The sequence below is a fragment of the Tubulanus polymorphus genome, chromosome 6 (genome assembly GCF_964204645.1).
Source record: "Tubulanus polymorphus chromosome 6, tnTubPoly1.2, whole genome shotgun sequence".
NCBI classification, from domain to species: domain Eukaryota; kingdom Metazoa; phylum Nemertea; class Palaeonemertea; order Tubulaniformes; family Tubulanidae; genus Tubulanus; species Tubulanus polymorphus.
The window spans coordinates 20,466,450-20,754,807 of NC_134030.1; the positions used below are offsets into that span (position 1 = coordinate 20,466,450).

Sequence of the window (288,358 nt, forward strand, 5' to 3'; positions counted from 1 at the left end):
TCTTTATTCATCGAAATTGTTTTAGATAAAAAATCCAATATTATTATTGGAGTAATATATAGACCTCCAGGAGGAAAATTACCAACTTTTCAAGATGAATTTGAAGTTTTAACGGCAGAAATTACTCGCGAGAACAAACTTTGCTACCTGGTGGGGGACTTTAATATAGATCTTATGAAATATGATACGCACAAAGATACTGAAATATTTCTCGAATCTTTATTTTCTCATTCTTTTTCACCTTTGATTGACAAGCCAACTCGAGTAACTTGTGACTCGACATCCTTAATTGACAATATTTTTTGTAACGATTTGCGACATGTTCACAAATCTGGGATTTTTATGACCGACCTTTCGGATCATTACCCAATATTTACTATCTGCAGTGGTGATCAGCCTCTGTCTGACAGACAACCTTTTAAAACTAGAATTTTCTCGCAGCGCAATATTTCTAATTTCAACAGATTACTTATGAATATTAACTGGAATGAAGTGTATTCATCTGATAATCACTCAGTTGCTTACACTACTTTCATTGAAAAAGTTTCTTTAGTTTTCAATCAAGTTTTCCCTCTGGTACCAGTTAATCATATTAATCCCACATTCCATAAACCATGGATAACTCCTGGTATTATCGCAGCAATTAAAACAAAAAACAACCTTTATAGGAAATTTATTAGAACACGTTCAGAAAAAATAAAATCAAAATACAACTCGTACAAAAATCTCATTTCAAAGCTTATTAACAAAGCCGAATCTAATTATTATTCTGAAAAATTGCTCGCTGCTGGAAATGATATGAAAGAAAAGTGGAAACTGTTGAACACAGTTTTAGGTAGAAACATTTATTCTAAAATGCCTAATTCTTTTACTTCTGATCAACGTGTTATTTCTGGTAATATAAACATCGCCAACGAGTTTAACAATTTTTTTGCAAATATTGGTGAAAGGCTTGCTACTCAAATCCCTGATACAGGGCAATCCTTTCATCAATATATGAATAAACGTGTCAATGAAAGTCTATTTCTCTTTCCGACTTCACCTCATGAAATAAGTGATGTGGTCTCGGGTTTCCCCTTAAAGAAGAGTGCCGGTGTCGATGGTTTGAGTATTTTTGTTATAAAACAGGTGATTGACATCATTAAGTTCCCTTTATCCCATATCTTTAACCGTAGTCTTCAGACTGGAATAGTTCCCAATGAACTCAAAATTGCGAAAGTTTGTCCTTTGTTTAAATCCGGAGCCCCTAATTCTTTAAATAATTATCGACCCATATCTTTGCTTCCTAGCTTCTCAAAAATTCTGGAAAAACTAGTTTACAACAGATTGGTTTCCTTTTGTAACAAACAGGATATTGTAACCCCCGACCAGTTTGGCTTTCGTTCAAAACATTCAACAGATTTGGCACTAACCAAGGTTGTTGATAATCTTTCTGAAGCCTTGGAAAATAAGAATATTACTATTGGATTATTCTTGGACCTGTCTAAGGCATTCGACACCGTTAACCATGACATTTTGTTAATGAAGCTTGATTATTACGGAATCCGAGGTGTTCCTCATGATTGGTTTAAAAGCTACCTGACTGACAGGAGTCAAGTTTTAAGTTTCAACAATACCTTATCGTCTCCATTAAATGTATCAATTGGTGTACCTCAGGGTTCTATTCTAGGCCCTTTGTTATTTTTATTATACGTTAACGATTGCATAAATGCGTCCAAATTACTCCATTTTATCCTCTTTGCCGATGACACGAATTGTTTTTATAGTAACTCTAATATCAAAGAATTGGTTTCCATAGTAAATTCTGAACTGGCGAAACTTGGCATCTGGTATCAAGTAAACAAACTTTCAATAAATATTGCGAAATGCCACTTTATGATTTTTGGTCGTGTAGATCACTTTAATTCTTCCATTTGGTTAAATGGAGAATTAATCAAACGTGTACATAGTACGAATTTTCTTGGTCTTTTTATAGATGACAAATTAAATTGGGATGTCCATATCAAATATGTCTGCAGTAAAGTGTCACGCTCCATTGGAATTTTAACCAGATTAAAAAAGCATTTCCCATCAAATATCCTTATTACCCTTTATTATAGTTTTGTTTATCCTCATTTACAATATTGTAATTTAATCTGGGGAAGTAATTATGCAAACAAGCTAAATCCACTAATTCTACTACAAAAAAGAGCAGTAAGAATAGTTAATAAGTCTCATTTCCTAGAACACACTGACCCTATCTTCAAAAAATTGAATATCCTAAAATTTAGACATATTACAAAATTTCAATTAAGTCTATTTATGTTCAAATTCAATAATTCAAAATTGCCAAATTCCTTTAACCGGTATTTCAAAAAGAATGTTGATATACACTCGTATTCAACCAGAAATATGAATTCTTTTCGTGTTGCCAGATTTCGGACTAACAAAACACAATTCACAGTAAAAATTTCTGGTCCTGTTGTCTGGAATAATTTGCCAAAAAGTTTAAAACAACTGTCGTGTATAGATACTTTCAAAAGAAAACTTAAATTGTATCTAATGAATTTGTAATTAATCTGTCTGTATCTGTCATCTATTACCAGATTGTAAGAGTGAATGAAAGATAGTGTGATTGACCGCCTGAGTGACTACGTGTGTGGGTGCATGTTGGGTGAAGGTGTATGACTGCATGTGTGTATGAGTTGAGTGAATCGGTGTATGCTAGGGGATTAGAGATTTTATAAGCCTTCATTGGCTTCATCTAATCTCCTCCACATTATATTAAAACATTTCATATTTGTATATCTCTTTATGACATGTTGTAATTTTATTGTGGAAATAAATTTATTAAATTTATTAATTTAACTCAAACGTGGGAAAGCTTTTCAGTTCAATTTTGAATAATCGTCTGACGCCTTATGTAAATTTGAACGGTAAATTGAGCGACGAACAAAATGCGTTTCGGAAAGGGCGATCATGCCTTGATCATATCTATAGCCTAACATCCATTGTATAAAACAGGCGTTTATAAAATCGTCCTACGTTTTTTTGTTATGTCGCTTTTGCTAAAGCATTTGATTGTGTGGATCGCTCGTACCTTCTGTATAAACTTCGGTAAAATCGGTATAAATGGAAATTTTCTTAGAATTATTAAAACTTTGTATATGAATAACGATGTACGGGTCAGAATAAATGGCTACCTATCAGATAGTTTTCCGAGTACATCAGGTGTAAGACAAGGGGACTGCCTATCACCAACCCTTTTTTCGTTGTACCTAGATGAGTTAGCCTCAACAAGAAAATTAACTTTAATAAATTATTTGACGCCTGCGAAAAAATGTAGAATTTCTGGGAGAAGCTAATGTGGAATTGCAAATTTGAAATCGAAGTTTTAAGAAATTTGGGGAATTATGAGATTAGGCGATTGGGTAGATGATACAGTCTTCAACTGGTCTAATTTTAAAAAAATTGTCAACTTGTGACCGACTTCGATTCACTTTTGCCTCTAAGCTGGTCTGCAACTTCATTGCCTCCATGGTTGACGAAAGAGTTCTTTGGATGTTTGCTTCATCATGACGTCGAGCATATCGTGTAGCCAGCCGGCCCGGTCCTGGGGCCCGGTTTGGCTGTCACTCGATATCCTAGACTTGAGTCTGGGTTGAAGTAGACATTGTCATTTAAAGAACTAATTCATGTTATTCTGTATGAATTAACCGTGTGTCTTGTATTTTGTATTTTCTTATTTTAAGATTTGTAAGTTTTTTAAATTTTATCCCGGAATTTCAATGTAATAAGGATCAATAAAGTATTGAATTGAATTGTCACCTTATACACATGCCATCAATGGACGCGGAGCCGTATATGACAGTTATGCTATCATAAAGTGCTAATCTCATGAAACTTGCATACCCCTTATATCGAATATATTTTCTAAAACATTTGAATATTGAAATTATATGTTAACACGTTTTTATATAGCCCGCTTGTAGCCACCGATGAAATTCACGCCGGCCCTACTCAGATCGTAGATAGCTTCGTCATTCCACTAGCATCCCCATGTCAGGGTCTGACTTTTATAACAGACTTCCAAATCGTGTATACATCCGCCATTTAACCGAATAGTCCGATTTACTTATCATTTCTATTTATGCCTGCCGCTCCTGATATAATCATACATCCTTTACTATTACAATACGTCTTCTCATGATATTCAATGCAATATAACATTTCGACGTTCAAATAGACGTCATTATATAATCACAGGGAGCCATTCTACATCTTTATCAATAATATTTTGCCAAATAGCTTGTATGTGTACACATAAACCTGTGACGTTTTGCACATCGATTTACGGCTGTCGTTTGTAAAATGACGCTGAATGGTTAACATTGTTTAGGTTTCATAATGGTAACGTTTTATAAGGCGTCAAAAAATTAAATCTCTCGGACTTGGCGTGGAGGTCAACGATATTAGGTTGTCAATCCTTCTCTATGCCGATGATATTGTCCTAATAGCAGAAGATGAACACCAAGTACTTATAAATGAACTAATGGAATGGTGCAAAAAATGGAAACTGACTGTAAATCTTGAAAAGTCCAAAATAATGCACTTTAGAAAGAAATCTGCTCCACTTACCAACTTTCAATTCAAACTGGAGGACAAAACTATTGAAATTATAAATGAATATATATACTTAGGTGTAGAATTCAATGAATATTTAGATTTTAGTTATACGGCTGATGCCCTTGCTAAAGCAGTTTACATACTGGGAATTGAAGATCTGGAACCCGACGAATATCGCGAGAAACACTAGTCTTCACGGTATCATTATACATACATACTGGTCAATACGCGATCACTGCTTGAGTTTGTGTCAGAAGAGCAACAGTATAAACTGGTTTGCGCGGCGAGATATAATCAACGACATTGGTGAATGCTACAAGAAACTCGATAATGAATGGATTAAGACAAGTCAGGTGATTAAATATGATGATAACACGCAGTTGATCAGTGGTGATACGAACACATACAATACAGAGGAGGGTCTGATTATTGATACTGGTGTTAGTGCGTAACGTTTGGGTAATATCTTAGTCAATATTCACAAATCGTATTCATCCTTAAAACATCTATCTCTCAAATCTCCGCTACGTGAGCTCGATAGAAATACAACCAGAGAGCTGATAAACATCATACCGAAGTCTGAAAACCTTATATCTTGAAGAAGTAATATTCGATAATGATTTATCGGTTCGGAGGAATTGAAAGATTTTAACACCGCGTTAAAATCTTCAGACATCGAAACAATTCAGTTCGGACTGCCCGTACTGCGCGAACTGACTGAACTGCGCGAACTAACGACTGATCAACGTGCAGCAATCAGTGATAGCGTCGGTTCAATGCGGAAACTAAGGCGTCTTATCATTAACGGACGTCATTTACAACCGAACCGCGTTCTAGCTCATCTACCGCGACTGACTGTATTATCAATAGTGTTGTGTTCAGAAGCTGATGTTGACGCACTTGTTCGGTATCTATCATCAGATGCGGTAAATCAGCTGCGGGAAGTCAGTATTTATAGCTAGTTTGATAGACCGGAACAGAACAATGGGCTTGGGCAGTCCGTCCCCTTAAGCCTGTATTCTGCTGAAAATGAAGACGCATCTTGTTAACCAATAGCGTGAATAGAAATCTTTCTGATTTCTATTCGCGCTATTGGTTAACAAGAATTGACTAGAATTCAAATAGATTTAACAAGAAATTCAATTACTTTAACTGTTAGTATCACTCTTGTATCATTTCATTGTTTCTCTTATTGAATAAGCCAACTAACTAATATCACTCTTGTATTATCCTAGTCAAATGTAAAGAATTTAAAATATCATACTTGAATGAATTAAAACATAAATTACTTCTGTTACTTCATTTTCAGAAATAAAGCATAATATGTATTTAATACCATTAATACGTATTTAATACCATTAATACGTATTTGATACGTATTTAATACGTATTTAATACATTGATACCTCAACCCCCTTTTTCAATTAACTAAAACTTCAGCCAATATTTTATATTTTCAGCTAATTTAACAGTCGATTTCTTATTTTGAATCATATAATTTTTCATCAAGTTCATGAATATATTTATGAGTTTTTAAACTCTTTAAATTTTTATATCTTTTATTACATACTTCACAGCATTTAATATTATTCAATCTATCTGAAATATAATTTATATTTTCTATTAATTCAGTGTATCTAATTTTACAGCAATCATAGAATTCTAACAACTGTTTTATACTATAAATTGAAAAAGAAAATAAACCTGTAAGCATAATAATTGATTTAATATTCTGTTGATTTTTATATATTAGATGTAATAAGTTTAATATATTTTCACTCATTTATTTATTTAATTAATTCACTAATCTGATTCAATAACTTTTCCATTTAATTTTTTCAATTTCTTGCTCAATTTTATATTTTCATTCATCAAATCCTTACTAATATTCTCATAGTATAAATAAAGCGAAGCCAATATTAATCCTCCTGCTACAAGATAATGTTTCAAATCACTTTTCCCAGTTGGGATGAAACCATCCATTTATTTAAGAGAAAAATTAAACAGTTTATAAAATATTTGCTCGTTTTTAATTAAATATTTTATAATCATTTTAAAAATATTAAACTTTTAAATGATTAAATCAAATAACAATTAAATTTACAACCAAACAATTTAACATTTCAACTGTCAAACAATTTATCATTTTAACTGTCAAACAATTTATCATTTCTACGGTCAAACAATTTATCATTTCAATTGTTAAAAAATTTATCATTTCAACTGTCAAACAATTTATCATTTCAACTGTCAAACAATTTATCATTTCAACTGTTAAACAATTAATCATTTCAACAGTTTATATGATACCAGAAAAAAACAACATAAAACACGAAACAAAACATTCTTTATTTTTCTTCTCGATTAAGCCTTCTCAGTAGAGTTCGATTCAGACCGACGTGTCTTTTGCAATCCTTCACAGTAAAGAATGGATTAAAAAACGATGTTTTAGGTCAACTGCCAGTCCTTTTCTAGTCCTGATCAGACTTTTTATCAGGTATTTACTATCAAGCCCGACTGAGCTAAAGTCGCGCAACCAGTGAATTAGTAAATCTAACCCCCTTCTAAACTCACTTAAAGGTCCTCCTTTCTTTTGTTTAAGTTGAAATAGACATTTCCAAATGCTCTAACAGATAAGAGCGCGTACCAGGACGCACGTGGTTATGTTATTATTTATATATGACGTCATCGACAAACTCGTCTTGGAACTAATGACGACCAGTTGATCGAACCACCTTCCAATACCACCACCTAGTGGGCTCAAATTCAAGTTCAAATATTCTTTATTGATATTCATCAAATATACTTAATTATTACTTTATTCAATTCTTTATTGTTCCTAGTACTGCAAATACATCGGATTTCCGCAATTAAGTAGACAGAACACAAATAAAATTAAGAATCTTTTAGTATTCAGAAAACAACGTACATGTTATTTTTCAACTTTAATTAGCAATGAGATAATTTTTTTGCGACACTCACGGATGATGCGCATTCCCTTTCTGGAAGGCTGATCGGATCTTCCCTGAAAAATTAATTGCTGAATCGACGTCCCGCTAATGATGAATACTATTTTCAGATCCCCTGATTTCAAAATTCAAAAATATAGATTTACATGAACCTTAGGTCTACCCTTGTAATTAACAAATTATTCGAAAGCAAAGATCTTGCATTCGAGTTTATTCATTTTAAGGAGTTTCTTTATCTCAAGCCCCGGATTGATTGTCTAAATCTCTTGCTCTTCTCGTGACTTGTATTAAATTGTCTATTCTCATTCTACAATTTGTACGTGAATTCTATCAACGGTAGCATTTGTTTCTTTTCATTTCGTTTTTCATAATGATTTTGTAATATTTAAATCTTCATTTTATCGCGACGGGTGCTTCCGCTTTTAAACTGTTCGTTTATTACTTCCGAATTTTTAATCTTCATTAATTTATTCATTCTTTATGACTTCTCTCTCCAAAGTCGGAATAATTGTATCCTTAGACGTTTTTCATTTTGCTTTTAAATGACTTTGCAAAACCACCTGTCGCAGTATATTTCCTTTTAGAAATATACCTTGTATGGACTGGGCCCGGTCTAATCTTACACAAGTTTCCATTTCTATATGGACAGGTCCCGGTCTAATCTTACACAAGTTTCCATGTCTATATGGACTGGACCCGATATATATTCCTAAATGGTCTGGAGCCGATCTAATCTTACTCAAGTTTCTATTTCTATACGGACTGGGCCCAGTCTAATCTTACAACAAAAGTTACCATTTCTATGGACTGGGCCCAAACAAATCTTACACAAGTTTCCATTTCTATGGACTGGGCCCGGTCTAATCTTAAACGTAGCAAACAAGTTTCCATTTATATGGACTTGGCCCGGTCTAATCTTACAAAAGTTTCCATTTCTATGGACTGGGCCCGGTCTAATCTTACACATGTTTCCATTTATATGGACTGGGCCCGGTCTAATCTTACATAAGTATCCATCTATATGGACTGGGCCCGGTCTAATCTTACAAAAGTTACCATTTCTATACGGACAGGGCCCGGTCTAATCTTACACAAGTTTCCATTTCTATACGGACTGGGCCCGGTCTAATCTTACACAAGTTTCCATTTCTATACGGACTGGGCCCGGTCTAATCTTACACAAGTTTCCATTTCTATACGGACTGGGCCCGGTCTAATCTTACACAAGTTTCCATTTCTATACGGACTGGGCCCGGTCTAATCTTACACAAGTTTCCATTTCTATACGGACTGGGCCCGGTCTAATCTTACACAAGTTTCCATTTCTATGGACTGGGCCCGGTCTAATCTTACACAAGTTTCCATGTCTATATGGACTGGACCCGATCTAATCTTACACACAAGTTTCCATTTCTATGGACTGGGCCTGGTCTAATCTTACACATGTTATTATTTCTATAGGCTGGGCCTGGTCATTTCAAAAAATTAAATGAAATTCCTTTTCACCTTTCATTGACAGTGGTAAAAATGTTAGACAACCGTATAGTGCTGCCTCTTTAATGTACGGACTCAAAACTGGGTTCGAACCTGGGACACACTCATGTTCATCATATCAGTGTCCAGAAAAATAATCAAACAAAATTAGAAAAATTTTTGAAAAATAACAAAACGATGAAATAAGTTAAGTAAAATTAACATTATATCAGTAATGACTTTGATCTAGGTCTTGACTTACACCAGTCCGACCTTGACCTCGCAGTTGTGAGTTACGTAGAGTTAACTCTGAAATCAATTTATTCGAGATACGTCGGTTAGTGAAAACAGCGACATGTCCTGACTAAGAGACGACACAACTGTGATCCGGGTCGACTAAGAGACGACACAACTGTGATCCGGGTCGACTAACTTACGACACAACTGTGATCCAGGTCGCGACTAAATAATCACTGTGAGTATTGATAGCCTTAACCATGTCGCTGTTTTCACTAACCGACGTATCTCGAATAAATTGATTTTTGAGTTTAAACCATTAAAAAGATGGGGGAAGTGCATACTTTATCTATACCAAAAAATAGGATTCTACCTCTTTTGGTTTCTGACCTATATAGAACCCTGCATGGCGTATCTCATATTTATGGCAAAATCATTTTTTCACTAACCAACGTAAGTTTAGATACGCCACTTAGTGAAACAGAAATATATAAAATCACGATCATAATCATTTTTCACTAAGAGATGTATCATCTGTGGCATCTGTGGGTGCAGGCATCTCACATATTGCCGCAATCTTCGACTGGTCTGCCTTGACGCCAAAACGTGTGATCATTGTGGTTAGCAGACTCGATTCTTGTTCGAGACGAAAATGCCAAAAAACTTCTTTCACATCTAGCTTACTGATTACCTTCGCATTCTGTAACATGGGTAGGACAACATCTACCGTCGTTAGCTTGTAATGTTCGCGTTGTAACGCATCGTTTAGCGGCTTCGGATCATTACATATGCGGAGGTTACCGTTCGGTTTACGGACCACTGCCATCTGGCTGACCCATTGGGTTGGTTCGGTAACGGGAACCAGCACACCGCGGTCAACGAATCGCTCTAGTTCATTCTTTACATCGGCATGTAGGGCTAACGGTATCTTCCTACACAAGAGCTGTCGCGGGCAAACATCAGGATCTACAAACAGGTGGGCTATGCCAAGATCACCCAGTGGTTCGGGCTCTGCTTTCACTGCAGAAATGAAGTGATCATTATTCACAGTTATTAAATTCATGTCTTTTATCGTTTTGAGACCAAGTAGACATAAAAACTTGTTCGGCACGACGGTAGATCGGACTCGATGTTTCTCGTTTCCTTCTTTTCGCAGCATGTACAGCTCACGGTTTGGAAACCATCTGGTTCATTCTGATTCAGTTAACTTTAACCCCATTTCCGGATTGATCATGCGCATCGCAGATTTCTCTCTCATGAGATAACGATTGTGCATATGCTCGGCATATGTCGACCGCTTTCTTTAGGTCCAGCTTGTCCTCTCGCAGGAGACGTTCTTGCAGTTTTATTGGGGCGGTGAAAACGATCTTATCTCTAATCATTCGATCTTTCTCCTTAAAATTACACGAATCGGCTCGAGTGAGAAAAACATCGAATGGTTCCGGCCATGTAATTGAACAGAAACGATGAGTCATCAGCACCTCATTCTGTTGCAATATTTCTCTAATGTGCTCAGGACAACACTTGATTTTAACTCATCCCCTTCGTTTTCCCATTCATATATCTCGATGACCTGCGGTCCAGCACTGCAGAATTATGGCAGTCTGTCTCGCAGGTGGCTTCTCTTCGGCACCACTCGCTTGCAAATAAATTTCTAACCTTCGTTTCCTCTTTCGAAAATCGAAAAGGCGGTGTATATAAAATTGTGTATACATAGGATAACAATGAAAAAAGTATACCATAATAAAACGCAATTCAGTTTCAACTTCTTTTCACCGTGCAAAGTGTCTTGTTATGTTATCTTATGTTTTTGCGACAAGTACGTAAGTGGGGAGCCATCTCAATCCCGCGCAAATTACCATGTGCTCAACAGGCTGACAGCACCAACTACTGACGCATTTTCGCCATCTGTTGTTTAGAAAGCTAACTATCTTGTCTTACATGCGTTTCCATACTGTTTGCTGTGTACGCGTTCGAGTTATAAATCAATAGGTGCATGACGTTTCTACAACGTCATACGCACAGCAAGTGTCACTCATATGACGTTTCCAAAACGTCACACGTAGCGAAAGGGTTAACTGTTATTGAAGTTTTCCCGGGTATATGTTGATGTAGAAGTCCACTTTATTGATTTTCCAGCGTGATGACTAGAATAAAAGGAAGCACATTTCGAAACGCAAATTATCCAGATGAGAGTTTGGTCCTGGTATCCGAAATTTAGTTAAACGACATCGGCGGTGCAGCTCCGATGAGGATGGGTTTCTCCGTCAGGGGCGCAGTAAGTCAGTGGATGGGTCGCGATCAAACGGACAGTGCTAGGAAATAACCAATACCTAGGTCAATAAATAACCTGGAGGTGATATTTTCATATCATAAATTGTTTACTTTTATAATCGGTTTTACTAATGATCATCCAAATCTTCCTTATCAATTCCGCCAGAACGATGCGGGACCATTATATCTCACAAAGGATCATTTTACTCAGAACCAGGTACGGCAAGGGACTGATCGGTACTAACCTGCACAGTTCTACTGAATCAAAATTTAAAATCAGAGAATGATGAGGAACTGGTCTGTACTGATCTGCATCGTGTTACTGCAACTGGGAAACGTACACAATGCAGAATTGTCTGGAGTGAAGGGAAAGAGAAGTAAGTTACTCAAACTCGAAAAGATCTAAAAGACGTATTTTTCGTATTTTTTCGATTCTAGTTTCTTTTCTGAGTCCTCACACTCACAATTAACGCTAGGTTTCATCGACAGATTTGCAACGGGATTGTTACCTTTACTTGCGGTCTTACAGAATTTATACAGTTAAATGCATTATAAGATGTTGAAAGTTTTACAGAGCTGATGAATAAACAGAATATAGTCATTATGTCATAAGGAAAGTTTTGAGGCGATAGTTAGCTTCTACAAGAATGCCTTAGAAGAGAAAGAAAATATGAAAGATAAAATCTGAAAAAGAAAGGAAAGAACGACGTGACACCTATCATATGACGTTTTTCTGACAATGAAGTATTTGCGTTCCTTATCTATCTAATTATTCTTCCGCGATGAATTTATTTCAACTGTCCCTGGAGATTTTGAATGGTTTAACCTAGAAGACTGTCAAGCTGATTTTTAGAATGATTTTCATTCTTCACGATAGGTAAAACACAATATCCGTGTTGACGCGATGAGGAGAGAATCCCACAATGATAATAAAAAGTCCGAAAATGAAACTTCGAGATAGTAGTTTATTCAACGTTTCGACTATATCCTAATAGTCATCTTCAGGAATCATTCTTCGTTTCAAAATAAAGAATCGACCAAATAATTTCTAAGACTCTTCAAGTGATATATAAAGAATTACAAATGTGGTGTTAGAAATAGGCAAAAGTTCCTTAAGCCTAGCGCACATCGACACTGCGATTGGAGACAACTAGTTGCAAGGCAGTTTTCGGCGCATGACAGAAACTGGCTGGATACGATCAGTTGCTTGAATGTGTCGATGTGAGCGACCTTACGATTGATAAGCGTCGATCTATCTCCAGTTCCAGCCGCAGTTGCCCATGTTTTACTTTTGAGCAACTGGTTGTACTCAATCGCAGTCATATCCGTCGATGTGCGCGCTCTGGATCACGACGATCGACACGCGCCATGCAGTTGCTGCAACTGACCGGTTGTAACTAGATTTTGATGTGCGCGGGGTAATCGTTCGGTAGCAACTAGTTGTCTCCAATCGCAGTGTCGATGTGCGCTAGGCTTTAAATCTCGTTGATGCGCAATGTAAACATTACTTGGAAATGTATAGAGAATCCCACACTAATAAAACGAAAAGACGAATGTTTGAAAAGTTTCCTTCGAGCTGATTTATTGATGCGACGTTTCGTCTATAACCTAATAACCATCTTCATATAGCCATATCGTTACAACACGGAATAGTGCGTCACCTGCGGTTCTCATTTCATCTTCATTATTCATACGTGTATTTAATACGTTTCAGCATTACCCAGGTACATTGATGTTGTATCTGAAATCAGTGGACAGCCCGACAAGAAAAAACAAGGGCAGACGATGTTTATTCTTGTAGAACACAGGGGTCTGGATCGACCGTACCTACGTTGACGTTTGAACAGAAGAGACGCGGTTCGGATTCGTGGGGACCAGTTCTTGGTGGCATACGACCTACAGTTGTCAAACGGAACGGACTTGTTTACGCTAAGTTAGAATTCAAGGCCGATTCCAAACTTCACAATGGAACGGTTTTTAGATGTCTTGTCAAGGAAAATCCTATAGATCCTGAACCTGTTGAGTTTGATCCGATTGAAGTTCTTGGTATCGGTAAGTACCGATCAAAATGCGCAAATGTAGGTAAAAATTCCATATGATAAAAATTCCAATGGTGAACAAAAACACGCAAAAAATTTACAACAAAATTTGGCAATGCTACGTTGATTATATGGACAACTTTGATTATTTGATTTCACAATGTCTGTAACTGTATTACCCTATAAACTCCCCATGAGTGTTTTTGAGAGAGTTAATTTATCCATCATATCCTCTGTAAGATGAAATATAACATTTTCTACATGTCAACAAACTTATCAAACCAAAACACGCTGAAAGTTAATTCTGCTGGTTACACTTTGTTTCAGATTATTCAACTTTGAACCCCTCATCGGTGAGTATCTAGATATAAGCCTGAGTCAAATTATAACCACATAACTGTGGAACTGTGTCCACTGTCAAAATTAAACCCACACACTGTGGAACTAGATCCTAAGTCAGACATAACTGTAAGACTGGAGTCACAGATTCATATTAAACCGACACAACTGTGGGACTGGATCCAGAGTAATTAAACCAACACAACTGTGGAACTGGATCCACAGTCAAACAAATCCCACACAACTGTGGAACTGAATTCAGAGTCAAATTAAAGTCCACACTGTGGAACTGGGTTCAGAGACATATTAAACCCACACAACTGTGGATCTGAGTTCGGTATCGAATAATGCACAATAGTTGTTCTTACTCAAACTGAATTAATGATTAGTAAAGTCAATTTAAAATCGTAATAATTCTCAGATTTTTGTTCATGTTTAGATGAAATACATCAATCCGACTACATTGAGTCCCAGTTATTGGGTTGCACCTGAACAGACCACTACTGATCGGACCACAACTGATCAGACTCGAACTGATCGGCCTACAACTGATCGATCTACAACTGATCGACCTACAACTGATAAGACTGCAACTGACCAGACCACAGCTGATCGGACCACAACTGACCGGGCCCCATCTGATCGGAACACAACTGACCGGACCAATGTAATACTGTACATCACCAGCGGAGTTACTGGGTGCATTTTAATCATTATAATCGCTGAATTCATCATGCGCAGGTATGCAATCATTCTGTTATACAAGATTCCCCAGTGTGATGATCTATCACTTTTCACTCTCCAAATCTTGTCGTTATCCATTGAGTCCCATTTACCATCGTCTTAAGATGTCCAGAGATTTGATACATAATGTACTTGTGCTAACGCGCATCCCCTTAATATGACATACAATTAGCAGTAATTTCATACAGCAATGTAAATTTCCAAAAACGTCTTAACTCATTTTGGTTCTAACAATGTAAGAGCAGTCTTAACCTATGAATTGGTGAAAGCATCAAACCTACCTGTTTCGATTACTTACTGCCTCCATCTTAATTGAGGGTTTCTTCCAAATCATGGCTTAGAAATCTAGTGCCTGGGATGTGTGATAAGTTATATCTTCGATGATGGATTATGAAACTACTATTTTTGACGTTGTTTTTTTTCAATGACAAATTATGAATATCTATGTTAAAACTATGTCGTGATACTAAAATCCTTATATGATCCTTTATTGAGTATAATATGATCTAAGCTACAATGATCCTGTATCCTGATCCTGCGAATCATCGTCCAATATAATATTTACGTCTACGTATGATTTTTATTTGAATTTCTTGGATGAAGAAATTACTTTCAAACGATTTTGCTATAGGGCCTATAATTTATGAAATGAATCTACCCAAGATCGGCACGATCGAAATCTAGATGGCCGACTGGAGGCCAGTATTTTTCAGCAAAATCAACTTTTGCATACTTTTTGAGTTTTCAAAGACGCTTTGATCAGGAAACAAGATGGTTTGTCATGAAATCAAAATTTGAAATGGGTTTGGGTTGAAGTATCTAGCATCAAATATTTATCTATCAACAGGTTTTAACTAAATTGTTGAAATTTGATAATTGTTAGCATTCATTGCACACATTCCCTCATGGGGAATTAGGTTCTTACCACCAACGGAGTTAAATAACTCTACACATTTTGTTATCACAAGCAATAGCAACGTTTTCTATTATTGCTGCTTCACGCGTAGGCCTACGCTCACCAAGAGGCGTTTAAATTGTCGAGTAACATATAATTTTCCATGATTGCGATTGGTATTTGAATTTCGTAACTGCATTTAATTGGACTGCTGTAGTTTTTTGCATAATGATTGTGGTGACTTTCAAACAATTGGTTTTTGTATGTGTTGTTGACCAGGGGGCTTTATATGATCAAGCAGGAGACGAGTGTCGTTACTATAATCTGTAAACTGGAAAGATGCCAGACTAAGGATGAGAGATGAGCGACCTACGAACTATTGTTGAATTGTTTGGTTTAGCTATTGCGCAATATTGCTCTAACTTGGAATCGTAAACAAGATGCGGGCCTAAATTATTTCAAAAACTACATTAGCGACGATATCAAGATCTAGGTTTCACTTATTAAGAGTTAATTTGGCCATGTTGAATTATAACATGATATATCTGCATCGAAATATGATCTCAGTTCACTTTTCGGTGGAATATTCTATCCCGAATGAATTACCCATTTCAGATGCAATCGACCGTCCGGTGAAGGTCATGTGGATACTCCAACACCACAGCAACAGGTTGATGATACAACATGCGAGATGTTAAGTATCTACGAAGAGCTTGATGATGACAGTGATTCCGATAATGTTTCAAATCCAGTCAGAAATATTAAAACTGGATTATTACATAACATACCAATTCACAAGGACATCGAAGCCGGGGCAGATACAACTGCATATATGGATATGGAAGCCGCGAAGGGCATAAATACAACTCCTTATATGGATATGGAAGCCGCGAAGGGCATAGATACAACTCCTTACATGGATATGGAAGCCGTGAAGGGCATAGATACAACTCCTTACATGAATATGGAAGCCGCGAAGGGTATAGATACAACTCCTTACATTGATATGGAAGCCGAGAAGAAAGAATAACTGTAAGAGTAAAACAAGAATCAAAAAACAGAATCATAACCAAATTATACTGCCCACTCTCCTCCTCTATTCAAAAAGTTAAACATTCTCAAAATAAACATTCTCAAAATAGACATTCTCATATAAAAACCACCCTATTCATCCATCAAATTCTACTATCATTACCACATTATGTTTAAAAACATGTTCGCCATTGAAAACCACTATCGAAACATACAAAAACATTCTCAACATGATCACACACATTGTCTACCTGTAAACCATTATTACGTTATGCTTTTCTTTGAAATAAATTGAAATTGAAATTGAAAGATGCTACTATATACATGAATACGGAATCAAGGAATTGCAATGAATGATGCATTCATGGCGGAAGCGGAGAAGGCGGTGAGTTCATAGAAAGATGATATTGAACTTTAAATCTTGCGATCTTGTGGAAATTTGATTTGCTATAAGAATATATAATCAAAGTATTTCATTATTCATAACATGTGATTGATTTATCTAAAATGCATTTTTGTCATAAGGAAATGTGTTTTAAACCAAGAAAATAATTACCACCATAGTGCCTCAACACCGCTGTGGTGTTGAGGCACTATGGTGGTATTCCCGTTATTCAACACACTAGGGTGGAATTTTTTAAATTTTCCAATAGAAATTCAAGTAAAATTGAAAGTAGTTACATTTTAGGCCCACCTGATTCTACACGAAGAGACCCATTCTCGGAAAATGTACCGTATTGCATACAAAAAACCTCAACGATAAGCCTAGTAAATGGACTAGTTATGTCCAATCGATTTTTGAAAACTGCGGTTTAGGTTACATCCGGTATGAACAAAAATGTTCCCAACGTTAATTATTTAATGGAATCAATGAAACTTAGATTGCAAGATCAATTTAGACAAGATTGGCGTCAAAACTTAGAGAAATCGTCAAAGCTAGATATTTATAACTGTAAAACCAGAATGGGGTATGGAAACATGCTTACTCTCACTTACTCCTAATCTGAGAATGACAGGGATAAAATTCCGATGCTCGAACCATGCAACGGTGAATCGGTAACTTTTCGGGTTTTGAGTTTTCATTTTGTGTTCTCAGAGGTTTGAGAAAGCTGTCAACGTTTCATGTACTAGTTTTATAATTTTGAAATCACGTGAAGATATTGCAACATGGTTGATGGGGAAATATTAAATTACTGGCATACTCAGTGAGTATTTCATACTATTTGCAGTGTTGATTTTAGTAGATTATGGTATAATAACATAAGAGAATATTCCGTAGTATAAGAGTATAACATAAATCAGTGAGGTAATTCCATTAAATTAAGGCGAAATATTATGATGCAAGATAAAGGTCAACTTTTTGTATTGCGCAATCTAGCAATAGCTCAGATATTATAAGTTTGTATTATCTGTTTACAGATTTGAATCGTCTAAAATCCGTTGAATAAAGAAACATCAATATGATATCCGGAGTTTGTTATTTGTCGGACGTATTCAAAAGCCACCACTTGAAACCCCATCGAGCCAGTCGGTGCATCGGCCGTATACCGCAAACTGCTTACAATGTACAACAGCAGTTCTTTGACTTATTTACAGTCCATAAAAAAACATCCCACATAGTATCATTACAAAGATTCGCCGAAATGCACCACCAGCAACATTTCCTCTATTACCAATCGTCTTAGCCGTCTTTTCTTAAAAGATAGAAAAGCTTAAATAAATAACATGACTGTGAAAATAATGATAAAAATATTTTAACAGTCTATAGAACTGAAACCACTAACGATTTCCAAAACATCTCATCATTTTGTTAATATTGAAGTGTTTGTATTTTGTAATTTTGTTTATCAACACGGATCTGTTCAATTCCATACGTCTGTCTGGCCTAAAAGATGTGCCGTAAATCTCGCCTTACGCAGACATAGCGGGACCGATGAAATTGGTTAAAGTATGATTTGAGGATATGAAAATACATAAGGAAGTCAGAAAACGATATCGTTTTTGTCCGAGTTACGATGTCAAAAGTCCGAGTTGGCGAACTCAGATCAACTCTTACTGTTATTTACTGTCTGTTTACATTTTGGATACACGGGATCATATCACACCTGTCGATCAGTTCTTGAACACACCTATCGACAGATTTATCGTAAATCGAATGATTATTGATTTTGTTGGATATAGCGCGTATATTCGGTGCGAATGGGAAAAACCATTTCCAGTATGAATAAAACTAACCAGTTGGTATCTAAATATTCAAAAACGTTTTTGAAAATGGCTCATAGAATTGAGTTGAAACGTTAAGCTACCAGATAGTTTTTCTTTTATTGTGGGTTTTTATCTACTAAAACTAACCTGGTTCATCATTTCGACCGAGATCACGACGACGAATGTCAATGAAGCGTTTACCATTTAGCAGACACCTCCCTCTATAATCATTTGTGATACTGTTCACAATCGGTACCGAAACAATCCATTTGTCGTTTGATTGTTTCTGAACATCGGCTGGCGGGTCACATGTTAGTTTTTCCGTCTCTGCATTTCTAGTTATGGATACATTATAGTACCGAGCTGTTGCAAGGTCTCGAATGAAAAAAAAAATAAAAAACCAAGAATTAATCTTATTGTCTTTCGTCGCAGGTACGATATTCAAGAATCGGTATTTTCGTAAGACACTGCAATTAGATAAGAACCATACAGGTGCAGGTTTAGAACTTTTCATTTGCAGATTGGAGTTTACAGCACCAAGGGGAAAATAGAAAATTCAGTTAACCCCGCGATTAAACTGAAGCAAATAAAAAGGCATAAAAATCAAAACCGTTATTGGCGTGAAATAACCGTCTCGCTGGGAGTTTGCCAAAAATTAGATTGATTTATCTCAAGTGAATTTGCTATAATTCACTTACCTTTTTATTATGAAATGCCGTGATTTGGGATCGCGGCTCAAAGAACCACCCCTTGTATTGAATCGTCTCCAGAACAGCCTCAAACCTGGTCCACTATAGGATTTCGAAACACAAACATCAGGTGCGGAAGCAGGCGAGAACACAGGTTTGCACAAACCGTTTCTGTTCGTAGGGAAATCGTCTTGTTAAGGTGTTTGGGTCGGCTGGACCGTTAGAGGCTGGGCAACACAGCCAGTTTCACGAGGGTGTAGCAATATGTACACATTAGTATGTAGTTTAAATATCCACAGTCGAAATAAAACTGAATAAGTTGTATTTAGGTCCGTCAGACCGTTAGAGGCTGGGTGACGCAGCCAGTTCACGAGGGTGTAGCAATGTAACAATTATATCATTCACAGTAAAAATAACAAGAAAATTAATTTTAGAAAATTATTTGACGCCTGCGAAAAAAAATGTATAATTTCTGGGCTAAGCTAATGTGGAATTGCAAATTTGAAATCGAAGTTTTAAGAAATTTGGGGAATGATGAGATTTGGCGATTGGGTAGATGATACAGCGGGTCTTCGACTCTAGTAGTGGTTTAAATTTTTTTATTGAAAATTCTCAATAATTGATCGCGAACTTGCGACCGACTTCATTTACTTATGCCTCTAAGCTGGTCTGCAACTTCATTGCCTCCATGGTTGAAGAACGAGCTCTTCTGATGTCTGCTTCATCATGACTTCGAGCATATCGTGTGGCCTAGCCAGCCGGCCCGGTCCCCGGGCCCGGGCCACGGGTTTGGCTGTCACTCGATATCCTAGAGTCTTGAGTCTGGGTGGGTTGAAGTAGACATTGTCATTTAAAATAACATGCTTATGTTTTTCTGTATGAATTACCCGTGTGTCATGTATGTTGTATTAATTTATTTTAAAATTTGTATTTATTGAATTTGGGAATTTTATCCCGAAATTTCAATGTAATAAGGATCAATAAAGAATTGAATTGAATTGTCACCTAATACACATGCCATCAGAGGACGCGGAGCCGTATATGATAGCTATGCTATTATAGATTGCTAATCTCACGAAACCTGCATACTCCTAATATCAAACATATTTTCTAAAACGTTTGAATATTGAAATTATATGTTTACACATTTTCATATTTACCGCTTGTAGCCGTTGATGAAATTCACGCCGGCCCTACACACATCGTAGATAGCTTCGTCATTCCACCGGCATGCCCACGTCAGGGTCTGACTTTTATATCAGACTTCCAAATCGTGTATACATCCGCCATTTAACCGAATAATCCGATTTACTTATCATTTCTATTTATGCCTGCCGCTTCTGATATAATCATACATCCTTTACTATTACAATACGTCTTCTAATGATATTCAATGCAATATAACATTTCGACGTTCAAATATAGGTCATTATATAATCACAGGAAGCCATTCTACATCTATGTCAATAATATTTTGCCAGATAGCTTGTATGTGTACACATAAACCTGTGACGAGACGAGAAGATACACAATATCCGTGTAAGAAGATAACAAGAGAAATCCCACAATAAGTTCAGCCAAAACGAGAAACTTGAATAGAAGAGTTATATATATTTGCGCAACGTTTCGGCTAAAGACTATTAGCCATCATCAGGCGTACTGAGTACAGGAGAATATTACAAGATATTTATACAAGACCAAAACAATAGAAGCAGAGTGAGTGATTAAAATATTGAAAGGGGAATAGATTAAAGTAATGACATAACAACTAGAAAACAATGCTAAAGTAAGCAAGGCAAACTAGGGGCAATGTAGATAAAAGTAATTAATAAACAAAGACACAAGCTAAAGTGATTAAAACGGGAGGACAAGCTAAGGGGTAATCAAATAAAACAAAGAGAAGGAACATGAAAGGCGATAATCAGTGAGTGAGTGGAAACAAGCAAACTATGATAAAGGCAAAACAATGGAGGGAATTAGTATAACGGGGGTACAAGAGAAGCGAGAAATTTGGAGATCAAAATGTTGTGGGGGGAGAAACCGTTATTCAAATTAACACAATTTTCCAAGTTTTCAATAATCAGGGCCGATTCCATAATGTGTCGTTTAATCTTTTCTGAACAGGGGAAAATTATGGAGGCATTTTCAAAATCAAAATTGTGGCTGGTTTCGTATACGTGATTGGCAACACCGCTTTCAGGCTTAAAATTCTTTACATCATTCTTATGTTCACGAATGCGCTTGTGTAAATCGCGTCCGGTTTCGCCGATATATATTTTGTTACAAACTTTACAGGGAATTTTATATACACCAATGTTCAGGGGTTCAATTTTGGGGGAGTTATGAGTAAGATTACGACTAAGTTTGTTGTTATAAGTAAAAATGAGTTGTTTGTTTAAGAGATGGAGGGGAGTTTTAGATTTTTCCAGAAAAGGAACAAAAGGTACAATAATAGGCTGTTTACGCGCGCGGGTCCCTTGAGAGTGACTGAAATGTGAACGACGGGCTCTCAAGAGAGCTTTATTCAAAATGTCGTCGGGGTAAGCTAATTTATTAAGAGAGGTCTTGATCTGGGTTAGTTCATCATCCAAGAAAAGGGGGTCACAAATCCTTAATGCGCGAAGGAATAAGCTTTGGGCAACACTAAGTTTAATGTTATGAGCGGTGAAGGAGAAATAATGTAGGTATACTCTCCCTAAACTTTGGTTACGATACGTTGATGATATTCTTGCCCTTATACCTTTTGACTTTGATATTGATCAATTTCTCACATTTATTAACTCTTTTTATCCCTCCTTGAACTTCACATTTGAATTGGAAGTTAATGGGAAAATCCCTTTCCTTGATGTTTGTATACACAATTGTTTGTCTTGTCTAAAATTCTCGGTTTATAGGAAACCTACCCACTCTGGAACATACCTACATTATTTCTCCTTCACCGCTCATAACATTAAACTTAGTGTTGCCCAAAGCTTGGAGAGTACTTTCCGTCCTGTCAAAACAGGGTCCGTTGGTGTTGCGAGGGTAATCGCACCGATCATCTGTCGGCGTATGTATCAACTACATCTATATTTCAATCTGTTTGGATTGAGGAGGTTCTTAAAATCATCGATCTGATGTGATCTGAAGTGATTTTTTGTGACCGCCGGGCGGTATTGATTCGACCAGGTATTCCTTGGTTGTCGAATATTGATATAGCGTTACGTTGATAAAACGACACGTCGGGAGTAAATTGACTGCCCTTAGCATCAGTCCGAGCGGCTGTATATCGAGTCCTGAGAGTGTCTATACATGGGCGGAACGGAAACTGATTTTTTAAACGGTTTTCACCTTATTTTGCATAAATCGTGATTGAAGGATTCGTATGAAGCACATAAAACCGACTATCATTACGGTATTGAGGTTGAGATGGTGGTGTGCCTTACACACATCTCGCGCGGACTAGAATGTCTCTAAGATTTTTGCCGCGTGTAAATAATATTCTGGGAGGTTCCTTGAATATTATTCTCAGAGTCGCGTTCGATTGGATTATTTTCCAGTGTTTTGTAAGCGACTGACGGATATTATCCGTGTTCGGATGGTATTTGGTGATCAGTGAGATTGAATCAAATGAGCGCTTTTTGTGCGCGTGTGTAGGAGATCCGTACGATATCGTTGGTCCGCTTTGTAGATTTGAGCGCGGATTTCGCGAGCACTATAGCCTCGGGCCCGGAGGTAACCCTGTAGTTTTGGCATTGTGAGCGGTATTCGCTTTTGTCCGAGCAGATTTTCTTAAATCTGAGAGCCTGTGCGTATGCAATGTTGTTGCTGCAGTGAGGCGGGTGACACGATTTTTTGTGTAGGAGCGAGTGTGCGTCCGTGGGTTTTGTGTACACCCTTGTTGAGAGTTTACCGGAGTTCTCAAAATCTTTCCTTTTGTAGACTTCAACGTCTAGGAAGGGTACCTTCTCCCTTGATTGTGTCAGTTCGTCTTGGATGGTACGGTGTGATTGGTTCATATGTTCGAAAAATTCGAGTAGTTTATCTTCACCGTGGGTCCAGATTGAGAATATATCATCTATATATCTCCAATATAACATGGGTATAGTATTGTTCGGTGCCGAGCGGAGACATTTAGTCTCGAGATAATGCATGAATATGATCGCTAGACTCGGGCTGACTGTTGAACCCATGGCGCAACCCTCTATTTGAAGGCGGTGTTCGTTTTTCCCGAAAGAGAATTCATTTCTCTTCAGTATTAGATTCAGGAATTGAACGAAGAGTCTTTTGTCTGGACGGCGAACTGCGTATTGTAGCCAGAAGTCATCTAGACTTCTTAGGATGCTACTGATGGCTTCTCCGTGAGGGATGTTGGTGTATAGACTTTTGACATCCATTGTCACCAATATCGCATCTTCGTGGAGGGGAGGGAGGGAGTCGATTTTGTTGAGAAAGTCATATATATATATATATATATATATATATATATATATATATATATATATATATATATATATATATATATATATATATATATATATATATATATATATATATATATATATATATATATATATATATATATATATATATATATATATATATATATATATATATATATATATATATATATATGAGCCTTGTTTTTAGACACGCGGACGGTTAACGTCGGACTGCGGTTCAAGGGAACGACTGTTCAGATAGAAATCTATTTCTGAACACTTAAATAGATTGTGGATATTTAAACTACATACTAATGTGTACATATTGCTACACCCTCGTGAAACTGGCTGTGTTGCCCAGCCTCTAACGGTCCAGCCGACCCAAACACCTTAAAGGGTAACTGACACTTTTTAAAAGATTTTCTACTTTTTACACTAAACGATATATTATAGTATACAATAAGGCTAGGTGATTTCATAATTGGACAAATCTTTTCAATCTAGTCAGAATTGATGATTTTGATGTTCGCGCACCTGTTCAGTGTATACATTGCTTCTGCTGAACGCGTGGTACTGTGTCTATTAATAGAACTACGTCACTAAAGTAACGGCTCGGAAATGATGTCTATAGAAATGAATAGGAAATAAGCTACAAGAGCAATTCAACTTAATTTTATACCTTTTTGGCATTCGAATTGAGACAAAATGCCTCTTGATTTTGAAAGTCTACATATTAATGATTATACTTAACTGTTGAATGGACCATATCCGTTCCAACTAAGCGCAAAAATAGGATTTGAATAGCAATCCATGGCATTTTCTAGTAGACAGCAGGGAACACGGATGTTTAAATCATCGTTTTGTAATATCATTTAGTGATAGTAAGTAAGTTCATGGTTAGATCTAAGAATATTTTGACTAATGAACTGATGATGAAACTTAGACAGAATTAGCCGCAAGAATAATTTCAATTCTTTTCTTGAAATATACCTCGTATTGGTAGCGGCTTTGGTCACAAAATAAGAATATTTCCTCATCCATCCTATTTTAAAACTTAGAAATAACATTTGTGAAAGATTTGTGATGTAATCTATCAAAACTCTTCTGCAGCGTGAAACTTTAATCGAAAACATTATTCCTTTGAATATTTGTTGTAAAGCTGTAGAAATTTATGAAAGTTTTTGTAGAGTTTTGAAGTGTTAGTTTTAAAACTAGGCCTACTTAGTCTTAAATGACTTTGAAAAATAGTAAACGAATATGAATCTATTTATTCTTTAGCGAGATCGAAATGTGTGATTACATAAGACACTGTAGTATGCTTGTGGTGCTGAACTATAGGTGAACTATGGAGCAGCAGTAACAGTGCTGAGAGCTTAGCATAGTGTACTTTAAAATAGCTTCATAGCAGCGGATTGAAATCTGCATCTTCAATTTGATCGATTTAGCCTATTCAAATTACTCATTGATTCTTTGAAATAGGTTTATGCAATAGACAATAGATCCTTTTAACTCCCTGGCCAGTTTCAAAGCTGTAAAACAATCTGGCATTGAGATATAACAGAAAATACACGCAGTTTCCTCAAAATTCAACACATTTCTATAGACGCTATTTCTCAGCTCTGCCTGTAATGACGTTGCAGCGCGCACCTGCTGATTTAGCCGACGCTGAACAGTAAGCGATGTAAACAACGAAATGAGGTCAAAAATCTTGTTACAAAATCACAAATTGCGCGTTAACTAAACATTTTGGAACAGAACGGTTGAAGATGAGTGTATAGATCAATAGAATACATCATATTTTGAAATAAAAAAAAAAGTGTCAGTTACCCTTTAACATGTTCATACCGGTTTACAAGCCGGTTTGCATAAACCGGCGTCTTTGTTCAGGCGTAAATCTAAACGGTTCGTAAACCGACTAAAGGCGCTTTGTGAGCGGTTTGCAACATCGAACCGACTTTTCAACGATGGCCAAATGGGAAATTTCCGCGGTCAGCTGACTCAAACCTACTTTTCGTTCCGTCGCATTTGTTCACTCTACGGCCAACCGGTTTATGACGCAATAAACCGATATAAACCGGTTTGTACAAACCGATTTCAAACTAATGCGCTTCTGCTTTATGGTTAGATAACTTAGGTAAGCGCGGTAATGAATGTATCCGTTTCCCCAGTGACATCAACTCCCCCTATGCATACTCGTCCACTAAAGAGTATTGGGAGGAAATGACTTTTTTGCGGACGAATGTACATGGAGGCAAGAAAGATAGAGATAGGGAGGGTGGGAGGGAGCAAAAAACGGATCGTAAGTCAACACCAGAGGGGAAAGTGAGGGTCCATCCAGCCACAATACGGACTCATCGTCCACCGAGCCTTCAGGCAAACTGTGCAGTGTCAGATTATTACACTAGTGTCGCTGATGTCACTGAGGAACTATCCGTTTCCCCAGTGACATCAACTCCCCCTATGTATACTCGTCCACTATAGAGTATTGGGAGGAAATGACTTTAGATTGAATATGTAGGGGGACCCAGATGATCAGATCAGGCAACTATCTATATTTTTTTCCCTTTCTCATTCCTCTCTCCTTCTCCCAAAACTCATCAACAAAAAGAGAGAGGGATGGGAAGACGTCTAGATATTTCCAAACAAGCTTATAGGCTTAACAGCAAACCTCTCTTCCCTAAACTTACAAAGTCATGAGAGAACGGGACTTGTGTATGTAAGCGATAGATATACAAGCACAGGTCTAAACAATCAGGCAGTTGCTTGCTTCTATTGTAGACTACCACAGTGCATGTTCAACCTGGGGCAAAAACCCACCCGGTAGCCAAGAATAATTAAATATGCAATAAAGATAAATGCAGAAAATTGCGTCAATTGCTACAAAATATAACCAGGGTTGGGAAGCCCCAGGCCGAACTCGCGTGAACAAAGTCCACTAGGATATAAGTCACCCGGAGAACGACGAGTAAATTCCCAAACGCCCTATGTCAGATAAGTTCTAAGCGCGATAGAGTAAGTTATTTGTAAAGGGTCAAGGCAAAGAATTTCCAGTTTACTTACTATGAACTTCAATCATATCAAACTCAACAGGTTTCGGATTTGTAGGATTTTCCTTTACAAGACATCTAAATGATGATCCATTGTGAAGTTTGGAATCTGCCTTGAATTTTAGCTGTGCGTAAACAAGTGCGTTCTGTTTGATATATCTGTGAAGTCGTATATCTCCAAAAACTGGTCCCCACGATTCAGAACCGCGTCTCTTCTGTTGAAAAATCAGCGTAGTCGTCGATTTTCCAACCCCTGTTCTGCATAGGTATTGTGTATCGACCCCCTCGAATCTTATGTCCGGCCGTCCAATGGGACCCCGATAATTATCGATATAATAAGGTAATTCTGAAACATATTGTAATAGTTTGTGTGTGTGTGTGTGTGTGTGTGTGTGTGTGTGTGTGTGTGTCTGTCTGTCTGTCTGTGTCTGTGTGTGTGTCTGTGTGTGTCTGTGGCTGTGTGTGTGTGTCTGTGTGTGTGTGTGCGCGTGTGCGCGTGTGCGCGTGTGCGCGTGTGCCTTTGCCAGCGTGATATCCAGACAGAGTATCACAGGGATTATCGATAACAACCTCATTATTACCATGTCCCCCATTAGACATAACAGATTTAGGAAATCGCAGGTAATAATAACAGAAGACACCAGTCGTATGAATTCGAATCTCGTTATATAAGCATAGGCCTCACCATATGATAGTCATCGGGTAAATGTTTATCTTCAAACGTTTTAATGCAATCAATTAGTTCAAATTTCTCGATTGAACCGGACAGACAGGCAAGTTAAAAATTTATCTAATAACAAACAACTAAACATTAAGATAGATAGATATACAACTCGTCATCGCGCATGTCAGAAGCTAGTCAGTCGCGCTGGCTGTCACGGCCTGGTCGTGTAGTGTACTAAAACGATAGAATGCAAGGATAGAATGGCCTTCAACCATTTCGTATATACCTGGACAGTCTTACTGCTGGTGATTCACGACACACGAGCGTCTCAAAAAAGTATTATTTCAGGTAGGTCACTACTGTCATATCTATTGAAAGAATACATCGTTCTCCCAATTTCGCAGTGATTCGAACGCTGCATGTTTCTCCATCGCAGTGATTCAAACCTGATGACATCATGAGGCTCTGCCACGTTCCTCCCTCGGCCGGGTTTCGAACTTGATGACATCGTGAGACTCTGCCACGTTCCTCCCTCGGCCGGGATTCGAACTTGATGACATCGCGAGACTCTGCCACGTTCTTCCCTCGCACGGATTCGAACCTGATGCCAATGTGAGATTCAGCCACGTTCCTCCTACCTGATGACGTCGTAAGACTCTGCCACGTGCCCCTCAAAAGGTTTTGAACCGGTTGCTCTGTGCATATCTTCGATGGATTTACTTGACAATGAAGGGAATAAATATCGAGTCATTCAATAGGCTCCACAAGTAATACAGACTGTACACAGGTCTTACAAGTAGGGCCTATAAATATGTCTAATACTGATCGCTTATAGATGAATTCTTAACTTACTTTTATATTTCAGCACCTTATGGAGTTGTACTGGAAAGCATGAATGTATTACTGGGTACACATTTATTATTGTCGCAGGAAGGTAAAACTGTTAATATTACTTGTAAACAAAGCAACGCTGCAGCGACTGGTGTACACTTCCAGCTTCACGAGAAAAATGCAGCAGGAGGACCCTGGACTCGAATACCTCTTACCTCATCTAAACCAGTGTGGACAATTTTACCCGATGCTGGAAAACAATATAGATGTGTGGCCAATAATTCAGCCGGAGCGAAAAGAAGTAAATTCTACAAATCGGATGTTATCAGTGAGTACCTTTGGTGGAAATACATTTCCCATGTAGGATGAAGCTAGTCGTCCTTGCGATGTTGGCCATATCATACATGGTGCTTTAATATCACTTAAAATCTCCAGCTAATGTAATGGTACTTAAAAGTTGTCTACCCATGTTGTATCACTAACAATCTTCGCCAATGTTGTGGGATTAAAGCTTCTACCTGTGTCGTGACTACTGAATCTCTTATATCGTGATCCGACTGGTCACCAATGTTGTACTACCTTATGCTACTAGTTCTTCGGTCTGCTTCTTCCTCGAGTTAGTTATTAAACACTTCTATCTGCTATGATCACGTTTTGCTTTCCATATTTTACCTCCTACTCGTTTCTTTCTCTGTTCCACTTTTCCTTCCCTTGAGCCAAAACCTTAGACGTATATACCTACCTAGTTCCCGCATTCCTCGAATACCTAAGCAATGACCACGTCATCTTCTAACCTGACCCTGGTTTGCTTAGTCCCAGTACTTCTATTCTACTCCCTCGACTAGTGCTAACCATCTCATATAATTCCTTATATTTCAAAATTAGGAAATAATGCTCTTCTCCCTTTCATACAAGCAGTTACCTTTCAGCGTGCGCACAAGCACACATTACACACACGCTGTGTACTCATACATTGGCTCTACAGTGCAATCAAACGCATTAAGGAGCACTATGTCAGACAGAGAATATCATCAGGAATCCAGTGTAGCGGTTTATTTTGTTTACCTCCACCAGAAAAAATATTTTTGGGCCATTTCTATTTCTTACTTATTTAAGGTAAAAAGAAGATTTTTGGGCCAATTATTTCTTATTTATTTATTTTAAGGTATTAAGATAAATGAGTGTAAGCAGCTTGTTCAATCATTGGATTGTACTTGCAAAGCCGTTAGTAAGATCGGTGAAGCAAACTTGAACGTTGCATTTTATCCTAACGGATTCGAAGATAAACGTCTTGATTTCTATTTGAGTCGGGCCCCAACGGAGCAAAAAGTGATAAAGAATGGAGTTATCAACAGAATTTCGTGGGATCTATCGACAATGAGGTTTGCCACTGCGATTCAATGTCGTTTGTCGACGTACAATGGTAAAAAACCAGCAAATAGAATAGAACATCAACGTAAAGTGGACGTAACGTGTAAGTTTTGAACATTTCTATCAATGAACTAAACAGCAGTAAACCCGAAAAACACAACTGAACAGCTTTTAACAAATCAGCTTTTGTGGAATATTGTGCCGGTCTTTCGAGGTCCCCATTGTTGCGAGAATTTTCGCTCATTTTTGAAATATGAGTTTTGATTGAATATCAATTAGCTCTGCAGTCCCTTGGTGAATTTAATCATATAATCAGCAAAAAGGAAATGAAATGCAGATATGTGCCGAGTTCCTTGAACGCACCAATTTAGAGCAGTGACGATGAGAAACCAAGGACCGTATATTCTGGCCATTTCTAAATGTTTCAAGACTGCTAATCGGTAGTCAGTGCGGAATGTTTGGTTTTCTAAGAATAATTAGGGGTCGTAGGTTGTCATGATTTACATGAATTTCATGGATTCGAACCCAACACCCGAACGGCCAGTTGACAGCAAACAACAGCCTAAGCAGTATTGTACTGGGGAACGTTCTTCGCGAAATCTAAACGGCCAATTTTCTCATCCAAGCAACTAAGCATAACTCCTTGCTTCTGATGCCAACAGCTATTAATAAGCACACGGATCACACTACTACCGATCTTACTCCTGTACGTACCGACGATAATTTGTTATTTATGATAGTAATTTAATGGTGTAGAGATTCGCGATGTCATCAATTCGAATCTGTCCTCATGAGGGAGGAACATGGTTGTATCTACGAGTTGAGATGATTGCTCTTGGTAGAGTCGCGCGATGCCCACCAGATTCAAATCCCTAGCGTAGCACATTGTCTCTCTGCTTGAAAGGCGTAGCAGCGGTTAGCGATGGCCCAGGCCCCATTTGAACCTGATGGCAATGTGAGACTTTGCCACATTTCTCCGTCGGCAGGGATTCGGACCTGGCGACGATGTTAGACTCCCCCACATTCCTCCCTCAAAAGGTTTTGAACCTATTGCTCTGAGCATATCTTCGTTGGATTCATTTGACAATGAAGCGAATAAATATCGAGTCATCCAATAGGCTCCACAAGTAATACAGACTGTACACAGGTCTTACAAGTAGGGCCTAATGAATATGTCTAATACTGATCGCTTATAGATGAATTCTTAACTTACTTTTATTATTCAGCACCTTATGGAGTTGTACTGGAAAGCATGAATGTATTACCGGGTACACATTTATTATTGTCGCAGGAAGGTAAAACTGTTAATATTACTTGTAAACAGCGCAACGCTGCAGCGACTGGTGTACAATTCCAGCTTCACGAGAAAAATGCAGCAGGAGGACCCTGGACTCGAATACCTCTTACCTCATCTAACCCAGTGTGGACAATTTTACCCGATGCTGGCAAACAATATAGATGTGTGGCCAATAATTCAGCCGGAGCGAAAAGAAGTAAATTCTACAAATCGGATGTTATCAGTGAGTGCCTTTGGTGGAAATACATTTCCCATGTAGGATGAAGCTAGTCGTCCTTGCCATGTTGGTATTCTGGCCATAACCCTAACTGGACAAAAGCACAGATCCGCACCTCTTATAAATGGTGCTGTAATATCACTTAAAATCTCCACCTAATGTAATGGTACTTAAAAGTTCTCCGCCAATGCTGCTTCCACCTGTCGGCGGCGTGTGTGTATTTATAATTGAAATAAAAGTATACTATTATATAATGATATTATATTATACAGGTTTAAAGATAAATGAGTGTAAGCAGCTTGTTCAATCATTGGATTGTACTTGTAAAGCCGTTAGTAAGATCGGTGATGCAAACTTGAACGTGGCATTTTATCCTAACGGATTCGAAGATAAACGTCTTGATTTCTATTTGAGTCGGGCCCCAACGGAGCAAAAAGTGATAAAGAATGGAGTTATCAACAGAATTTCGTGGGATCTATCGACAATGAGGTTTGCCACTGCGATTCAATGTCGTTTGTCGACGTACAATGGTAAAAAACCAGCAAATAGAATAGAACATCAACGTAAAGTGGACGTAACGTGTAAGTTTTGAACATTTCTATCAATGAACTAAACAGCAGTAAACCCGAAAACAACAACTGGAGCAACTTTTAACAAATTTTTCAAGGTTCTGTTTTCTTGGAATTTCTTTTAGTTCCATATTACTACGCTTTTATGTTTCAGCTTGCGCATTAATTCTCCGATTTACTCTTAAATTAACTCGAAACATTGCACTATAATGCCGAATATCAGACTTGGGCCGATGTATATATTTAGCGTTTGATTATGCTGGTGTAATGAACAGTGATGAAGACTCAGAGGTCGTTAGTTGTAGAATCTATCATGACACAAGTTCATGCTTGTTATTTCATCCACGTTTGTTTCGTTTGTTCAGATTTTAGGCCCGATTTCAAGAAAAGCGGTGAAAATGAAACGAATGCAGCGTATATCGTAACCATATATAGTTATCCGATGACGAAAGAAGTTACATGTGACCCTCCAGCTGTCGTTCAAAATCTATCGAACTCACAGTGGAATATAACGATACCAATTGTAGACAGTACCACAACTGACTATAGCGGGCAGTGTTTGGCAGATGGTAAAAATGAAAACGTCATCGATGTCGCTGGTTATCATCGAAATGCTCCCACTGGTGAAGCGGGTAAGATCCAAACAAATCATGAACCGGATTTTACTTTATTTCTCTGAACAATCGGATGATTTTTTGTATGATTTAATGAATTAGATTCGCTCGCGATGCATGTTTGTTACAAATACGAGAAGTTGCAAAACATCTATTTATGCTAGCCTAATAATCGATACAAATACTGATTTATTTAGACTTGAGAATTTTATTTGCTGATGTTTGGATAGGAGGAAATGGAGAAACTGTGGGAATTGCGTCATCTATTTTGGGATTCACGTTATTTCTCGTTTTGACGATCTCGTTTGTACTTTGGTACTGTGGCAATTGTAAGTTATACTTGAAACTATCATCGAATTAGAAAAGAACTATTACAGAAATAAAAGACTTTTTTATTGCTTATTTTCAGTGCGTTTCGTCAAAAACCCTAAGAAAAAAGAACAGCCTAATGGTGGAAATGGTAAGTTCTACAAAACGAATTGGGCATGTAACTGGAATAATTGAAAAACTGGATTAAACCAATCATGATTAATCCCTAGTTCGGGATTTCACTGGCAAGTAAGATCGGATGATCGAATATACTTACTGCTTTGTTTAGTGTATGTGACTATAGCCATGGTTGACCGTGACCGACCCAATGGTACTACGAGAAAGTTATTGCCTGATGTTGATGATCTAAGTCGCCGCGAACCCTCAGCAACCTGACAGCGAAGAAACCGATGCAAACTAATTTTCGTTTGACTCTACCTGATTATGAAAATTAAAATAGTGACGGATTATGTCTAACTCTAAAAGCGATGACAAAGATCTTTTTTTTCGAATTGTCTCTTACAAAAAAATGATGTAATTATTACGAGTCATTATTGTTTGAGTTACGATAAGTGAATGTTAGGCATTATTGTTGAATTCCGTAGAAAATAAAAAGCCATCACCTGCATAACTTTTGAATTTATCTGAAGCGTTTGAACCCCTTAATTTCTAATGGCATCTGGTAATTCAATATTGAACGAAATCATCCATCACATTTCCGTTGATGCTATCAATACTGAACTGTTGGTCCATGGCTCCAGCCTCAAACCATTAGCTTTAAATGTCATCATTTAAACCACGGTCCAAAATTTGTATATTACTCAAAACGGTTAGAATAAGACATATAGATCATATCACACCTTAACAACCATGACATCGAGGGAATAATTTATTTGTTTGTTTATTCATTCATGTATTTATCTATTCTTTTACTCTTTAAAAATAGGCTTAATTGTAAACTGATTACTCACCTCATCATCTCACCATACATCTCCCTTATCGAAAATTACCACCAAAATAAAAATTAATTTTCAATCAGTACATCCTATGAGTTTCATGCTCCTTATATGTAACTTACCGATGTATCTTTAGGTAATGTTTCAGGAATAGATAAATTTCATCGTTGTTGCAAATCATTTGTAGAACGAATCGATTTCTGTGCTCCAAAGTAAAATGTACTTGGTTGATCCTACTGGACGCGTGGTCCTTCGGTATTTCTTCTGCTTCACTTGTCGAACATATACGTTACCCCCAAAATTATCATCCCCTCAATCCATACCGTGCCTGTTGTGTGTCAGCGAGCGTGAATAATGTGAGAGAGTGTCTGGATGACCAAGTAACAGGCAATTTGCTGCATTCATATTGTTCGTGTACATACACGTGTAACTGTGTCGAAGATGAGCTGCACTTCATCTTAACGTGTAGTAAATTCAACAAGGAAGAAATTTAATTTGGTAAATGTTGGTGTAAATAATGTAAATATAATTTTTAATGATATGGGTTGTCAAGCGGAATTGGTAAATTCCGGGAACATATCCAATTGTGATTGAATTTTATATCTTATTTTTGTGCTTGAGGTTTTTTGTGTTCCGTACCTGTCTCGTGAATTTTTCTTGTAAATATCTTTGTAATTCTGGTATTGTATATATGTATATATTGTTTTCCTTTTCTTCTGTTTCGCTGTCCATTGACGATCATGTCATTTGATTATGATGAATAAACCAAATAACCAACTAAATTCTGAATGTACATCCACTGTATAGTTTTTGAATCGTAAATCTTTGTAAATAAAGATCTGAGTTATAAGTGCTTATAAGTGAGTTATTGAGCTTTTACATTTCGAGCCTCGGGACGTTCGGTCCTCTAGTTTTCATAATTGGAATGATAGTGAATTTGATACAGAGGAGAGAATTGATGAATTATCTATAATTGTAACAGGTTAAAGTTCTCCGAGTTAAAATCCCCCCAAATTTGATTTCACGGCTAGATATGATAAAATACATGTACTTCAATATTCTTATCTTGAAAAACAGAAAATACTTCAAATTTCAGAAATTTCAAATTTTCTGTGCTGTATTTCACAATATACACCTTGGATAATCTGTGACTTTTAACAAGCGACATGCATACAAAATATCATCGTAGTTTTGAAAATTTCTATGAAGAAATCTAGATTTGAAGTGATAGTAGAATATCCATGTACCCTGAATATTATTGTAAAAAGTTTTATTTAGGTTTTATACCTGAGTTTGATAGAAAACCGAACGTGGGGAAATTTTACTAGGGGGATTTTTAGCTGGGGAACTTTTACCGAGTGGGATTTTTACCGGGGGATATTTACCTACATTCATTCTACATAGGCTACAAGACAGAAACTGCTACCAACTCGAAGATTTGTGTTCAACATACGTCTAATGTCTATTTCAACTTGACTTGAGAGCATAACAAGTGGCCTAGCTCAGTTAGTTTTGGTGTTACATACCTGATAAAAGTCTTAAAAGTCGAAACCAGTTCACATTGCGTCTAGGGGATACATTGTCCTTTTTGAATGCAATAATCAATGAATACTTCGGTTTGAATAGCATCAGTTCTGAGGATTAAACCATTCACAGGGGCCTATATCGTGTTCACACTAACTAGATTTCATCATGGAGGAAGGGACGTTAAACGTGGCGTGAGGATCCAGAGGATCCAGCCGTCTAAGAGTCCATGATTTCATTAGGGATTTGCGATGTTGAGAAGTGACGCTACGGCGCAGGTTTGCCGGACTTATATACAATAACTCTACAACTTGCTACAGGATTTTCACGCGATTCGAATTTTCGCTCAGGTACCTAGAAAAAACCTTTATTCCACCATAAGATCGTCCTGTCGACATAATTTCAGTTGTAATATACAACTTCTCCTTTGTTTTTAATGTATTGAATTTGTCATTTTTTAGGCCATTCCTCAATTACTCACCAGGCCCTGATTGCTGCATAGAGTACTGCAGACCATCCTCACTTGAACCTGAACTTGAACCCAGAACCTGATTTCCGTCAATGCGCGTGCTGCTGATTAAACTAATCTGGCCCGATAGAACTAAATGCTGCAGCCTGGATTGCACATCTTCATAAGGAGAAGACAACTTATCGAAATTGTCAAGGAAACTGAACTCATAAATTGGCGAGTAGATATTTTGGCAACCATCTCCGCCTGCATCACACTAAACCTTTTGAGCCAGTCAGTCCAAAGATTTCCGTTTGAGTTAGTAATTCGAATTTATTGATTTTCTATTGATATTGTTTTAAGATATATCTGCGATAATTGATAATTATCATATTTTCTCATGATCATTTATGATTATCATCATTATTACTGATCACATTAAATGTCATCAATCACGGAACACAACTTATTGGTAGTAATCATTCTATGTTGAAATATATCTCGCTTCTTAATTTACATCAGCATTTTTGAATAGTGATGAACACGCTCGTATTGCTGTGAAAATCTGTTTCTTCATTTTTTGTATAGTCTAAAAATGAAAGATATGAGTTCCAGTCGAATAATCAGACAGTCAATATACTTGGACTTGCATAAGGGCAGTTTGAATCTTTAAATCATGTATTATCTAAATTACCAATATCTTGTCATAAAAGATAACGATCATGAGTACATTTGGAATTTTACAAAATCGTATAATAGATAATATTCTTCAACCTATATCTATGTTTTTGACATTTGAACGAACGGAAATACCTTTGTTCAGTGCATGAAAAAAAGACGTATGTCTGGTTGAGCAAACCACAATATCAATCGAAGATAACATCCTGACATCCGGAATAAAATAATAGCTATTTGTTTTTATTGATATGGAGGGTTTTTGCTTAATCATATTATTTACTATATTGAAGACTGAAAATAATCTCAAACCATTTATAACATATGTATGGGTTCCTAGTGTCCATGCAATTGGCCACATACAACCATACCACCACGTTTCTAGAATTATTTGCGACGTTTATCATCTTTATCCTGTCAAACCTTTGGATTTTTATGGTTCAAGGGCTTTAAGTTTTCGGATGAATTGGGACCTGTGTTAGTATTTATCACCATTGTTTGAATTTGAGCAACGCAGTCAAATCGAAGCAATTGTCAAAGCAATTTACTTTTGAATTAGTCGTTTTCTGTGATATTCAATTGTCACTATTAAGTGCACGTGTCCTTGTGGAGAGAATACCTTCGGGTATCGTTATGAGCTAGAAATTGCGCGATTTGTTTCGACAAAACGTCAAATTCCATGACATCATTAAAAAAAATAAGCATGTGAGAAAGTACTTCAATATTATCTAATATCATCATTCATTTTATGCTAAAATGAAATTATACCGGCCAATTATGAGAAACGGGTTACTTTTGTAAACTGCAATAATTTTTGTAATCAAGTTAATTTCCATAACTGCCGGGTCAACTTTTGAGCTCAGCAAAAATGAGAAACAAGGTATCAATGTTTTGTCTACTGGTAGCATGTCCAAGGAAACGTGATACTTGCACATCATGATATTCATCCAAAGCATCGATAGTTATAAATACAAAAGTTGCAAATATATTTTCTGAAAAAATGTTTGGAATATTCGAATGTCCTTTTTGTTAGAATACCATGTTGTACCGTTATCAGCTTATGAAAGTCCGCGCATTTTGATTCTGGATCTTCTCAAATTGCATGATTCAATTTATATACATGTAGTACCAATACCAATTCATGTTACGTGTCCATTAGTTTAAGGACCTAATGATTCACCACTCCAATGACGTATACGAAATATACTAAAGCTGATATCAATCAGACGGTGGTTGTTCGGTGTTAGGAGCGGTTCGCGTCGCTGTTAATTCAATCTATAAACATAACGTATTTGTTGTGCTACAGAAGTCGATACTTGAAAAAAAAACATCTCTATGATCATGACTTGCTAGTGGGTGCGCTTTTACGGCGACGATTCCTCACCCGAGTCCAGCATGACATATAGCGCCAGTGTCCGCCGAACTGCCGCGATGATAAAACATAGGCTATCAACACGAAAAGAGTTAAAGAATTTTTCTAAGGCATTAGAGAGGTGGCTAGCCACCCTATTCAACCCAATGTTCTAGGAATGAATTTCAATTTATTACAATTTTTTAGTGAGTAATAACGACTTGGTTTGAAGACGCGTTCGAAAAGTAGATTATTATTGCATTGATAAATCTATTCGTTTAGAAGGAATAAATGTTGAATGATGTATGAGGTTTGATTTGTTGCACAAATATGTTTTGCTCGCATGCCATCGAAATGATTATCCGGGTTGCTCCCCTGTCCCAGGGGTGTCACTCAGGCATCAAACCTTAACTATGAATATTGTTTGTTAAAGTCAGAATTACTGTTTTCTTTTTCAGATCAGCTATTCCTCACTTCCCATTATCAGCACCTGATTGCTGCCAATACCACGGGGCTGACTGAACCAACGCTGCTTGAGAACATAAGAACTAATCCGTTGCTCCACACGGATATGAATCGGTGGTGAGTAGATTTGTTTTTAACAGAAAATGTCATGTATCAAAATTAAATCATAAGTTTTAATGGTGAGCGTCGCAATTCTATTTTTCTAGATGAGCCTTTCTACCTCCTCGTGACTACAGCAACGACAGCTCATTGGGCTTTAACCCTTCCCAACATCTCCACTCAAGACCTAATTGCTGCCTAAACCAGCCTGGCCCAAACATACAATCCTCATGACGTAATTGCTGTTGGGATGTGAGAACTGTAGCCTGGATGTTACATCTCCCGAAGAAAAGTTAACTGATCGAAAAAATCCGTGCAGCTTCGCTCATGAATTGGTGAGTAGACATTTTAACTGTTTGTTGTATCGGAAGTTAGGTCGGGTCGTTACAGCAAACTCAGATACAGTTAGATCCTTACACTCCTCTCGAATTAACTTGTGACCAATTTGTGTTTGAGTTTAGGTGATGATTCAAGTTTTTCGAATGAAGCTGATATTCTATTGTTGAAATTATTATGAAGTTAGGTCGGGTTAAAGCTTATCAAACAGACTTTCGTCACAAAGATGCAGCGGAATTTCTCTAAACTCGAATCGTTTTGTAACCAGTGATGTATAGTGGGAGTTACGGTGATCATTCTAATCACTCCCGTATTCAAGAAGTATTTTTTGTTTCAATGGTTTTAAAGATCTAATATTTGTAAACAAGTAGATAACGATGATGAGACTCGAAAGCATTTGCCATAAGTGGAGTGTCAAAATGTTGGGCAATTTGTCAGATAAAGAAACCTTTGATCTATTCGATAAACTTAATGACGAAATATTATCAGTAAAACCGACTTTTTATCAACCGGTTCATTTGTCCAGGACATTCATACAGTATTTTTAGAATAGTCGAACTAGGGCTTGTGACTGTGGTCACATATCTTAAGTTTAAAAATTTGTTTAGAAAAATCAGTCTCCCTTGTCTCGCGAAAGTGCGCTGATAAGATATATCGGTTTTTGTAATTACACAATATTATTTCTGATCGATTCGAATTGTATTGCAAAATTTAGACAGTCCCGCGTGCACACTGTCCCGGTTGAATACATATCGTCCCGCTCAACACAGTCCTGGTTGAATACATACCGCCCCGGTTGAATACACGCCGTCCCGGTTGAATACACGCCGTCCCGGTTGAATACACGCCGTCCCGGTTGAATACACGCCGTCCCGGTTGAATACACACCGTCCCGGTTGAATACACGCCGTCCCGGTTGAATACACGCCGTCCCGGTTGAATTCACGCCGTCCCGGTTGAATGCACTCCGTCCCGGTTGATACGCTGAAATTCACACAGAGCAAAGCGTCATTCTTCAAGCATGAGTCATAAATTTTGCACCATACATATTGACATGTCCCAGTAATAAGACAGCAATTCTAAGTAAATTCTAAGTAATTTCTAGTAGACACTGTATAATTTTATTCTTTATTTCAGATAAACGAAGGGAAGAGGTGGAGATGCTTGATCAGAACGAGGTGGTCAGCTCACCGAACGCAAAGAACAACTGAAATGGAGCACTCCGTAATTTACCCCATCAAACAAACATTAAAAGAAGTGTAATTTGATTAGTTAACACCTTCAATATACAATGAATCTTCATTCTTATCTAATCTTATGTTTGTGGATTGTTTCTTTTGGGCCAATGTTGGTCAGCAAAAGAATGATCAACAAATCCAATTCTGAGACAAGTATTTGGCGTTTTCTTAGGGGAACGTTCTACTAATACCGTTGTTCCCCAAGTAGTGATTCCAACCATCATGATTGCATAATCTGGAGATGTGCACGGTTTTGTAAATACGAGCCCGTGAGAAATTCAAGTATTACTTAAATCCAAGACAAATCCTAAAAAATTCTCTTCCCAAGATGGAAATTATTTCAGGAAATTTGATTTGATATTTGGCCGAGATATTACGCCCAATGATAGCATTCTCAATGGCATTTCACGAATTTGATAATGAAATTGTAATGATGTAATGACATCACTAATTGTTCTAAGAAAATGTTGGCGTCAAGTAAGAAGCATTGTGACATTAATAAAGATTGTGCAATGTAGTACTTTGTCGATCATATATTGTAGACCGCAGTTTGTACTTGATGTACAATAAACTAAATTACTATCAATGTTGTCTATATCAATTTCTTGTGGATATCATGAATTGATAATACGAGCTGGGCCAATCAGATTCGAACGTTGTCATCTTCAAAGTATGGATTATAAAGCAGGCTTGAATGGGGTTCGAACCTAATTTTGCGTATCGATGATGATGAGCAAATTAGAGGAACATTTCCCGAACCTGATAAGGATTTAGACAGACCGCTATCATAGCTACAGCGGCCGGTATAATAGTAGCCACTATATTCAAAACGTTTAACCGTTTATGAATTAATGCATGTGTCAGTCTGCAGCGTGGGCTGTGCGAACCCAATCGTCGTAATTCGAATCTGGATCTCGGCCAAACTTAAACTCAAGTAGATGACTAAGATCACCAGACCTCAGGTAGACTTGATATGAATTGTCAAGTAGATATCACACTTGAAGAGAGATTCGGACTGATACCTACTACAATTCATTTTTGAACCTTAATTACCACCAAAAAAACTAATGGGTGACTATTTCGCATGCCTGAAAAGAGCTTCACCTATTCGAATTTATCTACGTACAAGAAACGACATTTTTCAAACTCGGCATCAGCAGAGAAGTCATTTAATAGCACCAAAACAGCAGATGAGGAGCGTCCTTACAATTTCCAAGCTTTACAACTCAATACATGTAATATTTTAGTTATCAATGAAGATGGCACCATCATTTCATTGTACCCCACTGATTTTCTGTTTTTGACAATTCTTTAAGAATGGTTCTCGCAGAATTGACAAAATGATATCCTAATAAACAAACGTGACACAAAATAAATTGAACTTAATTCAAAATCTCAATAACTCTATTCGGAATTTATGAACGATTTCAGCCGTGTCATCATATACTGAAAAGAAGATGTCCTTTCTTACAGAAGCCCACAACAGAATCACGCAGGAACCAACACAAACGAGGTTTATTTCATTTCATAATCGGTTTATTTTATATAAATTGCACATAAATACGACTTGAGTGTCATAACCCATCTGATAATAACTTGAACGATATGATTGTAATACGCAGCTTGATTGAAAGGTCAAAAGTGAACGAGGTGGCATATAAAAAACCCAGTCAAAATCTTTCCTTAACATGGAATGGCTCCAGTAAAAGATAATTGCACATAAATACGTCATGACTCATCTGATAATGACTGAGGTTTGCCGTAGTTGGCTGAAAGGTCAAGTACAAAAAAAAACATTCAATAGATAGTCAGTCGTTTACATTATGGAATCGCTGGTAGACCGGAGCGCCATCTTGTGCCCGCGCACAGAGTTACTCAGTTACTTAGTAGGTTTCCTGAGAAAACTCTACGACAAGTGTATTCAGCGAAGGCGACATCTATGGCGTCGTTTAGAACCACAATCACAATCCCCCAATCCGGGGCCGTACATTTTATAACATCATTACAACAAGAAGCCATTACGTGAAAAATTCATATCCGACCTTTTCAACAATTGTGACAATTCTAGTCGCCATAACGACCGTAGAACATAACTGTTTTATAAGCTCTATTGCGCTTTTATTTATCTAAAATTCGCAAGGAGACAATTACGAATAATTTTCAAAATATGAACGAATAATTTTAAAGTTGCGTAGTAGGCAGTTTCTTAGGAGGTGATGACTTACATTCACTTAAATTCAAATTTCAACTGGAGAATAGGAAAACTAATCATCAAAATATTTCGTAAAGCACAGAATATCAGTCAAATTTGTATCATTTCAAGTATCACCTAAACTCAAACACAATCACAGGTTACAGATTAATTCGAGGTAAGAGGAGTGTAAGAAAACAACTGTATCTGAGATTGTTGTAACGAGGGGGCCATATGTTTAATAGATAGCGGGTCTGAATTGGTTTAGTCGGCACGAATTGGCAGTAATCAGATCCTGGGTACAAAGAGCTTACTTGAAAAATATAATTCTATTCGAGTTTCGACCAGTTTAAATGTATGTGGAATGAGCCTTTTAAACATAATTTCAGGATTTCAGGAATTGAGCTCCCGGACAGCCGAGTGTAACCCGATGGTTGTTTGGTCGCCCTTTTGTCGAACTTTGCGTTAAATGTATCGAGGTAATGGTAAATGGAACGATGTTATATGCCATAATTTGAAACCAGGAAGAAAGACACTCTAAATATTTGGATGGATATATGAAAGCTGTGGGTACTGGAGTGTGTAATGGGTAGTGTAGTGTGATCTGTGTGCATTTTGGTGACCAGCACACAGATCTCATTGTTCATTGGGGTTTAGTTCAGGACTCGCGAGATTTTCAACAACACGGAAGTAACGTGTAATAAAGATGACTTGAATTGCATGACTACCTACCACCCCTCATTATTGTTGGAAAACTAAACGTTCCGCACTGACTAAAAATTAGTAATAACATTTTAGAAGTGGTCAGAATTTTAACTTTTCTCATTTTTATTTTACAATTGCGATTGGTATAATTTTTTTTTTAAACGGCCGTTAAGGCTTCATGTTTCGTCTGCAATTCACTGCAAATAGTTACGCAACTACGCACATTTCAGTGTTTTTGGCAGCTGTACACTCAATCGGCACCGTTCGTGACTAGCTTCACTGCGGAATTATCATTAATTAACATCGCCATATCACATCATCAACTTATATTGTGCCTTAAAACCCTAACAGCCGAAATAATTGAAATACACACACGATTTCTATCATTGAAAATTGAGAGAATGGCAGTGTTTGTGTTCTGCTGCTTCGCGTAAATCCCGCGGGGCGGCACCACCGCGCGGTGGCGCCACCGCGCGGAGTGGGCCGATACGTCCAGCTATTTTTCGAAGGATTGTCAATAGAAATAACGGGTACGATATGAACATCTTGCAAGTTCACAAAAAATATTCTGTAGCGGCAATACAGTCGTCCTCTGACCTACGATAGACTTTTGAAGTTAAATCAATGTTTTTACACTCTGACGATCTATTAATCGTTGTTGCTCGGTCGGATGATTGAACACAGTTAATATTATCCAGCGCACAACAGTCGCTACATTACCGATATTCATCCAGTATTCCTGTTCCGTCGATATGGACTGCGCGGCTACGTATAATCCTGGACTCGAGTCGATGGTATGATGAGGGACCTGCGATACAGCCTTTTTTTCTTGCACATCCGCGTTCACGCCTCACCGAGAGCTCCGGTCAAATTGAACAATGCCTATTTTCACATTCATATGAATTATTTACCAATATTAAGATAAAATCCCCTTAATTACAAATTAAAATAATTCTAAAATCGAGAATTTATTTATTGAAACAATCTAAAATATATGAACACGACGTTTCGATCTCACCCTAGAGATCATCGTCAGGTGAAAGAAATAAATTCTCGATTTTAGAATTCTTTTAATTTGTAAATAGTGGGTTTTTATCTTATAATCTGTTCACCACGTTTGAGTGTACAGGTTATCGTACTATTTGCCAATATATTTTTATATAGTTAATCGTATTTACCAATCATTATCCAAATCTTCCCTATCAATTTCACCTGAGAGATGCGGAACATAATGTTTTGTATCTGTCATACGAGCATTACTACTCTGCAGGTATGGCAGGGGACACTGATCCGTGCTAATCTGTAAAGTTTTCTCTGGGAGTTTGAAATCAAAATCTGAGGATGTTGAGTAACTGGTCTGTACTGGTCTGCATCGTGTTACTGCAGCTGGGAAACGTACACAATGCAGAATTGTCTGGAGTGAAGGGAAAGAGAAGTAAGTTATCCATATATATATAAAATCCTTCAAAAAAGTTTCAAATAACATGTAATCATTCGACAAACCATTCGTTTCAGGTGATCTACCATTCATTGGCCCGTACCCTGCTCCCGATGGTAAGCCGGACAGGAGAAACCAAGGACAGAGGGTAGATTATTTCTGTAGAATTAGGGCTGGAAAGTCAGATACTACTTTGATATTTGAACAGAAGAGACGAGATTCTGAATCATGGGGACCAGTTCTTGGGCATATGCGATTTCACAGAGGTGTCACAGATGACGCATTCGTTTACGCTAAGTTAGAATTCAATGCAGATTCCAAACTTCACAATGGAACGAATTTTAGATGTCTTGTAAAGGAAAATCCTACAAATCCTGAACCTGCTCAGTTTGATCGACTTGAAGTTCTTAATATCGGTAAGTAACAGTTGAAATGCGTCATTAGCAGTAGCCAACAACAAATGGTTCTTTGGGGTTCTTCAAAGAAGCTGTGAGTTTTGCGTGGTGGTGGTGGTGGCTTGTGAAGATTGCTACAGTAATCAGGGGCGGATCCAGAGGCCTAATTTGGATGTCTTGTCCCAAAATGGCACGTTAATGTTCAAAGAGGCTATGTTAAGCGTATTCCCGCACTGAAATGCACAAAATGAACCAAAAAAATTTCATGGAATTTTACAAGTCTCATAAGTCCCCTTGGATTCACTACTGGGAATAGCTTTGTCGACACAAGTCAGGATGGACTTATTGAATAAAGATAACATTAAAAAGAGACAATTGATAAGATCATTTTTTTATTGAATAAACTCATATGTGTTACGGATATAAGTGTTATGTAAGTTACGGATAAGAAAGCAGTGAAAGAAATAAGAAATGCGGTCAAATCAATAAGCGAAAAACAAGAAATTAAAACCTGGGCGGCCGGGTCTGATCCATGACAGTTTTACTATTTTTCTTGACAATCTTACATCGACTTAACAGTTGGAATTTTACACTTAATACATCGTTTACATATAGGAAGAAGCAATTTTCGTCTCTTAAATATCTGGAGAAGGAATTTTCAATGCACTTTCGAAGATTTTATTCATCAATCAAATTTATATATTCATAAAAGCTCGGATTATTCACCAATAATATCGGGAGATAGAATTGCTTCTTGGGATGTTATAGTATATACAGCATAGAAAAACATGGTATTCTTTTTCGATTTGGTTCGAGTTACAGCTACACAATAACGGTTTCCGCGTTGGATCTGTGGCCTGGTCCAATTTCTATCATTAGTTTGTGCCCCCCACGGCTGAATTTACTCGGACCCTTTACTTAACTAGTGACATTAATATTAATATCAAGAACCAACCAAATCGACAAAATTTTCAGTTTTAATTTTTGTGCTACGTTGTAAACCATTGATAATAGTTTTTTGGCCTTGTAGTTATATCAAATTTATATCACCCTTGCATATAATGCAACTAATAGGCGCTTTGCTTGGTTAATTATGTATTTGTGCTATCGCTTTTGTTTCTTTTTTTGATAAAAAGATGAATGGTAAAAAAGATATCGAGGTATCTCTCGTAAATTCTGATAGATAAATGGAATAAACGGCAAAAATAGCTACTTAGTCATTTTTAGATTGTGTATTCAAATGAGTCATTTAACAAAAAGCCCATTATACATCTATCATTATCCATACCTAGCACATTTAGCATATTTGCATTGTCTAACAATAGAAATGGAGAAGTTAGAGTAATGTATATATTCTTCCTCAAACTTCCTCATTCTCCCAATCGATAACAGTTTATCGCCGCTTGATTCTCCGTAAATAGTTGCGACTGTTATGACTTGGTTAAAACAGTTTTTGACACTGACGAAATTCAACAAAACAGGGTGAGGTCTTATGTCTGCCGGCTTGAATACCGAGCCCCAAAATAGTCCGTGAATACGTTATAAAAAAAAACCTCGAGAATCTACCTATGATAAAGATGATTATTAAATAATAATAAACGTCTTGTAAAGCGCTAAATCCAGCTTCACATAAAATCATCATCAAAGAGGAAATATTTAAGTTGACGGCTCAACTCGAGAACAGGTAAAAGTAGATTTGCGGGCTCATCATTTCATCGAGAAAAGAATTACTACGCGCTGATCGATAGAAGGTGAAGTAAATTTCAGAAGACGACAATCGGAAGTCGGCAATCAGAAACCTGAAAACAGATGCTGCAATTGTGAGGGTGATATAGATGCTGCGATTGTGTGGGTGATATAGATGATGTGATTGTGAGGGTGATATAGATGCTGCGATTGTGAGGGTGATATAGATGCTGCGATTGTGTGGGTGATATAGATGATGTGATTGTGAGGGTGATATAGATGCTGCGATTGTGAGGGTGACATAGATGATGTGATTGTGAGGGTGAAATAGATGCTGTGATTTTGATTACAATTTAGTTTCTGATTGCCGATTGCCGATTTTCGATGTGAGAACTGGTCGACTATCAGGTTTCTGTCCGGACCACTCACTTCACTTAAGAGAATCCTCCACGATGGAACTATTTTCACCTATTCTGAAGTTGAACCGAAAAATGGAATAAACACCATCAGGAAAAATAAATTGTCACCTTTCTAACGATTCATAAGGTTAAATTGTGTGCCAAAAGAGGGATGGATGACAATTAATCGCGCTAGAGGTTTTAGTTAAGGAAATGTTAAAATCTAATCAACAATGCGGGACCTGTGGGACCGCCTCAAAATTGCGCCAGGTAACTGGAAACTTCCCTATACAATAAAGTACAGGGAGTGATTAATGTATATTTTCTTATTTCACTAACTAGACGGGCTGCCGTGTTTTGTACTCGCTGGTGAAATTTTATTCAGTACTTTGGCAGTCCAGCGAGAAGAAATGTAGACTATTAAGAGCACGCACATGTTGATTGGCTAACATGTTCTATTTCTATCAACTAGTCGAGACTAGAATTGTGTCGAGGAAAATCGAGCAACTCTTTCGTTCAGCAGACGCATAACTCACTTCAAAATAAGTGTGCTCGACTGCGATTTGCTCGATTCCGCGACGAAAAATCGTTTGTGTGAACCTAGCATGCAAAACTAAAGGCGGGTAGTGCCGAGTGCCTGCACAAATTCTTGTGATATGAACATATATATATTGACAGAATTTACCAATGTTGCGAATGTGAAAATTTGCAGACCTCACACAGCGTCTTTATATGTAGTTGGAATTCAAAATGATTCCTAAATATTTTCACCGATGAGGAAAAGGAAATATTAGTATCGATAATTCTAATATTAGGGAGCTGGGACTGGAGCATCAGTTTAAAGCACCATTACATTTGGGAATTGTATTACGAATTATCTACGAGCCAAGTATTTACAATATCAGATGCCTTTGAACAAGCAGAAACCATTTGAAAGGCAATGTACACAAATAGTTAGATAAGATGATGATAGGTTTGACACAATTTTGAAGAAAAAAAAAAATTGTTGGAGTCCAAAGTTTGCTTGGTGAGTAAGGGTCTCAGAATATAAAGTTTAAACTGTGATTGAACAATACCACATTCGAGAGAAAAATTTACGACTTTAGAGGCCAGAGTTTAGAGGCTAGAGTAAAAGCGAGACATTTGCTGGGAGACATTTCTGTAAAAGCCTAGATGGAAATGGGTCGAGCAGTTCGTTTTTCAAAAAGCGACAGGTTCTATTTTTGGTTAATACCTATTTTGCTTATTGGTTTTGCTACTTTTTATACTTTGAAAAAAATACGGTTACTTCAAACTATAAAATGTTCAATCTTACACACGTCTGCAAACTAATCAAACACGCTGAAAGTTAATTCTGCAAGTTGTATTTTGTTTCAGATCATTCAACTTTGAATCCCTCATTGGTGAGTATCTGGGAATAAGCCTGAGTCAAATTGAACCCGCACAACTGTTGAACTGGATTCAAAGTCAAATTAAATCCACTTTGTGGAACTGGATCCAAGTCAAATTAAACCCACACAACTGTGGAACTGGGTCCGGATTCAAATTAAACCTACACAATTGTGGAATATGGTCCAGAACTAAGTTAAACCCGCTCAACTGGGTTCGGTATCGAATAAGGATGGGCTTAATCAAATTGAATTCATGATAATCAATTGATCATTTAAAATCGTATTCTCAGATTTTTGTTTATGTTCAATAGAGTGACTACATCAATCAGACTACATTGGGTCCCAGTAACCGGGTCGCACCTGACCAGATCACTGCTCGGACTACAAGTGACCAGATCACAACTGATCGGACTACGACTGACCAGACTACTGCTGATCAGACTGCAACTGACCAGATTCCAACTGATCGGTCTACATCCGACTGGACCAATGTGATACTGTACATCACCAGCGGAGTAACTGGATGTATTTTAATCATCATCATGGCTGAAATCATCATGCGCAGGTATGAATGCAGGTTATTCAGAAAATTCTGCACGATTCCCCAGTGTAAGGATCTATTACTTTTCACCGTCGAAAACGTGTCCATTGAGTCCCTGTTACCATCGTCATGTAAATTTCCAATATCGTCTAAAGCGTCTTCGAAAACTTAAAAAGTATGCAAAAGGTCGATTTTGCTGAAAAACACTGGCCTCCAGTCGGCCATCTAGATTTCGATCGGGCCAGTCTTGGGTAGATTCATATCATAAATCATACAGCAAAATCGACCTTTTGCACACTTTATAAGTTTTCGAAGACGCTTTGATCAGGAAACAAGATGGTTTGTCATAAAATCAAAATTTGAAATGGGTTTGGGAAGAAATATCTAGCATCAAATGTTTATTTGTCAACAGGTTTTAATTTGTATTGTTGAAATTTGATAACTGTTAGCATTCATTGGACACATCTCCTCATAGCGAATTTTGTTCTTACCACCATCAATTAAATATTGAAATGTATTGAATACGTTCACTAGGCTAACGTTCACTGGGGGTGTTGAATTGTCGAGTAACATATTAGTTTCCATTCATATTGATATGAATTTCGTAACTGCATTTAATTGGACGGTTTGTAGCTTTAGCGTTAATCTTTCTACTTACGAGTCGTTTCGGGAACTAACTCGATATAGATGACGACGACTATGACATTTCAGTTGAAGACGACTTTATTCTGCACTTTGCATGTGTCTGAATTTCATGCAGACTCCAAGGCTGACTTTGCGAGAATGCCCGTATCTAACGATTCTTCTGAATCTTAGTTTGAAGTTAAACATAATATTGGTTACAAACAGAACAAACAGAGGGACATGTGACAGACTGGCAGGTGACAGGTGTCAAACTGGTCATTGTTTCATACAATGAGGACGGATTAATGAATTACTAAACAAACAAATGAGCAGATACTAATAGTTAAGATGAAATACTAATACTTAAGATACAATAATATCAAAGTAGAAATGGCTTTGTTATATTCTCCCTTACTACATTTGGAAAGTAAAAGAAATATAATAAGTGGAATATGGAGACTGCTTGCTAAATATATGAAAGAGACTAGATATGACATTTAATTGATAAGAAAATTGAAGGAATTAAAATTAAGCAAATAATGTAATTGTTTTGTTATATAGCTATTCGCATATTTTATGATTGCGGTGACTTTTAAAGCGATTGATCTTTGTATATGTTGACCAGGGGGATGTTATTGTGCTGTTTTCCTTAGGCTAGGTCTGGTGGCCAGTATGGCCAACTGGACACGATACTACAAGCACGAACTCTGGTATAGAATTGGTATATAATAATAATATTTTGCAGTTTGGCTACGTATAGTATAGTACAGTCATTGTTATTGAACTACGTTACAGAAAAATTAGTCAACTATATAAAGCAGTTACAACTGTGTATAATACATTATACATGAACATCTCAGAGTACATAAAATCTTGGAGTAATCATTTGACAAATCAAATGATTACTTCCAAGATAAAAATCCTCAACAGTTATACATGATAGAGCAGGAGACAGTGTCGTTACTATAGTCGACTGGAAAGATTCCAGACTAAGGATGAGAGCTAGCTATTTATCCAGAGCACCCATCCAGAACTATTATTGTTCTAATTTGCAATCGTATAAAAATCATGGCCTAAATTATTTCAAGAACTACCCTGCATTACGGACGATATCAAGATCTAGGTTTCATACTTATAAAATAGTTAATTTACGCATTTGGACATGTTGAATTATATATAGCATGACATATTTGTATCATCCGAAATATGATCTCATTTCACTTTTTCGATCGAAGCTCCTTGAAATTGCTTGTTATTCTATCCGAGAATGAATTTCCCATTTCAGATGCAATCGACCGTCCGGTGAAGGTCATGTGGATACTTCAACACCACAGCAACAAGTTGATGACACAGCAAACGATATGTTAAGTATCTACGAAGAGCTTGATGACGACAGTGATTCCGATAATGTTTCAAATCCAGTTAGAAATATAGAAACTGGATTACTACATAACATGCCAATTCACAAGGACATCGAAGCCGGGGCAGATACAACTGCATATATGGATATGGAAGCCGGGAAGGGCAAAGATACAACTCCTTACATGGATATGGAAGCCGGGAAGGGCAAAGATACAACTCCGTACATGGATATGGGAGCCGGGATAGAAGAGGACACATACATGAGCACTGAAGGCGCGATACGCGATGATACAACCCCTGTCCCTAGCGCTGAGGGAGACAAAGATGCAGATCAATACATGAATCCTGAAGCTTTGGAGACGACGTATCTTCAGTTGACGGAAGATACCGATGAACCTGTGGAAGATGATGTTGAACTTTATTCTTATGCTACTGTTGAATACAAAGCTCCTTACATGAATATGGAAGCCGCGAAGGGCATAGATACAACTCCTTACATTGATATGGAAGCCGAGAAGAAAGAATAACTGTAAGAGTAAAACAAACAGACTTCCTAGGTCTAACGATACATGAAAATCTCAATTGGAAACCACACATTGAAAAAATACACAAAAAATATCTCTCCGATCACTGGAATAATCAACAAAACGAAGAACATACTTGACTATCAACAACTTCTTACACTCTACTATACTCGTCATATATCCGCACTTAACCTACGTTTGACTAGCATGGAATCACTCACAACACAACAACAAATGCCAACTCGTTCAGACGAAAATTGTCAGAATCATAATCAAATTATACTGCCCACTCTGATCCTCTATTCAAAAAGTTAAACATACTCAAAATAAACGACATCCTCATATAAAAACCACCCTATTCATCCATCAAATTCTACTATCATTACCACATTATATTAAAAAACATGTTCGCCATTGAAAAAAACCACTATCGAAACATACAAAAACATTCTCAACATGATCACACACATTGTCTACCTGTAAATCATTATTACGTTATGCTTTTCTTTGAAATAAATTGAAATTGAAAGATGCAACTATATACATGATACGGAATCCGGGAATTGCAAAGATAATACATGACGGAAGCCGACAAGGCGGTGAGTTCAAAGAAAGATGATATTGAACTTGATCTTGCGATCTTCTGGAAATTTGATTTGCTATAACAATATATAATCAACGTGTTTTAAACAAGAAACATAATTACAATAACAAGAAAATTAATTTTACTAAATTATTTAGCCAGTATGGTAGATATGTTTAGATATACACTGTACGGTCGAATTCAAGATGACCCCCAGATGACTCCCTGACACGTTTTATATCAAGGAAATGAGATATCTAGAGGATTCAGAGGATCAGCATTGAGGAAACCCAAAGAAACCAAACAACTGAGAAGTGATTACGAAATCAGCGAAAATTGAGCGATTTTCACTTTTTTGAGACCCTGAGAATTTTTTTAAATTTCTGACCCCCCAAAGAATAAAATGACTGCCCTGGATGGTTTTCTTGTTGTCCTATGATATTATGAAAGAAAATAGCTATTTACTATTTTATTTGTATAAGATTCTGGCTTCTAAAGTGCAATACAAAGACTTTTTTGGTTGCGTGACCTCAACTTGACTTCAGGTTTTGGGAGGTCCTACCTTGCACCCGTAGGTCCAAACTTTTTATAACTAACATTTTCTGGTAGAGATACCTATTAAAGGCCAAAATTAATTCCCCACATTGAATGGATAATGAAGAAATATATTCCCAGCGGAAGAGATTTATACATCTAACAATAAATATCAACAATAATGGTAGAAATAGGAACAAGAAATAAGTTTATGATACTAGCGGGTTGTAACATAGTAATTACCAATGTACATGAATACATAACAATTTTCTTCACGTTTTTTCTTTCATATAAAGATTTTTTGTTGTCCTTCTAAAACCTGTAATGGGTTTGAGTGTAATTAAAATGAATGAATAAATAAATGAATAAGCTAACTTATCTTATCTTATCTTAGCTATAATTCATAGTGCGCGTAATATACTATTGAATATACTTCTATATAATTGATACCTTGTTTCTCCGCTCTGCTGAGCTTAAATGTTGACCCGGCCGGCCGCCTATCTACCCTATACATTACTTTTTTTTGCGCGTTTTCCTTGATGATGAAAAATAAAACATTGCCATGTCCCGAATCAGCCATCGTACATTCACCTCGTCACGTGGGTTTGCGGGCTTCACTGCATCACAATTAATTATACAAAAGAAATACAAAGAGTCCACCGAATGCACCACCAGCAACATTAACTCCATTACCAGATCCTCCGTTAGTATTAACTCCAATAGCATTAACTGCATTTGTATTGGTATCATAGGTATTGACATTGTTTTTCCCTTCGAAAAAAATGCAAAATAAACAAAATGACATAAAAAATAAGGATAGAAATATTAAGCTGAAACAACCAACAAACTTTCAACATCAGTATCTCATTATTAAGTCTACATTACGAGTTGGCAAACACGGACTGGCTTTTACTCAGGTTTGCTATTAGTAACTTTAAATTTCGGATGCATGTCACCACATCCAGTACTTTTGACAGACATTTATCGAAGTCATTTTGTTATGAATGGTTGTTAATTCTGTTAGATATAGCGAGTATACTCGAAGCGAATGCAAATTTTATTCCCAGTAATAAATGAAACTAACCTGGTTCATCATATCGACCGAGATCACGATGGCGAATGTCAATGAAGCGTTTACCATTCAGCAGACACCTCCCTCTATAGTCAGTTGTGATACTGTTCACTATCGGTACCGAAACCATCCATTTGTCGTTTGATTGTTTCCAAACATTGGCTGGAGGGTCACATGTTAGTTGATTAGCCTCTGCATTCCTAGTTATGGATACATTATGGTACCGAGCTGTTGCAAGGTCTGTAAGGAAAAATAAAATAAAAAACTAAGAATTAATCCTATTGTCTATGCTGGCTGATTCGGGCCATGTAAATTTTTTTTTTCGTTCTCCACGAAAACGCACAAAAACAAATATGACCGCGCAAAAACAAATATTACCGCGCAAAAACAAACTTTTAACGCGCAAAAACGAAATAATCCGTTTTTGCGCGCTGAAAGTTTGTTTTTGCGCGGGCGACCAGCTTTGAATGACCAGCTGACTGGACGACCGGCCGACTGGATGACTCTGATCGGAGGACTGGTCGACTGGCCGACTGGATGACTCGATGACTCGATGACTGAATGACCGTGGTGACCGGCCGACAAGATGACTGGGTGACTGGGTGATCGGAGGACCGGTCGACTGGTCGAATGAGCAAGTAGGCATTTGTGTTATAGCCAGTTATTCAGTAATAAAGTGTCATTGATCACTTAAGTGGATTCTGGCACTTAAAATAATAATAATAATAATAATAAAAATAATAATAATAAAAATAATAATAATAATAATAATAATAATAATAATAATAATAATAATAATAATAATAATAATAATAATAATAATAATAATAATAATAATAATAATAATAATAATAATAATAATAATAATAATAATAATAATAATAATAATAATAATAATAATAATAATAATAATAATGATAATAATAGCCATGGAAAGTTCCAGACCTGTTGCACCTGGAGTTGTTGAATTCGTCCAAACAATAACTGTTAGTTTGGATAAAACGATCAAGTTTCTTCAGGAGAACAATATAATTCGAAGCAGCTGTCACTGCATTTACTGAATATGTTCCTACACCCTTGCACTATTACTCCGTATTCTACACTTGGGCCGTTCTAAGCGCGATAGAGTAAGTTATTTGTAAAGGGTCAATGCTACGAATTTCAGTTTAGTTACTTACTATGAACTTCAATCGGATCAAACTGAAGAGGTTTCGGATTTGTAGGATTTTCCTTTACAAGACATCTAAAAGTCGTTCCATTGTGAAATTTGGAATCCGCCTTGAATTTCAGATTAGCGAAAACAAGTCCGCTCTCTGTGACATATGTGTGAAGTCGAATATGCCCAAGAACTGGTCCCCATGATTCTAAACCTCGTCTCTTCTGTTCAAAAATCAGCGTAGTCGTCGATTTCCCAACCATCGTTCTGCAAAGGTATCGTGTCTCGAACCCCTCGAATCTTATGTCCGGCCGTCCAATGGGACCCCGATAAGTATCGATATAATAAGGAAATTCTGAAAAATATTGTTATTGATATGGACTTTCATTCTTTATTTTGCTACACGTGTAGTCTTCGCCCACTCCTTCGGCGTTTCTTCATCATTCTAATATTTCAACTTCTAGGATTTCACACACAGGCGATTTTTTTCAGCGCTCTATCAAAAAGTGATCATGTAAACTGCTTACATCATGTAATAATCGCCAGAGGGTCAAACCCCCTGTCCGTTAATTCATAATACTTACAGATTGATTGCAGTCAAAAAGAGTTTCATCAGTTCAACATACCTGTCTTTGCCAGCATGATATCCAGGCAGAGTATCACGCAGATTATCGATAACAACCTCGTTATTACCATGTCACCTATTACACATAACAGATCTAGGAAATCGCGGGTAATAATAACAGCAGACACCAGTCGTATGAATTCGAATCTCGTTATATCAGCATAGGCCTCACCATATGATAGTTATCACGTAATTGTTTATCTTTAAATGTTTTACTGTAACGACAATGCAATCAATATGTTCAAATTTCTGGATTGAACCGGAAAAACAGGAAAGTTCAAAGTTTATCTATTAACAGACAGCTAAACATTGACTTCTCATTGCGCAGGTCGGGAGCTTGTTAACTGGCAGATTACCCAGTCGTGCAGGCCGTTTCAAGTTATTTATACAAGACCAAAACAATAGAAACAGAGTGAGTAATTGAAATGTTGAAAGGGGAATAGATTAAAGTAAAGACGTAACAGCTGGAAAATAATGGTAAAGTTAGCAAGGGCAAGGGACAAAAACTGATTAAAGTAATTAGAAAATAAGTCCTCTTTTTGGCTGTAAATATTGTGGGATTTCTTGCTTAGGGTCAGTCATGCTCTCTGGGCGGTCTTCAGTCGTAGAAGATCGACGTGACTCTCTATGCCTGGTCGGAAGTCACGCGCAAACAGCGAATGATCCGTCCCTATATTCACCGGTTCCTGAACTTCGCTGAAAAAGCTGAATCACTGAAACGCTGAAACGCTGAAATAAAAACGCTGAAATTTCAGGGAATTTCCGAAAAACGCCGAAATTTCAGGGAATTCCCGAAAAACGCTGAAATCGTGCTAGGTACCAACAATACACGTTTGAAATATTTTCCGGGCCGGTGTCCGCTGCCGAGTCCTGAACCGTGTTTTAGTCTCTACCTTCGGTTACAGAGACACGCATGGACAGTATGTGTGGAGTATACTTCTAGAGGGCCACTTGTTGGGACAAATTAATTCGCTTGAAATCCGGATTTTTAATGCATACAGGCAGCATAATGAGGAAAACCCATTCACAAACCGTGCAAGCCAACTTAAACACTATGCTCAATATTCCCTGCAAGACGCAAAATATCTTATTTGAACGTTCATGTATAAAACATGGAGCAACTTTTCTTTTGTCAAAACGTTGATGGGCGACGGACTATGTCACTATGGTATTCTCTGAAGGAGGTAAATTAAATTTGACAGCTAGTTATATAAATGATGCAGCTTTTGGACAAAAGGGATCTAACTAAATTTCTTTTTAATTCACTGTGGAATGGAATGGATTGACGCCTATGGCATGCAGTAGGCCCCTATGTATGGGTCATACTGATTAGCGTCAACCAATTAATCTAAATCGGGCTAACCATTCAACAACTGTGAATAATTTATTTGCTGTGGCGTGATAATAATTAGTTTTTTTGAAGAAATGACATACCAACTGTTAGAAAAATGTACCGATTCTTATTTTTAGACTACTACTGAATCTATAAAAGGAGGAGTCATAGACAAAGTTGATTTGCTTAGCTGGTGACACTTCTTGTCAAGTACATCATCTCAAGTACTGGGTGTTTTGTAAGTTTAATTTCAGTATTTATTTACTAAGTGCTGTTCACTCGGACCTCAGTGCTTTCAAACTAGGCCCACCCCATAGGCTATACAGTCCAGGGTGTATTAGCCACTATTCTTTTATATCCGACTAAAATGCACCTTTTTCTATTTATAGATTCAGGCTTAGAATGTGCAAATTTTTTGAGATACTGAGAAATCAGATGGCACCAGTAAACTTCAACTGCGAAATTTGCAGCAGGATAGCTGAACGACACAATTTTTAAAAATAAAATGGCTATTCGAATGCTATTTCAATAATAACTTGATTCAACCAGAGAGAAATAAGTCAATTGCGGATGTACAGTACACCCACTTTTCTTCCCTGTTTCCTGGTACCAAATTTTTAGTCTTAAGCTAAGCGATATTCTAAGGTATACTAGTGGATTTCATTAGAATATGAAGCAATGGAACCAGAATTCTAGTTAAGCGAACTATTGATTCTGATATAATGTAAGAACTGATTTCCTTTGTATACTCTTGCAGAATGTGTTATGTATTATTTCAAGCTGTTAAATAATATAGTTAGACAAATATCCAATTATTGGATCTTTCTTGTTGACTCGTTTAATTTTGTGAGTTAAGAGTTCCAGTCAATCCACAATGTGCAGTGCCTAGCCTTCATCTACACTAAAGCCATGCCTGTGTATGGGAAAAAAATATCGTTCGACTCCTATAGGCCAGATACATCAAAGCATGCAATACATTGCAGATAGTAGTCTCCGGCAAGTCGAAAGAGAAAGTAAACCAGGTTTTACCCCGTACCCTACCCGGGAACAAAGACACTTAAAGATTCCTTCCTCCTTGTAGAAATTGTAGAAATATGGCACCCAATTGTAGCAATGCTAAGTACAGTATACTATGACGGTTGAACCTTTATTAACGAATTTCAATGACACCGAAAATAGAATCAAAATAATCATTAGTTCCATGCTAGCACTTAATTTGGGTTATCAGGTTCAGCCTAACTGTACTAGGGATTTCAGGTCACGTGATCAAAATGTGTCATAATTAGCGTTTTCCTCGCTTCAAATTTTTATTCACTCACAAAAAACGCATTTTATATCCGATTGAAACCAAACTTGCTCAGTATGCTCAATTTACCGATTATTTGTTGTGGTGTAAATTTCATGAGTGTATCTTGCGTAGTTACAGAGAAATAAATCGTAGTTCAGCGCGCATCGCCGGATTTCTAGGAAACAAAATGGCGGCCATGTTTGAACGTGCATTTTTCAATCACGTGAAAACCACATGCAATTTTTTAGGTCAAATCCGCAAGCCCGCTGTTGATTGGCTGATTATTTGACCTCGGAACATTTTAAAAACATTACTCGGCTATAACGTAGTGGTGCGTACTTTTTTGCCCGGCCGTGTATTTGCTATTTTTAAGCGATGAACGTATTTCAAAGCTTCAATATGCGAAAATTATAATAATTGACAAAAAGTACACCCATACGTTTCAAAATTGAATACTTAATTAATCATTTTCTTTAATTACTTTTATGATTGATTTAGTAGTCTTTCGCGGATTTTGACCTAAAGTTGGCGAGGTGCTTAAAATTGTTTACATCCGGGTCACTTCCGGCTCCACACCGGCTGCCAGCTGATCAATTAAAACACTTCCTGGTTCGTTTTTGCTACTCTAAATGGCAATTTAGCAACTAAAACGACAATGTTACTCAATAAATTTATTCTTTATTAAGAAATCGGCCAAGTATAAGTAAAATAATGGCTATCGAATGGCAAATTCTTTAGTATTTTCCACCAGAATCCAGGCCTTGTCTTGTGCAAATTTTTTCCCAAGCAAAAATTTACTTTTCCCAATCTCCTTTGCCTAATAAGTTGAAATATTCATCTTCACAATTAAAGGAAATGCTAGGATAGCTCCTGAAATGAAATTTACTTATTTGAGCTTTTTTGACTCGAGGCCTCCTAGGCCTACCACTGCAATGTAACTGCCGCCAGTAGTGCAGTAGGCCTAAAACACCCAATCAATGGTTTTTCGAGCCAAATGATGTTGGTCACCTAAATCTAACCTCTCATAGGCCTACGTAGGTCTATCCTCTTGATGTTGTGGAATATATTACTCAAAATCAGAAAAAAAACTATATAACTAAGGCCTTGAGATTTTGCGTTTTAGTAAAAAAGACTTTCGGCTCCCGAAACCTCCATCAATAGGCAAACCAATACAGCTTTGACTTTGATGACTATGAGGTACTAATGTTTCATGGGTGGCCATACTGATGAGTGAAACATTTTATGTTAGGATTATTTTCACTGATCGGCTAGGCCCTACGTTGTGAAATGATAGATGTGAACACGGATGTCCTAATGTTCATGATTGTGCATCTTATCTTCTGGGATCAATATTTACAGACTAATACTTGTCTAATACATTCAATTGAGCTAGTTTGTCATCATTCTTATTCAATAGAAGAAACTTCCAGAAAAAAGACCTTTCATTAGATACCAAACATGACATACTTTGTTGAGATTGGTCACTTCCGATGAAATATCGACATAAAACAAGATGGCCGCCTTCTTGTGAGCCACAATCTGAGATATCATGATAAAGATATTTTTTCGAGATGTCTTTTAAGGATCTCTGAAAGAATAACAAGGGTTTACACATTCATTTTAATACATTCATTTTTTCTGAACTTGATAAATCTCTTCAAATGATTGTCTGATTCTTCTGCGGCAAGTGAGGATCTGAAAATATAATGATTATTATTAGTATCTGAGCATCTCAAAATGCAGGAATATGATCTTAGGAACATTGAGATATTCTAGAAGAGGAATTATTGTTAACAATATAGGCCTAAAGGCCATATCGAATGAGCTATTTACAATTCAGTGGAAGTTAATTAGATTCAAGATGGCCGCCTCAATACTCACCTTATGGTTACCACGGTAACCGGTATAACCTAGTTGTTCGATTTCTCCATTGTATTTACCTCAAAATTGATATTGGATGTATTCCAGTATCATTTATCTTGAAAAAGAAATTCTCATATAGTGTATTAATGGTATTGTAGTATGTATTAATTAGTTAATGAGTATGCAAATTAGCCTAATTTACATATTTGCATAAATACTTCTAGAATCTCAATACTCTTTTTACCAACAACGTGCTGAGCAAGTTTGGTTTCAATCGGATAGGAATTTTGGGAGATATATTAGTTTTAATGTTGAATTTACTACTTTAATCAGGCTAAAAAGCAGTAAAACCTAGACACTTCCTGTCTGACTCTTTAATTGAAAATGAACTAGAGTGTATTGCGCAATCGAATGACAAATATACCCCAAATTTCCACCCTTTAATTGCTTATAACTTTTGAACCGCTTGACCGATTTTGATTCTGTAAAGTGCTATATCCTTATGCTATCCCCTTCTTCATTTTAACCTATTAAAAAGACACATAGGACACATAGAAATTTTCAACCTGAAATCCCTAACTGTACTTTCATTCAGTACGAGACTTGGCAATGATAAGTTGCAAGAAATCACCAAACATAAGAAAAAATATTGTGAATTAATATTACTGTGATTAAGAATTTATTCAAATGAAGTGATAACTTCATTGTTAGATCGTACCGGTATATGCACGTAAAACTATGGCAAAAAACACATCTAACAATCCACGCAATCCGCAATCGATCAAGTCGATCATGACGACGACCTTAGGGCATGTCTCTGTAACCGAAGGTAGAGCATAAAACACGGTTCAGGACTCGTCAGCGGACACCGGCCCGGAAAACATTTCAAAACGTGTATTGTCGGTACCTAGCACGATTTCAGCGTTTTTCGGGAATTCCCTGAAATTTCGGCGTTTTTCGGAAATTCCCTGAAATTTCAGCGTTTTTATTTCAGCGTTTCAGCTTTTCAGTGTTTCAGCTTTTTCAGCGAAGTTCAGGAACCGTATATTCACGCGACGAAATCTTAGACCGGTCTAAATTTGGTCTTCGTATTCAAATATTCATATTCGTATGCTTTGAACCGTGTTTTAAACGACACTTGGAGTTTCAGCGTGATGGAATAAAATTCGCAATAAATGTCTAAACCTGACAGAGGATCGAATTGGTCAAATGAAGAATTTCTTGCTCTACTTGGAATCTGGAAGCAAAACGTCATCCAGGCCCATACTTAGCAGATGACGACATGTTGCGGGCCCGGTGACAAGTGAGTTTATCAACGCGTGTCAAAATGCCATATGAACGCTCAAGAAAATTTGGTCCGGTCTAAATTTGGACCGGACTAGGTACGGACCCATTTAGACCGGTCTAACTAGTTGTCGTGTGAGCGAACTAGTGTACTAGTTGTATGTTTCTCGTTATAGTGCATTGAAATACAGTGTCAATATTCAATATGCCAAGGCGTCACGTATAACTGCTTAAAATCCAGTGTCCAGTTTTATAGACTGGTATTATCATAAACCCGGGGTTAACTCAATTGAAAATTAATTAAGTTAGCCCCCGGGGTAAAGTTAATACCAATCTATAAAACCGGGCCCAGGAATCAAATCGTGCTTTTGAAGATTTTTGGGCGTTTTTTTTCTAGCTTAAAATAAGAGGGATTGACCCTATCATTTATTTGGTTGGTAAATTTCGTTTGATTTCTTTGTTTTGATCGAGTGTCCCTTACAAACCCACCACACCTGCTGGGAGCGAAACAGTTAAAAGATTAAAGATACTGAAAACTTTAAAGTCGCGCAAAGTTTAAAGTTCGTATGGCATAATTGAAAAATATTTATTTAGGCGACGTTTACGTACCATGATGTCATTCTTTTTGCGATACCAACAATAAAGAATAGAATGACGTTCAGTCATTTTGTTTATACCTGGATAGTCTTACTGCTAGTGATTAACGACACAGAAGGGCTTCAAACAAAGATTAATTCAGGTAGGTCACTACAGTCATATTTATTGAAAGAATATATCGTTCTCTCAACCTCGCAGTGATTCGAACGCTGCCACATTCTCCCTCACAGGGAATTGAAACTGATGACATCGTGAGACTCTGCCACATTCTCCTTCGCAGGGAGTTGAACCTGATGACATCATGAGACTCTGCCACATTCTTCTCCCTCACAGGGCGTTGAACCTGATAACATCGTGAGACTCTGCCACATTCTCCCTCACAGAGATTTGAATCTGATGGCATCGTGAGACTCTGCCACATTCTCCCTCACAGGGAGTTGAACCCGATGACATCGTGAGACTCTGCCACGTTCCTCCCTCGCAGGGATTCGAACCTGATGACATCGTGAGACTCTGCCACATTCTCCTTCGCAGGGAGTTGAACCTGATGACATCGTGAGACTCTGCCGCGTTCCTCCCTCACAGGGAGTTGAAACTGATGACATCGTGAGACTCTGCCGCGTTCCTCCCTCACAGGGAGTTGAAACTGATGACATCGTGAGACTCTGCCACATTCTCCTTCGCAGGGAGTTGAACCTGATAACATCATGAGACTCTGCCACATTCTCCCTCACAGGGAGTTGAAACTGATGACATCGTGAGACTCTGCCGCGTTCCTCCCTCACAGGGAGTTGAACCTGATAACATCATGAGACTCTGCCACATTCCCCCTCACAGGGAGTTGAAACTGATGACATCGTGAGACTCTGCCACATTCCATCCTCACAGGGAATTGAACCTGATAACATCATGAGACTCTGTCACATTCTCCCTCACAGGGAGTTGAACCTGATAACATCATGAGACCCTCCACATTCTCCTTCGCAGGGAGTTGAACCTGATAACATCATGAGAGTCTGTCACATTCTCCCTCACAGGGAGTTGAACCTGATGACATCATGAGAGTCTGCCACATTCTCCCTCACAGGGAGTTCAACATTATTCAAAAACGAATGTTAATAAACTAGTATGTTTATAAACAAAATGAATTATTTACTTACGTAGAAGTAGTAATGTTTATTTTCTTGCAAGGCTTGCAAGGCTTGATAAAATCAAATAACTCTAGACTAGTGATGTGTTTTTTCAGATACATATTTAACGCCGCCGAACTCATAGAATAGTTCAGAGTTCTTCAATTCGTCTTAAATTTAGTATGATATGCTTAGGAAAATATCAAATTCAAAACCAACTGATAACTTATCATTAGAGATAACGAAAAACATTTAACACGAAACAAAACATTCTTTATTTTGCTTCTTGATTAAGCTTCTCAGTAGAGTTCGATTCAGACCGCCATGTCTTTTGCAATCCTTCAACACAGTGAAGAATGAATCAAAAAACGATGTTTTAGGTCAATTGCCAGTTCTTTCTAGTCCTGAAATGGTATTTTATCAGATATTTACTATCAAGCCCGACTGAGCTAGGCCACCGTCTGATGCGCTCTCTCAAGTCAAGTTGAAATGGACATTTCCAACCGCTCTAAAAGGGCGCGTACCAAGACGCACGTGCCATGTTACTATTTATATATAAGGTCATCGACTAACTCGTCTTGGAACTAATGATGACCATGTTGCTCCGTGCATATCTTCGATGAAGAGTCACCCAAAAGGCTACACAAGTAATACGGACTGTATATAGGTATATAGTAGGACCTAATGAATATGTCAAATACTGATCGCTTATAGATAAATCCTTAACTTTAATATTTCAGCACCTGATGGAGTTGTACTGTACAGTGCGAATGTATTACCGGGTACAAGAATATTACGTATATTGTGTATTTGATATTTCAGCACCTGATGGAGTTGTACTGGACAGTGTGAATGTATTACCGGGTACTAGAATATTATTGTCGGAGGAAGGTAAAACTGTTCGTATTACTTGTAAACAGAGCAGCTCTACAGCGACTAGACGTGTGCAACTACAGGTGAATAATGGAGCAGGAGGGACCTGGACTCCAATAAAACTCAGTATATCGACAGTGTGGAAATTTGTACCCGAGGCTGGAAAACAGTATAAATGTGTGGCCACTAATTCAGCCGGAACGAAAGAAAGTAAACTCTTCAAATCGGATGTTATCAGTTAGTATCTTTGGTGGAAAAACATTTCTCATGTAGGATGAAGCTAGTTGCCCTTGTCATGTTGGTAATTCTGGTCATAACTCCAGCTGGGCAAAAGTGCAGATCCGCACCTCTTATAAATAGTGCTGTAATATAACCTAACATCTACACCTAATGTAATGGTACTTAAAAGTTCTCTATACCAATGTTGTATCACTAACAATCTTCACCAATGTTGTGGGATTAAGGCTTTGTCGTGACTACTGGATTTCTTATATCGTGCTCTAACTAGTCATCAATGTTGGACTATCGGATTTTATGCTACAGTTGCTCGGCCTATTTCTTCCTCAAGTTAGATGTTAAACAATTCTATCTGATATGATCACGTTTTGCTTTCCTTATTTTCCTTCTTACTCGTTTCATTCTCTCTTCTTTCTCTCTTTCGCTCTCTCCGTCTTCTCTCTCCCTCAATTCTTCTTCATGAGCAAAACCCTTAGACTTATATACCTATTTCCCACATTCATCACAAATTCCTAAGCAATGATCTCATCATCTTCTAACCTGACCCTATATGGTTTTCTTAGTCCCACTACTTCTACTCATACACATGAATATTTCTTAATTATTTTGTTTAAGGTATAAAGATAGATGAGTGTAGGCAGCTTGTTAAATCATTGGATTGTACTTGCAAAGCCGTTAGTAAAATTGGTGATTCAAATCTAGCAGTGGCATGGTACCCTAACGGATTCGAAGATAAACGTCATGATTTCTTTTTTAGTCGGGCCCCAACGGTGCAAAAAATAATAGAAAATGGAATAATCAACAGAATTTCGTTCGTATTATCGACGCTGGATTTTGCCACTGCGATTCAATGTCGTTTGTCGACGTACAATGGTATAAAACCGGCAAAAAGAATAGTACATCAACGTAACGTGGACGTAACGTGTAAGTTCCCAACATTTCTATCGATATGTTAAGCCCAACGCACACTGCAAAACATTTGTTTCGCCGAAACAGAAAACACGTTTTTCAGAAAACGTTTTCTGCTTGTGAAAAACGTTTTTCAGTTCGGCCTTTTTTTGTTTTGCCTCCCCCGCACACGGCATAACAAAAAACATCAAAAACGTTTTTTTCACGAGGAAAAAACGTTTTTTCGGTGCGGTGTGCGGTGTGCGTTTAAGCAGCATGAAACCCAATAACAACAACTGAACAGCCTTTTTACAAATCAGCTTTTGGGGAATATTGTGGCGGCCTTTCGAGGTCCCCATTGTTGCTAACATCTTCCGCTCGTTTATTTGAAGCATAAGTTTTGATTGAATATCAATAAGCTCGACAGTCCCTTGTTTGATGAATTATTAATATAAACATCATTATAAAGGAAATGAAACGCATATAAGGAGAGAATCCCACAATGATAATAAAAAGTCCGAAAATGAAACTTCGAGATAGTAGTTTATTTCAACGTTTCGACTATATCCTAATAGTCATCTTCAGGAATAATGAGATACTACAGAAATTATGAGATATATATACAATCCAGAGACAAAGAGACTAATTCAAGTAATCAGAGATGATACAAAATAAAGGAAAATTAACGTAGAAACAGTTACACGCTAAAATAGGTTAAAGGGAAGCAAACTAAGGGGTGATTATAAACAACAATAGTGAGTATAAATATAAATGAAACTTAAAGTCAGTAGTAAAAAGAAAGACAAACTAGGGGGCACTTAAATTAAAACAAAGGTGAATACAAGTTAAGTCAGAGACGAAATTGATGAGAGAACAAATAACAAATAATCAAAGGGGAAATCAAGTGTTGAGTTTAACCAGTTTACAGAGGAATTTTGATATAAGTTTATTATGGGGTGAAAAACCATTGTTAAGGTTTACAACGTTGTTCGAATTTTCAATAATTAATGCAGATTTCAAAAATTATTGAAAATTCGAACAACGTTGTAAACCTTAACAATGGTTTTTCACCCCATAATAAACTTATATCAAAATTCCTCTGTAAACTGGTTTATTTTACGTCTTAATCAGTTGGATAGCAGGCACAGAGTGTTATGATAATTAGTTACAGTATACACAGAATAGAATCGAATATTATACTACTTGATTACTCATACTTCATCAGATCGTAACTGAGATTGTCCTAAAATGACTTTTCTTTAACTACATACTTAATACAAAGGCCTATTTCTACAAACAAATAAACCCCTGTGAAGCTGGCTCCCGGTTCCCGGTTCCTTATTCGGCTCCCGATTCAAAATGCTGTTGAACCGGGAGCCGAATCGGGAACCGGGAACCGGGAGCCGGCTACTGGTTCAGCTCCCGATTCAAAATGCTGTTGAACCGGGAGCCGAATCGGGAACCGGGAGCCGGCTACTGGTTCAGCTCCCGATTCAAAATGCTTTTGAACCGGGAGCCGAATCGGGAACCGGGAACCGGGAGCCGGCTACTGGTTCAGCTCCCGATTCAAAATGTGAAGCTGGCTACTTATTCGCCAGGTGGCGCTGGTGTACACTGTGCTGTAGTCCAGACATTTCACGTAACTATGTCTACTCTGCTGATAAACAAACTCGACCTCGACCTTGACAAGAAATCGCCAGGTGTGGCGCGAGCCAATCCAGACGTCTAAACACGATTGCGTATGCGACCGCGAGACTCGCGGTCGCTATACGTCAGTAAGCTGCGTCTATTAATAACATAACTTGGTTTAAGAACGTGTGTATTGCTCGGTCGTTTTTCTCGTCACCGAATCGACTTCTTCATATGTTATTCGCCTCTTTAATCATTTAATCAATAAACCATCGATTGTTCCCGAGCTATAGGGTATTGATTAGTCAGCACTGAAAGGGTTAACAAGAGAGAAAGTTTCTAACGAAAGTTATCGAATCCCCAAGACAACAATATCTGCAAGCCCATGAAATTGTAAGATATAAAATAAACATACGCTTTCTGCCTACCGTATAAATCACCCTTCATGCAGGGTAAATCCATTGTCGAAGATGAAAAAACAATCACTTCAATATTCTATTAAACTTAATATTTTCCTATCTATCAAATTCCATAGAAAAAAGACCGGGAACCGGGAGCCGGAACCGATTCGCTATACGTCAGTAAGCTGCGTCTATTAATAACATAACTTGGTTTAAGAACGTGTGTATTGCTCGGTCGTTTTTCTCGTCACCGAATCGACTTCTTCATATGTTATTCGCCTCTTTAATCATTTAATCAATAAACCATCGATTGTTCCCGAGCTATAGGGTATTGATTAGTCAGCACTGAAAGGGTTAACAAGAGAGAAAGTTTCTAACGAAAGTTATCGAATCCCCAAGACAACAATATCTGCAAGCCCATGAAATTGTAAGATATAAAATAAACAGACGCTTTCTGCCTACCGTATAAATCACCCTTCATGCAGGGTAAATCCATTGTCGAAGATGAAAAAACAATCACTTCAATATTCTATTAAACTTAATATTTTCCTATCTATCAAATTCCATAGAAAAAAGACCGGGAACCGGGAGCCGGAACCGATTCGGCTCCCGATTCAAAATCATTTTGAATCGGGAGCCGAATCGGGAACCGGTAGCCGGCTCCCGGTTCCCGGTTCAAAACCATTTTGAATCGGGAGCCGAACCGGGAACCGGGAACCGGTGGCCGGCTCCCGATTCAAAATGTGAAGCTGGTTACTTATTCGATTCGAACAGGATTCTCTATTGCGGACAGGTAAATGTTATGATTGCGTAACTATGGTGTCTGCTCTCAAGTGCTAGCCGTAACCTTGACCACCAGTCGAGACGAGGCCAATCGAGACGTCTAAACACATCGCGCAACCAGGTGTGCTGACCGCGGGCGTTGCCCGGAGCGTTGACCTGCATTTTGACTCGGCAACTCATAATATCTTCTTTCATTCATTGAAGGTTTTGTGAAATAAGCGAAATCCTCGGAAATTTCTTTCCTTTTAAAAACTGCCAGCTGCTGCTACTACGTCATCATTCCGATATGAGTGTATGAAGCTACGAGATAGATTGTACGCGTGACTTGTGATATGTAGTTTTTCCCACAGCCAAATGGGTTAATGCCCTGGGCCCGGTTTAGGTGATAATTCGAATTGAAAGTGCTTTATTCTAGTTAGTGAATTCGATGATTAAATCTATTTCACAAACGCTAATTAGGGAAGAATTTACTAATTAGAAGTATCTACAAATAGAAGTCTAATACCTGGACACAACAAATCACCAGGTGATGGCACGAGCCAATTCAGACGTCTAAACACGATTGCGTAAACATGTCTGCTGATAAGAGCTATAGTTAACCTCTACCTCAACCACCGTAACAAAGTGGAAGCCAATGGAGACGTCTTAACAAACACCACGTGCGTGCCGATGTCTGCAACTCTAGTAAATATTTGATCAGAACAGAATTAGAAAAGAATGGATTTATTTTCACCATTTCACCCAACATTTGAATGCTTGAAGAAGGATAAAATTATTTAAAATTACATGTTCAACTGAATGAATTTTTTTTAATACCTGTTTATTTGTTTAATTTGTTTGCAACGGAAAATTTTCAGTCTTTGGCAATAATGAAAATGTCTGCTGATTGTGAAACACGAAACATTTGGACACATCAATTTATGACTAACCAATTAATGACAAACATTTAAAGGATTAAAACATAATTTCCGTGACCAGTTTAAGAAAATATGTCTGTCATTGATTCTTATGCCCCGCTCGAAATATTTTATTTGGTGAATCCCATTGTGTGTTCCTTGAGGTACCCCATAAAAAGTACGTATTGCAATATCGCTTTGAAATCCTTAATGCTTTGATATTTTGGAAAAACCTTTCAAACCTTCACGGCCGTTAGGCTAAATCTAAATTTCAGTTTATAGCGTAATATTTTCGTCAGTGTGCAATGGCAATCGTTTGAATGGCGAATAAATTCGTATTCAATTCAGATGTCTCTAACGCGTTTGCATAACTATGTCAGATGCTGGCGAGCGGTTACCTCGACCTTGGCCACCAGATAAGGCGAGCTGTCAATCAACACCACGTCTTGCCGAGGTCAGTGGTTTCAAAGTTGCTATGCGCAAGTATACGGTATTCCCCAGTCCATACGTCTTTTCGTATGTCTGGTGATCGAGCGGCAGATAACACTGCTCAATCAGATGGTCTAGACTGTGGCTTCTCTAATATCTGGACACATCCAATCTTAAAAAACCACAATCTGCAAACATTTTCATTATTGCCAAAGTTGCCAAAGACTGAAAATTTTCCGTTGCAAACAAATTAAACAAATTAACAGATATTCATTGAAAAAATTCATTCAGTTGAACATGTAATTGTAAATAATGTTATCCTCCCTCAAGAATTGAAATGTTGGGTGAAATGGTGAAATGGTGATTGTTTTCTAACACATCAATGTATTCAGTTATCGCGACTCACAGGATGATTTGACCGATCGGATGGATTTTATTTGTCAGTTTGCTAATCGACCTAAGTGACACCGCTTGCCCGGTCGTAAGAAACCAGGTGTCCTTTTATTTAAGCATATCAATCGGATTGCCCCGTGCTCTATTAAATATTGTGAATCTAGTTTTCAAAATGATATTAGTTTTCTCTGCATGTCTGCCGAATATTTGTAAACGAAATTTGGCCAGCACATACCATGGAAATATTTATCAATAGAATAATAGAAATGATGTTTTATTCTCTGAAGAACCATGTTGGTGCCGGGACATTTCCTCACAGAGGGAGACATCTTCAGCGAAATGACCAGAACTCAGCGGTCTAGTGGTTAGCGTGCTCGGCTGGCATGCTGGAGTTCGCAGGTTCGAGTCCTGCTAGGGTTAGGGTTACGGTCGGGCTGATGATGTGTTTATATTTAGGGTTTTCTGTTATTTCACAGAAAACCCTATTGATATCCGCGTGATTATTATTAGGGTTTTCTGTTATTTCACAGAAAACCCTATTGATATCCGCGTGATTATTATTATTATTATTTTCTTCCACACTATTTTTACCAAAAGAACATAGGCTTTGTTACCTTACCGCTGTTTCATATACAATCCATATAATATCGTTCAGCTCACTGAGATCTACAAATAGCCCGCGTGTTTTTTCACGAATCATCGTTACAAAAGCGCTGTCGGGCCGTAAACATCGAAAATTTAGCCCCATTCAATGGGGCGACATGTTTTTCGAGTCGTCAATTCATTATTTTGGTTTTATCGCCCGCGACAATTCAATATTTTGGTTTTATCGCCCGCGATAATTCATTAATTTGGTTTTATCGCCCGGGACAATTCAATATTTTGTTTTTATCGCCCGCGACAATTCATTATTTTGGTTTTATCGCCCATGACAATTCAATATTTTGGTTTTATCGCCCGCGATAATTCATTAATTTGGTTTTATCGCCCGGGACAATTCAATATTTTGTTTTTATCGCCCGCGACAATTCATTATTTTGGTTTTATCGCCCGCGACAATTCATTATTTTTGTTTTGTCACCCGTGACAATTCAATATTTTGGTTTTGTCACCCGCGACAATTCATAATTTTGGTTTTGTTGCCCGTGGTTTTGTCGGAACATTAAGTTTTTTGGTCGAACAGTGTGTTAAGGTCGTTTTGGAGTTTACTCGGTCTGGTATATTTTGGATTACTGTGTATGTCATTTGTCAGGAGATTAAACAGAAGACGACTTAGGATACTACCTTGCGTGACTCCACTAGTTAGACCGTCTCATTCCAAGATGAGGCGTTCCGTTGATTTCGGTTACAAGTTTCCGTTCAGAGATAACTGCTGAGCCATTTGGGCGACCTATCATTGATACTGTTTCCTAATAGCCTGTTTAGTAATGGCTGATGTTGAGCCTTATCAAATGCTTTGTTGAAATCCACCGTTGAACAGGATTCTAAGACTGTGCAGAAAACCCATTATCGCTGCTTTGCAGCTATATTTCAGTTTGTTATGATTTTATATGTTATACTTAATCCAATGCCTAATTCTAATAATTATTCATATTTTGGCCAGGGTTATTAAGTACCAAATCTGAATTGTCACATCTACATGAACACCCATCAAATAACTGTGACGTGTTCCCCCCCCCCCAAAAAAAAACTCCAACCAAGATTACGCTGGTTGAGTGCATAGAAACCACAGGGTTCCAGGTGTGTAATGATGAGAAGCTGTAAATGTAGCGTGACCAGAGCGCTTCTGTTAAACATCAATCTACAAGCGCGTAGATGAACTGAGAATACTGCCTCCCGAGCGCAAACAAATTAATTGATTGTTCCCAGTCATAAAACGCTTTTAGTGCACGAGCAATGCAACCCCCAGTGATAGGAGAATGAATGCAACGTAAGTCACTCAAGCCGCCTGTATCCGCCATGGCACTTTTTTCGTATGCTGCGTAAAATGGTTATGGTGGGATTCGAACCCAATAGCTTGTGATAAACTAGACACCTAAGTAATCGAAATACCGCACAGAAATCAACATCCTCCTATTTCAATTTCCGGAATATTATTTCAGAATTAATTTCTAGTATATTATCAATCAGTGATTATGACAGATGTGAGCGTTCACTTTAAATGTAAGTAAGTTTGGACGAATTTTGGTGGCCTATCTCAGATGAAAGCCTTGACTATTTACTACAAAATAACACGAACTTGTAATGCATTGAAACAAACGGCAAATGAGCTATTCCGTTATATCTATCGCGATGCCCCGATGCCGATGGCCGCCCGAAGATTGATGTCTTGTTGGTTGGATTTTACTAGGGCTCAGTATTGTCCCTTGCGGTAAATGAGCGGTTAATTGGTCGGTAATTAGATGGTAATTAAGTGGTAAATTGTCTATTTGATATCGTCGGTTGTTTAGCGGTTAAATAACCACTAAACAACCTACGATATCAAACAATATCCGGCTAATTACCGACGTATAGGATTGACGACGATTTTCCGACGACGAACTTCCGACAGAAATGAGATAGGGGCAAAATCGTCGGATTTTATTACCATGGTAGCAACAATACACGTAGTTTATATAATGACGTTCAAATTCCATTTCTAATCACGATTTTCGACTACCTCCACATTTCTTAACCCCGAGATATTTCAAATTGATTGATTGATCGATTGACTTCTGAACGTGAACAAATGATTTTCCATCCTTATAATTCCATTGAAAAATTCCACATGTTCAGATATTTTTTATATAAGGTTTATGAATGATTGATATTTTGAAATGTTAGTATTATAGCATTTTTATTTTATAGCAAGTGTGCATTGATTCATTGCATATTTCATTGCGATAACATCTCAAACAACAATTGTCCAGTACATCGTTACCTCAGGCTAGTAGCATATTCACACAATACAGATGTCGGATTGTGGTTTTTGAGTATAACAGATTCCATTGAAATTGGTTTAAGTCGTATGTGTAACTGGGGTAGCTCGTTTGCGCTGTGATTTTCATTACACACAGTCAATGGAGTTGATACCCTGGGGAAAACGAAATCGACAAGAAAGAATATGGTCTTGCTGACATGGTTCTACCAGGGAAGTGTGATGACACATCACACTTCCCTGGTTCTACTGAGTACTTTTGTGCCTATGTTTCGTAGAATAATTGGAACACTGAACTTATTACTTTTGCTAGAGCAAATAACATGTTTTGCCGACTGTGACGAACTGCTGCAGACATCAACAAAACAAATCAGAATTATAATTCGACAGAGACGTGTTCACATTTAGGTTGTTAAATAAATGGAGCTGACGGTGATGGGTCACAGTTGTATTTCCCACAAATGGCAATACATTTCAAACCGACCAATAACTTTCATTAACGACATAACGTAACGACACATCTGAATTTCTTCCGGAAAGCAAAGTAAAATTAGGTGACAATTGGAACTATTTAATTTCGCGCATTGAAACATACATACGCTTTAAGCGGCGTGATCAGTACGCACAATAGGGAGCATTTATTGATTGCTAGAAAAGCGATAAACTTGTCGTGTTGTATTGCTATAATACTTAACACTGCATTTTCACATTTGTGATCATACGTACTAATTTCCCCTGGAGCGGTGCCCCGGCAACAGTGCGTCAGCAACAGGTGGGATTCTCACGCGTATCTCATTGAGCGGTGATGAGTGATAACAGATATCAATTTCTTCACACGGTCAGCTTTTCCGATATCAAAATAGTAGGTCAGCATCATTGCTTGGTGACGTAGCTACGATAGTCCCAGTTGATCGTGTCATCACGTCTGGCGCAACCTCGGAAATCCTCTCGATGACAGACACTGTCCAATAACCATCGGATCGCCTCTCTGGCGCCATACTTGCGTGGGTTTGATTGCAGCCCACCGAAACTCTTGCTTCAGCGTCTCAAACGTTTTTTCTTTTGGCCACATGGCCAATGAATTGTACTTTTCGTGATTGATAAACGCAATGCTTATTTCGCAAAGGAATGATTTCTTATAAATGCGTCGTTCATTTACTCTTCACTTTGTTTACACAGTTCACCAAACTCACTGTTGCTTTTTTCACGGTATGTCGGTGATAAACCTAAGCACGTATGCGCTCTCTAGCGTATACAATTGATATATACGTATCCAATTGATAGTCATAATTTGTTCCCTCTTATATATCACGGCTATATGATGCACCCACTAACATGTATGTTTATCATATCATATACGATGGCACCAACAATACTTTAGAAATCATTAATTTAAAAAATCTTAAATACCCCTTTTAAATGAATAGAAACTGAGTAAACAGTAAGCTTTCAACAGAGATGACGCCAGGAACACGTACCTGCACACATCTAGATACAGTGAGCACCTGCTCAAACTGCCGATTTATAAGTGTATTTCAGGAAATGACTGAAATGATAATCAGTAGCATATTATAACTTGTGAACATATTACTTCATAGAAAAAGTATGACATGATATTCTATTAATTGTACATGTGCCCTTTAAGCAAGTAGAATCAACATCGCGGATTGAATCCTTCATTGTAAAGGAGACATGCTGAAACTTCACTATCATTAAGTTCCAAACTTTTTCTTTTTTCATTCCAGAAATTATATAACTATGCCTTTAAAATTCCAATAAATCGACCCTCTAAACCTTCGACCTTCATTATATATGACTCATCAACGATATTCGAGATATATCAAAAATTTTGAAATTATGTACTTTTACAAAGGAATTCCGTTGGTAGTAATAAGTTGGAAAACTGTTCCGATTCGACTTTTTTTACTAAAACACCCTAAATCGATTCGGCGCTATGGTTTAAGTTACAGCGCATCATCAAATACATCGAAAAACCAACCGATGACCTCTCGTAACATCTCTATTCATGGCCGTCGGAACAGGGGCGGCAGGGGCGGCCAAAGCCGCCCCACTTTTTTGCTTAACAAAATATTTTTCAAAAGCACGCTGAACCGCGTAGCAGCTCGTCGTTCTCTGTACTAAGTGGTTGGCTCACCGCTTCTCGTGCTTCTGTGAGTGAGACCGTGAAATGGCCCCAAAACGCATCTCCGGCGATTGAATTTTCAAAATTTTTCTAGGGGAGGGCCCCTAAACCCCCTTCAGAAATAAGCCTCGCCACTTAAAAATTCCTTCCGACGGCTCTGCTATTACCTTTTGACATTTCATTCGTTCCAGGTTTTCTATTCTCACATGGCGCGAGTATACGATATTCCTCAGTCCAGACGTATTTACGTAACCATGTCTCGCCTGAGATAAGCGATAGCTAACCTGACCTCGGTCACTAGGCTAATCGAGACGTCTGCGTGTGCAGATTTCAGTAGTTTCACAGTTGCTATGCAACCACAGTAACCATTGGATTAGAATACATATGAATATATTTACCTACACTACAACCCTTTCTTCCAAATTATCCACATGTTTTCGTTTTCTAGTGTGTTATAATATTTACGGAAAATATAATACTCAACAAAAAAGGCGACTATAGGTATGTATGTATATATAGGTGATTCAGACGGTGGGCGGACGTCTCGATCGAACGCCTGTTCATTTGACGATGTCACAATTTTGATCTTGTTGATCGCATTTTCACCAGAGTCGGGTTTCGGGTTTCACGAAGGGGAATTTAAGCTCCCCCTAATTCCGGTGTGCATAATTAGCGACGGGGCTGGTCATTTTATTAATGATAGTTTTTTCATCGTATAGGAATAATGCAATAATTAATTTGGAATTAACTTCGGAGATAATTACAATTAATTACTTTTCCCTAATTAGCGTTTGTGAAAGAGATTTAATCATCGAATTCACTAACTAGAATAAAGCACTTTCAATTCGAATTATCACCTAAACCGGGCCCAGGGCATTAACCCATTTGGCTGTGGGAAAAACTACATATCACAAGTCACGCGTACAATCTATCTCGTAGCTTCATACACTCATATCGGAATGATGACGTAGTAGCAGCAGCTGGCAGTTTTTAAAAGGAAAGAAATTTCCGAGGATTTCACTTATTTCACAAAACCTTCAATGAATAAAAGAAGATATTATGAGTTGCTGAGTCAAAGTGCAGGTCAACGCTCCGGGCAACGCTCGCGGTCAGCACACCTGGTTGCGCGATGTGTTTAGACGTCTCGATTAGCCTCGTCTCGACTGGTGGTCAAGGTTGCGGCTAGCACTTGAGAGCAGACACCATAGTTACGCAATCATATCATTTACCTGTCCGCAATAGAGTCGAATCGAATATACCAGCGCCACCTGGCGAATAAGTAGCCAGCTTCACATTTTGAATTGGGAGCCGGGAACCGGGAGCCGGCTACCGGTTCCCGGTTCCCGATTCGGCTCCCGATTGAAAATGATTTTCAAATATGTTGACAATATTTCAATACACATTTCAATAGCCAACTTCATATCGCTGACAAAGGTAAACCAATTAACTAACCCGTATTAAGCATTTTCCATTAGAATTATCACCTAAACCGGGCCCAGGGCAGAAGAACTAGTAACATATAACAAATCATGCAGTACATCTTTCTCGTATCAGACCGATGATGCTCACATCGCAGTATTCTCCACTATTACATTCCCCAGAATTGACGTCATCCGCGTCTCTGTAGGCAGACAAAATGAAATTAGGTCACCGGCGTCTCTGTAGTCAACGAGCAACAGCTGACGCTCACATCGCGCAAATGTTTGTTTTCATCATCGCGCGCAGTGACGTCACGCGGAAAGTCCAAACTTAATGGTAGAAAAGTCTACCTAAACTTTATCGTATCGGCACGAAATCTATTCGTTAACACAGATCAGACCATCCTCTTTCAATCCATACCACTCAACGCGTAATCGAAGCCACACGAACGGAGATTACGCGCTACAAAGTTAATACGCTATGGCTTAGCCGCTTATAGTATAGAATATAGTTGTATATAACTGTGTATATTGAAGTCACGCGCGTGCTGTTAATTCAGACGTCTCGATTAGCCTGGTGGCCGAGGTCAGGTTGCACTCATCAGACATAGTTACGTAATTATGTTTACCTGCTGTCCGCAATAGAGTCGAATCGAATAAGTAGCCAGCTTCACATTTTGAATCGGGAGCTGAACCAGTAGCCGGCTCCCGGTTCCCGGTTCCCGATTCGGCTCCCGATTCAAAATGTTTTTGAATCGGTAGCTGAACCAGTAGCCGGCTCCCGGTTCCCGGTTCCCGGTTCGGCTCCCGATTCAAAATGGTTTTGAACCGGGAACCAGTAGCCGGTTCCCGGTTCCCGATTCGGCTCCCGATTCAAAATGATTTTGAATCGGGAGGAAATCGTCACACGCGTGGTGTTAATTCAGACGTCTCGATTAGCCTGGTGGCCGAGGTCAAGGTTGCACTCATTTCAGCAGACATAGTTACGTAATTATGTTTACCTGCTGTCCGCAATAGAGTCGAATCGAATAAGTAGCCAGCTTAACATTTTGCAATTGAGACGTCTAAACAACCATTTTATCTCTGCGCCAATGTTAGTGGTCTCACTGTTTTACCATGCAGCCGTGGTAACTATTGGATAAGAATTTTGTGTGCGATCTCATTTCAAGCTATTTTCGGTTTAGGGATGAAAAAAATGTTCTTTTATGTTTTCTATGGAATTTGATAGATAGGAAAATATTAAGTTTAATAGAATATTGAAGTGATTGTTTTTTCATCTTCGACAATGGATTTACCCTGCATGAAGGGTGATTTATACGGCGGGCAGAAAGCGTCTGTTTATTTTATATCTTACAATTTCATGGGCTTGCAGATATTGTTTTCTTGGGGATTCGATAACTTTCGTTAGAAACTTTCTCTCTTCTTAACCCTTTCAGTGCTGACTAATCAATACCCTATAGCTCGGGAACAATCGATGGTTTATTGATTAAATGATTAAAGAGGCGATCAAAATATGAAGAAGTCGATTGGTGACGAGAAAAACGACCGAGCAATACGCACGTTCTTAAACCAAGTTATGTTATTAATAGACGCAGCTTACTGACGTATTGCGACCGCGAGTCTCGCGGTCGCATACGCAATCGTGTTTAGACGTCTGGATTGGCTCGCGCCACACCTGGCGATTTCTTGTCAAGGTCGAGGTCGAGTTTGTTTATCAGCAGAGTAGACATAGTTACGTGAAATGTCTGGACTACAGCACAGTGTACACCAGCGCCACCTGGCGAATAAGTAGCCAGCTTCACATTTTGAATCGGGAGCTGAACCAGTAGCCGGCTCCCGGTTCCCGGTTCCCGATTCGGCTCCCGGTTCAAAAGCATTTTGAATCGGGAGCTGAACCAGTAGCCGGCTCCCGGTTCCCGATTCGGCTCCCGGTTCAACAGCATTTTGAATCGGGAGCTGAACCAGTAGCCGGCTCCCGGTTCCCGATTCGGCTCCCGGTTCAACAGCATTTTGAATCGGGAGCCGAATAAGGAACCGGGAACCGGGAGCCAGTTTCACAGGGGTAACAAATAATCATTAGCCGTCATTTTAGATTAAATACCTAATCTATAAAAATTGACTCTCAGTACCAAATGTACGTGTTACATAAAGGTCTGATTTCTCAGCTAAGCCTAGGTACACATTTATGCCAAAACATATATAAGATTTAACTATGAAAAATGGATGTAACTCACCTGAAAATTCAAACGATTGAATTTATGTGTTAATACCAGTTTATTTTACGTCTTAATCAGTTGGATAGCAGGCACAGAGTGATCAAATCTGTGCTGCCAAAAACCAAGTTGATTAAGACACTCCCATCAAGAAATTATTGACCAAAACTTCTAGCGATTGGTTCATCCAAAATTTATTAAGACACTAATTATTTAACATGTTAAGACACTAATTACCTGATGAGAGCTAAACTAGTTGCGAGGGCAGGTGAGTTGAGAGTTGTTTATATTGCTATTACATCACTTATTCAAAAATAGTGCCAGTTCGCTAGGTAGACAAAATACTCAATAAACAAGACAGCCTACTTGAGCTGCCAAAACTGTATCCGGGTAAAAGTGACAAACAAACATAAGTAAACATAAAAACACAATCCGCAGTTCCAGATAAAAATACTCCTTGCTAAAAGTGTATGTGACTATAGCCATGGATGACCGTGACCGACCCAATGGTACTACGAGAAAGTTATTGCCTGATGTTGATGGTCTAAGTCGCCGCGAACCCTCAGCAACCTGACAGCGAAGAAACTGATGCAAACTAATTTTCGTTTGATTCTACCTGATAATAAAAATTAAAATAGTGACGGATTATATCTAACTCTAAAAGCGATGACAAAGATCTTTTTTCGAATTATCTCTTTCAAAAAATGATGTAATTATTACGAGTCATTATTGTCCAAGTTACGATAAGTGAATGTTAGGCATTATTGTTGAATTCCGTAGAAAATAAAAAGCCATCACCTGCATAACTTTTGAATTTATCTGAAGCGTTTGAACCCCTTACTTTCTCTTTTAATCTTTACAAACGTGAGATTATTATGTTAAATGTATATGTGGCATCTCGTAATTCAATATTGAACGAAATCATCCATCACATTTCCGTTGATGCTATCAATACTGAACTGTTGGTCCATGGCTCCAGCCTCAAACCATTAGCTTTAAATGTAATCATTTAAACCACGGTCCAAAATTTGTATATTACTCAAAACGGTTAGAATAAGACATATAGATCATATCACACCTTAACAACCATGACATCGAGGGAATAATTTATTTGTTTGTTTATTCATTCATGTATTTATCTATTCTTTTACTCTTTAAAATAGGCTTAATTGTAAACTGATTACTCACCTCATCATCTCACCATACATCTCCCTTATCGAAAATTACCACCAAAATAAAAATTAATTTTCAATCAGTACATCCTATGAGTTTCATGCTCCTTATATGTAACTTACCGATGTATCTTTAGGTAATGTTTCAGGAATAGATAAATTTCATCGTTATTGCAAATCATTTGTAGAACGAATCGATTTCTGTGCTCCAAAGTAAAATGTACTTGGTTGATCCGACTGGACGCGTGGTCCTTCGGTATTTCTTCTGCTCCACTTGTCGAACATACGTTACCCCCGAAATTATCATCCCCTCAATCCATACCGTGCCTGTTGTGTGTCAGCGAGCGGGAATAATGTGAGAGAGTGTCTGGATGACCAAGTAACAGGCAATTTGCTTCATTGGCCCCCTCAATTGATATTATAACATTTCATATTGTTCGTGTACAAACACGTGTAACTGTGTCGAAGATGAGTTGCACTTCATCTTAACGTGTAGTAAATTCAACAAGGAAGAAATTTAATTTGGTAAGTGTTGGTGTAAATAATGTAAATATTATTTTTAATGATATAGGTTGTCAAGCGGAATTGGTAAATTCCGGAATTCTTTGTAATTCTGGTATATTGTATATATGTATATATTGTTTTCCTTTTCTTCTGTTTCGCTGTCCATTGACGATCATGTCATTTAATATGATGAATAAACCAACTAACCAACTAAATTCTGAATGTACATCCACTGTATAGTTTTTGAATCGTGTTAAACTTCTTTGTAAATAAAGATCTGAGTTATAAGTGCTTATAAGTGAGTTATTGAGCTTTTACATTTCGAGCCTCGGGACGTTTGGTCCTCTAGTTTTCATAATTGGAATGATAGTGAATTTGATACAGAGGAGAGAATTGATGAATTATCTATTATTGTAACAGGTTAAAGTTCTCCGAGTTAAAATCCCCCCAAATTTGATTTCACGGCTAGATATGATAAAATACATGTACTCAATATTCTTATCTTGAAAAACAGAAAATACTTCAAATTTCAGAAATTTCAAATTTTCGGTGCTGTATTTCACAATATACACCTTGGATAATCTGTGACTTTTAACAAGCGACATGCATACAAAATGATATCATCGTAGTTTTGAAAATTTCTATGAAGAAATCTAGATTTGAAGTGATAGTAGAATATCCATGTACCCTGAATATTATTGTAAAAAGTTTTATTTAGGTTTTATACCTGAGTTTGATAGAAAACCGAACGTGGGGGAATTTTTACTAGGGGGATTTTTAGCTGGGGAACTTTTACCGAGTGGGATTTTTACCGGGGGATATTTACCTACATTCATTCTACAAGACAGAAACTGCTACCAACTCGAGGATTTGTGTTCAACATACGTCTAATGTCTATTTCAACTTGACTTGGGAGCATAACAAGTGGCCTAGCTCAGTTAGTTTTGGTGTTACATACCTGATAAAAGTCTTAAAAGTCGAAACCAGTTCACATTGCGTCTAGGGGATACATTGTCCTTTTTGAATGCAATAATCAATGAATACTTCGGTTTGAATAGCATCAGTTCTGAGGATTAAACCATTCACAGGGGCCTATATCGTGTTCACACTAGCTAGATTTCATCATGGACGAAGGGACGTTAAACGTGGCGTGAGGATCCAGAGGATCCAGCCGTCTAAGAGTCCATGATTTCATTAGGGATTTGCGATGTTGAGAAGTGACGCTACGGCGCAGGTTTGCCGGACTTATATACAATAACTCTACAACTTGCTACAGGATTTTCACGCGATTCGAATTTTCGCTCAGGTACCTAGAAAAAACCTTTATTCCACCATAAGATCGTCCTGTCGACATAATTTCAGTTGTAATATACAACTTCTCCTTTGTTTTTAATGTATTGAATTTGTCATTTTTTAGGCCATTCCTCAATTACTCACCAGGCCCTGATTGCTGCATAGAGTACTGCAGACCATCCTCACTTGAACCTGAACTTGAACCCAGAACCTGATTTCCGTCAATGCGCGTGCTGCTGATTAAACTAATCTGGCCCGATAGAACTAAATGCTGCAGCCTGGATTGCACATCTTCATAAGGAGAAGACAACTTATCGAAATTGTCAAGGAAACTGCACTCATAAATTGGTGAGTAGATATTTTGGCAACCATCTCCGCCATCATCACACTAAACCTTTTGAGCCAGTCAGTCCAAAGATTTCCGTTTGAGTTAGTAATTCGAATTTATTGATTTTCTATTGATATTGTTTTAAGATATATCTGCGATAATTGATAATTATCATATTTTCTCATGATCATTTATGATTATCATCATTATTACTGATCACATTAAATGTCATCAATCACGGAACACAACTTATTGGTAGTAATCATTCTATGTTGAAATATATCTCGCTTCTTAATTTACATCAGCATTTTTGAATAGTGATGAACACGCTCGTATTGCTGTGAAAATCTGTTTCTTCATTTTTTGTATAGTCTAAAAATGAAAGATATGAGTTCCAGTCGAATAATCAGACAGTCAATATACTTGGACTTGCATAAGGGCAGTTTGAATCTTTAAATCATGTATTATCTAAATTACCAATATCTTGTCATAAAAGATAACGATCATGAGTACATTTGGAATTTTACAAAATCGTATAATAGATAATATTCTTCAACCTATATCTATGTTTTTGACATTTGAACGAACGGAAATACCTTTGTTCAGTGCATGAAAAAAAGACGTATGTCTGGTTGAGCAAACCACAATATCAATCGAAGATAACATCCTGACATCCGGAATAAAACAATAGCTATTTGTTTTTATTGATATGGAGGGTTTTTGCTTAATCATATTATTTACTATATTGAAGACTGAAAATAATCTCAAACCATTTATAACATATGTATGGGTTCCTAGTGTCCATGCAATTGGCCACATACAACCATACCACCACGTTTCTAGAATTATTTGCGACGTTTATCATCTTTATCCTGTCAAACCTTTGGATTTTTATGGTTCAAGGGCTTTAAGTTTTCGGATGAATTGGGACCTGTGTTAGTATTTATCACCATTGTTTGAATTTGAGCAACGCAGTCAAATCGAAGCAATTGTCAAAGCAATTTACTTTTGAATTAGTCGTTTTCTGTGATATTCAATTGTCACTATCAAGTGCACGTGTCCTTGTGGAGAGAGTACCTTCGGGTATCGTTATGAGCTAGAAATTGCGCGATTTGTTTCGACAAAACGTCAAATTCCATGACATCATTAAAAAAATAAGCATGTGAGAAAGTACTTCAATATCATCTAATATCATCATTCATTTTATGCTAAAATGATATGATACCGGCCGATTATGAGAAACGGGTTACTTTTGTAAACTGCAATAAGATTTGTAATCAAGTTAATTTCCATAACTACCGGGTGAACTTTTGAGCTCAGCAAAAATGAGAAACAAGGTATCAATGTTTTGTCTACTGGTAGCATGTCCAAGGAAACGTGATACTTGCACATCATGATATTCATCCAAAGCATCGATAGTTATAAATACAAAAGTTGCAAATATATTTTCTGAAAAAATGTTTGGAATATTCGAATGTCCTTTTTGTTAGAATACCATGTTGTACCGTTATCAGCTTATGAAAGTCCGCGCATTTTGATTCTGGATCTTCTCAAATTGCATGATTCAATTTATATACATGTAGTACCAATACCAATTCATGTTACGTGTCCATTAGTTTAAGGACCTAATGAATCACCACTCCAATGACGTATACGAAATATACTAAAGCTGATATCAATCAGACTGTGGTTGTTCGGTGTTAAGAGCGGTCCGCGTCGCTATTAATTCAATCTTTAAACATAACGTATTTGTTGTGCTACAGAAGTCGATACTTGAAAAAAAAACATCTCTATGATCATGACTTGCTAGTGGGTGCGCTTTTACGGCGACGATTCCTCACCCGAGTCCAGCATGACGTATAGCGCCAGTGTCCGCCGAACTGCCGCGATGATTAAACATAGGCTATCAACACGAAAAGAGTTAAAGATTTTTTCTATGGCATTAGAGAGGTGGCTAGCCACCCTATTCAACCAAATGTTCTAGGAATGAATTTCAATTTGTTACAATTTTTCAGTGAGTAATAACGACTTGGTTTGAAGACGCGTTCGAAAAGTAGATTATTATTGCATTGATAAATCTATTCGTTTAGAAGGAATAAATGATGTATGAGGTTTGATTTGTTGCACAAATATGTTTTGCTCGCATGCCATCGAAATGATTATCCGGGTTGCTCCCCCTTCCTAGGGGTGTCACTCACGCATCAAACCTTAACTATAAATATTGTTTGTTAAAGTCAGAATTTCTTTTTGTGTATTGAATTACTGTTTTCTTTTTCAGATCAGCTATTCCTCACTTCCCATCATCAGCACCTGATTGCTGCCAATACCACGGGGCTGACTGAACCAACGCTGCTTGAGAACATAAGAACTAATCCTTGTTGCTCCACGCGGGTATGAATCGGTGGTGAGTAGATTTGTTTTTAACAGAAAATGTCATGTATCAAAATTAAATCATAAGTTTTAATGGTGAGCGTCGCAATTCTATTTTTCTAGATGAGCCTTTCTACCTCCTCGTTACTACAGCAACTACAGCTCATTGGGCTTTAACCCTTCCCAACATCTCCACTCAAGACCTAATTGCTGCCTAAACCAGCCTGGCCCAAACATACAATCCTCATGACGTAATTGCTGTTGGGATGTGAGAACTGTAGCCTGGATGTTACATCGCCCGAAGAAAAGTTAACTGATCGAAAAAATCCGTGCAGCTTCGCTGATGAATTGGTGAGTAGACATTTTAACTGTTTGTTGTATCGGAAGTTAGGTCGGGTCGTTACAGCAAACTCAGATACAGTTAGTTCCTTACACTCCTCTTAACTCGAATTAACTTGTGACCAATTTGTGTTTGAGTTTAGGTGATGATTCAAGTTTTTCGAATGAAGCTGATATTCTATTGTTGAAATTATTATGAAGTTAGGTCGGGTTTAATCTTATCAAACAGACTTTCGTCACAAAGATGCAGCGGAATTTCTCTAAACTCGAATCGTTTTGTAACCAGTGATGTATAGTGGGAGTTACGGTGATCATTCTAATCACTCCCGTATTCAAGAAGTATTTTTTGTTTCAATGGTTTTAAAGATCTAATATTTGTAAACAAGTAGATAACGATGATGAGACTCGAAAGCATTTGCCATAAGTGGAGTGTCAAAATGTTGGGCAATTTGTCAGATAAAGAAACCTTTGATCTATTCGATAAACTTAATGACGAAATATTATCAGTAAAACCGACTTTTTATCAACCGGTTCATTTGTCCAGGACATTCATACAGTATTTTTAGAATAGTCGAGTTAGGGCTTTTGACTGTGGTCACATATCTTAAGTTTAAAAATTTGTTTAGAAAAATCAGTCTCCCTTGTCTCGCGAAAGTGCGCTGATAAGATATATCGGTTTTTGTAATTACACAATATTATTTCTGATCGATTCGAATTGTATTGCAAAATTTAGACAGTCCCGCGTGCACACTGTCCCGGTTGAATACATATCGTCCCGCTCAACACCGTCCCGGTTGAATACACACAGTCCTGGTTGAATACACACCGCCCCGGTTGAATACACGCCGTCCCAGTTGAATACACGCCGTCCCGGTTGAATACACGCCGCCCCGGTTGAATACACGCCGTCCCGGTTGAATACACGCCGTCCCGGTTGAATACACGCCGTCCCGGTTGAATACACGCCGTCCCGGTTGAATGCACGCCGTCCCGGTTGAATACACACAGTCCCGGTTGAATACACACCGCCCCGGTTGAATACACGCCGTCCCGGTTGAATACACGCCGTCCCGGTTGAATACACGCCGCCCCGGTTGAATACACGCCGTCCCGGTTCAATACACGCCGTCCCGGTTGAATACACGCCGTCCCGGTTCAATACACGCCGTCCCGGTTGAATACACACCGTCCCGGTTGAATACACTCCGTCCCGGTTGAATACACACATTCCCGGTTGAATACACACCGTCCCGGTTGAATACACACCGTCCCGGTTGAATACACGCCGCCCCGGTTCAATACACGCCGTCCCGGTTGAATACACTCCGTCCCGGTTGAATACACTCCGTCCCGGTTGAATACACACAGTCCCGGTTGAATACACGCCGTCCCGGTTGAATACACGCCGTCCCGGTTGAATACACGCCGTCCCGGTTGAATACACACCGCCCCGGTTGAATACACGCCGTCCCGGTTCAATACACGCCGTCCCGGTTGAATACACACCGACCCGCCTGAATACACACCGACCCGGTTGAATACACACCGTCCCGCCTGAATACACGCCGTCCCGGTTGAATACACACCGTCCCGCCTGAATACACACCGTCCCGCCTGAATAGACGCCGTAATTTCTAATAGACACTGTATAATTTTATTCTTTATTTCAGATAAACGAAGGGAAGAGGTGGAGATGCTTGATCAGAACGAGGTGGTCAGCTCACCGAACGCAAAGAACAACTGAAATGGAGCACTCCGTATCAGACAAACATTAAAAGAAGTGTAATTTCATTAGTTAACACCTTCAATATACAATGAATCTTCATTCTTATCTAATCTTATGTTTGTGGATTGTTTCTTTTGGGCCAATGTTGGTCAGCAAAAGAATGATCAACAAATCCAATTCTGAGACAAGTATTTGGCGTTTTCTTAGGGGAACGTTCTACTAATACCGTTGTTCCCCAAGTAGTGATTCCAACCATCATGATTGCATAATCTGGAGATGTGCACGGTTTTGTAAATACGAGCCCGTGAGAAATTCAAGTATTACTTAAATCCAAGACAAATCCTAAAAAATTCTCTTCCCAAGATTGAAATTATTCCAGGAAATTTGATTTGATATTTGGCCGAGATATTACGCCCAATGATAGCATTCTCAATGGCATTTCACGAATTTGATAATGAAATTGTAATGATGTAATGACATCACTAATTGTTCTAAGAAAATGTTGGCGTCAAGTAAGAAGCATTGTGACATTAATAAAGATTGTGCAATGTAGTACTTTGTCGATCATATATTGTAGACCGCAGTTTGTACTTGATGTACAATAAACTTTAAGTAAATTACTATCAATGTTGTCTATATCAATTTCTTGTGGATATCATGAATTGATAATACGAGCTGGGCCAATCAGATTCGAACGTTGTCATCTTCAAAGTATGGATTATAAAGCAGGCTTGAATGGGGTTCGAACCTAATTTTGCGTATCGATGATGATGAGCAAATTAGAGGAACATTTCCCCAACCTGATAAGGATTTAGACAGACCGCTATCATAGCTACAGCGGCCGGTATAATAGTAGCCACTATATTCAAAACGTTTATGAATTTATGCATGTGTCAGTCTGCAGCGTGGGCTGTGCGAACCCAATCGTCGTAATTCGAATCTGGATCCCGGCCAAACTTAAACTCAAGTAGATGACTAAGATCACCAGGCCTCAGGTATTCTATCGGTAGACTTGATAAGAATTGTCAAGTAGATATCACACTTGAAGAGAGATTCGGACTGATACCTACATTACAATTCATTTTTGAACCTTAATTACCACCAAAAAAACTAATGAGTTTGACTATTTCGCATGCCTGAAAAAAGCTTCACCTATTCGAATTCATCTACCTACAAGAAACGACATTTTTCAAACTCGGCATAAGCAGAGATTGAAGTCCTTTAATAGCACCAGCAGCAGATGAGGAGCGTCCTTACAATTTCCAAGCTTTACAACTCAATACATGTAATATTTTAGTTATAAATGAAGATGGCACCATCATTTCATTGTACCCTACTGATTTTCTGTTTTTGACAATTGTTTAAGAATGGTTCTCGCAGAATTGACAAAATGATATCCTAATAAACAAACGTGACACAAAATAAATTGAACTTAATTCAAAATCTCAATAACTCTATTCGGAATTTATGAACGATTTCAGCCGTGTACAGAAGCCCACAACAGAATCACGCAGGAACCAACACAAACGAGGTTTATTTCATTTCATAATCGGTTTATTTTATATAGATTGCACATAAATACGACTTGAGTGTCATAACCCATCTGATAATAACTTGAACGATATGATCGTAATACGCAGCTTGATTGAAAGGTCAAAAGTGAACGAGGCGGCATATAAAAAACCCAGTCAAAATCTTTCCTTAACATGGAATGGCTCCAGTAAAAGATAATTGCACATAAATACGTCATGACTCATCTGATAATGACTGAGGTTTGCCGTAGTTGGCTGAAAGGTCAAGTACAAAAAAAAAAAACATTCAATAAATAGTCAGTCGTTTACATTATGGAATCGCTGGTAGACCGGAGCGCCATCTTGTGCCCGCGCAACGAGTTACTCGTAGGTTTCCTGAGAAAACTCTACGACAAGTGTATTCAGCGAAGGCGACATCTATGGCGTCGTTTAGAACCACAATCACAATCCCCCAATCCGGGGCCGTACATTTTATAACATCATTACAACAAGAAACCATTACGTGAAAAATTCAAATCCGACCTTTTCAAAAATTGTGACAATTCTAGTCGCCATAACGACCGTAGAACATAACTATTTTATAAGCTCTATTGGGCTTTTATTTATCTAAAATTCGCAAGGAGACAATTACGAATAATTTTCAAAATATGAACGAATAATTTTAAAGTTGCGTAGTAGGCAGTTTCTTAGGAGGAGATGACTTACATTCACTTAAATTCAAATTTCAACTGGAAAATAGGAAAACTAATCATCAAAATATTTCGTAAAGCACAGAATATCAGTCAAATTTGTATCATTTCAAGTATCACCTAAACTCAAACACAATCACAGGTTACAGATTAATTTGAGGTAAGAGGAGTGTAAGAAAACAACTGTATCTGAGATTGTTGTAACGAGGGGCCATATGTTTAATAGATAGCGGGTCTGAATTGGTTTAGTCGGCACGAATTGGCAGTAATCAGATCCTGGGTACAAAGAGCTTACTTGAAAAATATAATTCTATTCGAGTTTCGACCAGTTTAAATGTATGTGGAATGAGCCTTTTAAACATAATTTCAGGATTTCAGGAATTGAGCTACCGGACAGCCGAGTGTAACCCGATGGTTGTTTGGTCGCCCTTTTGTCGAACTTTGCGTTAAAATGTATCGAGGTAATGGTAAATGGAACGATGTTATATGCCATAATTTGAAACCAGGAAGAAAGACACTCTAAATATTTGGATGGATATATGAAAGCTGTGGGTACTGGAGTGTGTAATGGGTAGTGTAGTGTGATCTGTGTGCATTTTGGTGGCCAGCACACAGATCACATTGTTCATTGGGGTTTAGTCCAGGACTCGCGAGATTTTCAACAACACGGAAGTAACGTGTAATAAAGATGACTTGAATTGCATGACTACCTACCACCCCTCATTATTGTTGGAAAACTAAACGTTCCGCACTGACTAAAAATTAGTAATAACATTTTAGAAATGGCCGGAATTTTAACTTAGGTTATATCTCTTTTTTATTTTACAATTGCGATTGGTATAATTTTTTTTTAAACGGCCGTTAAGGCTTCATGTTTCGTCTGCAATTCACTGCAAATAGTTACGCAACTACGCACATTTCAGTGTTTTTGGCAGCTGTACACTCAATCGGCACCGTTCGTGACTAGCTTCACTGCGGAATTATCATTAATTAACATCGCCATATCACATCATCAACTTATATTGTGCCTTAAAACCCTAACAGCCGAAATAATTGAAATACACACACGATTTCTATCATTGAAAATTGAGAGAATGGCCGTGTTTGTGTTCTGCTGCTTCGCGTAAATCCCGCGGGGTGGCGCCACCGCGCGGAGTGGGGCCGATACGTCCAGCTATTTGTTCGAAGGATTGTCAATAGAAATAACGGGGACGATATGAACATCTTGCAAGTTCACAAAAAATATTTTGTAGTGGCAATACAGTCGTCCTCTGACCTACGATAGACTTTTGAAGTTAAATCAATGTTTTTTACACTCTGGCGTAATATTAATCGTTGTTGCTCGGTCGGATGATTGAACACAGTTAATATTATCCAGCGCACAACAGTCGCCACATTACCGATATTCATCCAGTATTCCTGTTCCGTCGATATGGACTGTGCGGCTACGTATAATCCTGGACTCGAGTCCATGGTATGATGAGGGACCTGCGATACAGCCTTTTTTTTCTTGCACATCCGCGTTCACGCCTCACCGAGAGCTCCGGTCAAATTGAACAATGCCTAGAGAGTATATTTCCACATTCATATGAATTATTTACCAATATTAAGATAAAATCCCCCTAATTACAAATTAAAATAATTCTAAAATCGAGAATTTATTTATTGAAACAATCTAAAATATATGAACACGACGTTTCGATCTCACCCTAGAGATATCTCTCTTCGACCGATGTTGCACCATAGAAGATCTGATTCTTTCAACTCAAGGAAAGTGATTCAACACGATCGACATAACACTGGAATAGGTTTGCAGTAACTAACGGTTCAATTCATTTAGTCCTATGTACTTTTTAGCCAATTTGGATTTGATTGTAATTGAAACTCTGGAACAAAAGACAAGTTGAAAAAACACAAGTTATGCTTGATTCTCATGTTCAAATTTAATTCAAATTCAAATTTATTTTATTACATCATATTTACAAAACATATCATTGGTTCATACAGTAATAAAAATTAGGACAGAACAAATATTATTACAGAATTTCCAAAAAGGCAATGAATTTCTATTACTAAATGAACATTATTTTTCTAATAACTCAGATCAAGTGTGACTTTCCCGTTTATTAGGAAACACACGCAAATAGTGGAATAGGTTTGATTTACACACATGTTGCAGGTATCAATTGTTTATCGCTATAGAATTTGTAATCCATAAAAGCCAAAATCAACATCAGCCGGAAACCCAGACCAGATCAATTCATAATTTATTGATTGAATCTACACTACAATATATGTATTTATTCAAATATTTCAATGAAAATATTAACTTCTTAAATCTATTCTCAATCATAATACGTTCTTATCTGTGAATTCACTCAATCTATCGACTCAGCAGGTGCTTAAGATGAGTTCTTAATAGGACAGATCCATTTTTAAGCGTGGTGATAATACAGTATCATGATGTTTGAATGCCAAAATAAATGCCTGGTCAAATAAATTAATATTTGTTGATTATACGTCCGCGTATGTTCGGTTTCAAAGCTGATCATATTTGACGTTTACACAGTGGTAGCATATTAGGTTCGAATCTGTCTAGCATTTTATTCTATGTATCGATATTTCAATTTAATACAATTCCCATCTTTCTGAATGGCTTTGCAGAAAACCCGTCATCGCTGCTTCGCAGCTATATTTGACTGTTTTTTTTGTTCTTTCCCCTCTTTCACGTGACCTTTCAACGAGGTACAAAAGTCAACCTCGTTTAAGTCTTTATCAGAGGAGTCATGAAGTATCTATGTGCAATTTTCTGGAGCGATAACATGTTTACGATTAGATTTTTATTGACTATTGTCAATTCGATTATACATAGGCTACGCGTACTAGCGCGCACACGTCCTTGTGTTGTTTGTCATAGTTAACATCATAAATAGCGCCACCCGCGGGTTGAATATGAACTATACGCACGGAGTGAAGGATATATAGATAACTATTCCGCTAACTATTACAGCTTATTCATACTCCTTTTTTCAATAAGTAACATCTCAGGTCGTTATATGTATACTAAAATTTCTTCTGGTTAAGAAATCACGGAAAGTACAATTTTGATGGCATTTGCCCTTTAAGATTTTAGACCACTTTTGGACTTAAGACTCGACTATGGAACTGGCCACTGGAGATTATATGCCATTTTAGACTGCATTTGTTTGAAACTGTGTAGTTTAGATGTTTTGGCTTTTGCAAATGAGTGATTCTTTATTTAGTCTTGATTCTGCCCACTTAACCTTCTATGAATCGAAACTCTGAAAAAAAACTCACGCCCTCGTCCCGTACAAGTTATATACGTATAAGTGAATAATCCTTGGATTTAAAAAGAAACAATTCAGCCGCCCTCGTCATGTCTAGAAAAGAGGTTTGGATGAGAAAGGTATTAACTTTGATTGGCCTAATATTTATTGTACATTATCGTACTGTTTTTGCGCTCGAAGGTGTCGCTTTGCTAATTTGCACTCTATTTGGTGTTCGATGGGGGCAAATTACGGGGTGCTCCGGCTTGCAGACGAACATGTCAGTTGTTCTTTGCGGTCGGTCAGCTGACCACCTCGTTCATCAGATTTACCACCACATTACCACCACTTTCCTTCGGGTATCTGAAACAAAGAATTATTATCTGAAATAAATCGAACCGAAATTTACGTTGCCATGGAAACGTAAAAATTGGATGGTTGCCATAGAGATCCAAGCTGGCTCCCCTTCTAAAATTGATTGTTAAGTTTGTATGAACATCTGGGCCAATTTTCGTGATTTTGTCCACCCGGTAACAATATGACTCAAAATTGTCGATAAGCCACCCTACTAAAATGGACGAGACCGACCCTGGTATGCGATTAACAGATAAATGCGAGATATAGAAGTTCTCTATAGTCTTTCATCGATACAATATTTCAGTTAAATTTTCGAACTGATTAGATACAGCGTTTCCCACGTCCATACATTTCAGGTTTTTAAAATACTTAAGTAATAATCCATCAATTTTATTAGTTTACCGCATATCTAGCCTGTGCATTACTTTTTTTAGAAAACGTGGTCCCTGGGACTTTGTCAACCAGGCCATAACAGACCTGGAGCTGATTACAAATTTCATTGCAATTTACAAAAGTGACCCGTTCACCCGACATAATTAATTCTAGCCAAAATAACAGATAAGTATTTATCTGACCTCCATGCTCATTGAGTTTTTCCGTATGAGGTAATCCAATTTGACGTGATGCCAAAACAATTTGTGCAATTGCAAATATCCACAATTACATGGATGAAGAAAAATAAAACAATTGCATTAGACACTAAGGTATTTCCATTCGTTTAAAAACATAGATATTGGTGGGAAAAAATGTTATCCACGAGAAATGATTTTTTTTTAAAGTTCGAAATGAACTCTAGTAGTATTTTACCTTTTATACCAGTGGAAGCTTGAATTACAGATTAACCGGTATGAAAATGTTTGGTAATTTAGATTATACATAATTTAAAGATTCAAACTGCCCTAACGTAAGTCCAAGTTCAATACTGCCTGATTCTTCGATTCAAAACCCTACCTTTTATAAGCGCGTTCACCCCTTATTCATAAATCAGCATAAAATTTTTCACTGTCGATAAAAAGTGTTTCGTAATTTTCAGTAATGACAAAAGTAACATATTATATACTAATGTATGATAGTGTAATTAACAGTAGTTATAATGATGATACTCAATGATCAAGAGAAGACATGATAATTATCACAAATTGCTGACAAGCGATTGCAATAGGATATCAATTAATTCGATTTTCTAACTCAAACAGAAATCATAGGCTTCAGTTGATTCCAGTAAGAAGCAGTTTACTGTATTTGTTAGCTGTTACGAGGGTTTGTTTAAACCTGACCTAACTTAAGTTTCATAAAAAAAGTTAAAATGTACACCAAATGTAGAATGCAGTTAAGTAGTGAGTATCGGTGATGGTGGGGAGTGTAGTGATGTTGTAGAGTAATGATCGAGAGGATGATAATGGAACTGTTTATAGTCATGAGGATGTAGATGGCGGTGATGGTGGAGAGTGAAGTGCCGGTGGACATTGTAGTGATGTTGTAGAGTAATGATCGAGAGGATGATGATGGAATTGTAATGTCATGAGGATGTAGATGGCGGTGATGGTGGATAGTGAAGTGCCGGTGTAGATTGTAGTGATGTTGTAGAGTAATGATCAAAAGGATGATAATGGAACTGTATAGTCATGAGGATGTAGATAGCGTGATGGTGGATAGTGAAGTGCCGGTGGACATTGCAGTGATGTCGTAGAGTAATGATGGGGAGGATGATGATGGAATTGTATAGTCATGATGATGTAGATGGCGTGATGGTGATAATGGCGGGTCTTAACACTTACCGTCATTAGTTTTTATGACTGGGTAATGTAGGTTCCGGTCACGCGATTGGTACTGTCCGTTGTTGTTTCTAAACTAAGCCTCCTCTCACGAATATGCCTATAACGGAACTTTTGTTAGGTGGCATATAGATTTCTTAGGACATCTTGGGACATAGCCCCATCTAATGAGAAATACGTGCTATTAGTAGTTGATAGCTATTCTCGATGGTGGGAAGGTTTCGCTCTTAAATCTCAAGAGGCCACAGAGGTAGCTAAGGTGCTTTATAACGAAATTTTTTATTTCCGTGTTGAGCAACATGGATTACGTCTCGACTCGCAGCGTTGGTTCAGTCAGCCTCGTGGTATTGGCAGCATCGCGGATTTAGATGAATCCGCACCGATTATTAGTCTTGACGACCTTGATCAAACTACTGTAGCCAACGCGTCGCCCATACAACACGACATTGGGGAATTTAACTAATTTGCTAAACGATTGTTACAGTAAAACTAAGCCGGTGTTTCGAATGAAACCTAAGAGGCCACGACAGGATAACAAGATTTGGTTTGGCCCCGAATGTAAGTGTAAAAGGCTCGAATACCAAAAAAATCGTACAAAAGATCCGCGCGGAAATATAAGAAACGAAGTTCCATAACGATCTACGATCCCAGTCGAATAACCCGAGAAAATTCTGGTCGATGTTGAACAGAGATCAGATGAATGGAGACGAAAGTAACATCGACATCGAAACGCTGACGAAACACTTCGAACAATTAAACTCTACTGATCATACAGACATAGAAGACGAAATCATCATTCCGCCCGAAACAAATGCCCAAATTAACTGTCCGATAAGTGAGAGTGAAACACTCAATGCAATCAAGAAACTCAAAAACAATAAGGCCGTCGGTATAGACTCAATCCAAAACAAACAATTAAAATTTAGTAGCGAAAAAATGTTATCCCTATATACAGAATTTTTCAATTTAGGTCTTGAAACGAGGTTAGTTCCAGAATCATGGGTAACAGGAAGAATTAAGCCATTGTATAAAAATAAGGGTAATCGTCGTGGTCCGGACAACTACCGTGGCATCACTTTGCTGAGTTGTGTGGGTAAATTATTTAAATCGATTGAATGCACGTTTAAATGAGTATTCCGAAAGCGTGCGGTTGTTAAACGAAAATCAGGCTGGTTTTTGGAGAAAACATTCTACCGCAGACCATATTTTCACACTAAAAGCACTTGTGGATATCGTAATAGCCTACAAAAAATCGTTCTATTGTTGCTTTGTGGATTATAAAAAGGCGTTGATACTGTGCCCCATTCTGAACTATGGTCTACGCTCATGAAAAATAATTTGGACGGAAAAGTATTTACAGTTATCAGAAATATGTATAGTATCGCGAAATCTTGCGTTTTTGATGGTAATGAATATTCGGATTTCTTTAGTTGCAACATAGGTGTCAGGCAGGGCAAGAATTTGTCACTTCAGAATCGCTTCAAAAATTTAGAACTTTTCCCGTATGGTTTTAAAATGGGTGACGAAATAGATGAGTTGGTTAACATGCTCAAATTGGCAATCCTTTTGTACGCTGATGACACAATAATAATGTCAGACAGTGCTAAAAATCTACAACAAGGACTCAATTGTTTAGGCCAATATTGTGCAAAAAATAAGATCGCGGTCAATGTGAGAAAAACATATATATATTATTGTTATATTCAATAAAGGAACCAACAAAACAAATGAATTACTACAATTCACGCTTAATAATGAAACTGTTGAAGTCACCGATCAGTATCCGTACCTAGGTATCATATTTAAAAAAATGGTAATTTCGCTTAGACTAGAAAGAATTTATATGACAAAGCACAGCGCGCCATGTTCGCACTGATAAATAAAACTAGGTATCTCAAATTGCCTCTAGATATGCAATTTAAGTTGTTTGATGCACTAGTTACACCAATAATTCTATACGGATCCGAATTATGGGGGTTTGAGGACACACATTCAACCGAACTTTTACATTTAAAATTTTAAAGTATGCAATGAATTTGAAATCGACAACTCCTTCTGTTATTGTGTATGGTGAAACAGGTAGATTACCATTAAACATTCAGATAAAACTACGTATGATTAATTACTGGTGCAAAATGGTAACGTGTAAAAAAATTCGAAAATCAATTAAATAATGTATGGTATTTTGTTCAATCTGTATAGAAATAACCAACTTAGCTCAAAATGGATTGAATCCATTCATAACATATTAAATGATTGTAACTTAGGTTACGTATGGACGATCCAAGATCCAGTAGATGTCAATGGTTTAAATAATTATATGAAAATATAGCTGCAAAGCAGCGATAACGGGTTTTCTGCACAGTCTTAGAATCCTGTTCAACGGTGTATTTCGACAAAGCATTTGATAAGGCACAACATCAGCCATTACTAACTAAACAGGCTATTAGGAAACAGTATCAATGATAGGTCGCCCAAATGGCTCAGCAGTTATCTCTGAACGAAAACTTGTAGCCGAAATCAACGGAACGCCTCATTTTGGAATAAGTCGGTCTAACTAGTGGAGATCCTAAGTCGTCTTCTGTTTAATGTCCTGACAAATGACATACACAGTAATCCAAAATATACCAGACCGAGTAAATTTCCAAAACGACCTTAACACGCTGTTCGACCAAAAAACTTAATGTTCCGACAAGGAAATCGTGTTCGAGTGAAAACAATTCAGTTTGGTTGAACAATACGCTTTTTTTAACCAAAACTTTCTTCATTCTGACAAAAAATGTGTTCGAATAAAAAGCTATGTTATTGTTGAAATTAAAAACTTTTTGTCCCGGCAAAAAAATTTGGTTGAGCGAAAACAATTTTTCCGAACGAATGTTGTGAATGAAAACAATTCTGTTCGATTGAACGAAATACTTAATACTTTTGGTTCGGAGAAAAAACTTTTTACAATATACTTGTTCGAACGAAAAACTTAATGTTCAGACAAGAAAATTCAGTTCAAATTAAAACGATTCTGTTCGATCGAACGATTGTTCGAACGAAAAACCTTTCGTTTAGAAAAAAAAAGTTTGTTCTACTTTGTTCAAACGATTTTTCAAATTGGTTCAATCGAAAAGAATATTATTGATTTGAACGAAATAAATTTTGTTCCGACGAAAGAATTTTCAAGCGAAAGGTCTTTTGAACGAAAAAAAGATATTTCTGGGGCTCCGCAGTAACTTAAAGCCGGACGTAGGTTGGTCTTGTGACACGATGCGATCCTCGCGTTGCATCGCAAGTTTCGGTGCAAGTCGGTTGCAATACGATTGTGTGCGACTAGTTTCTGCCAGTCGCAAGAGCGCGTAGGTCGGTTGTGACAGTCGTGTCGCGTCGCAGAAAGTAGAACGCGTGTGACTCCTTGTGACTGGCGTTGCTGACAGTCGCAACCCGTCGCAAGGGAGCGTAGGTCGATGAGTCGTTGTGACACAATCGTCGCTGGCGGTCGCAGTGAATGGCGTCGCAGTGCGTCACAAGTCGTTGCAAAGCCGACCTACGCCCGCCTTAACTTATTAGGAATTAATGAAATACCAGTTTCATATATGATGAAAAAACTCAAATGAAAAGTCTTATAAAGCTGTCTGCTCAGACGAAATTTTCAAAAAAAAAATCTTCATTTTTGCCAATAAAATAGATAATTGTGATTGATCGTTGCAAGTCAGAACCAGTTAATGACTAATTAACATGCATTTTAATAAATCTGGTTCCTCCTATACAGTGAACTTAGCTTTAACCTAGTAGAGGCTACTAGCCTATGTAGGCCTATGTATATGCGTAGGCCTAACATCCGGACAGATTGGTCGTAGGCCTATTGAATAACAACCCTCCTAAATATCTTAAATTTTGTTTTGAAGTTCAATCCAATGAGTCCGTTAATAACCGCAACATTTATACTGTGTTTGTTTGAGACAGTAAATGTCAGTACCGGTAGGCCTAAAGCCTTAAGGTCGCGTAAAACTCGATAAACACTTCAAGCGACACAGCGAACGATCTCCTTTCCCCCACAGCGAACGCTTACTCCGAATGTCAAGTGTGAGTCCAGCATAAGGATAGGAGTATGTTATATACTTGTATTTAGTAAATACCTTGTGCATTTGACAATGATCGGTATGTACTGTAGGAAATATAGAGTATTGATGGTATTGAAATAGAGGTTGAAGCCCGCGGCCGAATAAAGTAATATATTCTTTTATTTTGATACCTCGTCGACATAACAGCTTTTCTCCGCTATATCTCTTCGGCGTGTTTAGTTTAGGCCTACGACTCCCCGGTACACTTAAGATTTATCTTAGTAAATACACGGTTAATTTGGTAAAGAAAAATAGGTATTGTTAAACTCGCAGCTGATCCCCGGAACGACGATGTAGTAACACACGTCGATTCGTCGATGTTTACGGCTCGAAAGTGCTTTTAAAATCTAAAGAAGTAAATTTCCAGTGTATCGGTAATATGATTTGATGGGGAAAATGGGCTATTGTTAAATTACTGTTTGAAGACCGCGGCTGAATGTGAAGTCTGCGGCAATAAATTAGTTCATTTATACTTGAATTGATAATCGAAGTGACAGTCGGCCTGCGGGTTGATTTCGGGATGACGACTCGAAAAACATGTCGCCCCATTGGATGGGGCTAAATTTTAGATGTTTACGGCCCGACAGTGCTTTTGTAACGATGATTCGTAAAAAACACGCGGAGTATTTGTAGATCTCAGTGAGCTGAACGATATCATACGGATTGTATCGACAACAGCGGCAAGGTAACAAAGCCTTAGTTCTTTTAGTGAAAATAGTGTGACATAAAATAATAATAATAAGAAACACGCGAATCTCAATAGGGTTTTCTGTGATGTAACAGAAAACCCTAATTATTCCTTAAAGATCAATTTATTCAACATTGGCGGAACGAAATGTCTACAAAAGATAGATACCCTTTGTAATTATAGACTGATTAAAAAGAATTTTGAATTTGAAAAATTCCTTATTGAGTTACCGTCGAAATGCTGTAACTATTTGCTACGATACCGTGCCAATAATCATTATTTTCCGATTGAGAAGGACAGATATACGAAAAAGAAAGAAGAAAGACTATGTACAATATGTAATTCAGACGATATCGGTGATGAATACCACTACTTAATGATTTGTCATTCTCACACCGAGCTGAGAAGAAGACACATAACTAGTTATTATAACGATAATCCCTCCGAGCTAAAATATTACGAGTTATTGAATACGAATGATCCGAAATTATTAATGAATATAATTGATATGTTGAAATGTTCTGTAAATATTTAGTTTTTTAAATAGTGTGTTGATATAAATGTTTTTCTATATCCTTATACAATTGACATTGTCAGGATGAATAAAGTTATCTTAGTTACTTAGTTAGTCTTTGAAATGCGTCAAGATGAACATCCAAATCTGTCAACCAACGTATTATATGGAATAATTTTCCTACACCCTTGTACTATTACCCAGTATTCCAATAAATTGTCTACTCACCAATTCATAAGTGTAGCTTTTTGGACTATTTCGATCAGTTATCTTCTACTTATGAATATCATCTGCTGCATTCAGATCTATCGGGCCAGGTTGGTTTAATCAGCAGCATGCACATTTGACGGAAATCAGGTTCTGGGGAAGTGAAGATGGTCTGCAGTACACAATATTGCAATCAGGTCTTGGTCAGAATCTGACCTGAAAAAAATGACGAATTCAAAACATTACAACTGACTTTATATCGACTCGGCGATCTAATATTTGAATAAAGGTTTTTCTAGATACCTGAGTGAAAATTCGAGTCGCGTGAAAATCCTGTAGCAAGTTTGTAGAGTTATTGTATTTAAGTCCGGTAAACCTGCACCGCAGAGAACCACAGAGAAGCGTCACTTCTCAACATCGCAAATCACTAATGAAATCATTGGCTCTAAGACAGCTGGATCATTTGATCTCACGCCGATCCCTTCGTTTTAGAGTCCATGATGAAATCTAGCTAGTGTGAACGCGATTGGGCCTATGTGCACCTGCTCTGTGAATGGTCTAATCCTCAGAACTGATGCTATTCAAACCGATGCATTCATAGATTATCGCATTCAAAAAGGACAATGTATCCCTATGAACACAATGTGAACTGGTTCCGTCATAAGGCAATTCAACGGACAGTGAAAATAGTCTAGGACACCAGCGCGACTAGCTGGATAATGCCATATCGACCCAATACATATTTTACTGAAAAATTGTTCAAACACGTACAATATATACAGAAGAGGCTACCTGACCCTGTTTGAGGCAGAGTCTTTGCAAAATCTTTGCAGCACCATTGCAATCGATTATCATCGGCATTTTAAATTGATTCCACGGTATACCTCAAATCAACTGGGCATTAGTTGAACACAAATCCTCGAGTTGGTTACAGTTTATGTGTCGGTTTTCAGTTTAAGTTTATTGTTCCACAATTAATACTTAATGCACGGAGCACAGAGTAGTTTACAAAATAATAACAACAGCATATTACACTATTGATACCAAAAAAGTTACAAGATGGAATATCGCAACTTTAAACATATGATGATAAACCATTTTTAACAAATAATGCGAAATCACTCAAGACTTTACTTGTAGAATTTATAAAGTCGTGAAAATTGGCCTCGTAATCTCCAAAAGCGAGCGTGGATAAATTTTAGACGTATATCCGAAAGATGTGCAATTTGATATGTATTGTAGGCTATACAGAATTCCTCGCATTGATAACAACAAAAACGTTGAAGTGATTCTGAATTTCACCTTTTCTTTCGCGCGTTCAAAGTCAAATCGACACTTTTCGATGGATTTACGTGACCAATTTCTGGCTGCCGATCAAATCTGCGATAACAATTTGAAGACTGCCTTGATATGAACTATTATGAATAGTGAATCTTGTTCAGATGCCTTTAAAGTGGTATAAGGATGGTAATTTCGAGGAAAAACTGCAGTAACGTATGATATATTCAAGTGAAGCAGAAAAAATCTACCGAAGGATTTCTTGTTGACCAATTTCTGCAATGCACTGCTGTACTTATCTACGCTCAAATGGAGTAACGTATGGATAATTTTATTGTGTGTATCTGGGTCCAAAGTTGAGAAATCAAGAGGTCGGTACGATAACCACACTACAACGTGGTGAACAGATGATACGATAAAAACCCACCATTTAAAAATTAAATGAAATCTATAATAGAAAATATAAGAACACGACGTTTCGATCTCACACTATCTCACACCCGACGATGATCTCTAGTGTGAGATCGAAACGTCGTGTTCTTATATTTTAGATTGTTTCAATTAATAAATTCTCGATTTTAGATTTCTTTTAATTTTTAAATAGTGGGTTTTTATCTTAAAATCAAGAGGTTCTTTCTTTCCGACTTTTCTTCCGTTGTGTGGAAGCCTAGCACAATAAGCAATTTAGTTTAACCGCCCACAAGACGCGGGCCCAGCCTTTTGTCGAGTTTAAAATGAAAATTCCCTCGTTTTAAAAAATCTAAAGGTGATTTCATACTAAGGGATTCTAACCCTTTAGACAAATTCAAAAGATACAGGGGATGGCTTTTTACTATCTGCGTTATTTAACAACATTGCCTAAAATTCACTTATATCGTGACTAAACCAATAATGATTCGTAATAATTACTATGATTTATGAAAAAAAACTAGAATGAACGGTTTGATCGCGAATTCTAGAAATAATTAGCAGCAGCGGAATTGGTCCATAATCAGAAAAAAAGATCTTTGTCATCGATCCTAGAATCAGATATTTTGATTGCTATTTGGATTAATATTATTATCAAATGATTATTGGTTTGCATAGGTTTGTTTGCAGGCAATTGGATCATTAGATTTATCGCCCAATAAGCTGTTAGTATCACCAATGTGTACGCCATGGTCATCCATTTCATACGTAGGCTATAATGAAAAACAATAAACCAAGCATTAAGTTTCGATCATCCGTGAGTGAAATATCGAACTAGGTACTAATCCGGATCGGTTTGATACCGATTTTCAATTATTCCAATTACATCCCAATTATAATACTATTGTAAAGACCACTACAAACAAGTCATAGCCAAATTAATCCTGCCAAAGAAATAAGAAATTGTCAAAGAAATTGTATTTCAGAACAGATCGGAACATGTCATGAGCTACAACTTAATTTGCAAATAAATGTGGACCTTACAAAATATGAATATTTACAAAACATGCATAGGTGCCAGTTGTGCGAATCCGATAGTTCGGCAGTCTTCAACTCCTTCCACGAGTCATTTTGATTGAAACAACAACTGAGATTTCGAGATGCTCCCTGAAGAGGTTTGAGTTACTTTGTCTAGCCCATCCTAAAATTGGAACTGTGATTGTTCACGCCATATTATATAACTTAATCCACATTTATTCAGGATGCGTTCAACATTGATTATACATTTAGGATGATAATGACCTTAAGAAGAATTTTGATTTTGTTCACTTTGTTTTAGTCAACACAGCTAACCATTCTTGCCAAGTAACTTTTAATATTCCTCTATTAACATATATTTCAACTGGATGCTCTATATACTCTATTAGAGGGCGGTATTATTTTCAAGCCTAACATATGTCTTATGGATTTTAGATGTAGCCTTTCAAAACATTTATAATACTCAAAACCCCAAAACTTACAGCAACTACAGGAACTATACAGCACAATAGGTAGGACTGGCTTTACAAGTTCAAGTTGGAGGTCGATAGGTAAATTCAATGATCTAAATCCATGCAAAAGCCCGAACATTTGTGCATGATCACGTATTTGGACTATTGCTTGAGTAAAGTTACCGTTTTTTTTAAATGTAACGCCGATATTTCAATTTGTTCAAGTTATATTTCGCTTGAATCAAATTGGTGACATGGCTTTTTGTTACAGCCGATGAAAATAAGAAGCTTATTGTTTTGCATAAGTTGAGTGATGATTTGTTTATCGTACTGTACTCATTTAAACAACTTTAGCACTTCTATATCTGCTCAGCTGATTCGGTATACCTTGGAGTGATCATTTGAAATTAATGGTAGAACGATATGATAAGATAAAAATCCACTGTCTACAGATTAAAGAATGTCAAAATCAAGAAGTTTATTTATTCGAACAATCTTAAATATATAAAACACACCTGACGATGATCTCTAGGGTGAGATCGAAACGTCGTGTATTTTATTTATTTTAGATTGTTCGAATAAACAAATTTCTTGATTTTGAAATTCTTTTAATTTGTAGATAGTGGGTTTTTGTTTTATATTCCAAGGTATGCTGTGTTATCAGCATATGCCAATGTAATAAGTTTTAATTAGCATGACATTAATCAGTATTCTCCCCCATTTTAAAACCGCATGGGAATCCTTAAGGTTGGAACAGCCATTATGAATCTAAATAGAATTATTCAAAGTCATTTAAATACACTACAAATAAAAATGAATAAATCATGGATCTGAATCATAAGTCAAATACTGTCCATAATACAAATAATGTCCAAATCGACCGCATTTGATTTCGCAGGATTATTGTTATGTTTTTAGTTTCAAGGTTAAAAGAACTTACCGGGACCGGAATTTACTGCTGAGCCATTGTATAATGAGGCTTTCTATTCAGCGCTGAAAATTTTAAATAATACAACTTTCTGCAGTTACTGAAAATCGGTATCAGATCGAAGACAGGTTTTTTAAAAGAACTCACCGCAACAGATACAGTGACATAGCTCATCCTGTGTATCGCCCGATGGAGCTTGTTTTGTGCAGACGACTGTAAGTGAAAAACAAAAGATTATTTTATTGTGCAGTAACTTCACCTTTTTCCTTTTGATAATGGGCCTTTCATAAGTGCATTGATTTTCAACTTCCCTATGTTTTTACCGGTACGTGATATTTGAATTTCGCTGATTATCAATACGCAGGGAGAAGCGTCCAATTTCCATGGAACTTACATTCGCCAATTCTACATGGTTCTTTAACATTAGGTTTTCTTGGCACCACTGTTATTAGAAACAATACAGCATTTTATATCAGTAGTTTGTCGTTCATAGTTTTTCAGATTTAATGATGGTTTCATGTAAAACTTACAGTAGCGACAACGCCGCATTATAAACAGTACTATCAGAATCGGTAATATCAGTATTCCGATTACAACACCGAAAACCATTCCTCCAGTCCATTCTTCTGGAATTGAAATTTAGACATATCAGCAATTGGATTAAATCATATAGAGCTGGAAATAATTCTGTTGTAAGTAATGAGCTAAGTAACAGCAATTAATTTCGAAGCCAGTAATGGCAGTATAACAACCCAGCAACAAACTCTATTGCTCAATTCCCTTTAGCAGGAACTAATAATAATCGAATCTAAATAAGTCAGTATTTGGATACATTGTATGCGCAAGCAAAAATAGATGTTTCGTAACTTTTGGTATTTGTGACAAACATCCATCGCGAGCTCATATTAATTCATCAAAAGGAGGAAAAGTAAAATCCGGTTCATGAATGGTTTGGGTCTTACCCGTTTCATCTGTTCTTGTAGAAATCGGACTGATTGGAACATTGGAATGATAACCAGCGACATCGATAACGCTTTCATTTTTATTGTCTGCCAGACACCGCCCTCTATAGTCAGTTGTGGTTCTATCTACAATTGGTATCGTTATGCTCCACTGATAGTTTGATAGTTTTTGAACGACAGCTGGAGGGTCACATGTAACTTGTTGAGTCAATGGGTTACTATTAACTGTAACAATATACACTGCATTTGTTTCATTTTCGCTGCCTCTCTTGAAATCGGGTCTAAAATCTGAAGGAGAGAACAAAAAAAAATTGAAAACATAACATGCAGGAACTTATGTCATAGTAAACAACGTTCATCCTCACAAGGACAGATTCGAGCTTGATTACATTGCCAGACAATGCACCGTTCTTCCGAGAATGGACACAAACTTAGAGGAAATTTTCCTGATACGTTTTCCAATTATCATGATATACGATGAGTTACTATTATCTCGGGCGACGCTCCCGGAGTTTGGTAATGCAGCCCGAAGACGGTGGTTAACTCAATCTAAAGCTAAATACTGGCATAATTCTGATAGCAAACAATTACCGTGAGGAAAAGTTAAAACCAAATTTGATATCGTCGTTAACTACAATGACAATAATCTGATCAAATTGAAAATGTTTCGCATCAGTAGTGTTTTACTAAACGGCGTTTTGAAATATGCTCCGAATTTGAACAAGTTTAACTCATCTCGGCGTATAGTGCAGGTTAAACTGATGGCATCGTGAAAATTTCAGGGTTGATAGAAATTCAGAAAGATTTCTAAAATACGACAAATAAATCTGTTACTTACAATGAACAATGATTGGATTAAATTGTCGAGGTTTCGGATACGTTAGGTTCTCCTTTACAGCACATCGAAATGACGTTCCATTGTGCAGATTGAAATAGGCTTCAAACTGGTACGTGGTGTTGAAACCCCCCTCGACAGGTTCTCTTTGAGGTTGTGGATCAGGAATTGGCCCCCATTGTTCAGAACCTCTTCTTTTCTGTTGGTATATAACTGTAGGATCAGGTCTACCACCTTCTGTTCTACAAGTATATTGTACATCTTCTCCTTCGTTTCTTATTTCGGTGAAGTTACCACTTGCCTGGATCACGTGAGGAAAGTCTGAATAGAAATAAGCAAACCTCTAGTACGAAACTGCATATCAACCATTGAACAGCAACTCACAATCTGATAAATCTCAGGCACGAGCTGTACGAAAATTATGAGATTTTTCAAATAATAATTAGTTACTCCAACACTAGGTTAAAAGAATTTTAGTCGTCAGACCGCTGCAGAATTTTCCCGAATGCGTCATCTATTGGTGATGACTAATCAGAAATATTGGAGAAATGAATTTCAAAAGTCCAGGCAGGTTAAATTCAAACATAAAATGAAATTTAAAAATATATATGAGCTAGTAGAAAATTAGGTTTGGTAATCATGATTTTTCAGGTTGAGAAATTTGAGGGTATTTGGTCCTAGATGAACACCCCTCTTAAATGCATCAATACAATTATTCAAGCTAGCCTGTAAAGAGCATTTCAGTTGTTATCGGGTATCAAACAATTTAACTCTCCGATGGAAATTTCAAAACTTACACGTTACGTCCATTCTATTTTGATGTTCTATTCTATGTGCTAGTTCTATATTGTTATACGTTACCAAACGACACTGAATAGCATCTGCATAGATCATACTCAATGGTTCTATCTCAATTGTGTTGATAACTTCATTATTCACAATAGCTGAGTGAGCTTGCTTTGGACGTTTGACTAGCAAGAATTTATTTCGATTAGTTTCATCGAATCCGTTAGTGTACCATTTCACTGTCATAGCTACATTACCAATCTTACTAACGACTTTACAAGTGCAAGCTAAAGATTGGAATTGAGCCAGCTTACACGGGTCTTCAAGTATGTTTATGCCTAGAGATAGATATAGAGATGTTAATAGTCAAAACTTAGAAAATGCGATTGATCTAAAAAATTACTCGAGAAACATAAAAAATAGACTATATCAAGAGCTTACTAATTCTAAAAATAGAAAGGTGACAAAATGAAACATTTATCAAAATCGGGGGATGAATACAAAATAAACGACGATGTATATTTGTACCCTACTTGTAACCTACGAAGGTTTATTCCTAGAGATAGATATAGAGATGTTAATAGTCAAAACTTAGAAAATGCGATTGATCTAGAAAATTACTCGAGAAACTCGAGAAAAAAAAAGCTTACTAATTCTAAAAATTGAAAGGTGACAAAATGAAACATTTATCAAAATCAGGGGGGATTAATACAAAATAAACGACGAATCTCTAAACAGTATAGATATACATTTGCTTCTGCCGGTAATGAAGAGGCAAGATCGATAGATCCTTACATATTGCCTATTTGTAACCTACTTGTAACCTACGAAGGTTTTAAAGGCAATATGTAGGGATCTGCCTACCTTGCCTCTTCATTGCCGGCAGAAGCAAATTGACATTGGCGCGAAAAATCTTCCCTAGAGAAATGTTTCTAAATGGTTGTATTTCAAAGGCACTTCGGGGCTATGCGAACATAGTTTTCGCTGGTGTCATGATTCAATATTGAGTCACTTTGTTTACGAAATTGGTAGCTTTTTTTGCACGATCGCAAAACACGTTTTCGGTGATGGCTGAGGTTTTTGAATAACTTTCAAGAAAAAATTATCATCACAAAATCATTGTCAATAACCCTAGATAATCTTTTCCTACTAACAGCCATATAATTATGAGTCGGGACACTCAGGTGGTTATCCAGGCCGAAATAGAAGTTAGTTCACCTTATATATTTTAGCAACAGAATCTGGTTTCCTTCATCTGTAACCTGACGCCACATTTTTATCGATGCTGAACTGTAAGCGTTCAAACTGGGGTTATGGGCAGAATTGTCATCATTTAAGAAAAACTGTTTAACTCCATTCTGCTTGAAATGCATTTCCACGTAGAAGAAGCAGTCTAATACTCACTGATTACATCCGATTGGTAGATTTTACTGTCTTTCGTTTCTTCTGAATTTTTGGCCAAACATTTATACTGTTTTCCAACCTCAGGTACAATTTTCCACACTGTCGATACACCGGTAAGAGGTAATGGAGTCCAGGTCCCTCCTGCTCCACTGTTCACTTGGAGCTGGAATTCTACACCAGTCGCTGCAATGTTGCCTTGTCTACAAGTAATACTAACATTTTTACCTTCTTGTGCCAGTAATATATTTGTACCCGGTAATACATTCACACTGTCCAGGACAACCCCATCAGGTGCTGAAATATTAAAGTTAAAAGGATTTATATACAAGTGACCATAATTTCACATAGTCATAACGGCCTACTCTCTGCATTACGCGGCTATTGGATGATTTAATGTGTACGGTACTTCTTTTATAACCATGAATATAGACACGGAACCTGCCATCGTCCAGGTTCGAATCCATGCGAGGGAGGAATGTGGCAGAGTCTTGCGATGTAATCAGCTTCAAATCTATACGCGGAGGAAATGATAGAGTTTCAAGATGCCATCAGTTGTGAGAGAGGAGGAATGATTGCTATTTCAGTGAATGTGATCTTACTTACGTGAATTAAAGTTTGTCCAGTTAAGTTGTCCAGCTACAGTGTTATAGCTCACCAACAGTAAAACTGCCCAGGCATATACAATATGACTAAAAATCATCATTCCTTTTCTCTTGTTTATACCTATGGATTATATTGCAAGTACTTCACATTTACACTCAAATGAATATCTTTCAATTAGGCCACACGGACTCAAACCATACTCAACCAGCGCGACTTATTTTTAAAGTTTTCAATATCTTTATTCGAATAAAAGTTATAAAAATAAAGCCTATTGATCACAATGTTTCCAAGTGTCTAGAAAACAGGCTTATATTGTTTATTTATTTATTCATTATAGTGACATGTGTAATATAAATACATATGATGTGAGTCAATCACCTTAACCTGCAACCAGCCCAAAGGTGGACTTACAAGTCCCTCTATACACAACACAGTTGGTATAGGTTAGCCAACCACAGTTCTTTTTATAGAATGCAGAAATACAAAGGTACAAAAAAATAAAACAAAAAAAAACAAATATTTTCTATTATTACCCTTCTTGCCCTCCCTCCAATTCATTTCGTTAGGCCTATGCATACATCTTTCATACGGATCAGTTATGTGTGATATTCATGCACATGGCCCGAGCCGAGCGTGACCCATTATCCTTAATATGTATAAGACATCTGAATGCATCAAAAAATGTATTTACTCATATAGATTAACTTATGAATATTCAATCATTTCGGAGGAACCATTTTCTTGGACACACTGTATAGTGTTTGATAAGCTTGGTCGTCTGTTATTTCTACGTGAAAATCCCTTCTCTCTCGGCTATTCCTGACCGTGACACTTATGAACTAACCTGACTGAATAACGCGTTTAATCCGCGCCGATACTGGCGACTTGCGAGGTGATAAACCGGATATATCCGAAAAATTCGCCATTAGCCGCCTGATGTCACTGGAAATCCAATCATGCAACGCTACATAATTAACATATCCAGCTGACCAATCACGTATCGTAAATTTTTCAGTCCGCAGAGGCCGTGACGTCACACCATCAATGGCGGCAAAGCGATACAGTGAAGAAAGGGAGAGATTTATTCCGAGAAATGTACGCAGTAATCCTAGTATCTCCAAATACGTAAGGTTTTTAATTGATCTATTTAAATGAACATCCTACACTAGTACTAGATAGATTCATAGTTAAGCGTGAGTCGGTTCATTTATTTCTCTATAGATATAATCAATACATACGTAAGAAGACCTATTTCTACTACCCGTGATTGAAGTAATATCAACATTTATCTTTGTATGATTATTCGTCACCTTTGTTCTAAATATTGTTTTATAATCTTAACCCCTACCAGCGGAAAAGGATATCCCATATCAATTGAATTTCTTTCATCCACACCGTAGCATCAATCACCAAAGACTGAGATAGGCACTTGGGTGAAAAACTGAAAAAAAAAAATTTCTAACCCATCCTGACCCCCCCCAACACGCCCCCCCCCCCTACAGAAAAGGCTGTTGGTATGATTTTTTACTGATTTTCACTAAATAACATCATAATCTTCGATAAAAACGCGAAAAATCGGGGTTAAAAACAATTTGAAAAAAATCGAATTTTTCGGAAAATACCTTACGTAGGGGGCGGTGCAAGCGTGTACGCAGCGAAAGGGTTAAATGACCGAAGAGATATTCAAAAAAAAAGATTTTTTTTGTAATTTTGACCGGATCCCGGTGAAGCTTGTACGCGGGCACGCAATGAGGAAAAACGGCTGTCCCTATAGAGCCGCGAAGTCCATATAAAAGATCCCCTTTTCGGGCGATTGACCTTGGAATCTTCTCCCCAAGACTTTTGTTTAGAATGTGGTGAAATTGTGACCATATTTCATTCCTAATTTTCAACCAGGAAAGTGCTCAGAATGCAAATAAAAGCATCTAAAATTTCAAAATTACCTGGAGGAGGGTGCGTTAGTAGTAACCCAATATTCGATGTGCGTCTCCTATTCCAAAAGCTAGATCCACCGCTGCTGCAGAAAACCCCTTATATAAAGTAGCACAACCTGTAATGATGATTATGACAAGCCAGCAGGTTACACGTATTTAGAAAAAGCTGAGTTATTTCCAAAAGTTTGAAGTTGTGTGGATGTTATTTTCATACCGCTGCAAGTAAAACGTAATCAGACTTAATTTGAATAGTAATTTTCTTTAATCGCGCTTTTCCAGTTTTGCACGCTTGCAATTAATGAGTTGAAGTCCCGGTTCGAATGCCATATTTTTCGTTACCAGTTTCAGGTTCAGTGCTCTGGAAAATACTAACAGTGTCCAATACGGTAACGTCCTGGGGATAATAAAATGAAAATCAAATTTTGAATAAAAAATCCTATTTTTGATTCAAAAAATTCCCAGGACGCTTCCGTGCTCCAATCATCCATCCGTGTAACAACAAAATAGGTCGACAAAGTGATTAAAAACATAGATCCAACAAGAAGTCTATCGTAGGTCATAAGACGACCGTATCGCCGCTACAGAATAGATTTATTTTCTTTTTTTTCAATACCGAACAAAATGTGAATTCGTGATAATATCGTAGTGAAGATGTTCATATCGTCCCCGTTCGATTTCTACTGGCAGTCCTTCGAACAAATAGCTGGTTTCTGATTCCGGCATCCAATATCGTTCCACTCACCACTACCTCCATACATTTCAACGCAACGTTCGATACTAGAACCACTCGGCTGTCTGGGGGCCCATCTCGTGTAATTCTGCAAACAGGTAATAAAACAACTTCGTGCGGGCTCTCTAAAGGGTGCATTAGATTTTGAAGGGGTACACGACGGTCGTACCCCTCCGCCTCTGTGTTCGCCAAGATGTTTTTGTGTGTTAAAGACCGGTCACAAGCACGCGTACAGGCCAGAACAAGAGGCACCCATACACGCTCTTACTTACGTAAACAGTTCATGTAGATTTCGGGACCACACCTTACAGATGACCTTACTGTTCGCTAGATGGCGAACTAGTCGAAGGTTGCTACTCTAACTGCACTATGGCATGTAAGATAAAATCCCACTATTTACAGATTAAAAGAATTTAAAAACCAGAATAGACCTGACGATGATCTCTAGGGTGAGATCGAAACGTCGTGTCTTTTAAATATTTTAGATTTAATAAATAAATTCTGGTTTTTAAATTCTTTTAATCTGTAAATAGTGGGATTTTATCTTATTATCCGTTCACCACGTTTGAGTGTGGTCATCGTTCTACTAGGGCATGCTTTAGAGCTGTCTTACAGTCGTTGAAATGGCCAAACTGATAGATTTTTGTGAAATTTTCTTTGCTTTTGGAAAAATTGCCTAAAATTCCCCACATCCCGCCAACTGAAGGGAGGGTCGATCGAAGCTTCGTTGATGTGTACATCGATGTTATTCGAGAGAATATTTCTAGAAACGACGAACTTACCGTTGTTAAGGTAAGCGATGGGCGCTGTTTCCAAATACCGAGCCAAACAGACGGCACGTCATCGGGTATAAGACCTAAAATGACGACATTATTGTTTAAGTTAAAAAACCATGATCGCCAATCCCCCGTATAAAACGGCATATTCCATACACACTCCGGGCTACATTATTTTCCTCCAAGCTATCGATTCTGGCTAGTTTCGAAGTCTCACAATGTTGGCGTTGCGGCAAAATTTCCGGAAAAAACTTGAAGCATTTCGTGTTTCCAGCCGGGGTCCAACCGTCATCACAAACACACGCTAAAACTATATATACATCCATACGACACAACGATTAGTATCTACAATAGGTTAACCGAAATTTCCCCTTTGATCAACTATATATTTCCTATTTTATTCTATTTCACGCAACCCTGCTTCTATTGGATTTCAGATTTTCTATTGCATAAGATACGTATCATAGTTTGCTTTGCTTCAAATAACTTCAGTTTGTAACTTTTCTGAGCCCGAATCTTGTATCAAATCTTATAATTAGATAAGGCTTATATTGTTCTGGTCAGTTTATCCATTATCTAATATCTCTCGAGTTTTTTTTTCATTATTTCGAGTGCATTGCTCAAAATAATCGTTTTCTGCGCAAGTTTTCAAAGTTGCGACGTGACAAATGGCAGATAATATCCCAAAAACGCGGTTAAAGCTGCCTGATAGCTATATTAATAAGTGACAACTATAATGGTATATTCACCTGCCGTTGTAGAACAGACCAGTAACAGAGTCGATATTATCAGCTTCATATTCGACGGGTCAACGTTTTTCTCTTATCTGAAACTAAAGGCATTGATATTTTTAGTAGCTTGCCTTAAGAAAAATATGTGAAAATATGGGTCTTTTAAAGTTCGGTTTTGCTCCATAAGTTTCGTTTTGCGTTTTCCTATAATCGAGGTCACTCATGTAAGAATTATTGCATATCACCCTTATCAGCCACCATACTTATGTGCGTAGCGTACGAACTATAAATATTGATTGTGTCGAGAATCAATCAGGGAACTACGGAAAATCATCATGGCAGCGCAATGATAATTTATACTACGGATTTGTTCATACCTCACAGCAAAATCATCCCTATAATATCAGCGTAATTAGCATTTTTTATAAAGTTATCTTTTTCTAATTTGTTTTTGCCAAGAAAGAAATCACGAAATTCAATGAAATTTCGATTCTGTATCTAATCTTTTATTTTTCCTTTTTTCGATCGGTTGCCAGTTAATTCGAAGCTGAAAAATTCGATACCTAGGTTCTGATCTCTGCTGAGATTTTAAGTTGACCCGGCCGACCGCCCATACGTGTTATATCTTAAACCGTGTACATTATTTTAAGAAAATATTGATCAAGTTTATTACCATAATAGACCTGGCAGTTATTGGTATGAACTTCTTGCAAATTTTATTGCAGTTTACAAAATGACCCGGCCGATTAGGAGAAACAAAGTATCATTTTTGATTGCCAAATATTACATTTCTTATTAAATCTAGATTAAAACGAATCGGATAATTGGAAAAAATGTGTGAAGCTATAATCAAAACATTTCGTTTGCGAAATCGTTTAATCGCCAGTATAACTTAACTTACCCGCCTTGTCAGTAGTTTCACGATATGATAAATGATTATTGTTTGTATCATACGCAGGTATGAACGCGCGGTATTAACGATTTTGCATTAAAACATGTGCGCTGAAAGTATATATCGGTGAGGCTTTTTAACGACACTTGACTCGTGGATGTGGCCATTTTCGAGAACAGTTTTGATCAATAATTGGTTGTTTTTATACAATCAGTTAGCACGGTTAAAAATGTCACATTTTCATTTTGCACATAGATGTGTAACAAACATTGCATATATGTACATATACAACGTTCAATTTTGCTCAATTCCCAATCAAAAGCGAATACCAAAACCTTCCTTAAGCAGAGCTGAAAATCATAAAAGTACTGGAAATTGAGTGAACCCTTTATTCGGGTTTGTCCAGTAATTTATCGGGTCCACTTGAACTTCACATCTTTACAGTTCAAAGCATTCAAGGGAGAAACTATTGATGCATAATTTTGAATGAATTTCCTGTAAAAATTTGTCATGCCTAGAAAACTTCGTAATTGTTTGACATTGGATGGAACTGGAAAGCTGTTAGCCTCAAACCAGCAGATATAGGACATATTGTGCATGTACGAATATTGTACGAATGTCTTGCGTCAAGTCCAGCGCCCACCGCCAGTTTCGACTAATAGATCGTGACTTCAGACTTTTTATCTATCGTGTAGATGCGAGTATGCAAAATTGAGTTGAAGTCCCGGTTCGAATCCCATACTAAACGAAACTAGTTTAAGGTCCAGTGCTCTGAAAAATACTAACAGTGTCCAATACGGTTACGTCCTGGGGATAATGAAATGAAAATCAAATTTTGAATAAAAAAATCCTATTTTTGATTAAAAAAATTCCCAGGACGCTTCCGTGCTCCAACCATCCATCCGTGTTACAACGAAATAGGTCGACAAAGTGATAGATATTCAAAGTGTAAAAACATTGATCCAACAAGAAGTCTATTCTAGGTGATAAGACGACCGTATCGCCGCTACAGAATAGTTTTATTTTCGATACCGAACACAATGTGAATACAAGTGCTGTGGAGATGTTCATATCGTCCTCTCGTTCATTTCTATTGACAGTCCTTCGAACAAATAGCTCGTTTCGGACTCTGGCATATAACATCGTTCCATTTACCATTACCTCGATACATTTCAACACAACGTTCGACAAAAGGACGACCATACAACCATCCGTTTACACTCGGTTGTCCGGAAGCCCAATTCCTGAAATCCTGCAAACAGGTAATGAAACTATTTCCTTATGAATCAAACAAGTATAAGTTATATAGATTAATATCTAAGGATAAAACAAGGTCGGATCGAGGATTCTATGAAGGGGTGGACCTTGATATTGGAATGGGCATTAACTTTGAAAAGGACAGATTTGGCAGGCTGGGGTGGGTTCTGATGGGTCTCACACAGAAGATTTGAGAAATACAATCGTTGTTCTTGGCCTTGATAGGGTCTATTTGGATTTATTTTTAGTCTGCAAAAACCTTTTCCGGGCTTTTTGAAGGGCACATTGAACTTTGAAGTGTACCCGGTCGACCCCCTCCGCCTCTGTATACGTCAAGATGTTTTCCTTTGAGTCAAAGAGCAGTTACAAGTACGCGTACCGGCCAGCCAGAACAAAACGCACCCTTACACACAGTTCAAGTAAAAATTCGATGTAGTCACGTGGGGAGTGACGATGAAATCCTCGAAACAACCTCGAATTTACCGTAATGAGGTCAAATGATGAGCCCCGTTTCCAAATACCAAGCCAAACAGACGGCACGTCATCGGGTATTAGACCTAAAATGACGACAGTATTGTTTAAGTTAAAACATGATCGCCACACCTACATATAAAACAGCATATTCCATCACGTACATACTCTACATTATTTTCCTCCAAGCTATCGATTCTGGCCTGTCCCGAAGACGCACAATGTTGGCTAGGCGACAAATATCTAGGTGAAAACATGAAGCACTTCGTATTTCCAGCCGGGGTCCAACCGTCATCACAAACACACGCTGTAACTATATATACATCCATACGACACAACAATTAGCGATAACTCAAACATCATCAGCAATCCAAAATTTCCCCCTCTTAATTTATAAAACGCACTGATCAAAACACCTCTTTCTCTGTTCGAATTCTATACTATAATCACCATCATAAAATATATTTGCTCTTAATTTGTTTAGTTTGTAACGGTTTCCTCACACATATTACTAACTATTTCTGGTTGAGTATCAAATCTCATTACTCGTCGTTTTGGTCTCTATATTTATCTCAGAATTCTATTATGAGATTAAGTGTATCAAATCAAGTGCATCAAATCAAATGTATCAAATCAAGTGTTACAAATCAAATGTATCAAATCAATTTGATTACTATTACGGTAAAGTCGAAACGTCGAATAGAATATTTTAAATCTTGAAATAGGGATTGGCCCGTTGTTCACTTGATTCGTAGATTTGTTTGGTTTTGTTTTGATTTGGTGAAGCTTACAAACCCACCGGTCGCTCCGCCAGGAACGAAACAGGGGTTTGATTTTTGAAATCGGAATTCGAAGTACAGATATAGTTGTGTGATCGGCGGTCCAAATTAAAGAATTTTTTGTTTAAATCGAAGTACATAATTGGGAAATTCGGTCCCAGTTCATTCAAACGATCTTCTAACCAGTCTGAACCGGCAAGCGACTGATTGGGGTCAAATAGGATATCAACGTACTCTCTTTGTTTTAAGTGTGGGGTTTTATATCCGGTTCGATAGTAGAATATTAGCGTTATTTGTGTTTCTACTAGTTTACAATCAAAACCAAACCTCAAACCGATCAGACAATGTAAGCCTAATTCGCCCGCTTTTTCGGTGGTGAATTCGGGTTCAAACATTGAATTACAACAAAATTGAACTCAAAATGTGTCATTGTTAGTTCAGTAATCCCCAGACCAGACAACTTGATATCTCAAATTTTAGTTTAGTAGTTATCACCTAAAGTCCAGCGGTCTAAACTGTTTAATATAATTTGACATCGAAAATAGTAGTTCAAGCGGCAGTGAAATAGAGTATATATTTCGATGATTTTGGAAAACGTCAGTAATCGAGATGTTAAAAATAGACGAAAATATTCCCAAATAGTTGTCGTAGATCTGGAACCAATCGCCCATAGTTTCCAAATCAAAAGTAAAAATGCGTAAAATTCCTTACGCTTTTTTTTCACTTTCTCTTTGCTCCATGGAATACTTTTCAGGAAGTTTTCTAACATAAATGATGGATAGTAATATCAATAAATGACAATTATATTGGTATATTTACCTGCCGTTGTAGAACAGACCAGGAACAGAGTCGATATCATCAGCTTCATATTCAAAGAGTCTACCTTTTTCTTATTGAATCTGAAACTGAAGGCATGTACATTTTTAGTAGCCGTTCTACTTGCTAAAAACAAAACATAGGTCCCTTATGAACTATGAATATTGAAATCATTTATTTCCCAGTATAATTTACTTACTCGTTCTATCAGCGAAATTGATATGTAAAATGATTATTATTTAGTATCATATATACGGGCGTGTTGACGATTTTGCACAAAACAGTCGCGCTGAAAACAAACATTGATGAGGATATTCGGCACTTGATTTGAGTAAATAATATGTGGTAGTTTTCGGGGACAGGTTTAATCAATTATCGGTGGTTGAATGATTATTGTTTAGTGTCCTATATACGGGCGTGTTGACGATTTTGCATAAAACACGCGCGGTGAAAACACGCATTGGACGTGAGGCTTTTTCGACACTTGACTCGAGGACGCGGCCATTTTCAAGAACAGTTTTAATCAATAATTGGCTGTTAGCATACAGTCAGTTAGAACGGTTCAAAAGTGCCATTTCCACATAAATATATGGCATTCGTTGCATACGTGTATCTAGGTAGACGTTCTTCTTTCATGCAATGGGAATTCCATAAAAGAAAACGTTTTCGAAGAAGAAACTCTGTTTTTGTACTGGTAATTTTTACTAAAGAAATCGACTTAAGACATTAATGATTCGTACCAAGCGCCGGTTATAATATACCCGCTACTGTGGCAAGTGAGGATCCACCAGGTGACGTCTGTCAGTTACTGTATTTCTTCTGCAGTTCAATTAAATCCACTTTTAAAACTGAATTGAAAGATTATTTTATTCTACGTAAGATTTCAGAGAACACGTGATGAGATTCGGCACCGATACTGTGGCAAGCGAGGATCCACCAGGTGTCGGTAGTGGTTACTCAGTTATTGTACTTCAGTTACTCAGTTACTTCAGTTACTGTACTGTTCTTCTGCATTTCAGTTCAATTCGAATCGACTTTTCTCATAAGTAAATCATTCGTTTTCAGTAAAATCTATACCATGCACCGATTGAGAAAGGGAATCTTTTATCTATCCGATAACTTGTTTGATAATTCTCGGATTTAGAAGCCTAACAACCAAGCCTTAACGTCATGTCATCTTTGTCATTTTGTATTGACAGACTATCTATCGAACAATAGCAGGCTTGTTACCCCGGCAAAACATCGTTTAAAAAACGAACAAAATATTTACCAGTTTTGATACTATTTCAAGGCAAGATTCTTCTGTTGCGGGCATCCCTGCACTCGTTTCTTGATCGACTCAATTCTGGTAATCCGTGTAACCAATAATGAACGGGCTCACGAGATTCTATCCGTCAGTGCATTATATCATGAAATATGGCGGAATGGGGTTTTAGCTTCGCCTTATACTTTCATATTAATTGGTTGATTGGTGTCACGAATTTACAAATGTTCTCATCCGCGCCCCGCACCCACGTAGGAAAACCCGACAACGAGCTGAGAGCTTTGTAGAAATATCCTGCAATAATCGTCGGTTCAGAAGATTTTATGACTAAAGGCTTTAATTTAATACATATTCCTTAAGGTTTCATTTTATCATTTCCGTCGATGTGCTTCATGAAATTTGGACTGATTACCATTCACATATAGACGTCTCGTTCAAGGCGATCTCAATATTCAACACCATCGGGTAAATCTAAAAAGAATCTTGATAGCTTGTCTGATCGTAACCTTAGCGTCGTAAAGATATCCGGCCTGTGATGTATTGCTCGCAAATGTCACGATTTTCATTTGTAGATAAATAAAGTCGCAGGGAAATCTTTTTGAACGTTGCTTGGGTGGTTTTCTGACGGCTCGCAAAACGTAATAGACATTTTCTGAAACGTGTTTTTCATCAGCAATCTCTGAGCTCTTGCGACTATCGAGTAAAATTGCCGGTTCGAATCCCGTATAGTTAATGTACCAGTTTCAGGTTAGAACGTAAGCGCGCTAGAAAATGCAAATTATGTCTAATCATCCGACTGTGCAAGAACGGAATAAATAACTGAGTGTTCGATTTTCAGAGAATTAATCGTCGAACAACTTCAGAAGTCTATCATTGGTCATAAGACGACCTATAACCGCTACAGAATAGTTTTATTTTCGATACCGAACAAAATGTGAATTTGTGATAACATCGTAGTGAAGATGTTCATCATATCGTTCTCGTTCATTGACAGTCCTTCGAACAAATAGCTGGCAGGAAATTGTAGCATAGAACATCGTTCCACTCACCACTACCTCCATACATTTCAACGCAATTTTCGTAAACAAAACGACTATTCATCCACCATCGGGTTCTACTCGGCTCTCCGTGAGCCCAATTCCTGAAATTCTACAAACAGGTAATAGAATTACTTCCTTATTATTCAAACCGGTATAAGTTATATAGATTGATAAACAAGCACAAACCAAGGTCGGATCGAGGATTCTATGGAGGGTTGGAACTTGATATTGGAATGGGCACTCAGTTGGAAAAATGGCAGATTTGGCAAGAATGCCGGCACCAAGCCATTAATAGGAGTCATCACTAAATATCTCGATTTGTTCTATTAAGAAACGCAATCTTATTCTGATAAGTTGACATGCTGAACATGATAACAGAGATAAGAATATATCACTGTTAATTCGATAGAAGACATAATGTGAGTTTTATTTAATCTTTGCATGTAGAGCTTAAGCCAAATAAATTTCAAATGTTAAAAAAAATAAAAGACATGAAATGTTTTATTGAAATATTTGAAAACATGTATATGTAAGTTGTAGATCGCCGATAAAGTACTATTATCAATTTAATTATAAAATAAATTTATTCTGTTCCTGGGCCGCTGATGATATCACATCTTAAGGACTTGAAAATCCATATACTAAACAAAACAAAAATAATGATGGACAACAAACCCAGTGAAAGTTTTTAAGTAGCCGAATAAACTGAGCAGTCACTTCGTCATTAGAATCAAAGACAATTTGTGTTCTCTCCACTGTATTTGCAGAACCTGGTTTACATTGTATGATCGAGCTTAAATCAAGCTTAATCAGCTTCTTTATCCGTCACACACAAATCGTCAGTAAATTCCAAGATTTCAAGACCGACTGGCGATAACAATAAGCCTCTGTAAGCGTCCGTTCGTTTTCTAATCGTTTGTCTGTTATTAGAGGAAGAATATGTTGTAGAGCTATTCGAATATGCACAAGTCATACGTAAGTTAGTTTTAAGTCAAGTTAGTTTCCCGGATGATATGGTTCCCAGTTCAACATGTTTCATTCTAATAAATATTTCAGAGAATCGACACCGAATCATTAACAACCCGAGGTTTAAAGAGAACGCAGTTCTACAAGACTCGAGAACAGATGTCAACATGACTTGAAGGACTGAACTACGGTTTTAGATTTAAAAATCGAGTCGCCTGTCTCGTTACCGGCAGGAGGCTTGTGTGACAAAGTTTGTAAGGAAAATACTAATAATTACCATATAACAATGAATCAAATAATCTAGATGGGCAGTCGTTCTTTTTAAGTTGTAATTTTTAAAAGTGGGTCAAAGCACGCGTACAAACCGTCAGAACGAACGGGCGACAAGACATACCATGAACGTACACGAATGTTTCGTGATTTTGAATACGGATGAAGTCATTATGTAGAAGTAGATCGGGCTGATCGTGAGAATTATTGCTACAATGAAGAAATTACCGATTGAAAGTTGAACGTCGAATACCCGGGGCTGGCATAATCCCTGAATCCCAGGTAGGCGGAATCCGCATAAGCAGGTATCAGACCTGAAAACGATAACAGTATTATATCAGTTCAATATCTCACCCCCCCCCCCCATAAAACACGGTACATGACATATTTCGGCATACATACTCTCAGCCACGTTATTCTCTTCAACGCTATCTACCATGGCCAGTCTGGAAGCGATGCAATGTTGATCTGGTCGGAGATATAACGAAGAAAGCTTGAAGCATTTCGTGTTTCCGGCTTTTGTCCAACCGCCTTCGCAAACACACGCTGAAACTATATCCAACGATTATCAAATTCTATCGGATCATTTGCATGCGGTCTACACGGGTTAATAAGCCTAATATGGAGCGATGTGGCCGAGTTGTTTGAGCGTTCGCTCTGGAAAGCCAGTGAAGTCATGTGAAGTAGTGTCCATAGGCGATACACTTTTCCTCATTTCCTCTTTCCATCCAGGAGTGAATAGGTACCTGGCCTGATAGATGACTCCTGAGCGCCTAGTAGCTGATCGGATTTAACTTCTCCCCAGGGAGAGATGATTGATACACGGAATAGAGTTATAGGCTGACGGTAATAATGCTGGAAAGTTAAGCGCTCTGAGCAGCTCCGTTGGATTAAGTGCTTTACGAGACAAATATTTACTTTGGATAGCAATAATGCTAATACAAACGACAAATTATCTTTCATTCTACCGTTTTATTTCCCGTTAAGTCACATCCTTTTTCTATCATTCATATCATTTCTTTTTCTTTTTCTAGATTCGATTAATTAGCTTGATATTTGTGAAGTTTTGGTTCGGAAAAATGGACGATCTTAATAAATTTGAAACAGTCGCACAGCCTGAAACATTTGCTTTTTCTGCAAAGCTTACTGCACACAGTTTTTCATTAACTTTAAACCGGTGAATATTTTCTACAATGGAACAGGTGCTATACACTTTTCAAAATTAATTTATTTGATTCTAACTCATATTTACTATCCATAGTTTGCTTAGCTTTATTTATTTGTGGCAATTCATATTGATATATTATTTTACCTGCCGTTGTAGAACAGACCAATAACAGTGTTGATATTATCAGCTTCATTTTCGACGAGTCAACTTCTTCTTTTATCTATAACACTGATAAGGTAAACAGATACGCGTTTTAACTGTTTATTGAAAGATTAAGCCTATTATGGGAAGTGCATGGTCCTTGCATATTTGCTGAGTTGAAAATCAACCAGGGAATTATACACAAAGTTTCATTGGTCATATGCGCTTAATATATATCTACTTAATATGTTCTTTGTTTTTGTTTTTTCGTTCTAAATTGTTACGGTTCAGTCTAGAACTAACTTTTAACATCGTTAACGTTCATTTTCCGTTTCGTTCACGTTTACAGCGGAAATCAATTGGCGTTTAGGAACGAAATTCCAGTCGCGTGTACGGCGTGTACGGCGCGTACGGCGTCTACGGCGCGTACGGCGTGTACGGCGTGTACGGCGTGTACGGCGCGTACGGCGTGTACGGCGTGTACGGCGCGTTTCAATTGGAACGATAAACGACAACGCGATGCAATTATCATTTTGAAACGCCATAATTGATGACGTAGTGCACATGAACTCACACAAAAACCCTCAACGCATACTATCCAAAAAACTTTATTGTGACGGATTTTACTGCGCCAAAATATAATTGAATTGATACACTTGATTTGATACTTGACTTGATATTTGATTTGATGCACTCGATTTGATATTTGATAAACTCGATTTGCTATTTGATTTGATGCACTCAATTTGATATTTGATAAACTCGATTTGATATTTGACTTGATACACCTGATTCGATATTTGATTTGATACACTTGATTTGATGCCCGATTTGATGAATTTCAAAGTAAAAATACATGAATATATTATATCAACACGGTAATCACCAGGATAGATCGTAATTTGATTTCCATTTCACTTATTGTACAAATCGTGTATTCGAATTTTTCCTAGGCCGTTTTGTAATTTCTGGACATTTCGACTAAGAACTCTATTTATAATCACTCTTCCCCGGCATATGATTTTACTTACCCGCTTCGTCAGCAGTTTCGTGATAAATGTTCAATTATAATTCGGCCGGAATAATATTGAAATTGCATCGATTTTTTGCGAAAACACATGTTTTGACTGCAAATATGAATGAAACGTTTTAGCACTTAATTTGAATAAATATTCCCTAGGTGCGGTTGGGTGGATGACTGTTAAAATAATTGTTACATATGAAAGCCCTGAAGTATGGAAGCCCTAAACGACCGATTGCGAAATCACCAGTTATGTTTTTTTACGAAATTCTGTTTGACGATATTACGAGTTACGATTTGGACGATTATCGATTGGCCACTACAACAGTTCGGTTGTTCAGAACTTCAACAGAGACATTTTAAAAAAACAAACTTATCATCCACGTTCTCATGTGTTCGGAACCTCACCTGAGACATTTCTAATCGAAAATGAACTACAACCACCAGACATTAGACATTTTATCAGCACACTTCCAAAAACTGATCATCCACACTTCACATGTGTTCAGTGCATCACCTGAGACATTTCTAATTGAAAATGAACTACAAACACCAGACATTAGACATTTTATCAGCACACTTTCAAAAACTGATCGTCCACACTTCACATGTGTTCAGAACTTCACCTGAGACATTTTTAAAATGAAAATTAACTGCAAGCACAGGAACAAAAATATGAAAGCCTCATATATTTTGCATGGAACATCTGTCCAGAATACAAACAATATTTCGAGTTTAATCAACTATTGGCGGTTCATGAGTGGTCTATGGTCATGAATATACAGATATCGAAACCACATATCTTTTGCGAGAAATCAATAAACTATATATATATATATATATATCAAAGTTTATTGATTGGTTTTATTTTTCATACCGCACAAAATACATATAAGATAAGAGATATCGCAGTGAAGATGTTCATATCGTCCTCTCGTTCATTTCTATTGACAGTCCTTCGAACAAATAGCTCGTTTCGGACTCTGGCATATAACATCGTTCCATTTACCACTACCTCGATACATTTCAACGCAACGTTCGAAAAAACGAAGACCATACAACCATCCGACTCCACTCGGCTGTCCGGTAGCCCAATTCCTGAAATCCTGCAAACAGATACAAAAAACTTCCTTATGAATCAAACCAGTATAAGTTATATTAATATCTATGGATAAAACAAGGTCGGATCGAGGATTCTATGAGGGGATGGAATTTGATATTGGAATGGACATTAACTTCGAAAAGGACCGATTTGGCAATGCGGGCTGCGAGCGAAGCATTGGGGTGGGTAATGCATCTCCCACGGATGATTAAAAATGGTCCATTTGGATTTATTGTTAGTCTTTTCTTAAATTTCCCAATGCAAAAAAATCTAATAACACATAAAAACCATCTTGTATACGTCAGGATGTTTCCTTTGTTTCAAAGAGCGGTCTAGCGCACGCGTGAAGGCCAGAACTAAAGGCAACATACACGCGCTTACGAGCAAAGCTGAGCTACTTAATTTTCCGCTAGATGGCGAACTAGTCGAAGGTTGCTGCTCTAATGCATTATGGAATGCTTTAGAGCTGTCTTACAGTCGCTGAAATGCCCAAACACGGATAGTTGGCGAAAAAGATGTTTGAAAAATTTTCTTTTCTTTTGGAAAATCCCCCACATCTCGAGAAAATCAACTCTTTCGTTGGTGAATAAAAAATCATTTTTATTCACCAACGAAAGAGTTGATTGAAGCTACTTTGATATATAGAATCACGGTACATATAGGACAATGTTATTCGAGAGAATATTCCTAGAAACGACGAACTTACCGTAGTGAGGTCAAATGATGAGCCCCGTTTCCAAATACCAAGCCAAACAGACGAAACGTCATCGGGTATTAGACCTAAAATGACGACAGTATCGTTTAAGCTAAAACATGATCGCCACTCCTCTGCATAAAACAGCATAGTCCATCACGTACATACTCTGAGCTACGTTATTTTCCTCCAAGCTATCGATTCTGGCTAGTTTCGAAGACGAACAATGTTGGCTTTGCGGCGAAATTTCCGGAAAAAACTTTAAGCATTTCGTGTTTCCAGCCGGGGTCCAACCGTCATCACAAACACACGCTGTAACTATATATACATCCATACGACACAACGATTAGCGATGACTCAAACATCATCAGCAATCCAAAATTTCCCCCTCTTAATTTATAAAACGCACTGATCAAAACACCTCTTTCTCTGTTCGAATTCTATACAATAATCACCATCATAAAAGACAATTGCTTTTAATTTGTTTAGTTTGTAACGGTTCCTTGCCGCCTAGTACTAACTATTCATAGCAGTCGTAGATCTGGATCCAATCGACTTTCGTTTCTCAATCAGACAAAATCCATTAAATTCCACACACTTTTTTCGTTTAAGAGCTTTGCCCAATGAAATAGATTTCAGGAAGTTTTCTAACATAAATGATGGATAGTAATATCAATAAGTGACAATTATATTGGTATACTTACCTGCCGTTGTAGAACAGACCAGGAACAGAGTCGATATCATCAGCTTCATATTCGAAGAGTCTACCTCTTTCTTATTTGATCTGAAACTGAAGGCATGGACATTTTTAGTAGCCGTTCTACTTGCTAACAACAAAACATAGGTCCCTTATGAACTATGAATATTGAAATCATTTATTTCCAGGTATAATTTACTTACTCGTTCTATCAGCGAAATTGATATGTAAAATGATTATTGTTTAGTATCATATATACGGGCGTGTTGACGCTTTTGCACAAAACAGTCGCGCTGAAAACAAACATTGATGAGGATATTCAGCACTTGATTTGAGTAAATAATATGTGGTAGTTTTCGGGGACAGGTTTAATCAATTATCGGTGGTTGAATGATTATTGTTTAGTGTCCTATATAAGAGCGTGTTGACGATTTCGCATAAAATATGCGCAGTGAAAACACACATTGGCCGTCAGGCTTTTTCGACACTTGACTCGAGGACGCGGCCATTTTCAAGAACAGTTTAAATCAATAATTGGTTGTTTGCATACAGTCAGTTAGAACTGTTAAAAAGTGCCATTTCCACATAAATATATGGCATTCATTGCATACGTGTATCTAGGTAGACATTCTTCTTTCATGCAATGGGAATTCCATAAAAGAAAACGTTTTCGAAGAAGAAACTCTGTTTTTGTACTGGTAATTTTTACTAAAGAAATCGACTTAAGACATTAATGATTCGTACCAAGCGCCGGTTATAATATACCCGCTACTGTGGCAAGTGAGGATCCACCAGGTGACGTCTGTCAGTTACTGTATTTCTTCTGCAGTTCAATTAAATCCACTTTTAAAACTGAATTGAAAGATTATTTTATTCTACGTAAGATTTCAGAGAACACGTGATGAGATTCGGCACCGATACTGTGGCAAGCGAGGATCCACCAGGTGTCGGTAGTAGTTACTCAGTTATTGTACTTCAGTTACTCAGTTACTTCAGTTACTGTACTGTTCTTCTGCATTTCAATTCAATTCGAATCGACTTTTCTCATAAGTAAATCATTCGTTTTCAGTAAAATCTATACCATGCACCGATTGAGAAAGGGAATCTTTTATCTATCCGATAACTTGTTTGATAATTCTCGGATTTAGAAGCCTAAAAACCAAGCCTTAACGTCATGTCATCTTTGTCATTTTGTATTGACAGACTATCTATCGAACAATAGCCGGCTTGTTACCCCGGCAAAACATCGTTTAAAAAACGAACAGAATATTTACCAGTTTTGATACTATTTCAAGGCAAGATTCTTCTGTTGCGGGCATCCCTGCACTCGTTTCTTGATCGACTCAATTCTGGTAATCCGTGTAACCAATAATGAACGGGCTCACGAGATTCTATCCGTCAGTTCATTATATCATGAAATATGGCGGAACGGGGTATTAGCTTCGCCTTATACTTTCATATTAATTGGTTGATCGGTGTCACGAATTTTCAATGCTCTCATCCGCAACGAGCTGAGAGCTTTGTAGAAATATCCAGCATCGGTTCAGACGATTTTATGTCTAAAGGCTTTGATTTAATACATATTCCTTAAGGTTTCATTTTATCATTTCCGTCGATGTGCTTCATGAAATTTGGACTGATTACCATTCACATATAGACGTCTCGTTCAAGGCGATCTCAATATTCAACACCATCGGGTAAATCTAAAAAGAATCTTCATAACTTGTCTGATCGTAACCTTAGCGTCGTAAAGATATCCGGCCTGTGATGTATTGCTCGCAAATGTCACGATTTTCATTTGTAGATAAATAAAGTCGCAGGGAAATCTTTTTGAACGTTGCTTGGGTGGTTTTCTGACGGCTCGCAAAACGTAATAGACATTTTCTGAAACGTGTTTTTCATCAGCAATCTCTGAGCTCTTGCGACTATCGAGTAAAATTGCCGGTTCGAATCCCTTATAGTTAATGTACCAGTTTCAGGTTAGAACGTAAGCGCGCTAGAAAATGCAAATTATGTCTTATCATCCGACTGTGCAAGAACGGAATAAATAACTGAGTGTTCGATTTTCAGAGAATTAATCGTCGAACAACTTCAGAAGTCTATCATTGGTCATAAGACGACCTATAACCGCTACAGAATAGTTTTATTTTCGATACCGAACAAAAATGTGAATTTGTGATAATATCGTAGTGAAGATGTTCATCATATCGTTCTCGTTCATTGACAGTCCTTCGAACAAATAGCTGGCCGGAAATTGTAGCACAGAACATCGTTCCACTTACCACTACCTCCATACATTTCAACGCATTTTTCGTAAACAAAAAGACTATTTATCGACCATTTGGTTCTACTCGGCTGTCCGGTAGCCCAATTCCTGAAATTCTGCAGACAGGCAATAGAATAACTTCCTTATTAATCAAACCGGTATAAGTTATATAGATTGATATACAAGCTACAACCAAGGTCGGATCGAGGATTCTTTTGAGGGTTGGAACTAGAACTTGATATTGGAATGGGCACTAATTTGGAAAAATGGCAGATTTGGCAAGAATGCCGGCACCAAGCCATTAATAGGAGTCATCACTAAATATCTCGATTTGTTCTATTAAGAAACTCAATCTCATTCTGAGACGTGCTGAACATGATAACAGAGATAAGAATATATCACTGTTAATTCGATAGAAGACATAATGTGAGTTTTATTTAATCTTTGCATGTAGAGCTTAAGCCAAATAAATTTCAAATGTTAGAAAAAAAAATAAAAGACATAAAACGTTTTATTGAAATATTTGAAAACATGTATATGTAAGTTGTAGATCGCCGATGAAGTACTATTATCAATAAATTAATAATTTGATTTATTCCGCTCCTGGGCCGCTGTTGATATAAGTTAAGTTAGTTTCCGACTCAGTTCCACAGTTGCGAGTTAGAGTTAACTCTGAGTTAAAGTTAGTTCATTTTCAATGAGTTAACTCAGAGTTAAATCTTAACTGGGAACTGTGGAACTGGACCCCGGATGATGGGGTTTTGAAATAACTGTTCGAAACTAAACGTTTCTACAAATCTACTGTGGGTTTTTTTATTTCTAACACTGAGATTCATATCAGTTCACTATAGTCAACATGTTTCATTCTAATCAATATTTCAGAGAATCGGCATCGAATCATTAAAAACCCGAGGGTTAAAGAGAACGCAGTTCTACAAGACTCGAGAACAGATGTCAACATGACTTGAAGGACTGAACTACGGTTTTAGATTTAAAAATCGAGTCGCCTGTCTCGTTACCGGCAGGAGGTTTGTGTGGCGAGTTTGTAAGGAAAATACTAATAATTACCATATAACAATGAATCAAATAATCTAGATGGGCATAGTCGTTCTTTTTAAGTTGTAAATTTTCAAAGTGGGTCAAAGCACGCGTACAAATCGTCAGAACGAACGGGCGACAAGACATACCATGAACGTACACGAATGTTTCGTGATTTTGAATACGGATGAAGTCATTATGTAGAAGTAGATCTGGCTGATCGTGAGAATTATTGCTACAATGAAGAAATTACCGATTGAAAGTTGAACGTCGAATACCCGGGGCTGGCATAATCCCTGAATCCGAGGTAGGCGGAATCCGCATGAACCATCAGACCTGAAAACGATAACAGTATTATATCAGTTCAATAACTCTCCCGATAAAACACGCACGGCACATGGCATATTTCAGCATACATACTCTGAGCCACATTATTCTCTTCAACGCTATCTACCATGGCCAGTCTGGAAAACATGCAATGTTGATCTTGCCGGCCATATTCCATAAAAAGCTTGAAGCATTTTGAGTTTCCGGCTTTCGTCCAACCGGCTTCACAAACACACGCTGAAACTATATCCAACTATTATCAAATTCTATCAGATCATTTGCATGCGGTTCTACACGGTCTATAAGCCTATACTATGGAGCGATGTGGCCGAGTTGTTTGAGCGTTCGCTCTGGAAGCCGGGTCATGTGAAGTAGTGTCCCATAGGCGATACACTTATCCTCATTTCCTCTCTCCACCCAGGAAGAAAGACACTAAATATTTGGATGGATATATGAAAGCTGTGGGTACTGGAGTGTGTAATGGGTAGTGTAGTGTGATCTGTGTGCATTTGTGACCAGCACACAGATCACATTGTTCATTGGGGTTTGGTCCAGGACTCACGAGATTTTCAACAACACGGAAGTAACGTGTAATAAATGATGACTTGAATTGCATGACTACCTACCACCCGTCATTATTGTTGGAAAACTAAACGTTCCGCACTGACTAAAAATTAGTAATAACATTGTAGAAATGGCCAGAATTTTAACTTAGGTTCTATCTCATTTTTATTTTACAATTGCGATTGGTATAATTTTTTTTTAAACGTCCGTTAAGGCTTCATGTTTCGTCTGTTCTTCACTGCAAATAGTTACGCAACTACGCACATTTCAGTGTTTTTGGCAGCTGTACACTCAATCGGCACCGTTCGTGACTACCTTCACTGCGGAATTATCATTAATTAACATCGCCATATCACATCATCAACTTATATTGTGCCTTAAAACCCTAACAGCCGAAATAATTGAAATGCACACACGATTTCTATCATTGAAAATTGAGAGAGTGGCCGTGTTTGTGTTCTGCTGCTTCGCGTAAATCCCGCGCGGTTGCGCAACCGCGCGGAGTGGGGCCGATACGTCCAGGAGTAAATAGGTACCTGGTCTGATAGATGTCTCCCGAGCGTCTAGCAGCTGCTCGGATGTTACCTCTCCCCAGGGAGAGATGACTGATACATGGAATGGAGTTATAGGCTGGGAATAACAATGCTGGAAAGTTAGGCGCTCTGAGCAGCTTCGCTGGATTTAGCGCTTTATAAGTCAAAATGTTTACTTAGGCTAACAATAATGCTAACACATATTAAACGACAATCTTTGTCTTTCAATCTACTGTTTTATTTCCCGTTAATTCATGTCCTTTCTTCTACAATTCATACTATTTATTTTTCTTTTTACAGATTCGATAAATTAGCTTAATATTTGTGAACATGGGTCGGAAAAATTTACGATAAATTCAAAAACAGTCGCACAGCCTGAAACATTTGCTTTTTCTGCAAAGCTTACTGCACACAGTTTTTCATTAACTTTGAGGGACTGGTGAACCTTTTCTACAATGGAACAGGCGCTTTACACTTTTCAAAATTGATTTATTCGATTCTAACTCATATTTACTATCCATAGTTTGCTTAGCTTTATTCATTTGTGGCAATTCATATTGATATATTATTTTACCTGCCGTTGTAGAACAGACCAATAACAGAGTTGATATTATCAGCATCATTTTCGACGAGTCAACTTCTTCTTTTATCTATAACACTGATAACGTATACAGATATTGAAAGATTTATTAAGCCTATTATGGGAAGTGCATGGTCCTTGCATATTTGCTGAGTTGAGAATCAACCAGGGAATTACACAAATTAAAAGAATTTAAAAACAAGAATTTATTTATTAAATCTAAAATATTTAAAAGACACGACGTTTCGATCTCACCCTAGAGATCATCGTCAGGTGTGTTATAGTGGGATTTTATCTTATTATCCGTTCACCACGTTTGAGTGTGGTTATCGTTCAATTACATGAAGTTTCATTGGTCATATGCGCTTAATATATATCTACTTAATATGTTCTTTGTTTTTGTTTTTTCGTTCTAAATTGTTATGGTTCAGTCTAGAACTAACTTTTAACATCGTTAACGTTCATTTTCCGTTTCGTCCACGTTTACAGCGGAAATCAATTGGCGTTTAGGAACGAAATTGACTTGATGCACTCGATTTGATATCTAATTTGATACACTTGATTTGATATTTGATTCGACAAAATACAAATACATGAACATATTACAATAACACGGTAATTACCAGGATAGATCATAATTTGATTTCCATTTCACATTGTACAAATCGTGTATTCGAATTTTTCCTAGGCTGTTTTGTTATTTCTGGACATTTCGACTAAAAACTCTATTTATAATCGCTCTTCCCCGGCATATAATTTTACTTACCCGCTCCGTCAGCAGTTTCGTGATGAATGTTCAATTATAATTCGGCCGGAACAATATTGAAATTGCATCGATTTCTCGCGAAAACACATGTTTTGACTGCAAATATGAATGAAACGTTTTAGCACTTAATTTGAATAAATATTCCCTAGGCGCGGTTGGGTGGATGACTGTTAAAATAATTGTTACGTATGAAAGCCCTGAAGTATGGAAGCCCTAAACGACCGATTACGAAATCACCAGTTATGTTCTACGAATTCTATGTTTGACGATATTAAGATTTACGATTTGGACGTTTAACGATTGGACACTACACAACAGTTCGGTTAAGTTTATCACGAGAGGTCAAGGTTGTTGTCCAATGACGTCAATGCATAGTGTGAATGAACGTTGCTTTCAAACGCCATGCTGGGCCAAATTCGGCTATCTGAGTTAGTCGACTATAGTCGAACTAGTAAGTGAAAGCGAAAAGCCATCAAATCTCTTTGTCTTTTTAAATGTTCAGTGCTTCATCTGGGATATTTCGGATTGAAAATGAACCGCGAACTCCAGACATTAGACATTTCATCATCAGACTTGTGTGTTCAGAATTTCACCCGGGACATTTTCAAATGAAAATTAACTGCAAACGCAGGAATAAAAAAACAATATATAAAAGTGTCACATATTTTGCATGGAACATCTGTCCTGAATACAAACAGGTTGTCGAGTTTCAATCAACTATTGCTGGTTTATGAGTGGTCAATATGTTTATGAGTATAGATATGTCGAAACCAAATATCTTTTGCAAGAAATCAATAAACCTCGTTAATGATAGTGATGCCTACGGAAGAACACTCCTATTGTAAAACTGATAATCGTGGATTCATTCTTTATCTATCTTAGTAAGAAGAGACAACACAAAACTGCGTGCCGTATCGTACCCGCTGCCGGAACCGGTAATAGCATCCTCCCTCGGCAGGGATTCGAACCTGATGGCATCGAGAATGCCACGGTACGAAACCCTGCCACACCAGATCGAGTGCGCGACTCAGATGAAGTCATTATCAGCCGATCAGAAATCCCGTTTTATTTTAGCCCGGGTTTTCCCATAATATGGTTCTGCCGTGTAATTTATCTCAGCGATTATACAACAAGCAATCTGATTGGTGCTGCAGGTTTTCGTGCGGCAAAGCTGCGCATGTACCTGCGCACCGGTCTAGTGTGGCAGGGGTTCGTGCCTCGGCACGTACTTCGGCAATCATCGGCAGTGTTCGGCTGTCCCGATCATTGGTCGATTTTCAAAGGGGCTTCATGTGGACGCCCACTGCCTAGATAGGTTTCGCAAATTCGGAAAATCTCAAATTATCAATTTGTCAAGATTGTGTTGTGTGTGTAAAAAGATACCATATTTTCAAGGGTCTGAGGTCCAAAATGGACCCAGTCAAGCGATATCTTTTGTCTATCTTAACACAAAAAAGGAAATTGTTGGTAGTTTGAAATTGACTCGCCTAAGGTGGACCGTGGTTGTTTTTTTTTTACTTAAGAAATGAATGCCATTACCAGAAAATGATGCAGATATGAGACCTGTTGTTTTTCCAGGATTCTTCGGCCATTTATTTTTCTCTTTTAGAAAAACATGGGAAATTGGTGCTAGTATGAAATTAACAAGCCGAGTACACAGATGAGCAGCAGCCTGTCCGCCCAAAAAATATAGCCTTATTCTATTTGATTACATTTCCTAAAAGGTGTTCCTCATCAGCTAGCTCCGAGCTCTCGCAATTGTTGAGTTTTAAAGTGCCGGTTGAATCCCATATAGTTATCGTATCAGTTTCAGGTTAGAATACAGTCCGCTGGAAATACTAACTTTGTCCAATCATCCGACAGTGCAAGAACGAAATAAGCCACTGAGTGATCGAGTGATTTTTTAGAGAATTAAACTTTAAACAACTTCAGAGGTCTATCATAGGTCATAAGACGACCGTATCGCCGCAACAGAATATATTTATTTTCGATACCGAACAAAATGTGATCTTGCAAGATGTTCATATCGCCCACGTTTAATTTTATTGACAATCCTTCGAACAAATAGCTGGTTTCATATTGAGGCATATAACATCGTTCCATTTACCACTACCTCGATACATTTCAACGCAACGTTCGATCATACGATAACGGCCCTTCCATCCGGTTACACTCGGCTCTCCGGAAGCCCAATTCCTGAAATCCTGCAAACAGGTAATGAAACAACTTCCTTATGATTGAAATCTGAAGGGGTGGACCTTGATATTGGAATGGACACTCAATTTGAAAAAGGCTAGACTTAGCAGCGTGGGGTGCGAGCGAAACATTGGTAGGAGTTCTGGTGGCCGGTCTCCAACTGAAAATCTATCAAGACAAACAGTCGTTGTTCTTGGCATTAATAGGGACTATTTGGATTAATTTTTAGTCTTTTTTAAATTCCCTTTGCAAAAAGTCTTTTCCTGTCTTATTCAAGGGTGCATTCAAATTTTGAAGGAATGGAGCCGGCCCTCGAATACGTCTAGATGTTTTCCCTCGTGTCAACGAGCGGTCGCAAGCACGCCAGCCAGAACAAAAGGCACCCATTGACAGTTGATGTGACTGACTTACTGCCTTCATTGTCCGCTAGATGGCGAGCTAGTCGAAGGTGGCTGCACTAACTGTACTATGGCATGATTTGAAGCCGTCTTACAGTCGTTGAAATAAAGCAATAACTGCCCTAACACGATAGATCGAGGAACTTTTTGAAACATTTTCTTTCGCCAAAAATCCCCCATATCTCGAGCAAATTAGGTTCTCTATTCGTCGACGAAAGGGTTGATCGAAGCTTCTTTGATGTGTATTTTAACGGTACATGGTCATATAGGGCAATGTTATTCCTACAAACGACGAATTTACCGTAGTGAAGTCAAATGATGTGGCCCGTTTCCTAAATCCAAGCCAAACAGACGGCACGTCATCGGGTATTAGACCTAAAATGACGACAGTATTGTGTAAGTTAAACCATGGTCGCCTCTCCCCGTACGAAACAGCATATCAGGCGCGGATCCAGGATTTTTTCCAGGATGGGGTTCATAAAAATGTTAATCTTAAACTGCCGACCAAAATTTCTAATGATAGGGGGCCTATACGGCATAATATTGTTTGGCCGAACATATAAGATGATATGGTACCGATTATGTGGTACTGTTCGCCCGCTTTGTCTTGGGTACATTCCTTAAAACGATTAAAAATTTCGATTAAAACGATTAAAAATGTTTTTGGTAGCCTGCATATTTCGACGTGTACATACTCTGAGCTACATCATTTTCCTCCAAGCTATCGATTTTGGCCAGTGCCGAAGACGAACAATGGAGGCGGCTCAGCGAATTTCCCGGAGAAAACATTAAGCATTTCGTGTTTCCAGCCGGGCTCCAACCGTCATCACAAACACACGCTGAAACTAGATGAGTCGAAAAAGTATACACTATCATCCGCGTAAGATGGACGACGACATAAAAGTCGCGCACTGATTCAGTCAACACTATCAGCCACCATCAGTACGCCTGATGATGGCTAATAGTATTTAGCCGAAACGTTGCTAAAAAAAAGTCTCATCTATTCAAGAATTTTTCATTTTCATCTTTGACTGAATCATTGTGAGATTTCTCTCGTCAAGCTCACACTGCATTCATAACGACGCAACGATTACCAATGACTCAAAAATCATCAGCAATCCAAAATGTCCCGCTCTCATCCACTATTCCCTCCTCTTTGTTTCAAATGCACTCATCTAAAAGACCCCTTTTTCCGTTTAAATGTTAATCAATAAGGCCACGCAAAGAGTTACCCTTGTATCACATCAGCCCCTGTGACGAGAACGGCACGTAATCATTTTTATTTCCCTTTTTGTAAAAAAAAAGATAGAGGAAGTTTTATTCCAAGTTCCAAAAGTTATGAGGGCGACTTTTTAAATTTTTTAAATGGCGAAATTTTGGCGATAGTGACCGCGAAGAAAACATTAAAAAGTGTAACCAGTTGGCCAGTTGCACGGTCGTGACTTAAGTCCCAAAGTGGTCTTATCTGAAAACTGGTTTTAAGTTGTTAGATTGGCTTTAGAACTAAGATGGCCTTAGACTTGTCTTGAATCTAAGCCATGACTATGCAACCGGTCCCAGGTGATTAAGACCAAAACCCCAATCAAAAGACAAAATTCATTAAATTCCTAATGCCTTTTTTTTTCATTTGAGAGCTTTGCTCAATGAAATGTTTTTCAGGAAGTTTTCAAACATAAATGACGGATTGTATCCCTAAAACGCCGTTATCTCTGCCTGACGGTTTTATCAATAAGTGCCAATTATATTGGTAAATTTACCTGCCGTTGTAGAACAGACCAGAAACAAAGTCGATAGTATCAGCTTCATATTCGACGAGATTTTATCTTATGTATTCTGAAACTGAAGGCATGGACATTTTTAGTAGACTTAAAAACATTGTTAACAAAAATATATATGAAAAATATAGGTATTATGGCTGTATTATGTGCGAACAATGAATATTGAGACGATAATCAATCCGGGAGCTACCGAAAATCATCGTGATAATTACAAATTTTGTCCATATCTCACAAAGCTCCCACATATAGTTAATTAGCATTTTTTGAGAGACAGTCGCGCGCATGGATTTGGAATTAATCTAACGATATATGATTCATTGCAAGTGCTAGCTTTTAAATAAGGTATCCTCGGGACGAAGTTATCTTTCTTTCTAATTTGCTGAAATAAATCACAAAATCAAATTTCGATTCTCTATCTAATCTTTTGTTGTTGTTTTTTTTTCGACCGGCGGCCAGTTATATCCGACTATCTATCGCGAAATTAAAAGCTAAAATAGCTAGCACCTAGTTTCTAATTTCTGCCTAGTGTTTTAAGTTGACCCGGCCTATACATGTGTCAGAACCGTAGCTAACCATAACAGTTATCGATATGAACTACTTGCAAATTTTATTGCGGCTTAGAAAATGACCCGGCCGATCGGGAGAAACAAGGTATCATTTTTAGCCAAATACATTTTTCATTAAATTTTGATTATAACGAATCAGATTCAAATTATATTCAAAAACTTTTTGTTTGTAAAATCCTTTAATCCCCAGTATAACTTAACTTACCCTTTCGGTCAGCAGTTTCACCATATGTTAAATGATTATTGTTTTCGTATCATATATACAGGCTTGGTAACGATTTCGCATAAAAAAAACATGTGCACTGAAAGCAAATATCGGTGAGGAGGCTTTTTCGGTACTTGATTCGAGCAAATACGCGCTAATTTCCAAGAACAGTTCAGTTAGTTAGAATAGTTCAAAAATGCCATTTCCGCGTACCGTGGCAGATTCGATTTTACACTTAACGTTCGATAAACTATTTTCCAACCAAAAACGAATATCAAAGCCTTCCATAAAAAGAGCTGAAAAATAAGGCAAGTACTGGAAATTGAGCGAATGAATTCTTCAAATGGGGTCTGGTAACAGGAAGCACCCCTATTCTTCTTTATTCAGGTTTGTCCAGTAATTTCTCGCTATATAATCTGGCCCCAAAACAGGCAAATGTAGCACATATTCTACAAATTCGGATTTCATACGAATTTACCGCGTCTAGTTCAGCGGCGGTCTTTTTCGACTAACAGATCATGACCACGACATAAAAATGGAGTTAAATGGGTCGAATTAAACTATAGTGATAAGGTACATATTGTGTAAACCAATGTCCCGATCACAGAGTTAAGCAATTTATTTTGAATAATCAAATTAATAGGCTTTTTTTTATCAGTACATCTTTCGTTGAAAATGCACCCCTTGCGGCTCCCTTTTTTCGTAATTTTTTCTTTAATACGCTTTATATTCTTCTGTTATGCAATAAGGATTTCATTTAAAAGAAAACGTTTCTGGTGAAGAAACTCTGATTTTGTATTTTACCGCTACTTTTTACTGAAGAAATTGACTTAAGCGCCGGTTATAATATATCCGCTACTGTGACAAGCGAGGATCCACCAGGTGTCGGTAGTGGTTTACTCAGTTACCGTACTTCAATTTCTTCTGCAGTTCAACTAAATCCACTTTAAAAACTAAATTCAAAAATTGTTTCATTCTACGCAAGATTTCAGAGAACACGTGGTGAGATTTGGCACCGTTACTGTGGCATGCGAGGATCCACCAGGTGTCGGTAGTGGTTACTCGGTTACTGTGCTTCAATTTCTTCTGAAGTTCAACTAAATCCACTTTCTAAACTGAATTCAAAAATTGTTTCATTTTACGTTATATTTCGGAGAACACGTGGTGAGATTCGGCACCGTTACTGTGGCAAGCGAAGATCCACCAGGTGTCGGTAGCGGTTACTCAGTTACTGTACTTCAATTTCTTCTGAAGTTCAAATAAATCCACTTTCAAAACTGAATTGAAATATTGTTTCATTCTAAGTAAGATTTCAGAGAACACGTGGTGAGATTCGGCACCGTTACTCTGGCAAGCGAGGATCCACCAGGTGTCGGTAGTGGTAATTCTGTTACTGTATATCAATTTCTTCTACGTTTCAATTGATATCGAATCAACTTTTATTCTAAGTAAATCAATTTTCAATGAGAAGGCGAATCTTTTATCTATTCGATGAGTTGATCGATAGTTTTCAGATTTAGAAGCCTAAAAACCAAGTCTAAACGTCATGTCATTCTTGTATAATTCTTTATTGACAGTTCTTCGAACAAATAGCCGGCTTATAATCCCAGCAATTTACATCGTTCCATTTACCAGACGTCTGATAGATTTCAAGGCAAGGTTCTTTGTCTGGAGGGTCTCCGCCGACATCGCTTGGTTCGTTATTGGCCCAATTGTGGTATCCCTGAAACCAGTAATGAACGGGACTTGAATGAAAGAATCAAATCATAATACATTACAAACTACACAGTTGTTTAATGGAGGTCGCTTTTACGGACTGGTATTAATTCAAGCACTGTGGTTAGGCCGGCCTAGCTCGGGTCATTAACAACCCGAGGGTAAAAGATAACACAACTCAGCCCCAAGAACATGTCAAGATATCACCCATTGTGTTATTGGCTTCGAGGACTGCATAACTACAATTTTAGATTTTGAAAATCGAGTCCCCCGTTTCGTTTGGCAGGTGCTTGTAAGAAAAAAACACCGACAATAGGCATATAACAATGAATCAAATAATCTAGATGGGCAAGGCTTCATTTTTAGTTGTAAATTTTCAAAGTGGGTCAAAGCACGCGTAAAAACCGTCAGAAAGAACTGGCAAAAAGACACACCATGAACGTACAAAAATATTTTGTGACTTTTTATACGCATGAAGTCATTATCTAAGACTACGTAGGTCTGGCTGAGAACTATCGCTACAATTACGAAATTACCGATGGAAATGTGAACTTCGAAAATCCCATCTGATCAGGATCCGTAAACCCGAGATAAGCGGAATGCACAGAAGACGGTATTAGACCTGAAAATGATAACAGAATTGTATCAGTTCAACTAATATCACCCCCCCCCCCTCTCCCCGATAAAACACGGCATATTTCAGCATACATACTCTGAGCCACATTATTCTCTTCAACGCTCTCTACCATGGCCAGTCTGGATGAGCTGCAATGTTGGTGTTGTGAGAGAGATCCCGAAGAAAATATGAAGCATTTCGTGTTTCCGGCTTTTGTCCAACCGGCTTCGCAAACACACGCTGAAACTATATCCAACGAATCATCAAATTCTATCAGATCATTTGCATGCGGTCTATACGGGTTGATAAGCCTACTATGGAGCGATGTGGCCGAGTCGCTTGAGCAGAAGTCGGGTCGACATGTGAAGTTGTAGTGTTTAGGCAAGACACTTATCCTCATTGCCTCTTTCCACCCAGGAGTAAACAGGTACCTGGCCTGATAGATGACTCATGAGCGCTTAGTAGCTGGTCGGATTTTACTTCTCTACAGGGAGAGATGACTGATATACGGAATGAGTTTTTAGGCTGGGGACGATAATGCTAGAAAGTTAAGCGCTCTGAGCAGCTACGCTGGATTTAGCGCTTCATTAGACAAATGTTTATAATGGCTAACAATAATGCTAACACATATCAAACGTTTTCAATCTACCGTTTTATTTCCCGTTAATTCCTCTCTCTATCATTTCTATTATTTCTTTTTCTTTTTTTAGATATTTGTGAAACTGTTTCGATTCGGAAATATTCATGATCTGAATAAATTCGACCACAGTTGGAAACATTTTGCTTTTCTGCAAAGCTTACTGGACTGTGGATACAGTTTTTCATTTTAGTATAAAGTACTCTGGTGAACATTTTCTACAATGGAACAGGCGCTATACAAATTTCGAGATTGAATTATTGATTTATTAGATTCTAACTCATATTTATTCCCCTTAGTTTGCTTAGCTTTATTCATTTGTGACAATTTATATTGGTATATTATTTACCTGCCGTTGTAGAACAGATCAGAAACAAAGTCGATATCATCAGCTTCATTTTCGACGAGTCAATTATCTAAAACTGATAATGAAAAAATATAAGCGTTTTAACTGTTTATTGATAGATTTTAAGCCTATTGAAGTCACGTAGTGTGAATATTTAGAGAGCGTTTGTCAAATGAACGTTAACGTAAATATTAATCAATGCAATCAATGTAATTTCTCTTCCCGATATCGTTGAAAGGCAAAGGTTTACATCGCATTTGATCTTGACTTGATACAGTTGATTTGATAGAGTTGATTTGATACACTTGATTTGATACAGTTGATTTGATACAGTTGATTTGACACACTTGATTTGATACACTTGATTTGATACATTTGATTTGGTACACTTGATTTGATACACTTGATTTGACACACTTGATTTAATACATTTGATTTGATACACCTGATTTGACACACTTGATTTGATACACTTGATTTGATACAAACTCGGCGATTATCAGGATAGATCATAATTTGATTCTCATTTCAGATTTTTTTGTGATTCAAATGAATTTCAATTATCAAAATTAGAATTTACGAACGTTACGGATTCACACTTAGCTGAATATCTTTGAAGTCGAAACTACATTGCTCAGTTTACTCAAAGCGACGAAAGCAATTAATAATCATTTTCTTTAAGCATCGTCGCACAGAAAATGTCATCAAACCCATCGATGACAGCTACTATTTGTGCTCGCTGACAGAATCATAAAAAAACAGTTTCTATATCAGCACATCGTGTTTATTCAAGATCCCGAAAAGAAAATTAACGTGGTTTTGAAATTGAAATCAGATTCTTTTTTCGAAAAACGTATTGTAAAAATCGTGTATTCGAATTTTTCCTGGGTCGGATTTTATTATTTCCCGCCGTTTCTGGAAAATCCGACTTTTAGGAATGGTTTACAACGAGTTAACTCATATCTAATGTGGAAACGGAGTCAAGCGTAACTGTAGAACTAGGTCCACAGAAACCAGTATAAATTAGAATGATAACGCGGAAAACTGTGAGTCACAGTCAGTTAAACTATTTAAAAAAACTCTATTTATAATCGCTCTTCCCCGGCATATGATTTTACTTACCCACTCTGTCAGCAGTTTCGTGATAAATGTTCAATTATAATTCGGCCGGAACAATATTGAAATTGCATCGATTTCTCGCGAAAACACATGTTTTGACTGCAAATATGAATGAAGCGTTTTAGCACTTAATTTGAATAAATATTCCCTAGGTGCGGTTGGGTGGATGACTGTTAAAATAATTGTTACATATGAAAGCCCTGAAGTATGGAAGCCCTAAACGACCGATTGCGAAATCACCACGTCTTATGTTTTACGAATTACGAGCTTTAGGTGTTTAACGATTGACCACTAAAAGCTGGGTTCATTTAATCGCGAGGGGTCAAGGTTGTTGTCAAAATGGCGTGTGTAATTCGTCATTCGTAAAACGTAACCCGTAATTCCCGACGTGGCTTCAGCATGGAAGCCCTGAAACAATACGTGTTCGGAATTTCATATGATACATTATTGATTGTAGTTGTAGCAAAAGATTACCCGATTTTACGGTTTTACTCATCGTCACCCGTCAAGGGATTCGAACCCACTACGCTAAAGCTGTTCGCCGAACCCCTTGACCTCACGAGTCGTTGGAGTCGTTACTAGCCGACCAGAATCCGGTCGTACCAATCACAGCGCTTGTAACAAATGACATGAGGCTTCTGTTGGTTATCCCGTTAAATGGACCAATCAGCGAACGTTTTACCGAACAAGGAAGTATTTCGCAAATCGATATATGTCGTCATGCGCAACTGCGCCAGTAATGAAATCACGCTTCGTGGGGCCAGGGAGCTGGTGGAAGCGAGTTCGGGAGTGATACCGGACCCCTGGCAAGGGAGGATGGGTTTTACTACTGATCGTCCACACTTCACATGTGTTCAGTGCTTCACGAGAGACATTTCTAATTGAAAATGAACTACAAAAACCAATTCTATCAGCAAAATTACAAAACTGATCGTCTAAGCTTCACACTTAATGACAACATAACTTCACCTACAGATATGTTTAAATGAAAATGAACAGCAAACACCAAACATTCGACATTTCATCAGCAAAATTTCAAACAACACATGATATGTGTTCAATACTTTGCCTACTGACATTTTCAATTGAAAACGAACTGCAAACACCAGACCAATAACAATATGAAAGCCTCATATAATTGCATGGAACATCTGTCCAGAATACAAACAATATTTCGAGTTTAATTAACTATATTTGCGGTTCATGAGTGTTCTATGGACACGAATATACACATATCTAAACCACATATATTTTGCGAGAAATCAATAAACCGCAATAATAATTGGAATTACGGATGAACACTCCTATTGTAAAACTGATAATCGTGGATTTATTCTTTATCTATTTTATTTAGAAGGGACCTCACAAAACTACGGGCCGTTTCGCATAAGCAATCCGTAGGGAACAGGGAATAGCTGTATACATTCTCCTTTTTATTACCATGAGTTCACAGAAATGGATAGATTAAGATTATCATCGGGTAAGATGACAACCGACTTCAATGACATTGATATCAACAAATACAAGCAAATGAGAAAAATGTTACGAAGAGCGAAACATATCCCGGAATCTAACCACACGCCCGACCGCTAGATCCGTTGTGTAACGTCGCCTTAGTAATTTCGATCCTATATAGAAGACACGTGTCGGCGCATTTTCGTGAAACGACATGTAACATTGCCGAAAGTCTTACCAGTTTTTTTTTTTGTTTCCAGAAACGTGTTTCCGTAGTGGTCGAATTTGAGTTGTGACGATGTCTACCATGACGAGAATTACCCGCTTACAATAAAAATCCTGGCTGTAAGAACATACATATTTAATATGACCGTACGACCGACACTATTGAAAACTATGACGAAAAATGTCCGTAAGCCTTTAGAAATAAAACAGAAACCCGTTAGAAAAAGGAATGTAAAATTCGAACGGAGCCCGGCTTCGATCACGCGAACCCCCCTGCCCTGCCACCTCCTACCGTATCCCCAACAAAGCGGTTTCAATTTTAGAATTTATTTTCCACGAATCTTTTTTTTTACATTGGCGCCGTATGAAATTTAGGATCGCCGATGTCAATTCCGGAAATTGGGTGAGAATTCCTCGCGGCGACCAGTTATGGCACGGACCGTAAAAGCGTTCGGGGGTAGATGAGGTAGCCAGACAGCCTTTGCCCTTTCAAATATAATTTTTTCGAAACACCCTCAACCCGCTAAGCACCACGCAGGGCATTATAAGCGAGTTCGATCTTTCATTTTCCCAATGGGGAGAGACCAGAGAAGAACCTTCGACCAAGAAACTTTGTCGGGTTTGAACCCATAAACCGCTGATTGACGAAACTGCTGATTGACGATACCAATGACCGGCGGCTTAAACCCTTTCAAATATCTTCTTTCAATTACCTACATAAATAAATCATTGCTGCTTTTAAAAGAAATTATCAATTCACGACTGCGTTTTGTATCGTTACTGAATCTAAAAGCCTTGGGCGATGTATGTATTTCTTTCGTTACGGGATAAAAGGAATCAGCCTTCGAAAAACATTGTTAGGACTCAATTTGCGGCTTAAGTCAATATTTAGATTGTGAATTATATATCTGTAACGATTGACAATTTTCAATAGATCAAAATTGTTGCGCAAAGCTCGATTGTAACAAAATGAGCGAACCGGTTATCAATTAACGAACCTGGTGTATTTTTGCAAAGAAAAAGGTTTTTTAAGTAGAGTGTTACCGTGTGATTTACCTGCGAAGACGTTCCAACAACGCTCGAAGGCAAGACCGATATCAATACGAACAGCATATAGGTTTTAGGCTGATTTTAGTCCCAATTTGTGAACTCTATGATGTTCATTGCGTTGAATTTAGCTCATGGCTATGAAGATGAGGCATCTTATCAGGTTTGAGTATAAATCAGCCTGATACATAGATTCACATTCGAATGCAGTAATAGCCACTTGCTCTTGACGGTGAATGTGACGTGTATGATGTATTCGCACAGGAACGCGTCATTGAAATTTCGAAAAATAATACTTTAGGAGTGGCTAATCTATATGATTTTTTTCTTGGTCTATATTATGAAATGGTAAATAGACAATATTAGAATAATTCGACTTTAAGATATCGAACTAGTTTCTCGGGAAACCCGGCAGTGAATTTCTTGTTTCATGAACGAGACAAGTTCGATATTTAGATTAGATCCGCAAACAGTATAATTAACGTCATTTGAACTATGCGGCTCACGTGACTGCCTTGTCAAAAACCGTTCCATATTACGACCGTTTCGCAAACGAAAACTGGACGTCAAAAACGTAGCATCGAAAAGAGTAACTTTGTTCATTTAAATCAAAAGTATCGATCCATCAAATCGGTGGCGATATGATAACATTTTGCCTATTTTCGTCGCTGCTGGCAGTTTCCCTCGCGTTGACCGAGCCATGGAGGAGCGAATATCTCGACGAAGGAAATACGGTTCGCATGTATTGGAAAGTGAAGAACAATTTGATAATATTTCGTGTTTCTGTACCGACTAACGGCTGGTTCGGGTTCGGTATTTCTCCGGACGGGAACATGCCCGGTAGTGATGTCGTAGTTGGTTGGATGGATTCGAACACAACTAAAGCAAGATTGGTTGTAAGTAACTTACACCTTTTCACACTTGTATAAAACGACCAAAAAAATAAAAAAATTGAAAAAATGATCTTCAACCTTGTAATATAGCTATTTCCAAAATCTCGATGTATCAAATTAGGCAGCCAAGAAAATTCACCCCAATCAAGTCGCTTGCCGGTTCAGACTGAATGGAAGATTGTTTGAATGAACCGGAACCGAATTTCCAATTACGTACTTCGATTTAAAAAAAAATTCAGTTTACTCGATCGCCGATCACACAACTATATCTGTACTTCGATTCCCGATTCCAAAATCACACCACCTATTTCGCTCCCGGCAGGTGTGGTGGGTTTGTAAGGGACACTCAATCAAAAAATCAAACGAAATTTACCAGCCAAATAAATAACACGGACATTTCCTATTTTAAGATTTAAAAAAAACAAAGCTCGAAATACCAACGAATTCTGCATAAATACTTATAGAAAATAATGTATTTATATTCAAGGACGCTCATTTAACTGGCAGATCTCAACCTATTGAAGATGCAATGTCCGATTGGAAATTACTGAACGCATCTTCCACAAATGGACGCATGAATTTTACATTCGAGCGATGCCTGGACACGGGAGACGACGCTCATGATATGATCATCAAACCCGTACGATTAATTCCTAACATTTCTTTCCGATTATCTGATATATCTTCATCCGTCTGGTGGTATCGATATATTGTTATCGATATATTTCAGGGCGTGGTGCATATAATTTGGGCGTATTCCAAAATGAAGATTCCCTCGTTGAGGTATACCGCATACCACGGCTATAGCACCAGAGGAAGTAGACAGCTCGAACTGTACAAGGTCGGTTTCTACCGTTCATTTTGTGACCCCCTGATTTTACCCTGTATTGGACGCTAGCGATGTTCAAGAGGCATTCTGTCATGTACATGTCCCAAATTTTTGATTAACTTAACGCTGTTTTTTTTTTGTTAAGATCTCCTGGGGCCGGTTCCATAGTCATGGCTTAGACTTAAGACTAGTCTAAGATTATTTTAGTTATATAGCTGATCTAACAGCTTAAGACCAGTCTTAAGATTTAAGACCACTTTTGGACTTAAGTCTCGACTATGGAACCGGCCCCTGTATACAAATAATAAACCTGCACATTAACCGTTAACGCCATTCCCTCTCCTATCGTATCATCAACAAAGCGGTTTCATTTTTAGAATCTATTTTCCATTATTAATCTTTTTTTTTACATTGGCGCTGTATGAAGGGGTAAACAGGTAGGTCCTCCGGGGGTAGATGATGTAGTCGGGTTTAAGCCAGACAGCCTTTGCCCTTTCAAATATCTTCTTTAACTACCTATATAAATCATTGCTGATTTTAAAAGAAATCCTCAATTTTCGACTGCACTTTGTATCGTTACTGCATCTAAAAGCCTTGGGCGCTGTATGTGTAGTAACGAAAATACGTTAAAACCGTTGTAAGTAACGGTACGTTAGTACTACTCTTAGAACTATTAATGTCGTACTGTTCACGATGTTCTGAACAGTTTCCTCTTATAATTAACTGGACCCAGTCCCACAGTGTTGTGAGTTAGAGTTAACTCTGAGTTGAAGTTAGTTCATTTTCAATGAGTTAACTCAGAGTCAAATCTTAACTCGGAACTGTGGAAGTGGACCGTGTTTCACGAATAAGATTTAGTGAATACAATGAATATTGTTTAAAATGTTGAACTCAGAAGATCAACCAGTAAATAGATTATACCCTATTGATATCATTATTCAGATAGCTTTATTCGCTAGGAAAAACTCAAAAAAGAAAAAGCGAGTCAGTACACCTGATGATGACCAGGATGAATTCGTAACATTGATATAAATAACTAAACTAACTAGAGGAAACATTTCGGACACGTTTTTTTCCTTTTGAAATGTCGGTTTTTATTGTAAAATCGTTTAAAAAGATTGTAGTGAAATAGACAATGTTTAACTTACTCATTCATGTTGCAGGCAACGCAGGTAGACAATGCAACAACGCGATCGCCAACACCAGAACCATCACCAACCCAAACAACAACTAGACATGCCTTAGATACTAGTACAGCATGTAGTACCACTACTATGCCTGGTCCATTTCTACCAGCTCCTCGTCATTTCTCGAGAAAGGCCTTCCTCGATCCTGCCAAGAAATACCTGCTCGAATGGCAATACGACGGACCACCATCTACAGTGATAACATTCCGAGTGACTGTCAAAACGACAGGATACGTGGGTTTCGGGCTGTCCAGAAACGGTGCCATGAAAGATGCTGATATTGTAGTGGGATGGGTGACACGCGGCTCGGCGGATTTACGGGTACAAAAACCGTTTTGCATTTAATCGCATGAATTATGTGAACAAAAATAAATTGTTTATCTTAATGTTAAAAACAGGATATGCATGGGGTCGGTAATGCGATGCCTGTTCCTGACGCATACGAAAACTGGACATTGAAGGTAGGATATGAGAAAGATGGATATACACAATTAACATTCTACCGCCAATTGGACACTTGCGATAAAGATGGCGACCTTAGAATTGAGGTATATATACAAAAGAAGATTATGTTTAAGATTTTTTAGTATCGACATGTATGAATGTTAACAATTAGTGGAGTGGTCAGTCGACCAGACAGTCCAGACCAGACCAGTGTATATATATATATATATATATATATATATATATATATATATATATATATATATATATATATATATATATATATATATATATATATATATATATATATATATATATATATATATATATATATATATAATCTCATTTTAACCGGGAACTCGGTCCCGAAGAACTGAATCCGAGTTTCATGATTAAATTGATATTTTGTTTTCTATATGAATTTCGAGCAGTCCGGAGCTCAGAGAATCATATACGCTTATAACGACGAAGATCCGACCGATCCCGATACCATTAAGTATCACAAATCTAATCGGGGTGCGCTTACATTGTATCTGTTGGACAAACCGGAACCAACCTTCACACCAGGACCCGATTTCAAAAGCTTCGAATTCAGAATGCCAGCCGTAAGTTTTTACAGCGATTATATCCCTCTAGTGTCTAAGCCCTAAACATGTATAATATTTCTATATTGACCTATGTTTTCTGCATCCTCTAATTGCATACAACACAAATTCAGTATCAGTTTCAAAAAATTTGAGAAAAAATTTTCTTCATATTTCAATTAACATAATGTGTACATCAGGCTATAGAGCCAGGTTCTAAAGTTTCAATTTATGACTACAATACCCTGACGCAATCTATTTGTACTTTGTACTTTGTCAACTTCTTTGGACATCAGGCTTTCCAGGCAATTATTTTGGATACTTTCATAGCTTGCACAGGCAGCTATGATTGGAAATATGTTTATCCACGTGTGTGGACATGAGGTACTAAAGGGCTAAACAATTTAAACAAGCAAATATATTGGTTTTAGAAAATGATTCATATACTGTTTCATTTAGATTGAAATTACCACAGCGAGGACCACGTATTACGAATCGTTCCACAAGATACCAGTTACCGGAAAGCATCATGTGTTGAAGGTACCTCTTATTTCAACGACAACCTTTTTTTCCATATTATTTTTAATCATGATCAAGGTTGCGCGCGCATATATGAATTATTAGAATGACCTTGTGTTTGGTTTGGGACCGACCAATTCCGGCCTCGACTCGATATTGAAAGCTGCTGTCAAGCTGCTGCGGGAAGAAAAGCAAAGCGGAGAGGGAGGGAGGCAGGGAGGCAGGGAGGGAGGCAGGGAGGGAGGCAGGGAGGGAGGCAGGCAGGCAGGCAGGGAGGGAGGCAGGCAGGGAAGGAGGCAGGGAGGCAAGGAGGCAGGGATTGAGTCAGGGAGGCAGGGAGGCAAGGAGGCAGGGATTGAGTCAGGGAGGCAGGCAAGGAGGCAAGGAGGCAGGGAGGCAGGGAGGCAAGGAGGGAAGGGGTGAGTGCTCAATCATTTTTACAATTTTGCACATTTTAATTAGGGTAAAGGTAAGCCTATTCATCGATTTTTCGGCTCATTAAAGGCCTGATCTGGACGGAAGCACAAGAGGCAAGTGGTCCTGTCGCAATTTTCCCGCGCCTTTCGACAAAAAACAATGGCGGTTTTTTCGGGGTGCAGCTGAAAACTCTATATTTGTCATTGCGTGAACACTCGGCCTACAATAATTACACCCTTTACTATATGCACCTGTTAGAGTCGATGCCTAGATCCGCCCTGTCCTTTTCACAATAGTCGGCTTGAATACATTCGGTAATCAAGTTCAGCGGTATCCAGAGATGATTTTATTCCCAACTCGTGGAAAGTCGGAGTTTGATTCAGCTTTTATTCGAATATCCTGCAGATCGAACAAAAAGTGCAGCCAGGAAATGAGTTATACGTCCATCATATGCTGGTTAAGGAATGTCGGAAAGGTAGATTGAACGATTCAGTTTTATCTGTTCATGGAAATAAAAAGTCACCACGCGTGCTGCGTGCTCTAAATGAATGTTGGACAACCACTGCTGTTTTTGCCGTCGGCGCTGACGTAAGTTATATATCATTAGTTATCCGATGGATGACCGGCTTTTCCTTAATTCTAATTGGAATCATATATTCATTTTCGCTAATGTTTCCGTATATCAGGCGATCGTGTTTCCGAGGGACGCCGGCGTATCGATTGGAGGCGCGTCCGACAGTGTTTACTACCGTCTGGAAATACATTACGACAACCCTCACCGAAAATCTGGTGCGTAGAAAAGTTCGTTTTCGAAATATTCATTTGTCCTTTTAGCAATACCTGAATTAACACGACCTGCATTTAAGAAACGCGTATAGTTCGGGGCCGGCCGGTTCATACTGTCGCGGGATCCTTTGATTCAATTCAATTCAATTCAATTCAATATTTATTTCACGGAAAAGCAGAACAATCAAATCATAAGAAAGCTAAACAAATTTAAAAAAGGACGAGAAAATAAAAAAAAAAATTATATACATGAACTTAGCGACTTGATAAAGAACGACAACTATAGATAGCGACAACTTGATAAAGAAAAACGATCGGGCCTGTCCGGGATTTGAACCCGGGACCTCTCGCACCCAAAGCGAGAATCATACCCCTAGACCAACAGGCCGCGTTGATGTGTTACGAGCCGTTACAGTTACTTGGTCTGATCAGATAGATCAGCGCAGATCAATCTGTTACCATCAATCGATTAATCAATCATGAAAGGTTGTTCATCTGTGGGTTCAATCACAGGCATTTGAATATGGGCTTTGATAATAGATAAATATTTAATAATTCACCAGTGATACGTTGTTCCTACTTCGGTAATCCGCCATGTTTTATAATATTTTACCCATTATGCAACGCGCGCCCGTCGTTTAACCATACTATACAGAAAGGCTGGAAACGATCCTTAACGGAGATCATTTCCAGCCTTTCTGTATAGTATAGGCAGACGAGGGATGCGCGTTGGATCATAGGTAAAACAGTTGCATCATGGATAATTAAGATGGCAACCCCGTTGGTGTTTTTTTTTATCGTAGATTTCGATAAAGTTTATCATTTTTTAACACACCCACCAACAAGGTCAAAGCCCAGATTCAAGTGCCTGTGGTTTAATCTCTGTGAAGACCAAAACATGATAGACACTACATCAATACACATTATGAAATGGCGACGTAAAACTTCGCATTGAATCGCGTGAAAGAAGAGTAGAATATTATAAGTCCCACAATCACGACATCGAAAAACGTAGATATCTTAATTAAGTTAGATATGATAAAAACCCACTATCTACAGATTAAAAGTATTAAAAACAAGAATTTATTTATTCAGTGAATAAGACACGACGTTTCGATCTCACCCTAGAGATCATCGTTAGGTGTGGAATGACGATGATCTCTATGGTGAGATCGAAACGTCGTGTCTTATTTTTATTTTAGATTGAATAAATAAATTCTTGTTTTTAATACTTTTAATCTGTAGATAGTGGGTTTTTATCATATTATCCGTTCACCACGTTTGAGTGTGGTTATCGTTCTATCTTAGTGTTAGAATTTATTGAAATTCAAATTTTCGATTTTTCACTAAGATTAGCCAGGAATGACTGTTATACAGCATTTCGGAGTTCAAACGACTGGATGAATGATTATTATCGGATATGATATTTCAGGTACATACGACACATCTGGGGTGCGATTTACTTACACGTCGAAACTGCGTAAATACGACGTAGGCGTAATGACGGCTGGTACGGATTTCGGCGAGCCACTTTCTAAAGTTATCCCTCCGCGCCAAGAGAAGTTTAAATATCGTGGATTTTGTTCACGAGAATGCCTAGAAATGGTGAGATGATAGTTTTTGTTTCGAATGTATTGCAGACACGTATTTCAAAGCATTTTTTTCAAATGCAGCGAAGAAGAACGTAGCGAAAATGCAGTCACCTCCCTGACGCAGTAACAAAAAAACAACGACAAAATTCAGTATTTGATGTTAGAAAATGAATTCATTGATTTCAGGCGTTTAAAGAGTACACCGGTGATGAAAAAGAAATCAAGATTTTTTCAGTGTTCGGACATGCGCACTTAGCCGGAGCAGGAATTCGCACACGTCATTTCCGTGACGGTCTAGAATTGCCATGGATACATGACGATATGTCCTACGATTTTAACTATCAGATATGGCGACCGCTGAGAGAACCTGTCATCGTAAAACCGGTATATGTAGAGTTCGCCTTTTTGAATGTTATTTCAATTTTGTCTGATTGTTTATATCTTGTTTCATATTAATTTGTGTATTTTAGGGCGATACGATAATGGCCGAATGTACCTTCAATACCGAAGACCGCGAAAATGTGACTTACGTAAGTACGGGTGCATAGTGCTATAAATCATATGAATGACTTTCATAAGTACGGGAATATTGTAATATGATATGAAAACGTCTTTAACTGAAGCTATCTTTGATGGGCCTACATGGTTATAATTTATTTTCGTAAGTTCAAGCGATTTATATAAAGTTAGCAGCTAAGCGGATCGAGGATTGCATGGAGGGGTTTCACAAATCCAAATAGGGGGGTCTGGGGGTGCTTCCTCAGATGATGTTTTAAAATTAGACGCATTCTGTGCACGATCAGAGTACAGTTTAACTCACAATTTGAATAGTGATTTTCACAACTTTCGTGAACGATGGTATGACTGCCGTAAAAAGCTCTGGTAATTGTAAACGACGACATCAGTTTACGCATTTTCAGGGATTTTTCACGTGCTTGTCTCGGTTCTCACGAAAAGGTCAGTCCATGAAAAATTTGCGAAGATTTTAGGGGCGCACGCACCCCTGTGTACCCCCTCGATCCACCACTGGATAGGTAAAACTGTAGCCAAATCCACGCATTTTTATCACAAGATCAGGATCCTGAATTACGTCCTGAAATCATTGATATTTTGTATGCTATGTACCAGTTCACCGTAACTAAACCTTCAATGATAAAATTTCTCAACAAAATCTCACCGCATATGAATGATATTTGTCACGTATTGATATTACTATCAGGCTGGTGAAGCTACGACCTCCGAAATGTGTTATTCGTTCGTATCTTACTATCCGAAAATACCGCTCACATATTGTCAAGCAACCGCCAATACAACAGGACCAGCATCTGAAGTGTGGTCGGACAAGTTCAAAGAGTATGTATCAGAAAACCGACTTCATCGATTCGAAAATAATACAAATGAAATTCAGAGATCAATCTTGCAAACATAATTTCTTTTTCGATATTCTCAATTTTACGATTTGCTAGCAAGGATATAGATTCGAAGAAGTGGTCCGAACTTAGAAAGATAATGTTGAGTTTTTACGAACGAAACGACACGTGGACTGACCAGGAAAAGATCCGCCGATTCCAACATGAAATATTGAACACACAATATTGGCCCCAATGCGGCAGTCCGACTAAGTATTTACTAGTGCGTATTTTACCTATATCTGTTTGTTTGAAGCATCCTACCGTCTACATAACCTAACTGAAATAAACTTCGCTGGGGATATATTTCTTCATTATCCATTCAATCTGGGGGAATTAATTTTTTCTTCATATTTCAATGTAAAGGTCGATACATTTCCAGTGTAGAGACCCTCCTAAAACCAATATCTGTTATGAAGCTAATAGGTATCTCTACCAGAAAATGTTAGTTATAAAAAGTTTGGACCTACAGGTGCAAGGTAGGACCCCCCAAAACCTGAGGTCAAGTTGAGGTCACGCAACCAAAAAAGTCGCCGACAACCAGTACATACTGCCAGTGTGTGTAGAGTATATACAATCGCTTGTGAGCTCTCTATAGAGCATGCTGACTCAGTGTCAGCAGCCAGGCTCGACTAGTTTGCCATCTATCGGGGGTAATAGGAACCGTCACTTGAGGCGTGACCACGACCTAGTCTCTTTGTTTGAGCTGTCACGTGAGGCGTGACGACGCCAACTTAAGATATGTAGGAGTTATGAGAATGAAAATGCATAGAAAATAACAGATACAAGTGACGAAAAATAACGACAAAAAGATCAAATTTTACGTGATTTTATAATGATATCCTAGCAATTTTCAACGACTCTATTTGTACCGATGATTTTCTAACGTAATTCTACTGCTTTCGTTGCTGCGGTTATTCATTAATGTCTCAAAATTAATTTTTAATTATATTTGCAGGTACCGTACGAACCTTTTACTTTCGCGGTCGAGGAAGAGTATAAACCATCAAAGCGAGATACATGCGGCGACGATGGAATGTCTCACGCAACTTCACTCCAGATCGCTTATTTCATCCTATCTTTCACGTTCATGGTTTCTGTCATCACTTTTTTGAGACAGTTCAGCTTTTAGGGTTTTTTTATTTTTCTAGTACTCGCTTCCCGCGGCGTTTTCACTCTATTTACAAATTCAAAGCCGCCCCGCTTTTTTGCTTAATAAATATTTTCTTATGCTTTTTTTCAAAAGCACGCTGTACCGCGTAGCAGCTCGTCGTTCTCTGTACTAGGTGGTTGACTCACGACTTCTCATGCTTCTGCGAATGAGACCGTGAAATGGCCCCGAAACGCATCTCCGGCGATTGAATTTTCAAAGATTTTTTTGAAATAAGCCTCGCCACTGAAAAATTCCTTCCGACGGCTATGAAATTTCAAATGTTAGCAATTTTAATGACGACATATCTCTCGATAAAATGAATTATGTGTTTATAATTTCATCGGTTGTATGTCTCATCCGTCTAGCGGGACACTGGGCGTCATATATACGAACCTTTGTTCATGTGTCCGTCCTACCTTACATAAACCATCTTTTGACTTGAAAATGATACAGTAGATGAATTTGTTCAATATAATTTCTATATACTTGTTATATACTTTATATACTTATATAACCTGTTCTCACCCCCTGTTTTTAGTCTATATCTCCCACCTGACGATGATCTCTAGCGTGAGATCGAAACGTCGTGTATTCTATATATTTTAGATTGAATAAATAAAATCTTGTTTTTAAATTCTTTTAATCTGTAAATAGTGGGTTTTTATCTTATTATCCGTTCACCACGTTTGAGTGTGGTTACGTTCTGTTTTATATACTTATTTAACTAAATTGACACGATGTTTCGAACCCTCACCAGAGATCATCGTCAGCTGCGTGGGAATTACTTAAAAACCTTCGGTGGTAAATGATGTAATGAGATTCTACTGAGTGTTCAAGCTTGAAAATATGTATTATGTATTATGCATTATGTATTATGTATTATGAATTTATGTATTTATATGGAGCACGGATTCCGCCTCCTACAATCCTGCAAACATCAACAAATTCAAAAAAAACAAGTTTTTTTGTTATGCCCCTCTAGATTCTCAAGCTAGTAACTTGTAGAAGTTATGTTCATCTTAATTCCAAACTCGTGATTTGCAAAAAAAAAGTAAATTTTAATTTCTACAGCCCTTCCGATTTCGTATGTGCTAAATACTCAAATGATAAAGAAAAATTGTTTTTCCTGTTCCCTCGCCCTCTCAAGATCCGTGCTCCAAGTAGTTAAATAAATGCCTGGGTAGATTTCCTTATTTATTATTATTTATTCTGTATTTGCTATGGTGAAATGTAAGAGTATATCATAAGAGTGTATCAGATATTCTAACGCTTGAAGCCTTTGAGACTGACACTGATTGTAAATCGCCGATAAAGCACTATTAGCAATATTATTATAAATCGAATTTATTCTGTTCCTGGGCCGCTGTTGATACTAGAAGTACTTCTAAATCCATACATTAAAATAACAATAATGGACAACAAACCAAGTGAAAGTAGCCGAATAAACTGAGCAGTCATTTCCTTATAAGAATGAAACATAATTTGTGTTCTCTCCACTAGTATATGCAGAACCTGGTTGACATTTACGATCGAGCTTAAATCCACTTTTCGTCGCAAACAAATCGTCAATGAGTTTCAAGACTTATAGACCGGTCGGCGATAACAATAAAAGCCTCCGGCCGAAGTTATAATGCGTTTGTAATGATAATAATATTTTATTTCCACAAGAAATTGTAAAAAATTTTATATTTATAAAGGATGTTCCAATATCGGTTTACGGATTTCGAAACCAATAACGAAGCTCAGCAGCTGAAGACAGATAGACATACAGACACAGACACATTCGACAGACTCAAAACAGTGTATGATATTGCGCTGGACCCAGGCAACCGAATTATTTTTTTCTATTTTAGAAACAAAAAAAAAATAAATTGTTGATAGTGTGAAATCGACACGCTAGCTGGACCGTGATGATATTTTGTTTTGCTTTATGAATTGAATACCACGACCAGCAAATGATGCAGATTATGAGACTTGTTGCTCATCCCTTAATTATCCTATTCTATTCTCTCTGAAATCCTTATAGCTAGAAAATGGTTTTTTTTTTTTAATTTATACGACCGGATTTTCACCCACTGCCGATCCTAAAGTTATGCTGTCAATAATCGAAGAAGTGCTCGAATTTCTAAATTCGGCTGTTATCTGACAGTAATCATCAGGTGGAATGAGCATTCCACCTGCTGACGGTTGTTCGACTTAACTATGCTTTCAATATTTCAACATTCTAAATTACTTCTTCGATAGAAAAAATTGTTCGTTCGTGTCGCGAATATATCATTCGGCGTATATGGTTGTATTTATGTTGCAGTTTTCATTCATGGTTGTTGTATCATATCAATCCATATAATTCGTGTGATAACCCCTTTTCAGTACTGTACAGGTTGTTTACCAGATTCTATCCAATAGTTGTACAGATTTGACACAATGTGATCTCAATATCATTTCTATGAACGTATGGGCACGTCATTCTAACAATCTGAAGTATTTCCGCCGTATAGTTTGGTAAATGGAATTAACTGAAAAATGGACAACATCGCACGAGTGACTTCGGATCCTCTTGAAATATCAACACTGGCCATTCAGAGCCGTCCACGCCCCTTCACCGCTTTTATGCAGCGCCGATGACAAATGACACCGATCGAGCGACTTAGTACTCCGTGTAGGTCAATATCAATAAAACCTAAGCCTTAGACACGCCCGAAACACGAAATTCAAATGAAATATCTGGAACACAAAGAAAAAAAAGATTAGCTTAAAAATGGTTTTAGATAGATAGATAGATTTTGACTTGATTTTGGATTTTGACTGAGTGACCTACTCATTCATACGCAAAGCCCTATTATTCATGTGGATTATCGAAGATCATTGAGGAACTATTACTTAATCACCTCGATACAATACTTTCTACAGGCCTTAACACGACTCGTAGCCAACGAGTTGAGGCCCTAATGATCATTTTAAGTCTAAGCTCTGCCATTGCTGTTGACTCTGCTCAAACCTTCAATATGACTGCTGCTGCTGCTGATACTTCGGAAAGTTGGTTCAGTTCGTTTCGCAGGTCGAAACTTCTCGTCAAAATCATCACGTTCGTCGCCTTGTTGCTGCATACTTTGACGTCGTCGACGCTCGTGCCTCTTCTACCGCCCATGCTGGTTAAAATCGGGAGAACTCCGACCGGCGGCAACGCTTCATCTTTCGATTCGTTCGGCGCTAGCGACATCTACGCGCGCAACCTTACGGTAATTAGTAACTTTTCGGGCGCGTTGGGCTACATCGTTTCGGCGCGATGGATCGCCGATTTTCTATTCACGATAGTGACCGGGTTTCTAGTGGATAGATTCGGTAACCGGTGGCCCATGCTAGTCGGGGTACTGTTCAACATGGCCTCTATTTTCGGATACGCGTTTGTTCCGAATATCGCGAGTCTGATCGTATGCCGCATTTTACAGGGAATCGGCGCCAGTTTGACTTACGTGTCCAGTTTAGCGCTGATAAGCGAAACTTTTCAAGACGATTCCGAACGAAATAAGGCGCTAAGCCAAGTTTTTCTCGGATATACTGTCGGGCTACTACTAGGTTACGCAGTCGGGCCTATACTGTTCAGATTCACTAATTTGATGGTGCCGTTTTTATTACTAGGCGTGCTCGCTTCCGTCGACGGACTTCTGAGAATACTAAAACCAGCCGATGACACTAATACGCGTCAAGATGCCAAAAATGTGAAAATTTCAAAATATTGCGTCATTTTATTTGAACCATACATCCTGGCCGGTTTGATTTGTAATCTTTCGTTGTTTTTCGGACTCGGTATTTACCTAGCTACGGGCGCTGATTGGATGATTTACCAACTGCGAGCCGACATGTGGAAAATTGGACTAGTTTTATTTATTAGTTTGTTGTTTATGATATTAGGTGACCTACTCGCCGGTTGGTACAGTTTAAAGCACCAGTGGGTGTGGCTTATTATAGCCTTGTGGTTATACGCATCTGGTATGGCGATCTACCCGGCATGCACTTCGATATGGCACGTGATCGGGACGGAAGGACTAGCCCGACTCGGAATAGGTATAGGACTGTGTTGCATCAATTCGCTTCTTGCCCGTGTAACCGATCTACGATTCGGTAGCGCCACCTATGGAGTGACGTTCGGGCTGTTCGCGGCTACTGTCGACTTTGGGTTCATATTAGGGTCACTTTTTGGTGGATTTTTGGTCGACATAATGACATTCGCCTGGCTGTACCGAGCCGAGGCTATTTTCGTATTTTTGGCGTCTTTCAGCGCTTTAATCTATCGTAAGATGCCCGCAGCAGTAAAAGATAAAGGAGAATATGAGAAATTCCCAGCTGGCGAGAATTACGACTAGAACCACGTCACAAACGTTATCATTCACCTAGTGCTGGTGTGGCAAGTGAGGATCCACCAGGTGTCGCTAGTGTACAGTAAAATATTACTTACTGCGTCACAAACGTTATCATTCACCTACCTTCATTATCAGTAAAAAAACCTATACCACCTTATTGAGTTTGTAATAATGTTTTTTTACAACTTTTTACGAATAAATTCTTGTACGAGAACAGACTGATCCATATTCTAAACGTACACTGAAAATGAGTTATTCTTGCTGATAACTAAATCGGAGGAAATGTCTGACCTTGAACTACTTAAGATAGAGACTCAGAAAAGAGTCGGAGTCGGAGTCGAATTCTGCGAATAATTTTTTTGAAGAATCGTTAATTCTATTCATAATCAAGTAGCTCAACGTCAGACGTTTCCTCCAATTAAAACATAATGTCTCTACGATGCCATCAGGTTCGAATCCCTGCGAGTGAGGAACGTGGAAGAGTCTCACGATGTCATCAGGTTCGAATCCCAGCGAGTGAGGAATGTGGCAGAGTCTTGCGATGTCATCAGGTTCGAATCCCTGCCGAGGGAGGAAACGGTAGAGTCTCGCGATGTCATCAGGTTCGAATCCCCGCGAGGAAGGAACATGGCAGAGTCTCGCGATGTCATCAGGTTCAATTCCCTACAAATAACGCACGTCTGCCGTCGGTTTTATCTCATCGATAATATTTAATTTCATCGTTTACTTAAACTGATAGGAAACACAAACACAAAACCCGGTATTGTAGAATACAGTTGTTGTTTTTTCATTGGCGGGAAGCATCAAGATAACTCGTTCTTGCATTTGCAGGTGACGACGCATGGTTACATCAGCTACATACCGTTTGCATTCAACAATTTCGACGTCGTTACCTTAACAATCGAATCATCGGGATCTCAGGGCCAGGAATCACCGAGACTTACCTTTATTTTCTTGAAAATCATATACAGACCACATGGGAGCGGAATTGCTGGTTCTCTCGTTAGTTATAATCGGTAGGTATACCGACCAGTCATATTTAATTTAGGGGCCTAAAGATATTCTTAACGATTTATTGTTGTAATGATAATCGGTCCTGGAAACGGAGTCGGAGTACAGGGAGCCTATTTGTTTTTCTTCAACAATCTCAGCAGAAATTTCCATTCAAGCCCAGAATCGAAGTGAGCACCTTCAAAGCTTATTTAAATCAAGTTCATATAAGTTGGTCCGATGATACTGGTTCAAGTTCGGAATATTCCATAAACCAGCCCTGCAGGGTTCTAGTTAGAAATAAATAGTCTATAAAACCAGCCCCTGCAGGGTTCTAGTTAGAAATAAATAATCTATAAAACCAGCCCCTGCAGGGTTCTAGTTAGAAATAAATAGTCTATAAAACCAGCCCCTGCAGGGTTCTAGTTAGAAATAAATAGTCTATAAAACCAGCCCCTGCAGGGTTCTAGTTAGAAATAAATAGTCTATAAAACCAGCCCCTGCAGGGTTCTGGTTAGAAATAAATAGTCTATAAAACCAGCCCCTGCAGGGTTCTAGTTAGAAATAAATAGTCTATAAAACCAGCCCCTGCAGAATTAAAGTTAAATGTCACCCTGATATAAAACGCATATTTTATTTATATCGAACAGTTCATAATATTTCACAGCTCTACTACATATTAATAATAATAATGACAATAATAATAATAATAATAATAATAATAATAATAATAATAATAATATAATGTATTATAACTTATGACTATAGTTTCAATATGTGCTTTATCGTTATCAACATGTCAGACTACTCAATATGTATTCAAAGTAATTAGCTATAGTCAGTGGTCATCGATAATTAATTAATGTCTCTCAAACAATATGTCACTAGGTGTTAGTTTGTGAGTCCTAATGTCTACAACTTGTCTGACACATAGTTCTCACATTATACTCATGATTCTGTATATAAAGACTATGTAAAGTTATGATAATCATTCTCATTCCGGGATGCAATAAAGATTGTACATATAAGGTTTAACTGCCTCGTTGTTCCTGATGGATGGAATCCTGTACCGCTGGTGTAAATGCTAGTTCCCCAGCCAGCCCGCCGATACAACAACCAGCCGGTTACATAAAACTGGTTTATAAAACCAGCGTCTGCATGGTTTAAGTTGATATTGTATATCAGCCCAATCAAGGTTACAATCAAAATTTCAAAATTTACAATTAGATTCGGGGCGTGGTTTAAAGATCAACCAACCTCAAAACCAAAACCTCTGGGGTGATAGATAGAAGATCTAGAAAACCACCTATTGCGGTTTGATCTGAATCTGACCCGAAAACCGACCGTTTGGTCGATGGTAAACCCTCTAAATAAAACCAGTCGCGGACTTCAAATCAAAATCGATCAATATGACCAGTCTATGTAGGGTTTTAATTCGGAAAGTGGCCCGGTGTTTTAGGCGCAGGCCTTTCGGTGGTGACGGCGACGATTACGTGTAAAAGATACGACTTGACGACTTGTTACGAGGTGCGCGAGAACGTACTCGATTGGGACAAAGCCGAGAAAGACTGCGAGAAAGATGGCGGATACCTGGCCGTTATACCCGACGACGATCGCCAGGGTTCGTATAGTCATCTGTTTCATCATCAGAATTTATTGTTGTTTTTTTTTTTTATTATCTAAATCTAAATCAGTATATCAGTCTTCGTTTTTTTTCGCAAAATATTCCTCCAGACATTACGACAAAGTTGTGATCAAATCTCCTATCACTTCTGCGCCGGGAATCACTTTTATTTCCAGTCGCATTTGCGCATATTTTTTTTTCTTTCTCGATTGAATTTCGTGGCCGGTATCCTACAAAGCCATCCTCAATCCTCTTATTGGATCGGTTTGAAGAAAAATTACAACGCCAGATTCGAATGGGTGAACGGGGACGAATCGAAATACAGGTATTAGCATTATTGCCATAGGTCGATTGGAATCGGCCACTGGCAGTCTAGGGGTGTCGCAGTATTCTGCAATGACCGAAATTACGAAAAACATATTTTCGCACAACCGGGAATTCTTGTTACAGATCCACTTCTTAGGGCGCTACAGCGATCCTACAAAACGCTCATATTAGCACCGGTTAGATTTCTACCCTTGACTATCGACGTTCCTCGTAGTTCTTATTTCAAATATCTGCCCTACCCGTTACGCCATTTTACTTTCGACCGATTGACCGACGGGTTGAAACGCCATCTGACGGAATAACTGATGAAATAGCCGTATAAGTAATGAAATCGGAACTGATATTCATACGAACATTTTCTGATGAATGAAATACGGAATAAACGATCCAACAATAATCCATCCTTACAAGAATTATTGCGGGGATTTCACGCATTTATTCATAGTATACACGGATAATGCGTTAATCTCTTCCCGGACTCAAAATACGGAAGCCTGTTGGTGAAATACGAGTTTCTTTTCGACGATTCCTGAAGACGACTATTAGGATATAGTCGAAACGTTGAAGTAAACTACTATCTCGAAGTTTCATTTTCGGAGTTTTTATTATCATTGTTGGATTCTCTCTACATCGCGTCAACACGGATATAGTGTTCTACCAATCGTGAATACGCCGAAATCTCATATGTCACTGCCAGGCTTCCGTACTGACTTGCTAACTTTCCAGCGAATTCCGGAAGTGTCCGTTCATTTTTTTTTCAGAAATTGGCGTGACAATGCCGACCTGGAAATGATTTCGCGGTCACACGCCTACATATACAACGGCGTACTGGAAAACAACCAGTGTACCTGGGACGCCATCGACCCGGAATATCACCAGACTTTCTACATCTGCGAATTCAAGAATGGAATTCTGAACGTGCAATAAAATTCCAAATTGTTCGCCGTATACAATTGTTACTATATCTTCTCGTGTGGGAATTTTTGTATTTAATACGAATGGCAGGAGGGGAATAATTTATTATATGTATTTGCCTTTTAATTTCTAAATCAATTGAGATTTTGATACGTATCCGAGGAAGAAAGGCGAAAAATGACCCATAGAACTATTTACCTGTTATGAAACTAGTAGTAAGAGCTACCAGAAAATGTTTGGTATACAAAGATTGGGCATTGTAACAGAGTAATATGTGCCCGAAATCTGAAGGTCGAATTTAGGCCACGTATTTATTTACATAACCTAGTCGAACATTGCCTGTACGTACTTCCTATGAGCAGTAGAGAATATAAACGACTGTAAGACAACAGCGGAGTATACAGTTTCAACGGAAAGTCAAATGAAGAAATCCCACACTCCGAATTTAAAATTATACGATCAAATTTATTATTATGAAACGACAACGTTTCGGCTGTTGACTAACAGCCGTCTTCAGGTGGAATGACCAGAAAAACAAGGAACTTGTTTTTCTGGTCATTTTAACAGCGGAAAACTACGTGCGTATCCCCGGGCCTCTAAAGATTGGTTTTTGTAGTAAACTCAATCTTGTTCGACCTTTGTGTCGTTCGTTCACTGCACACACTTAGTCAAACGAATTCAATAACTTCTTTACTACATTTAGAGTAAATGAGAAAATTATTCAGAAAAAGAACATCGGGATTCGAGACCCCGACGTCAACGAAGATGAGCAGACCTTATCATCTAAACTCCGTGAGCAAGTATATTCTTTATGAATGAGTTATATTTTTTCCATAACCAAAACATATCGTTACGATGCATTTAAATATTTGACACGATTGCAAATAGTATTGATTAGAAGCGAAAATATTCGATCATTCTCATTGACAGCTCTTCGAGCAAATAGCGGGTAGCCTATTGGAGCATTTGTTATCGTTCCATTTACCAGTTGTGCGAACCATTTCCACACAACCTTCATACTGATTGCCTCCTCCATTATTCGGTTCGTCGGTACCCCAGTTAGTGTAACCCTGGAATGAACCACATCAAAATCTGATAGCGATAACCATGATTTGATCATTCGCCACGAAATGAATTCTTCGCGTGACACGATTTTTTTTCACGTTTTTGAAACTAAGCCTTAACGTATCCTATCTCGGACTTTAACTAATGGATGCGGTATTTTCGGAGGACGATTGTCGGCCAATATTTGAAAAGATGTATTGTTGGCCCGCTCAAAGTCTGGTCTCAAAAAAGGTGTATTCAATTATATCTGACCTTTTTCATCGTGGTCTTATATCCAAGCCATACTGTGTTGTGCTGTTTGGGTATAAGTCCTACAAACGAACGTACGTTATATATATATTTATCAGATTAACTCCGGCCGAACTGTGTGTTATTGTGGACAGCCATCGCCGCCAAAATGACATGAAAGTCGTCATGTGGAGGATAAATATAGTGAAATATAATGTCGTAACGTGGAGGACAACCTCGAGACGTGTAGGATCAACTCACGTCATCGTGGATAAACCTTCCAAGCCACCAGGTGGCGTGCTAGTCGGTTAGAACTAATTTCGGTGGAAATGCGCTGCGCATTTTTTCTAAGGTGGAGCGGAGGTAATTTAGCATAAGGCCACGTAGAGAAATACCCTTGTTTCTCGCCAGCCCTTTTTGGGAAAGTGACGAGGGCGGCAGGTTTTTACTTTTACCCCCTTTGCTAAAATAGAAGAAACATAAATTCAGGTGTTAACGACATTTAATTCGATCACGAAAAGAAAAGCCGAAATAGAGCGATCACCAAAGTTAGATTTTGTACACTCGGGACTAGAGGATTTCGATGAACTGAATCGTGTTGTTCTTCCCGTAACCGGTTTAAATGTAGTATTTCATAAACGGGTGATCGAGTTTGTTTATCGGGAGTTTTTACTTCAAAAATGAAACGAAACGAAAACCGATGGCGGCCCATATTATGATATGACGAATCAAAAACAGAAAAAAAACTTCGATAACTGTCTTACTTCTAACCGCCTTATTTTCCTCTGAGTTCTCAATATTGGCAAAATATGGAATACAATCTTTCTCCCTAAGAACAATGTGGGTGCATTTGTTTTGGCCGGCTTTTTTTCTCCAACCTTTAACACAACGACACGGCATCGCTGTAAAAAAACATGAAAGATCAGCAGCAAAAAGATGCAAATTTTTTTGAATTTTTTTGGGGGTAAAAGCTGTATAACCCCTGACCAAGTGACCTACAGTTATTTCTACTAGCTGGATAGCACGTTTTCTGTACGTTCGATTCCCTGGTTCGATCCCTGGTGAGGGTGGAACTTAATGAGGACTACGTACCACCAGCTATCCCGCTAGATGGCGTGCGTAACGGTGCGACAACGCCATCGAAATCTAGTTCATTCTCAATGAACTTTCATCTAGACTTTTTAGCCTCCCTCATCAGAAATTAGGCAAATCACTCATTTTGATAAACTCAGATGATCTCAAGGTTCGTATTTAAGGTGGTTTTTACTAATCATCATTCAAAGAATTTGAGAAATTATGGATAAACTTTAATTGAATACGAGAAGAAATGCGGGAGTAGTTGTCTGAGTGCACACTAGCGAACCTGGTGAATCCTCGATTGCCACAGTCGAACGTAGAGTCCTCATTTCATAGTTACTTCCTAATCGTTACGGTTTCAATAGACTCGTTTCATTAGTAAATCGCTTTGGTTTAGTAAACCCTAACAGTATTAGACCTATGGCAATAAAATAAGAAAATACCTCTTACCAACAAAATCTGGTCCACAGTGGTATTGTGCCTCTTGGTCAGAAGGCGACAGCTTGAAGCATTTCTGTCCAACTTGCTTCCAGCCACTTCCACAGCTACAGGCGATCACTAAGATAAAACAATGATGGCAAAACCCGCTGTAAACAATGAGCAAGTTGTTCCGAATCCTCCGAAGAACCCACTTGGTACTTAACGTCTATTTCAACCTGACTTGAGAGCAATCCGGGTGGCCTAGCTCAGTCAGTTTCGGTGGTACATACCTGATAAAAGTCTTATTAGGACCACAAATCACTGGCAGTCGACCTAAAACATCATTTTTTTTAATCCATTCTAAACTGCATTGAAGTATATCCAAAAGTCTGCATTAAACAGGGCTCATGAGAGAAAATCGACTGCATAATTTGAAAGGTTAACGATATGTCTCCATGCCTACCAACTGAAGTTTGGTGTGATATATATTGTTTAACTTTCATGGAGTTAAATTTCTTTGTTTAACCCCTTTTAGTGAAGACTTTTGGATATCATTCACTACAGTTTCAAATGGATTAAGTTGCCAGTCACTAACTGGCAACTTTGTTTCTTACAGGTTAGGCCTTTAAAGTTTGTGTATTTACCTGCAGTTGTAGAACCGACCAATAACAGAATCGACGTTAGAAGTTTCATCTCAATTCAACAAGTTACTTATTCACAATTCTTGCGTATCTAAAACTGGCATTGATAGAATAACTGAGTATGAAAATAAGAGCGTATAAGTTCCTTGTAACTGTTTTAGATTGCTTATAAAACAAATCGCTATATCCATTCATTAACTAGGTGTCCTGGGACCTCATTTCTACTTACGAGTTCCGACAGCGAATTCCCCGAGCGAACGCAACAACATTAGCTGTTCAAAATAAGGAAAAAGCTTGCAAATGTAATACAGGCGTGGTATCGATTTTACTTAAAAAACATCTGTCTTTAATATGCAAACACGATAGAATTATTTGGTACTTGATATGGGCAAATTTTCAGGAAGTGGCTTTTTATTAACAACACTGTGGATAGACTAGTCATCGAATAGTGCGTAGGTCCTGAAGGTGCAGCCCGGAGTCACGGTATAAAAAATCAGGGCCCGGTTTTATAGACTGGTATTACCTTTAACCCGGGGAATTGCCTTTATTTTCAATTGAGTTAGCCCCCGGGTTAAAGGTAATACCAGTCTATAAAACCGAGCCCTGAGTTAGTGACATAATTAATTGTTTTGCACTGTCGCATCCACTCAATTTTATGCAGCAAGATTTAATTTTCCCTTCGTCAATCGTTTACAGTTTAACCGCAATAAAACTAGCAAAGATAACCATTGATAATGATAAAACACTTTATCGGTTATATGTAGTGAATTATGATATCGAAAAAATAATATTAAGTCGTTAGATGTCTCCTCGAGTTTGTAGTTTATTTCGACGTTCTGACTAATTCTCATAGTGGTCTCATTCGAAGCAACAAACAACTAAAGTCCAACAGCTCGAACATTACCGTTATGAACTTTTCATTCGGAATATTTACTCGATTTAAGTGCGAAATCGTCAGCTTTCTGTTTGCTTTCGAACCCGCGTTCATACCAGATCAATACATATTTTCAATACAGTCGTTCGACATATACTTTCGCTGGAAACCGCACTCGATGTTCATGCTATCACATTGAGATCCTATGGTGTCGAATAACCACTTTCACGACCGGTTTCATAGAGAATGAAAGCCTCCATCTCACGATTAAGGGTTAGGGTTAGGATCAGCAGTCCGATTACATCTTTCTATTCAGAATAAAGTTGCTTTCCCGTTTTTGATGTTAATGATAGCAACGATAATAATCATGATAATAATTAAATTTGTATAGCCCGATAATTCCATGCCAAAAAAAACAAAGTTAAACTCAAATATGGTAATCATTTCTATTGTTTTTTGTGGGATTCTCTACAAACTCGATACTGCAACGTACATTAACTATAGTTAAATATCTCGAACGCTACCGGACGAAGAACAATCGTCGAAAATAGGCTCTTCGCAGTTTTCAGGTACCACGAACCACCATGAACTTTCCAAACGGGATATTTACTTAAATCAATTAAGTACCCGGTGCGGCTTTGTGTTTGCTTTCGAACATGTGCAATATCATATATTATTTCCAATGCATTTCAGCGGCTAAATACTTGAAAACGCAATCGGAGTTCAGCCAGTTCTGGTACCGGGTGTACCTCGGCGGGGTTTGAAGGTGCTGAATTCAACAAGAGACCCAATAAGACGAGTTAAAACTTCGCAATGAGTCACGAAAGAAGAGTAAAGTACAGGTACCACAACCACGAAACCGAAATACTTAAAACACTAAAAACCGTGACGAAAGGGATGACGAAGGATTTTAGTGAAAAACCGAAAATTCGTATTTTGATAAATCTATAAATTTTTCAGCTTCGTGACTGTGCGAACGATATCTTAACAGATCCAATAACTCTGTTATTGTTTATCGCCACCGGTGAGGGCACTGAACAAAACACGAGATTACTAGGGGTGCCTAGCGGAGGACTCGACCTTCCCTTTCGCTTATAGTTCTATGTTAAGATGATGTGCTCGTCACGCCGTCTGGTCTTAGTACTTTAACTTCGATAAATCAATATAATCAATAATAAATCATTATCCCAAAACAACCTCCAAAATAAAAAGCAAGTTTAACTTCTAATGAATTCAATGTTTTTATCTTTTTATTTTTACCCGCCACCGCAATCATTTTGAGTCAATCAAATCCATATCAACGTATAATAAAAAACGGCCTAATTTGTATGAATTTCAGGCCCAGTCGCGCGGCTTTGAGTTAAATTTCAGTCATTTAAGTTGAGTACATCTTTAATTCTCCGAGTCTAATCTTGACCCACTACGGTGGAACCGGATCCAGAGGTTTCATATTACAAATATTTAACTTTTAATTTCTATTTTAAACTCAAGCGAAATGTCGGGAAAAGGTTCGGGGCAGCATGAGTAAGTAATTTCGTTTCTGGTTATATTAAGCGCAAGTAGCGAATATCTCTTATCTAAACGATAATTGCTCACATCGATATTTTGACTGCGCAGTTTCACATCCACCTGAAATAAAATTTGAAACAATACGAATAATCAGAATAATTAGTTGTGAATCACATTAGAAACGTCTATTAATGAAGGTTTCAGCAAGTAGCCTTGAAACAAACCATATACAGTTATTGTCGTGTTAAGTGTGGATGATCAGTTTTTGTAAGCGTTCTGATAAAATGTCTAATATCTGGTGTTTGTAGTTCATTTTCAATTAGAAATGTCTCAGGTGAAGCACTGAACACATGTGAAGTGTGGACGATCAGTTTTTGAAGGTGTGCTGATAAAATGTCTAATATCTGGTGTTTGTAGTTCATTTTCAATTAAAAATGTCTCAGGTGAAGCACTGAACACATGTGAAGTGTGGACGGTCGGTTTTTGAAAGTGAGCTGATAAAATGTCTAACGTCTGGTGTTTGTAGTTCATTTTCAATTGGAAATGTCTCAGGTGAAGCACTGAACACATGTGAAGTGTGGACGATCAGTTTTTGAAAGTGAGCTGATAAAATGTCTAATGTCTGATGTTTGTAGTTCATTTTCGATTAGACATGTCTCAGGTGAAGCACTGAACACATGTGAAGTGTGGACGAACAGTTTTTGAAAGTGAGCTGATAAAATGTCTAATGTCTGGTGTTTGTAGTTCATTTTCAATTAAAAATGTCTCAGGTGAAGCACTGAACACATGTGAAGTGTGGATGACCAGTTTTTAAAGTGTGCTGATAAAATGTCTAATGTCGGGTTTTTGTAAATATGTAGTTCATTTTCAATAAAAGGGGAAGTCCTGAACATAATCGGGGAATTTTGAGTAGGGCGGCGTGGGGAATCCAAGGACTGGTTGTACATACGTATTAGGTACATGGCTTTAAGCGATGTAGGCATAACGCATTTACGGTTTTACGGGAATTTTCGGGGAAGATTTTGAAAATGAATCATTCTCTGAGCTATACAGTGATTCTAGAAAAAGAAACGACAGCATTAATTCGCGATTTTTACTTCCTTGAAAGTGTTGTCTTGGCAAAAATAGGGAAAGTGTGGACAATCACTTTTTTTAAGTGATAAAACGTACATGTCTGCTGTCTGTGGTGTTTAGAGTGTCAATTAGAAATGGGATGAAATGAGGTCGAAGGTCACCTACATTCCCAATGCGATATATCAGGTAACATAATCAATTGATGTTTATATGTATTCGTGTACGAAGTAGATTATGTTATTTTCATATCAATTGAAAAATGATTTTTAACGATAGTCAATACCTTATTTCCGTCGTAGGTCCATGACCCGAGTTTCACTTTACAGAGAGCTATGTTTTTATCATCTACGCCACCAAATAGGCTGATCAGACGTACAGGGGGAGCCCAGAATACCGTACCATCGTGGCTGACCATCGCTAGCGTGTCTGTCTTCTTAACCAAGCCACCAACATTACCGATATAACCGCTACAAATAAATGACATATACTTGAAAAATTTGAGTTTGTTTTACAAAAGACTTAAGACCAAAAGTGGTCTTAAATCTTAAGACTGATCTTAAGTTGTTAGATTGGCTATAAAACTAAGTTGGTCTTAGACCGGTCTTAAGTCTAAGCCTTGACTATGGAACTGGCCCCCAAATTCTAAAATATGTCAATATCCCGAGGACACCATCTGCAGTACTATAGTTTTTTCAATGAATATCACCGATTTTCAACAATTTTCCAATCCCTAGGACGGATGAGAATCCTAACCGGATTATATTCAAATTACCTGTTGTACATTTCAATATCCGGGGTCCAGATGTAACGTGTCGGTAGCCTGACTAATCGGATGCCACCGTATTCTTTTGGATCCCACCGTAATCCAAAGTCGTTCCATTCCTGAAGATCATCAAAAAATGCATATAGATATGCATATTTTAACGTTTAGTTCTGACCACATGACGTGTGGACGATAAGTTTTTAAAAGACTTCCGATAGATTTCAAATGCCATGTGATTGAGGGAGTGAGGGGCCCATGTGGCAGATTAAAATCCTTATCACTAATGAACAATCAATGCTGCAAATAGTCTGGCGAAAATTAGCGCATTTTGCAGTTAAATCAACCCAAGAGTCGAATTTCAACCAAAGACTGTAGAACTTGGGTCTAGATTGATAGATTCAATACCTACCAGATCTAGCCATCCGTTGAACGATGCGACGGAATTTTCCACGTCCTACAAAAAATGTAAACATGTATCAGGATTATAGACGAATTTGAAACTAAAATCAGATATGAAAGTTGTAGATGAACCTAATTCAAATAATTTGATATTTTTTCATTTGATAAAGCGTAATTGATAACTGAACGACCAAAAGAGATATTTTAAACGAACTTTGGTTGTTAACATTTAGCAACTATTGCTTCAGAATTAACTAATATGTTGTAGCTAAATTTTCAGGTAAAATGACAAAAATGGTACCCGATAATTAATCTATAATTTTCATTAATTAAAGAGATTATTCACTCTCCCTTTTTGATCGACCCTACTTTGGCGCGGATTCGAACTTGATGGCTTCGACGCTGCTACGGCACGAAACCTTGCTTAACGCATAATTTAGCCCGAGTTATTACACTTCTTATCTCCGTCGAATATCCGGCCTAATAAAACTGGCAATCCGAGCCTACATATCAGGCCGGAATAAATGCAGTGGCTGAGTTTCGCGCCCGATCAGGTTCGAATCCCTGCCGAGGGTAGGATGAGTTGTGGATCGGTACAAACTGATGTCTACTCACTACTTGATCGATGTGGATCAGACTGAAGCCGATTTTCACCGTTACCGCGTCTTCGACATCTTTCACTGGTCGAACGTACTTCTTTATCGCGGAATAATGCTTTCCCAACAGGTCGTCAATCAGCCTGAATTCATCCGGGGCTCCTTTCGAGTCTGATCAAAAGTTTAATCAAAGTCATCTTAGCATTTTAAGGGAAATTTAAAATGATGAAAAATCATTGTTATGAATTGATTGATTTTGATTGATTTGAACACTTTATTTTTCAAATATAATTTACAGTATAGTGTACAAAGCATAATATAAAATACAGTAAATTAGACCTGGAGGGGCCTGTAGAAACTAAGGAATAGTTTGTATAAAACAGGTCCCTCAAAAGCGAAAAGAAAAAAAAGAGAAATGCAATAAAGAAAATAAATTGTCTACACGTGATGGCGTTCTAAGGAATGCAGAAGCATCCTCGATGAGGGTTGGAGCAGGCAAATTTTTTAGCCAAATTACCGTTTCTGATATTCCATTTTCTAGTTAACCATACACGATCGTGCCCGGGGGTTTGCTTCCATTTCGATTTTCAGTTTAAAAGCTCTAAAGGCAGTAAATCCAGTAAATCTGGCATTTTTAAAGAGAAATTGTACATCTTTCGGAAAAGCGTGGGACGCTCACGGGTGGGGTCTAAAATAAGTCACTTTCCGCTTTGATACCTGGCCATCCAATCCGAACACATCAGGGAAGTAAAATCATGAACCATTTTCTTCTTCGAAATCTAATAAAAAGGACCGTCGAATTCCCCGTACGAAGGGAGACTATACTCTTGAAAAAAAAGGACAAGCATGAATTCACAATGAGCGTGTATGGATGATTAATAATGTCCATGCGTCTCACCTGATACTTAAAACCGGTATATTTTGAAAGATTGCAAATAGACTAATGGTAGCCTTAGAGAAGTAACAAACAGTTTTAAAAAACTAACCATAAAGATACCATTATAAGAACCAGAGTACAAATAGAAAAGGGAATCTTTCCAGCTAATCGAGGACTAAACATTGTAAATTGTATCTATTCTACATTTCCTAATTGACACAGCCCTATACAGCACAAAGCGGCCGCGGACAAACAATTTTTGATCGATCACAAAATCGTCACCCGATGCTTCGACCGTAGTACGAGGGTCAGGACTTTCCCTCGGCAACATATCTAGATCCCATGTTTTGGGAAGTATACCCATCTACGAGTGGTCTTATACTGAATCGGATCTCCCACACAGTTTTTGAGATGCTTACCCGCAAATAGCGAAGACAGGACGAGACAGAAGACTAAACCGATTGCCGCTGCCATATTCTAATTCGTCGCGCAGAAACAGCCCGTATTCAATGAGTTCATGAATAACGTGTTGTATACTGGCAGCGGTAAATGTGTCAATCATACATAATTGCTTGACATTAAATACTTGATAGGTTTGCACCAATTATAAATATGTATTTGCAATAAATGCTTATGTTGTTATTTCTGCCGCAAAAAGCTGATATTTGGTTATTCAAGACAAGTCATAGACCTGACACTCAGTTACGATACACCCAACCGACCGATCGACGGATTTGATGAACTGACGGACGGACGAACCGATAAAATGACCGATGGAATGACCCTCCTATACGGAATGACACCAACTCACGTATACAATCTCCGATATAGATGAACAGGGGGACATTAGACATTTTATCAGCACACTTTCAAAAACTGATCGTCCACACTTCACATGTGTTCAGAACTTCACGTGAAACATTTTTAATCGAAAATGAACTACAAACACCAGACATTAAACATCTTATCAGCACACTTTCAAAAACTGATCGTCCTCACTTCGCTTGTGTTCAGAACTTCACATGAGACATTTCTAATTGACAATGTACTACAAACACCAGACGTTAGACATTTTATCAGCACACTTCCAAAAACTGATCGTCCACACTTCACATGTGTTCAGTGCTTCACCTGAGACATTTCTATTTGAAAATGAACTACAAACACCATTTATTAGACATTTTATCAGCTCACTTTCAAAAACTGATCGTCCACACTTCACATGTGTTCAGTGCTTCACCTGAGACATTTCTATTTGAAAATGAACTACAAACACCATTTATTAGACATTTTATCAGCTCACTTTCAAAAACTGATCGTCCACACTTCACATGTGTTCAGTGCTTCACCTGAGATATTTCTAATTGAAAGTGAACTACAAACACCAGATATTAGACATTTTATCAGCACACTTTCAAAAACTGATCGTCCACACTTCACATGTGTTCAGTGCTTCACCTGAGACATTTCTATTTGAAAATGAACTACAAACACCATTTATTAGACGTTTTATCAGCTCACTTTCAAAAACTGATCGTCCACACTTCACATGTGTTCAGTGCTTCACCTGAGATATTTCTAATTGAAAGTGAACTACAAACACCAGATATTAGACATTTTATCAGCACACTTTCAAAAACTGATCGTCCACACTTCACATGTGTTCAGTGCTACATGTGAGACATTTACAATCAAAATGAACTACAAACACCAGATATTAGACATTTTAACAACCAGGACCCACTTCCACAGTTACGAGTTAGAGTTAACATCGAGTTTAAATTAGTTCATTTTCGATGAGTTAACTCATGAGTCAAATCGGAACTCGGAGCCTGATTTGAAGAAAATGATCAGACACTCTTCATTCGTATTACAGCAGTAAACTTCTGGAGAGGGGATGACGTCGGACTCCTGTCTTGCTTCCTATAACGAATCTATAGACAACGACAGATAGAAATAGATTTCATACTTACTGTGTAATTCGACTGTGATAGCTCGTTGCTGTAAGTCTCCAGTCAGTTCGACCTCAGCCGTACACGTATAGATTCCGTTATCGGCTTCGGTCATATTCTTTATACTCAATCCTTTATTATCGATCTGATATCTGTCACCTGGTTCAAAATAGTATATTCATATGAAAAACATGAACTAGACTTCACGTCAAATAGGATTCAGTCATGAGAATTTTTTTTGTACGTCGACCTACCCGGTCAGTAGCGCGGGGTTTTTGTAGAGAAGGTCACGCCGAACAACCCATGAACCACCCATAATTCGAAAAGGCCCGCATTTGGACAACGAATTTCAAAGAAAATCGGATAAAATCTTTGGCCCGTCCTATAAACTCCAAGACTATTAGGCCTACAGCCGCTTAACAGGACTAGCCACAGGGAGCCTCGAAGAACGAGCGTTATGCCGTCAGATTTTGATGCTTAACTTTTGAGCGTTGTTTCAAAAATGACCCTACACTGAAAAGCCCTGCATTTCAAGGAAAATGAAGTGCTTTTAAATCAGTCGTTAATCAACGAAACGACATGATCAGACAATCGGGACCGAGCAATCAGATGATACCGCCAGCGGATAGACTTACCGATAATAATTGGTCGTCTGGGACTGTTCTCATTTTTACGGTAAGACCACATGACCTGCGGAGCCGGCGAACCGCTCACGACGCACCTGATCAACCCGTCCTGGTTAATAGCCGGACGCTGTTCCCTCGGGCAATCATCCCACGTTATTTTCTCTGCAATAAATATCAGAATCAAATTTAAGGTACAGACAATAGTCAGTCAAGTCTACTGATGTGAACCTATCAACTATAGGTTGTTGAAATATGAATATAATCGAAGACGCCTAGAACAAAGTTAAATGTACAAATTTAACTCGTCGGAAGTCACACGTTTTATTTAAACACTATTTCGGATCCATTGAATTTTCAGCGAGTTCGAATAGTAAGTAAATGCAAAACTAGGAGGGTAGTTTAATAAGAGGTGTCGTACTAAATTCGTAAAGAGAATAAGTCACAAATATGCCGTCTAAACCTGGGTGTCAAATCAGCGTAACATAAAGACAAAATAGTACTTTAGTCAACTTGACATACGAGATTTCGCTACTAGTGCATAGAAGATTCAGCGGGCAAACTAATTAAAATCTAGTTAACTGTGATTGGATACTGAATTGATATATTAAAACCTTACTATAGATGAATAACTCTTTTTGAGCCTCGGTCGTGACGCCGCCGAGTAACGAGCGACACTTATACGTGCCGCCATCGTCCATCGTGACCGGGTAAAATATCAGTTTCAGAACGGTCAGCTGTCCCGCATTCTGCTCTACCTTCCTGTGAGTGTCAGAAGAAAAACGGAGAAAATTTTATTAGTTCAGGTCGCGCGCTCGACTGTCGGAAGCCAGGTCGTGGGTTCGAATCCCGTATATTATTCTAGTGTCCTCGGGCAAGACACTTATCCTCATCGCCTCTCTCCACCCAGGACTACTGTCTGTCACACCTGCTAAACTAATCTCAGATAGAAGACGTAGTCAGATCCACGGACAGTATGCAAATTATGCAGATTAGGCAAAAAAAATCTCGGACCAACTGAAACGGTCATGTAATGAAATAAAGGTACCACAGGATCAATATTATTAATGCTCACTAAAATGTGCGGTAAAGTTCAACGTACAGTCTATCGGTGCTGGTGATCTGTTGGGAGTCGGGGTCGAACCAGGCGAGTTGAGGATCGGTGCCCGAGTCGACGTTCAACGCTTTACAAGTGAACGCGAACGATTCGTTTACCCGTCGCACGATGACACCAGACGGCAAAATCTGCAGCTTTAAACAATCTGAAATAATAATCATCGATTAGACGAGAAGATACACAATATCCGTGTATGATGAGGACGAGAGAAATCCCACAATAACAAAGCCAAAATTGAAAGATTTTATATCAGAATGCCTGATTGTATTTGAGGAGCGACGTTTCGGCTAACAACTGTTAGCCATCATCAGGCGTACAGAAAGTACGCCTGTACTTAGACTATCAGTACGCCTGATCTTTTCAATCTTGGCTTTGTTATTGTGGGATTTCTCTCGTAATAATCATCGAATAATCACCCAAAGTAAAAAACGGAAAATTAAGGATTTTGTTGAAACCAGTTCCGCGGTGTGGGCGGGGTTAGAACAACAGGTTCATAGTAATATATTTGCCTATGACCCCACCGTGGCTCGTCAAGACTGATTATAGCGACGATTTTCGCCCGTCCCGGCCAAATTCAGCAAACATTACTAGCAGAAAATCAGTTTGATACCAACACGATGTTACGAAAAACCCGTTAAAACGATGGCAGCTTTCGGTCGTTGGTCTCATTTCCTTCTAGTAAATCGGCGCGGTAAATACGATTGCTGATTGAGTGGGTCACCTTCATCGGTCATTACGCATGCGTCGATTTCGTCGATTCCCGCTCAATGTCTACAGCGAGAGCCTCAAAGAGTTTCTGGGATGCTTACCCACAAAAGACGAAGACAGCACGAGACAGACGACTAAACCAAATATTGTCACAGCCATATTTTCCATCGTTACAGAAACAACTCGTCATCGGTTGACGATAGACAAATTGTACACAGGCATCGGTAAATATCATCATCATTATACGTAATTACTTGGCATGATTACTGGATAACGTAATCAGCAATCGTGTATATCGACCTTCTATATATATATATATATATATATATATATATATATATATATATATATAATATTGCTATTTCTATTTCGCAATTACTTCACAACGATAATTCGACAGAAATGAAATACCATGGAATAGAATTATTGGGAAGTAGAATATATCATTGTCTGTACCAACTCCCTTAGCACCAAGAGAGTATATATAATTCGGCTGAAATATATTCCGTAGAGTAGAATTATTTGCTTTGGGTAGCAGAATATATCATTGTTTATACCGACTCCCTTAGATGATTTGTACCGCAATCCCATACGATCTACTTTCCGTGTCCGAACAACCCTTGAAAACAAATCTGGCGACTCGTGTACCCGGTATTAATCTAACTTCCCTTCATATGTTGCTATCGTGGTAAGGTTAATGTTGGCCATGGTAAGGTAAGGTAACGCTTATTGGATATTTTCAACCCTCGGGCTATCATAAAATCAAAATGGTATATCATTGGAATGTTGAAAAGTACCAGTTCACCGGTTCAGTTTCGAGGAGGATTGTATTGTATTTTGTATTTGTAATCTCATAAAGAACAGTGGTAACAAATATAGTAACACATAATATGAGCAGAGATAATAATGAGATTGCCGGGGACCGGAAGAATCCGGAGATTGCCGAGTCGGGTCCCTGTCAATGACAAATAAAGGAAAACTGTTAATAAGATTAAAACCCACTATCTACAGATTAAAAGAATTTAAAAACAAGAATTTATTTATTCAATCTAAAATATATATAAGACACGACGTTTCGATCTCACCCTAGAGATCATCGTCAGGTGTCTAGGTTGAGATCGAAACGTCGTGTATTCTATATATTTTAGATTGAATAAATGAATTCTTGTTTTTAAATTCTTTCAATCTGTAGATAGTGGGTTTTTAATCTTATTATCCGTTCACCACGTTTGAGTGTGGTTATCGTCCTAAAGGAAAACTGTATTTTGGCGAACGTATAAAGCAGTACATTGACGAAAACCAGCGATGATACACATTATGTTTTTGCCGCAGGAAAACAGCTGCATCAAGAGTATCAGCTTACAAGCGAATAGAGTTTGAAAAGCCTCTTTGCGGAACAATACCATTCGTTATGAATCGATTCCGTGTAGAAAACATCTATACGGCTACGAAAGAAGTATGACGTAAGTTTCAACTGGGTATCCTTATCTGAAAATAACTGAGACGAAGGTTTACCCTAAGCAAATCCGTTTTTAAGGCCTAAACAATTCTATAAGTTCTATTTATAACCTACTACTGAACCCTCATTCTTGTTTTTGAATGAGACGACCGGCACTGATATGTGTCCTGCCTGAATAGCATTGTTTCATTAGGATTTGTACGCACAACCTCTCGATTGTGAGTCGAACACCTTATCCAACAAGCCACTACACAGTACAATATTATTGGGACCCGTTGACCGAAAAAAAAACGAGCGAAATATAAATATTGAAAGTTTATATTTGCTGCACAAAACAGACAAACTTGGCGAAAAACAGAAAATCGGATTGGCGGCAGCTCTCAACATATCAATCTTCATATTTAACGATAAGATACGAAATGGTCATTTACAAATTCCGAATATCTCTTCAAGGCGAATCCAAAATGGTGTTTCATATCTCTTAACACGTGTCAGAACCTTCAAATCTAGAAGGAACTAGGTTTTAGGTATATTTTATTTATTTCGCTCTAACCAAACATTGGTATATAGAGGTAACAAGAATTTGTACAATAAAATGTATAATTAACAAAACTTAAAAACAAGAAAACAGAGATACACAGAGAATAGAATAATGAAAGAGATTACAGATATGTATACGTGAATTTTACTTAAGTAGCTTGAGACCAGCATTTACAAATCCAGCGAGTTTAACTAACGATTTTTCAATCGCGACGTTTATTTCTGCATGACAAGATTAAAAGAAAAATTAAAAGAACTTGAAGAAAAATCGGATTAGACAGTTGTGGCTTTCATCTTGTTGTTTACCAACTGCGGGTTTCAAACGCAGTTCAGAAACTCATTGTGTCTGCGTCAGCTCTTGTCGAAATGTTTTGAATGTTTATAACTGAAAAGCGCGGCAACATCGAAAATGGCGAACGCTTACAATAGATTCGAATACATTTTACTTATCGTACTCTGTCTCATCTCCCATACCACTGGAACATGGTTTCAAAAAATCACCAATCAACAACCGCCCGAATGCCCGATCGGCGACCAGAAATCGAACGATGCAAAGTCTTCGCACAGCCTGACGAAACGCGTAATCGGTAACGAAGAAGTGCGCAGTGTTTTGGAATGTGGAGCCGTTTGTTTAAACGAGCACAAATGTTCGCTGATGTCCATCGACAGTGAAAGTCATTGCCGGGTGTATGACGCCACCAATAACGAACTGTGTAGCCTGCCCAGTGGTCAACGCGTATACTACAAGGTAACGGCGAAATATTTTCATTTCTATCGGTCGTATCTATCACTTTTAGAGCATGATATTTCTTGACCATCGACTGAATTTTACAAAAATTATGGCCGAATTGTATTTTGTAAATGCCTAATGATGATGTGTACGACTAACTGACATCGCTGTTTAGTGTTTATTATCATCAGTTAACCATTCGAACGCACAGTGTAAACTAGCGAAATCCTCGCGGAAACTAGACGTGTTTTCATCCCAGAGCATCAGATTCGTTGATTCATTGAATTAGAAAGTAGAAGCATTTTAGAATGTATAGATATTATGAGCTCACCGTGGATAGATTTGATCTGTTGGGAACTTGGATAACCTGTGCCCGGAGAGACTGGATTCACCTGCTTAAGGTGAAGACGTGTTAGGTCTACCGGTGAAAGTAGGGAGATACAAATATGTATTACAATTGTATTTTGTTTTTCTCTTCCAATTGACGCGTTGTTGATACAGAAATGTATTGAATGTTCGAAGATACCTGAAATATGTTTTCGACTTCACTTGTGGACAACGTTTCGTGTTTTCAACTATTATCTGAGCTTGGGTCGCCGCACGGTGGCGTTGTCCGTTTGTCCGGCCCCAAGGTTCACAATTGGTTTTGGAATAAGTTGTTTTTTTTTAAATTTCCTACTGCATATAATACGCAAACCTGTTCGCCCTTGTATCTGATCACTCGTTTACAAGTTAATCGTTGGGGAATGGTAGAATCATGGTCGTTTTTCTTTAAGTTGTATAAATAAATTTGGTTTTGTGTTTTTTAAATTTTTCAAACACCCTCAACCCGCTAAGCGCCACGCAGGGCATTATAAGCAAGTTCGATGTTTCTTCTTCCCAATGGGATAGAAACCAGAGAAACTCTGTCGCCACCAGGGTTCGAACCCTGGATTGATGAGACCAGTGACCGGCGGCTTAAACCACTCGGCCACTGCGCCTCTCAAATTGGTTTTCTTTTCATAACCAGTCTAGAGGATAACGTTTCTTTTTCTCGAAGGAACTTGCCTTACGTAGCAGAGCTATGAAGTAACTAAAACAAAACAATTTCGTCGGGCGTGAAAGTGCATATCTTTATTTACGAAACGTGGCGACGAATGCACGTCGAAGGTCAAACCCTTTGGGAAAGATGCTAACGAGCTAATGCGTGAATGGCCCCTCTTATTCATTCAACGAGCTAATTTTGAATCGGGATTCGTCGGATTATTCGTTTCAGATATCAAATCAGGACGGACAGGCCACGAAAACTGAACCCGGTAAGAACCCCAGACATATTCACTAACTATTTAATTAACATCAATCTAATTCATCTCTCTTTCTACTGCACACACATCGTTAAACACTTTTTCCGAATAAAATTTCAGCCAAACCACAGTCAAGTAGATACCGATACTTTTTCGATTTTGAAAACGTGGACGTCGACCGTGGACTCGTGTTCGGCGAGGGAGCCAATATGACGACGCATGACGATAACACGGTGAAACTTAAGACAAGCAAAGGAGTCGATAACGGAAGAGCTTTAGGATCATGGAACGGAAAGTCGCCATTTCTGCACTTCGGTAACCTAAGGGGTGACATTGCTCAGAAGAACTACTCGATCTCGTTCCTATATCGTGGTCGCGGATACGTTACTGTGTACACAAGACTCTCTGGACAGCATCGAATAGGGAAATTCGCACACATGAGTCGCGGTATCGTCTATTTTGCACCGTATAGCAGGTCACAGGAGAACGGTTACTGCGTAGGTCCGGCGCCGCTAAAAATCTCACATAAAATATACAAAATAAACAAAAGGAGTTTGAAGGGTAAGAACTGGGTTTTCGTGCGATGTACAAACGGGATTATGTACCTTGATGGTGTAAAAGTGAAATTCGTCCGCAACGCAGGGGCGTTTTCGCCAGTTTCCTTTAGTTCTGCGAGTCCTGTTACTCCTAAAGAAGTCGTTGGGATTGTCAATGAAACTCAATACACCGTTGCGACTCGTGATGCGCTCATCGATAATTTTACAATAGAAGTTTGGAATTAAGGGATTCACCAGTGGGTAAATCTACTCGACACTGCAAGGGATAAAAGTTTCTACGGATCTGTCGTCAGAATATTTTGAATATTCATAACTCGATAACGGCAACATAAGGAATCGTGACGAACGCGTACAACCTACCTATTTTAATATATTTTAGTTATCGATTGAGACCCGGTTTCAGAAATTCACTCGACTGCCCGAATATCAGATCGATCACAAATGGGACGTTGGCAATTCTTTACAGGACTGGACGAAGAACGAAATAAGCAACAAAGAAGGCGTTCGAGAATGTGAAGCTGTTTGTATAAATGAAACGAAATGTCCGCTTATATCAACCGACAATGAACGCCTTTGTCATCTGTATGACGTCACCATCAACGAATCATGTAGCCTGCCTAGCGATCAACACGTGTACTACAAGTTAACAACGTGACTCGATTGTTATACATTTTTGAGTTAGAATTTCTTTCGAATGTTATGTTCTGATCGTCTTTAAAAAACATAAATGGGCATCTTAAACCTATTGATTCAATTTCTTATCCATCAGAACTAGTTCGGTAGCCGTCAATTGCTAGTGACCAGTGCTTTAACCACTTTAACATTTTAGAACCAATGCCTTAGACTGGTTTTAAATGGGAGCATTGGCTGCGTGCAACTGGACCTTGTTAATGACAGTAAAGTGGATATATCTGCTAGATTGAACCAATCCCCTCATCAAGAAACCAATGTACCTTTAAAAAAATCCGTGTTTTCAGATCATAGAGTCAGAGAAATTGCCTAATCCATTTCAACTGATCCAACCGTGGCTTCGTTATTGTGTGATGTCTCTCGTTATCATCATACACGGATATTGTGTATCTTCTCGTCTAATGATTTGTGAATGTATCCTGATCTGTTGAAATATCCATTTCAGGTAGATGATAATCAGCGAAAATCAAAGAACACGACAAACGGTAGGATTGAATTATTTCAAATAATCTTATATAGTAGTTTCACAAAAAATGAAAGTAATCTGAAATCAGTTATTCTGATCTATTCTGATTTAGTAGTTATTCTTTACTTAGTTTGATATTTACAGTAGTCGTAGTTAGGTTTGTTCTGTTCTGTGCCATCGCCATCGCCATCGTCGCAAGATCACATAATCCATTTGAAAATCCTACAAATACAATTTCTTCATGTTTATTTGTGTCTAAAGCCACACGACACATCAACATTTCAGGTGCCGAACCGTTGTCGCACCGATTCCAATATTTTTTCGACTTCGAAAATGTGGACGTCAAACGCGGAATCGTGTTCGGCGAGGGAGCCAATATGACGGCGGATGACGGCCGGAAACGGGTCGAGCTAATGGTAGGCAAAGACGGTGTCGATAAAAGTCAAGCAATCATATCGAGAAGCAGTGCCATTGCATTACGTTTCGCCAACAAGAGGGATGAAATTGCTCCAAAAAATTATTCGATTTCGTTTATATTTCGTGGTAAAGGTTTCGTATCTATATTTGCGAACTTTGCTAAACCGAATCCAGGGGAAGGAACAAGAAACACAAGAAGATACTTCACGGTATATTTCAAATTGGATTCGAGATATGCCACTAACGGCAGGTGCTTAGGTCCAACGTTGAAAACAGAATCACACTTCAAGATTGATAAAACGCTCCTGAATAAAAAGAAACTTATCTCCGTTCGATGTTCGAACGGGATTATGTACGTCGATGATGTAGAAGGGAAATTAGTCAGAGAAGTTAAACTGCCCGAAACCGATACTTCAAGGATAGCGAGCACTGCTGGTCCCGAAGTCGCTAACATAATGAAAGAAACGCTATACGCCGTTAATATTTATCAAGCGCTGATTGACAACCTAAAGATTGACGTTTGGAATTAGCGATTTTGGCTGTTGGTGGATTAACTCATTTAGAAAGAACATGACATAAAAGCTGTCAGCTGAAATCTAGTCAATGATCTTTGCACTCCGGTGGCCCCTCTAACTAATCTTTGTATTGAGAAGCCCATTGTACAAAATAGCCGCGCGCGATCACATTTTGGACTTGGTAAAATTGGCACTATTATTCTAATGGTTTCCGAAGTTTATCCGAATCTCATCATCAGGTAAAAGGGTGGTAGTCTCGAAAACGTTTTGACGATGATACAATTGTAACATAATTTCAGTTCTAATGCCAGTCGAATCAAAGTATGCGAACGTCTGCACTTTGCTTGCCAGTCTTCGGTGTTCTACTACGGATATTTTCCGCGGATGTTTTTGTCCCAGCCATAACTACCGATTAATTGGCGTCAACTTCAAATGACGTAAAATATCCTAAAATACAGTGCATTGTCTTACGCACGACTAACGGGCTTGATAATATTGAAAATACATGTATATTTATGAGTGGCATCTGCACATTGACTCATGGCCCAATAAATTCCCAACATGACATCACGAAACTTCCTACTACTGGTTCTATTAATCATTCTACGGGGATTGACCACTTCAATCACGAAATTTACCTAAACTACTGGTGAATGCATCCTTCCACACAAGATAGCAGCCCCCATACCACAATGTCTTAATCAAATTGTCTATTGTTGGAATATGTTAGCTTCCAGGAAATAGGGATGGGAACGAGTATAGGCGATTAGATCGATGTCATTGTGATGGGCCCCTGCCATACCACGGAGGATACCCTTTTCTTCAAGACAGAAGTTGTTCAAACCTGCAAATGTGACTCTAAATCCTCTTGAAAATTGCATTTTTGGATGGATTGAAAATAGCTGAAATCGATATCGACGACTAACTTATCACAATTTTCTGGTGGGATTTATGAGTCAGGCACATATTCAGGAAGGACCTGTAGCAGTAGCCTGTCGCACAGTAGACCGTAACTCTAACATGTAACAAACTTGTGGTACATAAAGTCGAGAATGATCGAATTTGAGCTATTATCAGTGGTTGTATGGCAACCTGTCGTTCGCATTTTCTCTGCTTATAATGCACCTCTAGACGTTTACCTTTCATATTGTCCTCAGACTTGTCCTCATCAAAAATAATCACTATCCAATGTCACAAGGCCAAGAACACCGCATGGACAACGCCGAAACAAACAAATATTCAAATTCTATTGTGCATTGGTATCCTAGTGATTTACATCCTTAATTAACGACGGTGCCGAATCCACAAGTCAAGGACCTACAAAAAGTATCGACTCAGCTACGGACTAGACATTAATGATTCTAGATAGTTTTACATGAAGATAGTTGCCCTGTTCACAATCCGAGAAGGCTATAAGGGACTATACGAATTACTTTTTTTACTATTTGTTATTGTCAAATTTAAAACTAAATGTCAGGTAAGACGGCAATATCAATAAACCCAATGTTCTTCTTCTTGTTCAACTTGATGTACTTTATTGGTAACATGTTTTCGTCATTTTGCACATCTGACATACGGCGATATTGCATTGTACAGACCCATCAAATCCAAATGCGCACAGCAAACACAATAAGCGTCCAGGCACTGATAAAAAAAGCTTTCGAAAACACATATATCAACTGTCAAATGAAAAAGTTAATGACACCTGGTGAAATGATTCATATCCCCTCGAAGCGTATAAAAACCATCGCAAAAAGTTCATAACGTCTTACCTTGGAAAAGAACTATTCAAACCGCACCAGGTAAATCACCACCGTATTATCGTGCGTTCTTGCGATAGCGTAAAACTTATTTGCCTGTTAAATTTTTCGATTCAGGATGAAGTTAGTTTTCCTCGTCACGATGGCCCTTGTGGCCGTGGCTGCTGCGGGTTAGTATAATATTTGACAGTATGAAGAAAATCGAGTCCATAACCCTGCATTCTAATTTGACCATTTTTACATTTCTCCGTTAAGGCGATGGCTATGGTTACGGCTATGGTGATGTGACTGTGGTCGAAGAGTATGGCTATGGTGGTGACTACGAAACTGGTTACGGCTATGGTGGTGAATACGACGATGGCTATGGCTATGGTGGTGAATACGACGATGGCTACGGCTATGGTGGTGAATACGACGATGGCTACGGCTATGGTGGTGAATACGACGATGGCTATGGCTATGGTGGTGAATACGACGATGGCTATGGCTATGGTGGTGAATACGACGATGACTATGGCTATGATGGTGAATACGACGATGGCTATGGCTATGGTGGTGAATACGACGATGGCTATGGCTATGGTGGTGAATACGACGATGGCTATGGCTATGGTGGTGAATACGACGATGGCTATGGCTATGGTGGTGAATACGACGATGGCTATGGCTATGGTGGTGAATACGATGATGATTACTACTAATAAGCCAAAGGTTAGTACTCAAGTCGAATAATGCGTTTGATAATGATTTATCGAGTTTGTACATGTACGTAATATCGACATTCATGGTGAAATAGTTCTTGAAATACATACCGAATATTACATAAATATGATCTAAGCAATGGATTTCTACAAGACACCGTATGAAAAACAAGCTTGACGCCCACTCTCTAATAATTTGGATGACATAAAAGGATTATATTCGACCTAAATTGAAATTAAGTAGAACCGCGTTCACTTGGGACTGTCAGCAGGTGTCAGACAATTGTTAAAAAAACGGAGTACGTAAAGAGGGGTAACAAGTCTATTGAGTAAACAAGTGAATGATTACATAATCAATGGGTGGTGTTAGGTTTGCGTGCTCTTCTCATTTCACGATAATGCCGATATTGCAATAATGCAAGGGCAACATATTACTTAACACGTGAAAAGAAAATGATAGATATATTTGTGTTGATGAAAATGTAAATGTTTCGTATGTTGAATTTGTTGATGCTAAAGTATTCTGTGATTTCAGATGAATTCGTTCTATTTCAGGGCCGCTCACAATTGATGCTGATGACATCAAACCATTCATATCGATGCTTCTTGTTGCCCCGAATTCATCGCTTACGTCAATAAAAGCCATTATCAAATGAAAGAACTTCTTTTAAGATCTTAACTGAAAAGGAATAAAAACTTCAAACAAATCTACTTCAAACACCAGATATTAGAAATCCTGCATTAATACTGTTAACAATTATCATTTTCACTTCAAAATGAATGACATAACAGACGATTGTTCAGTACACCTTTACTCTACATCGCTTCAGACTCTTTTAGAATTTTATACGAGACATTATTTTCATTAAAAATGAAGGACAAACAGCAGAAATGAGACATTTTATCAGCACACTTTCAAAAACTGATCGCCTAAAGTTGACATGTGTCCAATACTTCATCTGAGACATTTTTATTTGAAAAAAAAACTACATGCACCAGATATTAGACATTTTATCAGCAAACATTCAACAACTGATCGTCCTCTCTTCACATATGTTCAGTACTTCACCAGATATTAGGCATTTTATAAAGACACTTTCAAAAAAACTGATCGCCCACACTTCACGTGTGTTCAGACTTCGGTCGAAAGATTTTGAGTTGAATATGAACGACAGACATTAGAATTTCGCACTTTCAAAAAGGATTCTTATCGATACAGGCGTGAGATTTGGATTGTCAACACGGATCACATCATCATTATCCCTACGTTGATATGATTCCAGAGTACTAACAGTATCTATTCGAGGAATGCGTTTGGCTTGACGGGATATTCCTCCCATTTGAATAGTGAGCAACAATTGTTTGATAGTGGGATATATTCCATGGAACTTACAGTAGGACATCGCCGTTGATAGATCCCCAACATCAATGACGACATTAAATGGGTTCCCTTTTCCGAGATCAAAACAGGCCGGCCGGATCGAAAGAAGTTCCCAAGACATTTAAGTTTAGGCCGATCACCATTACATATGTCACCACCCAGCTGTTCAATTTTACAAATGTACAATACCGCAATATCCCTACCCAATATTTCAGTTTGGGCATTACGAACAGCTGTTGCGAACTTTCAAAACGACTATAACAGTCTTTGAAACGCTATTAACCTTCACAATATTGGAGGTATGCGGAATGCACTTGCAAAGGCGATATCAACGTGATACCAGATTTATAGAAGTGATTATGGGTATGGGAACAGGTGGTTGTGGGTGACAGTCGAAGTGGACAAAGGTTGTTGGCACCGGTATGCCAGGTAGTCGTGAAATATAGTACGTGAAACCAGGTCGTGGCGGACGCAAGGGCATTGAGGACGACAGTGAGTTAGGTAAAAGGTCATGGAGGGTTTGTTGCCTAATACTGGGACTCGAGGGTTCGAAACTGGGATGCCAGGTCATGGAGTTCCCCAGTTTTGCATTAGGCTGCTGGGATGACTTGGGTGATTAGTGAGCTTGAATTTGGGATATCCAATCTATAAGTGCTTGGGCTCGGTACAACTTGTCGCAATGCCAACTGGGTGGTTTAGCGGGTTAAATGTGCAGCTGGCTTCGAAACACCAGTGAATTCCTGTGTTGAGAATAATGATATATAAATATTATAAGTTTATTTCTTTACTCAAGAGATACAATACAGACATCTCTATTAGATAACATCCTCCCCCGGCAGGGATTCGAGCCTGATGGCATCGAGATTGCCACGGTACGAAACCCTGCCATAATCGACCGTGTGCGCAGATACATGCGCAGTTTAGATGATGTGATTTTTAGCCAATCAGAAATCCCGTTTTATTTTAGCCCGGGTTTTCCCATTTATAGTTCTTCCTTGAAATGTCCTTCAGCGACTATACAACGAGCAATCTGATTGGTGCCGCCAGTTTTCGTTCAGAAAGCTGAGTGTACCTGCGCACCCGGTCTACTGATGCAGGGGTTCGTGCCGTGGCTGAGTGTAGCGATGCCATCAGGTTCGAGTCCCTGCAGAGGGAGGATGTTAGATAAATGAAAAAAAAAATTACAGAAAGTGCGGGATAATTGAAAGGAATGGTGTGTTAGTACTCGATTATGTAAATGTGTTGATCGTCGAAGTCAGTGACGTCACTACGCAAATGTCTGACTACGAACTAACCTATGTTGCAGAGCATAAATCATTCCGGACATAGGAAGCAAAATAGAGTAAGGGAACAGATTATCAGCACCTGTTGAAATGATTCATGCGATGGCTTAGGTATATAAAACCACATTGAAGAAAAATCGACATCTCATCTCGGAAAAGAACAGCCTCCAACTTTTTAAGGTATTTTGTAAAGTGTTCGCTTGTTTCATCTGCCAATTCACATTTGTTCTAGCGTAAACACGTTCTTTGATGAGAAACACGTTTTTTTTGTAAATGAGGGCATTTTCAATGGTCATGTTTCTAATGCAGGATGAAGTTAGTTTTCCTTGTCATGATGGCAATTCTGGCCATAACCCTAGCTGGTACGTAATGCCAAGCATTCGCCTAATTTGATAACTCGAATCCTGTATATAATCAACCGAAATATCTTGTTCTCCTAGGCCGCAGAGAGTATACTTACGACTACAATCGTGGTTATGATCCATACTACGGCCGCGGGGGAGCTTACGAAGGTCGTGGAAAGTATGGCGTGCGTCGTAATCGTGGCTACGGAGGTGGTAGATACAAACCAAGACGTGGATCATACGACCGGGAGATATACGATGATGGATATGGCAGTGGGTCATATAGAGATTTTTGAGGCGTGTCAATGTAAGTATATCAACGTTGAATACATTTTTTTCACAATACCGGCTATTCTGTCAGTTGTATTGTCATCGAGATCATCCTCATTTAACATCTATTGTTTGATATTAATATAAGGTCCAAACGATGTAAGTTTCACTTTTCTGCCTCAGAGATTTGGTATAGTTTTATTTTGTCAGATCATCTCTCGCCTCAAGTTGAGTCCTTCGTTGCTGCAGTAGTTGATGCCATAGTGCACGCTAGCGACATCTGATGAGACTCCATTGCCAGATTCGATGTCCTACTGCACGCTAGCGACAACTGTACGATCCTCATTTCGACAAGTAGCCTCAACTTTTTGCTGCAGTAGTTGATGTCCTGCTGCACCCCATCGGACCTGGTGGAGACTGGCCACGTAGTGTTAGCATCGTGTGCTTCAGTAACGCCGAACTAACCTTATTTGAATCGATCGGATGATTGAGACATTCTGTTTCTATATTTCAGGATTGTTCCAAAGAAGGGAGGGAAGCTCAACAGAACCGGTTGAAAGCTCATTCGACATTATCGATAGATCGTCTGAATAAAAACCAAATATCTAAACGAAACGATTAATGTAGTGTTGAATTGTATTCATTTTATAAATGGTGCAGGGCACTTTGCTGAAACAAGGAAAAGACATATTCATTGTCAAGTTTCTTTTTCACAACTATGAATTCATTGTCTGTATTTAACCAATTCGTGCAACCTTCCAATGACTTTCCTCACAATGAATGCGATAATTCACAGTAGGAGACACAGAGAATGAGTATTCTATCGAAATTATTGTCATCATTGATATTTCAAAGTCCAATAAAACGTACAAACAACGAGCAATAATCATAGAGAAATAACGCCGTTTTATCTAATCCCGGTGATTATATGTTACGTGCCACATTCCGCAATCAATGATTGATATTAGAATGATAAAGTGGTTCGAATGATCAAAAGGTTCAAATTATAAGACGGCCAATTATTGATGATATGACCCGTGTTATTAGAATAATAGACACCATACGGGAATATGGGTAAGAAGTAACGGGTAAGATGAAAGTTGGGCTCGTGGAAATCAAGAAAATAAAGGGATATAACTGATTCATATTTGATATGCAGCACACAATAATGAGTGCTACATAAGTGCTTAAGACACTTCTACCAGTTGTAATCACCGAAAATTCACATGATTTGATGAAATAAATGAAAGGCATCGCAAAGAATTCGCGAACAAACAGTCGAAACAACTCTCGGTAATCAACCAGGGCTCAAAAATTGATGACAGCGCATCCGAAGATAATAGTTTTCACGGAACGAATCATTTGATCATTGCACTAATTTCACACCGGATCTTCAACTGCCACAGCAACATTTCCCGATTGCATATCAACGTCCGAACTCCGACTACTCGTTTTTGCCATCGTAGCATTCCAATTCCACGGTATGGGAATATCAACATTTTAAGCCACCTGACTAGGGCCTGCCACAGAAACATTCTGACTCAAATAGGACATCTATTAATATTTATATCTATATAAGACTGATGGCGCACTAGTACCACCTAGAAGTCGTTGAACACCGATCACAACACGTTTTCTGACCAAGGACAAAGTTTGCGGTGATAGATTAGGCTCGGGTAAACCGTTCTGTCACTGGTGCTAAATTTGTCACGTGCCCAAAACGCATTGCGACAAGTCTGTGCCAAAGTTTCAGCACGGACTGGTAAAATTGTGCAGTGTGAATGATTAAGTGAAGTGAACAAAATTGCTTGCCATATTATCGTTAAGCGTTCTACCCAGGCGTGGTATCAATGTATCACTCGGTTGGTGGTGCCGGCCAGTTTGATCGTCTCTGCGTTATCCCGGCTCTTAATGGGGTCGGCGCAAACTAGATGGCCCTACAATACACTCAGTTATACGTTGTAAACGTTACAGTCAACCCCGCACTCGTCATCGAATCAGTCGTATCATCACATCTCTCGTATAATAATTTTAGTCCCAAGTCGTATTTACACGTAAGTCGTACAGATTTTAGAAGCCAAATCTTCTGATTTCATTCAAAATACCTCGCGTAAGTCGTAGCCCGATATGCCGGCAGCAGATAAAAATACACAACACTATTGTCTGTGTAAGTGTTTAGACAATTACGATGTAAATTTCTTGTGACGTTGTCTGCGTGGTGCAAGTGTCCGCTTTAATTGATTGATGGTGGGTAGATTTTAGCGAGATAGGATCTGCACTGTCAGCTCAGCTGGAATCTAAGCATCGTATATATCGTATTTTCATCACGGGTTATTCGAGGAATTCGTATAAAACCACGACTTATAGATAGCTCGTGAAAATACGACATACTCGTGAAACCTACATCACGTAAGTCTAAGAAACCATCAGTCCCGAGGGCTGATGCGGTAGTTCATTTTCAATAAACTTTGAACTGGATTTTTAGGCTCCCAAATGGAAATGTTGTCAAATAAGTCATCAATTAATTAGATTGACGTTCGCAATTGTGTATGGCATTGTTTTATTAGAAATTGATTTCACTAATGAGAAAAGTTGACTCGAATTTAATTGAAATGTAGAATAAATTGAAGCGCGGCAACCGAGTAACCACTAGCGAACCTGGCGGATCCTCGCCTGCCATAAGTGGAATCCTCGATTGCCTCTGTAGCATCGATTGCCACGGCATCCGAAGAGAAGAATCCTAAAACTATGAATATGAAAAAAAAACTATTTTCATTCTCAGTTACAGAATGAATTTCATCGATTTGATTTATCTTGCATAATAAATTGGTTCAGGGATTTTGATACATGATTGTTATCAGATAATATGTAGTCAGTATAACAATAATATAAGGGCGACGAATTTATATATCCACGTTTTTGAATAAGAGAAACGTGACCAATCAGGCACACCTGTATCGGAAAACACGATATGATTTATAAAGTCGGCTACCTGCCCAGTGGCTGCAGTAAAACTCGAAGATAGCATGTGTTTTAGTCATATTTATTGTGGAGCGCCACATATTGTGAATACAGGTTTGAACCTTACGGTAAACCTTAGAATGTGATTTATGTACTCATTTATTTTGCGAATATCTAGTAATAATAATAAGTAATAAAAATTAAATTAGTAATCAAGTAACATAGGAGTGAAAGGTCATTTCAGGATTACATCGTCATTAACCAAACGAACAAGCTTTTTTCACCGATTTAATTGTTTTATTCGGTTCTACTGAGTATCATGATCATTGCAAGCAGATGAATTTAAGGAACTATCAAAAGTAAAAAATCAAATTAGTTATCGATAATTGGACATTTTGATATTGCATATGAAATGTCATGCAGTAAAACTTACCCTATTAACATATAAAAACAATATGAAACTGGTTTGGGTACATAAAGTAAACACAAATTTAAAGGTTTCAGCCTACGATCAGGACGAGGTGATCATTCAGTTCAAAAATATTCAGTTAAATTGCTGAAAAGATACCGATGAGAATAAATCTTCAGCTTCAATATATCAATATTGTTAACGGCAGTCATAGCACAATCGGAAATAAATTGCACCTGTTGTTGTGATTCATGTCCGCGTAAAGAGTATATAAACCGGCTTCGAGGTGCAACAAGACATCTTATCTCGGAATAGAGCTCAAACCACGTAAGAACGAAGACTAGTTTTAGTAGCCACTAAATATCATATTTCGAGACACACGTTCGAAAATTGTTTAGAAAAATCTTTTCTCTTACAGGATGAAGTTAGTTTTCCTTGTCATGATGGCCCTCGTGGCCATGGCTTCTGCCGGTGAGTATGAATTTGTAAATTACCAGTTATCGGAATACTTCATAACTCGACATTTTTATGCTGGGTTTTTCTTCAGGCTACGGATATGGAGGTTATGAAGAGAGTTATGGGGGAGTAGGTTATGGTTATGGTCATGGCGATGGATACGGCTACGGGGAAGCTGGCTATGGTTACGGAGGCCAAGAGGAATCTGGATACGGAGGCTACGGGGAAGCTGGCTATGGTTACGGAGGCCACGAGGAATCTGGATACGGAGGCTACGGGGAAGCTGGCTATGGTTACGGAGGCCACGAGGAATCTGGGTACGGAGGTTACGGAGGCTACGGGGAAGCTGGCTATGGTTACGGAGGCAACGAGGAATCTGGATACGGAGGCTACGGGGAAGCTGGCTATGGTTACGGAGGCAGCGAGGAATCTGGATACGGAGGCTACGGGGAAGCTGGCTATGGTTACGGAGGCCACGAGGAATCTGGATACGGCTACGGAGGTCACAGAGGCTATGGAGGCCACGAGGAATATGGTCATGGAGGTTACGGAGGCCACGAGGAATCTGGATACGGAGGTCACAGTGGCTACGGAGGCCATGAGGAATCTTATGGAGTATCTGAATACGGACATAACGGAGGTTACGGGGAATCTGATGGCTACGGAGGTCATGAGGAATCTGGATACGGAGAGGACGACATCTACGGAGAGGAAAACCACTACGGAGAGGAAAACAGCTACGGAGAGGAAAACGGCTACGGCCGTAGTGATGATGCAGCATACGACGATGGTAGCTCGTATGATGACTCCAGCTCAGCTGATGATTCCAGCTCGTACGATGACTCCAGCTCAGCTGATGACTCCAGCTTATACGATGATTCCGATGATTCTAGTGAATACTAAACCGGAGGATCGATTATTGCTAACGTAGACGCATGTAAGTGTTTATGTGAAATGCACAGTGATATCTTGAAATTGTTCAATAATCGAATGCTGCGTATCTATAAAGAAACGCCTGATTAGTCCATTGGTCCTATTGTATTTATGCCAATCAACATGGGAATACTAGACAAAAATCGTGGGCTTGTTCCAACGGTAGTTTTACGTGAATTAATAAATCTAATTTGTTTTCTCATTCAGGTTCTCTATATTTACCAGTCAATACGTGGAGATAGACATTCATGAAGAATTGAAATTGTTCTCCGAAATAAAAGGCATTAATCGTAACATTAGTTTCCTGGTTTCGATGTTGTTTTGTTCTGAGGTGCAGTGGTTTTGGGTAATAGTTAGTGATAGCGCCGGATTGCTCTGGCGATGTGAGCAGTGCCATGCAGATGGTCACTTAACCAATGAGGTTCCAGTGCTACCAGCGAGGTTCCCGTGCCACCAGCTATCCGGTTACGCGAAGGGATGGTGGATCTAGTGTGACGATGCATCTAACAACAGTGGCACAACCTCAATTTTCTGTTAATTTTCATTGGAAATCGTCTGTCGATAGATTTGACGAATCGTGCGAGACCAGAGGAATTCAGCATTGCTTTCCAATCGCGGTTTGGTGGGTCCTTACCATTTACGAGTGGAATACTCTTTTGTTCCAGTTGAAGATGAATAATATCCAGCTTTCGAGTCGCAGCTACAATTCTATCAGTTCCGAACATGCATAGTATGAAGATAATAACTATTTTCCAAACGATAGCGGATAGGCGACAGCAGTTCTCGGGCTTAGAACTCCGAAATTACCAAGCGTTAGTTCCCATTGCATTTTGGATACGTTACATCTAGGGTCATTAGCTAAATTTCTTCGAGACAACTTTTTTCCTTTGATCTCATTCCCGAGTTATGAGGTCATATCGTGGCCATGTTACCTGTTACGAGTTTATAGTGCCTATTTCTGGCGCTAGCTGGTGCACTGCACGCACATCTAGATACATATACTAACATTGCAATCGAGTTTTATTAAGATCGACTTAAATAATCTAGAAGGTAAACACCAATACAGACAGGCACACAGACAGACAGTACAAAAAATGGTCTCGTGGAAGCCCGGGAACCAGAGAACTTCAACACTAAAAAAAACATCTCACGACGGAACTGTAGAAACTGGCAAAGATAAGGTTGAACTAGTAAGTTGCTGTAAAACCAAAGTTAAGAATCAGATATGGTGCGATTGCGCTCATAAATGCCACAAACGGATATCGAGAGAACGATTAAAAAACGTTCGATAAAAGTTAAATTTTTTGTTCCCTCACCTTACGATAATCATAGATGTGATGATAATGGTTCAGAAATCACCAAGCTGGCTGGATTCTATTCTCCATTTTTCTTACCGAGTTTACATGGTCTTTTTGACTGAATCAGTTCTTTAGACAGTCTAACACAAACTAAAGTCCGATCATAACGTGTTAGAGCTCATAGAAGGACACGACCGACGCACAGTAAGATATTACAACCGATCGACGAAATAAGTTTCGTGGTAGACGGTCACATTAATGTCCCGACCGGCCAAGAGAAAAAAAACATCCTATTTCAACCCCATGAATTCACAATTTACTTTAAATGCGTGATTTAGAAACAACGAATAGAAACTGGGCCTACTCAAATTTAAGAACATACTTAAAAGGTTCGGTTACAATCATCAGTTCTCACCTGATGACTGCTCGTTTGCTATTCCTGAGTATCATCTGCCCATGTATCCGCATCTACGAGTATATACTCGTTAAATAGGAACATCATATTGGTAAAAGAATTTTCGTAAGAAGTATCCGATGTTTGCTATTTTACGATAGCACCTCCCCAGTTCCCTAGAATAGGGGCCAGGGCCACCATGTCACCTGGCGCAACTGATGCAGTGCTCGATAACCAGACATTTCTAATATTCAAAGCCCCCATCGTGGACGTATACACAACCCGACGATTCCAATACTCTGAATGACAGGAAATATGTGAAAGTATGTAGTACCGAATTTTGAAAAAAAGTAAATCGGGACGATGATCCGTTCATTACAACCTTAAACTAACGAACAAACTACAAACCGAAATCCACAGCTCTTCATAAGGGATATACCTGAAACAGAAATAGACAACTTCAAACAGGGTTCGAATGGATGGGGTGATCGCGTTACTGGAAGTGATTGAGGAGGGATGGCACTGTTAACAACGAGAAACAAATTCTAATGGAAAAGTCAAGCGCGAAACATTTTTTGTCCCATTAGCCTGCAGGCCATTTCTTTTTAATGAATCATTTCATCATATAAAAGTGCTCTGAGTAGCTTAGCTGGATTAAGTGTTTACAGTCCGTTATATGAAAAACAGAAACAGGTATACCTTGAAAGAGACCTACCGTATCAACTCACCTCGACTCGTGTCGAATAAATGAAGGCCATTCATCGGACACAGTTTTACATGTTGTCGTCGTTGAATTAATCCCACCTGTTACATACAATTAATGATTATGCTTCATCGTGGACATTGCTAGCGACATTTGTTACGACAATTATCATCAATCACTCACGGGCGCGTGTCCTTCGTATGACAGAAGTTGGTTTTGATGTTCCGTGGTGCCAGCTTGTACTATTTTGTCTTAATCCACGTAAATTCATTTTAACTAATTTTGAGTCGACTCTCCCGTTCCGGTCAAACATTTCCTATGCTCCATTTATAATGCTATGGGGATGGATAGAAAAATAGTTCAATACATGAAACTGCCTTGACAAAAGCACCCAGTAGCAATAAGAAGAAAATATAAGCAAAGAGACTAAAAGAAAAATTGCAAAAGGCAAAGCTTGTTATGGGTCGGGCAAAGCTTTATGTCCGTTGTCGCGAGCACCCAATACGGAGAGGGATGGATCTACTCTTGAGGTCCTCCGCGATTCTCTCTAAGTAGTAACGTAATACAGGAAGTGGAAAGAATTGGGATTTTATTATGTAAATGAAGACATGTTGACGGGAATGTAGAAACTGACGCAGTCTCTTGAACTTTGACATTATTATCGGGTATCTAGAAACGATGAGATTAAATACAAATTATTTAGTAGGAACCAGAACTTCTAAAACGCTATCATCTCAACAGTGACATGATATCATGAAAATTGTGGCATCACAATGTCCCGTTCGCGATACGATAGGGATTCTGACATATAAAGATCTAGATATCGAAATTGATGGAATTCTGCAAAACAAATCACTACTAATCCTGATTGATCGGCAACGTGACTTTCTTGATGTTGATATATTATTGATGCATTCACCTACTACGATTATAACTAAAGGATTTATGTTTTAAATGCTGTACATATTGTAAGCAGAAACTACGTACTACTATGACTATGCCTTTTATTCTTTATAAAAAAAATAATCATTCTTGAAAGAAACGTTTACACCGATACAATGTGTTATAACTAACTTATTTTTATAAATCTAGTTACATCAGGCCAACGTTCAATACATTTAGACTCAAATATCATTCAAAACAATCTAATAATTTACATCTGCTATCAGAGCAATCCAGAAATGATGTCCACGCGTGAAAAATGAGGCCATAAAAATTTCAATTCAAGCCTCCTCTAGAAAAAAAGATCAATTACTGACAACATCCTGAGCCATTAAAAAAGAAATTCGAGGCACATGTGGAAGTGATTCATGGGCTGGTAAAGTATATAAATCGATTCCACAACTCAATTCGACATCTTATCTTGGAAAAGAACTCATAACTGCAGGTAAGGACTTTCTGTTGATAACTAAAACATTTTTAATATTAGCGATATATCTCTCTCTCTTTAACGTGGTTTGTTTATTTTCAACAGAATGAAGTTAGTTTTCCTTGTCACGATGGCCCTTGTGGCCTTGGCTTCAGCCGGTCCAGGTAATTAAGTCGATTTCGAATTAAAGGTTGTTCGAGTACCTCATAGCTTGACATTTTTATAATCGCTAATTCTTCAGGCTACGATTACGGATACGGAGGTTCTGGATACGGAGGCTCCGGATACGGAGGCTCTGGATACGGAGGCTCAGGATACGGAGGCTCTGGTTATGAAGAGTCATACGGAGGTGGATACGGAGATCATGAAGAGTCATACGGAGGTGGATACGGAGGTGGATACGGAGGTGGATACGGAGATCATGAAGAGTCATACGGCGATAACGAAGAGTCATACGGAGGCTCTGGATACGAGGCTGGATACGGAGGCTCTGGTTATGAAGAGTCATACGGAGGTCACGAAGAGTCATACGGAGGTTCTGGTTATGGGGCTGGATACGGAGGTCATGGTTATGAGGCCGGATACGGAGGTCATGGTTATGAGGCCGGATACGGAGGTCATGGTTATGAGGCCGGATACGGAGGTCATGGTTATGAGGCCGGTTATGGAGGTCATGGTTATGAGGCTGGATACGGAGGTCATGGTTATGAGGCCGGATACGGGGGAAATGGTTATGAAGAGTCATACGGAGGTGGATACGGAGGTCATGAAGAATCCTACGGAGGTGGATATGGAGAGGAGTCATACGGAGGCGGATATGGAGGTGATGAAGAATCCTACGGAGGTGGATACGGAGAGGAGTCATACAGAGGCGGATATGGAGGTCATGAAGAATCCTACGGAGGCGGATATGGAGGTCATGAAGAATCCTACGGAGCAGGATACGGAGGCTCTGAAGAGTCATACGGAGGTCGAGGCTATGACGAATCGTACGGAGGCTCAAGATACGAAGACTATGGTCGATCAGGTAGTGATTACGAATCTGAACCAGCTGGACCAGCTCCAACAACTTACGTGCCTGAACCAACTCCAACATCAAGTTACGTGCCTGAACCAACTCCAACATCAAGTTACGTGCCTTAACCCTATGGGGTGACAGAGCAGGGATATAAATGTATGTTAAAAAATTATCTAAACTTAATCCATATGAAACTTGTTTTTAACATTCTAAGACCTGCTTAACATGATTTGTCCTTTACATTTCAGGAACTCAAAGATGCAAGTGCTAGTACAAGTACTGAACACTTAAGAGGTAGTCGGGCGAAAATACCGATGAATTTCATTTATTGTAAACATCTGCTGAAATAAAATGTCTAATAGACCGAAACATGATATTGTCGAGATTTGTTGTTACTTTTGGGCCGTTGTATTGATTGGCTGTTAGGTTTACTCATGCTAATATGAGAGACGTCTTTGCATACTTTGTTTGCGATGATAGTCAATAAATTGCCGATGATGATCCGTAGTTCAAAGCCGGGAGTGGAAGTGAGTCAAAAAGCTCAGAACTCTGAAATTACCAAACGTTAGTCCCCTTTGCATTTTGATATGTTATATCTAGGGTCATCAGCTTAATCTATTTGAGACAACTTTTTGCAGTTTGACCTCATTCCTGAGTTATAACGAGGTCACATCAGTTACGTTGGTCGATCACGTGTTTTAAGTACCTAGTTTTGTCGCTAGCTGGTGCACTGGGCCCATCATTTGCACTGCACAACTTGACTAATGTGCAAGCATATGTAACCAAGTTTCATGAAGATCGAATCGCTATAATGTAGAAGCTTAGTAGATGATATACATACACAAATAAACATGGCCACACAATGGTCTCACTGAAGACCGAGAACCAGAGATTTCAACATTAAAAACATTTCATAATGGAACTGAAGAAGAACCTTGCTTAGGATGAGGTGGCACCAGAAAGTTGCTGTAAAACCAACTTAAAGAATCAAATATGGTTCGAATGCCCATTGACGGCATAAACGGACATCGAGAGAACGATTAAGCGAAGTTATATTTTTATTCCCTCAACGTGCAATATGGGTAAATATGATGAGAATGATTCAGAACACAGCCGGCTGGATTTTATTATCCAGTTTTTTCTCACCGACTTGACATTGCCTTTTGACTGAATCGGTTTCTAAGACAGTTCAACACAAACTTAAATCCAATCATAATGTGATAGAGCTAATAGCAGGACAGGAATTGAAGACCTACGACCGATGCACAGTAAGATATTGCAACCGATCACCGAAATAAGTTTACTGATAGACTGTCATATTAATGACAAATTAATGACCTCAAGAGAAAAAAAAACATCCTATTTTCAACCAAATGAACTCACAATTCACTTGAATAACTTAATTTGCAAACAGCGATAAGGAACTGGCCTACCCGGATTATAGAACATGCTTAAAAAAGGTTCAGTTATCATTTCTCTTCCCTGATGACTACGCCTTTTACTATTCCAGAGTATAATCGGCCAATGCATCCGTAACTACGAGTATGCTGGTTAAATAAATACCATCATATTTGCCAAAGAATATCGATAAGAAGTATCCGATGTTTGCTATTTCACATTAGCACCACCGAAGTTTCCTAACTTAAGGGGCCATGATCATCATGTGTCCTGGTGCAACAAATGCACTGCGTAATAGGTGCAACCCTATAATCAGATATTTTTATATTCAACGACTCCATCGCTAACGTATACACAACCTGATGAAGCCGATACCCTGAATGATGGGGAAAAGGTGTAGTACCACATTGAAAAATGGAAAACGTAACGATAATCTGGCCAAAACGACCTTAAACGATTGAACAAACTAGAATGCACAAACCGAAGCCACAGCCGTCTAAGGGATATACCTGAAACAGAATATAGAAATTGATTCAAATAGGGTTCGAGGTATGTGGCCATCTCGTTACTGGGAGGGATGGTACTATTGAGAATGAGAAAAATTTCAGATTGAAAAGTCAACTTCTCTAAGTAACCCTTGCTTCCATCGTCAGTTTGTTACGACAATGATTCTCCCAACAGCGTGAAACAACCTTCGTACCAGCTCGATCCTATTTCTATCAAATTTTTCCTTTGCTTGTATCAGAAAGCATCTATATTAAACATTTACATTGAAACATTGAACCCGTTTATAATGCCCTGCATTGCGCTTAGCGGGTTGAGGGTGTTTGCAAAAAAAAATTAAAAAAGATGGGCCATTATATGAAAATGAGATATACCTAAAAGAGACCTACGTGAACCCTATCAACTCACCTCGATTCTTGTCGAATGAATGAAGGCTATTCATCGGACACAGTTTTACATGTTTTTGTCGTTGAATTAACCACACCTGCATTATTAAATTGATGACTTTGCTTCATCGTTGACATATTCAGAGACATGTGTAGCGACGATTATCATCTATAATTACGGGCGCGTGTCCTTCGTATGACAAAAGTTGGTTGCAAAGTTCCGTCCGTGCCAGATTGCACCATTCGTCACAAATCCACGTGAAACCAATTGAACCATATTTGAGTTGACTGTTGTGTTTCGTTCCGTAATACTGTGGAGTAGATAACAAAATATTGTATGAAACAAATTAGTGAAACCCCCTAGTTATTTTCGTCTAGTCAAAATATAGGATCTGCGCCATCTTTTTGGCAATCGGGACTGCATTGACCAACTTATCAACGTCATAATGACGAATCTACTTCAAGGTCAAGTTTATTTTGCGAATAGCAATGAAATATAAGCAATGAAAAAAAAGAAAAAGACATACCACGAAACTAACGAAAGCTTTAAACGTGGGCCAAGCGCAGTTCGAAGACCGATGTCGCGAGCCTCCAATTCGAGGGAAAAGTTCAAAGGAAAATAATCGGGGTATTCTTGATATCCTCTTCTGTTTATAGTAACTTTTTAAGGTGGTAAGTTGTATGGTCGGTACATTCGGATTTCGATATCATTAAATAATCTAATAATCCACATCTGCTCACCGACCAATCCGACAATGACGTCCATGCGTGAAAAATGAGGCCATTGAAATTCAATTCAAGCCATTTCCAGAAAAAAATTATCAATTACTGACAACTTCCTGTGCAGTTAAAAAAGTAATTCCACGCATCTGTTGTAGTGATTCATGTGCCGGTAAAAGTATATAAACCGATTTCAAAAATAACTCAACATCTTATCTTGGGAAAGAACTCATAACTGCAGGTATCATTATGTACATAACTAAAACATTTTCAATTTTATCGATATATTGCGCTGTTTAACGTGGTTTGTTTATTTTCAACAGAATGAAGTTAGTTTTCCTTGTCACGATGGCCCTTGTGGCCTTGGCTTCAGCCGGTCCAGGTAATTAAGTCGATTTCGAATTGAATGTTGTTGAAGTACCTCATAGCTTGACATTTTTATAATCGGTTATTCTTCAGGCTACGATTACGGATACGGAGGTTCTAGATACGGAGGTTCTGGATACGGAGGTTCTGGATACGGAGGCTCTGGATACGGAGGTTCTGGATACGGAGGCTCTGGATACGGAGGCTCTGGTTACGGGGGCTCTGGTTATGAAGAGTCATACGGAGGTGGATACGGAGGTGGATACGGACAGGAGTCATACGGAGGTGGATACGGCGATCATGAAGAGTCATACGGAGGTTATGAAGAGTCATACGGCGATAACGAAGAGACATACGGAGGCTCTGGATACGAGGCTGGATACGGAGGCTCTGGTTATGAAGAGTCATACGGCAATAACGAAGAGTCATACGGAGGTTACGAAGAGTCATATGGAGGCTCTGGTTATGAAGAGTCATACGGAGGCTCTGGATACGAGGCTGGATATGGAGGCTCTCATTATGGGACTGGATACGGAGGCAATGGATATGATGAGTCCATTTACGTTGGCAATGTGTATGAGGCCGGATATGGAGGCTATGGACATGAAGAATCATACGGAGCTGGATACGGAGGTCATGGTTATGAGGCCGGATACGGAGGTCATGGTTATGAGGCTGGGTATGGAGGTCATGGTTATGAGGCTGGATATGGAGGAAATGGTTATGAAGAGTCATACGGAGGCGGGTACGGAGAGGAGTCATACGGAGGTGGATATGGAGAGGAGTCATACGGAGGTGGATATGGAGAGGAGTCATACGGAGGCTCTGGTTATGAAGAGTCATACAGTGGTGGATACGGAGATCACGAAGAGTCGTACGGAGGCTATGAAGAGTCATACGGAGGTGGATATGGAGGTGGATATGGAGGTCATGAAGAGTCATACGGAGGTCGAGGCTATGACGAATCATACGGAGGCTCAAGATACGAAGACTATGGTCGATCAGGTAGTGATTACGAATCTGAACCAGCTGGACCAGCTCCGACAACGTACGTGCCTGAACCAACTCCAACAACGTACGTACCTGAACCAACTCCAACATCAAGTTACGTGCCTGACCCAACTCCAACATCAAGTTATGTGCCCGAACGTTAAGGGGTTATAGTGCAGAGATATAAATGTAAGTAGTGAACTACATTATCTAAACTTAATCAATATGAAAAGCATTCTCACACGAGTCCTTCGAGCAGAAATTGACCTATTGATCTGAGCGTCAATGATACCAGGTTAAGATAAAATGCTAAATACTGCTAAACGTGATTTTTTCCATTACATTTCAGGAACTCAAAGATTCAAGTGCTAGTACAAGTACTGAACACCCAAGAGGTAGTCGGGCCAAAATACCGATGAATTTCATTTATTGTAAACTTCTGCAAAAATAAAATGTCTAATAGACGGAAACATGATAAATTGTCGTTACCGATTGATACTGAAAAGAAATTTTGCGAACATCGGATATTCGTCACTCAAACCCGATCTTGCAAACCCCAGAGCGCAATACCTCGAAATAAGTCGTTTCAGCGCTCGTCCAAGTTAGCATTTTAGTATTCTACACTGCTTGACATGCCGGAGAAGGATCAATGTAACTTATGCATTCGCTGAAATAGAATGTTGAAATTCTAGAATTTGGGGGAAAACTGATGTGAGTCGACGCCAAACTAACAGCCACAAGGGGTCTGGAGAGACTAAAGTATCCATCAAAACAGTCGAGATTTGTTGTTACTTTTGCGCCGTTGTATTGATTTAAATGGCTGTTAGGTTGATTACTAATGCTAATATGAGAGACGTCTTTGCATACTTTGTTTGCGATGATAGTCAGTAAATTGCCGATGATGATCCGTAGTTCAAACCCGGGAGTGGAAGTGAGTCAAAAAGCTCAAAACTCTGAAATTACCAAAAGTTAGTCTCCATTGCATTTTAGTTATGTTATATCTAGAGTTATTGGCTTATTTCATTCGAGACAAGTTTTTGCAGTTTGACCTCATTCCTGAGTTATTACGAGGTCACATCAGTTACGTTGCTCGATAACGAGTCTTAACTTCCTAGTTTTGTCGCTAGATGGTGCACTGGGACCATCATTTGCACTGCACAACTTGACTAATGGACAAGTATATGTAACCAAGTTTAATGAAGATCGAATCGCTATAATTTAGAAGCTTAGTAGATGATATACATACACAAATAAACATGGCCACACAATGGTCTCACTGAAGACCGAGAACCAGAGATTTCAACATTAAAAACATTTCATAATGGAACTGAAGAAGAACCTTGCATAGGATGAGGTGGCACCAGAAAGTTGCTGTAAAACCAACTTAAAGAATCAAATATGGTTCGAATACCCATTGACGGCATAAACGGACATCGTGAGAACGATAAAAAACGATCGATAAGCGAAGTTACATTTTTTATTCCCTCAACCTGCAATATTCATAAATTCTGATCAGAATGATGTAGAACACAGCTGGCTGGATTTTATTATCCAGTTTTTTTCTCACCGACTTGATATTGCCTTTTGACTGAATCGGTTTTTAAGACAGTTCAACTCAAATCCAATCATAATGTGATAGAGCTAATAGCAGGACAATAATTGAAGACCTACGACCGATGCACAGTAAGATATTACAACCGATCACCGAAATAAGTTTTTACTGATTGACTGTCATATTAATGGAAAACGTAACGGTGTTCTGGGCAAAACAACCTTAAACGAATGAACAAACTAGAATGCACAAAGTCACAGCCGTCTAAGGGATATACCTGAAACGGAAAATAGAAAGATTCAAATAGGGTTCGAAGGGATCGGATCATGCGTAACTGGAAATGATTGGGGAAGGGTGGCACAATTGAGAATGAGAAAGATTTTAGATTAAAAAGTCAATTTCTCTAAGTAAAACTCGCTTCCATAGTCAGTTTGTTACGACAATGATTCTTTCAACAGCGTGAAACAACCATCGTACTAGCTCATATTACTATCAAATTTTTCCTTCGATTGTATCAGAAAGCATCTATACTGTTTCCCTTTCAATTAAGCGCATTTACTCATCGACCCGATCAGCTTCGCTGGATTTAGTGCTATGTGTGGTCAATTATATGAAAATGAGATATACGTAAAAGAACCGTATCAACTCACCTCAATTCGTGTCGAAAAAATGAAGGCTATTCATCGGACACAGTTTTACATGTTTTTGTCACTGAATTAACCACACCTGTATCATGCAATTGATGATTATGCTTCATCGAGGACATATCCAGAGACATGTGTCACGACGATTATCATCAATGATTACGGGCGCGTGTCCTTCGTATGACAACGGTTGGTTTCAAAGTTCCGTAGTGCCAGATAGCAGCATTTTCCCAAATCCACGTGAAGCCACTTTAACCATATTTGAGTTGAGTTGACCGTAAGAATGCCATTGCCTGCGGTTCATCCGTAAAACTGTGGAGTAGATAACGAAATAGTTAATATTAGATAAATCAGTGAAACCCCTAACTATTTTCGTCGAGTCAAAATAGGATATGCGCTTTCTTCTTGGAAATTGGGAATGCATTGACAAAGTTACCAACGTCATAATGACGAATCAACTTCGAGCTCAAGTTTATTATCAATAACATATAAGCAAAGAAACAAAAAAGATATAGCTTGAAACTTACAACGAGCCTTAAGTGTTGGCCAAGCGCAGTTCGAAGATCGTTATTGCGAGCATCAAATTCGAGGGAAATGTTCAAAAGAAAATTACACTAGGATTACAGGATTTAGGATTACAATTGAAATCCTTTTGTATCTATTTTAACTTTTTTAGGAGATAAGTTGTATGTTCGGTAAATTCGGGATTAGATTTCATTCCAATGGTCTAATAATATACATCTGCTCACCGACCAATCCACCAATGACGTCCACGCATGAAGAATGAGCCCATTGAAATTTCAATTCAAGCCATTTCTAGAAAAAGATAATCAATTACTGACAACTTCCTGGGCCATGAAAAAGAAATTCCAGGCACATGTGGAAGTGATTCATGTGCCGGTAAAGTATATAAACCGATTTCAAAAATAACTCAACATCTTATCTTGGGAAAGAACTCATAACTGCAGGTAACATTATGTTGATCACTAAAACATTTTCAGTAGCATCGATATATTTCACTGTTTAACGTGGTTTGTTTATTTTCAACAGAATGAAGTTAGTTTTCCTTGTCACGATGGCCCTTGTGGCCTTGGCTTCGGCCGGTCCAGGTAATTAAGTCGATTTCGAATTAAAGGTTGTTCGAGTACCTCATAGCTTGACATTTTTATAATCGGTTATTCTTCAGGCTACGATTACGGATACGGAGGTTCTGGATACGGAGGTTCTGGATACGGAGGTTCTGGATACGGAGGTTCTGGATACGGAGGTTCTGGATACGGAGGTTCTAGATACGGCGGCTCTAGATACGGAGGTTCTGGATACGGAGGCTCTGGATACGGAGGCTCTGGTTATGAAGAGTCAAACGGAGGTTATGAAGAGTCAAACGGAGGTTATGAAGAGTCATACGACAATAACGAAGAGTCATACGGAGGCTCTGGTTATGAAGAGTCATACGGAGACTCTGGTTATGAAGAGTCATACGGAGACTCTGGTTATGAAGAGTCATACGGAGGTCAAGAAGAGTCATACGGCAATAACGAAGAGTCATACGGAGGCTCTGGATACGAGGCTGGATACGGAGGCTCTGGTTATGAAGAGTCATACGGAGGTCACGAAGAGTCATACGGAGGCTCTGGTTATGAAGAGTCATACGGAGCTTCTGGTTATGAGGCTGGATATGGAGGCTCTCATTATGGGGCTGGATACGGAGGCAATGGATATGATGAGTCCATTTACGGTGGCAATGTGTATGAGGCCGGATATGGAGGCTATGGACATGAAGAATCATACAGAGCTGGATACGGAGGTCGTGGTTATGAGGCCGGATACGGAGGTCATGGTTATGAGGCCGGATACGGAGGTCATGGTTATGAAGCTGGGTATGGAGGAAATGGTTATGAAGAGTCATACGGAGGTGGATATGGAGAGGAGTCATACGGAGGTCGTGGTTATGAAGAGTCATACGGAGGTGGATACGGAGGCTCTGAAGAGTCATACGGGGGTCGAGGCTACGACGAATCGTACGGAGGCTCAAGATACGAAGACTATGGTCGATCAGGTAGTGATTACGAATCTGAACCAGCTGGACCAGCTCCAACAACTTACGTGCCTGAACCAACTCCAACATCAAGTTACGTACCTGAACCAACTCCAACATAAAGTTATGTGCCTCAACGGTTACAGAGCAGAGATATAAATGTAAGTAGTGAACAACATTATCTAAACTTAATCAATATGAAAAACATTCTCAGACAAGTACTTCGAGCAGAAATTGATCTATTGATCTGAGCGTCAATGATACCAGGTTAAGATGAAATTCTAAATACTGCTTAACTTGATTTTTTCCATTACAGGAACCAAAAGATTCAAGTGCTAGTACAAGTACTGAAGATCCAAGAGGTAGTCGAGCCAAAATACCGATGAATTTCATTTATTGTAAACTTCTGCAAAAATAAAAATAATGTCTAATAGACGGAAACATGATAAATTGTCGTTACCGATTGATACTGAAAAGAAATTTTGCGAGCATCGGATATTCGTCTCTCAAATCCGATCTCGTAATAGATTCGTAGTAGCAGCGCTCGTCCAAGTTAGTATTTTAGTATTCTACACTGCTTGACATGCCTAAGAAGGATCAATATACCTTAGGCATTCGCTGAAATAATATGTTGAAATTCTAGAATTTGGGAGAAAACTGATGTGAGTCGATGCGAAACTGACAGCCACAAGGGGTCTGGAGAGACTAAAGTATCTATCAAAACATTCGGAATTTGTTGTAACTTTTGCGCCGTTGTATTGATTTTAATGGCTGTTAGGTTTAAGGTTTAGTCATGCTAATATGAGAGACGTCTTTGCATACTTCGAAGGTCGTTATTGCGAGCATCAAATTAGAGGGAAATGTTCAAAAGAAAATAATCTGAGTAATCTTGAAATCCTCTTGTATTTATAGTTAAACTTTTTTAGGAGATCAGTTGTATGTTCGGTACATTCGAAATTAAATTTCTTTTGATAATCTAATTATATACATCTGCTCACCGACCAATACACCAATGACGTCCACGCGTGAAAAATGAGGCCATTGAAATTTCTATTCAAGCCATTTCTAGAAAAAAATAATCAATTACTGACAACTTCCTGTGCAATTAGAAAAGAAATTCCACGCATCTGTTGTAGTGATTCATGTGCAGGTAAACTATATATACCGATTTCAAAAATAACTCAACATCTTATCTTGGGAAAGAACTCATAACTGCAGGTAAGAATATTCTGTTGAAAATTAAAACATTATCAATATTATCGATATATTACACTGTTTAATGTGGTTTGATTATTTTCAACAGAATGAAGTTAGTTTTCCTTGTCACGATGGCCCTTGTGGCCTTGGCTTCAGCCGGTCCAGGTAATTAAGTTGATCTCGAATTACCTGTTGTTGGAATACCTCCTCGCTTGACATTTTTATCTTCGGTTATTCTTCAGGCTACGATTACGGATACGGAGGTTCTAGATACGGAGGCTCTGGATACGGAGGTTATGGATACGGAGGCTCTGGATATGAAGAATCATACGGGGATGGATACGGAGGTGGATACGGTGCTGGGCACGAAGAGTCATACGGAGGATATGAAGAATCATACGTAGGTGGATACGGAGATCATGAAGAGTCTTACAGAGGTTATGAACAGTCATACGGAGATCATGAAGAGTCATATGGAGGTTATGAAGAGTCATACGGCAATAACGAAGAAACATACGGAGGCTCTGGTTATGAAGAGTCATACGGAGGCTCTGGATACGAGGCAGGATATGGAGGCTCTCATTATGGGGCTGGATATGGAGGCTCTCATTATGGGGCTGGATACGGAGGCAATGGATATGATGAGTCCATTTACGTTGGCAATGTGTATGAGGCCGGATATGGGGGCTATGGACATGAAGAATCATACGGAGCTGGATACGGAGGTCGTGGTTATGAGGCCGGATACGGAGGTCATGGTTATGAGGCTGGGTATGGAGGTCATGGTTATGAGGCTGGGTACGGAGGAAATGGTCATGAAGAGTCATACGGAGGCGGGTACGGAGAGGAGTCATACGGAGGTCGTGGTTATGAAGAGTCATACGGAGGTGGATACGGAGGCTCTGAAGAGTCATACGGAGGTGGATACGGAGGCTCTGAAGAGTCATACGGAGGTCGAGGCTATGACGAATCTTACGGAGGCTCAAGATACGAAGACTATGGTCGATCAGGTAGTGATTACGAATCTGAACCAGCTGGACCAGCTCCAACAACGTACGTGCCTGAACCAAATCCAACATCAAGTTACGTGCCTGACCCAACTCCAACAACAGAAACAAGTACAATTAAATGTAAGTAGTCAACAAAATCATCTAAACTGAATCAATATGACAATTGTTGTAACGTTCTCACACAAGTACTTCGAGCAAACAATTGATCCATTGATCTGAGCGTCAATGATACCAGGTTAAGATGAAATGCTAAATACTGCTAAACGTGATTTTTCCATTACATTTCAGGAACCGAAAGATTCAAGTGCTAGTACAAGCAAGTACTGAAGATCCATGAGGTAGTCGAACCAAAATACCGATGAATTTCATTTATTGTAAACATCTGCAAAAATAGAATGTCTAATAGACAGAAACATTATATTGTCGTCACCGATAGATAGTGGCATGCAATTTTGCGAGCATCAGATATTCGACTCTCAAACCCGATCTCGCGAACTTCCGAGCACAATACCTCGAAATAAGTCTCGTTTCAGCGCTCACCTTTAACATTTTAGTATTCTACACTGTTTGACATGCCTGAGAAGGATCAATGTGCCTAATGCAGTCGCTGAAATAGTAGGTTGCAATTTTGGGGAAAAAACAATTTGAGTCGGCACGTCGCTGACAGGCACAAGGAGTCCGGAGAGAGTATCTATCACTACAGTCGAGATTGCCTTTCTGCCGTTATATTGTCGACCGAAATGGCTGATGAGGGCCATAACGTAAAATTCCTGCGCCTAAAATTTATGCAAATGATGACACCAGAACGCCAGAACGCCAAAACGAGAAAAAAACATCAATATTTTCTCTTAAACTCCGTTTTGGCGCGACAAAACAAAGAATATACCGTATGCGTGCTGCGTTCTTGATAATTATGTCACTGGGAGAGCCCTTATAAAAGCCAAGTAATTTGCTTACCCAAGTGATTTCCTTCTGAAGGGCTTTCCCAGTGATATCATTATCAAGGAATATGATCAAGCATCAATTAGTAGAATGGGGAAAAGTTCATTGAAATATTGCTAATTTTCTCCCAGTATTTCCAAACGGCTTCGAGCTGATATAACGCAATTTCTCATAAGAATTGCAACACCTCTCTCCCTCCTAATGACATAATATCAGCTGTATACATCCAGTGGTTAAAATTTGTTACTCTCAACACAAGTTATCCTAGAAATAGAATGAAATTCGTTCGGGCGGGTGTCAGATTGTCTTTTGTCGGTCTTTTTTCATTATATTGGGGTTCGAATTTACTGGTACTACGAGCCACGAGTTGGTAATGAAGTTGAAATGTTACCTTGCGGTAGATGAGCAGTGGCGATAAATCTGCTTGCAAAAATAATGTGAAATTGGACACAGGCACCCCAAATCTGTCTACTTTGGTACTTCGTGTCAAGTTATTCAATGCATGTTGAAGAATGTAAAGTATATTTTGACAAGGTTTTCGTTCATTGGCCGATAGCACATGTAATGAGTTCTGGTGTGATTAATGCCCAAAAACCCTCCTCTTCTAGGGACATTTTTCTTGTTAAGGTTGGCCAGCTAAAGTAGTTTCCAAATATTTCTATAAAATTGATGCCTGTCTGGTCTTATATATATATATATATATATATATATATATATATATATATATATATATATATATATATATATACATGCACATCCGAAGAGCAGTTGAGGATTGAACAGCTTAGCTTGTGGTTTTTCAGTGCTCCAGCTAGTCTAAATATCAGACGTAATTTAAGCATTTGCGTCATTTTATTATTCTAGAGAATTCTACATATCATCATCATAGTTCTTAGCGATAATAACTGCATTCCGAATTTAAAAAAAAAAATGTCTAAAATAGGCTCAAATGAACAATTCATCTCCACTACGTAAGACTGTTACGATGCCGCCAGCTGGTCTGCCGGTGCGTCATCTGCCCTACGTACATACGTACTAACTTTACTTGAATTCCTTGAACACATATCTAGCTCTGCTCAAGGACGACATACCAATAATCGGCGGAGAAAATTCGTGCCATAATCATGGCAGTTGCGATTAATCCGGACAGTAAAAGACTACACGGAACACATCACAACCTGTTGCCCTTGTTCATTCGAAGTTCACGTGAATCTTTATTTACGATTTTCCTGAGAGAAATGTTCCTTGAATAGTTTAGTAGGCGAATCTTGAAAAATAATACTAAACAACAACAACAAGCGAAATGAAATCCTCAGTTGCCAATACTATGATCTGCTTCGATTTCAACAGAGATGTATGTCCTACCGACACAGATAAAACCTCGCGGATCATCGGCTACTGTAAGTGTAATCCTCTATTGCCGCAATGTCCTACTGCGACATCTTGGGAATCCTCACTTGCCCCATAATCATATTTTTGCCGTGGTAGTTGATGTCCAACTGCACACTCGTGACACCTGGTGGATCATCACTTGCCACAAGTGGAATCCTCTATCTCTGCAGAAGTTGTTGTCGTCCTCTGCACACACAAGCGACACCCGTTTGACCAGCACTGGCTACAAGTGGAATCCACAATTATCCAGGTTGTTGATGCCCTGCTGCCCGATAGCGACACCAGGGAAATCAACAATAAACACTCTAGTAGCTATGGCGATTACCTGATGGATGAATGAATGAATGACTAGCTGGTGCATGGGGATCTCAATTTGATCAACTTTATATCAAGTTCTATTGCAATTACGAACCGCATCTGACAAATGCTAATTGAGGCACAGTACACGCGGATTCGTAACTGACACGAGTATTTATATACTAATAGTCATCTGTAGTCGGTTTCATAGTTGATGGTTAACATTCAACTTTTGAGTCAAAATAAGGAATTCTAACTCTGGAAGCCAAACTTACCCCTGTGGAACCGGACTTTTATTACAATCGGTGACATGAAACTAACAAAAGAATTCGAAGACCTTGAACTAAAGCGATTGTGTCTAGTGATAAATGATTTCAGATCTCGAGATAACCTTTTTGACTTTTGCTCTAATAGCGCTTAAAAGAGATATTAAAGACATCTGTTGGCGTGATGAATAGCCAGGCATGTGATTATAAAGCAACTCGAAATCCGATCCGGTATCTTACCTTGGAAAAGAACTCTCAACTGCATGTAAGGTTAATCATTTGGAATAACTTATTATTCAAAATCCTTCTTATAATGTTTAAGTTGTTATGCTTTCACCTATTATGTTCGCAGGATGAATTTAGTTTTCCTTGTCATGATGGCCCTTGTGGCCATGGCTGTTGCAGCTAGAGGTAAGTCATTTTGTCAACATTTGCATCCCCGTTGACATACGATATCATCATTTTCTCAATTCGTCCAGACTTTCCAATAATTGAAAATGAACTACAAACACCACACATTAGATATTTTATCGGCACAATATCAAACAGCAATCGTCGAAACTTCTTCAACGAACAGTCAAACGTCGTACTATAATATATGAACACAATCAAATTAATTGTCTTCTGTATTCCTCAGGTTATGGATACGGAAACCGCTACGGTTATGGAGGTGATACTGAGTACGGCTATGGAAGCGGCGAGTACGGCTATAGAGGCGATGGTTACGGCTATGGAGGCGATGGTTACGGCTATGGAGGCGATGGTTACGGTTATGGAGGCGATGGTTACGGTTATGGAGGTGAGATCGAATACGGCTATGTTTACGAGGAGGTTGGGCACGGCTATGGCTACGGAGGTGAAGACGAATACGGCTATGGATACGGAGTCGAGGACTATAGTTACGGATACGGAGAGGCTGGGCACGGCTACGGATATGGCGATGAAGTTGAATACGGATACGGCTATGGAGGCAATAAAGAAAACAGCTATGGTGGTGAGACCGAGTACGGCTATAGGGGCATTGAGTACGGCTATAGTGGTGAAGAGAACAGCTACGGGTATGGGGGTAAAAATGAGTACGGCTATAGTGGTGAAGAGGACAGCTATGGATATGGGGGCAATAATGAGTACGGCTATGGAGGCGAAGAGAACAGCTACGGGTATGGGGGTAATAATGAGTACGGCTATGTAGGCGAAGAGAACAGCTACGGGTATAGGGGTAATAATGAGTACGGCTATGTAGGCGAAGAGAACAGCTACGGGTATGGGGGTAAGAATGAGTACGGCTATGGAGGTGAAGATGAATACAGCTACGGGTATGGGGGCAATAATGAGTACGGCTATAGAGGCGTAGAGAACAGCTATGGATATGCAGGTGAATCCGGATATGGGCGTTCTGACTCGAACCCACCTGTAACCTTATACCAAGCACCAAGCACAACCGCACCAACCACAACTGCACCACCCACCATGCCACCACCATAAAATGTAAGTTTTTGTTTTTGATCAAAAGTAATTTTCAAATAATTTGTTTTTGAGGCGTCTTTTTTCTCAGTGTTTGTCTTCCTTACTACTAAACCCCAACGTTTACGCAATCTATTTATACTTCTCGGACTAGCCTTATTCCACAGCTAGAATACGGAGTCGAAGTTGCAGTTTATGGTACCCAGCTTCTGAATTTTATCGTCCACTTTATTATTGAGCTGCTGACTCGAAATGAATTCAATGATATCAACCAACAATATAGATATATGTCGATTCTTATTTTCCAGAAGCTAAAAAGTGTCGGTTAAAAAGTGTTAAGTATTTACATTTATTGTCAAAATCTGCCAAAATAAAATGTCTATGACCAAATTAACCGTTGTCCTTTGTGTTAGAGTCATTTCATCTAATTTTGTGACGTGGTAACCGAGTATGGACAATCTTGATTTGGAAAATTTTGATTGAAAAGCATATATGGGTAGGATAACAATGGATCAGTTTTACCGTGAAAGAATCGGGGAAAATGTCGTATTGGTCGGTTTATCCAAACTTACAGTTGAAACGCTATTGCGACATTAGATGATTCTACTTGTGGCAAGTGACCACCAGATGTGGCTAGTGTGCAGTAGAACACAGACTACTACGGGAATTGTAGATTCTACTTTTGGCAAATAAGGGTGACTCCGGTGTAGCTAGTGTACAGTACGACATCGATTACTGCGGCAATAAAGAATTCTATGTGGCAGCGAGGATTTGCCAAGTGCCGCGTTTAGACATCAACATTATGATAATAGAGAATCCCTAAGAAAATTATCAGCATCTTAAAAGCTGATCGCCAAGAATTCACCAGGTCTCCATTCTCCATCACTATTAATAACCAGACATGTTCCTACCGACATTTTTCGACATACACGGAAGGTCATCCTCCCGCGGCAGGGATTCGAACCTGATGGCATCGATATAGCCACGGTACGAAACCCTGCCACACTAGCCCGAGTGTGCAGATGATTTCATTGAGATGATTTCATTATTAGCCAATCAGATCACGCGTTTTAGTTTAGCCCGGGTTTTCACTTTCTTCCATGAAATTTACCCCAGCGATTATACAACTTAGCAATCTGATTGGTGCCTCAATTTTTTGTGCGGTAAACCTGCGCATGTACCTGCACAACCGGTCTAGTGTGGCAAGGGTTCGTGCCGTGGCTACTCAGTGTAGGTTCGAATCCTTGCCGAGGGAGGATGACGGAAGGTTAGATGCGGCCGGACTTCAGGTGATAGTATGATGGGGAGGAGCAAACAGCGGACCATAACTTACGAATTAACAACAGCTCATTACTAAAGAATCTGCAACCCCAATTGTATATTTCATTACTAGATATACATAAACATCATATACATACATGCCATTGATGTATATATTAGTGATGAGCTAATACAAATATTAATTTGTAAATCTACGTCGGACACTCGAAAATAATGATATTCTTCCATATTGTCAAGCATTTAGTTGATTTGTATTTTGTTGTTTCATTTTATCGATTATCCCAAGAGCAAGTGAATATCGATGAGCTAAACTTGTAATTTTTCAGGGCTCCTATTGGGCTTTCAGAAAATTTGTTATTGAGCTTTCAGTTATCAGCACTTTTGAACAAAAGCAAACAAGAATATACGAAACCTGGAATTCATAGCCAGTGTTGCTATTGCCAGACTACCGTACGTTAATGCTTGCGCATAAAAATTAATAGTTCTGTAAATGATCATGTCTTGGAATGACGTAAGTATCCGGGTATGAAAACCTAAATATCGCGCGGCCTTGAACTCTGGTTGGTGCAAAAAGCATTTCAAGCATATTGTGACGTGTGTAGGAACGTAAACTTTCCATACATGGGTCGGTGGAAAACCATATGTGGTAAAGGCCTGCACACGTTACTAAACCGTAAACGATATAGAAGGGAAGCGCTTTGAGAGATAGAATGCACACATCCAGCTAAGAAAAATAAAGATGGATAGATAGTGAAGTAATTCGAGTTGTTTTACAAAGAGGATTATAAGCGGATGAGATCTACAACAACAACAACATAAGAAAAGATTTCACCAAAACCTTGACGCTGGAGGGAAGATACATCATCCCACACTTCTAGCCAACTACAACACTCCTAGCTAAAATGTCAGACAAAGCTTATCGAAATTAGTTCATCGTCAATTAGCTATGATTTAGATTTTCATTTGCCACTTTAAAAAGACAAACAGGGTCCAACTTGAGACCAAAAATGTGGCTCGTGTTTACATTCATTGGACTTAAGAACGCATGAAGGTAAATCAAGCATTGGTGTCATTTTTGTCATTTTTTTATTCTTGCAATAACCGGAATTTTGGTTAAAATAGTGGCATTGCAGGGTACCAATCGAGTTAACTTTTCATTTCTGATGAAAATCAATTACGATAAGAAATCCTACCAAAAAACGAGAATGGAAATTTCAACCTTACATATCTTTGCAAGGGTTAAACGATGTTAATTGCATTCGAAATCAAAAAAGACACCCGTCTTAAGTTAGCTGAAATGAACAAATCATCCACACTTCGTAAAACTGATGAACTATTTTTCTTATCGCTGCAACGCTGATATGTTTATGTCTACCAATCAACCAACCCGTCGAAGACATCTATCCTGCTAGTCTTCAATAAAACAAATGTAAATTTATTCAAAAACTATTAACAATGTTTTTCATTTTCGTCATTTGGTAAGGTTTTTATGAGGCAATGCGGGTTTCTATCATTTCATGCGAGGGAGAGAGTGTTTACCACCACATGAATCACCAAGGCGTTGATAGGTATGCTTTAGTTAACGGTTTAAGTCCCTTGAGATGACTTTCATATTCTTGTCAAAATCGGTCACTTCATAGTCATTGTCACTTTCATAAATCGGAAATCAGTCAGTTAAAAAGGTTATACCCCACCGTAACTGCTATCGCATTTATTTTGAATAAAAATATATTACTCAGTATCCAATTATTCCGTGCCCTTATTGTATCCGGTCCTGATCGTATCCGTGCTATCAATCAGAATGATGATTCTCACGGTTGATATCTTCTGTATCTTATTTTACTTCAAATGCAGTAAATCCGTACTTCTATGAGAAAAGTTGAAACGGAACAATGTACTTTAGACAAGGAGCAGCTGAGCGCAGCTTTGAACAGGCCGCTTTCCATTCACTTGAAAAGTCGAAAATTGTAGAATCCACTTGTTGATTAATCGCACCTGTCTCACGATATAAGTGATGATTATTTCCCAATACGAAGCATATTGGGAACACGTTCTACGACAATAATCATATTTCTAAACCACCTGTCTCCATACACGAGACAGATTTTGATTCATGTAGACACATGTGAAACCAAAGCTCGAAGTCAAGGGGTCAAACATCTAGATGGTATCGCATACGTCTAATTAACATCCATTGATACGTATGCATTCGTCAGCAACCTTTGGAAGTATCCGTCCAAAAGATTAATCACTCATTATCGCATTTTTAAGGGATTCTGGTTCTGGTTTTATGAACGGAATTTTTCGGTTTAGGTGCTATTGGTTAACCGTTTTGGCTTAAACCCTTTCATCAAACTCAACCCAGATAACTTATATTTGGTGTTTGGTACAGATATCTGTAAGAGAATTTTATTTTCACTGAATAATGTCTAGAGTGAAGTGATGAGCACATGTGAAGTGTGGCGATAAAATGTCTTTTTCAATTAGAAATATCTCCGGTGAAATGTCGAGCACATGTGAAGTGTCGACGATCACAAACAAGTATGAAGCAACGTTTGATAAGACGAAAGAAATTACGGAAAAATTTCCCATTTTTCACTGAAGATTGTCTCGGAGTGAGGCTCTGAACACGTGTGAAATGTGGTGATGAAATGTGTTTTTCAATTAAAACTATCGCACGTAAGATCACACGAATGAAGCAACGTTTGAGGAAAGGAAAGAAATTAGTGAAACATTTGTTAACTCAAAAATAGATGACCCTGATTAAAAAAGGTAACTGTAAAAATACTTTACTACTGCCAATTCAGTGAAATATCAGCTGGCGACATAGATATTGATCATCGTCTAAAAAATAATCAATTACAATTTCCAAGTTGACTTTATTACCATTACTCTGGCATTAAAAAAGAAATAACAGGCATCTGTTGAGGTGATTCATGTTCCTGTAAAGGTATATAAATCCACGGTGAAATCGAAATCGGCATCTTATCTTGGAAAAGAACTCATATCTGCAGGTAATAATTTTCTGTTGAAATATTGGAATATTGTAAGATTTAGAAAAAAAGATCTTTATGTGGTTTCGCATGTTCTTATTATTGTCTTCAGGATGAAGTTAGTTTTCCTTGTCACGATGGCCCTCGTGGCCGTGGCTGCTGCCGGTAAGAGTTAAGATATAATGCCAACCAGTTTGGGATCGTTAACATCATGTTATGAATGAACTCAAACTTAACAATCAATTACAATCAATCAACAATCAATTATCAATATACACAATTTGTAGGCATTGGTTACGATGATTCTACATCTGGATATGACGAGTCCATATACGGGGGTACTGTATACGATGCCTCATACGGAGGCTCTGGCAATGACTATTCCACATCCGGAGGTTCTGGATATGAGACCAACTATGGAGGCTCTGGACATGATGAGTCGTACGGAGGCTCTGGATACGAAGACGATGGATATGATACCAACTATGGAGGCCCTGGATATGAGGCCACATACGGAGGCTCTCGATATGAAGACGATGGATATGAAACCAACTACGGAGGCTCCGGATATGAGGCCGCATACGGAGGTACTGGATACGAGGCCACTTATGGAGGTTCTGGATATGAGGACGATGGATATGAGACCAGCTACGGAGGCTCTGGATACGAGGCCACTTATGGAGGTTCTGGATATGAAGACGATGGATATGAGGCCAACTACGGAGGCTCTGGATATGAGGCCACTTACGGCGGTGCTGGATACGAGGCCTCTTATGGAGACTCCGGATATGAGACCACTTATGGCGGCGCTGGATATGAGACCAACTACGGTGGCTCTGGATACGATGCCACTTATGGAGGCTCTGGACATGAGACCAACTACGGAGGCACTGGTTATGATGATTCATATGGAGGCTCTGGATATGAGGCCACATATGGAGGTACTGGATATGAGGCCACTTATGGAGGCTCTGGACATGAGACCAACTACGGAGGCACTGGTTATGATGATTCATATGGAGGCTCTGGATATGAGGCCACATACGGAGGTACTGGATATGAGACCACTTATGGAGGCTCTGGACATGAGACCAACTACGGAGGCACTGGTTATGATGATTCATATGGAGGCTCTGGATATGAGGCCACATACGGAGGTACTGGATATGAGGCCACTTATGGAGGCTCTGGATACGAAGACGATGGGTATGAGACCAATTACGGAGGCTCTGGATATGAGACCACGAATGTAGAATATGGACGCTCTGATTACCCAAGTGAATCCTACCCAAGTGAATCATACCCAAGTGAATCCTACCCAAGTGAATCCTACCCAAGTGAATCCAACCCAAGTGAATCATACCCAAGTGAATCATACCCAAGTGAATCATACCCAAGTGAATCCTACCCAAGTGAATCATACCCAAGTGAATCCTACCCAAGTGAATCCTACCCAAGTGAATCCTACCCAAGTGAATCCTACCCAAGTGAATCATACCCAAGTGAATCTTACCCATCCGAGCCGAACCCAAGTGAATCCTACCCAAGTGAATCCTACCCAAGTGAATCCTACCCAAGTGAATCCAACCCAAGTGAATCATACCCAAGTGAATCATACCCAAGTGAATCATACCCAAGTGAATCCTACCCAAGTGAATCATACCCAAGTGAATCCTACCCAAGTGAATCCTACCCAAGTGAATCCTACCCAAGTGAATCCTACCCAAGTGAATCCTACCCAAGTGAATCATACCCAAGTGAATCTTACCCATCCGAGCCGAACCCAAGTGAATCCTACCCAAGTGAATCCAACCCCACTGAATCATACCCAAGTGAATCCTACCCATCGGAAGCTTACCCAACAGAAGCTTACCCGACGGAAGCTTACCCGACGGAAGCTTACCCAACAGAAGCTTACCCGACGGAAGCTTACCCGACGGAAGCTTACCCAACAGAAGCTTACCCGACGGAAGCTTACCCGACGGAAGCTTACCCAACAGAAGCTTACCCGACGGAAAGCAGTTATTACGCACCAGCCTAATGGTCGACGTAGCGGATTTACATAAATGTAAGTTGTAAATCAATTTTCACGTGAATATTTGAAAAGCAATTGTGCTAAATAAGAATGACAATGTCTAACGGCCCTGTCATGCTATGGCACCTTCACCCCACGTACCATTGCATATGCGAATTCATCCTCCCTCGGCAGGGTTTCGAACCCTTCACTCAGCCACGGCACGAAACCCATGCCACACTAGACTGGGACACATGTACATGCGCAGGTTTACCGCGAGACAACTTGCGGCACCAATCAGATCGCTCGGAAAATTACAAACGGAAAAACTGGGCTAAAACTGGATCTCTGATTGGCTGGTAATGATGGTAGCGGTGCATTCGCACCCGATACCATCAGGTTCGAATATATGTTTTGCGTTAGTTCTGTATAAGTACTGAACACGCAAGTTCTTCGTAGTACGGCGGAATCGCGCGCGTGTCTTGGACTCCTAGTTCAACGTATGTCAGTGTGTTGCTAACAGGTCACTGCGACCATAGAATTATAAAGTTTTCATTTACATTTCAGGACCTCAATGCGCCAAGTGAATGTGTGGCCAAAATTCTGACGTGGTTTCATTTAGTGTAACAATCCTGCGAAATAAAATATTCTAAAACCATATAAAATGAGTTGTTTAGTTTTTCTTGTTAATCCAGGGTTAAGCCGTTTGAATCCTAGTGATAGCAGTCATTCAGATTGGTTTACTGGTCTCTCATCAATCTAAGATTCATTTGTTAGTCAACGTGAACGAAAGTTACGACCACAGAAAACCCAGGAGTCGATTTTCGGGGAAATATCTGATGAAATGATATGACGTTGAGCGTTGATGATATGATGTTGAGCGAAAACTACAATTGCTAGATGAATATATGACTATAAATTGAAATGATACTTATTCTAGTTGAAAGTAAGTGTCTATTATCTAATTTTCCAGTTTTACAGCAAGTATGAATCAAAATTCCATTCTTAGCAATCAAAGAACATTGAAAATGAACCCATTCAAGCAATCATACTGTATTCGCAACGTTGTGGTGGATACGTACGTTAATCTCCATCGAGTCGGAATCTTTGAGTGAAACTGGATCCATCGCAAATCAAATAATGGTGACGATCACTCTTATAACCGGGGAGGTACCATTAGTTGGTTCAATGTGTCACCATCGCGGATATGGTGTACGACGCATTGTTATCATTGCAATAGAAAATGTCTGCGGATGTTCATATTGTGACATGAACATTTATTCGAAACAGGTGCTGGTAAAGACCTGAAAAAATTGAACTTGTTTCGGAAAAATGGCAAAGGGGTTGTAATAATCCTAAAAAGAATAATTCTGGAGGGAAGAAAAAATAAAATGGGACGTCGAGTATCTTTTCGAAAGATTCGGGTTACTTCTGAGATATCAAAGCAAAAAGGAAATGCACAGCCGATCTGAAAACGTACAACAAAATAGCATATCATCTTGAAAACAGATCGCTGTATTATCAACATCGATAAAAACACAATATCCGTGTTGTAGCGATGATACAGAGAGGATCCCGCAATAAAGAGAGGATCCGACAGAGAGGGTCCAATGGTCATCTTTAGGAATGCTAGAGTACTCCTGAAGTTTGTTTTTTCGTCATTATTGTAGGATTCTCTCTACATTTATTCTAGTTGTATTATTAATTCAATTTTGCTATATTGTAATAGATAAACGAACTGAATGCCAAATCTTTCGACTCTCAACCCACCGAACATCAGGTATAGGCGCTATCGGCACCGTTTTTTTATCATCGGTTGGATTCCGGATCTGGCGGACGAAGACTTTTCCGATTCTTCGTATAAAAAGACCATTTTATTTTCATCTTTTCCCCCTTATTCTTAAGCTCAGATATGGAAATAAAAACAAAATTTATCATGATCCTCTTTCCACTGCCATATCATCTTTTTGACATCAAACTAAAAAAAGTCACGGAAACAATGGGTGTCTTTAATGGATCTATTCGTCGGGTTTGTTCAGTAAATAGCGTCAGTTATGACAATAGACAATTTTATGTACCATTATCCTGTAACAACCTCCAAAATAGAGCAATTTTGAGAGATTATTTTTTTATTTCTATCTTTATTTTTTCCCCATTCCGCAATCATTACAAGTCCATAAAATTCATCCAATTTCATAAAAAAGAAAAACGTCCTAAGATAATTTCTTTTCCCTAACGGGCAAAAGAAAATCCGTTGACCGGAAAACTCAGCAGGATTTGAACCGTTAAATCCTGGATTACAGTTAGCGCAAGCTCCCGATCAATGGCCGTTTTCTGGACTTCATTTCCAAATCTCTCTTCGATGTAAAATGCTCTGACGCTCACTAAAAGCACAGATATCCATTCTAGTAGTGGTTTTCTTGTAAATGATCGATTATAGTCCCCATAGCCCCATGTTATGAAAACATATGAAAGATTCTGTGAATTTGTGGCTAAATCTTAAAAACAGCATATTTAACAAAAAACAATAAAATGTTTTGTCATTGTCGTCATCTTAGCATAAAAACATTTTGCAACCTGTTCACAAACTAAATGTAAAAAATAAGGCATTTTCAAAAATGTAATCAATTACGCTTTTCAATTCTACTTTAACGGGGCATTATCTAACAAATAAAGGAAACATGTGGAAGTGATTCATGTCCTGGTAAAGGTATAAAAACCCACTTCGAAATCCAACCAGATATCTTATCTTGGAAAAGGACTTTCTTGTTGTTAACAAGACTGCAGGTAAGAATAAATAATATAAAAGTTAGAATTGTCGATTAATTCCACGGTTTTTAAACACCGTTTCTATCGCAAAAGGCCATAATATTTCGTGATATTCATGTATCTCTTGTATCACATCGACATTGATAATCTTTGTCGCTTTCATGTCTGTTTTCATTGTCTACAGGATGAAGTTAGTTTTCCTTGTCATGATGGTCCTTGTGGCCTTGGCTTCAGCCGGTAAGATTCCATCTTAACCAATTTAGGATTAGATTATCATCTTGAACTAAATGAATTGACATTAAATCACGAGGCAACGTTTTCAGGTCGTGGGTATGAAGAGAGAGGATACGGAGAAAGTGGATATGGAGGTAATGGCTATGAAGAATCATACGGACGTGGATTCGAAGAAAGTGGATACGGAGGTCATGAGGAGTCATACGGAGGTCGTGGTCATGAGGAGTCATACATTGGTGGATACGGAGGTCATGAGGAGTCATACGGAGGTGGAGATGGAGGTTATGAAGAGTCATACATTGGTGGATACGGAGGTGGACACGGACGTGGATACGGAGGTTATGAAGAGTCATACAGTGGTGGATACGGAGGTGGACACGGACGTGGATACGGAGGTTATGAAGAGTCATACAGTGGTGGATACGGAGGTGGACATGGAGGTGGTTACGGAGGTTATGAAGAGTCATACATTGGTGGATACGGAGGTGGACATGGAGGTGGTTATGGAGGTTATGAAGAGTCATACAGTGGTGGATACGGAGGTGGACACGGACGTGGATACGGAGGTTATGACGAGTTATACATTGGTGGATACGGAGGTTATGAAGAGTCATACGGAGGTGGGCATGGAGGTGGTTACGGAGGTCATGAAGAGTCATACATTGGTGGTTATGGCGGTTATGAAGAGTCATACAGTGGTGGATACGGAGGTGGACATGGAGGTGGTTACGGAGGTCATGAAGAGTCATACGGAGGTCGATACGTGGGCAATGTATATGAAGTCGGATACGGAGGTGGAAATAGGGGCTATGGACGTTCTGAGTACGCACAGCCTGTTAGCGGCTACACGGCGCCTGGTGATACAAGTGACTATGAACCTGACACTAGCGGCTACACAGCACCTGGTGATACTAGTGGAGATGGATATCAAGGTTATGGACGTTCTGACTACCCACCTACTGGTGATACTAGTGACTATGCACCTGATACTAGCGACTACGCACCTCCTGGTGATACTAGCGACTACCCACCTACTGGTGATACTAGCGACTACCCACCACCTGGTGATACTAGCGACTACGCACCTCCTGGTGATACTAGTGACTATGCACCTGATAGTAGCGACTACGCACCTCCTGGTGATACTAGCGACTACCCACCTGATACTGGTGGTACACTTCCACCAGACGCATAAGAGGTTGCACGGCACAGGTAAAATAAATGTAAGTTCTCATAATCAATACGTACGCATTTTACCCTCTTTTGCATTCAGTTCGTTTTCCTCGCGTAAAGGAAACTAAAGCGACATTCTGAATAAAACCGGGGTCGCCAGATGCACAGTCGAGGCTCAGATTTCTGACCAGCCTATAGATTCCGGCCCGATTCTATAGTCAAACTTAAAACAAAGAAATTGTCTTATGACTTGAGACCACTTTTGGATGACCACGCGGGGAAACCATACGGAATAGATTAATAAACCAGTTTTGTGTTAGCCTGGAGTAATCATTGTAAATGAATTTTGGGTTGACATTCTTGTTGAAAGTATACACTAAGTCAATAAAACTGTGTATTGGATCGGGTTTCACAATATGATTCACAATGTCCCGTATCGCATCGAATATCTCTATGTGATATTTTCCTTTATAGGAACCCGATGATTCAAGAGCTGCTCAAACCAGGACCGACGTCATGGGTTTCATTTATTGTAGCATTCCGCAAAAGAAAATTTAACAAAATAATACGAGTTTTTTTTTCCTTTTTATTGCGTGATGAATTTTCAAAAGTTGTGTCTGCTGCAATCGTCGTTAAAGTGACTGAGTTGCTTCATCGTAACGCCAATACAAAAACAAACTTTCAGTAAGAACAACAGTTTACGAGATGGGAATAAACCTTCGTGATAATCATGCTGAAGATGATTTGATCTGTTAGATAAAGGGTGCTCCCACCATTAAACACACGCTTGCACACCTGGCTACAGAACCGTTCCGATTTACAAGTGGCAAATTGAATCGAATCGATATAATTCAATTCGATTTAATCTTTATTGCACCGTAATATATAAATGGCATTATTGGCTTTTTACTATGAAGAGGAGAACAAGAATCAAGTGTCAAAAAGAAGAGTACATGTATATATGACGAGCATTATCTTATAGACAATAACCACAGACTACCACCAATAAATGCTCGATCTTGAAATACGAACGTCGCTGCATATGCGAAATCGGTTGTCCACGTTATGGTTTTGCCTCGGCTCAGCGGGCCGAACCAATTCACAATGAAAGGGCTCTGGTTCTCGGTGACCCGACTAGAATCACTGCATAGTGCACCAGCTCACGAGCGACAGATCCCAACGACTCTGACGCGTCTAAACAAGATTTGACAACCATGACAATTAGTTGTCGAATAAACACTATGTATATGAAGAAATCCCACACTTCGAATTTAAAATTATACGATTGAATTAGTTATTATGAAACCACAACGTTTCGGCCGTTGACTAGCAGCCATCATCAGGTGGAATGACCAGGAAAACAAGTAACAAAGCATATAAACTCACAGGATCTAAAATAGAAGCAGTGTGTCAAAACTAAAGATAAACAGACCAAGCAATAAAAACAACAAGGAGTACCGTTGAAACAACAGCAATTCTAAACAGTTCTGAGTAAAAACAAATACTTAGTTCATCGGTCAGAGTCAAAATCTTACTCTTAACATATGAATAGAACATCGAACATGAACCCTTCGAGCAATCATGCTTAACTCAAAACGGTTTAGTGGATAAGTACGTTACTCTCCGTCGAATCTGAGTCTTCGGGTGAAACTATGGATCCTTCGCGATGCAAATAAACCTGATGTTTCGTCATATAAAGAAGGATGTACCATCAGTCTGTTCAATGTGTCAACATCGCGAATGCGGTTTATAAATAGTAATCGTTGCAATAGAAAATGTCCGCGAATGTTCACATCGCAACATAATCATCATTCATTCGAAACAGAAGCTGGTTAAGACTCGAGCGGTTAAAAAAATGAAACTTCTTCGAAAATTTTGAAGGTGTTGCAATTCTAAAAATAAATAATTCTGAAGTGAAAAACAAATGAAATGGCACATCGATTATGTTTCCGAAAGATTCGGATTACTTCTGAGATACTACAGCAAAATGGAAATAAATGGACGGCCGGTCCGAAACGTCCAAAAAAATTTGAATGTCTTCTCGGAAACTGTTCGCTGCATTTTCAACATCGATAAAGAAACTATATCCGTGTCTGACGATAACATAGAGAGAATCCCACATAACGACGACGAAAAAGTTTCCCAGAATTAAGTCGAGGTTTCGACTATATTCCAATGGCCATCATCTTCAGGAATACGAGACTATACTGAGGATGATGTACCGGCTAGGCAGATTTGTGGAAACTCTGCGCCCGGCAGGCAGGATTTTATTTCTATTAAAAACAAATTCATATTGTAACTTACTAAAAAGGATTGAAATTAACAATTATGGATATAAGGCCAAAAAAGATGCCTTGTTTCTCATCACAGTTTAGTTTCTTACCATGGCGAGGGCGGGCGGTTTTTATTTCTATGCACTTTTTTAAAAAAGTAGAAATAAAAAGAACTGTTTAAATTTTTTTGGAGTTGCGGGGAGGTGTCTTTTCATTTTTATAATTAAAACAGTAAAATATCCCTCTGACATATTCTCTTCAGATGCGGGAAGTAGGTGTTTTATCCAAAGCACCACATTTGCACGAAAAATAAAAGAGAAATCGCTTGGAAATGAGGATCACTCCTGAAATAAAACCCGGAAGTAGCTCAACAGCGACCTTGGCATTTGACATAGGCCGACGGTAACCGAATCCGTTGATATGGGTTCGAGTCACCAGTGGTGCCGATGATATATATATCATCGACTTTTCTTGATTCGTTCATAGTGAAATAAAATGATAAAAAGGTGACAATATGCTTATTATATCAATGCGGTCGGGCGGATTTTAATCTTTATAAAAAACACGCCCTAGTAATTTCGTCATCTTAGCACAAATTGTTTTGAGACCTGTTCACAAATTATATGTGAAAAAATTTAAAAAAATAAAATGAACGAAAAGAATATTTCGTTCGAACGAAAAAAAATATATTCATTTCTCACCATGATCCTTCCGGGGCTCCGTAAATGGTAACGGGGTGGACAATAAAACACGGCCGCGGCTCTACAGCATGCAGCCGATAACCAATCGCCTTAATCTTCTAAATATCAAAGACAATAACCATTACAGAATATGTTTTTATCATAGATAGATATTTACAATTATATAGATAGTTATTGTAATTGTACTAGATTGTAAATCAGAATAATTGACAGTACTGACTTATCATGGACCGGTATTAAACTTTTTAAGCCCACTTTCAAATTAGTTGGAGTGCGGATCCGAATCCCAGAATTCTGCAAAAATCATCAAATTAAAAAAACAGGTTTAGCCATCTTTTGTTTTTTCATCACAATTTCGGTTTAAAAAGGCCTGATCATGACATGGGACGCGCGGCCGCTGTGGTGTGAAAATGTTAATGTTAGAATACGAATGTTAACGATGTAAAGGTGGAATCCATTTGAAAATACAAGTTTTGTCAAACTTATCTGAAGCGAAGTGAGAGGATGATCTTTTTTTCTTATATAGGCTATAACATCCGTTCAAAATCATCCTCTTACAAATATATTTTGAATTTGCTTTTTCGTTTAGAAGATGCTGAGGTACTTTTCATCTAATCTCGATGAAAGTTACGATCGCTGAATACTATCGGCTCGTTTTCTGGGGACAATGTTTAGATGTAACATGACTTCGAAGGTAGTGATTTTTGGATAGTAAGCTTATTTTAGTCGACACATAGAAATATGACTATTAAGTAAACCTTTGATAACAAGCTTATTTCAATGGACAAACTTAACTAACAAGTGTCGATCTGAACTTCCAGTTCCACAGTAAGAAATAATCAACCTCCTGTTTCGCTCCCGGCAGGTGTGGCGCGTTGTTGCGGGACCTCAATCAAATAAATCAAACTGAATTTACCAATTAAATGAATAACAGGGACAATCTGCATTTTAAGTTAAATGAATCATGACTTTTAGCATAATTAGCATGTCTTTTATAAATAGAGCATTTAAGCTAGTCATGCAATCACAAATTACTCATTAATAAGGTGTTAGTGGATACATACGTTGTTGTCGATCGAATCCGAGTCTTCGATTGAAATTGAATCCGTCGTAAATCAAATGATACTGAAATTCTGTGTTATAAACGGGGAGGTGCCGTCAGTCTGTTCAATATGTCACCTACCGCGCGAATGTGGTTTACAAATAGTTATCATTGCAATAGAAAATGTGTTGACATTCATATTGCGTCAAAATCATCATTTATTCGAGACAGGTGCAGTTAAAGACAAAGTAAAAAAAAAAGTAAAAGACAAATGAAATGCTCTGCGACAATTGAAAAGGCATTGTATTTCTCAGATTCTCAAATGAAAAAATAAACAGATCCTGAGTTAGTATACGATGCCAAATCTAAGTTATCCAGTTTTTCAATTTTCGAACAGTGAAATCACTTCACTTAAAGAATCCTTCTGTATAATCCACTGAGAGTGCAGACTACTTCATATGATACTCATTTGTCAAACATGAACTTTTTCACCAGGATAGAATTTGTATATTGTAATAATCCTTTTTTGTTTTACTTTTTCTGCTCAATGAGCATTGTACTTTGCTGTACGATTGATAATGAAATAATAATAAATGATAAAATAATTCTAAGAAACCAGTCGATGAACAGACCTTGTCCGGACCGTCCATATTTCTAATGGGTTCCGAATAAACTTAGCTCCGACAGTCCCTAAAAGTAAAGATATCGATGTTAATGGCGATACGAAAGGTATATGAAAAAGTGTATGAAAGGTTTCGTAAAATGTTAGCTAATTCCTAAGACGGTACATGCAAATAGGGTTGAAATATCTAGTCAACATTCGTCATCCCAGTATAGAATGTAATACAACCTGTTCACAAACTAAACGTGAAAAATGAGGCATTCTCTCAAATGTAATCAATTACGTGTTTCAAGTCGACATTAACGGGAGCATTATCTAACAAATAAACGAAACATGTGGAAGTGATTCATGTCCTGGTAAAGGTATAAAAGCCCACTTCGAAATCCAACCAGACATCTTATCCTGGAAAAGAACTATCTTGTTGTTAACAAAACTGCAGGTAAGAATAAACAATATAAAAGTTAGAATTGTCGATTAATTCCAGGGTTTTTAAACGACGTTTCTATCGCAAAAGGCCATATTATTTCATGATATTCATGTATCTCTTGTATCACATCGACATTGATAATCTTTGTCGCTTTCATGTCTGTTTTCATTGTCTACAGGATGAAGTTAGTTTTCCTTGTCATGATGGCCCTTGTGGCCTTGGCTTCAGCCGGTAAGATTCCATGTTAACCAATTTAGGATTAGATTATCATCTTGAACTAAATGAATTGACATTAAATCACGAGGCGACGTTTTCAGGTCGTGGGTATGAAGAGAGAGGATACGGAGAAAGTGGATATGGAGGTTATGAAGATTCATTTAAAGGTGGATACGGAGGTCATGATGAGTCATACGGAGGTGGAGATGGAGGTTATGAAGATTCATACGGAGGTGGACATGGAGGTGGTTATGGAGGTTATGAAGAGTCATACAGTGGTGGATACGGAGGTTATGAAGAGTCATACGGAGGTGACCATGGAGGTGGTTATGGAGGTCATGAAGAGTCATACAGTGGTGGATACGGAGGTGGACATGGAGGTGGTTACGGAGGTCATGAAGAGTCATACATTGGTGGATACGGAGGTCATGAAGAGTCATACGGAGGTGAAGATGGAGGTGGTTATGGAGGTCATGAAGAGTCATACATTGGTGGATACGGAGGTCATGAAGAGTCATACGGAGGTGAACATGGAGGTGGTTATGGAGGTTATGAAGAGTCATACAGTGGTGGATACGGAGGTGGACATGGAGGTGGTTACGGAGGTCATGAAGGGTCATACGGAGGTGAACATGGAGGTGGTTATGGAGGTCATGAAGATTCATACATTGGTGGATACGGAGGTCATGAAGAGTCATACGGAGGTGAACATGGAGGTGGTTACGGAGGCTATGAAGAGTCATACAGTGGCGGATACGGAGGTGGACATGGAGGTGGTTACGGAGGTCATGAAGAGTCATACGGAGGTCGAGACGTGGGCAATGTATATGAAGTCGGATACGGAGGTGGAAATAGGGGCTATGGACGTTCTGAGTACGCACAGCCTGTTAGCGGCTACACGGCGCCTGGTGATACAAGTGACTATGAACCTGACACTAGCGGCTACACAGCACCTGGTGATACTAGTGGAGATGGATATCAGGGTTATGGACGTTCTGACTATACAGAGCCTGATAGCGACTACCCAGCTCCTGGTGATACTAGCGACTACCCAGCTCCTGGTGATACAAGCGACTACCCACCTCCTGGTGATACTAGCGACTACCCACCTACTGGTGATACTAGCGACTACCCACCTCCTGGTGATACTAGCGACTATCCACCTCCTGATGATACTAGCGACTACCCACCTCCTGGTGATACTAGCGACTACCCACCGCCTGGTGATACTAGCGACTATCCACCTCCTGGTGATACTAGCGACTACCCACCACCTGGTGATACTAGCGACTACCCACCTCCTGGTGATACTAGCGACTACCCACCTCCTGGTGATACTAGCGACTACCCACCTCCTGGTGATACTAGCGACTACGCACCGGCCTAATAGGTTCCACAGCAACGGTGAAATAAACGTAAGTTTTAAAAATCGATACCGTTTTTAACCCTCCTTTTCATCTAGTTGTCATCGTGTATTAAACGAAACTAAATCGACATTCAAAATGAATGTCGCCAGTTCCACATTCAAGGTTCAGATTTCTGACCAGCCTACATCCGGCCAGATTTTAGTCAAAATTACAAAAAAAGAACTTGTCTTACGATTTGAAAAGTTACACTGAGCCTGTAAAACCGTGCATAGGATCCTGTTTCACAATATAGCGATAAGCGCTTTACGCTCATAGAATATCAAATAGATGTAATCATGAATATATCTGTAGAATTTATCTTTAGATAGACAGATAAGACATATAAGATAGATAGATTCTTTATTAACGCGATATACATCATTAATTTGACATTTTTATCTTAAATAGAACAATTTCGACAGCCGGCCCGCTGGGTCTATATGTCACCTAAAAGTTTACGGTGGTCACCTTCTACAAAATAAAAAAGAAATATGTTAGAATACATAAATATAGAACAGTTTATCGAATTTGTTTCCGTTTTTCAAAGATCTGATGTATGTAGGAATCTGTTTCGAAATTTATGTATCATATTCCCCGGGATCAAGGTTTTCATCGAGATTAACCCCCAAATATTTGTATTCATCTATGTATTCGAAAATGTTGTTTTCAATAGTAAAGACATGGCTTGATTTGACCACTTTTAAATTTCTTACGTGTAGAACTTCTGTTTCGGAGAATCGATCTCTAAGTAGATTACGTTCATTTTCATCAAATGAATTGAAGCTCCACACATTTCTAACTAATGAAAATGTTTTATTCAAAGTCAATGAAATGTTTGGCCTGGGACAGGATTGGTAAAGACCGAACCTAGAACTAAGCGGTTGGTCTTCGAATTTCTGTATATGATCGATTTCTTTATAGGAACCCGATGATGCAAGTGCTGCTCAAACCAGGACTGCATTCTTCAGCTTCATTTATTGTAGCCTTCCGCAAAATAAAATGTTATAAACAAATAATTTGCGTTTTTATTTTTAATTAAACTTTCATTGCATATAGAATTTTCATATAAGAAGAGCATTTTGTGGCGCAGTCGTCTTTAAAGTAATTGAACCTCCGCAGATTTACTTCATAGTAACGCTGAAATTCGTACCAGCAGGGTGGCCAGTAATAATTAACTTGCATGTTCCCTGACTATCCCCTGACATGCACTGTGTGCGTACGTGCGTGCGAAGGTGTGCGTGCGTGCGTGCGTGTGTGTGTGTGTGTGTGTCAAAACGGTTAGCTGTTCCTGTTTACTATTAGCAGTGTCGAGAATGAGGAAAAAATGAGTATGAAATTTTGATGATGCCAGAAATAACGAATATAGCGACTCAATTGCAATCGTAAATCCAACTCATACAATCTACAACCAAGTTTTATTATGGTGTATTTGTTGTCGACAACTAATAGTTCATCCCGATATATTGACAACAAAGAACAGTAAAGATGAGGAATAGTGATGCCGAATACAGTAGAAGCCGGCATCCAGAGAAAACATTTCTCTCCCGCGGTAATATCAAACCGGACCTCGGTAAAGTGTAATGCGCACTCGTCCCTCTGATTTAACAGTTTATCACCAGTACTGACAGCTGTAAGTGGCCTAACTCGAACATAGCACCGATGACTGGTTTTCCCGGATTCATATAATAGTTAATGAGAGGAAATTAGAATTACGGATATTTTGCAAAAGTTACTCTTCTACAGAATAAAGATATAGGCAACTTGAATCTGCTTTGAAGTATTGTCGACGCACGGCGATCATTAAGGCGTTCTTGAAGAAATCTTTCGATTCAACACTTCAAATCCTGGGAAAGCTTCTCAATCTGAAAGAAAACAGTAGACAAAGGTTCCCGGATCAGCCGCTGTTCCATCAGGTTTATTTTACGCAATTTTAACATGCAAACACATTTCAAAGGATGATGTATGATTGAGACTATATTTCCAAACTCCACCAGTTCCAAGGTTCCTCAAATCCTCTTCGAAAAATAATGTTCAATACAGAATGAAATAATTATCTATATGTGTGTCATTTCATGTTTTTTTTTTTACTGCGTGACCTGATATTTGGGTTTTTCAGTACGCTGTTTACTGAAAAGGCTAACAAGATTAGTACCTTGTTTCTCTGCCGAGCCTAGCTATCCTGTACACTGCATTTTAAAAATCGTAATCAGGCTTATCATGACTGGCCCCGTAGCTATAGAAATGAACTGATTACAAATTTTATTGTGATTTACGAAATGCCGATTAGGAGAAACAAGGTTGCGTCATTTTTCAGCCTGAAGTCACTCTCTGAGATGTGAAGGAATGAGTGTAAAAATACGATTCGACGCAACAGTCGCAAAGCAAGTGGATTTCCCCAACGGGTAAAATTTTTAAATCTGGAATTCGGATGTAACAAACCGTTAGTTTTACAGTAGAAAACATCGAGGATGGACGAACGAACGGACGGATAGAGACGAGAATAAGCGAAGGTAAACTTTCTAATTACTTTTCTTTGATAATTGAGACAACAATTCATACGGCTATAAATCAGCGCGGAACCATCCACAGTTAATATTCCGTTAGAATTTGATCTGAGCAAATTTATTTACAATTCTCTGGTATATAACTACTATCGGATCTATGGGACTGGTTGCCAGACCGTCAGACGATCAACTATCTCCAGTCCTAACGGCCACTGCCAGTTCTTAGTCCTTCAAGTGCGGCCTGTACCCGGCCCTCTCAGGCAATCTGCTATCTTTCCCCGACTCCCTCTTAGAAAGTCTAAATGTCTGTGTTCTGCAATCTCCCAGACGATATGATGTCTGTACCCTGCATGCCGCATTTCAAGCGTGAATCTCATCAACCAATTAAAGAATCTCCGCGAAACATCTTGCATAGGACTGGCATGAAAATTAGATTCATAAGCACAATAGCAGAGACCCGGTCATCGCTGCCCGGCAGTTGTATTCATTTCCCTTTATTCGTTCTTATATTCTATATTTCTAGTCTACCACAATATCCACGATGATGTGGACAAGGAGGTCACCGACAGTGACACTTTTGTTATGCGTTCTGTTATTCTGGGATGGGATGCTGAGACCGGTTCTGCCCTACGCTATCCAATCGCGACGAGGACGCGCCTATTTCAATCACAGCAGCGATGACACAACCGCGAAAGACGACACAGCCAAGTCGTCGCCGGACAACGGTAAGTACGTAGATCATGCTGTTACAAATAACCTAGTCTAAACAAGTTGCTTGTCGCCTCTGAAAAAAGAACCGGTGACAAGCAATTTCGCTGATATGCAATATTTTTTTTCGATTGAGCATTTCAAGACATTCTAAACAATCTTTGGTGCATTAGATTTCGAGGATATGTACGTCCATTCAGAAAACGATATTACGCAATCAAAGCCGTCAGTTATACGTAAGGTTATTTATTTGATGAGTTATTCTGATGATAAAAGGATGATAAGAAAAAAATATTTCGAAATTAAAATCCCTCTGAAATCGAAATTCGATCATATTTGAAACCGCCTGTCGAGAATATTTGATTCAAACTATATCTACAAACCCAACTGTGTTACAAAGGAAAGAATCTAAGCTGTACCACGTTTTAGTTGAGCACCCAAAAGGAAAACGTACGTATGATGGGTCTTGTGTTAGATTGTTTAACCATCAATGAGCTTATAGTCCCAGAGCTTCATTCAAAACAAGAGTGTTGCATTAGCTGTTTGTATGTAGACGTACTGCCTTGGCGGTTGTAAACAAGAACAACACTGGCCTCAATAGTCATTTGATTTACAGCATCCCCGTCTCCTAGGAGAATTTTAGAAAGTTTATTCAACCACGAGTAAAAATACACTAAAAGCAATCAATTCAAAACCAGTATTCGTTGACGAAAACAACGTTCACTGAGTAATGTACGATTTTAGAGGTTCTAGCCGCGATTTGCAAGGGAACTTTTGTCATGCATTGTTGGGTAACTTTTCCCTTCATTGAAAACTTTTTGCCAGACGCGTTGTACCATTTTCCACCGGTTATTCGATTTCGAAAACTTTTTAACATTCAAACGGTACCGCGCCTAATTTTCAGTTATTCGAAATTCATTTCTCAAATTTGCCACAATGCGACGTGAGAGCGATACAAAAAAGCCAGTTTTTGCCATACACGTACAAATTCGGGTACTCAAAAAAGCATTCCCAATAATAATTATCAACCCCCTGCAGGAACTGTGCGCACAAACACTGTCTCTTTCAAGTGAAAATTAAGGGTTAAAAGATATATTTGCTCCAACGCCAAGTGAAGCGCGTCTATCCGCCATTCATAGCTTCAGCGCTATTTTCTATTCGTATATTGCAGTTTAATATAGGTGTTTAATCTTGTCATTTACTGGATACAGTACCTCAGTCGTGACTGAGTTAAAATTTGTTCATCTTCGATGAGTTAACTCCGAGTCAAATCTAAATTCACAACTGTGGAACTGGTTCCCTGGTCTCAACGGAAAATGGTTTTAAAACCATCTTCTTTGCCTTTTTTTATAGCGGTTTTCTTCGATGAGGTAGTCAAAATTCGACTCTGCACCCACCCCGGCTACATTATTTTCTTTTTAATTTGAATTTTTATTTTCATTATAATTCAGATACAGTAACATACAATCTTTCACAATACATCAATTAAAAAAGGAAAGACAATAAATGATGTAATTAGGCCACACAAAGAAATACCCTAGTTTCTCAGGAACGTCAAATGTCGCCCGCGTCATGAAAATTCGTTTGGCATTAGTAAAAAAAAAGCTTCCCTCCCGCGTCTGTTCCATAAGTCTCAGCTTGAGCTTTTTATTTCAACATTTTTATCTAAAAAAAAGCAATAAAAATACAATTCGCCCGCCCTCGTCACTTCAGAAAAAAATCTGATGAGAAAGTAGGGTATTACTTTGTGTGGCCTCATGTCAATGGCTGTACGGTGAAGGATACAGTACAAGCCTGAAGACTGTATCCCAGCAAGCTGGAGGTACTATGCCCTGATTTTGCTTACTATAATGTATATTGGTATTCATTCATTTTTTGATAGTCAAGAACGACAATAGAAACTGGCCGAAGACCGATGGCGATAGAAACCTCATTAGTAATCCTCAACCGAACACTGGAAGGCTTGACAACCGAGTAACTGCCAATACAAGCACTGATCGTAATCTGTCGCGTGAAAGTCCAAGTATTATCGACGACAGCCGACCGAAACCAACTGGTAAGAATCAAACATTAGGTGAAGACAACCCGATACCCAATGCCGAAAGCGATTCAGCGTTTATTTTGCTCAAGAACAATATCGAACTGTCTGAAAACATCGACCCGTGGATGTCTAAGCAGTTCGGTGGTCATCTTGAACTGTTATCTTTAAACTGCAAGTCTATAAAGCTGACTAAACTAAAGAACGCGATCGGCGATACGGATCAACCGGTAGAAATAAAACTCATCGGTCTAGCTGTTTCGTCAGTTGCGGCGGGATGTTCGATGACGGCTATCTTTATTGCGAACCGATTGATTGACAGCGTAAAAAACAACAAGACTTCGAATTCGACGATGGAAAATCATGACTCTAGTTTAGATCCAGATGGTGATAAAAATGGTGTGAATTATCAGGGGAGTTTACCTACGCGTAATAACAATAGCAAAGTTGAATATCGAATTGATAGGTCTAATACAGGTAATGATATTGTACAGAGAAGTGAAAACAATACTGTCTTTAATGATAACAAAATAAGTGGAGGTAGTAATAATGCCAATCCGAAAAACAACTCATTTTCTAAACTACAAAATTTCAAGGCTTTCAGCAATGAGTTGCCTTCGCGTAAGAACAATAGCAAAGTTAAATATCGAATTGATAGATCTAATACAGGTAATAATACTGTACTGAGAAGTGAAAACAATACTGTATTTAATGATAACAATCCCAGTGGAGTTGGTAATAATGCCAATCCTAAAAACAACTCATTTTCTAAACTACAAAATTTCAAGACTTTCAGCAACGGGGTCAGAAAGAAGCTTGCTACCCATATTGAAACCAGAAATACGTTAGAAAACAGTAGGCCTATTACAGTAGTAAAAGGTTTGTCGATAAACAGTACTCGAGCCAGATCATCGGATACGGTTATATCCTCAAATCGTTTCAACGTTTTTAAATATTCGAAAGTCAAAACGAACGATACTCTAGTCGAGTACGATACAAATTCTGACATAGCGTTGATAAAAACTCCCGAAGAACGTGTCTCTAAAATGTGTGACTCCAACGTGGAAAATAGATTACGAAATCTTTTCAGCACCAATGACCATTTGATTAAGCTGTATGACTTGGTTTCGTCGCCTCTTTACTTATCTCTAGGCTGTCATAGGTTGGGCTCTAATTCTGTGGACTATTTATCTAAAGACCTGAATCACGCAAGCAAAAATGAAAAACATAGTCCGGACTCGAACGGCCAGCATTACAATCTCAAAGATATTGCAGAAAATTATTTCTTGCATAACAAAACTGGCAAAAATCCTATCTTTTATTCAAATGATTTGAAGGAAGAAAAGCCAATATTTTCAAACGAAAAAGGCATTCTTATTATGGATTATATCGAACATCATCAATATTCGATGCCAAGTAATGACGACTTAGGCCTAAGCAAAACCGATTCAAAGCCGAATGATTGGAATGAATTACTTTCTGCTGAGATTATGAAACCTACCTTGAAAAGAACGAAAAGAGATGTTTCTTCGGCCAAAAACATTTCGCAAAGATTCATCGTAAAAAAGAACTGCAAAATTCACGACGCAGTCGGGGTCGATCTTCATTTTCTAACTAGGGACGAATGTTTGGAAATCTGCTCGAACGAAGAAAGTTGTCGCTCGGTCGGGTTTGAGGCCGGCAACGTTACGTGTCATCTAAATGTTGCGCAGAGAAAACACGCGTCTTTCATCTGCGGCACCGACGCACAGCCCCTTTACTGGGATTACTACGAGAAACTGGTCGAAACGACCGGCGACGAATATTTCATCATTTCTAGCAGAAGTACCGGCGACGTTGTGGAAGTAACGGGCGATTCCGTCGCGATGCGCGGCTACACGGGCGACGAGGAACAGCTTTGGTCGTGGCGCGGAGATGCGCTAATTCCGTTGAAACGTCCTACCATGGCTTTAACGATAAAGACGTCCAGTTCAGCAGATGGCGAAGAAGGCGGACATTCAATTCACCTAAGCGTTTACGACAATGATATAAAACAAAGTTGGTTTTACGAAGACGACACGATTTTCTCACAACACGAAAATCTCCACCTTCACGCTAACGGAGCCGATGTAATCGCTAAGAAAAGCGAGGAGACCGTTGACCAGATGTGGAGTTTAAGTTTAGGTACGCGCTTTTATTTCTCGATCATGAGCCGACTATCCGGAAAAGTGTTGGAAGTATACGACGACGCTGATCGCGTAAAGCTATGGGATTACCACGGTGGCGACAACCAGTTTTGGTTTTGGGAGGGCGAGACGATCAGATCAAAAAAATACCCCGACAAGGTTCTTAACTTGCATATGCGCAACTATAAAGACAATGGTTGGGGTAAAGTCCACATGCATCGATACAATGCCGGCGGTAATCAAAAATGGAAAATTGACGGTGAAATGATTGTAAGCAATTACAGAGATCTCAAGCTAGACGTCGCCAATAGTGATATGGACAACGGTGCCGACGTGGGGGGAATCGATGGCGTAGGTCTCGATAAAAAGTGGACACTTATTTTCGACGTGTTCTATTTCATAATAAGTGGCCGCGACTCTGGGAAAGTTCTCGACGTCACTCGTGTAGATGCCGTGCAGCTTTGGACGTACCACGGCGGCGACCACCAACTCTGGTTCTGGGATAATGACGTGATCAGGTCAAAACTGTATCCTGGAATGGTACTTGATTTACACATGGATAATTATAATGAAAATGGCTGGGGGAAAGTATACTTGCATCGTTATAACGAAGGCGACAACCAGAAATGGAGAGTCGACGGAGATCTTATCATTTCGGGATTTAAGGACTTAAGGTTGGATGTATATGAAGGAACTCATAACGGTGCTAAAGTTGGGGGTTACCACGACGACGGCAAGACAAGGCAGCAATGGAGTATCGGTGGGCCGTCTCGTAACTATTTCTTCATACTCAACAGAGGAACTGGTAAGGTGTTTGATGCGAGCGCCCCGGACACGATAATCCAATGGCACTATCACTACGGAGAAAGTCAGCTCTGGTTTTGGGACAAAGATGTCATCAGGAATAAAAGGTACACGGATAAAGTTATCGATCTTCACAAGGGCTATTATCGCAGAGACTCATGGGGATGGATTTATTTACACAGATTCCACGGTGAATCTAATCAAAGATGGGTGTTTATCGATGGTCACTATTTAGTCTCGCAGTTTGAAGATCTCAGCGCCGAGGTGTTGTACGGCGGACACTCGGATGGCCAGAGAATAGGCGGTCGAAAGTCGAGAACGCAAACGTGGAATCTTAACCCAGCGCACGATGCGTTTGTTATCACAACTATGATGAACGGCAAAGTTTTAGACGCTGGTGACATCAGCGACGATCGCGTGTTCATTTACGACTACAACGGCGGCGACAACCAACTGTGGTTTTGGGATGATATGTACAATCTGAGATCGAAGAAACATCCTGACAAAGTTCTTGACTTACATATGGGTTATTATGAGCGAGATAACTGGGGTAAAGTCTACCTGCATCGGTACAACGGCGGGGAGAACCAGAAATGGCAAATAAAAGACGACCTTATTATTTCGCGTTATAAAGATCTGAGATTAGATGTTAAAAACGGCCTTACTCATAACAGAGCCGCGGTCGGTGGTTATACCAACACCGGTAATCAAAACCAGATGTGGGGATTTAACTCGAAAGAAAGGATCTATTTTACTATAATTAGTGTTGAAAGTGGCAAATTTGTAGACAATTATCCGGGAAATGATGTAAGGCAGTACTCTGATGAAGGAGGCAGTGACAATCAGCTGTGGTTCTGGGATAACAAATCGCTGAGATCAAAACATCAGCCAAAATATGTCGTAACGTTCAGCAAATACGAATTCGAATATGAAAATTTTGGTAGGTTGTATCTGGAAGGATACAACGGCCGACAAACTCAGAAGTGGTACCACAATGGCGACAAAGAAATCGTATCGTTGTTCAAAGAAGCAAGAATGGACCTGAAAGGTCATAGCCATGAAAGTGGAACCACCATAGGCGCCTCTACGAGAACCGGCAACAAAAACCAACGATGGATTTTAGCTCTGCCTTCTTCTTTAGCAGTAACGATATCTGAGACTTCAATAAGCACTGGGAATTCTGGGACTGCAACAAGCTGCGCGGATACAACCGAAAAGAATATATACAATGTCGTGCAATGGGTCCCTTTGGTATCCACTTTTTGGGATCTATTTTCATCGATTGGATATGCATCTGCTGGCTGTACGAGCGTGGCCAATGAACGCGGGATATCATTAGCGATCGGAGCTGCTATGGATGTAGCGATGGTTGCTACGGGTGGTGCCGCGTCTGGCGCGTTGGTCGCGCTTAAAACGGGCGTCAAAGCTGGAATCAAGTTAGGCGTTAGGCAAGGGTTGAAAGCGATGGCGACGTTCTCCAAACAAGCCATTAAAAGTTCGATCAAAACCCTAGTTAAGAAAGCAGCGCAGAAAGGGATCTTGAAGTCGCTAGTGACCGTGGTCAAGAAATCCGGTAAATTACTCGCGAAAGAAATGTTCGTCGATCCGGCGATGTTTTGGAAAAACATCGGCAAAATGAGCAAAACCGTGCTTTTACATCCGAGAAGAACGATGAAACTGGCGATAGAATCGGCGAAGACCGGCCTCGAAAATCTTAAGCGACTGAAAAACAGATTGAAACAAGCGAGGCGTTCATTCAACGAGGGTGCAGATAGCGGGCTGTCTGGTAAACGTTTGTTGGAAGGCGGCGACGACGGCTTTCGACCGAAACGATTACCGAACAACGGCGACGAAGCAGTTTCTATCGACGATAGTGTAAAGAACGTCGACGACGCAAATATCAGATGTAAGCGGTCCTTCCCAATGTGTTCAACAAACAAAAAAGTCGTTAAGAATACGGATGGAGCTGTTCCGGATGATGCGGTTAACATAGTAGCTGTACAACGACTCGGCAACACACTTGAAAATACTCTTGAACACCCGCTCAGTAAACAGCAGTTGTTGAGCTTTGCCGATGATTTCTTTAAGCAAAACAAACGTTTTTATGATGATTATCTGAAAGAGAAGTATCCTGACAGACTGAAGCGATGGTTCATCAAGTTTAAAAAAATGCTTTCGACCAACAACAAGAAAATCAATCATGCAGAACTCTATGCCGTCTATCAATATACAGAATCATCGTTTTATACTAACCCTATACTGGCAGCTACAAAAAAGCCACAACTTCTTGACGAATTGCTAGTCAATCGACGCATTCAATCCAGTCGTCTTAATCAACACATAGACCTGGTTCGAAACCAGGCACCGTTAATTCAGAGTTTTTTACAAAGACACGCAATCACTGAACCGACTACTGTAAAAAGGTTTGTAAAACAACTTCACGACGCAATGCACGAAGGTTCAACGTTTAAAACCTATAACTTCTTATCGTGTACTGAGGGCGAGAGGTTTAATAGTGAAATCGACTTCGCAAATTTGCGCAAATATCCCTTTGAAATAGAAATAGATCTTAAAAAATCAGGTGCCAGAATATACGATATATCAAAGTATCCCGGACAGAAAGAGATATTGATACCTTACGGCGTCGAATTCCGAATCGATAAGGTTCAAACGAAGAAGGTCCCCTTCGAAAATGGCGAGGTCGACGTTACATTCATAAAGATGACTGAAATAACTGAGAAAACGCGGCGTAGAAGAATGATAAGGCGATTAGGTTAATCCAAAGACGGAAGACCACGTATAAACCATATCCAACTGGGATTACGAAATCTTTTTGGAGCTTTTTGGAACCTTTTAAAATCTTTTTGGGTCATCAGGAGGAGCTCGACATCTTCATGCACGGCCCCTGACTATCGACATTAGCTTAGACTAGTCGCAGATTATGTAGTATATATAACTAGCGTCATTTTTGAATGAATCTCTTATTAAGACGGAAAGTAGAAATATTTCTGAAACGTTAGGAAAACAGAATTAATAGTAATTATTTCGTCAACATTTTTGGTGTTTGATATATCCCCATTGACTGTCCCACGCTGATTGTCGGGAGTCTATTTCCACAATGTTGGTTTTTGTCATCACGTATCTTGTGGAGTTATCAAACTTTGGGTCGTTGTCTCAGTGCGTATATAAGCACGCTTGAAATTGAAAATAGGCCCTGGTGGTATATCCTTAATCCCCCGTTTCAGTTCTAGCATACGTATTTTCGTACAGGGTTCCTCTCTTTAGGCTAGGAAAATGCAACTAAAAAGTTGATATGATTTAAAGCTAATTCAGTTCGGGTAGTACCAATATGCGCCAGTTTGCCAACCGAATTAAATCCTGGAAGGCCCCTCCCCCGTTCAGATTGATGAAGCTGTGATCAAAATCATCAATAACTGAACGAAGTTGTTTGTTTAGTCGGTCAAGAATCATTGAAAGTATATGTAGTTTGATTTTTTTAAATACTTCTATTATGCACGATACAAGTGGTTCCAATTCTTAAATCTGGTGTTGATTTTACTTTATGTCTATCGTGGCACAATACAAATCATCCTTTGCTTTGTTTTGATGCAGTACACGTTGGACGATATAGCGTAGGGCCTACAGGATTCTTAGATATTTGATTAAATGGAGATATTTGTATTGATTAGACAACAGGAAAAGCATTCGTAATTTCTGAAAGGACGTCCTTAAATCGAGCACTTCACTTCTCTGTATCTGCTTCTGGTACTCTTATGCATTTTCTATAGATCAATACCAGTACATTACACAATCCTCGGCTAGAATTTGGCTGTAGATCTGAAAGATTAGAAATGAACTAATTTTAGCTTTTATGTCAACAACTTAGGAATGCAGTGCTTTTGTTTTGCATACATTATGGCGTAAAGAACTCTCAATTAAATATTGCGTTTTGAATTGAAAATGGAAAATCAATTTCAGGCTCCCGTCAAAATGTGTTCAAAATTCGAAATGAAACAAATGTATTCGAATATATTGTATGTATAGAAATATATCATCATGATACAAATTTTCTTATTTTACCTCGTGATTAATTTGCAAGTAAATAATTGCTTAGTACAGCCTCAAATTATTATTGCTACTTTTATTGAACAGTCTAAATTATGAAGACTTTTGGAGATATCCCGCTCGATTTTAGGAATGCAGTCCGACAATCATTGTAATACCCACCCATTTGTTCACAGTGACTTTGTTTGTTCTTTTCAAACTCTACTCTCAAAACGTTTGAACGCCATAGTGGGTATGGCTTGTTTATTGCTTTCAACCCGTCATTTGTATCCTACCCTTCAGACAATCGACACGCTTCCACCGTCCTTGCACAGAAGACAGATTGCCAAGACTTCGCTAGGTCTCCAGTTAAAATCATTGAGACATAATTTATCACGTGACTCGGCCACATAGACATGTGCACGTGAAATAAATCGGGCCGTTAGAATGTTTACCTTATAAAAAGATGAGAGCCTAAGGGGTTCAGACCGCGGGTACAAGGCAACACGTGAATGGCCGCTAATAGTACCATTTCGTGATAATTCGTCGGCTTCAATCAAACTTTACTTAAATACCTCACAGTGAAATGAAAGCATCCTACATTACATTTGTCGCTGTCTTGGAGAATGGGGGAAACATATTCTCACTTAAATAAAGATATTCCACTCTTCGAAGTTATACGATCGAATTTATTATTTTGAAACCACAAACGTTTCGGCTGTTGACTAGCAGCCATCATCAGGTGTAATGACCAGAAATACAAGTGACAAAGTATATAAACTCTCAGAATGAAAAAAAAAACAGAAGCAATGTGTCAGAACTAAAGATAAACAAACCAATCAATAAAAACATCAAGGGGTACCGTGGAAACCACAGCAATTCTAAACAGTTCAGAATAAATACAAATTATGTATTAACTAAGTGAAGTGGACTGAAGAGGGTGGAGATATTTCTTAATCGTACATAATTTTACGTATAATTAAATTCGAAGTGTGGGATTTCTTCTTTCATACATCTACATACACGGATCATAGTGTTTATTCGACCACTAATACACTCACTTCTTCCATATTCTCTTCGTCATCTCTACGAGCGACGGTCCAAATCCCGCAGGTTCTACTAGTAATGCAGTGCTCATCTCACCGACGCATGCAAGCCCGCCTTACCTGGTCCTGGGCATCCAACAATATCCTTAACGATGATGTTATAGTTGGCAGCAGCGTCTACCGGGCAAGCGATCAGACGTTATTTCCATATGTTACAAACCAACGCAAGTCATTCCGAAGACAAAATATTGGCAAGACCGTTGCAGGCTGATTAGATGAAAACTAATTATATTGTGAAGAGCCCTGTAATGACAAATATTACTTTGAGGGTTTACTAAAAGTAGCTAAAACACTCATTTACCGCAGCTAGCACTAGAAGCGAAACCTCGTACATTCGTTTTGTATTTAGTTAACCTTTTAAGTATCTTCCGTCACGGTCAGTGATTATCAAATTTATCCGATGTGTTTTTTTTTGTTACCAGCTGGGTCCGGTTGCATAGTCATGGCTTAGACTTAAGACCAGTCTAAGACCAACTTAGTTCTATAGCCAATCTAACAACTTAAGACCAGTCTTAAGATTTAAGACCACTATTTGGACTTATGACTCGACTATGGAACTGGCCCGGGGCCTGTTGCACAGTCGTGACTAAAGTCCAAAAGTAGTCTTAAATCTTAAGACTGGTCTTACGATTTACTCCCTATAGTCAAACCTCAAACGAGAACTAAGCTCATCAAATATTTCGTCTGCCATGCTCTTGAACTTCTCGATTTAGTTTTTAACTCGAGTTGGAATTATTCCATTTCTAAATGTTTAACCCTGAAGTAAAATTGAGCACAAATTGCGGAGCTGGTTCTCGAGTAAGATCTAACTTAAAACTCATTAAAGAAACAGTAGCTGTTGCTTAAACCGGATGAGTTAAATTGGGATTAAGATATCTGGATTTTCTTATAAACTGGATTCATGTCAAAGGTTTATAAAGCCCCGAATTAGGCATCATCTACTGGACCGGCTTCCGTAGCGATCGGCGTTGAAGTTAAGGAATTTAACCCGCTGTTCGAAGTTAATCTAGAAACTCGTAAACAAGTCCTCCTTAAATCATTCGTTACTCATGAAGTTTTAAGCCGCGATCACAAGAGCATTTTTGGCCAGCGGAACAACTATTCACACAGGTGCCAAATGGGCCCAAGACCAAAAACGTCGGAGCAGGCCCGAGCCAAATTTTAGCACCAGACAAATGATTGCGTTTGAATTGCAACTGGCACCAGAAATGATCCACTTCGCTTTGTGTGACCATTGTTTAGTATTGAGTTAATGGTTCACGTGTGAACGCGCTGTCTAATTTGGCACGGACCAAATTTGGCTCGAGCCTGATCCGTGCCAATTTGGCCCGGGCCAAATCGTCTCCGTGTGATCGCGGCTTGATACGAACTCACGACTGTGGAACCGGTTCCAACTTATTCGACTAGATTCCTCTCGGCGTCTTCTCTCAAGACCATGCGACCGTTAAATGGCTCCTCTTTTGCGCGGCTGTCATTCAAAGCACAACACGTTTTGAAATAGTTTCACTGACAAATAAATCACACCTGCTCCGAATGTAACTTGCCATCGCGACTTTGCAGTTGTCTGCTCGGTCGCACGTAGGGAAACGTTTAAAGACACGTGTTTATGTGCTTAAAACATGTGTTTTACGGGCAGATGGCAGTAAAATGATGAAAATTACCATAAAATTTAATCGCATCTCGTAAATCAAACTGACAATATAATCTTTCTTTATGGTGAAAGGATATTTCCGCATTGCGAGGTAAATATTCTTTCTCAGGGAAATGGGATACCGGTTACAAGGGTTCCAGCAGGCGGAGCTTCAAACAATCACAGCACATCGTTTAGAACTGACCGTCGATAAGCCTTGTTCATTTTTCAAGATGTCATTTTCAGTATCAACCGGCAGCCTGAAACCATCCCCTTCAAACATTCACCATTGCGGGAAAAGACCTAAAAATCAGTTTTTGAAAGTGTGCTGATAAAATATCTAATGTCTGGTGTTTATAGTTCATTTCCAATAAAATGTCCCAGGTGAAGCACTGAACACATGTGAAGTGTGGACGATCAGTTTTTGAAAGTGTGCTGACAAATGTCTAACGTCTGGTGTTTGTAGTTCATTTTCAATTAGAAAATGTATCAGATGAAGTTCTGAACACATGTGAAGTGTGGGCGATCTGAAAGTGCGCTAATAAAATGTCTAATGTCTGGTGTTCGTATTTCACATTCAAAGGAAAAATATCTCAGGTGAAGTTCTGAACACGCGTAGAGTATGAATGATTAGTTTTGAAAAGTGTGTTGATGAATTAATTCTTAATAGATTGCATATATTCGCAGCTCGATTCCCATTAGAAAAGGTGAAATGTGTACGATCAGAAATTGTTTGAAGAACGGCGACAAAGTACGTATCGAATGTACAAAGTTAAGATTGATTACCGAATAAGGTGTCACCTAAGGATTACAGAATGCAGCAAATTGACATCAATACTACGGACCTAATCGATTATGCGTGGATCGGTAGTGTTGTCGTGTTTGGTAGACGATTCCTTAGTTTTAGCCCCCGACTCAGGTCCCAGCTAGGTATTGTAAATGACGCTTTTATGCCAACAGTCAATAAATCAACGATGAAATGAAAAATTCGGCCGAGTCTGCAATTTGCACACACATTGAATAAGAAATAAATGGCACCTGTTGAAGTATAATGTCCCAGTTAATAAATATATAAACCACCTCAAAATCCAATTCGACATCTTATCTTGGAAAAGAACTCACAACTGCAGGTAAGTTTATCCAGTTAAAGTCAGAACAAACCTATTATTTGCAATAAGCTTTGAAGTAGTATTTGCTTTTTTCCATTGTCTACAGGATGAAGTTAGTTTTCCTTGTCATGATGGCCCTTGTGGTCGTGGCTGCTGCCGGTTACGGTAAGTATTGCGTGTACATATGTACTCCCAATTTCTCAAAGTCAGACTAGAGGATCGAACTTTGCAGAAAACGTTTAATTGTTGGATTCATTGGTTACCAAGAGGAATTTCTAAAATCTAGAAAACCATTTCATTCTCTTAAATTTTACGTATTACGACGCTGCTCATTTTCCTTACAGGATATGACGTAGGTGGATACGATGGTGGATATGGCGAAGAGTCATACGATGGTGGATACGATGGTGGATATGATGGTGGATATGGCGAAGAGTCATACGATGGTGGAAACGATGGTGGATATGGTGAAGAGTCATACGATGGTGGATACGATGGTGGATATGGTGAAGAGTCACACGGAGGTGGATACGATGGTGGATACGGAGAAGACTCATACGATGGTGGATACGATGGTGGATATGGTGAAGAGTCACACGGAGGTGGATACGATGGTGGATACGGAGAAGACTCATACGATGGTGGATACGATGGTGGATATGGTGAAGAGTCACACGGAGGTGGATACGATGGTGGATACGGAGAAGACTCATACGATGGTGGATACGATGGTGGATATGGTGAAGAGTCACACGGAGGTGGATACGATGGTGGATACGGAGAAGACTCATACGATGGTGGATACGATGGTGGATATGGTGAAGAGTCACACGGAGGTGGATACGATGGTGGATACGATGGTGGATATGGAGAAGAGGGTGGATACGGAGGTGGACGCGGAGGCTACTAAAGTGGAATCGTATATGGCAGTCATTTTGGTGGACATAACACGTAAGTGTGACGAAAGTTGTACAATTACAATTGTACAATATGTGAGTCTAGTTTGAGATTATTAGGCGCTTGTTTACGAGTAGTTTGATGTAGAATGTTTAAAATATGTTTTACTTAAGGCGAATTTATCACGTCAAATTAAATCCGATTTTAAGTAAAATCGTATTTATCCTGGCATAATCAATAATGATTTTGTAAAATTTTTTAATTCAACACGGTATCAAATTCAAATCGATTCATCAACTCGTTAAATTTTGATTTGGTCTAATTTTTTAATTCAACACGGTATCAAATTCAAATCGATTTATCAAATCACCCGAGAGGGGATTCGAAGATGGTGAACTCGAACATTTATTTCGAAAAAAAAAAAACTGACATAAAATGGTTAAAACTGAAAGAGACTCTGAAACTCATTCGTAGGACATGATATTTTTCAAAAAATGGGGCAATATTTTCTTGTCAGTCGGAACAACCCGTCAAATTCATCCTGTTGCGCAAATGTTATTTGATCAGATAATACGTGACTAGCAAATCAAGATTAGGGAGAACAAATCTGATTTGACAAGATGAATTCGCCTTAGAATTGGCTTTTCAACCCGCTCAAGGAAACCTGGCCTACAGATTCTAAAACCGATATTCATTCATTGGTTTTTAGATACATTTGTCAATCAAACGATTCTACTTGAACCCTCTCACTTCCATCTTCATCGAGATCCATTTTATCACTCATATCGTTTTATTAGCTGCTATTAGCTTTTTTTTCTTTTTTAATTCCAGCAACCAAGTGCAACAAGTTGATTGATTTGATACCCAAACGTCAGTCCGTATAAGTTGTGTAATTGTCCTCCTTGATAATAAAATGTCGTAAAATTCCTTTAAAAAAACCTCCAGTTACTTTTTCTAATCGACTTGAATCCTAGAACATAGACGCGTGTCTAGTCACTGGTCTTTATTCGTACGCAGACACGGGGGGATCAGTATCGCGAATCTGTAGCCATAAGACTTCTGGAACGTTGGGAGATAAGAAAGAAGGATAATGAAACCAACAGCGATACGGTTTACTACCAAATGGCCAGAAACTCCAACAAGCGGACAGAGAATGTGATGAGTACAGGTATTCATTGATAAAATTCCGCCAGGTTGATGGCCAAGAATAATGTAGTTTAAATCATAAATAATTAAGGATCTATGAAGTTATTTTGGATGTGAATGTATCGATAATTCGATGGACGTGCATTTATTCCATATCGATAAGATCATGAAATATATTCGATTAAGGAATAAACGCCATAATTCACAATTATAAGTGTTATTTTGAAACATCAATTTTGATGACGCAGTGCACATCGACTGACACGTAACCCCTTAAATAACGCATACTGAAGCAATAAGTGTTGCACAATCGATTTTATCGGAAATTTGAACTTTAAAAAGCTGATTGGTATCGTTGATTGATTGATTGATTACTTAATTGAAAACTACTGTATTGCCATCGGTGACAGATGGCAGACAAAATTGATTGATCAGGCCGGAAAAAAACGGCTCTGCAAGACGCGACAAGATCGAACATTAAAAAAAAATCATAAAAATAAAGAAACAACCTTTCTGACTGAATCGACTAAACCGCAGCCCGATTACTGACTAAACTGCATCTGGGTTCCCGGCCAAGAGCAGTCCAACTACTCACCAGATCACACTTATCGATTATACATCAGTCCAGTTAATACTGATCCTATACGAAGCTAACGCCAACACAACGACATAAACGATTATGTTACGAATAGGGAAGAATTGGCTTCTGCAGGAAATCGGAAAAGATAGAGTTTAAACAACGTTCCCGCAAAGTACCCGAACCCAGTTCCACAGTTGTGAGTTAGAGTCAACTTTGAGTTAAAGTTAGTTCATTTTCAACGAGTTCACTCAAGGGTCAAATCTTAACTCACAACTGTGGAACTGGACCCCGATGAATTAATGAAACTATTTAATTTCGAATAAAGGGAATCTGAGGACCGAAGTGATACAACGAGAACTATCGTATCAACCGGGTGTCGGGGTCATGCCAAACATCTCGAAGACCTGAAATAACCAATCAACATTAAATGACTCCACTTTGACGAGAAAAGTCAATTTATTTCGTTTCAGAATTGTAGCTCATTAGTGTGAATATCCACTACTAGATTCATTCTATTCCTGAAAGAGAGAAATAAACCTTATCAAATCAAATCAATGTGATTTCGGGTACGGGTTGGTATGGGGGATTACTCGATAGTTAATTATGAAAGGAATATAGACATTATATCCATAGGTGAAAACATTTATTAAACAAGTGTTGAATATGATATAGCCCAGTATAGGTATGTTGGCCTGAATTACTATCTTAAGACGGCCGCCATCCATTCTTCAACACCAATATCATTAAGATTCTTGGCTTTTGATAACAATTCAATAATAATTCATTCAGCCTAAAATCCATATAAAATATGCCCATTGGCTTTACGGCATATATAAAAAGCGAACATAAAACAGAGAAAAACTAAAACTGGTTTAATTAAAAGCTTTGATGGACAAATTGGTTTTGAGATTACATTTTACAAGACATCGATTGAAGGACTAGATTTAATTGGACTAGGTAAATTATTCCAGAGAACTAGGCCAGAGCTGCCCGGCTGAGACGCGATTAACGCGGGGAATCACTAGCAGGGATTGATTGTTAGATCTTTAAACTCTTGGCGGATGATTTATATTGCACAAGTGACCGTAAATGTTGTGGTGCAAGACCGTTCAGGGATTTGAATGTTAAGACCAGAATTTTAAGCCGGATACGTGATTTGATTGGGCGGCATTGAAGGTCGTGAAAAATTGGCTTTATCATTTGACAGCATCTTAAGTGTCATCAGAAAAGTGTTAAGCCTGTATTTCGTACAAAAGGGAAGGCCGACGCCTGAAAAATCTGCTAGGCACCGCTAGTAATCTTGTGGTGTTCAGCGCCCTCACTGGTGGCGATAAACAATAGATGTTGTAGACTGGTTGCCGGTCCCTATTCGTAATTTAGCGTTTTTCATCGATTTGTTTAAGTTTTAATACCAAATCTTGAAAGCCGGGAATGTTCAATGCTTGCAGTGATTAATATAATCGAAAATATTTCCGAGAACCTATTGTTTATCACCACCGGTGAGGGCGCTGATCAATTTCGAAGATGGCGAAGGCAAATGTATAGTGACGTCACGGAGTTGGCCTTCTCTTTCGCTTATAGTTCTATGGACGCAGTCTTATTTAGTAGTCACATCAACAAAGATTCTACATTCAGAGGATTCGAAACCAAGTCTGGGAGTATTAAGTGATAGGTTCGGTGATTTTTTGGCCAGTGTGTTGTGGTGACTAGTGAGTTACCAATCACAGGTATAGTGACTTCATTAATGCAGTCATTCTTTGATTACTCGCGTTTCTTAACACGAGACGTGTCCTAACCCTAGCAAGTCACGACCAGGTATTCCATCCAATGACATACATGTTGTGAACAAGAATGAAGCTGTTTTCCCGTTAAAGGTCGTGTTTCGAATTACCTATAACAACTAGTTTTCGATGAGTTTACGTTTTAACTTAAAATTCGACTACCTGATAATTCAAGGATGGCGACCGTTACCGTTACCGTTACCGCGAACACGCTTCTTTGCGGGTCCACTCTCAAATTCGAAGCACGTATCCGGCGAATAGCACTTGGGTGGCGGAATCTCGGGATCACCTGAAATTGAAATACCACGTATCAACTGTCTTCGTGCTTCATTCTGCAAAATTAGCCCAAATTAGCTGCATTTATCCACGTCGCCAGTCTCTGCTCGGTTTCATAATCCAACGTTCATCGGGGATTGAAAAAAGAAAATTAGAAAACCTCATTCGTGGATTGGGGATTTATTTTGCGATTTTTCAATTTAGGAAACAAACAATTACCAAACCTATCGCCAACTAAATCCGTGTTTCGGCATTTAAACGATTATAAGACATTATCTAGAGCATTCCTCAGTTAGAGCAGCCACGTTTAACTAAAGTTCTCAGAGATTATTTTGTCGCCGCATCTATACAACTCTAAAGCCCTGTATTGGATAGTTTGTGATTTTAAGGCTGGGTTTACACGGTCAGACAGTGTTTGAAATCGACCAATTAGTAAAGGTCTGTTTTATGCGAAGAGAATTGATACCTTGCAAAAAGCTATCCGACAGTAACATGACTAGGTACCGCTAGATAGAAATGGTGGTGGATCAATGAGTTATTATCCTACAGCGATAAAGGTAGGCCCAGAATAAGCTGATGAAGAATTTTGAGTCCAAAAGGCTCAGTATTCTGAATATGACTTTTAGATAAAGTCGAAACGTCGAAATAAAACGTTTTTTAGATGATTATTTTTTTTACAAGGACTAACGTACACGTGGTAGGCGGGGGTGGCGGTATATGGGAGGGCGATATATCGGGGGTTCACTGTATCTCTTTGGCATTGTTTACGGCAGAAGGATGTTTGGCCGAAATAAACAATGAACACAATACTTTCTTTGATTAGACTTACCGTAATCACCTGCGACAAACATATCTCCGGATAGGCACAAACTGACAACCAAAACAGCAATCAATACAAGTCTCATCCTGAATATGGAAAAGAATGATCACGATCTTAGTTTGAAGAACACGTTGATATTAACACCGAACTAAACTCGCTTCAATTTCTAAGGGGGAAAATAACATCCTGATTAAATGAATTTTATTTTCATATTTCGATTTAAGAACTTTAAACATTTAAACATTTGCGGCCTGAAAATTGTTTTCATCACCAGCAAAAAAAAAGTGGAAATGTTTTAAAACAATTCTAATTTCTTTGACGATATATTCCACACAATAAACATGAAAAATGAATTAAAATGTTTAAGCAATAAGATGATTTCGTAATAGATAACAATTAACCTGAAGTTGAGAAACTTAACTTGCAATATCTGTTTTCCCTTTTTTCGGCCACCCGTTAATTGCACATCACCGATATATTTACTTAAATTCTCGTTCAAGATCGAGTTTAAGATTGATTCTACAAGGCATTTCATCTTAAAGGGGGTTAGGACTTTGTCATTCTCTCAAAAAGGATGGCCACTCTGAGCAAAGTTATAAATATCTTCCCTGAGTTATAATTCGTTTAACCTTTAACCCGGGGGTTAACTCAATTGATAATGAATTGACTTTGCCCCCATCAGGTTTAAGGTTATACCAGCCCATAAAATCTGCCCCCTGAGTTTGCCATGATTTCCCATGTTATAACAGAACATCATTTGCCTTATAGGGAATTAGCTGCAGGTAAATGGAAACATGTCTACTGTCTGTCACGGCTGCTCTCCGTGCGACGTTTTGGTCCGTAATTTTGTTAATAATTAGTAAGTTGAAATTGCTGCAATTAATTCTTTTAAATGCTCGCTCAACAGCAAATCCAAATACATTTTACTTCACTTTTTAAGGTTTCTTCGCAAAATATGTTAGATTCCCTAGTTCGTCTAGATTCTTTCTACTTCCCTCAGTTTGATGGTAAGCAACCGACTGGTGAAGTTGAATACGTGATAAGCGGCTTACCTGCGTTCCGATGTTCGATACCGTTGCGTCGTTGGGTAAGAGTCGGATAGAAACTCGACTGGTTTCGATCCCAGACGCAGACAGGTTGAACATTTATAATTAAGTAGCTGTCACTGTCGATTACACATGTCACCATTTCGTCTCATTGTTTTTACACCGGGTGAGAGTCAAATATAACGAGTCTATCTCGTGCCAAAAGTAAATAACATGTCAATAGTCTGACGTTTTCAAGACAAAACAAAAGCGCGTCGGGCTTCGTTTTTCTTAAACGCCGGCCGGTGTTGCGAAAATGTATTTCATATCTTATTCATTCGATGTTTCTTGGAAAAATCAATTTGTATCAAATAACGAATGAATAACATTGCGAAAGCTTACATCAGTCGCATACCGGCTATGATGAATTATACATGGGCTGGGTTTCATAGATGTGGAAGAAAAATAGTAACTGGGAACATTGTGAAATTTGTCAGTTATAACCATGGTTTCTCATTGTAACTATCGTGGTTGTCACCCAGATTGAGGATCTGCCCCTAGGGATAGCTTTGATACTCAGTCTATGAAACCGGGCCCTGGTTAGGAATTGATATATTATCCGTCGTCTATATAATATATGCAAGGTCACATTTGATGCCGGATAGAATCTGGATGCTCTTTCGTCATTATTTCCTTTTTGTTCTCCTTCACGCAATTTGGATCTTAGTCTCTCGTGAAACGTCTAATGTACATTCAAGCTCACGCGACGGCGCCGCAACCTTTGAAGTGTTGCCCGCACACTGTAACCAGCCTGCGGGACTCGAACCCACTGACAGTGAAAGCAACAGCACCGTACCTTATCGCGCTGAGCTACCAACGAATTAATGTTAACAAAAACGGAACTCTTCCAAATGTTCCTAGCAGAAATCGTGTAAATTTGATACGACTACGTGTATATCTTTTCTGCGATTTTTCATTTCGAATTCACGATTTCGTTCGCAGCGCACCGCGTGTGATCCGTATAAGACACTCCAAATAGCTACACAGAAATCAAGTCAATCAAAAATATAGCTGTAACGCGTTTTCTGCGCTTGCTTTTCAAAAACAATATGCAACAGCAACAACGTGATAAACGAAGATACGTTGCTTTCTCAGCCCCCTGGTGGCAGTTGTATGAAATAATCACGCAGGTTGGTATATTACACATACATAAATGTACTTCAAAACCAAGTTTAAATTTGTGGTACTGAAATTAAAGGTACTGAATTGCGCGCAAGGAATTGATGCTGAAATGAGTGATGCTTATATACTACAGTGTCCGTTAGACCTGGACACAAACATCGCGAACTGTAGCGTCTAGTCGCACGCGCACAAACGAGTTCCTTGACGCCTGAGTTCCTTTACCGAAACGAGTAAAGCCATGAGCCGCACATCTTCAGACATAGGGGCTGCCTTGTTGAAACGATGGTTTCACTGTTTTCCACGAGATGGCGAAGGCGTGCGATGGAAAAAATTCTTACTCCGACAGTGACAAAAACGGAAAAAGCATTTTTCGAAAAGGTTGGCATCCGCCAAAGTCACCTACAAATATACTGGTGTTCACAGAGCTTTAGCTACTAATGTGTGGTAGCTTCATCGGATGAATGTGTCAAGCTGCCAAGTAGAGCTATTATATATTGGTTATAGCGAAAGCTCGTGCGTCAAATAAAATAGTTAACACGGTTCCTCTACGTATCTTCTCAGAATTACCTGAGGAACAAAGTCATCATTTTTTTGCAAACGTGACCGAGAAGTTCTCGGGTTAGTTGATGAATCGTTGAAGAGAATCTAAAGACCGAGAACCGTTGTACAGACCTGGGGCAGGTTCCACAGTCGAGACTTAAGTCCAAAAGTGGGAGTAAGTCTTAAAATTGGTCTTAAGTTGTTAGATTGGCTATAGAACTAATGGTCTTAGACAGCCCTTAAGTCTATAAGCGATGACTATGGAACTGGCCCCCAGGTGCTGTGGTCAACCCGAACCGGTGTACAGACTTGGTGTTAAGAAGAAACCTCAAGCGATCACGAAACCATAACACTAGCAAGTGACTCGAGTTTGACGAGAAAAGTCATTTTATTTTTTAGAATTGTAGTAAACGCCCATTGGTACGGTTATCCACTACTGACCTGGTGTCTGAAAGAGAGAAAAATAATGTGATTTCAGATCAAGGTTGGAATGGGTTAGTGTTTTAATGGATAAAGATATTCTGTTGTGACCCAAGCGATTTCTATCTGATCGTGTGACTTTAGAGTTACTGACTATGCAGTTGACCATTGAAAAGCATGCCGATATTTTAGCCAAAGGTATAGAATTTCAAACCGGCGTTGAATATTACAGCCTGGCACAGATACCCGAATGCGGGAATTTTGAGTTCCAGAAAGTTAAAGTTCTTTCACCAAAAATTGACCAACGGGAAAAAGATGGGGCCGGTTGCATAGTCATGACTTAGACTTAAGACCAATCTAAGACCAACTTAGTTCTATAGGCAATCTAACGACTTACGACCAGTCTTAAGATTTAAGACCACGTTTGGACTTAAGTCACGACTGTGCAACTGGTCCCTGCACTCAAAAGCAAAATCCGATCATCTTTAAAGATTCCATCCTCTGGTTCATCATGTATTCCGTACACGGAAAGGGTGATAGTTGCGAGAACAGACAGATGGACGCTTAAATCGAGTCCCTCTATCGGTTTGGGTTGCGATTTCGACGACCTATGTCTTAGTCACATTGACAACCGTCGAAATTCAGAGGTCGGATTCGAACCGCAGTCTTCGAGCGCAACAGAGCTAATAGTGATAGGCGTGCAGTCGGGAGATTATCTGGTCAGCGTGGTGACTTTAGCGAGCGAGTGGTTACTAATCACAGGTATGGGTGGCTTTATTAACGCAGGTTAATCTTTTAATATCTTATCAAATCCAATCCCAGGTATTCTATCCAATTAGATACAATTCATGGGCACTCGAGGATGCTTTCTTTATTTTGATGGTGCTCTAAGCGGGCTTACAAATTTGTTCTTATCATTTTACGTTTCAAGTTTAGATATTGTAGTTAATTACCTGATAATTCACCCTGGAGGAGGGTGACCGTAACCATAACTAGGCCCGCCGATATACCTCTCGTATTCATGGCACTCGTCCACCATCTGACAATCGGGTGGTGGAGTCTCGGGCTCGCCTGAAAATGAAATAATACCATTTAATAAAAATTATTCATTACATTGTTTTTCTGGAAAAACCGTCTACCCCACCCCGGTAAATTCGTTTCTTGCCGTATCAAATCGCGTGCCCCAATCCAGCTTCATGGAGTGCCTTCAGAAAATTGCCTTATTGGCTCAATTTATCAAGGACGCTAGCGTTAGCTCTCGGTATTAGAGCTTAGGTAATCCCTAGGGTTCATACCTACTTTTTGGAGAATTGCGGCGGGTCGGGAATTTACCCAGGGGATTTTTCGATAGAAATAGTGAAATGGAGACACACCGAACATTTTCGAGATATCTCCTAATCGGAGTGGTTTCTATGTTTAGACTAACCGTAATCGGCTGCAGCAAACATGTCTCCAGCGATGTACAGACTGACAACCAAAACAGCAATGAATACGAGTTTCAATCTGCATATGAAAAATTTAAAAAAAAGATAAATCTTCTGTAAAGTCTTAGGCTAATGAAAACACGAGGTAACTGATAGTATAACCGAACCTATTATCACTGAAACTAAGAGGGAAATAAACACACAGGACACAGTTTCACAGTTCTAAGTTAACATTTGACTGGAGTTAAATAAAACATAGAAAATGAACTAATCTTAACTCTTTCTCACAACTGTGGAACCGGATCCAAATCGAATGAACTTTATTTCGAAGCATTTGAATATAAAACACGAAAATATCATGATTTACTACAACCAAATAAACATAAAATGAATTGAAATATTTCGTTCAGTAAAACGATTCGTAATAAAAGTACAATAAACTTGGTTGAATTAAAAATTGAAAAATGTGGCCAATAGCATATACAAAAGAGTTTTCCAGGTTTCTTGCAAAATGACTCAAATTCCCTTTAGTTTTCAAGATTTTCAATTCCCTCAGTTTGATGGTAAGTAACCGACCGGTGCGCTGAATACGTGATAAGCGGCTTACCTCATGTTTGATGCTCGGTACTGTTGCGTCGCCAGGTAAGAGTCACAGATAGAAACTCGACTGGTTTCGATCCCAGACGCAGTCCAGGTTTAAACCTTTATAACGAAATAGCTGTCACTGTCGATTACACGTGTCACCATTTCGAGTCATTGTTTTTACAACGGGTGAAATATTACGACGAGTCTCCGCGTCAGCCCGGAAATAACATTTCAATTGTCCGAAGTTCTCAAGACAAATTACAAACGCGCCAGGTTTCGGTTTTACTTGTCAACGGCCGAATCGATGATTCGCGTTCTTAGACGCATTATCGACAAAATCTGCGTTCCAGGGCGCATTATTGATAGTAGTTTCAATGATTCATTTGATTCCCGTCACGAGATGCACTATTAACAAAATCTGCGTCACGGGAAGGTACGCGATGAATGATTTTATTCGAGTTTTGAGACGCATTTTCGTAATTGTTATTTACAACATTAATCTACAACATCTGCGTCTTAGGACGCATTTACAATCATTCTTTCCAGGAGCCGTTAGATTTACGACTTGAGACACATTCCAATATCTGCTCTACAGAATTGCGTCATCGAGGAATCTTTAGATTTGAGACGCGCTTTGTCATAAGCCGCGAACACACGGAGACGATTTGGCTCGGGCCAAATTGGCACGGATCAGGCTCGGGCCAAATTTGGCCCGTGCCTAATTAGAGAGCGCGTTCACACGCAAACCATTCACTCGATACTAAACAATGCTCAAACAAAGCGAAGTGAATCATTTCCGGTGCTAGTTGCAATTCAAACGCAATCATTTGTCTGGTGCTAAAATTTGGCTCGGGCCCATTTGGCACCCGTATGAACAGTTGTTCCGGGCCAAATTTGGCCCGGGCCAAAATTGCTCGTGTGATCGCAGCTTTAAGTGTTTGCACCATGAAATGTTCTTCTAGCTCATTTCTAGGTTCGCACCTAAAACGGGTTGAAAAAAGCCGCCATAGTTTATCGTTAACCCCCTAATCCCTCGTCCCTCAATGCAATATCGTTTCAAAGATTAATCGATTCGAACAGGAACAGTATGGCGCACATGAATCTAGATCATTTCGAATTTTTATCGAACTTATGCGATGAAAAGACACTAAAAACATTTCGGCCACATGTTGAACGGGAATCGTTTCTCATTTCGGTTTAAAAGATCGTTATTGATGACATCGAACGTCTGTTTCATATCGTTTATCTTATTTCGTTAATGATTAGATTTTGCCGTCTATACTAACCGGACAACCAGGTGGCGCTGAGCTCTACTTCGATAGGTGACATTGCGGTGAGTGGTTCAAGTCATGTACTGAAAGTCCTTGTTTGATCTACTGACGTCGTCGAGGCTTCGTGAGTGTCATGAATTTCTGCCTTCTACATCAGTTTTATAGGGCCGGACTGAATATTTTCGCCGTAAACGACAGACTTCTGTCTACCTGGACCCAGTTCCACAGTTGTGAGTTAGAGTTAACTCCGAGTTAAAACTAGTTTATTTTCAATTAGTTGACTCTGAGTTAAATCTTAACTCAGAACTGTGGAACTGGCTCCTGGCGTTAGACATTAACCAACCATTGTTGTTTAAAATCGATACCAATTTGTTCAGTTTTCGTTTTTGATATCGGATATAAAACGCCGCCAAAAGCTCTGTATCGGATTTTATACAACCAACTCGCAATTTTACAAAATTTAGTTTTGAATTCCGTAACCAATACGCGTTTTTCAACAGAAAGTGTTGAATTTGTCATAGTTGTGCCGTCATCATACGCCAGATGGCGCTGAAGTGAATCTTTTAATAAAATGATTTTAATAAATCCAATTTTTAAGTTGCTAAATTTATCAAATTATGTCTAGATGTATATAGATCCCTCCGGTAGTGTGTGTAAATAGTATATTGTAAATAACGTTTGTAATGTTTCAAAGTGCTTTTATCTACTGTTTTTGTAAATAATATACCATGGGAATGGTTGGTCGAGTGTAATAAATATTCGTATTCGTATTCGTATTCGTAATAGTTAGTATGATGGCCTTATGCACCAGGTGGCGCTCACCTACAAATATCGGTATGACTCAGGGTCATGAACCAAATCATCGTTTCAGCTACCACGGGCAGTTTCTGTTCTATACTTTCAGTTAACGTACAACCTAACACACCTCAGTCTTCTAATGGTCTCGTCCATTTGTATTTCATATCGATATTTTCCTTAAATTCTGCAATTCCTGAAGTATTTAAACTCGGTTAAAAGTTCCTCCCACCATCTGCAGCAATGCGATCCATTTATAAAATCAATGAACGAACGAAACTATATGTTTCTAAAATATGAAAATGATCTTTATTCAAGCTGATTCGGATGGTCGTCACAATGCGGCGTCATTCATTCGCGATCGGGCGCTTTGAAATAACCACGACTATATGGGTGATAGTAAGGCAGAAATGGCCTGAAATAGCCGCCGTCGGGTGTGTACGTGTACCGGTGAACGTACGGCGTGTGCGCGTAGATACCCGTATAATACTCAGCTGAAATTGAAATGATTTTATCGCTGTTACATTGGAATAGAGTGATGGAAATATCCGCTTCCCGCCTATTTCATCCTCCCCCGGCAGGGATTCGAACCTGATGGCATCGAGATTGCCACGGCACGAAACCCTGCCACAATCGACCGTGTGCGCAGATACATGCGCAGTTCAGATGATGTGATTTTTAGCCAATCAGAAATCCCGTTTTATTTTAGCCCGGGTTTTCCCATTTATAGTTCCTCCTCGAAATTTGCCTCAACGATTATACAACGAGCAATCTGATTGGTGCCGCCAGTTTTCGTTCGGATAGTGCGCATGTAACTGCGCACATGGTCGTCTATGGCAGGGGTTCGTACCGTGGCTGAGTGTAGCGATGCCATCAGGTTCGAGTCCCTGCAGAGGGAGGATGGCCTATTTAAAAATCCCCTGAATTTGTCCATGTTTCGCGTGGTGATAAAGAAACACTGTCCAATAACAAGTAACGAGACGCGTAGTACTGTAAAGGTTAACTATTATTTATTTGACGCACGAGCTTTCGCGTCTAATGAATAGAAGCTTCATCAGGTGAATGAGTCACTCATTCACCCGATGAAGCTTTTATACATTAGAGGCGAAAGCTCGTGCGTCAAATAAATAGTTAACCTATACAGTACTACTCGTCTCGTTACTTATTTTGAACCTGGTTAACACGGCTACTCTGCGAATATTCTCATGAAATAATGAATAAAGTATTTTTCAAACATATTTTGAATTCTACGACTAATACTCTACGAATATGTCCAATAACAAGAACCAATAACCAATAACCTCGATATTTCCAGGTTTTGTAGAATTTGTCAAATTGACCGGGATTTTTTTCGGATTTTCCAGATCGGTTCAAGATTTGTTGGGCGTACAAAATTACGAGAATATTAGAATTGACGCGCGTCCTACTTTCCCTAGGCACGTCATCTAGTGGATAAGATTAATAGTCATAGTTTCTTTCGATAGTCCTGTTCTATGTTGACTTACCCACAACCGTGCACGCCACGACAACTAACACGACAAGCAAACTCGCGAACAAATTAATCCTGCAAAGAAGATAGAAATTCTGAGTTATATCGAAATAGTGATTTAGTTAAGTTTCTGCAGACCTTGGTCGACTATACGAAACGAAAGTCCTTTTTAACGCAAACGTTGGGAAAAACATGGCGTTAAAACGAATTTGGTTGCTTCAAGAATGGTATTTCCTTCGCATTTGATTAAGATAAGGCAAATCTATTCTCTGATCTGAGTTTTGATCCACTTACTTGAACATGGTATCCGCTCATTCGCTTCTTATTTTTATCGGCAGAGCGATCGCGGTATTTTTGCGAGTGTTTTTATGCAGTTTTAACGATTTATCATTGAGTCGACAGGTGTCGCTAATATGTTTTAACCGTATAATCATAGTGAACATCGAGTCTATTGTTAAAAAGATATGATATATTATTCAGGTGCTACATTTGAAAAACAATAAGTGAGGCGTCATCAATATTCGCTGCGTCTAGAAGGTTTTGTCGGGCTAAGGTTGAGGGATTTTTTAAGCGTTCGTTCAATGAAAATCCGAAGCCAATCAATAAGCCAAAAAATGTAAGAAAAACAAAAAAGATTTCCACTCGATTCTATGAGCTATTTCAAAATGGTCGTCGTGAAACGGTATATAAACTATTTTTTGCTTTCTTGCTGTATTTGAAATTGATATGTAGTTTGTACTTCGCGTGTATATAAACGAAACAGGTGTTGTTTTGATAAATGACTGGATGTCAGTGTTTCAATTCTCTACGCGTATGCACACCCTGGAACCACGTACGTTTGTTTTCCAATTGACAACTATGAACTTAATGATTATGAAACATATGATTATCATACGGATTACATAGGAATGATACGAATAGTATAGATATATGCGTTGTAAGACCATTTACTTCTTGTTTTTTATTCAGATATATTAGAATTAATATGTGAGGACGGAATCTTCAGGGGATCTCAAAGTTTTAGGTGGTTTCTGGATCCCCGGTGGACACTCCCCGGTTTCGCCGCTGAGAGTCTCTACTTAGGATGTATGGTCATATTATCGTGATGGATGTTATCGCAATGCAGCGACAGTGACGACGGGCATGACCGAGTAGGCCCTACGGCACATGTGCAGAATACGATCTTATAATCGAGTAGAAGTTGAAACAGTTCAAAGGCAATGAAATCAAAGCTGAATTTCGAATTAATCGGTAAGTTTTGTTTACAATTTCACTATAAACTCCGTTAAAACTTCATACTATTATTTTTACAAAATATTGTTCGCCCAAGATATCATGGGTAATAGACCAATGAAGGGTTTGCGGCCAGGCTTTGCATTACCGTAGCTTCAGCGAACGGCAATCAAACCCTGGCAAGCGAGGATGGCCGTGGGTATTTGAACCTGATGATATCGTCGTATTCGAACAGGTTCCTCCCTCGGGGGGATTTGACAGTGTTTCTATTTTGAAATTCCACATTTGTGTTCAATTATTTCGAAATTCAAATATTATAATCAATTCAGTTCTCTTTCGAAACATCACAAATATTGCTACTAGAACTGAACGCGTTATGTAAATATTCAGCAGTTGAAAATGAGGAATTGATCGCAGTGAAATCGACGTGCATATTTTACAAAACGTCGGTAATTACTGGAAAATCGACTCGGACGAATAAAAATTTTAACCGCACGAAAAATCCAAACATTTCAGAAATAATTGCAGCAGCAACGAAAAATATTTTTTTCAAAGAATTCTCAGCGAATTTTCTGATTGGACGAACTGTAATCTGTGTCGATTTCGTAAAGCTATGCAAGTTTTGATTATTCAGTAGAGATTGTTGTTCGGCATGGATCGACTGAGAGCGCTGTTTATAGCGTCGCTGATCGTCTGGCGAGTTAACATCGCACACGCTGATCTGTCTGACTCTGTGGCGGTCAGTTCGTCTTGTAACAACACTTGGTACCCCGTCGATTCTACGTCCGGTTACATCGTTTCACCGAATTACCCGTCGTTAACGCGCGGTGTTGATTGTCGTTGGTTCGTCAACAGCTCTTTACCGGGAACTTTCAACATCGAACTATACTACGACATCGAGCCGTCGATATTCTGTAGTGATAACTACCTTCTCGTCGGTGAGTCCGATAACAGATTCTGCGGTGAAGGAAAACACGAAATCAGCCGTAACGATTCGATCTCGTTGAGGTTAAGAAGTAACGTCGATGGTGCGCGGGGTAGTCGGGTTTATGTCATATATCGTTTAGAACGAAACAATTTGAAATTGATTCACAACTGCATTTTGTACAGTATAAACAATTTACAAACACCGAGAGGATACAAATTCGTAATATCTTTAAAGCGATGTAAATTGTATTTGGAATGGATCGAGATCCCGGATGGTTTTGCTATGAATTTGACGTTTACACAAATAGATTTCAGATTATCTCCTGGCGCTCATTCAGTGACAACTGTTCAAATTTACGACGGATGGAACACCAGCAGTGACCTTATGGCTGATATACCGGAACAAACCGGACATCCACCTTCATCATTCTATTCTAAAACAAACAAAGCCATTATCGATACACATCTATTGTCCTTTAAATCACAACTATCAGTTCAGGTGTATAGAATATCTGATTGGAACGTCTCTAATCCGTTAATCCAAATCTCTAATAACGAGTCTGGAGTGCTCATTCCCGATGACAACAGTTTACACGTAATAACTCGATCAAAACATTTACACTGCTGGTCTATCACAGTGCAGGTGTTACAGTACGTCGTCTTCAACTGGACACGTGATCTCAGCACACCCGGTGACGTCATCGGTGTATATAAACTAGAAGGGTTACGCGTTGTAGGAACTGATATTTTACTCGGTTACAACTACCTGGAATCACTGAGTGTTAAATCTGACGGCTTTCTCGTCATACTGTGCGTTTTAATAAGACTAGGTGTTTTACAATCGAATGTAAGAATTGAATTTGAAGTAAAAGCTATTTCTATGGGAGACGTCCTAGTGCACAAACACAGGGTGAGTAAATTAGATGAAAGGTAACACATTTTTTGAACCACAGATAATAAAATGAAAAAGGAAATATGAAACATAGAAACATAAATAATTCTAAAAGGAAACATTATGGCACATATTAAAAATCCGATTCGAAAAAAAGCTTGTCCCGGTTTTGGATAAGATGCTGTTTGTTAGATTCATTTCAACAACATCTTTTATGTTTTTAGAATATAATCTTTTTTAAATGATGATTTATTTTGTAGATATCTGGCTTCAGTGCCACATTACCTTCGCTTGATATGTTCCCGACGATAAAGAAGACTACATTTATGTACCGTATAAATACATACGAATTAAAACGGAAAGTTGATATCTATGAGAATGGATTGAAACTGGCAGTTTTATCAGAGACGTGCGAGAGAGCTGGATTTTATATATATGATGGTGGTAATTTTACAGCTAGACGCTATGGTCCGTATTGTCCTGGTTATAAATACGGTCGTCACGTCGTCAGTCTGATTACATCAGGAGGACCAGTTACTGTAGTAGGGTACGCTTATAACTGGGACGATTGGGTAACAGTGCGAGGAGTCGATCGAATAGAGTCATTAACAAGAGGAGGTTCTCTCAGCTTCATCCCTTCTGACTGCAACGGGTATATTTTACGGGATGGAGAAAATCAGATCAATATGACGTCACACTGTCTGGTGATTACACCTGAAAACCGGCGCCTTCCTCTAGAAAATATAGATATATTATCAGAATATGAATATCAAATTGATGCGTGTCTTGTGCGATACACGAGTAGATTATGTGACAGACAAATGAGTTTATCAAATCAGTTTCTCAATAACAGTTTTGTATTAAACACTGTGAAATTGTTCTACAAATATCAATTCTGGAATGATAGATTGATAGTTAAACTACGTCGTAAATGTCAGGGAGCGAAAAAACCTTCACAATCTAAATCTGGTGTTTCATTTTTCCCGGATAGGGATGAATGTGGAATCGTACAATCACCGAACTATCCGGGATCGGCGGGATATACTTCGAAATCTTCTTATTACAACTTCGAAAATCCGAGAGAAAATAATCAATTTCAATATTACAGATTTATAATCAAATTTATTCAGACTTTAACGTGCAGTGAAATAACTGGATCAAATGAAGATCCAGTTCTTTTCAAGGAACAGATACATGACCTTTACAATAATGGATTAGTTGTTTTAGGGAGCGAAGCCAAACATCAAACTAAAATATGTGGAACTATGGCTTCAAGTGGAAGTGTATTTTATAGTTTAAGGGACAATGAATTGTATTTTGAGATACAAAATCTCATTCCCTCATTTCAAATACAATACAATTTAGAAAACTCGTTACCATTAAAACAGTTCGATAAAATCGGCTGTAAATCAGGATTTGTAGATTTGGGAATTTCCTGCGTCAAATACATCAAAAATGAACGTCTGGATTGGGAGAACGCTGAAATGTACTGTCAACACAAATACGGAGGACATCTTCTCAGTATCAACTCACAAGATGAAATGATTTCTGTCAAAAGATTATTCGCCACGAAACTGCTTAGAAAGGGATATACCCAGGAGGCGCTTATAATGATGATCGGGCTAAAATTCAAGGTAACTTACACTCGACAAATGATAAAAAATTAACATCGAATTTGTACTCTAAGAGATTCCAAATTGATGTGTCATTTTATGGCATTATTAAGTATATATCACATCTATATAGGACTTATGTTAATTTCCATGGTTGTGGTGAAAAATTTGAAAATTCTCGAATTCTTTCATTTCGGCCGAATATTGAAAAAGATCAATTTGGCATCGAGACACTTTAAACTCTTACAAGTCAAATATCTTTTAAATTATACGGATTAATTTACGGATAAATTAATTATGAAAATGGAAATAATGCATTTTTGCAGTCGATGAATGAATATAAATTAAATTTTAAACAGAATGATGGTTATTACACGTGGACTGATGGTAAACCATTGAGCTACACAGAGTGGTTTAAACCTACTATAATAAACGAAACGATACCAGAAGTTATTCAAGGATTGATATCTCCTCTACGAAAACAACCGATAAATGACGCCAATATGCCGTGTACGGCGATGATACTGAATAATCCACGAGGATCAGCGAACTGGGTTCGATTCCCGTGTCAAATCGAGGAGACTCGAACAACTTTTATTTGTGAATCGGATAGAATTGACGTCGATTCAGAACGCGAGGATAATTCGACACTTAAAAATCAAAATACAACGAGCATCATAGAAATAACTGATACTCATAACGATATCGTATTTCTAACAGGAAACAAGAATGATCTAAATTCCAATACATATAACTCGACTTGTAAAAAAGGCTGGCAAAATGTAGACGGCAAATGTTGCCAGATTCTCACGGATTGGAACAACAATCGAGGTTTGAATATTCGAAGGGCTACGAAAATGTGTCGAAACCTTCACGCTGAAATAGGTATTGTAACTTTCCATGTGGAAAATGATATAAAAGCATTAATTGACGCGTTCAGTTTTAAACACCAATATGGTGCTATACTGACTATGGGTGCGAGGAAATTGTTTCATGTGATCGAACCAGTTTTGACACGGGATGAAATCACTTTTATCGAGTCGTTGAACTGGTCGATAAAACCATGGAATAATCAAACAAACAACGTTCATTCCGTGCTATGTTCCTATAATGTTACTGGTGAAGAGTTGGCTATAAGCGGTTGTAAATCGTGGCAGTTTAAATGTAACGATCAAAGATGTATCAGCGACCATCGCGTATGTGATACCAGAAACGACTGTCAACACGGTGAAGATGAACTCGATTGTTCGGGTTCAAACTTACTAAGTCAGTTCCACTGTTCAGATGGACGAGTTATATCAATAAGTGGTTTTTGTGATTTTATTAGGGATTGTTTGGATGGTTCTGATGAGAACTCGTGTTTACACCCACTGTGTTTGCCCCAACAATTCCGCTGTATTAGTGGTCAATGTGTCGATAGATCGTACCGATGTGATGGAATCGTTAACTGTAAGGACGGCTCCGACGAGCGGGAGTGCGGTCCGCAACTTTGCAACGGGTTTCTGTGTAACAACGGTGAATGTATCAGTTCTCTATTGTATCGGGATGGTGTTGTAGATTGTAGCGGAAGCCTCGAAGAAGATGAACTTTTAGCATCCAATGTTACAGTGAATCCTACAGTTCACTGTAATGATGAGAACCAATGTACGACTAATTTCACAAATCTCTGTACAGAATCTGATGAACAAAGATGTTCTTTCGATTCTCCTCATTGTTATTCGAGACGTCACAGATGTATTTTAGAAAGGATGCCGATTGGTTACCCGGTATGTAGAAGGCTCGAACATATACAAGGTTGTACTGATTTCAAATGTCCAGCTGGTACTGTAAAATGTCCAGCATCTTACTGTATACCGATGGGACAGGTGTGCGATGGTCGATCCGATTGTCCTAATTCAGAAGACGAGCGAAACTGCGAGACTTTGTCATGTCCGGGAATGTTCAAATGTGGCCGGGAAAACCTATGTATACCTCAATCTGAGGTTTGCGATGGTGTCACAAATTGTAAACATACCACTGATGACGAGTCTTACTGTGACGTCACGTGTCCTAAGTACTGTAAATGTCAAGGTCATTTAATTGATTGCAACGATGCTGGTTTAGTAGAAATTACTGATCTTTTCTCGGCATCAACTCGAGTTCTGATTTTATCAGAAAACCGAGTTGTATTCAATGAGTCCACGTTTTCTTCTTACCTCTATCTACATTTCCTCAATATTTCGCGTAACAATTTGTCTTATATTGTTCCAAACTCGTTCTTTAACCTGCATAATCTACATACATTAGATCTTACATATAACCGCTTAACGTTATTGTCCGCGAATACATTCGCCGGTTTGTATAGTGTGAAAATACTTCTGATGTTTGGAAATCCAGTAAGATATTTAGGAGAAGGCAGTTTTCTAGGTTTAAAGTCATTAACTGATCTCGATCTTCACGGACTTTCCTTGTCGCTACTCGGTGGAAATGTGTTCCGTGGTTTATCAGCTTTAGAGTCGTTAAATATCAGCAGTAATGTGATCAAATATATTTCACCAAATGCTTTCGCCGGATTAACAAAACTAAGAAATCTGGATCTAACCGAAAATTCTGAAGTCATATCCGTACAAAGAAACGTTTTTGACAGTCTTACATTATTGAGTTCTTTGGCTTCTGACGCGTACAAATTTTGTTGCATGGTTCCGAAAGTTGACCAGTGTCTTCCGGAAGCTGACCAATTTTCATCTTGTTCCGACCTGATGGGTAACACTGTTCTTAGAGCAATCATTTGGGCGATCGCTTCATTCAGCTTTTTTGCAAACATCATCGTAATTTCACTTCGCGTTCAGGCGTTACGCATTTCATCCTCTGAATCACGTAACACATCCTCTGATATCCTCATCATTAATATTGCCTCCTGTGATTTTCTGATGTCGATTTATCTGTTTCTGATCGCAGGAGCCGATTACGTCTATAAAGGTGTTTATTTCCTAAATTCTGAAAGTTGGACAGATAGTTCATTGTGTCGACTCGCTGGGATTATAGTGACTCTTTCTTGCGAGGGATCTTTGATTTTTCTCCTCATTCTAACCCGTCAGAGATACTCAAATATCGTCGATCCATTTTCTGGAAGCCCAATTATATCTTCGAATTCTGTATCCGGGATTTGTTGCATATGTTGGATCAATTTAAGCATCGTTTCAATGCTGCCGCTGTCGTCATCTTCTTATTTCGGAAATAACTTTTTCGGCACAACCGGTGTTTGTCTACCTATGAATTTACTATCCATCAATGTCCACGCCTGGCAATATTCATTCGCTATATTTGCCGTGTTTAACTCGGTCGTACTTGTTACAATAATGATGACGTATGCACAGATGTATAGACTCGTATCTGGAAGCAGGTCCGGCTCGGGTAGAGCTGATCCTACCGAATTGATTCTGGCGCGTAGGAGTTTAGTGATAAATCTGTGTAATCTATTTTGCTGGTTACCGATAATTATCGTTCAGTTTTGCGCTGTATTCCGAGTAGAAATACCGAACCAAGTGGCGGCTTGGTTGGCGGTACTTTTCCTACCGATCAACTCGTCACTGAATCCACTTCTTTACACCATCCTCACTATCGATGTTAAATCTATTCGTGCTAGAAATAAACGGGTTTTCAGAACCCGCTGAAACAATCGTCTGTCGATATTAACCTTGTCGAACTCTAATCAGAATATGAAAATATTTCAGATGAACTCGATAAACATGGAGGAACTAATTGCGATGTAGTTCAATGCAGCGTTTAATCTTATTTCACGTAAATTGATTGTAAATCTTTATATGATTCACTTGTGTCGTTTTGTTGCATGAATAAAAATCAATTCAACATTGAACATTTCTCTGTCTATATTCAATATTTCCATAGGTCAAATATTGAAATCTTTGGGAGGCACTTGACGTTTAAATGTTTCTTATTAACTTATGGTTAGTAGAATACAACATTAATTATTCCAACTATTTCACTTCATAATCGTTTATTCTATGCTCTAGTTCATCTTATGGGTGCTTTTATTTACTGGCAGTGAATTGATCCGCAGCTAAATTCTATCGTCAAAAAGATGACACGATTTATATACGAAGTTTACAAAATAACTTTCTGAAATAAAAGTTAAGTAGATTGTTGAAAAAAAAGTTAAGCACAGTAATTATCATATTTAAATCCGGAGCTCTTTTTATTCTTTGGTTATCGGGTTTCTGTGTTCGTGGTCGGCTTTCTCACCAGGGACGACTGGAGTTTATAATAGAGAAGAACGACAAGAGAGAAAGGGAGAGAATGGAGCATGACAATCGCCGCCGAAACTAGACTAGACTGGTCACCGCAGCCGAACGGTAACCTCGTAAACCCGTTAGATATTCAAACTACCAGTTCGGCAGTCGATCGATTGATTAGCGCATAATGCTAACTCCTGGTCGTCCCGGGTTCGAGACCTCATTATGGGTTAATTCATTCTATCTAGCGGGTGTTTCCCTCCTTTTTGGAAGCTCATCTTGCGAAAAAAAGAACGTGAATAAAGCTGAAAATCATTGGCAATTGAAGGATTCAATGACAGATGGTGTTGTCATTGAATAGTGTATTTGGTAATCACTCTCTACATCTCTACTTTTATCAATGATTCCCGATGACTGTTATACCGGTCATAAGAAAAGACTTAAGGTGGAATTGCGACTTTAATTCGGGATACTCTAGCCTTTAAAGCTCTCCTCGTAGGGTGTATAATCATAGCTCTCCCCATAGCCGTCATCATAGCTCTCCTCGTAGGGTTTATAATCATAGCTCTCCCCATAGCCATCATCATAGCTCTCCTCGTAGGGTTTATAATCATAGCTCTCCCCATAGCCATCATCATAGCTCTCCTCGTAGGGTTTATAATCTTAGCTCTCCCCATAGCCGTCATCATAGCTCTCCTCGTAGGGTGTATAATCATAGCTCTCCCCGTAGCCATCATCATAGCTCTCCTCGTAGGGTGTATAATCATAGCTCTCCCCGTAGCCATCATCATAGCTCTCCTCGTAGGGTGTATAATCATAGCGATAATCACTGGAATATCCTGTAAGGAAAATCCGCTCTTAATAAACGTAAAATTTAAGAGAATGAAATGGTTTCCTGGCTTTTAAACATTACTCTTGATTAATTACAATGAATCCGACTAATACGCGTTTTGCACACAGTTCGATCTTCTAGGCTCACCTTCGAGGGATTGAGAGTCTTTAAACGCGATACTTACCTGGAGCGGCGGCAGCCACGGCCACAAGGGCCATCACGACAAGGAAAACTAACTTCATCCTGTAGACAACAAGAAATATATTCCTTACACATTTCCATTACATTTAGGCGTACACAACTAACGAATCGTACTAGCGACAAGAAACGTACGTAAGACGACAGCGGCGGATCCCGGATTTCAGGGAGGGGTGCACAATAAATAGGCAGAGGGTCTGGGCGTCCTCCCCTAGTAATTTTTCAAAAACAAATGCGTGGAGACGCGTTCTAGACACGATCATAGTACCGCAAATTTAATAGCGATTTTACCCTAATTTCACTTCATTATTTATGGAAAGCAAATCCCTGAATAGCGAGGACTTTAGGAGGGGTGCACGCGTACCCTGTGCACCCCTGGACACGCCGCTGAATAAGAAACAATTCACGCAAATTCGATCGGGTTTTCTGTACCCTGAATTTCGTTTTAATTGAAAATAGATTCCAGATGTAACAGTACAGGATTCCACAATGACCAACACGTACCTGATACTAACAGGGCGGCACTTTTCCGAGATAAGACGCTGATCTGTTTTCGAGTTTGGTTTTATACGCGTTTTGCGGGATATGAATCATTTCCACAGGTGAAGTTAATTTCTTATTTTCAAGTATTGCATAATAGATTTTTTACGTTGAATTCGATCATAAATCTGTATTGTATCACTTGCAACTGCCCTCTACCCGTAATCTATGTATGAATCGGATAGACGATGACATAGTTCGAAGTCGCAAATTTGCATTCAATAAATATAACATTCAAATCCACGTTAGTGCTTTAGTAAGCGTTAAAGCTAGATTATAGTGAAACGCATTGATCTTCATTACTAATGCATCCTCGCTTGCCAACCTCACTCGCAAACCATTCATCGATCGATTGATGCCCCCAAAACATTTTTGGCGGCAACCTGTCCGCCCAGGAATTTTTGGCGTTACAGGAAAATTTGCGGCACAAAAGTTCAAGTTCATTTATTTCATAGATAAGAACATACTTTGTACATATATGCTAGAAATGTTTACAATTAGGCCTAGGGGATTGCCTGTATACAATCACTGAAGCAAATTTCACGAATAAACTATATATAGGCCTAAACATCGTCACCCGTCAAGGGATTCGAACCCACTACGCTAAAGCTGATCCCCGAACCCCTATAGACCTCACGAGTCGTTGGAGTCGTTACTAGCCGACCAGAATCCAATCGTACCAATCACAGCGCTTGTAACAAACAACATGAGGCTTCTGTTTGTTTTCCCGTTCGGTTTTTCCGTTCCACTCAGACGCGAGGAATAAGTAACACCAACTATTCTAAGAGGTTAGAACGAAATTTAGTGATCGAACCAAAATTCAAGAAAAACAAGTCGTTTCGGGCGCGCTGTATATATTAGATCGGTTCTAACGCGATTCGTAAAGAAACGTCGTGATTACATCCTGAGACACAGTCACGTTCCGCCTCACAGGGATTCGAACCTGATGACATCGAGAGACTTTTCTGCGTTCCGCCCTCACATGGTTTCGATCCTGGTACATCGTGAGACTTGGTCAAGTTCCGCCCTCGCAGGAATTCGAACCTGATAACATCGAGGGTTCTGCGAGGTTCCTCCCCCGTAGGGATTCCAAAGTGTCTCCATTGTGAAGTTCCATAGTTGTGTGGGTTTGATCTGACGCTTGACCCAGTTCCACAGTTGTGTTCAATTATTTCGATATTCAAATAGTAATGAATTATGTTCTATTTCCATCGTAAACATTTCTACTGAACTGAACGCGTTATGTAAATATCCAGCAGTTGAAAATGAAAATTTTATCGCAGCGAAATCGACGTGTATATGTTTAACAAACGTCGGTAATTACTGGAAAATCGACTCGGATGAATAAAAATCTTGCGAAAGCGCACGAAAATTTGAATTTTATATCAGAAATAATTGCAGCAGCAACGAAAAATATCTATTTCAAAGAATTCGCTGCAAATTTTCTGATTGGACGAACTGTAATTTGTGTCGATTTCGTAAAGCTATGCAAGTTTTGATTATTCAGTAGAGATTGTTGTTCGGTATGGATCGACTGAGAGCGCTGTTTATAGCGTCGCTGATCGTCTGGCGAGTTAACATCGCACACGCTGATCTGTCTGACTCTGTGACGGTCAGTTCGTCTTGTAACAACACTTGGTACCCCGTCGATTCTACGTCCGGTTACATCGTTTCACCGAATTACCCGTCGTTTACGCGCGGTGTTGAATGTCGTTGGTTCGTCAACAGCTCTTTACCGGGCACTTTCAACATCAAACTATACTACGACATCGAGCCGTCGATATTCTGTAGTGATAACTACCTTCTCGTCGGTGAGTTCGATAACAGATTCTGCGGTGAAGGAAAACATGAAATCCGCCGTAACGATTCGATCTCGTTGATGTTTAGAAGTAACGTCGATGGTGCGCGGGGTAGTCGGGTTTATATCATATATCGTTATGACCGAAACAATTTGAAGTTTATTCATAACTGCATAATATACAAACAAAGAATAAACATATTACCAACTTCGACAGGATACAAATTCGCAATATATTTAAAACGATGTATATTATATTTGGAATGAATCGAGATCCCAGATGGTTTCGCTATGAATTTGACGTTTACACAAATAGATTTCAGATTATATCCTGGCGCTGATTCAGTGACAACTGTTCAAATTTACGACGGATGGAACACCAGTGAACCTATAGCTGTTATACCAGAACAAACCGGACATCCACCTTCATCATTCTATACTAAAACTAACAAAGCCATTATTGATACACATCTATTGTTCTTTAAATCACAACTATCAGTTCACGTATATAGAATATCTGATTGGAACGTCTCTAATCCGCTAATTCAAGTCTCTAATAACGAGTCTGGAGTGCTCATTACCGATGACAACAGTTTACACGTAATAACTCGATCAAAACACTTACACTGCTGGTCTATCACAGTGCAGGTGTTACAGTACGTCGTCTTCAACTGGACACGTGATCTCAGCACATCCGGTGACGTCATTGGTGTATATAAACTAGAAGGGTTACGCGTTGTAGGAACTGATATTTTACTCGGTTACAACTACCTGGAATCACTGAGTGTTAAATCTGACGGCTTTCTCGTCATACTGTGCGTTTTATTAAGACCAGGTGATTTACAATCGAATGTAAAAATTGATTTTGACGTGAAATCTATTTCTATGGGAGACGTACAAGTCCGCAAACCCAGGGTGAGTAACAAATGAAAAGTAACTGAAATAGGAAATATCAATTTTCATTTAGCATGAAATGATGATGTGAATAAAAATCGTTAGATGAAATTAATTGAACTACAGACTGAAATGTAATAAGAAATGTGAAACATGGAAATTTTAAATGCCAAAAATGATTTCAAAAATACTTTTTATTGCAATATTAAAAATTTGACAAGAAAAAAATGGTTGTTACGGTTTTGAATATGAATATAAGATGTTGAGTGTAAGATTTATTTCAACAACATATTCTTTATTTCTAGAAAAAGTTCAGATGATGATTTATTTTGTAGATACCTGGCTACAGTTACAATTTACATTCTCAATTTCTGTTCCCGACGACAAAGAAGACAATATTATCGTATCGTATAAATACATTAGAATTTAAACGGAAAGTTGATATCTATGATGATGGATTGAAACTAACAGTTTTATCAGAGACGTGCGAGAGAGCTATATTTTATATATATGATGGTGGTAATTTTACAGCTAGACGCTATGGTCCGTATTGTCCTGATGGTCAGTGGTACGGTCGTAACGTCGTCAGTCTGATTACATCAGGAGGACCGGTTACTGTAGTAGGGTACGCTTATAACTGGGACGATTGGGTCCCAGTAGTAGGAGTCAATCGAATCCATTCATTAACAAGAGGAGGTTTTCTCAGATTCAATCCTTCTGATTGTGACGGGTATTTTCTACAGGAAGGAGAAAATCAGATCAATATGACGTCACACTGTCTCGTGATTACACCTGAAAACCGGCGCCTTCCTTTAGAAAATATAGATATATTATCAGAATATGAATATCAAATTGACGCATGTTTTCCTGAGCGAAAGTCGAATAGTAACTGTGACATGGGAATGAGTTTATCAAATCAGTTGCTCAATAACAGTTTCGTTTTGAACACTTTGAAATTGTTCCACAAATATCAATTCTGGAATTATGAGTCAATAGTTAAACTACGTCGTAAATGTCAAGGAGTAAAAAAACCTACTCAATCTAAATTCGGGCATTCATTTTTCCCGGATAAGGATGAATGTGGAATCGTACAATCACCGAACTATCCGGGATCAGCGGGATATACTTCGAAATCTTCTTATTATCGCTTTGAAAATCCGATTGAAAATGATCGAATTCAATATTACAGATTTATAATCAAATTTATTCAGACTTTACCGTGCAATAAATTATCAAGATTTGACAAAGATCCAATTCTATTCAAACAACAAATACATGACTTTTACGATAATGGAGTAGTTATTTCAGGAAGCGGAACCGAACATCAAACTAATATATGCGGAACTATTGCTAAACGCGGAAGTGTATTTCATAGTTTGATCGACAATGATTTGCAATTTGAGATAAAGGATCTCGTTCCCACATTTCAAATACAATATAATTTAAAAAAGTCGTTACCAATAAAACAGTTTGATAAAATCGGCTGTAAATCAGGATTTCTAGATTCGGGAATTTCCTGCGTCAAATACATCAGAGATGAACGTCGGAATTGGGAGAACGCTGAAATGTACTGTCAACAGAAATACGGAGGACATCTTCTCAGTATCAACTCACAAGATGAAATGATTTCTGTCAAAAGATTATTCGCCACGAAACTGCTTAGAAAGGGATATACACAGGAGGCGCTTATAATGATGATCGGGCTAAAATTCAAGGTAACTTCCACTCGACAAATGATAAAAAAATCAACATCGAATTTGAACTATAAGAGATTCCACATTGACGTCTCATTTTTTGGCATTAGAATATTTAAGTTAATATCACATCTATATAGGACTTATGTTAATTTTCATGGTCTTGGTGAAAAATTTGAAAATTCTCGAATTCTTTCTTTTCGGCCGAATATTGAAAAAAATCAATTTGGCATCCAGTCACTTAACACTCTTGCAAATCAAATATCTTTAAAATTATACGGATTAACTTCAATAGATTAATTATGAAAATTGAAAAACCATTTTTGCGGTCGATGAATGAATATGAATTAAATTTTAAACAGAATGATGGCTATTACACGTGGACTGATGGGAAACCATTGAGCTACACAGAGTGGTTTAAACCTACTATGATAAACGAAACGATACAAGAAGTTATTCAAGGATTGATATCTCCTCTACGAAAACAACCGATTAATGACGTCAATATGCCATGTACGGCGATGATTCTGAATAATCCACGAGGATCGGCGAACTGGGTTCGATTCCCATGTCAAATCGAGGAGACTCGAACGACTTTCATTTGTGAATCGGATAGAATTGACGTCGATTCAGAACGCGTGGATAATTCGACAATTAAAATTCAAAATACAACGACTATCCTAGAAATAACTGATACTAATAACGATATCGCATTTCTAACAGGAAACAAAAATGATCTAAATTCCAATACATATAACTCGACTTGTAAAAAAGGCTGGCAAAATGTGGACGGCAAATGTTGCCAGATTCTCACGGATTGGAACAACAATCGAGGTTTGAATATTCGAAGGGCTACGAAAATGTGTCGAAACTTTCACGCTGAAATAGGTATTGTAACTTTCCATGTGCAAAATGATATAAAAGCATTAATTGACGAGTTTAGTTTTAAACACCAATATGGTGCTGTACTGACCATGGGTGCGAGGAAATTGTTTCATGTGATCGAACCAGTTTTGACACGGGATGAAATCACTTTTGTCGAGTCGTTGAACTGGTCGATAAAACCATGGAATAATCAGACAAACAACGTTCATTCCGTGCTATGTTCCTACAATGAAACTGGTGAAGAGTTGGCTTCTATAAGCGGTTGTAAATCGTGGCAGTTTAAATGTAACGATCAACGATGTATCAGCGACCATCGCGTATGTGATACCAGAAACGACTGTCAACACGGTGAAGATGAACTCGATTGTTCGGGTTCAAACTTACTAAGTCAGTTCCACTGTTCAGATGGACGAGTTATATCAATAAGTGGATTCTGTGATTTCATTAGGGATTGTTTGGATGGTTCTGATGAGAACTCGTGTTTTCATCCCCCGTGTCTGCCCCAACAATTCCGCTGTACTAGTGGTCAATGTGTGGATAGATCGTACCTATGTAATGGAATCGTTAACTGTGAGGACGGCTCCGACGAACGGGCTTGTGGTCCGAAACTTTGCAACGGATTTCTGTGTAACAACGGTGAATGTATCAGTTCTCTATTGTATCGGGATGGTGTTGTAGATTGTAGCGGAAGCCTCGAAGAAGATGAACTTTTAACATCGAATGTTACGGTGAATCCTACAGTTCACTGTAATAATGATAACTACTGTACGACTAATTTCACAAATCTCTGTACAGAATCTGATGAACAAAGATGTTCTTTCGATTCTCCTCATTGTTATTCTAGACGTCATAGATGTATTTTTGAAAGGACGCCGATTGGTTACCCGGTATGTAGAAGGCTCGAACATATACAAGGTTGTACTGATTTCAAATGTCCAGCTGGTACTGTAAAATGTCCAGCATCTTACTGTATACCGATGGGACAGGTGTGCGATGGTCGATCAGATTGTCCTAATTCAGAAGACGAGCGAAACTGCGAGACTTTGTCATGTCCCGGCATGTTCAAATGTAGCCAGGAAAACCGATGTATACCTCAATCTGAGGTTTGTGATGGTGTCATAAATTGTAAACATACCACTGATGACGAATCTTACTGTGACATCACGTGTCCTAAGTACTGTAAATGTCAAGGTCATTTAATTGATTGCGATGATGCTGGTTTAGTAGAAATTACAGATATGTTCTCGGCATCAACTCGAGTTCTGATTTTATCGGAAAACCGAATTGTATTCGATGAGTCCACGTTTTCCTCTTACCTCTATCTACATTTCCTCAATATTTCACGAAACAATTTGTCTTATATTGTTCCAAACTCGTTCTCAAACCTGCATAATCTACATATATTAGATCTTACATATAATCGCATAAGATCATTGTCTGCGAATACATTCGCCGGTTTGTATAGTGTGAAAATACTTCTGATGTTTGGAAATCCAGTAAGATATTTAGAAGAAGGTAGTTTTCAAGGTTTAAAGTCATTAAGCGATCTCGATCTTCACGGACTTTCCTTGTCGCTACTCGGTGGAAATGTGTTCCGTGGTTTATCAGCTTTAGAGTCGTTAAATATCAGCAGTAACGTGATCAAATATATTTCACCAAATGCGTTCGCCGGATTAACAAAACTAAGAAATCTGGATCTAACCGAAAATTCTGAAGTCATATCCGTACAAAGAAACGTTTTTGACAATCTGACATTATTGAGTTCTTTGGTATCTGACGCGTACAAATTTTGTTGCATGGTTCCGAAAGTTGACCAGTGTCTCCCGGAAGCCAACCAATTTTCATCTTGTTCCGACCTGATGGGTAACACTGTTCTTAGAGCAATCATTTGGGTGATCGCTTCATTCAGCTTTTTTGCGAACAGCATCGTCATTTTACTTCGCGTTCAAGCATTTCGTAATGCATCTTCTGAATCACGTAACACATCCTCTGATATCCTAATCATTAATATTGCCTCCTGTGATTTTCTGATGTCGATTTATCTGTTTCTGATCGCAGGAGCCGATTACCTCTATAAAGGTGATTATTTCCTAAATTCTGAAAGTTGGACAGATAGTTCATTGTGTCGACTCGCTGGGATTATAGTGACTCTTTCTTGCGAGGGATCTTTGATTTTTCTCCTCATTCTTACCCGTCAGAGATACTCGAATATCGTCGATCCATTTTCTGCAAGCCCAATTATATCTTCGAATTCTGTATCCGGGATTTGTTGCATATGTTGGATCAATTTAAGCATCATTTCAATGCTACCGCTGTCGTCATCTTCTTATTTCGGAAGTAACTTTTACGGCACAACCGGTGTTTGTCTACCTATGAATTTACTAACCATCAATGTTCACGCCTGGCAATATTCATTCGCTATATTTGCCGTGTTTAACTCGGTCGTACTTGCTACAATAATGATGACGTATGCACAGATGTATAGACTCGTATCTGGAAGCAGGTCCGGCTCGGGCAGAGCTGATCCTACCGAATTGATTCTGGCACGTAGGAGTTTAGTGATAAATCTGTGTAATTTATTTTGCTGGTTACCGATAATCATCGTCCAGTTTTGTGCTGTATTTCGAGTAGAAATACCGAACCAAGTGGCGGCTTGGTTGGCGGTACTTTTCCTACCGATCAACTCGTCACTGAATCCACTTCTTTACACCATCCTCACTATCGATGTTAAATCTATTCGTGCCAGAAATAAACGGGTTTTCAGAACCCGCTGAAACAATCGTCTGTCGATATTAACCTTGTCGAACTCTAATCAGAATATGAAAATATTTCAGATGAAATCGATAAACAAGAGGAACTAATTGCGATGTAGTTCAATGCAGCGTTTAATCTTATTTCACGTAAATTGATTGTGAATCTTTATATGATTCACTTATGTCGTTTTGTTGCATGAATAAAAATCAATTCAACATTGAACATTTCTCAGTCTATGTTATATTCAATATTTCCATAGGTCAAATATTGAAATCTTTGGGAGGCACTTGACGTTTAAATGTTTCTTACTAACTTCTGGTTAGTAGAATACAACATTAATTATTCCAACTATTTCACTTCATAATCGTTTATTCTATGCTCTAGTTCATCTTATTGGTGCTTTTATTTACTGGCAGTGAATTGATCCGCAGCTAAATTCTATCGTCAAAAAGATGACACGATTTATATACGAAGTTTGCAAAATAACTTTCTGAAATAAAAGTTAAGTAGATTGTTGAAAAAAAAGTTAAGCACAGTAATTATCATATTTAAATCCGTAGTTCCTTTTTATTCTTTGGTTATCGGGTTTCTGTGTTCGTGGTCGGCTTTCTCACCAGGGACGACTGGAGTTAATAATAGAGAAGAACGACAAGAGAGAAAGGGAGAGAATGCAGCATGACAATCGGCCACCGAAACTAGACTAGACTGGTCACCGCAGCCGAACAGTAACATCGTAACCCGTTAGATATTCAAACTACCAGTTCTGCAGTCGATCGATTGATTAGCGCATAATGCTAACTCCTGGTGGTCCCGGGTTCGAGACCTGATTATGGATTAATACAATCATTTTAGCGGTTATTTCCTTCCTTTTTGAAAGCTCCTCTTGCGTAAAATAGAACGAGAATAAAGCTGAAAATCATTGGCAATTGAAGGATTCAATGACAGATGGTGTTGTCATTGAATAGTGTATTTGGTAATCACTCTCTACATCACTACTTTTATCAATGATTCCCGATGACTGTTATACCGGTCATAATAAAAGACATAAGTGGAATTGCGACTTTAATTCGGGATACTCTAGCCTTTATAGCTCTCCTCGTAGGGTGTATAATCATAGCTCTCCCCATAGCCGTCATCATAGCTCTCCTCGTAGGGTTTATAATCATAGCTCTCTCCATAGCCGTCATCATAGCTCTCCTCGTAGGGTTTATAATCATAGCTCTCCCCATAGCCATCATCATAGCTCTCCTCGTAGGGTTTATAATCATAGCTCTCCTCGTAGGGTTTATAATCATAGCTCTTCCCGTAGCCGTCATCATAGCTCTCCTCGTAGGGTGTATAATCATAGCGATAATCACTGTAATATCCTGTAAGGAAAATCCGCTCTTAATAAACGTAAAATTTAAGAGAATAAAATGGTTTCCTGGCTTTTAAACATTACTCTTGATTAATTACAATGAATCCGACTAATATGCGTTTTGCACACAGTTCGATCTTCTAGGCTCAACTTCGAGGGATTGAGAGTCTTTAAACGCGATACTTACCTGGAGCGGCGGCAGCCACGGCCACAAGGGCCATCACGACAAGGAAAACTAACTTCATCCTGTAGACAACAAGAAACATATTCCCTACACATTTTCATTACATTTAGGCGTACACAACTAACGAATCGTACTAGCGACAAGAAACGTACGTAAGACGACAGCGGCGGATCCAGGATTTCAGGGAGGGGTGCACAAATTAGGCAGAGGGTCTGGGCGTCCTCCCCTAGAAATTTTTCAAAACAAATGCGCGGAGACGCGTTCTAGACAAGATTATAATACCACAAATTGAATAGCGATTGTACCCTAATTTCACTTCATTATTTGTGGATAACAAATCCCTAAATAGCGAGAACTTTAGGAGGGGTGCACGCGTACCCTGTGCACCCCTGGACACGCCGCTAAATAAGAAACAACTCACGCGAATTCGATCGGGTTTTCTGTACCCTGAATTTCGTTTAAATTGAAAATAGATTTCAGATGTAACAGTACAGGATTCCACAATGACCAACACGTACCTGATACTAACAGGGCGGCTCTTTTCCGAGATAAGACGCTGATCTGTTTTCGAGTTTGGTTTTATACGCGTTTTGCGGGATATGAATCATTTCCACAGGTGAAGTTAATTTCTTATTTTCAAGTATTGCATAATAGATTTTTTACGTTGAATTCGATCATAAATCTGTATTGTATCACTTGCAACTGTCCTCTACCCGTAATCTATGTATGAATCGGCTAGACGATGACATAGTTCGAAGTCGCAAATTTGCATTCAATAAATATAACATTCAAATCCACGTTAGTGCTTTAGTAAGCGTTAAAGCTAGATTATAGTGAAACGCATTGATCTTCATTACTAATGCATCCTCGCTTGCCAACCTCACTCGCAAACCATTCATCGATCGATTGATGCCCCCAAAACATTGTGGGCGGCAACCTGTCCGCCCAGGAATTTTTGGCGTCACAGGAAAACTTGCGGCACAAAAGTTCAAGTTCATTTATTTCATAGATAAGAACATACTATGTACATATATGCTAGAAATGTTTACAATTAGGCCTAGGGGATTGCCTGTATACAATCACTGAAGCAAATTTCACGAATAAACTATATATAGGCCTAAACATCGTCACCCGTCAAGGGATTCGAACCCACTACGCTAAAGCTGATCCCCGAACCCCTATAGACCTCACGAGTCGTTGGAGTCGTTACTAGCCGACCAGAATCCAATCGTACCAATCACAGCGCTTGTAACAAACAACATGAGGCTTCTGTTTGTTTTCCCGTTCGGTTTTTCCGTTCCACTCAGACGCGAGGAATAAGTAACACCAACTATTCTAAGAAGTTGGAACGAAATTTAGTGATCGAACCAAAAATCAAGAAAAACAAGTCGTTTCGGGCGCGCTGAATATATTAGATCAGTTCTTACGCGATTCGTAAAGAAACGTCTTGATTACATCCTGAGACACTGTCACGTTCCGCCTCACAGAGATTCGAACCTGATGACATCGAGAGACTTTGCTGCGTTCCGCCCTCACATGGTTTCGATCCTGATTGCATCGTGAGACTTGGTCAAGTCCCTCCATCGCAGGAATTCGAACCTTATAACATCGAGGGTTCTGCGAGGTTCCTCTCCCGCAGGGATTCCATAGTGTCTCCATTATGAAGTTTCATAGTTGTGTGGGTTTGATCTGACGCTTGACCCAGTTCCACAGTTGTGTTCAATTATTTCGATATTCAAATAGTAATGAATTATGTTCTATTTCCATCATAAACATTTCTACTGAACTGAACGCGTTATGTAAATATTCAGCAGTTGAAAATTAAAATTTATCGCAGTGAAATCGACGTTTAGATGTTTTACAAACGTCGGTAATTACTGGAAAATCGACTCGGATGAATAAAAATTGTAACTGCACGAAAAATCCAAACATTTCAGAAATAATTGCAGCAGCCACGAAAAATATCTATTTCAAAGAATTCGCTGCGAATTTTCTGATTGGACGAACTGTAATTTGTGTCGATTTCGTAAAGCTATGCAAGTTTTGATTATTCAGTTGAGATTGTTGTTCGGTATGGATCGACTGAGAGCGCTGTTTATAGCGTCGCTGATCGTCTGGCGAGTTAACATCGCACACGCTGATCTGTCTGACTCCGTGACGGTCAGTTCGTCTTGTAACAACACTTGGTACCCCGTCGATTCTACGTCCGGTTACATCGTTTCACCGAATTATCCGTCATTAACGCGCGGTGTTGAATGTCGTTGGTTCGTCAACAGCTCTTTACCGTCAGGAACTTTCAGCATCAAACTATACTACGACATCGAGCCGTCGATATTCTGTAGTGATAACTACCTTCTCGTCGGTGAGTCCGATAACAGATTCTGCGGTGAAGGAAAACACGAAATCCGCCGTAACGATTCGATCTCGTTGATGTTTAGTAGTAACGTCGATGGTGCGCGGGGTAGTCGGGTTTATATCATATATCGTTATGAACGAAACAATTTGAAGTTAACTCATAACTGCATAAAAACCACACCACCAATAAACATATTACAAACTTCGAAAGGATACAAATTCGCAATAAATTCAAATCGATGCATATTATATTTGGAATGGATCGGGATCCCGGATGGTTTTGCTATGAATTTGACGTTTATACAGATCGATTTCAGATTATCTCCTGGCGCTGATTCAGTGACAACTGTTCAAATTTACGACGGATGGAACACCAGTGAACATACAGCTGTTATACCAGAACAAACCGGACATCCACCTTCATCATTTTATACTAAAACTAACGAAGCCATTATCAGTTTGCCACAAAACAAACCCATCAACTCACAACTATCAGTTCAGGTGTATAGAATATCTGATTGGAACGTCTCTAATCCGTTAATTCAATTCTCTAATAACGAGTCTGGAGTGCTCATTCCTGATGACAACAGTTTACACGTAATAACTCGATCAAAACACTTACACTGCTGGTCTATCACAGTGCAGGTGTTACAGTACGTCATCTTCAACTGGACACGTGATCTCAGCACATCCGGTGACGTCATTGGTGTATATAAACTAGAAGGGTTACGCGTTGTAGGAACTAATATTTTACTCGGTTACAACTACCTGGAATCATTGAGTGTTAAAACTGACGGCTTTCTCGTCATATTGTGCGTTTTAATAAGACCAGGTGTTTTACAATCGAATGTGAAAATCGATTTTGACGTGAAATCTATTTCTATGGGAGACATACTAGTGCACAAACCCAGGGTGAGTAAAAAATGAAACGTAATTGAAATATCAATTGTGAGTAAAAATTATTAGATGAAATTAATTGAACCACAGACTGAAATGTAATAAGAAATGTGGAACATGGGAATTTTAAATGCCAAAAATGATTTTAAAAAATACTTTTATTGCAAAATTAAAAATTTGACAAGAAAAAAATGGTTGTTACGGTTTTGAATATGAATATAAGATGTTGAGTGTAAGATTTATTTCAACAACATATTCTATATTTCTAGAAAAAAATTCTTTTAATGATGATTTATTTTGTAGATACCTGGCTACAGTTACAGTTTACCTTCTCAATTTCTGTTCCCGACGACAAAGAAGACAATATTATCGTATCGTATAAATACATTAGAATTTAAACGGAAAGTTGATATCTATGAGGATGGATTGAAACTAACAGTTTTATCAGAGACGTGCGAGAGAGCTGGATTTTATATATATGATGGTGGTAATTTTACAGCTAGACGCTATGGTCCGTATTGTCCCGGTCATAAATACGGTCGATCTGTCGTCAGTCTGATTACATCAGGAGGACCGGTTACTGTAGTAGGATACGCTTATGACTGGGATGATTGGGTCCCAGTAGTAGGAGTAGGAGTCAATCGAATCCATTCATTAACTGGAGGTTCTCTCAGATTTATCCCTTCTGATTGTGACGGGTATGTTCTACAGGAAGGAGAAAATCAGATTAATATGACGTCACACTGTCTGGTGATTACACCTGAAAACCGGCGCCTTCCTTTAGAAAACATTTATATATTATCAGAATATGAATATAAAATTGACGCATGTTTTCCTGCGCGATACTCGAGAACTTGTGACAGGCAAATGAGTTTATCAAATCAGTTTCTCAATAACAGTTTCGTATTAAACACTTTGAAATTGTTCTACAAATATCAATTCTGGAATTATGATTCAATAGTTAAACTACGTCGTAAATGTCAAGGAGCGAAAAAACCTACACAATTTCTCAGTTCTTCATATTTCCCGGATAGGGATGAATGTGGAATCTTACAATCACCGAACTATCCGGGATCGGCGGGATATGCATTGAAATCTTCTTATTATAACTTCGAAAATCCGAGAGAAAATAATGAATTTCAATATTACAGATTCATAATCAGATTTATTCAGACTTTAACGTGCAGTGAAATAACTGGATCAGATGAATATCCAGTTTTTTTCAAGCAACAGATACATGACCTTTACGATAATGGATTAGTTGTTTTAGGGAGCAACACCCAACATCAAACTAAAATATGTGGAACTATGGCTAAACGTGGAAGTGTATTTTTTAGTTTAAGAGACAATGATTTGTATTTTGAGATAAAAAATCGCGTTCCCACATTTCAAATACAATACAATTTAGAAAATTTGTTACCAATAAAACAGTTTGATGAAATCGGCTGTAAATCAGGATTTCTAGATTCGGGAATTTCCTGCATCAAATACATCAGAGATGAACGTATGAATTGGGAGAACGCTGAAATGTATTGTCAACAGAAATACGGAGGACATCTTCTCAGTATCAACTCACAAGATGAAATGAATTCTGTCAAAAGATTATTCGCCACGAAACTGCTTAGAAAGGGATATACCCAGGAGGCGCTTATAATGATGATCGGGCTCAAATTCAAGGTAACTTCCACTCGACAAATGATTGAGAAAAATTTGAACCCTAAGAGATTCCAAATTGATGTGTCATTTTATGGCATTAAAATATTTAATTATATATCACTTCTATATAGGACTTATGATAATTTTCAAGGTAACGGTGAAAAATTTAAAAATTCAAGAGTTCTTTCTTTTCGGCCGAATATTGAAAAAGATCAATTTGGTATCCAGACACTTAACACTCTTACAAGTCAAATATCTTTTAAATTATACGGAATAACTTCAATAAATTAATTATGAAAATGGAAAATGCATTTTTACAGTCGATGAATGAATATGAATTAAATTTTAAACAGAATGATGGTTATTACACGTGGACTGATGGCAAACCGTTGAGCTACACAGAGTGGTTTAAACCTACTATAGTAAACGAAACGATACCAGAAGTTATTCAAGGATTGATATCTCCTCTACGAAAACAACCGATAAATGACGTCAATATGGCATGTACGGCGATGATACTGAATAATCCACGAGGATCAGCGAACTGGGTTCGATTCCCGTGTCAAATAGAGGAGACTCGAACAACTTTCATTTGTGAATCGGATTTAATTGACGTCGATTCAGAACGCGTGGATAATTCGACACTTAAAAATCAAAATACAACCAGCATCATAGAAATAACTGATACTCATAACGATATCGTATTTCTAACAGGAAACAAAAATGATCTAAATTCCAATACATATAACTCGACTTGTAAAAAAGGCTGGCAAAATGTAGACGGCAAATGTTGCCAGATTCTCACCGATTGGAACAGCAATCGAGGTTTGAATATTCTAAGTGCTACGCAATTGTGTCGTGACCTTCACGCTGAAATAGGTATTGTAACTTTCCACGTGGAAAATGATATAAAAGCATTAATTGACGAGTTTAGTTTTAAACATCAATATGGCGCTGTGCTGACTATGGGTGCGAGGAAATTGTTTCATGTGATCGAACCAGTTTTGACACGGGATGAAATCACTTTTATCGAGTCGTTGAACTGGTCGATGAAACCATGGAATAATCAGACAAACAACGTTCATTCCGTGCTATGTTCCTATAATGTTACTGGTGAAGAGTTGGCTTCTATAAGCGGTTGTAAATCGTGGCAGTTTAAATGTAACGATCAACGATGTATCAGCGACCATCGCGTATGTGATACCAGAAACGACTGTCAACACGGTGAAGATGAACTCGATTGTTCGGGTTCAAACTTACTAAGTCAGTTCCACTGTTCAGATGGACGAGTTATATCAATAAGTGGATTCTGTGATTTTATTAGGGATTGTTTGGATGGTTCTGATGAGAACTCGTGTTTACATCCCCAGTGTTTGCTCCAACAATTCCGCTGTACTAGTGGTCAATGTGTCGATAGATCGTACCGATGTGATGGAATCGTTAACTGTAAGGACGGCTCCGACGAACGAGCGTGCGGTTCGCAACTTTGCAACGGGTTTCTGTGTAACAACGGTGAATGTATCAGTTCTCTATTGTATCGGGATGGTGTTGTAGATTGTAGCGGAAGCCTCGAAGAAGATGAACTTTTAACATCGAATGTGAATCCTACAGTTCACTGCAATAATGATAACTACTGCACGACTAATTTCACAAATCTTTGTACAGAATCTGATGAACAAAGATGTTCTTTCGATTCTCCTCATTGTTATTCTAGACGTCATAGATGTATTTTAGAAAGGATGCCGATTGGTTACCCGGTATGTAGAAGGCTCGAACATATACGAGGTTGTACTGATTTCAAATGTCCAGCTGGTACTGTAAAATGTCCAGCATCTTACTGTATACCGATGGGACAGGTGTGCAATGGTCGATCAGATTGTCCTAATTTAGAAGACGAGCGAAACTGTGAGACTTTATCATGTCCCGGCATGTTCAAATGTGGTCAGGAAAACCGATGTATACCTCAATCTGAGGTTTGCGATGGTGTCACAAATTGTAAACATACCCCTGATGACGAGTCTTACTGTGACGTCACGTGTCCTGAGTATTGTAAATGTCAAGGTCATTTAATTGATTGCGATGATGCTGGTTTAGTAGAAATTACTGATCTTTTCTCGGCATCAACTCGAGTTCTGATTTTATCAGAAAATCGAGTTGTATTCAATGAGTCCACGTTTTCTTCTTACCTCTATCTACATTTCCTCAATATTTCACGTAACAATTTGTCTTATATTGTTCCAAACTCGTTCTCAAACCTGCATAATCTACATACATTAGATCTTACATATAATCGCATAATATCATTGTCCGCGAATACATTCGCCGGTTTGTATAGTGTGAAAATACTTCTGATCTTTGGAAATCCAGTAAGATATTTAGAAGAAGGCAGTTTTCAAGGTTTAAAGTCATTAAGCGATCTCGATCTTCACGGACTTTCCTTGTCGCTCCTCGGTGGAAATGTGTTCAGTGGTTTATCAGCTTTAGAGTCGTTAAATATCAGCAGTAACGTGATCAAATATATTTCACCAAATGCGTTCGCCGGATTAACAAAGCTAAGAAATCTGGATCTAGCCGAAAATTCTGAAGTCATATCCGTACAAAGAAACGTTTTTGACAGTCTTACATTATTGAGTTCTTTGGCTTCTGACGCGTACAAATTTTGTTGCATGGTTACGAATGTTGACCAGTGTCTCCCGGAAGCCGACCAATTTTCATCTTGTTCCGACCTGATGGGTAACACTGTTCTTAGAGCAATCATTTGGGCGATCGCTTCATTCAGCTTTTTTGCAAACATCACCGTAATTTCACTTCGCGTTCAAGCGTTACGCATTCCATCCTCTGAATCACGTAACATATCCTCTGATATCCTAATCATTAATATTGCCTCCTGTGATTTTCTGATGTCGATTTATCTGTTTCTGATCGCAGGAGCCGATTACGTCTATAAAGGTGATTATTTCCTAAATTCTGAAAGTTGGACAGATAGTTCATTGTGTCGACTCGCTGGGATTATAGTGACTCTTTCTTGCGAGGGATCTTTGATTTTTCTCCTCATTCTTACCCGTCAAAGATACTCGAATATCGTCGATCCATTTTCTGCAAGCCCAATTATATCTTCGAATTCTGTATCCGGGATTTGTTGCATATGTTGGATCAATTTAAGCATCGTTTCAATGCTGCCGCTATCGTCATCTTCTTATTTCGGAAACAACTTTTACGGCACGACTGGGGTTTGTCTACCTATGAATTTATTATCCATCAATGTCCACGCCTGGCAATATTCATTCGCTATATTTGCCGTTTTTAACTCGGTCGTTCTTGGTACAATAATGATGACGTATGCACAGATGTATAGACTCGTATCTGGAAGCAGGTCCGGCTCGGGTAGAGCTGATCCTACCGAATTGGTTCTGGCGCGTAGGAGTTTAGTGATAAATCTGTGTAATTTATTTTGCTGGTTACCGATAATTATCGTCCAGTTTTGCGCAGCATTCCGAGTAGAAATACCGAACCAAGTGGCGGCTTGGTTGGCGGTACTTTTCCTACCGATCAACTCGTCACTGAATCCACTTCTTTACACCATCCTCACTATTGATGTTAAATCTATTCGGGCCAGAAATAAACGCGTTTTGAGAACCCGCTGAAACATTCGTCAGTCGATATTAACCTTGTCGAACTCTAATCAGAATATGAGAACATATCAGATGAAATCGATAAACATGGAGGAACTAATTGCGATGTAGTTCAATGGAGCGTTTAATCTTATTTCACGTAAATTGATTGTAAATCTTTATATGATTCACTTATGTCGTTTTGTTGCATGAATAAAAATCAATTCAACATTGAACATTTCTCTGTCTACGTTATATTCAATATTTCCATAGGTCAAATATTGAAATCTTTGGGAGGCACTTGACGTTTAAATGTTTCTTATTAACTTATGGTTAGTAGAATACAACATTAATTATTCCAACTATTTCACTTCATAATCGTTTATTCTATGCTCTAGTTCATCTTATGGTTGCTTTTATTTACTGGCAGTGAATTGATCCGCAGCTAAATTCTATCGTCAAAAAGATGACACGATTTATATACGAAGTTTACAAAATAACTGAAATAAAAGTTAAGTAGATTGTTGAAAAAAAAGTTAAGTACGGTATTATCATATTTAAGAGTTCCTTTTTATTCTTTGGTTATCGGGTTTCTGTGTTCGTGGTCGGCTTTCTCGCCAGGAACGACTGGAGTTTATAATAGAGAAGAACGACAAGAGAGAAAGGGAGAGAATGG

General features: G+C 38.6%; 13 protein-coding genes, 1 long non-coding RNA gene and 1 other non-coding gene across 21 annotated transcripts; 9 read left to right on the forward strand and 6 right to left on the reverse strand.

Annotated features, from left to right (window-relative positions):
• Positions 1-11,846: 11,846 nt before the first annotated feature.
• LOC141907547 (uncharacterized) lies at positions 11,847-17,126 on the forward strand. Its single transcript, XM_074797228.1, has 5 exons — positions 11,847-11,935; positions 13,273-13,610; positions 13,925-13,950; positions 14,376-14,677; positions 16,191-17,126. The coding sequence occupies exons 4-5, from the start codon at positions 14,376-14,378 to the stop codon at positions 16,603-16,605; spliced, it is 717 nt and encodes a 238-aa protein (XP_074653329.1). The 5' UTR covers positions 11,847-11,935; positions 13,273-13,610; positions 13,925-13,950; the 3' UTR covers positions 16,606-17,126.
• Positions 17,127-27,714: 10,588 nt separating this feature from the next.
• On the forward strand, positions 27,715-40,506 carry LOC141906812 (uncharacterized). 3 transcript variants are annotated; one of them, XR_012619422.1, is made up of 9 exons: positions 27,715-27,981; positions 28,499-28,792; positions 29,630-29,938; positions 31,062-31,355; positions 31,622-31,930; positions 32,284-32,550; positions 38,254-38,377; positions 38,467-38,694; positions 39,833-40,506. XR_012619422.1 is itself a non-coding variant. In XM_074796203.1 (9 exons), the coding sequence occupies exons 1-9, from the start codon at positions 27,894-27,896 to the stop codon at positions 33,235-33,237; spliced, it is 1,818 nt and encodes a 605-aa protein (XP_074652304.1). In that variant the 5' UTR covers positions 27,719-27,893; the 3' UTR covers positions 33,238-34,669. The 3 variants fall into 3 exon arrangements, 2 of the variants coding, with proteins under 2 accessions (XP_074652304.1, XP_074652303.1); XM_074796203.1 differs by lacking the exons at positions 38,254-38,377; positions 38,467-38,694; positions 39,833-40,506 and adding exons at positions 32,763-32,861; positions 32,942-32,992; positions 33,131-34,669 and having other exon boundaries at positions 27,719-27,981; XM_074796202.1 differs by lacking the exons at positions 38,254-38,377; positions 38,467-38,694; positions 39,833-40,506 and adding exons at positions 32,730-32,861; positions 32,942-32,992; positions 33,131-34,668 and having other exon boundaries at positions 27,723-27,981.
• LOC141906814 (uncharacterized) lies at positions 36,146-78,472 on the reverse strand. 3 transcript variants are annotated; one of them, XM_074796206.1, is made up of 7 exons: positions 77,895-78,472; positions 73,578-73,645; positions 55,160-55,373; positions 54,556-54,888; positions 53,390-53,617; positions 39,484-39,679; positions 36,146-36,358 (listed from the first exon to the last, which is right to left on the reverse strand). In XM_074796206.1, the coding sequence occupies exons 3-7, from the start codon at positions 55,227-55,229 to the stop codon at positions 36,343-36,345; spliced, it is 843 nt and encodes a 280-aa protein (XP_074652307.1). In that variant the 5' UTR covers positions 55,230-55,373; positions 73,578-73,645; positions 77,895-78,472; the 3' UTR covers positions 36,146-36,342. The 3 variants fall into 3 exon arrangements, with proteins under 3 accessions (XP_074652307.1, XP_074652306.1, XP_074652308.1); XM_074796205.1 differs by lacking the exon at positions 36,146-36,358 and having other exon boundaries at positions 39,211-39,679; XM_074796207.1 differs by lacking the exons at positions 36,146-36,358; positions 39,484-39,679 and adding an exon at positions 51,151-53,076.
• On the forward strand, positions 44,095-52,622 carry LOC141906813 (uncharacterized). The gene is made up of 5 exons (XM_074796204.1): positions 44,095-44,264; positions 44,345-44,683; positions 48,124-48,149; positions 48,449-48,702; positions 50,588-52,622. The coding sequence occupies exons 1-5, from the start codon at positions 44,171-44,173 to the stop codon at positions 51,189-51,191; spliced, it is 1,317 nt and encodes a 438-aa protein (XP_074652305.1). The 5' UTR covers positions 44,095-44,170; the 3' UTR covers positions 51,192-52,622.
• On the forward strand, positions 55,498-65,151 carry LOC141906815 (uncharacterized). Its single transcript, XM_074796208.1, has 4 exons — positions 55,498-55,570; positions 61,521-61,665; positions 63,476-63,763; positions 64,379-65,151. Exons 2-4 carry the CDS (start codon positions 61,578-61,580, stop codon positions 64,717-64,719), a joined length of 717 nt encoding a protein of 238 aa, XP_074652309.1. The 5' UTR covers positions 55,498-55,570; positions 61,521-61,577; the 3' UTR covers positions 64,720-65,151.
• Positions 78,473-82,838: 4,366 nt separating the features above from the next.
• LOC141907508 (uncharacterized) lies at positions 82,839-86,184 on the forward strand. Its single transcript, XR_012619499.1, has 4 exons — positions 82,839-83,184; positions 83,449-83,574; positions 83,664-83,891; positions 85,550-86,184. It is a non-coding gene; the product is annotated as an uncharacterized LOC141907508 (long non-coding RNA).
• Positions 86,185-89,869: 3,685 nt separating this feature from the next.
• Positions 89,870-108,723, reverse strand: LOC141907475 (uncharacterized). 3 transcript variants are annotated; one of them, XM_074797124.1, is made up of 13 exons: positions 108,149-108,291; positions 107,458-107,577; positions 106,855-107,148; positions 105,462-105,788; positions 104,668-104,985; positions 103,830-104,117; positions 103,398-103,493; positions 103,262-103,309; positions 103,015-103,080; positions 102,880-102,932; positions 99,067-101,222; positions 98,785-98,979; positions 89,871-91,476 (listed from the first exon to the last, which is right to left on the reverse strand). In XM_074797124.1, the coding sequence occupies exons 1-10, from the start codon at positions 108,150-108,152 to the stop codon at positions 102,892-102,894; spliced, it is 1,602 nt and encodes a 533-aa protein (XP_074653225.1). In that variant the 5' UTR covers positions 108,153-108,291; the 3' UTR covers positions 89,871-91,476; positions 98,785-98,979; positions 99,067-101,222; positions 102,880-102,891. The 3 variants fall into 3 exon arrangements, with proteins under 3 accessions (XP_074653226.1, XP_074653225.1, XP_074653224.1); XM_074797123.1 differs by lacking the exon at positions 108,149-108,291 and adding an exon at positions 108,302-108,723 and having other exon boundaries at positions 89,872-91,476; XM_074797125.1 differs by lacking the exons at positions 105,462-105,788; positions 108,149-108,291 and adding an exon at positions 108,302-108,723 and having other exon boundaries at positions 89,870-91,476.
• Positions 108,724-136,990: 28,267 nt separating this feature from the next.
• On the reverse strand, positions 136,991-138,790 carry LOC141907836 (pulmonary surfactant-associated protein D-like). Its single transcript, XM_074797579.1, has 4 exons — positions 138,742-138,790; positions 137,852-138,001; positions 137,676-137,761; positions 136,991-137,146 (listed from the first exon to the last, which is right to left on the reverse strand). Exons 1-4 carry the CDS (start codon positions 138,788-138,790, stop codon positions 136,991-136,993), a joined length of 441 nt encoding a protein of 146 aa, XP_074653680.1.
• Positions 138,791-143,417: 4,627 nt separating this feature from the next.
• On the forward strand, positions 143,418-152,246 carry LOC141907837 (DBH-like monooxygenase protein 1). Its single transcript, XM_074797580.1, has 14 exons — positions 143,418-143,480; positions 143,965-144,117; positions 144,208-144,318; positions 145,470-145,814; positions 145,892-146,041; positions 146,369-146,542; positions 147,863-148,045; positions 148,144-148,246; positions 149,676-149,848; positions 150,022-150,219; positions 150,306-150,365; positions 151,055-151,188; positions 151,611-151,723; positions 152,203-152,246. Exons 1-14 carry the CDS (start codon positions 143,418-143,420, stop codon positions 152,244-152,246), a joined length of 2,004 nt encoding a protein of 667 aa, XP_074653681.1.
• Trnap-ugg (transfer RNA proline (anticodon UGG)) lies at positions 148,560-148,631 on the reverse strand. Its single transcript has one exon. It is a non-coding gene; the product is annotated as a tRNA-Pro (tRNA).
• A 3,156-nt stretch (positions 152,247-155,402) lies between the features above and the next one.
• Positions 155,403-156,761, forward strand: LOC141907838 (chromaffin granule amine transporter-like). The gene has a single exon (XM_074797581.1). It carries the CDS (start codon positions 155,403-155,405, stop codon positions 156,759-156,761), a length of 1,359 nt encoding a protein of 452 aa, XP_074653682.1.
• An 809-nt stretch (positions 156,762-157,570) lies between these two features.
• Positions 157,571-160,639, forward strand: LOC141907598 (snaclec bothroinsularin subunit beta-like). Its single transcript, XM_074797290.1, has 4 exons — positions 157,571-157,774; positions 159,208-159,369; positions 159,586-159,697; positions 160,461-160,639. The coding sequence occupies exons 1-4, from the start codon at positions 157,735-157,737 to the stop codon at positions 160,624-160,626; spliced, it is 480 nt and encodes a 159-aa protein (XP_074653391.1). The 5' UTR covers positions 157,571-157,734; the 3' UTR covers positions 160,627-160,639.
• Positions 160,640-161,534: 895 nt separating this feature from the next.
• Positions 161,535-164,318, reverse strand: LOC141907839 (E-selectin-like). Its single transcript, XM_074797582.1, has 6 exons — positions 164,275-164,318; positions 164,049-164,142; positions 163,435-163,542; positions 162,672-162,809; positions 161,932-161,990; positions 161,535-161,684 (listed from the first exon to the last, which is right to left on the reverse strand). Exons 2-6 carry the CDS (start codon positions 164,095-164,097, stop codon positions 161,535-161,537), a joined length of 504 nt encoding a protein of 167 aa, XP_074653683.1. The 5' UTR covers positions 164,098-164,142; positions 164,275-164,318.
• A 1,362-nt stretch (positions 164,319-165,680) lies between these two features.
• LOC141907366 (acetylcholine receptor subunit alpha-like 1) lies at positions 165,681-173,456 on the reverse strand. Its single transcript, XM_074796985.1, has 8 exons — positions 173,332-173,456; positions 172,725-172,877; positions 172,111-172,248; positions 169,280-169,431; positions 168,675-168,719; positions 168,275-168,384; positions 167,786-167,969; positions 165,681-166,548 (listed from the first exon to the last, which is right to left on the reverse strand). Exons 1-8 carry the CDS (start codon positions 173,411-173,413, stop codon positions 166,381-166,383), a joined length of 1,032 nt encoding a protein of 343 aa, XP_074653086.1. The 5' UTR covers positions 173,414-173,456; the 3' UTR covers positions 165,681-166,380.
• A 9,620-nt stretch (positions 173,457-183,076) lies between these two features.
• LOC141907675 (uncharacterized) lies at positions 183,077-184,273 on the forward strand. Its single transcript, XM_074797398.1, has 3 exons — positions 183,077-183,124; positions 183,210-183,665; positions 184,211-184,273. The coding sequence occupies exons 1-2, from the start codon at positions 183,097-183,099 to the stop codon at positions 183,653-183,655; spliced, it is 474 nt and encodes a 157-aa protein (XP_074653499.1). The 5' UTR covers positions 183,077-183,096; the 3' UTR covers positions 183,656-183,665; positions 184,211-184,273.
• Positions 184,274-288,358: the final 104,085 nt, after the last annotated feature.

Coding starts and splice junctions, on each gene's coding strand:
- LOC141907837 (XM_074797580.1), top strand. CDS start 143,418: ATGCCCGGTAGTGATGTCGTAGTTGGTTGGATGGATTCGAACACAACT. Junction 144,118..144,207: donor ATGATATGATCATCAAACCC/GTACGATTAATT, acceptor GATATATTTCAG/GGCGTGGTGCATATAATTTG. Junction 144,319..145,469: donor GACAGCTCGAACTGTACAAG/GTCGGTTTCTAC, acceptor TTCATGTTGCAG/GCAACGCAGGTAGACAATGC.
- LOC141907547 (XM_074797228.1), top strand. CDS start 14,376: ATGAAATACATCAATCCGACTACATTGAGTCCCAGTTATTGGGTTGCA. Junction 14,678..16,190: donor GCTGAATTCATCATGCGCAG/GTATGCAATCAT, acceptor TACCCATTTCAG/ATGCAATCGACCGTCCGGTG.
- LOC141906813 (XM_074796204.1), top strand. CDS start 44,171: ATGTTGAGTAACTGGTCTGTACTGGTCTGCATCGTGTTACTGCAGCTG. Junction 44,684..48,123: donor ACTTGAAGTTCTTAATATCG/GTAAGTAACAGT, acceptor ATTTTGTTTCAG/ATCATTCAACTTTGAATCCC. Junction 48,150..48,448: donor CAACTTTGAATCCCTCATTG/GTGAGTATCTGG, acceptor TATGTTCAATAG/AGTGACTACATCAATCAGAC.
- LOC141906812 (XM_074796202.1), top strand. CDS start 27,894: ATGGCCTTCAACCATTTCGTATATACCTGGACAGTCTTACTGCTGGTG. Junction 32,862..32,941: donor ACTTTGGTACTGTGGCAATT/GTAAGTTATACT, acceptor GCTTATTTTCAG/TGCGTTTCGTCAAAAACCCT. Junction 32,993..33,130: donor ACAGCCTAATGGTGGAAATG/GTAAGTTCTACA, acceptor TGCTTTGTTTAG/TGTATGTGACTATAGCCATG.
- LOC141907836 (XM_074797579.1), bottom strand. CDS start 138,790: ATGAAGCTGATGATATCGACTTTGTTTCTGATCTGTTCTACAACGGCA. Junction 137,762..137,851: donor AGAGAATAATGTGGCTCAGA/GTATGTATGCTG, acceptor TATCATTTTCAG/GTCTAATACCGTCTTCTGTG. Junction 137,147..137,675: donor CGAAGTTCACATTTCCATCG/GTAATTTCGTAA, acceptor TACTGGTTTCAG/GGATACCACAATTGGGCCAA.
- LOC141906815 (XM_074796208.1), top strand. CDS start 61,578: ATGACGTTCAGTCATTTTGTTTATACCTGGATAGTCTTACTGCTAGTG. Junction 61,666..63,475: donor TCAAACAAAGATTAATTCAG/GTAGGTCACTAC, acceptor TTGATATTTCAG/CACCTGATGGAGTTGTACTG. Junction 63,764..64,378: donor CTTCAAATCGGATGTTATCA/GTTAGTATCTTT, acceptor ATTTTGTTTAAG/GTATAAAGATAGATGAGTGT.
- LOC141907475 (XM_074797123.1), bottom strand. CDS start 108,383: ATGGCGAATTTTTCGGATATATCCGGTTTATCACCTCGCAAGTCGCCA. Junction 105,789..106,854: donor CTACCAATCGGATGTAATCA/GTGAGTATTAGA, acceptor ATCTATCTCTAG/GCATAAACATACTTGAAGAC. Junction 104,118..104,667: donor TAATCCAATCATTGTTCATT/GTAAGTAACAGA, acceptor TCTCTCCTTCAG/ATTTTAGACCCGATTTCAAG.
- LOC141907838 (XM_074797581.1), top strand. CDS start 155,403: ATGACTGCTGCTGCTGCTGATACTTCGGAAAGTTGGTTCAGTTCGTTT.
- LOC141906814 (XM_074796205.1), bottom strand. CDS start 55,229: ATGGTAATAACGAGGTTGTTATCGATAATCTGCGTGATACTCTGCCTG. Junction 53,618..54,555: donor TGATCCGATTGAAGTTCATA/GTAAGTAACTAA, acceptor TTTTCCTTACAG/ACCTTGCAACAGCTCGGTAC. Junction 39,680..53,389: donor CGGTCGATATGATGAACCAG/GTTAGTTTCATT, acceptor TGTGAATTTCAG/CGTATCAACCGGGACGGAGT.
- LOC141907598 (XM_074797290.1), top strand. CDS start 157,735: ATGGGAGCGGAATTGCTGGTTCTCTCGTTAGTTATAATCG. Junction 159,370..159,585: donor ACCCGACGACGATCGCCAGG/GTTCGTATAGTC, acceptor TTTCTCGATTGA/ATTTCGTGGCCGGTATCCTA. Junction 159,698..160,460: donor GGGGACGAATCGAAATACAG/GTATTAGCATTA, acceptor TTTTTTTTTCAG/AAATTGGCGTGACAATGCCG.
- LOC141907839 (XM_074797582.1), bottom strand. CDS start 164,097: ATGAAACTTCTAACGTCGATTCTGTTATTGGTCGGTTCTACAACTGCA. Junction 163,543..164,048: donor GGTCGGTTCTACAACTGCAG/GTAAATACACAA, acceptor GTTTTATCTTAG/TGATCGCCTGTAGCTGTGGA. Junction 161,685..161,931: donor ATAAGACCACGATGAAAAAG/GTCAGATATAAT, acceptor GGTTCATTCCAG/GGTTACACTAACTGGGGTAC.
- LOC141907675 (XM_074797398.1), top strand. CDS start 183,097: ATGGCCCTTGTGGCCGTGGCTGCTGCGG. Junction 183,125..183,209: donor TGTGGCCGTGGCTGCTGCGG/GTTAGTATAATA, acceptor TTCTCCGTTAAG/GCGATGGCTATGGTTACGGC.
- LOC141907366 (XM_074796985.1), bottom strand. CDS start 173,413: ATGGACGATGGCGGCACGTATAAGTGTCGCTCGTTACTCGGCGGCGTC. Junction 172,878..173,331: donor AAAAGAGTTATTCATCTATA/GTAAGGTTTTAA, acceptor TATTTATTGCAG/AGAAAATAACGTGGGATGAT. Junction 168,720..169,279: donor TGATCCACATCGATCAAGTA/GTGAGTAGACAT, acceptor CATTTTTTGTAG/GACGTGGAAAATTCCGTCGC.